Source organism: Nomascus leucogenys, chromosome 20 (assembly GCF_006542625.1).
Source record: "Nomascus leucogenys isolate Asia chromosome 20, Asia_NLE_v1, whole genome shotgun sequence".
NCBI lineage: Eukaryota > Metazoa > Chordata > Mammalia > Primates > Hylobatidae > Nomascus > Nomascus leucogenys.
The window spans coordinates 67395143-67683500 of record NC_044400.1 but is presented as its reverse complement, the minus strand read 5'-3'; the positions used below and the strand labels follow the sequence as shown (position 1 = coordinate 67683500).

Sequence of the window (288358 nt, the reverse complement as noted above, 5' to 3'; positions counted from 1 at the left end):
ATCATATTATATCATAACGTATGGTGATTATTTAACAATTCTGTGCTGCTAGTCTTTTGGCTTGTTTCCAAGATTTCAGTAATGATGCAAGAATTTCATTTGTTATATTTTTTTGCCCTTGTTGCTGATTATTATATAACACTTAAGATACGGAATTACTAGATCAAATGGTATAAAGTTGTAAGACCCTCAAATTACTTGCCAGAAAAGTTCTGCTACTTGGCTGGCCACCAGCAGGGTTTGAAATTACACTTTACAAATTACCACCTGCATTTTAAAAATCATTGCTAGTTTGGTAACTATTATTAATGCTATCTCACTGTTTCCATTTGCAGTTCTTAGATAACCATTGAGATGGGATATCTTAATTCTTCTCTTACTCAGATTTTCAATCCAAATTACTTTATCCAGAGCTAAAAAATAATTTGCAAAAATGCAGTAGGAAATTCTGCCAGGAAACAGAAAACTGAGGCAGAGGCCAGAAAGGGACTTGCTTAGTCCAGGAGTATCTCCAGACTATATAGAGGCTCACTCAATGCTAAGAACATTCTAGAAAAACATTAAGTTTCAGGCCTAGCATGGTGGCTCACACCTGTAATCCCAGCACTTTGGGAGGCCAAGGCAGGTGGATCACCTGAGGTCAGGAGTTCAAGACCAGCCTGGCCAACATGGAGAAACCCTGTCTCTACTAAAAATATAAAAATTAGCCGGGCATGGTGGCAGGCGCCTGTAATCCCAGCTACTTGGGAGGCTGAGGCAGGAGAATCGCTTGAACCCGGGAGGCGGAGGTTGCATTCAGCTGAGATCGCGCCACTGCACTCCAGCCTGGGCGACAGAGCAAGACTCTGTCAAAAAAAAAAAAAGAAAGAAACAAAAGAAGGAAGGAAGGAAGAGAAGAGAAGAGAAGAGAAGAGAAAAGAAAAACATTAAGTTTCTTCCAATAATCCCCTGCACGGAGCTCTAGGACAGCAGAAGCCCCTGGCACAGTAGGATTTTCTCTCTAATGTGCTTTCTTTATCCCCCATGGAGCTTTGCTCCCCGCCGTCTCTGTCTCTAAAATGCCCCCCAGTGGCCTTTATTTTACATCTAAGTGATGGTATTACAATAGAAATTGACCTGAAGGGGAAAAAACTTGGACTCAGCACCAGTTTCCTCCCATGGACAGAGCCTCCGAAACTGACCCTTCCCAATTCTTTTGCCAAGCCCCCAGGAGAGGCTGTCCATCGCACTTTGAAAGGCAGCATGTGGCCGCACCATTCACTTCACTTAGACGCTTTCTGTTTCCTGGGATTTTAAGCAGCTGTGACTTAAAAATACTCATAGGTGACAGCAGCATATTGCCCAAGTCCCCAGCTAAACACAATCTGCTACAGAATGTGGCCACACTGGGAGCACCTCTCCCCAGGCCCCAGGCTATTCCAGAAGGGTGAGTGGCGATACTGCTACCACCCTATCATTGCAACAAGTAGAAACTGAAATTAAGGACTAATGGCTTTGGGGCAAATTACAAATGCAGAAGTCAGAGGCACTGTTTCCCAGAGAGGCCCACTCTTCCCTCCGAAGTACAGAAAAATATAGTAAATACTAACCAGCTGCCATCTCATTGAATACCCACAGCCACACCATAAGGGAGATGGTAACACTCCCATTTTACTGATGAGGACACTGCATCCGTCAGGGACCAGCCAGAAAACACTACCACTCCAACAGAGGAAATTTAATAAAGGGGATGGGTCGGCCGGGCGCGGTGGCTCACGCTTGTAATCCCAGCACTTTGGGAGGCCGAGGCGGGCGGATCACGAGGTCAGGAGACCGAGACCACGGTGAAACCCCGTCTCTACTAAAAATACAAAAAATTAGCTGGGTGTGGTGGCGGGCGCCTGTAGTCCCAGCTACTCGGAGAGGCTGAGGCAGGAGAATGGCGGGAACCCGGGAGGCGGAGCTTGCAGTGAGCCGAGATTGTGCCACTGCATTCCAGCCTGGGCGACAGAGCGAGACTCTGTCTCAAAAAAAATAAAAAATAAAAATAAAAAAAATAAAAAATAAAAAAATAAAGGGGATGGGTCATATCAGAGATGGAAAAATCCAGAATCCAAACAGGGGACAATGAAGCGACCCAGAGATGAGAAACAGTGAGAGGCCACTGCAACTCAAGGGCTGAGAATAAAAGGAAGAGCCGTGGGTAGGCCCTGGGGAGCTGTTTCCACCAAGGAAGGAGCCAGTCAGTGGGAGCAGGGAAAACAGAGGAGATGCAGCCACAGTCGAAGACGTCACCACTGCCCCTGAGATGCCACTGAGGCAGGAGGGATAATGGGGATACTGTGCTTCTCCCTTCTCCCCATCCTCTTTCTCTACCAGGCCCCCAACTGTCTGACCCTAAAGGAAGCCAGGGGCAGGGGAGCCTGGAAAATGTGGTGCCTGACATGCAGACTGGGACTGAGAAGGGCAAGGAATAAATGTGAGAAAAGAGGCCAAAGGCTGGCCCATTGCTCGTGGTCCCACAACTACGGTGTGGCAGGGCCAGGTGGTGAACAAAGTGCACCTGAGTCCACCAACCTGCTGCATGGAGGAAGCCACCAGGGAGATGAGAGGCGGACAAAGCAGCAGATGGCAGGAATAAACAGGAGGAGATGTTGCCATCATGCCTCCCTAACCAGAGAATCATACAAACCACCAAGGGTGGCACTTGGGTGTGGACTCCGATTCCCTGACTCACTTGCATCACTTAGTAGGGATGTGCAGGATCGTAAATTTCTCCAAGGCTGTTTCCCCGTCCACTCATTCAACACTTACTCAACACTGAACAGGTGGAGAGGCAATGTGAAAAATAACGCTTCAGGGGGTAACAGAAACTAATCTTCATCCCTTCTCTCCTCTATGTTCCTAACCCACCAGGAAAAGACAAGAAGGTAGAGGTGAGCAATCAGTTCTGCATAGGCAAGAAGAGGGCAGGAGAGTGAGCAACCCACACAGCCCAAAGTCCATGCAGCAGACCCGCCCCTGGTCCATATGTTCCAGTCAGTCTTTATTTACAGTCTCTCCAATCAGATAAATCCGTCCTTCCTCCTATGGTGAGGAGCAAGTGAGGACCTCAAGAGAGGAAAAGATACATTCCTACAAAAACCTTCCCATCCTGGAGGCTGAGGAGGATATACATGGAAGGATGTATGTAAAACCCCATGCACACAGCAGATGGCCCACGAATGCCACATATCATTAGCACATTCAGGGACGAAGTGTCAATGTGTAATCTTCTTTTTTTTTCTTTTTTTTTTTGAGATAGGGTCTGTATTAGTCCGTTTTCACGCACTGATTAAGATATACCCAAGACTGGGAAGAAAAAGAGGCTTAATTGAACTTACAGTTTCACATGGCTGGGGAGGCCTCAGAATCATGGCGGGAGGCAAAAGGCACTTCTTACATGGCGACGGCAAGAGAAAAATGAGAAAGAAACAAAAGCAGAAACCCCTGATAAATCCATCAGATCTCGTGAGACTTATTCACTATCATGAGAATAGCATGGGAAAGACCGGCCCCATGATTCAATTACCTCCCCCTGGTTCCCTTCCATTCCCACAACACATGGTAATTCTGGGAGCCACAATTCAAGTTGACATCTAGGTGGGGACGCAGCCAAACCAAATCAGGGTCTCACTCCATGATGGCTGGAGTACAATGGCATGATCACAGCTCACTGCAGCCTCAACCTCCCAGGCTCAAGTGATCCTCCCACCTCGGCCTCCCGAGTAGCTGGGGCTACAGGCATGTGCCACCATGCCAGGCTAATTTTTGTATTTTTTTGTAGAGAGGGGGTGTTACTATGTTGCCCAGGCTGGTCTCTAACTCCTGGGCTCAAGTGATCCACCCACCTAGGCCTCCCATAGTGGCTGGGAGCCACCATGCCCAGCCTTCCAATGTGCAAGCTCAACTCACACTTAGTATGTCCCACACCCTGTCCATAGGGGATCTCACAGACTTCAGTGCAAATTCTGGCTTCTTTCTACACCGCCTTTGTGGTTTGGGAAAATTACTTAACCTCTGTGATCCTTAGTTCCCTCACCAGATACGGAACTAATATCTACCTCACTCAGGTGCTTAGTCCAAGTTCCCTAGAAAACAGCAAGAAACAAAAGCTTATGTGCAACTGGAAATCATCAAATAATGTTCTTCAAAGGGCACCATCAATAAAGTGAAAAGACAATCCATTGAATGAAAGAAATGTGTGGCAAATCACTTATCCGATAAGGGAATTGTATCTAGAGTATATAGAGAATCTAAGAATTCAGTAATAAACGGATATTATTAAAAATTGAGCAAAGGATCTGAACAGACATTTCACCGTATGCAAATGGCCAAGAAGTACACGAAAAGATGCTCGACATCATCAGCTATGAGGGAAATACAAATCAAAATCACAATGAGATGCCACTCCACACCCACTAGGATGGCCGTAATCAAAAAGAGACAACCTATAATCAAGCAACCAGTGCTGATTTTAAGAAAACCAAAATTGTAGAGTCTAAGATACCAACTGAATTAAAAATTATGTAATACTTATGGCCCTTTGACAAATGAGACGTTAAGGTCCTTACTTGCTCCTCACCATACGAGGAAGAGGATGGACTTATCTGACTGGAAAGATGTAAATCAAGACTGACTGGACTGGACATGTGGAAAAACTAAAACCATCATACACTACCAGTGGAAATGTAAAATGGTGCAGCTGCTTTGGAAAACAGTCTAGTAATTGCTAAAATGGTTGAATATAGAGTCACCATCTGATATTCAATAACTCTACTTGTAGGCACGTAGCAAAAGAAATGAAAATATATGTTCACACAACAGGTGAGTTTTGCAAATGTTCACACATCATAATTGATTATGAGTAAAAAGCAGAAACAATTCACATGTCTAACAACTGATGAGTGGACAAATAAAATGTGGCATAACCATACAATGGAATATTATTTGGCAATAAAAACTGAAGTATTGCCACATGCTGTGTAACATGGATGAACTTTACTTTCCCCTTATACTTCCATATAAAATTAGAAACATAATAAGAATAAAAACCAATACTTTCTGAGCACTTCTATATGCCAGTCCTTTTGCATGCATTCATTTGTTTAATCCCTGGAGATCATGATAATGTTCCCATTTCTCATATGACTGAGATATAGAGATATAAGAAATATTCTCAAGGTTCTACAGCAAGTAAGTGGAAGAACTATGTTCAAATGCATGTGACCTGACTCAGGGTCCCTCTATAACTCTATATTGCTTCTAGGTGTAGGTTATACTCACACTGAAAGTTCCAAAGAAAAAGTCACAATTGTTTAATGGAACAGACCACAGTGGGTTCCTCCCCAGTACTCTGGAGCCCCATGGCATGCTGCTCTATTCCTAGAAGCTGTGTATGCTCTTGGCTTCCAGGAACATGCAGGCTGACCTCCAAGCTGGTGACAGCCCATTTGGAAGGGGGCAGAAGCCACAATCTGGAATGTAGCAGGAAATTAGCACCTAGAGGCAAGCTGTCTTCAGGCCAGTTCGGGCTGAGGGGAGCTAAAATTCAATAAGCCAGGCTTCGAATTACATGTATCTGATCAATTCCCCAAGAAATGATTTCAGCTATAAAGCACACCTGTGAGAACAAACAGATTCAAAAACCTGGTAGAGTTTTCCAGATTCTGTTCAAGGATAAATTTCGAAGATTCCAACAAAGTACCTAACCTAAGTTAAAGTTGTCTGTACACCATTTCCTCTCCTCTCATGCTTTCATAACCCCACTCAAATCTTCCCTACTTCCCATTACTCTACTGGAACTGTTTGTCAGGATCGCAAGGACCTCCCCACAGCTGAGTCCAGTGGTCAGTTTTTATAGCCCTTGTCTTGACTTCTCACAGCATTCAACACTGCTGCTCATTCCCTCCCTTCTTGATATGTTCTTCACTTTACTCCTGGGACACCACATTCTTACTTTTTCTCCTACTTTATTGGTTGTTCCCTTTCAGTGCCCTTTTGTTGATTTTTTTTCTATTATCAGAGAAATTATCTTCTTCTCTTCTCTTCTCACATATTTAGTGTATTGCCAGTTTCCAATTTATTTCCTCTCTGCTCCAAAGCCACCCTTCATTGCCTGTTCTGCAATAATAGAACTGGACTCTGTAAGCACTTCTCCTGCACAGCTGATACAATGTTCAGTTTTGCCAACAAAGAGTGTTGGAGGAGGGGGCTTCCTTTGCTGGTTCTGGCGTGCTTCCATATGGTTCCTGCCACATGGCTACCATGTACATGTGAGGGACATCCAGCAGCACTTCATGCACCCTGGCAGGGAGCTTCCTGCTTCCCCAGTGGCTGTAGACCAACAAAGGCCCAGGGAACCCAGCAAACTCTGCTGTCCAGTGAGCCACTGCCATACCTTCTCCAGTGAAGCTCAGGTCCCAGCCTTGGGGAGGGACTTGTCTTCCAAATTTGTTCCTCAAGTGCTGTCCCTCAGCCCAAGAATATTCTTCAGAGTTCTCATTAGCCTTTTGAATTAATCCTTGCTACTCAATAATTCTTTGTATCACACTGACCTCATTCACAATACTGCGCAGCTTCTGTCTTCTGGACCCTGGCCAACACATTCCCTTAGTGATCTCACCGAGTCTCATAGCTTTAACTGCTTAGGACCCTCAGATCTCTGAGGACCCCTAGATCTCTCTCTCTTGAACACCAGACTCAATACAACTGCCCACTTGACATCTCCACTGGGGTATTAATAGAGCAAACCTCTATGTCCAAAACAACACTCCAGATACTCCCAATACTTGCTCTATCCACAGCCGCCTCTATCACACTTGCTAACTTAATCCTTCCATTTGCTCATGTCAAAAACTTTGGGAGACATCACTGACTCTTTTCTCTCTTACCCTCACCTGAAATCCACCAGGAAATCCTCTTCAATCTATCTTCAAAATACCCGCCATTTCCCAATTCTCCTCTCACGACCTCCACTGCTACCACCCTAACCACTGTCATTTTTTGCCTGGATTCTTGCAAAAGCCTCAGTACTATCCTCAACACAACAGCCAGAGCAATCTTTTAAAATATATCATGCCACTCTTTTGCTCAAAATCCTTGCAGTAGTTCCCAAAATCCAAAACCAAATCCTTAAAATGCCCAACACCCCCTTACATTTGCTATTCCCAAACTGTGCACCAAGGCACTCCAAGGCAGCATTCACAGGGACTCTGCAGGGCACTTTCTATGATCTAGGTTATATAGCAGTATCAGTCATATTACTACTATAAAATTGTTAGAACACAACCACTTATAAATCCAAATCATTAGTTATTTTCTTTGACGTAGGGGCATCGTAAAAAATTACTAAGACACTAAGGGCACTATAGGCCTAGAAAGTTGGGAAACTCCTACCCTACACAATCATCTGTTGGATCTTATCTCCTGAAACTGCCCCTCTGTTTGCTCCACTCTCTGCCCCAGCCAACCCAGCCTCCCTGCGTTCCTCACCCCACCTGGTACACTCCTGCCTCAGGCTCTTTGCAATAACTAGTTCCTTGTCTTAAAATGTCCTTACCTCAGATGCCCTTGGCTGCCTTCTACATTTTCTTTCAGATGTGTTCAAATGTCACTTCCTCACATTAGATATTCCATCACTGCCTGTATTAGCGTGGGCTGCCATAACAAAACACCACGGAGTAGGTGGCTTAACAACACACATTTATTTTCTCTGTTCTGGAGGCTGAAAGTCCAAGATTGAGGCTCCGGCCAATTCCATCTCTGTGAGGGCTCTCTTCTCAGCTTGTGGATGGCAGCCTCCTTGCTGTGTCCTCACACAGCCTTTCCTCAGTGCATGCGTGTGGGAAGAAAGTGAGAGGGAGAACTCTGGTGTCTCTCCTTATAAGAACACTAATCCTGTTGAATCAGTGCCCATCCTTATTAACTCATTCCATCTTAGTTACTTCCTTAAAGGCCCCATCTCCAAATATAGGCACATTAGAGTGAGGGCTTGAACATATAAATTTGGGGGAGACACCCACATTCATTTCATAACACTACCACTTTTGAAATTGCAATCTCATTCTCCCCAACACTCCTTCACCCCTTACCTTGCTCTCTTCCCCGCCACAGTTCACCTTTCTCACATACTCTACAATGAATTCATATTATGACTCTATTGTTCATTATCTGTCACCCTCTCCCCCAACTAGAATAAAACTCAATGATTAATGGTAGGAGCCACTGTCTACTTAGTTCATTATGTGTCCCAGGCATCTAGGTTAGTGCCTTGTACACAGTTGGTACTCAGATTAGCTGTTGAATGAATGAAGGAGAAAAAACATCTTCCTGGCCCCTTTTCCCTTTTCATTCTCTTTGCACATCACCAGGGAAGGAAAAGAAACATACCTCAATAATTGATTAGTTTCAGGAGAGCTGGTAGTCTTCATTCCATTTAGAAACCAGATCTGATATTCAATAATTAAAAATAATTAATAATAAGCAGCCCAAATTTCTACCAGTGGATCAGTAGGTAAACACCAGAGTAAAAGACTTCCAAGCAGTCCATGATTCTAGCATACTCATCTATGACTGCTGGATATGAGATGTGATTTGATTAAAGAAGACAGGCCAGGAGCGGTGTCTCACGCCTGTAAATCCCAGCACTTTGGGAGGCTGAGGCAGGCAGATCACAAGGTCAAGAGATTGAGACCATCCTGGCCAAAGTGGTGAAACCCCATCTCTACTAAAAATACAAAAATTAGCTGTGTGTGGTGGTGCACACCTGTAGTCCCAGCTACTTGGGAGGCTGAGGCAGGAGAATCACTTGAACCAGGGAGGCGGAGGTTGCAGTGAGCCAAGGTCATGCCACTGCACTCCAGCCTGAGTGGCAGAGCGAGACTCTGTCTCAAAATAAAAAGACAACACGATAAATGAAGTGCATTTATTAGGATAATCAATAATTATCAGGTCCGGTTCTAAACGGAATGAAAACTACCAGCTCTCCTGAAACTAACTGCACCCTTGGCAAGTCTCTTAGTGTGTGGAACTGTTTCTTCATCTGAAAATTGGAAACAACAAGACATGCAAGGTACAGCATGAGGTAATGTGCTCAGGGTGCTCTCAACAGCTAGACTTGTATGCTAGTTTCAGCTGTGAAGCTCTCTGGCTAGGTGACTTTGAACAACCAGTCCCACCTTCTGAGCCTCCCATTTTCTCTCCTGTAATAGTTGGATAAAATCACCTCATAATGGCAAGAATCAAGAAACTTCTCAAAAGTTAAACATAGAGGCCAGGCGCAGTGGCTCACAGCTGTAATCCTAAGCACTTTGGGAGGCCGAGGCAGGTGGATCACTTGAGGTCAGGAGTTTGAAACCAGCCTGGCCAACATGGTGAAATCCCGTCTCTACTAAAAATACAAAAAAAAAAAAAAAAAAAAAAAAAGCCAGGCATGCTGGTGGACACCTGTAGTCCCAGCTACTCAGGGGGCTAAGGCAGGAGAATCGCTTGAACCTGGGTGGTAGAGGTTACAGTGTGCTGAGATCGCACCACTGCACTCCAGCCTGGGCAACAGAGCAAGACTCCATCTCAAAAAAAAAACAGAAGTTAAACACAGAAATTACCATATGGTGGAACAATCCTGCTCCTAGATATATATCCAAAATCATTGAAAACAGATACACAAACACTTATACATGAATGTTCACAGCGGCAATGCTCACAACAGCCAAAAGGTGGAAACAGCCCAAATGTCTATCAACAGATCAGTAGATAAACAAAATTGCAGTGGATACATATAATGGAATATTATTACGCCACAAAAAGAAATAAGTACCTATACATGATGCAACGGGGAGGAACATGGGAAACATTAAGCTAAGTGGAAGGAGCCAGACACAAAAGGTCATATAGTGATTCCATTTATACAAAATACCCAGAACAGGCCAGGTGCAATGGCTCACGCCTCTAATACCAGCACTTTGGGAAGACAAGGCAGGAGGATTGCTTGATTCCAGGAGTTTCAGACCAGCCTGGGCAACAGAGCAAGACCCTGTCTCTACAAAAAACTTTAAAAAATATCTGGGTGTGGTAGCACATGCCTGTAGTCTCAGCTACTCAAGAGGCCAGGGAGGGAGGATTGCTTGAGCCCAGGAAGTCAAGGCTGTAGTGACCCAGGTTCATGCCACTGCACTTCAGCCTGAGTAAGAAAGAGCAAGACTGTCTCAAAAAAATAATACCCAGAATTAATTCACAGAAACAAAATGCGGATTGGTAGTTGCAGGGGTTAGGGAGTGGGAATGGGGAGGAACTGCTTAAACAGCGTTGGTTTTTCTTTTGGGGTGAGGAAAATGTTTGGGAACTAGACAGAGGTGGTGATTATGCACTACTGTAAATGTGCTAAATGCCACTGAACTGCTCATCTACTTAACTTTTAATACTTAAAATTAGCCTTAAAATGGCTAATTTTGGCCGGGTGTGGTGGCTCACGCCTGTAATCCCAGCACTTTGGGCAGCCGAGGTGGGCAGATCACAAGGTCAGGAGATCGAGACCATCCTGGATAACACAGTGAAACCCCGTCTCTACTAAAAATACAAAAAAAATTAGCCGGGCGTGGTGGCGGGAACCTGTAGTCCCAGCTACTCAGGAGGCTGAGGCAGGAGAATGGTGTGAACCCAGGAGGCGGAGCTTGCAGTGAGCCGAGATGGCACTACTGCACTCCAGCCTAGGCAACAGAGCGAGACTCCGTCTCGAAAAAAAAAAAAATGGCTAATTTTACGTGAATTTCACCTCACTTAAAAAAAGAAAGAAAATACGTAGTAAAGGGCTTTAAAAACAGCAACTATCTGGTGACTAGAGATCTGGGCTTAGGTCTACCAGTTACTGGCAACAAGGTAATGTCTCTCTGGGCTTCAGTTTCCTCATCTGTAAAATGATCAGACCTCCAGCAATCCATGATTCTAGTATACTCATCTCTGCTGTATATAAGATGTGATTTGATTAAAGAAGACAGACAAGTGCATTTATTAGGAACAACATTCTGAATACTCACAAGTAGTTATCTTGCACACTTAACCCTAGGCCAGAGGACACGGGGCAACCACACAGGAAAAGGATACCAGGACAGAGTCCGCGGAGTTTTGCTTATACCACAAAAGGATTTTTAAGGCAGTTTAATTCAAGGCTGCGAAAACTATGTCTATGACATAAACACAACATTCAAAAATAACTCAGCCTTTAAAATGTCCCCAATACCAACAAATCAACAAAGTAGTCAAGATGACAGCCACTGTCAAGGACAGATAAACAGTCTCAAAAGCGATCCAACATGACACCAGTATAGCAGGCGCTATGCAGAGCCCTCCCTATGCAGTTAACACAGATTGACGGATGCTATTTGCAGGCCACCAGTCTCGCATGTTTGTACTTCACATAAACGTATTACACTGTCCTAGGAGAGCAAATGCACGTTACGTGAGAGAAAAATAGGACTCGTTATCTCGTACCACAAACAGGGGTTACAGAAAACACAAGGCTGGACAAGGCCACACTGAGATAGGTTAGTGACTTTTCTGGCAGGCCCCTCACAGGCACTGAGATGAGGCCTAAAAATATGCGGGGGTGAGTTCCGTCCTTCCTTCCGTGGTTACCACCTGGATTAGGCTTCCTGAGCTCGGTCGGTTTTTCCCTGTGATCCAGTCATGGAAGGTTCTGAAACGAAAAAGAAAAGTTTTTTTTACATTCTTAAAGCAAAAATCTGGGCACATGCTGACCTTCACAGTGACGGCTTGTGGGGTGAGGGGAAGGGTGGCACAGTGACAGCTTGTGGGGTTGGGGGAAGGGTGGCACAGTGACGGCTTGTGGGGTGGGGGGAAGGGTGGCACAGTGACGGCTTGTGGGGTTGGGGGAAGGGTGGCACAGTGACGGCTTGTGGGGTGGGGGGAAGGGTGGCACAGTGACGGCTTGTGGGGTTAGGGGAAGGGTGGCACAGCAGCCACTAAGGGCTGGGCGCCATGGCTCACACCTGTGATCCCAGCACTTTGGGAGGCCGAGGCAGGCAGATCGCTTGAGGTCAGGAGTTCAAAACCAGCCTGGCCAATATGATGAAACCCCATCTCTACTAAAAATACAAAAATTAGCCATGGTAGCGCATGCCTGTAATCCTAGCTACACAGGAGGCTGAGGAAGGAGAATCACTTGAACCTGGGAAGCAGAGGTTGCAGTGAGCTGAGGTCGCACCATTGCACTCCAGCCTGGGCATCGCAGTGAGACTGTCTCACAAAAAATAATAAATAAATAAATAAATAAATAAAAGCCACTAAAGGTCAGGCATTATGGCTCACCCCTATGATCCCAGCACTTCGGGATGCCAAGGCGGGAGGATCACTTGAGCTCAGGTGTTTGAGGCCAGCCTGGACACAAGCAAGACTCCATCTCCAAAAAATAATAAAAAATAAATAAAAGGCACTAGGCATGTTGGACACATACCCAGGCCCCCAGTGAGTTCAGTGGTGTACTCATTCTAATCTCTGAGTGGCAGGATTTGGCGTGAGTTTAACTTTCATTTTGGTATTTTTCTACATTGTTGGAATTCTTTTGTGATTGTAAGAGATTTTAATCTGGCCAGGCGTGGTGGCTCATACCTGTAATCTCAGCAATTTGGGAGGCTGAGGCAGGTGGATCACTTGAGCCCAGGAGTTTGAGACCAGCCTGGGCAACCAGGTGAAACCCCACCTCTAAAAAAATAGCTGGGCATGGGGGCACATGCCTGTAGTCCCAGCTACTCGGGAGGCTGTGGTGGGACGATTGCTTGAGCCCTGGAGATCAAGGCTGGGGTGAGCCGTGATCGTGACACTGCACTCCAGCCTGGGTGACAGAGTGAGACCCTGTCTCAAAAAAAAAAATTGTTTTTAAATATTTTAATTAGCTCAAAGAGAGACATATGCACAATACTTTGCTATATTACCTTCTCAGAAATTTATGTGAGAAACACATGGAATTCATTTATTTGGCATTTTTTTAAATCAAACATTATATAGAGTACCCACAGCTGCGCCAAACAATGGAAAAAGACATAGAAAAAAACAGACTATTACAATAAAATGTTAAATACAGTAACAGGGTCTTTCACAAATCTGAGGAGAGGGGCAACTGACCCCACTTGTGGCAGTCAAAAAGACCCTCTAACAAGACAGGAATGAAAAAGGGCAAAAGAAATTCACAAGAAACAAGAAGTAGATGATAATTCTTTAACATAAAACATTTACATTTGAGTACATCATCCATTTTGACAATTCACCAGCTGAGACTTCGGACCTTCATTAACTGGAAAGCGCTCAGCAGTTCCTTCCTGGGAGACTCCCAGTGCCGATCTGTAACCTTCTGGGCCAGCACTGATGTGTAAAGGTCCAGTCATTCAGGCCCCCACTCTGGGGTTTGAACGAGCTCATTTGAGCACATGGGCTCAAAAAACAAAGCGTTGCTAAAACTCTTTAAAGTACTGTCATGTCATGGCCTCATCTCTGGGGACAGGGCAGGGCTTGGTGAGGGAAGGCTCTGAAAGAGACCAGTGCCATCTGGATGTGTAGGGTTTTGTGTGTTAGTTACGCGTTTGTTTGTTTGTTTGCTTTTTATACTTTAAGTTCTAGGCTACATGTGCACAGCGTGCAGGTTTGCTACACAGGTATACATGTGCCATGATGGTTTGCTACAATATGTTTTAAATGGTCTTACTTCTCCTGCACCCTCACCTGCAGCGTGGACAGGTGAGAGAGAACGCCATTCTAACCAGGGATAGTAGAGGAAGGATGTGCTCGCAGACATCTCAAAGCAAACTTTATGCCAACTTTTCTGAGAGTTTTCAAATACCACAAATGGGTGGATGTGATCTCTAGAACAAAAGGGGGCCTGTGACAGCCCGTCCTCTGTGGGTCTGTGGCTCAGCACAAGTTCAGACACAAGATCCCAGATGTTCCATCTAGAGTCTAGGTCTTAGATGAATATCTCAAGTGTGGTTGGGAGTGTCGGCCTTTAAAAAGAAATTCAAACACAAAAACAATTCAAAGCTTGATTTCCTCTACAACTTCAATTTTTTTCCTGCAAATCAAGCATTAAGCACGATTCCTGGCATAGACAGAAACAACCGTCAGCCTACCAGTTAAGACCATAGGCTCTGCAGCCACACCACTTGTGTCAGATCCTGGCTGTGCTGTGTGACCTTAGGCAAGTGACTTAGGCCCTGCCATCCCTCTAAGTCTCTAAGCCTTAACAAAAATGACAGCTCCTCCCTCAGAGTTTGCTATGAGCATTAAATAAGAGTTATGAAGTGCTTAGAATGGTGACTGGGATATAAAAACATTTCAAACATAAAACGCAAGTCCCAAATTTCTCCCGATTTAATTTAAATGAGATTGTGACATCAGGCCAGAAGCACACTGCTCAATTCACAAACATCTCTTACAAACAGTCATCAAAGCAGTTTACACGGAGGCACTGCTGGGTCAGGCTGTCACCTTGACCCTCTCAGCCCCCCTGCTCCATGAGGGATCCCATCTTCGTCCTCACTGTGACCCCAGAGACGAGAGCAGCACCTGGCCCATAGTAGGCGCTTGATGAACACATGCTTACTAACTAGACGGGTTTGGGAAACTGACACCTAAACAAACACAAAAGAGGAATTCAGCTCTGTCCCATGAGTGTTCAAATGCCACCCATATTTACAAATGGGCGAAAAGGATTTCAGAAATTAAAGGGCACTTTCTGTGGGTCTGTGGCTTGACACTGATTCAGACATGTGCCCCCACGCCACCGACCTGGTGTCCCCCTCCCCCATGGAGGTTCCTTGTCACAGCAGTAACGACGCAAACTGCAGCTGGGGATCACTGAGCACTTGCTATGGCCAGACACTGTGCCGAGTGCTTGGCGCACACTACCACATTTAATCCTCCTAGCAAGCATGATGGACTTCATGACACAGGTGGGGAAACTGAGGCCTCGGCAGGTCAATAATGTGCTCAGCGTGGCCGGTGGTGAGGGAGGGAGCCAGGATTCATGTCAGCACTACCCATTCTGCCACTCTGCTGCCTGTCTCCAAGTTCAGCTACCCTGAGATTCCGTCTGATATGCGATGCATCCTCAGAGTCCCAGAGTCCTCCCAAGACCACCCGGATTGACGATCTCAGGGAACACAGACTCGTCCTCTGGACCACAGCAGGCAGAGAATAGGGGCTGGAAGCTGCTCAGTCATGGACATGACTGTAATACTCACTCAACTAGGAATTCTAAGGGTGTCCAGGAGCTGAAGTCAGCCTCAGGCATTGATTTCCTGTTCATCGGGGTATCCAGGGTAACCCTGCAATGGACACAGATAAGCATGTCATTCATGTCGCTCCTTTATAACAACAGGTGCCCTGTCCCTCTTGGCCAGGAAAACGCAAACAGACAGCATGACAACCTAGAGCCTCTGGCACTGAGGGTGCTATTTACATGGAAAGATCAGACAAAGAGATAAGCAGAGAGACAGCAGGAAGCTGTCCCCGCTAGCAAAGGCCAGATCTGAGCATAATTCAATAAGGTGTGCTGTGGCTCACCACTTAGGCAGATAAGAACAAAACAGAAGGAGCCACATTTTGCCTTTTTTAAAAAGAGTCTTCACTGAATTAAACTGCTTTGTTGCTGTGTCTTTATTCACTCCCTAACATGCAGCACACTCATTTCTAAGGATTTAAGATAGTAATATGCCTTTAAATATGAGAATACTGAAATACTAAAATTTTAAATATGTGGCTATTTTCCACAAAACCTTAAGATTTTTGGCAGAAGAATAAAGAATTCAGATATGCATGAATCTCCCAAGAACATTCAGGCCTCAGGAATCATTTGAATCATTCAAAACAGCTGTGGGAATCATGTCACAGAATCACAGAATCTCACAACTAAAAGGGAACCAGAAAGTCAATCAGTGCAGTCCCTACAGTCTCAGCATCCCTTTATAGGACCACAGGCAAAAGGCAAGCCTGCTGGTGCTGGAAGCCTTCCAGCAAGAAGGAGCAGCCTCCCTCCAAAGCAGCTGCCTCTGCCTGGGATGGCTGATGGGGGACTGTCCCCCGATGACCAACAGAGAAACACCTCCAACAGTTTCCCATATTCTCTCTCTCACACACACACACATACCCCATATAATAACTTGAAAGACACAACTACGTATAAAAAAAAAAAAACGTGTAGTCTAATTTTAAAGGCAGAAATGATGAAGGGAGAAATGAAAGGGAGAGGAAAAAAAGAAGCAAAAAAGACCCATCCAACCAGCCAATCAAACATTCTGGACAGCCCAGGAGAACCCAAAACTTGAAGTATTGCTATGGTCTGAATGTATCCCCCTCAAACTCACATACAAAATGCAATCTGCACCCCTAAAAAGAGGTGGGGTCTGCAGGAGACAATTGGGGGCCTTTAGGAGGGAATTAGCATGCTTATAAAGGAAGCTGGAGGGAGGCCATTTGCCCCTTCGACCATGTGAGCACACATAGAAGGCGCCATCTATGAGGAATGAACCCTCGCCAGGCACCAAATCTGCCGGTGCCTTCATCTTGGACTTCCCAGCCTCCAGAACTGTGAGCAATACATTTCTGCTGTTTATAAATCATCCAGTCTAAGGTATTTTGTTAGAGCAATTCAAACAGATTAAGATAATAAGTATCTTAAGAGACTTTAGTGTGTTTCAGAGCCTGAGGTGGGAGCACACACAGGTCGCTTGTGGAAAGCTACAGTCAGACAAATGGTCACCCGCAGCAGTGGGGCAGAGGTGGGCAGCGGCCAGGGAACCCCAAGCACTTACGGGAGCACAGCGATGGCGGCTGCCCCGGGCGGCATGCCGCTGTTCTTCCCAGCCAGGCTCTGGCAGAGCTGGTGAACAGCACCCTTGGCCATGCCGTACCCGATCATACCTGGGAAATGGGGAGAAGATGGCTCAGTGACCACTGGCAGCCAGGGGGACAGCAAGGACATGCAATCTTCTCTTGAGATCTCTATTCCCTGAAAACTTTATAAATAGCTGCATCTGGCCGCCTCCTTCAGGCCGGACGCCCTCACCAACCCCCACCAAAAAATGGCAGAGAGCCATGAGAAAGAGGGGATGGGAACAGGTGGGTCGGGAGTTATGGCCTCTGGCCAGTTTCCAAGAACACAGGCTTCACACAGGCCACCGGTGCATCCAAGGTGCAGCATTCCAGGGTCCAGAAGAGGCCAGGAAGAAAAGATAAATGAACATTTATGGAGAGAAAAGTGGAGGAGACATGACATTTCAGGTGTACCTACTATCCATCTAATACTTAACATTTATTACAAAAGCCAGAAGGTTGATCTTATTTTTATTCTTAGGAAACCAAGACTCAAGACAGGTTGAGTACACGCCAGGCTCACACAGACTTGTGCCAAAGCTGATGGAGAGGTTAAAGCCCAGGCAAGAAATGGGTTCTGAACCTTTTGATCACTAAATGCTTGTGAGCACCTGGCACACAGAGGTACTCAATGGAACAGCAAAATTAAGCAGTCATTTGGAGTACAGGCCTTAAAGTCAAATTACACACATTGAAATCCCAGTTCCTCCACTTACCACTAAAGAAATTCTGGGAAAGTTCCCCAAACCTCTCTAATCCTCAGTTGCTGCATCTGTAAAATGGGTTTGAGGTGTTTTCTAACACAATCAATTCTCTAAGTCTCCAGACACCAACTGGGTGTTTGACAATTCAATTAGAACTCCCGGCTAGGTGCAGTGCCTCATGCCTTTAATCCCAGCAATTTGGGAGGCTGAGGCAGGAGAATCCCTTGAGCCCAAGAGTTTCAAGACCAGCCTGGGCAACACAGTGGGACCCCATCTCTACAAAAATTAGCCATGCCTGGTGGTACATGCCTGTGGTCCCGGCTACTTGGGAGGCTGAGGTGAGAGGTTCACTTGAGCCTGGGGGAGGTCAAGGCTGCAATTAGCTATGATCACGTCACTGTACTCCTGTCTGATTTAAGGGCTCAGTCTCACAAGACCTACCCTACTTCAGATGCCAGTCACAAGTCCTGGGCCACTTAGACTTCTGACCGACAGGCTAAATCAGGGGTTTGCACAACCCCCTCTTCAGGTGCAATAATTTGCTAGAATGGCTCGAAGAACTCAGGCAAATGCTTTTTTTATAGTTACTGCTTTATTATAGAGGATACAACGCAGAAACAGCCAGGTGGAATGACACAGAGGCAGGGTAGGAGAGGGCGTGGACATGGAACTTCCACGCCTGCTCCAGCCACGCCACCCTCCCAGCGCCTCCATGTGTTCAACCCAGATGCTTACCACATCTGGAAGTTTTTATAGAGCTTAATCTCCAGCCCCCGCTCCCTTCCAGGAGGTTGGTAGGTGGAGCTGAAAGTTCCAACCTCCTAATTGCTTGGTCATTCTAGAAAGTAGCTCCATCCTGAGGCTGTCTAGGGGCCCCAACCTACTAATCACCTTATCAGTATAAAGTCAGGTGTGATCCAGAGGGGCTCATAACGACACACAGGAATAGAGTACTTAATTGTGAGCATACCCTTAGCACAGGACAGGCACTCAATGAAGGTTTCCCATCAAATCAATAGAAGTAATGTACCCTGGAACTCAACCACCTGGCTTCGTGTCTAGGCTCTGCTGCTTGCTAGTGACTGACAGTGGGAGAGGCTAATAAACCTTGGAATCCTAGGTTTCCCATTCCGTGAAATGGGAATGACAATCCCAAATCCTAAGGATAACATAACAATCAAATAAAATACCATGTACAAGTGTAGCGGACAGGGAGGGTCTCCAGGGACTATAGGAGTTTCATCAGCTTGAACAATCGGCCTGTTTCACAGCCTCCTGCCCTTCAGCCTGGTTTTTCCCACAACTTGCGTGGAATGCAGTCACCAAGTCAGGTGAAACCAGCAACTTACAGAGATAATCCCAAGTGGACTTTCCTTATTACCATGCTACAGTCTGCACCCGGGAGGAGCTACAGCTTCATCACCAGAACATGTGACTATGTGCTAGCATGATGACTCACTGCATCTGTGCCACTGGGACCCCTCCTCCACATGCAATGACACACCCTCTCCCCTCTCCATCACCCCATGAAACCCTCCTGGGAGAGACGCTGCTTTGGAGAATACTTCCAGCGTCCTCCTTAATTATGTCAAGTAATAAAACTCCATTGATTGTTTTTTTTCCAGGTTAACAAATCTCCTTTGTACAGTACTGAGCACCGAGGAACACTCAATCCTGGCCATTATTGTCATTCATGACTCTCAGCAGGTCACTGGCAACTCTTTTTCCTCGGACAGCAATAAGGAATTGCAAAACGGGTCATCAACTTGGAATTCAAAAAGTGCAGCCCTAACTCCTGCCTTTCCAGCCACCAGAAAAAAGAATCACAGGTTCTGTGGGCCTGCTTTTCCATCTGTCAATGGGAGTGGTAACTCAGATCACAATTTATTCACAAGGCTGTGCTGAGGATGGAGGGAGACCGCATCCAAGAAGGGCCTTGGAAACCATGGAGGGCACGCACAGAACCCAAGCAGGGCGGAGGGAGCCCAGCCTGGTGTAGAAGGGGCTTTGCTCAGCACCTTGCCAGGGAGATATTCTCCCAGTGACTGCGGCAGGGAGGGGGTGATGCTTTTCCCACTCTCCCAGCTCATCATTATTCATATTATAATACATGATTCCTCTCCAGATCAAGCAGTCATCTGTGGCCCATCAGGGGCATTTGCTTATCAGCAATGGAAGGACTGTGACATGACTGGGATGGTGACAACTCTGGCCTTAACACCATCAAACCGACCTGCCATCACTCTGCTGCCTGTAAAGCCAGAGCCTGGAAAGGGGCTGCCAGGGTCCACCTGCTCCTGGGCATCAAAACCCACTTACCCCACCCCATGTCATGGAGCCTCTTCTACGTGGGAATCCCTAGTCTCAGTGTTAGAAAGACGAAGAAGCACAAGGCAGCTGCCTGGCTCCCAGGAACGGCACAGCACACCAGAAAGAACCCAGAATCTGGACTTCAAGGCCAGGGCTTGGAACCCAGGTGACTCCTCACCACTGCGACTTGGGCGAGCAGTTCTTTCAGCCTCTGGTTCTTCCCTGCTAAATGGGATCCAATGCCCAGGTCATAGGCTTTCCTGAAGACGACGTGAAATGTGACACACCTCATAAACTCAAAAGGGCTCTTTCATTCCCAGAAGAAAGTAAGTTCCACAGAGGCAGGGGTTTTTATTGTTTTGTTCACCAATGTATCCCAAACCAAAAGGTGGCATTCAATAAATACTTTATTTGGCCAGGTGAGGTAGTTCAGGCTTGTAATCCCAGCAGTTTAGGTGGCTGAGGCAAGTGGATCTCTTGAGCCCAGGAGTTTGAGACCAGCCTGGGCAACATGGCAAAACCCTGTCTCCACAAAAAATACAAAAATTAGCCAGGTGTGATGGCACACACCTGTAGTCTCAGCTACCCGGTAGGCTGAGGTGGAAGGATGGCTGGATCCCGGGAGGTCGAGGCTGCAGTGAGTCAAGATCACGCCACTGCACTCCAGCCTGGGTGACAGAGCCAGACCATGTCTCCAAAAAAACAAGTAAAATAAATAAATAAATAAATAAATAAATAAATAAATATTCATTGCTTTCAGAAAAGAGCAATAGGTGGGTTTCTCAAAGGAGGATAATGGGGCTTAATCAAATGGTGGGCACTCAAAAACTGTGGCAATGAGAAAACAAACTGGGGCCAGGTGCGGTGGCTCACGCCTGTAATCCCAGCACTCTGGGAGGCCAAGGCAGGTGGATCACCTGAGGTCGGGAGTTCGAGACCAGCCTGACCAACATGGGGAAACCCCAGCTCTACTAAAAATACAAAATTAGCTGGGGGTGGTCATGCATGCCTGTAATCCCAGCTGCTCCGGAGGCTGAGGCAACAGAATTGCTTGAACCCAGGAGTCAGAGGTTGCGGTGAGCCAAGATTGCATCATTGCCAGCCTGGGCAACAAGGGCAAAACTCCGTCTCAAAAAAAAAAGAACAAACTGGTAGCTCTGTTTATTAAAACTATGGTAGGTGATTCTCAGTAACTCATGAGTTTCTCAATATTCCAGACAAACTAACTTTTAAATTATTTAATCTATGATGAAGTGAAAAGAATAAGGCACAGAAAAGCCTCTATTGAGTCATCAAATTATGATGCTTTTTTTTTTTTTTTTTTTTTTGAGACAAGCTTACTCTGTTGCCCAGGCTGGAGTGCAGTGGTGTGATCTCAGCTCACTGCATCCTTGACCTCCAGGGCTCTAGTAATCCTCCCACCTCAGCCTCTTTTTTTGTTTGTTTGTTTGAAGACGGAGTCTCACTCTGTCACCCAGGCTGGAGTGCAGTGGCGCGATCTCGGCTCACTGCAACCACCGCCTCCCAGGTTCAAGCGATTCTCCCGCCTCAGCCTCCTGAGTAGCTGGGATTACAGGTGCCTGCCGCGACGCCTGGTTATTTTTTTTTTTTTTTTTTTTTTTTTTTTTTGAGACGGAGTCTCGCTCTGTCGCTCAGGCTGGAGTGCAGTGGCGCAATCTCGGCTCACTGCAAGCTCCGCCTCCCGGGTTCACGCCATTCTCCTGCCTCAGCCTCTCCGAGTAGCTGGGTAGTAGAGACAGGGTTTCGCCATGTTGGCCAGGCTGGTCTTGAACTCCTGACCTCAGGTGATCCCCCCACCTTGCCCTCCCAAAGTGCTGGGATTACAGGCCCCGTCAAATTCTGGTGCTTTTTAAAAAGTATGTGAGTGTGGCATGGATGCACACTACAACGTGCACAGAATGCTTCCCGAAGGACACCTGAGAAGCCATCACTGTAGTTGGACCTGGGGAGGGAGTGCTGTAGAGATCAGGGGTGTGAGTAGGAAAGTCTTCCTATTCGTTGTGTTTCTTTTGCTGCCATGTGAATTTTTACTACATTCATTGGTTAGTTTTCCAATTTAAAAATTGGTTAATTAAATTATTTAAATAAAAACTAAGTGCCTTCTCATCTTTTCCCATAAGCCCTACTTGTCAAAGCAGGTACTTGTCCAAGGCCCTATTTGAATCAGCTCCCTCAACAAAACCTTTTCAGAGGTGGAAGTACCCCCCCAAGAACACTATGCTTAGACCGTAATGTAGCCCGGTCTCACACTCACACCACCTGAACCCCTGCTGCCGGAGGAGGCTCTCAATATAATTATATTATCTCAATATAACTATATAATTATCTCAATATAATTATATTATCAGTAATTGCTATAATTACTGATTATAATTATATTAATTACTGATCAATTTATTACTCAGACCAATCTGCTACTAACTAGCCAGGTTGTCTTAGACAAGGCACCTAAAATCACCGAACTTTGGTTTTTTTTCTCCGTAATCAAGGGAAAATAATAGCACCTACTTTACCGATACCTCTCGTGATGAAATAAGATCAAGCTTAGCCCAACAAGCCAAGCACCCAGAAGACAGATGCCTAAAAATATTTCTTTCTTTTTCACCAAGTCCATTGAGGTATAACTGAAACACAATAAACTTAAACATGTTTAGGGTGTACCATTTGAGCAGATTTTGACATTGTGTATACCTGCTACCTATTGGTCTTCCTTTCCTCCCACTATTCGATGGATATTTGCTGAAAGAAGCAAGGGATGTCTTTTATTAAGGTAGGTTGCCCTCTGCCCTGCAGGCATGTGGCAGGAATGGGGTCTCTTTCCTCTTTATGTTCCCCCACTGCGCCCAACTGTAGCTGCTCACTAAATGCTGCTATCACAGCAACAAGAAGGAATGATGAGTCACTGTAAACCTCTCTACCTTCTGAAAACTACTATTTCTTCTAGAGGTCATCAGGCTCCCTAAAATCCTCAGCACACACACTGTTTAAAATGTAATCACTGTGGACGCATCACAAGTCCAGCGGGAGGTGAGGGGATGACAGCCCAGCCAAGGGACCAATCACAGAACTGCAACAACAACCTCAAATTGCAAAAGAGGGTCAAGGTCTCAAAGAGCTATTTAGAAGCACAAGAAGAATATTTCACCATCCTTAGCTTCTCTGTTTAATCAGGGGGCATAACAAACTCTTCAGTGATTAAAATAAACCAGAGCGTAAGTGCTCATTAACCCAGCCCTGGTCCTCAAAATCCCAGAGCTCTCTCTTCACTCCATTCAAACAACACAACACAAGAGCAGGGACTCTGACGATGGAAAGAAACAAGCAAATAGCAACTGTAATGGCTTAATTCTACAGAATGACCTTTCCTTGGGCACACAAAAGGGGTTATTTGCAAGATATGAAAAAAAGGCATTTCACTAAGAACGTCAACACTTCCAAGTTATTAAATGATCAATGTTGTTCCCCAAAACTGATTTCCAATCACAGCACAGATCCTGTAATGGTAAACAAAAGTGACCACCATTTTAATACAGTTTGTCCTACAGAAGATAGTCTAGAAATACAATCTTGGAAATAGGAGGGTGAGGTTTTCTCAGTATCTTTCCAAGTGAAAAAATTCTCATGTGCAAACAAATTTTCTTGAGTTTAAGGGACTACTAAGCCTGATTCATCATTGACTTTCAAACTGTAGATCTATATCCCCAGATTTTTCTGAGGTCTGCAGCATACTTAAAAGATCTCATGACTCAAATTATTAATAGCTTAACAAAATCTAACTTAAGAGGTTAAAGATGAACAAATTCATTAACATCTGAGGCAGGAACAGCTGGGCAGAAATAGGCCTGGAGTAAATAATAATAATGGCTCACACTTACTCTTGACTCTGTAATACCTTTCTCATCCATTTAGATCCATTGAGACATTTACAAGGTACAACCATCATATATATAAAGGAGACACTATTTAATCTTATTTTACAGATGACAAAACGCAGACTCAGAAAGGCGAAGTAACTTGCCAAATGTGTCACAGTAAGTGGCAGAGCCTTAACGGAAGACCAACGTGCACAGTTCCAGAGCCTGCAGTATTAACCACTGCCCGAAATGTAATCAAAGGATACTTGCAAACCAAAGGAAAGTAGGAGACTCTTCTGTCATTTAGAAAAATCAGTCTTTTGGTCCTAGGGTTTTGTTTTTTAAAATGTCAAGCCATGACTCATTTCTCTGTTTACTTTCTAGTTCCTCTGTTCCATGTCATCTTAAATAAAAATCAGATCTCAACCAACCAGACAGCTAACATTTACACAGCTTTAATGATCGCTATAGCCATGGACTCGTAACATCACATGCTCTAAGAAATGGAAAAAGAAAATGAGAGGCAAGGTACTGCTAGTAGTCACGGCCTCACAGTTCAGTGAGTTACATTAAAATTGAGAAGGGGCCTGGCGTAGTGGCGCGTGCCAGTAGTCTCAGTGCTCCGGGAGGCCAAGGCAGTCATTTGAAGTCACTTGAAGCCAGGAATTTGAGGCCAGCCTGGGCATCATGGCAAGACCTTGTTTCTACCAAAAATGCAAAAATCAGCCAGGCATGGCTGTGTGTGTCTGCGGTCCCAGCTACTCAGGAAGCCGAGGCAAAGGATTGCTTGAGTCCAGGAGTTCCAAGCTGCAGTGAGCTAGGATCGTACCACTACATCCCAGCCTGGGTGAAAGACCCTGTCTCTAAAAAAATACATAACTGAGAAGGGTCCCAAGGTCTCTACCACTTACTAGAGAGTCAAAAAAAGCTTTTTTTTTTTTTTTTTTTTGAGACGGAGTCTCGCTCTGTTGCCTAGGCTGGAGTGCAGTGGCGCCATCTCGGCTCACTGCAAGCTCCACCTCCTGGGTTCACGCCATTCTCCTGTTTCAGCCTCCCGAGTAGCTGGGACTACAGGTGCCCGCCACCACGCCTGGCTAATTTTCTGTATTTTTAGTAGAGACGGGGTTTCATCGTGTTAGCCAGGATGGTCTTGATCTCCTGACCTCGTGATCCGCCCGCCTTGGCCTCCCAAAGTGCTAGGATTACAGGCGTGAGCCACCGTGCCCGGCCAAAAGCTCCCATTTTTTTAAAAGAAGAGTTCAACTTAGTTGAGGAGTTGAGGTAGACACTTCCTGTGTCCCTATGCTGCCCTTTTCTACCCCTGCTAAAATTCCTCTAGCCCTATCCCACAGGGAGTGTTATGGGCTGAAATGGATCCCCCCAACATTCATATATTGAAGTCCTAATTCCCAGTACCTCAGAATGTGACTGTACTCAAAGGTTTTTAAAGAGGCAACGAAGTTAAAATGAGCTCATTAAGGTGGGCCCTAGTCCAATATGCCTGATGTCCTTAGAAGAGGAGGAAATGAGGACACAGACACACAGAGGGAAGACCACGTGCAGACAAAAGGAGAAGGCAGCCATCTATAAGAAAAGAGGATGCAGAAGGAGCCAGCCCTGCAGACACCTTGATCTCCAGACTTTTAGCCTGCAGAGTTATTATGAGAAAAGAAATCTCTGTTGTTTAAGCCACCCAGTCTGTGGCTACCCAAACAAACTAATACAGGTCATAAAAAATGCAAAAGAAATGACATAATGGAAAAAAACACACAGTTGGTAGATGATTAGGGTTTTGGTTCAAGTAAGTCTGCAACTCACTTACTGCACAAACCCAGACAAGTTACTTAAACTCTCCAAGTTTTAGTTTCCTAACCTGTAAACTGAAAAAGATAGTATTAATGAGATTAAAGTGATAATATATGTGAAATGAAAAGAGTGAATATAAGACCTACCATTTATTGTGAATAACAGTAAGACTTGCCATTTATGGGTGCTTACCATGTGCACTTTCTACATAGCTACACCTCTACAGTTTTACAGCACTCTTCAAGTTAAATGTCATTGTCACTATCTTACAATTAAGGAAAACTACAGTAGACATTTGGTCAGAGACCGAAGAACTGGTTCAGGGTCATGCATCTAGGGTAAAGAATCCACCCCCAACCCTCTCATTCTCTCTTTTTTTCTAATGTAGAGACAGGGTCTCACTGTGTTGCCCAGGCTGGTCTTGAACTGGGCTCAAGCAATCCTCCTGCTTTGGCCTCCCAAAAGTGCTGGGATTACAGGTGTGAGCCACTGTGCTGGCCGAATGAACCTCTCTCATTCTAAAACTTATGCTATTATCAGCTGCTAAGCTGCTTCCCTGGAACACATGGATCCAATGTGATAATAATAATCCATGTTTATTAATTAATTAATATCCACTAAACCATTCATTCCAGTGTAGATCACAGATAAATAAACTTAAATGGGGGTTGCCAGATCACAGTGTTCCTTACCACCACCATAAACATAAAGATAGGCACACAAAAGATCAGAACTCTTCTCCCTAAAATGATTCAGGCCCAAAAGAAGACAAAATCTATCCATCTGTGAAGCAGCTTAGAGGGTAAAGGCTTTAACAGTCCTCATCCCATAGAAGTGCCCGGCAGCCCCAGCAAGCAAGGTAAGCACCCCCACTTCACAGATGGGGAAATAAAGGCTTACCAGGAGTCCCATCCAGGGCAGCCTTTGCGCCAGCCAAGGTCAGGAGGCCTCCTTCCTTGAGATGCTTGGTAGCCAGATGGCTGGAGATGGTCGATGTCCATATGCTCTGCTTCCACATCAGGTCACAGTTCTTAAAGAGAGCTGAGTGAAAAAAACATGTGGGCTCAGCATTCCCAGGAAAGAAACCAAAAGGTGAGCTCAACTCACACAGCCCCACACTCAGGGAAGCCCTCCCTCCTGGTCCCCGGGTCCCTGTCTACAGCAAGGTCTAACACAAACAGCACCGGGCTCAGTGGTCAGAGACACAGGTTCAAATCCAGGATATGGGATCGCCCGAGGTTCAGCTTCCTTACCTATATACACTGGCAAAATGTTGGCCAATAAATTTTAGCAAATAAACCTGGAGTTTACTGACTTGTTGGACTGGCTTTAATTCAAAGACTTTTATTTTATGAATGGTATCAGATTTGTAATAAGAACCTATATGTCTATGTCAGGTTTTCTCTGTGGTAAAAATCGAAGGGCCTATTACTGTACAGCTATAAAGAGGGCTTTTACTGAGCTACATATTTTATGGCTGAAAGTTTAATGTTAGCTTTAAAGACTCTTTAAAAGAAAGCTAAAATAACAACCATTTTAACTCCCCGGCCTTGCCAGAGACATAAGGAAGAACAAATGGTAACATATGTCACACCACCAACTGGGCAACTCAAAGGGCATGTGGTACCTGGTGTTCAAAAAAGGATGTCCTCCTGATATAGGAGGGGTCAGTAGGTGATAAACAAGGAATTGCATTTCCCCACTAAAAAAGACTAGAAAAAAAACCTGATGGATCCACATTTATCATTTCTTGCTCCCAAAACATACAAAAAGGTTATCAAGCTGTTTTGCTAACCTGATCACCTCACAAAGCACCACTCTCACATTGACATGTGGGTCACAGAATGTCAACGCCTTTTTAAATGGCTTTGGCTAATAAATGTAGAAGGGATGACAGAATTAGAAAATTACCATTTTCCAACCCCTGAATAAGTGCTTCAGGTAGAGATTATCAACGAATGCCTAAAACCACTGAGTGAAAAGTATAATACTTGGGAAACAGGACATTCACACACAATACCACAGTACCACACATCCCACAGATGACTGACTTACTGCAAACAGAAAAAAAGTACCTTTATAATGGAAGTCTGGCAGTTGCCATCTCAACCAAGCATCAAATTTGGCATCCCTAAGGGTAGGGCAAGCTGCCATGCTGAGCTTCCCAGGTGATGTCATATAAGGTACACACCATCACTCAGGAAGAATTCGCACCTCAAGAATGTTTATACTAAATCTAACTGAGTCTCTAGACCCAAATTCCAATTCACAGGGAATACCAAGGATAGAGGAACAAGTCAAACAACACCTTAAAGAAAAGTTCAGACAAGTTCAGAATGTGAGACATGCTATATGAAAACTCCCAAGGACTTGAAAAAACGTCTTATCACAGGGGATTTTTTTTAATTCTAGATTTTCTAGATTAAGAGACTAAAAACAACATAATGCAGTACATAAATCTTGAGTGGAATATGTTTAGGGAAAAAGAACTACAAGAGGCATGGAATAAACTGGGGAAATTTGAATATGGGCTCAATATCATTAATCTTAGATAATCACTGTTCATTTTCTTAGGTACAATGGTACCATAATAATGTAGGACAGGCTTATTCTTTGGAGAAACACGCTGAAATATAGTGAGGCATAAACTTACTTTCAAACAGTTAACAAAAAAAAATGCACAAAGTACACAGGCACAAGAAACAAGCTCAACTCAAGTACAGCAAATGTTAACAGTTACTGAACTAGATGGAGCATATAAGGGTGTTCACTGAACTGTTCTTTCAACTTTTCTGGTATGTTTAGAAATGCTCATAATGAAAAGTTGAAAAATGGGCCAGGCGCAGTGGCTCACGCCTGTAACCCCAGCACTTTGAGAGGCTGACGGGGGTGGATCACCTGAGGTCAGGAGTTCAAGACCAGCCTGGCCAACATGGTGAAACCCCGTCTCTACTAAAAATACAAAAAATTAGCTGGGCATGGTGGTGGGCACCTGTAATCTCAGCTACTCGGGAGAATGAGGCAGGAGAATCGCTTGAACCTGGGAGGCGGAGGTTGCAGTGAGCTGAGATTGCACCATTGCACTCCAGCCTGGCGACAGAGCAAGACTCTGTCTTAAGAAAAAGGGGAGGGGAGGGGAGGGAAAATAAAAGATGAAAAAACGAATCAGCTTTAGTAAAAACTCAAGTTTGACTTCTTCTGACTTTCTAAATGATCTCTGCACTTCCTACACATCCTCCAATGCCTGAATAGCACATGGCCTGGGGCACAGGCCATGCTGATTTCATTCTGCCTCTACTTTAAACTCAAACTCAATGCCCCCGTCCCCTCACGTCCTCCAGGGGAAGTTTCTTCTTTATCTGTAAAATGGATTAAGAGCATTAATCACTCTCTCCCCGAGCAACTGTAAAGATTCCGGGATATACACAAAAAAACAGCTGGCCTGTCACCTAATATAAACCCAATCCTTGTCAGCTGGACAAAGAGCAGAGCTGAACGAATGAGTGACTCAGGAAAGGACTCACACTTGGATTTGGCATTGCCCCCGGCCCATCCTCCAGCAACGCAAAGAATTGCATCCACCTTCTCTTCACCCAAGAGCTTTCCAACCTCAGCAGTCACCTTCAACACAAGAACAAAAAAATGTATAAACTGTAAGGTAAGCCAACACAGGCTAGCATCTTTACAGATACTCAGTTTCTTTTTCTCTTCTTTTTAAGCCAGTTTACAGTACCTGGCAATTAACACTTTGAGAATTAGATGGAAGACTAAGCTCAGACGAGCATTTTAGACACTGAAGCCCAAGTACACTTCAGTGTGATTTTTAAAAAACAATCTAGAGTCTCTCTGTATACATTCTGAAAGGCAGAGACATGAGCATCCCTTGAAATAAAACAATTAATAAATAAAAGTAGGGAAAGGTTAAAAAAAAAAAAAGAAAGCACCTAGTGCTTCACTGCCCATAGTTAACATCCTGGTATATTTCTTTCCAGACTTCTTCACAAATCACAGAATTACAATCCACAAAGAAGATCAACCCTATTTTCCCCACCCCCATCCAAAAATCCCTTTAACTGCAACTCTGAAAAAAATGCCAACAAAAAATTGTAAGAAAAATCAAGAGCAACAAAAAATACAGTCAATAGCAATATGCTGGTAATATTAAGTACTTGGGGGTTCACTTTAATGATCTCTCTGCTTCTGTTTGTTTGAGATTTTAAAGCATTGAAAATATATGTATGCCCTCTTGTTATAATTTATTAAAAGAACAGTCTGTCAGGACAGGCAATTCTGGCCATCCACCATGACTCTTCCATATTTCTCTGGAATGGCTGAGATGACACATCCCAATTGCTTCATTAAGATCAATCTTCTTAAGATGTTTTTTTTTTTTTTTTTTTTTTTTGAGATGGAGTTTCCCTTGTCTCCCAGGCTGGAGTGTGATGGCTCAATCTCGGCTCACTGCAACCTCCACCTCCCGGGTTCAAGTGATTCTCCTGCCTCAGCTTCCTGAGTAGCCGGGATTACAGGCACCTGCCACCACGCCTAGCTAATTTTTGTATTTTTAGTAGAGATGGGGTTTCGCCATGTTGGCCAGGCTTGTCTCGAACCCCTGATCTCAGGTGATTCGCCTGCCTTGGCCTCTCAAAGTGCTGGGATGACAGGATTGAGCTACCACGCCTGGCCCAATCTTCTTAAGATTTAAATCAGGCTGGGCACAGTGGCTCATGCCTGTAGTCCCAGCACTTTGGGAGGCAGAGACAGAGGGATGACTTGATCCCAGGAGTTCAAGACCAGCTCGGGCAACTTAACAAGACCTCATCTCTACATTTAATTTCTTTTAAAAAAGACTTAAATCAACACCCTGTGTCTCTCCCAGCAGGAACATTTCAGTTGATTACCTCTTTGCCCAGTTTCATGACAAAACTGAATGTTATGCTGTTTGTTCAGAAATTCTTAAGGTTGGGGGTGTCGTGGAGAAGGTACTCCTCTTCCTTTGGTGGAGTAGTAGAAGAAGGAAGAGGTTTTCAAAAATAAGTTTATAAGCACAAATGCATCTCTCAATCTCTGTCTTAGAGACGCACTCTACTGTCAAGCCTTGGGTGGGGACAACCTCCACATTCAATCTACAGGGACATTAGAAACCTATAATTAATCAGAGCAGAAGAGACACTGAAGAGACACCAATTACAGAGACCCGCACCTGGCAGGGCTGCTGCTCTCCAAGCCCAGGCACTGCCCTTCCATTTAGTTTTGGCTTTTATTACTTTATTTTTTGTTTGTTTTTTAGAGAAGGCTGGGCTCTGTCACCCAGACTGGAGGGCAGTGGCATGATCTTGGCTCACTGCAACCTCTGCCTTCCAGCCTCAAGCCACCCTCCCACCTCAGCCTCCCGAGTAGCTGGGACTACAGTTGCGTGCCACCACATTCAGCTAATTTTTGTATTTTTTTGTAGAGATGGGGTTTCGCCATGTTGCACAGGCTGGTCTCAAACTCCTGGGCTCAAGTGATCCTCCTGCCTCGGCCTCCCAAAGTGCTAGGATTACAGGTGTAAGCCACTGCACCCAGCCATTTTGGCCTTTATTACTTTATTCACATGAAACTATTTTGCTTTAAGGCAGTTTAGCATAGCAGTTAGGAGAACAGCAGTCAGACCCCCACTGCCCAAGTCCAAATACTGGCTATGCAACCTTTTATCTGTTTGACCTTGGACAAATACCAGGGCCTTTCTGTGCCTCAGTTACCCCCATTTAAAAGAAGGATAAAATTAGAAGCTTTGTTTTGGGATGTAATGAAGACTACATGTGTTAATGAAAATAAAGCACTGAGAATGGTGCCTGGCAACTAACAATGCCATGTCAACTTTCACTATTAAATTCACTAAGGCCAATCTATGTGACTTAGGTATGGGAACATTGAGACCACACTAAGATAAATAAGAAAAGCAAAAATGAAGTGCTAAAATAAGTCATCTGGCTTTTACATTCCAATCTATGTCAAACTGACACTTTAGAAGGGACAAATGAGTAGCAGAGTTGTGCTCACAGTTTTATGTTCAAAATCTGTAGATTTATATATGTATATTTTGGAGAGACAGACTGGAAGGAAATATAAATAAATGATTACATGTTAGAACTACAAACGATTTCTCTTTTCTTTTTGCTTATTTGTATTTTCTATATCATACATGCATCACTTCTAAAATTTTAAAAATCTGTTATAAAAAACAGATAAGGATCATAAAATGTCAGTATTGAGATTACTAGGGAGAGTGCAACTAAATGAAAAGCAGACCCACGTACAGACCAAGCGGCACCTGAACTTACTAAAGTTCGTATCTGGAGACCTATGACCCTGACTCCACCACTGAGTAGCTTGTTGGCCTTGTCACTTAGTCGCTGCAAACTTGTCTTCACAGCTGTAAAATGGCCTGCCTGCCTGCCACACTGAGTGGTTGGGAAAATATGGCGCTTCACACAGTGATGTGAAGTTATCCTTGGGAATGCGGGCTACAGCACTAAAAACCATTAAACACAGAGTCAGCTGGGCACAGTGGCTACTCGGGAGGTCCCAGCTATTCGGGAGAATGAAGCAGAAGGATCCTTTGAGCCCAGGAGTTCCAGTCTAGCCTGGGCAACACAGTGAGAACCTGACGCAAAAGTCATCCAGGCAGCTCACCAGAAGGGCTTCTCAAGAAAGTTAAGCAGGGCTTAAGAGCATCTAAGATTTTTTTTTTTTTTTGAGACAGAGTCTCGCTCTGTCACCCAAGCTTGAGTGCAGTGGCACAATCTCGGCTCACTGCAACCTCTGCCTCCCAGGTTCAAGCGATTCTCCTGCCTCAGCCTCCCGAGTAGCTGGGACTACAGGTGTGCGCCACCACGCCCAGCTAATTTTTGTATTTTTAGTAGAGACGGGGTTTCACCATGTTGGTCAGGATGGTCTCCATCTCCTGACCTCATGATCCACCCATCTCAGCCTTCCAAAGTGCTGGAATTACAGGTGTGAGCCACTGCACCCAGCCTAGAGCCTCTAAGATATTTATACCAGGATATCCATCAAACTGTTAATAGTGCACCCTTCTGGGAAATGATATGATGATGGGGAAAAAAGGGACAGTTTCACAGTTTATTTCTATATTTACATAGTTTTGTTGGACTTTTGTTTTATAATAGGCATATCATTTTATAATTAAAAATAACTTGTTTTGTTAGTGTTCCTGCTGTGAACTGGGTAACTCCACTTTTTAGAATGTATCCTAAATAATCAGATAATGTGGGCCGGGTGCAGGGGCTCATGCCTATAATCCCATTACTTTGGGAGGCCGAGGTGGGTGGATAACTTGAGGTCAGAAGTTCAAGACCAGCCTGGCCAACATGGCAAAACCCTGTCTCTACTAAAAATATAAAAAAGTTAGCCGGGCATTGGGGTTCACGCCTGTAATCCCAGCTACTCAGGAGGCTCAGGCACAAGAATTGATTGAACCCGGGAGGCAGAGGGTGCGGTGAGCTGAGATCGTGCCACTGCACTCCAGTGTCAACAACACAGCAAGACTCTCTTAAAACAAAAAACAATAATAATCAGACATGGAGACAAAGATGTTCACCACAACATTCTTGATAATAGTAAAACAAAAATCCTGCAAAAACTCAAATGTACAATAAACAGAAACTAAGTAAAGTGTGGCCGTTCCATAAAATGGAATATCATACATCTACAAAGAGGTTTTTTCAGTAATCTGGAGAATTATTTAAGTATTTAAAAAAAAAAAACCAAAGCTGACCGTAAACTATAAAATACAAAATTACCTAAACTTGTAAAAGGAGTAATACACAATATGCATAGAAAAAGACAAGAAAATAGGCCAAAACGTTAACAGTGAACTAACTCAAAATGATTATATAATTTATCTTTGTATCATTCTTCACTTTTTCCAAATTTTCCTCAATGAGCACAAATGGCTTCCCTAATTAGAGAAACAACAGCTTTAAAAAAAAAAGAAGGAAGAACAGGCCGGGCGCGGTGGCTCATGCCTGTAATCCGAGCACTTTGGGAAGCTGAAGTGGGCGGATCACAAGGTCAGGAGTTCAAGACCAGCCTGGCCAACATGGTAAAACCCCATCTCTACTAAAAATACAAAAAATTAGCCGGGGGTGGTGGCGGGCGCCTGTAATCCCAGCTACTTGGGAGGCTGAGGGAGGAGAATTGCTTCAACCTGGGAGGCAGAGGTTGCAGTGAACGGGGATCGTGCCACCGCACTCCAGCCTGGGTGATAGAGCAAGACTCTCTCGGAAAAAAAAAAGAAATAAAAGGAAGAACATAGAGCCAGTGGTCACCTCTCCCCAGGGTTCCCCTCACAACGTTTGGGGGTCTTTTTGAAATTACCTGGTCAGCCTGCTCAGTGAACGAGTCTGTCATTTTAACAACAACACTAGCGCTGGCCTCTTCATTCTCCACCACATCAATGCTGGCAACCCACTGGAAGGAGAAAACAGCTTTGGTTAAGAGGCAGTGAGTTGTTATTCCATGAAAGAGTCACACATAGAAATGAGGGGAGTTGGCCAGGTGTAGGGGTTCACGTCTGTAACTCCAGCACTTTGGGAGCCAGTGTGGGAGAATCTCTTGAGGCCAAGAGTTTGAGACCAGCCTGGGCAACATAGCAAGACCCAGTCCCTACAAAAAAATTTTAAAATTAGTCAGGTGTGGTGGCACATGCCTGTAGTCCCAGCTACCCGGGAGGTTGGGGCGAGAGGATCACTTGAGCCCAGGAGTTGGAGAGTGCAGTGAGCTATGATCGCACCACTGTACCCCGGGCTGGGCGACAGAAGGAGGCCTTATCTCCATTTAAAAAAAAAAAAAGAAAGAAAAAGAAAGGAGGAGAGTGGAGACAGGTTAAGAGGCTTAAATGAAAACTCAACCTATATTGGGCTCCATCTCAGCCCCTCCTACCTCCAAACACTCTCCTCCACCTCCACATTCACCTCTAAAACACAAACCTTGCACTTCTAGAGACATCAAGGGCCAGCAAATTTTCTGTAAGGGGCCGGATCATAATTACCTTAGGCTTTGCTGGCCATACGGTATCTGTTGTTACTCAAATCTGCAATTGTAACAGAACACAGCAATAAACAGGGGAAAAAAATAAGTGCAGCTGTGTTCCAATAAATCTTCAGAGCTGAAATGTGAATTTCATTAATTTTCACATATAACAAAATATCTTTCTTCATTTGATTTTATTTTCAACCTCCTGAAAATGTAAAACCTTATTCTTAACTCTTGGGCTGTACAAAAACAGGTGGCAGACCAGATTCAGCCCAAAGAGGATCCCTGCCCTACAGCAGAGAGGGATGGGTTTTAGGATTGGAAATCAGACAGATCAGGTTTGAATCCCAGCTCTGTCAGAGTGGCTTTCTCACTCCGATGCTGGGCAGAGGTTCCCAACAAAAAAGGTTGTTTGTTGATGATTAACAGGGTCAGTGTTAAGAATTAAATGAAATAGAAGATGCTAAAGCTCCTGGCACAGGTGATGCTCAGTCCTTACTCAGGGTCTCTTGGTCTGAAGTCCCCAGAGATAATTATCTCTACCTTAAGCGGTAAACACAGCATCTATTCATCAACATTTGTTATATTATTAATTAACCTGTTATCCCATGAGGGATACTGAAACAATGAAAAGTCTCCATCATCCTAGCCCTCCCTAAGATGGCACGAAGAAATTCGGAGGGGAAAGACCAAGAGCCAGAGGTAAATCAGCTCTCCAGATTCTGCCAAGACCAAGGTAAACCAAAGTGCCACCACCAGGAGAAAACACAGCCTTCACCCTCTAACACATGACACTAACAGGATCTACTGCCTTAAAGATATTGGGAGCGTTAAGACTCTATGGGAACTCTGGTACTGGGAACACAGTGCCTGGCCCTTGGCAGAAGTGCTGCCTCTGTCACCACCATGCATCTCTGAAGACCTGGGAAAGCGCCCTCATCAGTGTCCCCAGGCACTGAGCAGATGGGTGGCAGGAAGGGAGTGGTGTGATTGAATTCTTCAGAAGCATATTCCTGTACCAGATTCTGAGCAAGAAGAAAATCTTGGTAAATGTACACTATTTGGGTGATGGTTACACTAAAAGCCCAGACTTCACCACTACACAACATATCCATGTAACTAAACTGTACTTGTGCCCCCTTCATCTATAAAAATTAGATAGTTGTTTTTGGTTTTTTGTTGTTTTTTGTTTTAAGAAAATCCTGAGATCCTTTTTCTGGTCCCAGGGGAACTCTTGCCCAGGCTGCTGCTGCTGCGAACTAAGCTCCCAGAACGCTGCCCCTGGCAGGGTCTCCACCGGGAAAAGTGCTGAGGCCTGCTGAGCGGCTGAGGTCAAGGGTCTTTGGCCATGGATCAGCTCTGCTCCGACTTGCCGCCTCCTGGAAATTGACACCTGGCTATGCAAAGTAGTTGAAATGGTCTTTACAAAGCAAAGAAGCCGTCAGCATTTTTTCGTGCTGAGCCTTCAAACTGCCAGATCCAATGGGGCTAAAAGAACAGGGGTGGGTAGTAATAGTAACATTAATAGCCAGCATTTAAACAGTTTTTACCAGGCGTCAGGTAATTTATGTGCAATCGACACCAATTATCTCATCTAATCCTCACAACTCTCACTATCAGAATCTCCATTGTACAAATGGGGAAACTGAGGTCCTACGGCGTTAAGTAGCCAATACGCGGTCTCACTAGTAACCGGAACTGGGCTGTCTCATTCCAGAGCCTTCCTTCTACACTCTCTCTCCGTCCTCTCACCCCCGCTCCCGTTCTTCCCCTTTGGAATTCTCTCCCGAGTCACGCCGGACTTTTTAGGTCTGGCGGAGGCCCACGGAGCTCCTTGCAGAGCAAAGGCCCAGCGCCCTGGGACTGGCGTGCGCACGCACTCGGCAACAGGAATAGAAGCGTAGACCTGTGCGCGCACGTGCGAGCAACACGGGTCAGGGGGTGCACAGGGGCCCCCAAAATTCCTCTAGACTGCCCCGCGCCGGGCTCCACACGAAAGCCCCCGGCCACCCCCGCGGAGACCCAGCAGCCCCCAGCCCGCAGCATTACCCAGTTGCGGGCCCGAAAAGCCTGCACGCATCGAGAACCCAGCGCGCCCCTGCCGCCGTACACCAGCACCCGGCGCGCCTCGCCTGCGGCCGCCGCCGCCGCCGCCGCCGCCATCCTGCTCCTGCCGGCCCGGCTCCCGCAGCTCCGAATGCCTCAAGCCCGAGCGCCGCGCCCCGCCCCGGCCGGCCAACCCGGCCAAGAGGGAACGCGCGGCCGCCGCGCCCCGCTCCGCGCCCGCTGCTGCCGCCTAGCGCGCAGCCACGCTCGGGGCGCCCCGCCACCCGGAGTGACTGTAACCTCGGCCAGGCCCTGCCCCGGGGACGGGGACATCAGCGAAGCCCCGTCTCCCAGCCTCGGGCAAGTGCTGGGCCCCGGGGCGTGCAGCGAGCGGGGCTAAGGGCAAGGAGGGTGGAGAGCGGGTGTTTTACGAGGATTAATTTGTGAAGTGTAAGCATGTAAAATATAGTATAGTACAATTTTCGACCACTGTTTTGGCAATTTTTTATTTTTAATTGTGCATCAAAATAGAGATTTAAATATCCCCACCTGCCAAAAAAACGGAAGAGGTCGCTACGCTCAAGGAGCTGAATGCCCACTGCGGAGACGAGACAAACCACACTAGGTCTTATTTCTTCTACCTAACCGTAAATTTATACCCATTAATCCAAATGGCCCTTTTACCACATGCCACCCATCGCCAGACACAGATCCTGGCATTTTCTCCCTTGTATATTAGTTATTTCTGCCCATGGCCTGTATCTTTAACACAGAGCCTCTCAACTACAGCACTACTGACATTTTGGGCCAGATAATTATTTGTGACATGTGCTGCCCTGGGCATTGTAGGATATTTACAGCATCCCTGGCCTGCATACACTAGAAGTCAATAGCAAACCCCTACCCCTCACTTACGACAATCAAAAATATCTCCAGATTTTACCAATTGTCTCCTAGGGGCAAATTCATCACTGATAGAGAACCAGAGCTCTAACGCTCTCATAACCTTCTTGATAGCAGAACCCTGTATTATATACATCTTTGTGCCACTTCCCACCCACAGGCAGAGCCTTGTACACAGCAGACACAGATGTTTGTTCAGTAAACTTGTGCCAGGTAAAGCACACAAAAATATGTCACTAGAGAAGAGGATGCAGCCAGCAGCACATTTTGTTGTCAGAAGCTTCATTATCAGAAATAAAACTGCTAGGAGGCTGGATGGAGAGGAGAGCACCATCTATTTAGTGCCCGTTATATCCAAGGCACTGTGCTAAGTGATCTGCCTGAGCTATTTCACTTTACTCCACACAATAATCCTATGCAGATTAGAAAGCTGAGGCATGAGAGTCTCAGACACTTGTCCAGGAGAGTGGGAATTTGAACACAGGTCTTCAATGGCTAGAGTTCCACTTAACCACACCTTTGTTCAGCAAGACAAAGGCTTGTTGGGAATCAAGTGTTTCCCTTAGAGTTTTTCTGAAAACAATTGCTTAACCCTCAAAACACCAAAAGTTGACACAGGTCCATCACTGACGGCAGAAATATGACTCAATGATATTTACGCAAGTCCTGAGTTGTCAAAGCATGCTTAATGTTAAAATAAGAACGTGAACTAACATTATTGATCACTTAATATGCCAAGCAGTCTTCTGAGCCTTTTATATGTATTCTGTTATGTTTTACCAGAAAAACATTTGCTGTTTCAAAGTCACTGGGATGAAGATGAGCTGTTGTAATTCAAAGACCTGAATTTCAGCCCCAGCACCGACATCCAGTTTTCCATGAAAGAAATGGCTGAAATCGTACATTGCCTGTTTACCATAAAGGGTTGCTGGCGCATCAGAGGTGAGCAAGCATATGGTCAAAGCATTTTGTACATGGTAAAGTGCCACTCATCTTTATATATAGAAAGAGACAGGATCTCACTCTGTCACTCAGAGTGGCATGATCATAGCTCACTACAACCTTGAGCTCCTGGGCTCAAGCAATCTTCCAGCCTCAGCCTCCCATAGCTGGGACTACAAATACACACCATCAGGCCCAACTATTTTTTTATTTTTTATTTTTTGTAGAGATAAGGCCTCACTACATTGCCCAGGCTCAGAAATTCTCATCTTTATTTTCATTGTGGAGTGGCCACTGAAGTGAGCCCCAGTTACGAGGAAGGAAACTGACATTTCCATTAATATGTCCCTCTGCTTCCTTGACACTCTCCAGGTGAGATTCCTGGGACCCCTATTGGTTAACAGTGCAACTTCCTGAACCCCCTTTCAGGCTTCTGTGACCAACTAAGAAATTTTACTGCTCCACTTCTGCCCAACTTTGCTCCCCAGAGATATGGATAGAGTGGCTGTTGCCAGTCTCACATGATGTTAAGTTGATATTCAGGAATAAGGTAAAAGTCAAAATGTCAAAGTCCACAGTATAAGATAGAAAGGAAAGAATATTTCATTCCTAGTATCTACAGATTAAAAGGAAAACCTAGATCTTCCACTGTTAGAAGAGATGAATACCCCAGCAGTATGGCTACTATTTGCTAATACACTAGAAAAACACTTTTCTCTCCCATTTCAGATAATGTAGAAGGAGGGACAGGTGAGAGCAATGTTAAGTGTTGAATTCCAGGCTGCCCCAACAGCCACAAAGTAATTCTAGCCACAGTTTACCCCCAGCAGCTTCACACAGTGAGAAATTCATAAGGCCCTGTTTACACATTTCAATATTAAAGCCCCAAGAACCGGGGTCATTTGATGGTATTAATAACAGTCCTAAAGATTCTGACAGCAGTGACATTTCAGAGAAAGAAATGCCAGGGCACCCACGCGTCAGAGAGATCGACATTTGATACCGCGCATTGTTGGCAGTATTCAAGTGCTAATCATTCCGTTTTTGTTTTCCTTCTACCATATGCATTTTTTGAGATTGGTTTGCGTCTCTTTATTGTCAGAGCTACCTGGTTTTGCTTATTACTAACTCCTTTATCATGAGGTCCACACCAGGGCTATTTAAATACTTGAAACAAGGAACAATTAAACAGTCTGCTGAAACATTAGTCTAGGAGGAGATATAAGGTTACTTCCTTCAGTAACACACTCTGCTATATAGTCAGGTGAAGATTGTCTCTATAGAGGCTTCTGGATGTGGTTGTAGGAAGCATGGGCTGTGCAAGCTCGCACTGAAGGAGGACAATAGGATGGACTTACAGTCTTGAAACAGAGTGTTTGGAAGAGCTGACCTTGGAGCAGAGCATTGCCGAGTATCTGAAAGATGTCAACGACCCTCGCTGCTGCTCGGAGACCTTGGGGATGACCTGCACCCACTAGCATGCCTGGATGGTTCAAAAAGGCGTGGTATGGGCTGGCGTCTTTACTCAGCTTCTCCTCCTTCATCCTGATCATCGTTGCCCTGGTAGTGCCCCACTGGGTGAGTGGGAAAATCCTTTGTCAGACTGGAGTGGATCTGGTCAATGCTACAGACAGAGAGCTGGTCAAGTTCATTGGGGACATTTACTACGGGCTCTTCCGAGGGTGTAAGGTGCGGCAGTGTGGGCTCGGGGGCCGCCAGTCCCAATTCACAAGTGAGTATATTGGGGGCATGAAAGCTGATTCTAGGCACTCATTTTTGTTAATGTGTAAGAATGCTTATGTCTCATTGTGGAATTTGGCTGCTGCCTCAATGTCAGGCGTAATGTCAAAGTCCACAGTGAAACAAGGGTTCTGGATCTACATCAAAAAGATCTTTCCTTCCTTCCTTGCTTCCTTCTTTTCTTTTTCTGTAGAGGTGTATAGAAACATTAGAAATAAGGATTTGTGCATTTTTGCAGTTTACCTCTATTAATAATAACTATTAAAATATTGAGGGTTTACATGTGTCAGACATTTTAAGCACCTCACACCACTTGTCTCCTTAAAGCCTTACAACAAAGTTATACAGAAGGAATTGTTGATGTTCCCATTTTCCAGAGGAGTACACTAAGGCTTGGAGAGGTTACATAACTTACCTGAGGTCACCCAGCCAGGAAACAGTGGAGCCGGACTCCAGACCCATGCCACGTGACCACAACAAGTGGGTGGAGGCTGCCTGCAGAACGGAACCTTTGGGAAGCATGATGACCACTTCCACATCTACTTTTGTAAAAGCTTCATAGTCTGAGAAAATGCAAAGGGGCACTGTGCTTGGGTTCTGGAATCAGACTACCCCGGCTGGAACCCCTACTGGAAAGTTTACTGGTGGGGAGAGCTCAAGCAAGGCACTTGCCTGCTCTCTGTGAATGTGAGCTGGCACAGACTTTGGCTGGCATTCCGTGTGGCATCAGAGCTGCCCAGGATGTAAGCAGAGCAGTCTGCGCAAACAAGAATCCAAGCTGGACTTAGGAACGGGCTTGTGGAAAGGAAAAAACAAAACAGGCAATATTCTGCAAGTCTTTTGAATTGATGAGATCACTGGTGAAAAGTGTCCACACAAAACCATAATTAATCAATACCATGCCGATGCAAGGTGATACAGAATTGTATTCATTCCTTGATTTCTATATTTCAGAATTGTAGTAGTTCATAGAAATCTGGCCGAGGTAAATGTATTAAATTTATAAGGACAAAAAGCTGGAACCGTTGACAAATATAATACAAATTGTCATCATTTAAATACACAAAAATTTACGTTTGTTATGTATTTTCAAGATCAATATGTCTGGGCATATTTATATTTACCTAGCAATTAGATTAGACCCTGGATATTGAAAAAATAGCTCCATCAAAATTATAACATAAAACTTGAAAATTACGTAAAGAAATAAAAATAGAAGAAATGCTAAGAGCTAACCATGACAACTACATGGACTACTCGATTCTGAACTAGATGCTGTTGCTATAGAGGATGTCATCGGGACTGTAAAACTTCCCCTTTGCACTCTCAAGGTTCTCTAAACAATTTACTGACAAAAGGCAGATTAATAGGGAAAATGGCACACACATTTATTAGCATGCATAGGGGAAAATCACAGAGTGATTGTCTGCTGTCTCACTGGGGTACAGATGGTTATATCCTCATCATCTTAGGGGAAAGGGAGATGGGGAAGTGTGGATGATTTTAGGGGACTAGTAAATTATTTTTAGGGAAATTCAATGGGCTTAAAGAACATACAGTGAGCTGGGACAAAGTCTGTTGGGCCCACAGAGCAGACATTGGTTTGTGACAAAAGTCTGTCCAGCTGTGTTAACAGACTTTAGTCTTTCTTCCTGTGATATGGGTACAATTAATGAACACTCAGGGAACGGACCAGAGGTCTTTTTCTTTGGTAGGTCTGGATGTAGGCAGGTAAGGGAATGTCAGAGAACAACCTCATCCTGTGCTTATGAGACAGACAAATAATGGAGAGACACGAGGGAGAGGGGAGGCCAGAGAGACCTTGAGGCTTCTTCACAAAGCTTCATGTTTTAGGGGTGTTGGTTTCTGAACCCCAACAGGACAATTGTTGAAACTTGAATGGGGTGAGAAGATTAAACCGCAGTCACGTACCAGCATTAACCTAATGACCAGACCCCTGCCATTCCCAGCTCACAGAAATGTAAACTGCTTCGAGTGGGAAGCTACAAACAAATGCATATTTTGTTTGAGCCTTGGAGGAACTCAGTAAATACTTCTTGCCTTCCTCCTTCTTCCTTCTTAGAAGGACACCCATGGGAAACATTCCCCTGGGTTCATCTAACATGGTCTGGTGTGGAAAGCATCAGAACCCTGTGAAAAGCATAAAGGACATTTTATTCTTGTCCCTGAGTAGGAGTGTATTTGAGAAGGTTTTGTTTCCTGCTGCCCTGGGGTTGTCTCAGAGGAGGGTCTATAAACATCCATTCACAGTACCTTGGATGTGATTCTCTTTCAAAGCATTCACGAGGAGCCTGGGGCCAGGTTCCTCCTGTGCTTGGCTGGCTTTACCCAGATACAGCTCGGGGACACTGATATTACAAGGTTCTCTAGTGCCAGTCTAGTCTCCTTTAGATTTACAGCTTTTAATTCTAGCACAGTATAACCTCGAGGCAGCTACGGGGTATATCAGAGCCTCCCACAACCAGCAGTCTGTTTCTCCTGGAGTCTCTTTCTGTCATTCACTATCCATCTGTAGAAAGAAAAAAAAAAATCCCCGCAGTTGCAGATCAGTGTAGATGGGGACATAAGTGAAAGTGCTTTGTAAACTGTGGGATGGGGAGGTTTTATTGGGTCTCGTTCACAAACAGCCACTTTTCTCATCACAGAGGTCTCCCCAAAAAATCACCCAGGGGAATAAATTCCCACACCAATCATGGAGAAAACCAAAGAACTATTCATCACAAAGATTAAGGCCCTTTTTTTATACCCAGGCCCTATGAAATAAAAACAAGTCAACATGGCTGTTTGGGTGGCTAGAAAAAGAAAGAGACAAACATTACTTTAGCATTGTCCACACATTCAATTGTACTATGGAGTATTTACAGACCAGGCTCTTAGGAAAACAGGGATGAACAAAACAGACAAGTACCTGCCCTAGAAAAGCTTACCATCTGGCTGGGTACAGTGGCTCACGCCTGTAATTCCAGCACTTTGGGAAGCCAAAGTGGATCACCTGAGGTCAGGAGTTTGAGACCAGCCTGGCCAACATGGTGAAACCACATCTCCACTAAAAATACAAAAATTAGCCGGGCGTGGTGGCAGGTGCCTGTAATCCCAGCTACTCAGGAGCCTGAGGCAGGAGAATCACTTGAACTTGGGAGGTGGAGGTTGCAGTGAGCCAAGATTGTGCCATTGCACTCCAGCCTGGGTGAAAAGAATGAAAATCCGTCTCAAAAAAAAAGAAAGAAAGAAAACAGAAAGGTTTACCATCTGATAAAGGAGAGGCAGGTAAATATGTACTAGGCACAGAACACAGTATCTGAAGCCACTGCCTTGTAGTTCATTTCCTTCCATTTTTACTATGCTAGAGAAGAGATTTTATTATGCCCATTTTATTGATGAGGAAATTAGAGATCAGAGAAATCAATACATAAAATAATTTCTTTAAAAGCACCTAATATAATCGATTGCTTTGCAGCTTTTAGTTCTCTGGTTCCTCTCTACTTCCTGCCTCACAGGTATTCCACTAGTGGCCAGGACCTGGGTTTGACTTCAGATGTCCTGCTTTTCTTATTTGCCCTGCGGGGGCAAAAAGGACTGCCACACCTCTCTGGCATTCGGAGCAAACAAATTATCTAATAGTCGTAGATGCTGATAGAATGATTAATCAATTCTGGTATTCAAGTGAGTTGCCTCTAATATGTAGGAAACAACTATATCTATTCAAATTCAAAATGAGACCTCCAGAATTCAAAAGACTTTGTGTTTAGAATTTTAAATCTCTACTTATCTATGCTTTCTGATTTTTCTGCTCTAGCCCTGTAATAGAGTAGTTAAGCTGACACTTTCTTGCTGTGGGAGCGTGGCTAAGCTATTTCACTTCTCCGAGCCTCAGTTTCCTCATTTGTAAGCGTGAGAGAGGGTGTCCATGAGCAACAAAACAAAGAATATATATAAAGCCACCGGCACATAGTCTGCACCCCATATAGATGGCTGTTGTCATTTATCACCATGAATCATGTGTTGTCATTGATCACCATGAATCGTGTGTAGGGTCATGGATTTCAAGCTGGAAACTTAAACTTAATTCCTCTTGGGAGACATCTAAAACTCTTGGAACCTGGGTTTCAAATATGAAAGGCAAGTGAGCAACAGCTTTCCTAGGGCAGCACTGGGTGTCAGGCTAAAGCAGAGTCACCCCTCAGAAAGAAAGTAGAAAGAACTGGTGCATTAACACTCCTGAGAAATGATTTGAATTTCTACTTTTTTCTTCTTTTCTAAAAATAATTTAATTTAGAGACAGAGCCTTGCTATGTTGCCCAGACTTATCTCAACTCCTAGCCCCAAGCAATCCCCCCATCTCGGCCCCCAGAAGTGCTGGGATTACAGGCATGAGCCACTGCCCCAGCCTCGAATTTCTAAATAATGACATATATTAAAAAATAATAAAATCTCAGTTAACCATGAGGTCCTGAGCCCTGAGTTATGGCACAAGAATGTGGGGGTTGAGTGAGATTTGCCCTTTGCCAATAAGTATTTTTAAATTATAGTTAATGCACTTCCTACTATGAAGGCTGAGGACTGGGCACTCTTTACCACCCTCTCCACATCACTCCATATGCCCCAAATTCCCTCTTCCCCCATCATCCTAATATGATTATTTCTCAATTTTTAAAAATCAAATCTGGATATGGGTTCAATCATTATGTGGATATAATTCTTTCTTTTTAAAAGATGAATTATATACATTATGGACATTATGGATACCTTAATTTATTAAATCAGTCTATTCACATATTGTTTTTTCTCCAATCTTTTGCTATTGTAATGAGTATCCAATATTTGATCTATGCTTTGAGCACATGTGGGAGTGCTTCTGGAAAATAAATTCCTAGGTGTGAATTTGCTTTAGTAGATGTTGCCAAATTGCCCTCTAACAAGGTTACACGAATTAATATTTCTACGAGATTGAGAGTGCCTCTTCCTTACACCATCGTCAATACGGTGTGTTAGCGAACATTTTGATCTTTGCCATTTACATACGTGACTGTTTTCTATTGTAAGAGTTTTGGTGAGCATTACTATGTTAGTCATGTGTCCTAAGGATTGCCTGGTCAAGAAAGGGGATAATGAAACAATTTAAAAATCAGGCACAAGTGGCAGGGTCTGGTGGCTCACGCCTGTAATCCCAGCACTTTGGGAGGCTGAGGCGGGCAGATCACTTGAGGCCAGGAGTTTGAGACCAGCCTGGTCAACATGGTGACACCCCCGTCCCTACTAAAAATGCAAAAATTAGCCAGGCATGGTGGCGGGTGCCTGTAATCCCAGCTATTGGAAAGGCTGAGGCATGAGAATTGCTTGAATCAGAGAGGAGGAGGTTGTGCCAAGCCAAGATGGTGCCACTGCACTCCAGCCTGGGTGACAGAACAAGATTCTGTCTCAAAAAATAAAAATAAATAAAAATCAGGCACAAGCTACTGTGTCTGAAACAAAAAGGAGCTGAGGGTTTGAAAAGAGAAAAAAAAATCTAAGGGACATTAAGATGGGATAGAAGCACAGGGAAGAAAGACGCTTTACAAAGACAAACTCACTGGAAAGGAGCTCGTCTTCCAGGGTAAAGTTTCCAATGCTGATTAGATAACCATAGGGAGATAAAAATAAATGGAAATTCAGAACTGGAAAGAAACATCAGAACTCACAATGTAAACGTGGAGTGCCTGAAAACGTGTGAGTGGAAAGGACACCTAACAGGAAAAACAAAAACTCTAGTTCTCAGGATTGGGAGACGCCAACCTTCAGTGACTAAGAGAGGCAGGTGAACCAGCAAAGGAACTAGTTCCATCAGGGCGGGTATTCAACAGGAACCTTGGGGCAATTGCAGAGGAATGAGTATGCTCAGAAGTTCTGTAGCTTTCATAATGTTCAATTCTTCATTTAAAACTACTAAAGATCATGACTTTTCACTGTTGATACCATACAGTTGTGAACAACAGTTCTCAGAAAAGGAATTTGGAGGAAAGAATTTATTCCAGTTAACAGTTTACAGACCAGGGAAGCACAGCCTCTGGTGTAAAAGGAAGGTGTAAGGGAAGGCTCAGATTTTATAGCAAAAGTTCCCATCCAGGTTTCCAATCAGGTCTGTTTAGGTAAATAAAGGATTCAAATTCACTTAGTTCTGATTGGTTGATACAGCTGAACCCTGATTAGCTGATACAGCTGAGCCCTGATTGGTCATTACAGCTGAGCCCTGATTGGCTGAGGCAGATCTCAAAGATAAAAAGGTGTGAGTTTTCAAGGAACTCAGAAGATGCGTGTGACCCCCTAGTCAGTAAATGGCCACTTGGCCTATTTTAAATTTAGACCCAGTTAACCACTCAGGACCCATCTTGAAGGACTGGCTCTTTCAGGGTCACATTTGTTCTCATAGTATATTGAACTATAATCTTATATAGAATTAAGAGTTCCCTTCCCCAAATGCAAGCAATTTAATGTCTCCAAGCCTGTGGGTAAAGGGAGTTTATAAAATCTACTTCATGTCTTTGTCATGCACATTGAACAAGATGACGATGTAAAATGTTTGGCCCATGACTGCACTTTGTAAATGTTGATTATCCTCAATTCATATGCAGGGATTACTATCCCCATTGTACTGATGAAGAAACTGAGGCTTGAGAAGTCACATGACTTTCCCAAGACCATCAAAATGTAACAGCAATAACCACAGCTGCCATTTTTGAGAACTGACTTTCCCAGGCACTATTTGAGCTACTCTATTATGTTATTTCATCTTCACAGCTGGTACTGCTGGCAAACATAGAGAAAACAAATATAAATTAAGATTTCACTAACTTATTTGCCATATTCGTAAGGCAAATTAATATTTTAATAAAACGTTGTGCAATGTAAGAATTATGTGTCCTTCATACATGGGGGTAAGCCAGGGTCTACCTTGCTGAGTCACTGGGGCCTGTGTGCATCAGTTCACATCAGATCCCAGAGCTTCAAGCTCAGTGCAACTTAAATTGACAGCCAGGGCACATTTTGATTTTGTGTCCACTCCAAGGAAGAGAGGTTTGTTGGTCAACTGACAAGTATGAATCTGGGGGCCATAAGTTCATCTCAGAAAGTCTCCCACTGTTTGAAAACCCCATGCTTGCTGTCTTGCCCTCACCCGTGTCTATTGAACCCTTCGTGGTATGCAAGCTTGGGCTTTATGAAAGTGAGTCTAACTCTGACATTGAAATAGTGCTGTGTCTTGTCTCCCCAGTCTTCCCACACCTGGTGAAGGAGCTCAACGCAGGCCTTCATGTGATAATTCTGCTGCTCCTCTTCCTGGCCTTGGCCCTGGCTCTGGTCAGCATGGGCTTTGCCATTCTCAACATGATCCAGGTCCCATACCGGGCAGTCAATGGTCCTGGGGGCATCTGCCTATGGAATGTCCTGGCAGGTAAGAAGTCCCTTAGGGAGAGAAAATTATGTCCATACCATCGCAGGGCTGGGCTCCAAGTAGTTGGGCAGAAGGTGTGAAGGAACTAAAATGCCCCATTGGAGCCTTGACTTTCCTGGGTCTAAGACCTTCTTGGTGGGCATGGAATAAATGTCCTCTTTTTCCTTTTTTTTTTTTTTTTTTTGAGACAGGGTCTCACTTTGTCACCCAGACTGGAGTGCAGTGGTGCGATCTTAGTTCACTGCAGCCTTGACCTCCTGGGCTCAAGTGATCTTCCCACCTCAGGCCCCCAAGTAGCTGGCAGTACAGGCACGCACCACCATGCCCAGCTAATTTTTTGTAGAGACAGGGTTTCACCATGTTGCCCAGGCTAGTCTCAAACTCCTGAGCTCAAGGGATTCGTCTGCCTTAGCCTCCCAAAGTGCTCATGAATTTCCTCTTTAAGTTGCAGAGTCTGTCACTACAAAGAACCATCTTATTAAAGTATGTGAATGGCTGAGGGCTTAGAGCAGTGAAGAGAGATCGAGGGGAAAGGAGAAGCCAGAAGACAGAGAGCTGGAAGTAGGGAGAGGTGGGGGCCCTGAGACAGGAAGGAGATGCAGCTGGTGCTGCAGCTAAGGCTAGGAGGAACTCCACAAATGACAGAAGAGAATGGTAGTGTGAGCAAGAGGCCATTCGTGAAAGGCTCCTCCATTCAGGCTCTGGGTTGAGAAGGGGAAGTGAGTGCTATCTAGCTGCCAAGGTCTTTGGTGTTCCCCCCCACACACACTTGGGCATATTAATGCAGACATGGCTCACTGGCTGTCTCAATTCTCCCTCCTCTCACCTCCCCAACACCTTCACTGCACCATGCCCTTAAACTAGATGCAACTTACTGAGCAACCACTAAGGGCTGGGCAGGAACCTGGAGATTTTGCATGCATTACTTCATTTAAATCTCACCACATCCCTCTATGAGGTGTTATTAGACCCACATTTACAGATGAAGAGCCTGAGGCTCAGAGAACTAAAACAGTCACACCACAATGAGTGGCAGAGGTGGTATTCCAACCTAGGCATAACTGATTCTAAGCTCTTTATTTTTCCACAGATCCATGCTCTCATTTATGACCATCATGACCTATTTTCCAAGGCAAAACTACAAGATGTGTGTGTGTGTGTGTGTGCATGCATGTTGATTTGGGAGTATATTGATGCACAGAAATTAATTCACATTTAATTATGCACTTAACATATCATCTGTAATGAAAATAGCAGAATCTTGTGAAATGAGGGCTGTCACAGAAAACTCAGGTCAAATATTCAAGGTACCATTAGGACAATAATCCCTCACTATGATTACCTTATACAAGAATAATATAAAAACAGGTAATGTTATTTTATTATGTATTATAATATATATCAGTCAATCAATTATTATGTATTTGCCTTTGTTTGCAGATGGTAGTCACCCTGTAGAATTGTTTATATACATGGCTCACCCTCATCAAGACTACAGATGTCTTCCTCATCTGCATGAATCCTCACAGAGGCTGTCATGTAAAAAGTGCTCAACTCTGCTTATTAAATAAATCCTTATCTCTGTCCATTTCTTTCCTCAGAGAGATAGCACTCAGGCTTTACTGATGAGAGTATTGGCAACAGGCAAAAAAGCCTGGGCAACATAGCAAGATCCCATTTCTACAAAAATAAAAAATAAAAAAAAATTAGCTGTCCGTGGTGTCAGGTGCCTGTAGTCTCAGCTGCTTGGGAACTATAATCCCAACACTTAGGGAGGCTGAGGTGGGAGGATTGCTTGAGCCTGGGAGGTCCAGGCTGCAGTGAACCGTGATCATGCCACTGCACTCCAGCCTCAGCCAACAGAGCGAAAGCCTGTCTCAAAAAATAAAAACAGGCAAAGTTTTATGTCTTTTGACAAAACTTTATTTCTTGCCACTGAGCTTAAAAAAAAAACAACACCGTAGTGTGAAAAGGCAGAAAAAGGTGAATAGCCTTTGAATATCTTTTGACTAAACAATTCCATGTTTGGATTTATGCTAAGGAAATACTGGAAAAGAGAACAAGGATGTACATAAAATGGTATTTGCTGTAGCACTTTATAATATCAAAAAATTAGAAGTAATCTAGACATCCAGAAATAAGGTCACACTTATGTAAATTATGGTATGTGACCTTATTTCTATAATTTAGTAGAGACTGCTCAGTCTCTACTAAAAATACTTACATAAATTATAGTGTGTAGTGCATAAAATATTATGCACTCATTTATAGTCATGCTGTAAGCCTGGCACGGTGGCTCACACCTGTAATCTCAGCACTTGGGGATGCTGAGGCAGGAGGATTGCTTGAGCTCAGGAGTTCAAGACCAGCCTGGGCAACATAGTGAGACCTCATCTCCACAAACAAACAAACCAACAAAAAATCAAAAATCAGCCAAGCATGGTGGCATGCACCCATGATTCCAGCTATTCAGGAGGCTGAGGCAAGAGGATCGCTTGAACCCAGGAGGTCGAGGCTGCAATGAGCCATGATCACGCCACTGCACTCCAGCCTGGGTGACAGAGCAAGACCCTGTTTCAAAAACAAAAATAAAAACAGACAATAAAGTCATTCTGTAACAGAATATGTAACAACACGTAAAAATGTCCCAGTGAGGGGAAAAAAATCAAATTTAAAATCAAAGTAAGAACACTGTAACACTAATTTTGTTAAAGAAAGAAACGTAAAGAAAAACACTAAAATGTTCAAAGTGTTCATGCTGGCTTTTAGGATAAAAGTAAATTTGTTTATGATTTTCTCTGGTGTCCAAATTTTTCTTCGATGAAGATATACTAATCTTTTAAGAAGCATCATAAATGTGTTATTAAAAATATTAATTAAAATTGAAACCAGAGGAAGATGGGGAGAGAGAGAGAAAGAGAGAGATAGAGAGATTCCTCCCAGAAGGTCAAAGTTTCAAGCAAAACATAGGGAAGTAGTTTGGAATTCTTCCAGTTTTCCCCTCCCTCCTTTCCTTTTTCTATGAATGGTCATCCTTATCCTTAAGCATGGAAGGAGGATAATTAAACAGGAGAGCAACGGTTTTTCTTACATCTTGCCACATAGTCTTCACGGTCTTCATAGAAATGCTAGGATATTTTAGACAATGAACTTCTCCAAATGTGGATCCCTAGGAAGCATGGTACTGGGTAAGGGGAAAAATTGGAAGAGTGGACTGGGCGCGGTGGCTCACACCTGTAATTCTAGCACTTTGGGAGGCCAAGGCGAATGGATCACTTGAGGTCAGGAGTTTGAGACCAGCCTGGGCAACATGATGAAACCCCATCTCTACTAAAACTGCAACAATTAGCTGGGTGTGGTGACAGGCACCTGTAGTCCCAGCTACTCAGGGGGCTGAGGCAGGAGAATGGCTTGAACCCGGGAGGCAGAGGTTGCAGTGAGCTGAGATGGCGCCACTGCACTCCAGCCTGGGCAATAGAGCAAGACTCCATCTCAAAACAAACAAACAAAAAAAACTGGAGGGGTGGAAATTCAAAGCTGATAAAGCAGATTCGCTCTTTCCCTGCACAATCCTGCCTTTCTCCTTCATACTGTGTGGGTTATCTCCTACTTTTAAAAGCAAATTAAAATTTACGTCTTCCTCATAATTTTTTTAACCCAAAGCAAGTTTGTCACACATGGCACAGAAACGCCACCTCTCATAGAGTTGCAAAAAGGAGCCATGAATGAGGGTGACCTTTTTGGATTTCAGGCGGCGTCGTGGCGTTAGCCATCGCCAGCTTCCTGGCTGCGGTGAAATTTCACGACCTGACGGAACGAATCGCCAACTTTCAGGAGAAGCTCTTCCAGTTTGTGGTGGTGGAAGAACAGTATGAAGAGTCGTTTTGGATCTGCGTGGCCAGCGCTTCGGCCCACGCTGCAAACTTGGTCGTGGTGGCGATCAGTCAAATTCCCCTCCCTGAGATTAAGACCAAAATCGAAGAGGCCACAGTCACGGCTGAGGATATCTTGTATTAATAGCCTTCCCCTGTTCACACCCTGTCCTAAGTCAGTTCTGTGTGTGAATGGAGTCCTCATGTTTTTGCAGCCTTCCCACTCCGTCATGGCTATGTTCTCAGCAGTAAGAAAAAGGATGTGAAGGACCAAGGCTGTTACCTGGGCCAGAAAAGAAAAACTTGCCCGGAATCCCCAGCGTCCTTGCATTCCTCTCTCATGACCTTGGAGTTCAAGTTGCAGCTGGAGACTCACACTTGCCAGCTGTGTGTGACATTAGACAATTCACTTAATGTCTACGTCTCTGTTTCTTCATCTGTAAACTAACAGATGTTCACAGTAACAACTTCGCAGGGCTGTTGTGAAGTTTAAATGGGTGATGATATTGCCAGATTCTGCATTCTGTAGAGCACTTGACAAATACAAGATACTACATACTCCAATAAGTGTCTGTAGATCCCTGGTCAATTCCATACAATATTGGGCTGGTGAGTGGGGAAGAATTCTAAGAGGAATATGATACTGTTCCTGTTCCTGCCCTTCAGAAACACCTAGTCTTTCCACGTGACACAGGACTTAGCAACGGTAACACTAAGAATGCAAATAACTGCCATTTTTTGAGCGGTTACTATGGGCTACACACTGTTCTAACTCATTTATTAACTCATTAGGTCCTAATGGCAAAAACAGCAATTACTTTTGCACCAACCTAATAATAGAACAGCAATAAGGGACCGAGGAGGGAATTAAATCTTGGGGATGGGGTGTGGTATTAAAGAAAGTATCACAGCGTGAACATGTGATCTGAGCTTTGAAAGATGAGTAGACTTTTTCCAGTGGTGAAGGAAGCAAAGTTAGAGAAGGGCATTCCAGGATGCGTCAGTAAAAAGGCTGGGCAGAGGGCGTGAAATTACAAGGAAGGACTGGGCACAGTGGCTCACACCTGTAATCGCAGCACTTTGGGAGGCTGAGGTGGGCAGATCATGGGGTCAGGAGTTCGAGACCAGCCTGACCAATATGGTGAAACCCTGTCTCTACTAAAAATACAAAAATTAGCCCACCGTGGTGGTGCGCACCTGTAGTCCCAGCTACTCGGGAGGCTGAGGCAGAAGAATCACTGGAACCCGGGAGGCGGAGGTTGCAGTGAGCCGATATCACACCACTGCACTCCAGCCTGGGTGACAGAGTGAGACTCCGTCTCAAAAAAAAAAAAAAAATAGAAAGAAATTTCAAGGAGGGCTTAGAAGCATGTGAGTACTCAATGGGATTAGAATGTCGCTTTAATCACCTGTTGGAGAAATTCGGCTGTTTTGTGTTGGGTTTTCCTAAGTGCCACTGGAATGATTAATTTTATGTGTCACCTTGGCTGGACCAAAGTACCCAGATATTTGGTCAAACACTTCTAGATGTTTTTTCAAAGGTATTTTTTGATGAGATTAACACTTAAATTTGTGTATTTTGAGTAAAACAGATTACCATCTATAATTGGATGGTAATTCCCTCATCTAATCAGTTGAAGGGCCTAATGGAAAAAAGGCCTAGCTCCCCTGAGGGAGAGAGAATTCTGCCAGTAGACTTTTTGGACTCAAACTGCAACTGTCACTGGATCTCCAGCCTGCCCATCTAGCCTCAAGATTCTGGAATTGCTGGCCTCCTGAGTCATGTGAGACAATTCCTTAAAATACCCCGTGCTTTCTCTCTGTTACTCTACACACACACACCCACACACAGCCTGTTGGCTCTGTTCCTCTGGAGAACCCTGACTAACAGAGGTACACAACTCTATGAACTCATTTTCCCTTGGTGCTAGCTTGGATGAATCTTTTCCCAGGTCTCCTATCTTCATGTCATGCAAAAGTTATCTAATGTGATCGTTTTGTAGTTCATGAGGATGATGATTGGGTTTTCATGCACGTGTGTAAGATGTGCCATCCTGGAACCTTGTTATGACATCTGCACATTACCCATCTGACCTGAAGAAAAAAAAAGGAAAAGGAATTTTTTATTTTTTTAACAGAGCTTCGCTCTTGTTGTCCAGGTCGGAGTGCAATGGCACGATCTCAGCTCACTGCAACCTCTGCCTCTTGGCTTCAAGCAATTCTCCTGCCTCAGCCTCCCAAGTAGCTGGAATTACAGGTGTGCGCCACCACGCCCAGCTAATTTTGTATTTTTAGTAGAGATGGGTTTTCACCATGTTGGTCAGGCTGGTCTCAAACTCCTGACTTCAAGTGATCCACCCACCTCAGCCTCCCAAAGGGCCGGGATTACAGGCATGAGCCACCACGCCCAACCTGGGAATTTTTTTTTTTTTTTTAAGTGATCTAATTCCCTAGATTAGCTCCATCTAAAATGACACCTGATTTGGTGACTTCAGGAAGTGCTCATGTCATCTCTCTCTTCTTTATAATTCCTTGCTGGGCTCACCTGCCCCTTTCAGCCCTCTTTCCACATCCCAGGCATAGCTTCAGCACTATTTAGTGGACTGATGTAACTCACCAAAGATGCAGATGGCACATGGCTAGAAGAGACAGTTATGTGATAGGAGACGGATCCAAAAGATAGTGACAGACTGCCAAGCTGTCTTGAAAACAAGAGGAAATGTCAATATCATATCAAGTTTGAACACAAAGTTCTGCTGACGGGTTTTTTAAAAATCAACATAAATACAGAAAATCTGACAACAGTTTATATGACAAGTGTCTGAGGATCTTGGTACATTTATTCATTCAACAGTATTGATACTGATCTAGGTGCTGGGACTAAAGCAGTGAACTGACAAAAATCTCTGTCCTCCAGACATTTCATTCTCCCAGCAGCTGGGGATGATTCATACTGAGAAGGCTTGTGATGGAGCTATGCAAAAAGTTAGCACAGCGGCCCAGCGTGGTGGCTCATGCCTGTAATCCCAGCACTTTGGGAGGCCAAGGAGGGAGGACTGCTTAAGTCCAGGAGTTCAAGACCAGCCTGGACAACATAGCAAGACCCTCTCTCTCTATTTCCAAAAATAAAAATAAAGTCATCAGGGCCATAGTCTTTGAACTGATCACTGCCTTCAGTCATATGCAGACCATCATGCCAAGAAGGGGGCAGAGTGGACCAGGCACAGTGGCTCACGCCTGTAATCCCAGCACTTTGGGAGGCTGAGGTGGGCAGATCACCTGAGGTCAGAAGTTCAAGACCAGCCTAGCCAACATGGTGAAACCCCGTCTCTACTAAAAATACAAAAATTAACTGGGAGTGGTGGTGGGTGCCTGTAATCCCAGCTACTCGGGAGGCTGAGGCAGGAGAATCGCTTGAACCCCAGAGGCAGAGGTTGCAGTGAGCCAAGATAGCGCCATTGAACTCCAGCCTGGACGCCAAGAGTGAAACTTTGTCTCAAAAAAAAAAAAAAAGATACAGAGTGAATTCAGTTTTTCTTCTAAGTGTAAATTAGTATTGACTTTAATCAAGATGGATGTGTTTCTTTTTCTCACCCTGGAGCACTGGCTAGCATGCGAACTCATGCCAACTTCATTCTTGACAAAGAAACAGAGAAAAAAGAGAAGAGGCCATCAGCAGCTGCTGCAGTACCTGCTAGAAAACCAAATGCACTCTACACTGGTGTTTAACTGTCAAACACTCAATGGAAATTTGATTGCACTGAATTTTGAACATCTTCAATTTTAAGATTTATCAGAAATACACTGTCTGGGTTTTCAAAAATAAATATTTATTATCATTGGTGAATGTGATGTATCCTTGCTGGATTTTTACTATGTGAAAATACATTTTGTATTGTTTATTGAAAATGTAATAAATTTGATGCAATAAGACAATTTTTAAAAAGGAATCCTCTTTTCCCAATACCCCCAGCATTTTTGACAGCTTTATTGAGCTAGAATTTTTACAGCATAAATTTCAGCTATTTAAAATGTACAACTCAAGTGGTTTTCAGTATATTTACAGAATTGTGCAACATCACCACATTTTTAGAACATTTTTATTACCCAAAAAAGAAACCTTCTGCCCATTGGTAATCACTCTTCATTGTCTTCCTCATGCAGCCCTAGGCAACCACTAATCTACTTTTTGTCTCTATGAATTTGCCTGTGCTAGATATTTCATAGAAATGAAATTATACTAGATATGGTTATTGTATAACCAATGACTGGTTTCTTTTACTTAGCCTAGTGTTTTCAAGGTTCATCCATGTTGTGGCATCATCCATGTTGTGGCATAATATCTCAACATTTTAACTTTTGTTTTTTTTGAGACGGAGTCTCGCTCTGTTGCCCAGGCTGGAGTGCAGTGGAGAGATCTCGGCTCACTGCAAGCTCCACCTCCCAGGTTCCCACCATTCTCCTGCCTCAGCCTCCCAAGTAGCTGGGACTACAGGCGCCCGCCACCACACCTGGCTGTTTTTTGTTTTTTTTTTTTTGTATTTTTAGTAGAGACAGAGTTTCACTGTGTTAGCCAGGATGGTCTCAATCTCCTGACCTTGTGATCCACCCACCTCGGCCTCCCAAAGTGCTGGGATTACAGGCGTGAGCCACTGTGCCTGGCCCATTTTAACTTTTTTATGCCGTCTTAATGTCCCTCTTCCTATGTATTACACATCAGACTTATTTTCATTCTGCTTTCTTGAAATAAATATATTAAGCATGTTTTTATTTCTACAGAATTTTCTTCTTTCTAAGTTTTAATGGCTATACCAGTACTGAATCCTGTGACATCCCCCTACAGTGGAAATTTCCAGGCTTGCCGTTTCAGACAATGCAGTCGTTCCTGTAATCCCTATTCATGCAGTCATTCAGGATGGATCTGTTTACAAAATCTGAGCCAAAGGATGACCCGCAACAATAATCACTTTACTACTCAACTGTTCCCTCTTGCAGCTAAATGAAGGTTTTGTCCTCGGGAGACTGTGACATCACCTCAAGGGCTGACAGGCCACAGCAACTGACCTCCTCATCTGGGCTTCTCCCCGGAAGAGGTGGAAGTCATTGTCATTGTTCCTCACAAAGGGCTACTGTGCCAAAATGCAAAGTAAACAAGCAGAAATGACATAGTACTAGCACTTCTTTCTCACACTCCTTTCTTAGTAAACAGAAGTGGGTTTGTTTTCGCTTTTTACTTTTTATTGGTGAATATGTATTTAATATGCCTAATTTATATATATATATATGCATAGAAACTACAGTATTGCAGTTCTAGGTAACTATTATCCAGCTTCAATAATTATCAGCCCATGGCTAATTTTGTTTCCCTTGGACATTTACCTCCACTCTCCACCTCCATTAACAAAAGCTTCTTACTGAAAATTATTCCAAATAGTTACTTCATTGTCCCTGCCCTGTCATCCCATAGATCCAATTATTTTCATTTTGTTTTCAACAGATTATTTTGGGAACATTACTATGTGTTTGGCACAATTCCAGGTCCTGGGGATACAGAGATGAAGATAACATTGTTTGGGCAGTTTACAGACCAGGAACTAGAAACACAAACATTGTATTTTATAACATGAGGTTGGAAGATGGACAGAGCTGATCCTGACACAGCCTTGATCAGGAAGTGGTAGGGTTTACAAACAAAACCATTAATAGTAATTACATGGCCGGGCACGGTGGCTCACATCTGTGATCCCAGCACTTTGGGAGGCCAAGGTGGGTGGATCACCTGAGGTCGGGAGTTCGAGACCAGCCTGACCAACATGGAGAAACTAAAAATACAAAATTAGTTGGGCATGGTGGCGCATGCCTGTAATCCCAGCTACTCGGTAGGCTGAGGCAGGAGAATAGCTTGAACCCGGGAGGAGGAGGTTGCGGTGAGCCAAGATCACACCATTACACTCCAGCCTAGGCGACAAGAGCAAAACTCTGTAAAAAAAAAAAAAAAAAGTCATTACATGCTGGGGTGAGGGCAAGTTTACAGTAAAGTTGCTAGTATGGAAGTGCTTATGTGCTATTATTTTAAAGTTTAGCTGGGGTTAAAGTAGCTACAGCAATGAGGTTGGAGTTGGCTAAGCTGTGAAAGCAAGTTCGGTGGAACCCTGGATCCGCTGTACTGGGCATGAGTCACAATCTAGAAAACCCAGAGTACTGCAAAGTCACAGTGATAGCTCTTCTGTTTTCCACATTACCACAAATTTCCCCTAAGGTGAGGCCTGCAACTAGCTTGAATGGAGAAAATCAGGGGGTAGGTATAAATTGATATCTTCATAAATTTGTATCAGCCTCACAGGTATGAATCTAAGTTAAATGTATATAAACATATAAAATATATATGTATCTATATATAGCCAGTCAAAAATGGGAAGAAATTGAATTGCCGCTATATTAAGAGAGACATAATAAAACCAGAAAGAAGCTTTGCCTGCCTGATGAAAGGAGGTGGCTCCTGCAGGCCAACTGGTCTAGAGAGCTGACACCCCCTGGGGTACGGGGACAGTTCTTTGGTGCAGTGATCAGCATGTCCTTAACAGACTGTTCCCGAGGTAATGCCTACCGCAATCTCCTCACCTGCGATCTGCTCACCTGTGATCTGTCCACATGCGGTCCGCCTGCCCTGGGATCTGTGCATGCACGCAGGTCTCTCTGGTCCGGAAGCCAGAGCTGGGATAGAATTCAAGGAACAACGAAAGTCTCCCTCTCACTATCAATTTTGAAAAATGAAGAAGAGGTAGGCAGGCAAAGACAAAAAACTCAGGGTGAGGGCATAAATATAAGCAGAGGTATCGAGGCAGGAAACAGCACAGCCAGGTCACAGCAGTGCAGCACCCACTGGGGCAAGTGCAAGACAAGAAGTGTGGAAGGAACACAGGCAGGCGAGAAAGGTAGGGCCAGGTTCGAGAGGGATTCCTGTGTCCTGTGGAGGAACTGGGCTTCACTGAGGGCTGAGAAGCAGGCTAGGTGGCGCATTAGAAGGAGTCCTCGAGCAGCATGTGGACAGTACGTGGGAGCAGAGGATCCATGCAGGAAGGTGGTGCGGGGTCAAGGGCAGAGGGAGGTAGCCTTCAACCAGTTCAGAAAGGAACCAGGGCTGTCATGGGCAGGGTTATGCCCTGCACTGCCCCCCCAACTCATGTTGAAGCCTTGACCCCGGGTACCTCACAATGTGACATATTTGGAGACAGGGCTTTTATTTAATTTATGAGACGGAGTCTCGCTCTTTTGCCCAGGCTGGAGTGCGGTGGTGTGATCTCGGCTCACTGCAAGCTCTGCCTCCCAGGTTCAAGAGATTCCCATGCCTCAGCCTCCCCAGCAGCTGGGATTACAGGCTCGCTACCACAGGGCAGATCCCTCATGGGAGTAGATCCCTCAAGAATAGCTTGGGCCATCCCCGTGGTAGCAAGTGAATTCTCGCTCTATTAGTTCATAGGAGAGCTGGTTGTTTAAAAGAGCCTGGCAGCTCCTCCTCCCCGCTTGCTTCCTCTCTCATCATGTGACAGGCGTGCTCCCACTCTGCCTTCCACCACGAGTAAAAACTTCCAGGCCTGGCGCGGTGGCTCAAGCCTGTAATCCCAGCACTTTGGGAGGCCAAGGTGGGAGGATCACGAGGTCAGGAGATCAAGACCATCTTGGCTAACATGGTGAAACCCTGTCTTTACTAAAATACAAAAAATTAGCCAGGTGTAGTGACGCATGCCTGTAATCTCAGCTACCCGGGAGGCTGAGGCAGGGGAATCACTTGAACCCGGGAGGCAGAGGTTGCAGTGAGCTGAGATCATGCCACTGAACTCCAGCCTAGCGACAGAGCAAGACTCTGTCTCACATAAAGACAAAACAAAACAAAACAAAAAAACAAGCTTCCTGAGGCCTCACCCAAAGCAGAGGCAAGCACTATGCTTTTTTTGTTGAGATGGAATCTGGTGCTGTTGCCCAGGCTGGAATGCAGTGACACAATCTCAGCTAACTGCAGCCTCCACCTCCAAGGTTCAAGCGATTCTCCTGCCTCAGCCTCCCAAGTAGCTGGGATCACAGGTGTGCACCACCACACTCAGCTAATTTTTGTATTTTTAGTAGAGATGCAGTTTCCCCACATTGACCAGGCTGGTCTGGAACTCTGACCTCAAGTGATCCACCCATCTTGGCCTCCCGAAGTGCTGGGATTATAGGCGTGAGCCACCAACCCTGTCCTACTATGCTTCTTATACAGAAGCATAGTATAAGATTCTGCAGCATTCTGTCTGCAGAATTGTAAGCTAAAATAAACCTGTTTTATTTACAAATTACCCAGCCTCAGGTATTCTTTAATAGCAACGTAAAATAGACTAACACAACAGCCACCTACAAGCCAAGGAGAGTCCTCAGAAGAAACCAACCTTACTGACATCTTGATCTTGGACTTCTAACTCCAAAATTATGAGAAAATAAATTTCTGTTGTTGAAGCCACCCAATCTGTGGCAGCCCCAGCACACTAATACAAGGGTACAATAGGAAGTGGAAGAGGGTCAGGAAAATCAGCAAGACATCAGTTGCAAGAGGAGATAGAGGAGAAGGGATTGGGGAGGCTTCCCAGAGTTCTTGTTTGACGACTGAGTAGAAGGTAGTGTCGCTACCTGTAACAGGATCCAGGGATGAGTTGGACTTCAGGGCCTATGGATGAGACATCCCAGTAAAAATGCATAACAGACAGTTGGATGTAAAAGTCTGAAGCATTTCTTTTCTTTTTTTTTTTTTTTTTTTGAGACGGAGTGGCGCTCTCTTGCCCAGGCTGGAAGGCAGTCGCGTGATCTCAGCTCACTGCAAGCTCCGCCTCCCGGGTTCACCCCATTCTCCTGCCTCAGCCTCCCGAGTAGCTGGGACTACAGGCACCTGCCACCACGCCCGGCTAATTTTTTGTATTTTTTAGTAGAGACGGGGTTTCACCGTGTTAGCCAGGATGTTCTCGATCTCCTGACCTCGTGATCCGCCTGCCTCGGCCTCGCAAAGTGCTGGGATTACAGGCGTGAGCCACCGCGCCCGGCTGAAGCATTTCAAGAAGAGTGAAACAACTATGATTTTTCTTCCATTTCTGGGACCCTATTGCTCTGTGATATCTCTGAGCCTCAGTTTCTTCAACCGTAAAAAGTATATTGGCGGGGTGTGGTGGCTCACGCTTGTAATCCGAGCACTCTGGGAGGCCGCGATGGATGGATCACTTGAGGGCAGGAGTTTGAGGCCAGCCTGGTTAACATGGTGAAACCCCATCTCCAACAAAAATACAAAAATTAGCCAGGGGTGGTGGTGCATACCCGTAATCCCAGCTACTGGGGAAGCTGAGGCAGGAGAGTCGCGTGAACCCAGGAGACGGAGGTTGCAGTAGCTGAGATTGTGTGACTGCACTCCATCTCAAAAAAAAAGGTAAAAAAAAAGGTATACTAATACCTTTCCTGTCTACCAAGGAGAGTAGTTGAAGGGGCAAATGATAATAATACCGTACATGTAAAAATTCCCTGAAAACTGAATAAGGCAGCATTTTAAAAAAAATAAATTATAAGGCCGGGCGCGGTGGCTCACGCTTGTAATCCCAGCACTTTGGGAGGCCGAGGCGGGCGGATCACGAGGTCAGGAGATCGAGACCACGGTGAAACCCCGTCTCTACTAAAAATACAAAAAAATTAGCCGGGCGTGGTGGCGGGCGCCTGTAGTCCCAGCTACTCGGAGAGGCTGAGGCAGGAGAATTGCTTGAACCTGGGAGGCGGAGCTTGCAGTGAGCCGAGATTGCGCCACTGCACTCCAGCCTGGGCCACAGAGCGAGACTCTGCCTCAGAAAGAAAAAAAAAATTATAATTATATATAAGCTTTTCTGGGACACCAAAAGATGATTTTAAAGCTTTGCTGAGTTCAGTTGAGGCTTTAAGAACAATTTGCCTCAAAATGACAAAGTTCATTCTGGGCATGATCATTTTATCAAATCTTGGATCTGGTAGTTAAAAGTGTCGATTGTTTTCTTTTTTGTTTTGTTCTGTTTGTTACCAAAGGCTATAATTATTTGGTTGCAATTTGCCATTTCTGGAATCTTAATCATACTGGCTTATAATGCTGTCTTCTCTGAACAGACCTTATTTATAACTACACAATTACATGCATTTCTTTAAGACTTAGGAGGAATATTATAAATCAGGGATAAATTGTTTCATAAGTGAAATCAGAAAGAAATTAGAGAAGTAATGAGCTTTGACCGCCTTAGGTATTGTTGCTGTGATTGTTAAATGCATTAGCTAATACTTTTACCATGGATAATATATAATACTATCACACGGTATATGTTTTAATAATCATATCAAAGCAATCCATGGTGCAAAATAATTTCTAAACTATGATTCTAAGGTTAAACATGTCTAAAAATGAAAGTGGTATGACCACCTTTTGCCACTAGGGGGAAGCAATCGATTGACCATAAACTCATCATGTCCTAGCGGGCGTGGGGCTGCCGATTGAATCAAGGAATCTTGAATGATTCAGCTCAGAGTCACTCTGTGATTCCGCTATGCTTCCAGTTTCAAGTTCCAACTGAGTAAGGAAATACCTTTTAATATTTTAGATAACGTTGCTAAGTATAACGAGGGTTATTTCTCAGGGGGGTGTTGCAGGACCCTAGGAAACAAAAACTGTTAGAACTTTAGAGGTCTTGACTGGGCGCGGTTGCTCACGCCTGTAATCCCAGCACTTTGGGAGGCCGAGGCGGGCGGATCACGAGGTCAGGAGATCGAGACCATCCTGGCTAACACGGTGAAACCCCCGTCTCTATCAAAAATACAAAAAAATTAGCCGGGCGTGGTGGCGGGCGCCTGTAGTCCCAGCTACTAGGAAGGCTGAGGCAGGAGAATGGCGTGAACCCGGGAGGCGGAGCTTGCAGTGCGCCAAGATCTCGCCACTGCACTCCAGCCTGGGCGACAGAGCGAGACTCTGTCAAAAAAAAAACAAAAAAAGAACTTTAGAGGTCTTACTTCCTACCAGTAACCTATAAGGTCACAGCCATAAAGGTTTTCTCTCTGGTCCTTTGTGGCAACGCAGGGTTGTAAAAATCAAATTACTATACTTGATTAATAACTCATCAAGGATAAAATAGTATAATACATAGGCCCAGCAACTCTAACAAGTGACTGAACTTTTTTTTTTTTTTTTTTTTTTTTTTGTGAGACAGGGTCTCACTTCTCACCCAGGGTGGAGTGCAGTGGTGCGATCTCAGTTTACTGAAACCTCCACTTCCCGGGCTCAAGCAATCCTCCCACTTTAGCCTCTCGAGTCTCTGGGACTGCAGGCATGCACCACCACACCTGACTAATTTTTGTATATTTTGTAGAGATGGGGTTTTGCCATGTTGTACAGCCTGATCTTGAGCTCCTGAGCTAAAGTGATCCGCCTGCTTTGGCCTCTCAAAATGCTGGGATTAGAAGCGGGAGCCACCACACCCTGCCCAAACTCAATTTTATATCTATAAAGTTTCACTCTTTTAAAAAGTTATCATTGTAATAATATATATCAAAAAAATTGAAAAAATACAAAATTATGAGAAAGAAGATAAAGATTAAACCACTGTTGATATTTTATTTTCTTAAATGCTTTCCCGAATTACTGTATTTAAATAAGTCAACACCTTAAATCTCTTCTGGAATAAGGAAAGCAGGATGGATAGAGAGACAGACACAGGTATGAGGAATTATCTCAATAGTTTCCAAACCTGGCTGATGGTCAGAATTACCTGATGAGCTTTTTAAAACTAAATCAGAATCTCTTGGGGGAGGGAGGAGAGGAAAGAAGGAAGGTAGACTCCAGAGAGAGAGAGAGAGAGAGCGAGAGAGGAGTGTGTGTGTGGTGTGTGTGTTTGGAGTTCCCCAGTTGATGGTTTAGAGTTGGCATTTGCGAACTGCTGAGGTAAACAAGTTTGCGGGTGTTGCCACAGAAAATATATAGAGCTTCCTTGGTGTTCATGGGGATGTAAAAACAAAAAAAAAAAGGAAAGAAAATATAAGGCACCAGAATGGTTAAGAACTTAAATTTAACCCCAATAGTGGAGACTAAATTAGAATTAAATTATTTTACAAAAAAAGAAAAAGTACTTTGTCATACGAAAACTTGTGGCAAGAATGCATTTGACATATGATAACTGTAATGATACGTTTGGGTTTTTTTTCAGTCAGCAATCTTTTATTAGAGAAAGGAGTTTATTCTAATCCTCAATACCGAGAGCAGTTTGTCTCTGAAAGTTTATACAGATGAACAAACTGCGAAACAAGAAAACAGTCTAGGAGCAGTGGCTCACACCTGTAATCCCAGCAGTTTAGGAGGCCGAGGCAGGCGGATCACGAGGTCAGGAGATCGAAACCATCCTGGCCAACATAGTGAAACCCCGTCTCTACTAAAAATACAAAACTTAGCCGGGCGTGGTGGCACATGCCTATAATCCCAGCTACTCGGGAGGCTGAGGCAGAAGAATTGCTTGAACCAGATAGTTGGAGGTTGCAGTGAGCTGAGATCATACCACTGCACTCCAGCATGGTGACAGAGCAAGACTCCATCTCAAAAAAAAAAAAAAAAAGAAAGAAAGAAAAGAAAACAAGAGTTCTCATTCACAAAGGACCTTTGCAGTTAAAAAAAAAAAAAAAAAAAAGGCATCAGCATTTCTCAAGACAGTCACTTACATCACTTACATTTCAGGGACACCAGATTATTCTCTGTTTTTAATTTTGAGACAGAATCTCGCTCTGTCACCCAGGCTAGAGTACAGTGGTGCCATCGCCGCTCACTGCAGCCTCAGCTATGGGCTTGTGCCACCACACTCGGCTAATTTTTGTAGTGACAGGAGTCTCACTATGTTATCCAGGCTGGTCTCCAAGTCCTGGGCTCAAGTGATACTACTGCCTCTATTTCCCAAAATGCTGGGATTACAGGTGTGAGCCACTGCTCTTGGCCCAGGGTAGTATTAAAGGAAGATCCCAGACCTGACAGAGATGAAAATAAGAGAAAAGATGATTTGTCTCCTTTATTTTGGAAGCAGAAGAATGCCAAGAAGTTCTTTAAAAGGTAAGTGGTTGGCCATTAATAATCACCTGGGCTGGGAGTGCAGTGATTGTGGGACTTTGCATAATTTGAATGTTTATTTTATTCTAATATTTTTCCAAGAAGAAGCCATAATTTTATTTATGATAGAAACAGGTATAAATTTCCAACCAAGTTGCAGTTATTCTTTTGAAACACACACAAAAAAGTCATTTTCAGGTGGTCACATTAATTCCATAATAGCAGTTACAATATCATTACTGTAGTTCTTCAGGACTCTGACTGCCTTTGCTCTCAACACATTTGCTTGTGACATGACCAATTCTACATCCTTAACTTCCAGACCTGTATCATCAACCTCTTCCTCTCCAGTCTCCTCTTGTACAGTTGGAGTCTGTGTGTATTATTGAATGTTTAAGACAGCTCACTCTCCGTCTCAGCAGGTGCTAACCATGCTTGTTAAGGTAAATCCTTGATCTTGGCTTCCCCCAAAAACACACACATAGGTATCCGAAGCAGGGTTCTTGTAGACATCTGGTTTTGTGATGACAAAGAAGATATTCTTAGATTTCCAGTAGTGACTGTAGTAACCCCTGTAATCTATGGAAGACCAAGTTTGGACATAGCCTTACGTGCCTTCTTTTCACTCTAACTCTGTTTTGCTTTACTGATTGACACTCATTGATTTCAGCTGCTGCCAGCTGGGCTGCTTGTGTGGTGTCTCTGTGGAATCCCGTTCCTCAAGCTCTGGTACTGATTTATCACTGTCAGGTTCTGTTCCAGACCCGATCTCCACCTGGGGCTGTGGCAACTCCTGCTCTGTAGCAGGAATAGTTTCTGTGGCTTCACCAGGCATTTAGTGCAGGGAACATGAGACCAGGATGGTGGCAGAAAGACAGCCAGCAAAAAGGCAGCAGTTTCTTTTTTAAAAAAAACTAAATGGGCCAGGCGGGGTGGCTCATGCCTGTAATCTCACACTTTGGGAGACTGAGACGGGCGGATGATGAGGTCAGGAGTTTGAGACCAGCCTGGCCAACCTGGTGAAACCCCATCTCTACCAAAGATACAAAAAATTAGCCGGGTGTGGTGGCACATGCCTGTAATCCCAGCTAGTTGGGAGGCTGAGGCAGGAGAAATCTCTTGAACCTGGGAGGCAGAGGTTGCAGTGAGCTGAGATCGCACCATTGCACTCCACCCTGGGCTACAGGGCAACAGTTCGTCTCAAAAAAAAAACAACAACAACAACAACAACAACAGCAAAAAACACCTAAATGGGCTGGGCTCAGTGGCTCACGCCTGTAATCTCAGCACTTTGGGAGGCCCAGGAGGGCGGATCACTTGAGGTCAGAAGTTAGAAGAGACCAGCCTGGCTAACATGGTGAAACCCCAACTCTACTAAAAATAAAAAAAAATCCAGGTGTGGTGGTATGCGCCTGTAATCCCAGTTACTCGGGAGTCTGAAGCAGGAGAATTGCTTGAGCCCATGAGGCAGAGGTTGCAGTGAGCTGAAATTAAGCCACTGCACTCCAGCCTGGGAGACAGAGCAAGACTCCATCTAAAAAAAAAAAAAAAAAAATGAAAGAAAGAAAGAAAAAAAAAAACTAAATGTACATCATATGACCCAGGATTTTTACTCCTGGGCATTTATCCCCAAAAAATGAGAACTTATTTCTACACAAAAGCTTGTAAACAAATGTTCATAGCAGCTTTATTGGGAATTACCAAAAACTGGAAGCAACCAAAATGTCCTTCAATAGGTGAATGACGGAAAAATAAAACAAAACAAAGCTGTGATACATCTATTCCATGGAATAATAGTCTGCAATAAAAAGCAGTGAACTACTGGTATACATGACAGCTTGAATGGATCTCAAGAGCAAATGCTGGGTGAAAAAAAGTCAATCTCAAAAGTTCATATACATCCCAGCTACTCGGGAGGCTGAGGCAGGAGAATCGATTGAACCTGGGAGGTGAAGGTTACAGTGAGTCGAGATCACACCACTGCACTCCAGCCTGGATGACAGAGTGAGACTCCAACAAGTTCACATATGATATGATTCCACTTATATAGCATTCTGAGATAATACAATTATAGAGCTAGAGTACAGATTCAAGGTTGCCAAGGGTTAGGGATGTGAGGCAGTTAAGTGTGACTACAAAGGGGTAGCACAAGAAGGATCTTTGTGGTGAAGGAATAGGTTGGTATCTTAATGCCAGCGGTGGTTACAAAAATCTACGCAAATGATAAAAGAATATTGAACTGTATGAACACCTTAGACCAATGCGCTTTCCTGGTTTTGGTGTTACACTAATCATCTAGATGTAGAAGTAACCATTGAGGAAAACCAGTGAAGGGTAAGTGGAATCTCTCTGTACTTTCTTTCCAACCTCTGTGAATCAATATTTTTTTTTTTTTGAGATGGAGTCTTGCTCTGTCGCTCAAGCTGGAGTACAATGGCATGATCTCAGCTCATTGCAACCTCCATCTCTCTGCAACCTTTGCCTCTCCGGTTCAAGAGATTCTCCTCCCTCAACCTCCTGAGTAGCTGGGATTAGAGGCGCGTGCCACCACGCCTGGCTAAGTTTTGTATTTTTGGTAGAGATGGGGTTTCACCATGTTGGTTAGGCTGGTCTCGAACTCCTGATCTCATGATCCGCCCGCCTCAGCCTCCCAAAATGCTGGGATTACAGGTGTGAGCCACCGCACCCAGCCACCAATAATTTTTTGGAAATAAAAAATTAATGCTTAAAAAAGTAAGAATATCGCTGTGCACCAAACAAAAAACACATCACCTGGTCAGGCACAGAAGCTCATGCCTGCAATCCCAGCACTTTGGGAGGCCCAGACGAGTGGATTACTTGAGGTCAGGAGTTTGAGACCAGCCAGGCCAACATGGTGAAACCCCGTATCTACTGAAAATACAAAAATTAGCTGGGCGTGGAGGTGCGCGCCTCTAATCCCAGCTACTCAGGAGGCTGAGGTGAATCGCTTGAACCAGGGAGGCGAAGGTTGCAGTGAGCTGAGATCGCGCCACTGCCCTCCAGCCTGGGCGATAGAGTGAGACCCTGTCTCAAAACAAAAACCAAAGCGAAACAGAAACAAAAACACATCACCTTCCCTAGACTCCACATTCTACTCTGGCTATATGCTAATGCTTCCAAAATTGGCCTCACTAGCCAGCATGACTCACTGCTCTCCAGAGCCATGTACCCAGCTGCCTATTGTGTCTTTCCACTTGGACATCCCCAGGTTCCTCAAACTCAATTTGTGCAAAATGGAGCTGTCTTCCTTGCTGCCTCCTTCATTACCCTCACCACAATTGCTTCTCCTCCTGGATCTTCAATCTCAGTTGAAAGCAGGATATCCACCTTGTTGTTTAAGCTAGAATTTAGAAGTCATCTTTAAATTTCCCCTTCCCCTCACTTCAGATCCAGTCCATCACGAAGTCGTCTTGATCCTACCCTCCAAGCAGCATGACAATTTTCCACCTCTCTCCTCTGCTTCAGCTCCATATAGGACAAGCCACCATCAGCTCTATCCCATGGCCCACAAAAGCATTCAACCACTGGACCCTGCTTACCTGTCCAGCTCCATCTTTCCTTCACTATCTATACTGCAGCCACATCCACCTTCTTCCAGTTCCATGAAAGACCAGCAACATTCTTCCACCTTTCCTCAAGCCTTTCACTCACCTTCCCTCCTCACCTGTATCAGTCTTGCTTGTTGTTCAGGTCGCAGTTTTACTGTTAATTTTTATGGGAGAACTTTCCTGACTCATGAACTAGGTAAGAGCCTTCTGCTCTGTGCTCGTGGAGCACCGTGTACTCCCCTCTCACTATCTTTGCTCAGCGCACGTCACTGGTGAATTGTGTTTCTTCCTTTCTGCATGATGTGCTGAGTAAAGGTGGAGACTGTATCTCTTGTTTATCTTATACCCCTGTGTGCCTATCTCATTACCTGCCATATAGTGGGTCCTCAACATATTTATTGTGAAGGAATGAAGCAAATAGATCAATGCTGGGGCCCTTGTACCTCAGGACACTCTTGCTCATCTTGCTCACCTGCTGTATCCTCACATTTCTAGAGCGCTGCCTGAAACAAAGCAGGCATTCAATAAATATTTGCTGAATAAATGAATGGCCGCACATGCCGAAATTCCATCCCAGTAATCTGAGGAGGAATACCTTGTGCAGTCTGTGATACAGTTACACTGAGAACATCTTCTTAATTCTTAGTTGACAAAGCAATCCTAGGACCAGATTACACAGGAAGGAAGAAAATATAAACAGAAACACGAAATAATATCTTAAGTCTTTACCCATGTTTTATTTACCTTCCCCCAGGTAAATGCATTTTTCACAACTTATTAGAAGACTAGATTTTCTTTCTAAAGGGGTTGAATCAGAGATACTCCAGATTTTGGGGCCCGAGACCTCGGTCAGGGAGGGGGAGACACCTAACAGAAAATAGGAAAATTAAGTGAAAAGCTACAGACTGGATTATATGACCCCAGATATATTTCTCCTGATTTGCTCCCAAAAAAACTAGCAGTCAGGCTATTAAGACAGACGGGCAATTGAAGGATCCCCTTTAGGGGAAAGGAGAAGCCCAAGAGAGTTTGACATTTGGTGATGTCCCAATGAAATGATGGAGTCTCACCTAATCATGAGAAAGTAATACCTACCAATTATCAAGTCCTTCCCATGAGCACGAAGAGGTTTCATTTGGCCTTTCAGTCCTCACTTTGTGTTTGTTTGCTCTTTCGTTTTTGTTTTTTTAGTACTTTCAACTTTTATTTTAGATTTGGGGGTACAGGTGCAGGTTTTTACATGGGTATATTGAATGATGCTGAGGTTTGGGGTAAAATTGATCTTATCACCTGGAAAACTATTAAGTGAACATAGTACTAATATAGTTACTTTTTCAACCCTTCCCCCCTCCCCACCCCCAGTCCCTCACTTATTCAACAGCCAAAGATCACCAGGCATTGGAAGAAATCCTGCCAACATCAAGGTAAGAGACCAAAACAAACAAATAAGAAATCAGAACTCAGAACAAACAGGGCCAATTCAGAGAGCAGAAAAATAAAACTTCAGAGAAAGTGTAATTAATATCCACAAAAAGACAATAGTAAGTATTGCATCAATGAGAAAACAAAGCTCTGGGAAATTAAATTTTTTGGTACCAGAAATAAGAAATTCATAAACAAAAAGACAAAGAGATGAGAAATAGATCAATGTTTTTTAAAAAACATATGTTAAACAGATGTTCATGGCTCACACCTGTAATCCCAGCACTTTGGGAGACTAAGGCAGGTGGGTCACTTAAGGTCAGGAGTTCTAGACCAGCCTGACCAACACAGTGAAACGCCGTGTCTACTGAAATACAAAAATTAGCTGGGCATAGTGGCGGGTGCCTGTAATCTCAGCTATTCAGGAGGCTGAGGCAGGAGAATCACTTGAACCCAGGAGGTAGAGGTTGCAGTGAGCCAAGATTGCACCACTACACTCCAGCCTGGGCAACAGAGCGAGACTCTCTCTAAAAAAATAAATAAATAGATACAATTAATTTTAAAAAAGATGTTCAGTCTTCATTTGCGCTTAGTAGATGCCTAATATATAGTAGTAGCTGTTATCATCTCACTTGGAAGATAAATTTGCCAATGATCTTTGCACATGAGATTCCTTCTTTTTTTCTTTTTTCTTCTTTTTTTTTCTTTTGAGAGACAAGGTCTCACTCTGTCACCCAGGCTGGAGTGCAGTAGTATGGTCATGGTTCAGTGCAGCCTAGATCTCCTGGGCTTAAGGGATTCTCCCATCTCAACCTCCTGAGTAGCTGGATCTATAGGCACACACCATACCTGGCTAATTTTTTTATTTTTGTAGAGATGGGGGCCTCACTATGTTGCCCAGGCTGGTCTCAAACTCCTGGACTCAAGCAACCCCCCTCCCTAGGCCTCCCGAAGTGTTGGAATTACAGGCGTGAGCCACCACACCCAACCTGAGATTCCTTCTAATTGAAAAACATCTTCTAGGACTGTTTTATTAAAACAAATTTCAAAGTTTCACATATATTATTTTAGAACATTAAACTTAGATTTGTACACAGCCATGAATTTATTCAGCATTTGTAATACACAGTACAATTGTACTGATTTAAACAGCATTAACAAATGCTGGTATTTGTTACTGGAAACAAATTAGACTAGGAAGTGGCATTAAAACAAGGATGAGGGGAAAATATGTAATAGATGCTCCTTGGCCAGTGATGACGAAGGGATATTCAACAGGTTGGCCTCCGATTCATGTAAATAAGAAGGTCCACTACTAAAATTCAAAATATGTGTGGACTCAGCATTGGCTCAGATTTCAACCCCTCCTGAAAAGTCTTAAAGGGGTATTAAGATAAGCTAGTGTCATGTATACATATGTAACAAACCTGCACATTGTGCACATGTACCCTAGAACTTAAAGTAAAATAAAAAAATTTTTTTAAATGAGATTTTGTCTTTTACAACAGCGTGGATAAAAGTGGACAGTATGTTAAGTGAAATAAACCAGGCACAGAAAGACAAAAAAAAAAGGATAAGCTAGTGTAAACAAGAACACATGGGTACTAGAAGGCCAACAACAGACACTGGGGCCTACTTGAGGATGAAGGATAGGAGGAGGGAGAGGATCAGAAAAACTACATACTCTTATTCCCCAGGTGACAAAATTATCTGTACACCAAACCCATGTGTCACACAGTTTACCTATGTAACAAACCTGCACATGTACCCCTGAACCTAAAAGTTTAAAAAATAATAATAAGCTAGTTTTACCATCTAAGTATTGTACTAGGCACAGGTCATATTTAGGAGTTAAGTTTCTAAAAAGTCCAGACTATTTCTTTCCAGCTTTATACTTATCTAAAAAGACCAAATACACTAAACCAAAGATGAAATTCAAATTTTTAAAAAACTGATTTTCCTCATATGGAATAGAGAAAATTGCAAAGTTAAATAATTCTTGAGTTTCTTTTCACTTCTAAGTCCATTCTACCAATAGTAAAATAATAAAATTAATCCTCATATTTAAATTAAAAAATTCACAAAACTAACTGAATTTATCAAACAGGAAATCAGGCACATGTGCTTTACAGACAGTTTAATTGTCCAGGAATTGAAGTGTCCTCTACTTCCTCCATAGATAGTTCTATTACCTGATCACTGCTCTGCTGGAGAACAAATCAGTTGCCTTCATAGGCCCCCACACTGATCCAAATTCTAACACTCAATTTGCTTTGGATAGAATTTCTCCCCCTGGGGAAAAGAACTAATATTCTAGTGCAAGACTGAAATTCAAAATACAGACAGTTATTAGAAAACAAACATGGTTAGGTAATTGCATTTGCTTATGTTGCTTTTCCACTGACTAATGGGTTAGAGCTGAGCAAGCCCTCCATTTGTTTCAGTGAAATCTATCATTCACTGATTAAACATACATTGAGCCAGACACTGTACTTTGCTCTACACTTGATCTTAGCTAAAAGGCCAAGAAGCAATTGTATTTGGCTCTAATAGTAACATGATGAAAAGAAAGTAAGACCGTCAAGTAGTTGATGGTCAAGACGCTTTAATGTAGGCATAGGCAGAACCTCATGTTGTTCAAAGCTTTATTTAAATAAAAAAGAATGTGAACAATAGTTCATTCTGAGCCTTGCTATGAAGTGGTGTGGAAAAGTCCAGTGAGTAATCCCTACTGCTCATGACAAGTGGAAAGTTCTATTTGCTGCTTTAATGTCAACACAGTTTTTTCTGAGATTTCTGGAAGTTCTGTAACTTAAGGGTTAAAGGCACAGACCCTAGGGTTCAACAGGCCAGGGTCCAAATCCCTGCTGTGAGAACTGTAGCTTGGCCTTGGGGAAGATACTTTGTACCTCTGAACCTCACTAATTTATGAAGGTTAGATTTGGCAACAGGTGACAGCCAGCTGAAATCAACAGTGACTGAAATGCACCAGGACTTAACACATTCGCATTAAAGAAGTGTGGGCTTGCTGTCCCAGACTTGTATAGAATGTCCATGAAGCCACTATGGACCCAGGCTCCCTCCCCTGTCTACTCCACCATCCCTAGGGTGTGGCTTTGTCTTCACAGCCCAAGATGGCTCCAGAAGCTCCATCCACCGCCATCTACATTCTGCTACATCTGCATTCTACAGGTGGCAGGATGATGGAAAGGCCTGAAACATTGGTTTCTGACCCTTCCTTATAGTAAAATGCCAGGTACTAAATGCAAACCCTTTTGATCAGTCATTCAACAAATATTTGTTGAGCACCTACTATGTGCCAGTGGCAATAGTAGGCACTAGAAATACAATGGTGAATAAGATAGACAGGGTTCCTGTCCTCATGGGCCACAGGGTATTGGAAGAGCCATAAGAATGATTTAATTGGCATGGCAATAAGCCCTGTGGAAAAAAAAAATTGAGAGGTTAAAAAATCATAGACGCAGAGGACCTGATCTAGGTGCAGGCATCAAGAAAATGTTTCTTTGGAGAACTAAATTTGTGCTTGGACCTGTGAGATGAGTAGTAATTACTACATGGGCAGAAACTGCTTGTTGCCTAGACAATATCCACACATACTCTCTCTCTCTCTGTCCTCCCACCACTCTCCCCCACATCCCAGACAAAGTCTCGCTCTTGTTGCCCATGCTGGAGTGCAGTGGTGCAATCATAGCTCACTGCATCCTTGATCTCTTGGGCTCAAGCGATCCTCCCACCTCGGCCTCCCAAAGTGCTGGGATTACGGGCATGAGCCACTGCACCTAGCCGAGACTTTCTTTCTTTGCTAGTTTTAGAACCCAGATTTTATTCAGGATAGCAGCCCTCCTTCCAGACAGGGATGGCCAGTGGAATGTAAGTGGAAGTTGTTGAAAAGTGTCTTTGAAAGGGAGTGACTCAACTAGGTGGGTGCCATTCGTCTTTCCCCTTCTTCCTGCCTAGCTGACACTGCAGCAACCATAGACCTTGAGGATGGAAACTATACACCGAATGTTGGGAAAGGCAGCCTCATTCACACAGCCCTTTGACCCCCTCCTTAGCCACATAAGAACGAGCCTGGGGCCAGCGCCGTGGCTCACGCCCGTAATCCTAGCACTTTGGGAAGTCAAGGCAGGCGGATCACCTGAGGTCAGGGGTTCGGAACCAGCTTGGCCAACATGGCAAAGCCCCATCTCCACTAAAAATACAAAAATTAGCCAGGCATGGTGGCGCATGCCTGTAATCGCAGCTACTTGGGAGGCTGAGGCCGGAGAATCACTTGAACCCAGGAGGTGGAGGTTTCAGTGAGCCAAGATCGTGCCACTGTAATCCAGCCTGGGTGACAGAGCAAGACTCCGTGTCTCAAAAAAAAAAAAAAAAAAGTGCCTGGAGCATTTCCTAAGGGACAAAAGAGAAGATACAGAGCCTGGCCGGCGTGGTGGCTCACGCCTGTAATCCCAGCACTTTGGGAGGCCAAGGCAGGCGTATCATCTGAGGTCAGGAGTCTGAGACCAGCCTGACCAACATGGAGAAACACCTTCTCTACTAAAAATACAAAATAAGCCCGGCGTGGTGGTGCATGCCTGTAATCCCAGGAACTCGGGAGGCTGAGGCAGGAGAACCGCTCAAACCCGGGAGGTGGAGGTTGTGGTGAGCCAAGATTGCACCATTTCACTCCAGCCTGTGCAACAAGAGCGAAACTCGCCTCAACAAAAAAAAAGAGATAAAGAGCCCACACAGCCTGGGCCTGGCTTATCACCTTGTGTGGGAATGCCTTTCCCTGTTTCAGGCTCAATGTGTGCTCCTTTGTCCTGTTTAAGCAGGTGTGTTAATGGCCCTCGGGTATGCCCCTGGCTATCAGTGTTTTAGACCCCATAGGGGCAGGGAGGAGACAGGGTCCTTCTGCTGCAGCATGAAACAGGTGCAGGGGGGTGTGTCTGCTGTGAGGGGACTCATTGGTCATGGGGGACTGACATCCACTATTGAAGCTGATTTTTCTGTCTCTTCTCTGTGTGAGTAAAGCACTGTTCCATCCAGGGCTCAAATGTGTTGTGTTCTCCTTGGTGACTCAGACACCAGGATGCACTGGGCGGAAGGGCTAGGACTTCTGTTCCTGATAATAGGCAACTGATGCCACTTGTTTAACAGTTTGGCTCAGTGAGCAAGTCTCTATGAGACGCATCATGATGGGGTAGAAATGCAAGGGCTTCTCAGCCACATTGCCCCAGGGTGTTGCTGACTCTCTGGGGTGTAGAGGGGCAGGGGAGGCTGGCCTCCCTCTGATCACAGAGTGATATTCCCATGGTATCCCAGGGGCCACAGACAATGTCAGAGGGAAGTGGGAGGAGCCCCTAGTGCAGAGAGTTTTGCCTATCCCGGCCACTTGCAGGCCTCAAATAAGATCTGGTTGCACTCAACACAGAACCACCAATGGCATTGCTGAAAACAGAACTGTGGAAATGAGGTCCTTCTCTGAGAATGAAACACAAAAATTGAAGGACAAATATGGACGAATGCCAGGGAAGTCTCACGCAGCCTGGCTGGCACATCTGTCCGATAAAGGGACAATATAGACACAAATGTCTCAGGCCAAATGGCGCAGTTAAGGATAAGGCCAGTTGAAACAGGGTCCTTTGCAGCAGTAGCCTTGGAAGTTGTTCAATAAGCCATGGACCAAATACTGCCTTTGCAACCTTTGGAGCCTGCTGGCCCCATGGAACTGCTGGTAACTCCAAAATCCATACATGCCAATTGGAGTCTGTGGCAGCAGGAAACTACCACTAGAGGACACCAGCATCTCCAATCTTGGACACATAAGTTGCCTGAGGCAGCCGCCAGATACACCCCTTTCAAACAGCAGCTCCTTGCTTGCTGTTGGGCACTGGTGGAGACTGAGCATCTTATAGCTGAAGTGCTGCATGTGATGCTATGACCTAAACTGCCCATTCTCACTTGTGTGTTTATGAATCCTATCAATAAAATTGGACAGGCTCAATAGAGCTTAATCAGCAAATGGAAACGGAACATTCAAGATCAGGCCCAACCAGGACCACAGGAACTAAAAGCCTCCATAAACAAATAGCCAGCTTAGCAAAAGGGACCAGGAGACCCACTCTGTATGCTTTGCCCCTCCAGTGGCGACCTGGGGTCCAAGATTTAAAGATGTACCTGCCAGTGGCATGACATGGTTTACTGATGAGTCTTCGAAACAAAGCAAATGGGATCCCCTGGCTTGTGGCAACTGTCTGGCCAGCAGATGATCATCTTTTGACTTAGACTGGATATAAATCTTCTCCCCAGTGGGCCAAACTGTGTGCAGTGGTGACGACCACACAGTCCACACCTACTGCTATACCTTGCTACTTTTCACCAACTCATGGGCTGTTGCCAAGAGTCTAGCCATGTGATTGGGGAATGGCAGCTGAATGACTGGACTATTGAGAGATCCCTCATGTGGGGACAAGAACTATGGAAGCAGCTTGCTCACTGGAAAGGATGAATATATGTCACTCATGTGGATGCTCATGGAAAAGGGCCTTTTGAGATGGATCATGAATGAAACTCATGCCGATCAAGCTTATGCCCTACGACTGACAACTGCCTGCTTGATACATCAACCCACTAGACATGGAAGTCCACCACAGATACGAGAATGGGCCAAGGCCTGAGGGATGATCCTGGAAGATGAGACTAAGGATGCAGTACAATCTTGTGATTCTTGCCAATGGGCCTAAATTGTTTCAAGAGGAAATTTAGGGCACATAAACTGAGGACTAGGACACACCTAGGTCTGGTAGGTTGACCTTACTGGACTCTTGACCCCTAGCCATGGGCCCCTTGGTGCCTCACTACCATTAACACCTACTCAGGCTATGGTGTTGCCATTTCAGTCTGTCCTATGGATGCTGTAGCTACCATAGGTGCCCTTGAAAAGAACTTATGTTTTTGGATACCCCAAAAGACTTCACTCTGACCAAGGAACCTCTTTCACTGTCCAAGCAACACAACAATGGGTGGATCTTTTTTTTTTGAAACGGAGTTTCGCTCTTGTCGCCCAGGCTGGAGTGCAATGGCATGATCTTGGCTCACTGCAACCTCCACCTCCTGGGTTAAAGCGATTCTCCTGCCTCAGCCTGCCAAGTAGCTGGGATTACAGGTGTGTGCCACTGACTTCCATGGAATATGATGGACTTTCCATGCACCCTATCATCCACAGGAACATGGAGCCATTGAACAATGGAACATCCCACTCACACAGTCACTGATGAAAGGAAAGGACACATGGCCTGCGAATGGTGTGGCACCCCTGTCTCACTAGGGCTATGTAGACAGTGAACACTCCATTCTAGCACAACAGAAACATGACACTGCAGCACGTATTGGAAAATACTGAGCTTGGTGGGAGTTGAGGTGGACCAGGGAGCTGCCTGCTTAGGCTGTGCCTGTGATATCCCAATCTCAGTATATCCAACAGGTTTTTTTTGTTCGTTTGTTTTATTTTTTAGAGCACACATCTTGGGGGTGGTTTGCAGTTTGGGCCACCATAGTACTCACACAGGGCCTCCTGACTCTAATCCGGAGCTGATGGTTCCCTGGATGCCTTCCTTTTATGGGAATCCCACAGGGCTACAGGATGGGACCAAGGAGTACAAAGGTGCTAGGGTACCTCTAGTGGCTCTAGGGGAATCTGATTCTTCCATTCATGTGGGTGATGCTGCCGAACATGTCAAGTTTGTATAGGACATGACCTTCCCTCCTGGACTGGATGAATAAGGCTAAAAGGTCTGGCTCAAGCAACAGGGGCAATGGGTGCCCTGAGAGGTAGTAGCCTCAGGACTAGGACAGACAGCCTGGGTTGTCATATCTGGGCAGCTGATACTCCAAGTAATAGAAAAGAGCACCTCCAACCACAGGAAGCATGAGAAGTGGGTGCCTAATCTTTCCTCCTCTTGTTGCTTCACAGTACATGGATTGAGAACATAGCAGCGAAGATCATCCCAGCAGTAGCAGCAGTGAAAGATTGCAAGCGTTGCCGGGTCTTCCACTTGAGTATTGGGAGCATATCCCTCCAGATTAATAGTTCACATGTGGCCTATTGCAAATCTGACAGGGGTCCCAGTGGCCATCAGTGGGTTCTGATCAGACAATGCCACCCTCAGTCTGGGTTCAGATACACAGAATACATAATATACCCCATGAACGAAGCTTACCTTAACCATAGATATAAAATAAGAGGTGGACTTTATTTTTATTTTTTTATTTGTTGAAACACAGTTTCACTCTGTCGCCCAAGCTGGAGTGCAGTGGCACAATCTGAGCTCGCTGCCACCTCTGCCTCCCGGGTTCAAGCGGTTCTCACGCCTCAGCATCCCAAGGAGCTGGGATTACAGGCACACACCACATTGCCCAGCTAATTTTTGTATTTTTAGTAGAGACACGGGTCTCACCATGTTTGCCAGGCTGGTCTGGAACTCCTGACCTCAAGTAATCTGCCTGCCTCGGCCTCCCAAAGTGCTGGAATTACAGGCATGAGCCACCACACCCCACCTGACTTTCTTTTTTAAAAATAGATTTCAGAGTGAGGTTTAATTCTATGCTCACTAAAACATCCCGGCTGTTTTCAGAAACATGAAAAGTCCTAAGTTGCACTGTGACTTTTCTTGCTGTCTCTCCTGAGGGCTTAGTCTGTTCCAGATGCCACAGGAGGAGCCAGCACCACCAGACATCAGACGGGTTTGTGGAGGGTTGCTTTAATTAATCACCCTTCTTAAACTTGTCATTAACATAATGCACCCAATCCAGAATCAGCTGCCAGTCAGACCTACAGCAGCCCCACCATGCCCACAGCGCCCCTACATGCCCACCATGGGAATCCCGTTCTTGGCCATCTCCTGGTAGCATGAGCCCAGGGAACCTCACTCAGCATTGCTGTACCGTCCACACCCTCAGGGTGAGCCTGTCTGCCAGCCTGGCCACACTCCAGTGGTATCCTGCCACCTGAACCATGGTTAAACCAGGCACAAATTTTGTACAACTGGACTAGAGACTCTTAAAACAACTGCTTCTTGGCCAGAGTTAAATATGCGCTCTCTTGGGTTATATATTTCTCTGTGGGGTGTAGTAGCTTGCAGAGTGCCTGTCCTCCTTAGATGGGGCACGTTGTTTGGGAATTTGGGGTCCTTCAGTGTTTGTGCAAAATGACACTCTAAATTGGAAGGGCCACATACTTCTGGCACATCACAGGGTTGCCTGAGTCAATTTGCCAGGAAAACAAACATGCCTAGTTCCACTCTGCTGCCCATGTCCTCATACACGGTATAAGCAAACAGGTCCTGGATAAAGATGATACACATCTTGTCGTTGACTGTGTGGAGATAGCAAATGCTACTGCCTGTGCTATTCAGGACCAGCGGGATGCATTAAACTCACTAGCCAAGGTGGTGATGGACAACCAAAGTCCTCAATTATCTGCTGGCAAAACGGGATGGCATTTGCATAACTGTCAACACCTCTTGCTGGGTATAAATCAATAATTCAGGCAAGGTAGAAAATGAGCTGGAGAAGATTCCTGCTGAGGCGGATTGCTGGTCAGCTGTATACCCGCAGTGCCCCCAAGACTCATTCTTTCACCTCTTTAGCACACTCAACCCTGGCCCTTGGGGGCTCCTGGTTGAGGACCATCCTCCAAAGACTGATCATCCTACTGGGACTGGTTCTCCTAGTCACCCTGATGAAGGGCTGCCTCGAAATGACAAGGAGTCTCTACAAACAGACTGCATCCATATCAGTGGTTCACACCACTAAACCCATTTCTCCCTCTAGATTTATGGTGGGCAATGATCCTACTGGATTTGATGTGCTTTATCTGCTGTTTCAGTGGCTCAGTGAGGGTCAGGGGTGGACCGTTGGGAAAGAAAGATTCAGGTATGAAGTCTTTTTATACCCCCTCCTCCGTGGACATGGCCAACATAAGAATTGGCCATGGGCCTGGAACACGTCTTTACTAAGAGCCCACACAGCCTGGGCCAGGCTTGTTGCCTTGTATGGGAAAACCTTTCCCTGTTTCAGGCTCAAGGTGTTCAGTGTGTGCATCAGCGACCTTCAGACACGCTCCCCAGCTCTCAGTGTTTCAGACTCTGTGGTGGTGGGGGTGGGTGTAGGTAGTTAGGGCGGGGGTGTGTGTCAAAGGGTCATGCTGCGGCCGGGCGCGGTGGCTCACGCTTGTAATCCCAGCACTTTGGGAGGCCGAGGCGGGCAAATCACGAGGTCAGGAGATCGAGACCACGGTGAAACCCCGTCTCTACTAAAAATATAAAAAATTAGCCGGGCGTGGTGGCGGGCGCCTGTAGTCCCAGCTACTCGGAGAGGCTGAGGCAGGAGAATGGCGTGAACCCGGGAGGCGGAGCTTGCAGTGAGCCGAGATCGCGCCACTGCACTCCAGCCTGGGCGACAGAGCGAGACTCTGTCTCAAAAAAAAAAAAAAAAAGGGTCATGTTGCTACAGCACAAGAGAGTTGCATGGAGACCAACTGCCCTGCGTCTGCTGCAGGGGGACCCATTGGCCATAGGAGACCAACACCCACTATTGAAGCTGCTTCTGCTCTGTCTCTTCTCTATGTGAGTAAATCATTGTTCCATCCCATTCTTGACTGCACTTGAACTTCCGCTCCTGATAATAGGCGTCAACCGTAAATAATGAGATATCAGAAAATATGATTGAATATAAAGCTTATTTGAATGCAAATCTTGAGGATAGCCACCTGCGAAACGCAGACTCCAAACGAACAGGGTCAGCATTCCAAAGTGGAGAAGTTAAGGTTTCACTTATATAGGCAGACAGAGAAGTTTCAGCAGGATTACATTTTTGATGCAAGACCAGCACATATGTTATAGTGATTTGCTACAATGATTTGTTACAGTGAGTTGGTTACAGATTGCTACATGGCAAGAAAGATTACTGTGTTAACATTATCATTCCCTTAGGAATGATAATGATCTGAGGGTGTCTTCTCTCTGGTCCCACTTGTTCTTCCTAATTACTTACAGGGAAAAAAATGCAGAAGATGCAGCTAAATGCCACGTGACTAAGGCCACATAGCTACATTCCTCTCAAGGCTCAGAATAATTTAAAATTCAAACAGCTTTAAGTTTGAATTATCTGCTTTCACATAAGCAATAGTGCCACTTGCGCAACACTAAATATGGTAGAGCAGAGAGAAAGAAGCCTGAGCCTCTGATAACTTTGTGGAGCCACGGTATCAGCTTTGGCTGTCTCTTCCAGCCAATATGCTTAAGCCTCTGTTTAAGAATGTCTTTTTCTTTTTCTTTCTTTTCTTTTCTTTTTCTTTTTTTTTTTTTTTGAGACAGAGACTCCCTGTCACCGAGGCTGGAGTGCAGTGGTGTGATCTCATCTCACTGCAACCTCCACCTCCCAGGTTCAAGTGATTCTCCTGCTTCAGCCTCCTGAGTAGCTGCGATTACAGGCACCTGCCACTATGCCTCGCTAAATTTTTGTATTTTTAGTAGAGACGGGGTTTCACCATGTTGGCCAGGCTGGTCTCGAACTCCTGACCTCAGGTGATCCACCCAACTCGGCCTCCCAACATGTTGGGATTACATGCTTGAGCCACCTCACCTGGCCTTGTTTAAGAAATTCTTAAATGGTGTACAAAAAGCTACATAACAGTAAAAAATTAATGCATTGGACCATATTAAAATTAAGAACTTCTAGCTGGGCATGGTGGCTCATGCCTGCAATCTCAGCACTTCGGGAGGCTGAGGCGGGTGAATTGCTTGAACTCAGGAGTCCCAAGACTACACTGGGCAACATGCTGAGACCCCGTCTCTCAAAAAAAAAAAGCAAAAATTAGCCAGATGTGGTGGTGCATGCTTGTAGTCCAGCTATTCGGGAGGCTGAGACGGGAAGCTTGCTTGAGCCTGGGAGGTCAAAGCTGCAGTAGAGCCACGATCATGCCACTGCACTCCAGCCTAAGTGACTGGGCAGCGAGTAACTGGGATTACAGGCACACACCACCACACCCAGCTAATTTTTTGTATTTTCAGTAGAGACGGGGTTTCTCCATGTTGGTCAGGCTGGCCTCGAACTCCTGACCTCAGGTGATCCAACCACCTCAGCCTCCCAAAGTGCTGGGATTACAGGCGTGAGCCACCACACCTGGCCCCAGTCTCCTGACTGTTGAACTCTCCCAGTGAATGTTGGTATCTTCATCTCAAGCTCCTGCTGGACTTTTTTTTTTTCATCTGCTTGTCCCCTGTTACTTCCAAGTCAACGTTTATCATTAAACTCCCCATCATCGCCCAAATAACTGGCCTTCACAGCTTCTCTCTTCCTAAGCAGTTAGGGATCATTTAGGGCCCCAAACAAGGCACTGGTTTATGTTCTCTCACACTCATAAGCCTGTAACCAGCTGATTCTGTATTTCATTTCCCAAATGGGGTCATCTAGCAAGTTCCATCAGAAATTCATGCCTTCAGCTAGCTTATCTGCTGTTCCAAGATAAGTTTCAAAAAAAGGTAAAACCATGACTCTCAACAAGATATAAAAATGGGTCTGGGCATGGTGGCTCACACTTGAAATCCCAGCACTTTGCCAGGCCAAGGTGGGGGGATCAATTGAGCCCAGGAGTCCGAGACCAGCCTGGCCAACATGGTGAAACCCAGTCTCTGCTGAAAATACAAAAATTAGCCAGGCATGGTGGCAGGCACCTGTAATCCCAGCTACTCAGGAGGCTAAGGCAGGAGAACCACTTGGACCCAGGAGGTGAAGGTTGCAGTGAGCCGAGATTGCACCACTGCACTCCAGCCTGGGTGACAGAGTGAGACTCCATCTCAAAAAAAAAAAAAAAAAAAGAAGGAAAGATATAAATATGAACACATATTAAAGATTTTATGTAACTAATGAAGAAACCAGAAAATTGTTATATCTGGCTCAAAACAGAATTTTAAGATTGGATATGTATGCCGGGTGTGGTGGCTCATGCCTGCAATCCCAATACTTTGGGAGGCAGAGGTAGGAGGATTGCTTGAGCTCAGGAATTTGAGAACAGCCTGGGCAATATGGTTGATATGACTCTGATGACTAGAGGGACACACCAGGGTTCTTGGTCTCACGCCTATAGGATTAACAACACGGACACACATGGAGTGGTTTTAATGAGCGAAAAGGCAAAAACGAAGGAAGGAAGAAGAAAACATCTCCCCCGAACAGAGACAGAGGGAGGGGGGATTCAAACAAAGAGAAAACCCCGTGTGCTGCGGAAAAGTGGCTGCTTATATTGGGATGCTGGAGGAGGCAGTGTCTGGTTTCCATAGGGCCCAGGAGATTGGTTTGACCAGGTGTGTCATCACATAGTTCACGGAAAAACTGGCCCTCCTATCCTAGCCTTTTAATATGCAAATGTAGAGCGCCATGATGTTCTACACACTTGGGGATATGTGGGGGTGTCCATGTTGTCAGGCACATGTGAGCACAAGGGCAAGAAAAAGATGGTGGGAATTGCCAATTTTGGGTGGACCCAGTTTCTAATGGCCTTCCTTTGCATATCAAAGCTTGCCAGCTGGCTCTAAGAGCCAGGGCTTTCCTGCTAGAAAAGAAATATTTCTGGAGCTGCTTTAAAAGAAACAAAAACTTCCTAAGGACCTCTTTTCCTCTCTATCTGCAGAAAATAATTTCTTAATAACTCCTATAACATGGTGGAACCCCATTTCTACAAAAAAAATACAGAAATTAGCTGGGCGTTGCAGCATGTGCCTGTAGTCCCAGCTACTCAGGAGGCTGAGGTGAGAGGACAGCTTGAGCTGGGGAGGTCAACGATGCAGTGAGCTGAGATCATGCCACTGCACTCCAGCCTGGGCAAAGAGCAAGACCCTGTCTCAAAAAAAAAAAAAAAAGGATATATTTATAGATCAGGAATATTTAAATGAATGTGCAAATGGAGATAAAACTGGTTTTTCTACATGGGATGATGGGCTGTCAACTGAATGCCCATCAATCGGACAGGATAGCACATAGCACTTACATATCTATAGACAAGAGTTGATTGCATCTCATAACTGTCTGCAATTTACAGAGTTGTGAAAAAGCTTCCATAGAATATGAATAAGATAACCCAAAGGAATTTCCTCAACAGTTTCTCTGGGCTGGGCATGGTGGCATGCACTTGTAATCCCAGTGCTTTGGAAGGCCATGGTGGGAGGATCACTTCAGCCTAGGAGTTCCAGACCAGCCTGGGCAACATAGAGTGACCCCATCTCTACTAAAAGCAAACAAACAAACAAACAAACAAAAGCCAGGCCTAGTGGCACAAGCCTGTAGTCTCAGCTACTTGGGAGGCTCAGGTGGGAGGATCACTTGAGCCCAAGAGTTCAAGTTTACAGTGAGCTATGATCGTGCCACTGCACTCCAGCCTGGGCAATAGAGCCAGATCCTGTCTCTAAAAAAAGGGTTTCCCTGGAAGATGCATTGGTTTTCACTAAGGCACCACTCTTCCCAACACTGCTCAGTCTTTCTCCACCCTTGACTCCAGTGTCTATCAATCATAGTAAAATATAGCTTTCACCACCCCACCAGCTTCTACAAAGACTATTGACTCCCACATCCACAATAAACATCTCTTCCTGCCTTTCAAGATTCCCTTTAATCCAGCATCACTCTCTTTGTATAACCACCTCTTATTCCAGGCAGGCCTGATCTCTCCACCCCAAGCCAAGCCAACGCCCTCCCACACATTCTCCTGACCCAGACGTCCCTCTCAATCATCTATAGCATTCTCATTCTGCTAGCTGCTTTCAAGCTTTCTTTTTGTTTTTGCTTCTATTATCTGAAAGCCACACATAGCACCTATCCTGTTCTTTAATTATAGATGCTACCAGCACTAGACCTTGATCATGAATTCATTCAAACATATTATGAGCACCTTGTATTGGTTCCAGGGACAGTCTAAATGCTAGACCTAGGCACTGGCTATGCAGAGATGAAAAAGGCACGGCTCCCTAGATGACTAGGGGGAAACAGACAATGAGAATGAAACCACCTTCGCAAATATTATAACTAAGAATATTATGACAGCAGGCTGGGAGCGGTGGCTCACGCCTGTAATCCCAGCACTTTGGGAGGCCAAGGCAGGTGGATCACGACGTCAGGAGATCAAGATCATCCCGGCTAACACGGTGAAATCCCGTCTCTACTAAAAATACAGAAAATTAGCCAGGCATGGTGGCAGGTGCCTGTAGTCCAGCTACCTGGGGGAGGCTGAGGCAGGAGAATCGCTTGAATCTGGGAGGTGGAGGCTGCAGTGAGCCAAGATCGTCCCACTGCACTGCAGCCTGGGCGACAGAGTGAGACTCCATCTCAAAAAAAATGAAAAAAAAAAAAAGAAAAATAAAATTATGACAGCAAAAGAGATCTGACATAACTGAACTGATTCTATCTTGCTGCCCTAGCTGATTCCATCTTGCTGCTGCTGCTTCTTTTTTTTTTTTTTGAGATAGAGTCTGGCTCTGTTGCCCAGGCTGGAGTGCAGTGGTGCAATCTCGGCTCACTGCAATCTCCACCTCCCTGGTTCAAGTGATTCTCCTGCCTCAGCTCCCCCTAGTAGCTGGGATTACAGGCGTGAGCCACCACAGCCCACTAATTTTTTTTTTTTTTTTTGAGACAGAGTCTCGCTCTGTCGCCCAGGCTGGAGTGCAGTGGTGCAATTTCGGCTCACTGCAAGCTCCGCCTCCTGGGTTCACGTCATTCTCCCACCTCAGCCTCCCCAAGTAGCTGGAACTACAGGCTCCCGCCACCACGCTCAGCTAATTTCTTTTTTGTACTTTTAGTAGAGATGGGGTTTCACCGTGTTAGCCAGGATAGTCTTGATCTTCTCATGATCCACCTGCCTCGGCCTCCCAAAGTGCCGGGATTATAGGTGTGAGCCACCGCGCCCGGCAATTTTTGTATTTTTAGTAGAGACAGGGTTTCACCATATTGAACCAGGCAGGTCTTGAACTCCTGACCTCAGATGATCCGCCCACCTTGGCATCCCAAAGTGCTAGGATTACAGGTGTCAGCCACAGCGCCCAGCTCAGCACTTCTCACTTTCTGACCCACTACCCACCAAATTATCCTTAAAAACTCTGAACCCCAAATTTTCATGGAGATTGACTTGAGTAATAATAAAACTGTGGTTTCCCATACAGCCAGCTCTGTGTGAATTAAACTCTTTTTCTGTTGCAAATTCCTTGTCTTGATAAATTGGCTCTGTCTAGGTAGCGGGCAAGAATACAGGTGACTGGCACTTTGAGACAGGCTGCTTTGGGAGCAGAGGGAGGGCACATAACCCAGACAGGGAAGGTCAGCAAGTATTTCTTGGAAGAAGAAATACTTTTGGTCAAGCCAAGAAGGGAGCAGAAGGAACACAAGCATATGCACATATAACTCTGTGAAACACTGCCTTTTCTTTTTTTATAACCATATTTTTACAATTACCGTATCTCTTGCCTCTACTAGATAATAAAGGACAGCAGAATATGCCACTTTGGCATAAAGATTTTTTTGAGCTAAAGGCACTTAAAATACAGCAGATGCAAGAAGGGTACTCTGGCCTCTCTTTACTTCCTGAAAGCAGGAGATCAGCTCTCATGTGAATGCTGCCCTCCCTGCACCAGAAAGAAAGGAACATTATCACCAGAGAGAGAGTCAAGGCTGAGAGAAATCTGTACAAACTACTCTTGTTAGACTAACCTTTATTTCCTTTAGTTTTCCCATATAAATATAGTTACTTTTTCAAAATTACTATTTTTGTTCAACCTAGCATATGAGCATTTAGGCCTAACCATTTTGGGGGTCTTGATTTTCCTGTAAGGGATCCCAAGTACATGCAAAACTATTAAATAAAATTTATATGTATATATATATATGATCATTATTATTTTTTGAGACAGGGTCTCATTCTGTTACCCAGGCTGGAGTGCAGTGGCACAATCATGCCTCACTGAAGCCTCAACCTCCCAGGTTCAAGTGATCCTCCTACCTCAGTCTCCCGAGTAGCTGGCACTACAAGCATGCACCACCACACATGGCTATTTTTTTGTATTTTTTGTACAGACAGGGTTTTGCCATGTTGCCCAGGCTGGTCTCGAACTCCTGGGCTCAAGCAATCCACCTGCCTTGGCCTCCCAAAGTGCTGGGATCACAGGTGTGAGCCACTGTGCCCAGCCAATTAATATGTTTTTCTCTTGTTAATCTGTCTTATGTCAACTTAATTCTCAGGCCCAGCTGGAGACCCTAAGAGGGTAGAGATTAAGTTTTACCCCCGCTACAATAATAAAATCCTTGAAGACAGGGACACTGTTTTAGATTCTTTTTTATTCCCTGATTTCTAACAGAAAAACATCTTAAGCACCTTGTAAACTTAGGTTTGATGGATGACTAAATCTTTCATCCCAAAGTGATCCATAATCCTGATTATTTGTAGACTGTGAAATGCAAAAAAAATCCAAAAAAAACAACAAAAACCCACAAAGATTAGCTGGGCGTGGTGGCGGGCGCCCGTAATCCCAGCTACTCTGCGGAGGATGAGGCAGGAGAATCGTTTGAACTAGGGAGCGGGAGGTTGCAGTGAGCCGAGATCGCTCCATCGCACTCCAACCTGGACGACAGAGCGAGACTCCGACTCAAAAAAACAAAACAAACAAACGAAAACTCAGTGTGAGTGTCTTCACTATGCAGTCGTCTATTCAGCAACCTTGACAACAAGCTCTGGCACTCAGCTCCTATTTCCCGGGAGTTGCCCAGCGCTCCGCCCACGCCCGCTTGCAGAACTCGCCCCGCCTCCGCCCCACCCATCGTGTGACGTCACCGTATCGGTCCCGCCCCTCGACTTCGCGTTCGTCCCCGGACTGTAAACCGCTTCCGGAAGCCCCGCCTTTTAGCCCCCGCCCGCATGCGCACACGCACACGAATGCGGGCACACCCCTGAGTCCCCTCCACAGCCGCGGGTTGGTCCCAACGGTCCAGTTGGCCGGTGCTGCCCATCCGCCCCGCCCCTAGACGCACGTCCGCTCGCCCGGCGCCCGAGCTAGTCCGCGCGCGCGCCGTCTGCGCCCCGAAAGCCCCGCCCCAAGGCGCGCGCCCGCCCAGCGCTCTCCACGTGCTCGCTGGAGGGCGGTGCAAGGGGCCGAGCCGACAAGATGTTCTTGATGCCTCTTCCGGCTGCGGGGCGAGTCGTCGTCCGACGTCTGGCCGTGAGACGTTTCGGGAGCCGGAGTCTCTCCACCGCAGACATGACGAAGGTGAGAGGCGGCGGCTCGCTCATGGTCCGCCGCTGGAGCCCTGCCCGTGGGCGCCTGGGGCTGCGGGGCTGGTCGAAGCCGCGGTGTCCGGGGCGCCCAAGCCAAGTTGCAAAAATCAGTTTAAAAGAAAAATTCTCTCCTTGCGGGGATCGGCCTAGGCCGCTGAGGACCCCAGCGGTCGTATTGAGGGCGCGATTCCCCTGCTCGGGGCTAGGGGGTGATGGCTGTAGCCGCCCTTTACCCGGCTCCGCTCGGCCGCGCACTTGCTCCAGTCGTCCCCTGCGGTCCTGGCAGTAACCTGGGGAAAGACGCGGCGGTGGGGCTCCCACCCGAGCTTGGAGGAAGCCCGAGTTTGCCAAGGTGAAAGGGTTTCTGAGGTCCCAGAGTCACAGGGCTCCTTCCCCCGCGGAAGTGAAAGGTCAGGGAGTTAAGTGGCTTGGAAGGGTTTCTAGAGGAAAAGCATGCCTCTCTAGAGAAAAGGGCTTTGCGGAGAGACCCACGTTTCCCAGAATTAAGAGCATCTTCCAGAAGAAAAGTGAACTTCAAAAAATTACGAAGGCCGCATTTCAGATGTGAAGAATCTGCAAAGGGAATGGCTCTCGGAACCAGCACAAGCTTGGGAGTCATGCCTGAGCACCAGAAAGAGATGACTGTCCCTGCAGAAGAACGTTCTAGGTGGAGCTTGAGCTCCAGTCTCCTGCAGGTATCTCAGTGGCGGAGAGACCGGTCGCCTGACCAGTGCTGTCTCCAGTACTGTGCCACAGCCTACCCAGATAACAGTTGCCCAGTTGGCTCCATTGATTCCCGTGGAGTGAACAATCTTAGGAAAGTTAGAACCTGGCAGAGTTACCAATGCCAAGGAAGGCTGTTTTCTTTGGTGGAAAAGACCGAGAGGGCACATTCTAAGTGTCTGTGTGGTTTTGGGAAAGACCAACTGCTGGGACTGGATTCTCACTCAGTCCTACCACACAGGAGCTCCTGTGTCAAACTGGGTTTCAGTTTCAAACTACCACACAGGAGCTCCTGTGTCTAACTAGGTTTCAGTTTCCTTATCGGTCAAGGGGGATAAGGCTACTTGTTCTTTCCACCTCACAGAGTTGCCATGAGGCAGACAAAACATTTTTAAAGTCATAAATTGCCGTGCAAAAGTAAATACTAAGTATCACCCTAGGTTTGCTTCCTCATTTCTGGTATTTGAGACCTGAGACTTGTGAAGGAGATGAAGGGAGTGAGCCGCTAAGTACTTAGCAGAATGCTTCTACCCTCCCTAGGAAGTTGGTACTTCTCTTACAGCCTCTGTGTTGACCACAGTCCTTACGTGGCAACAGTCCTTATGATGGGAGGCACAGCCATTGGCTTGACTGGAATGGCATCCTAGAATATCTGGGATTTGCACTTGAGGATTGTAGGGTAGGAAAATCTTCCTTCTGTCCTCCTAGGTTCTGTGGCTGGGCCTAAGAAAACTGATATAAGATGTATTAACAAGAGAAAAGGATACAGATTTTATTTACTATTTTTACGTATACAGAGGAGTCTGCAAGAGGAAAATGACCTGAAGAAGGGTTGGGCCCAAAAGCTTGTTTACCTTTTTAAACAAAGAACAGTGCATTGTGGGGGTGTGACAAGACAAAGTGGCTTGGGTTAGTAAATTGTGGAATAATGACTAGGAAATCATATAGGGTAACTATAGAAGATAAGGGTGAGTTCAGTAGGTTTATTTGTACAGGTCCATTTTGGTGTTGACTTGCGGTTTCTGGTGATAAGAATGTTCTCCTTTTCCTAGTACAGGGAGATCACCTTTCTCGTGGGAATTTGTATGACCTGCTTTTAGGGAGAAAGGGAGGTCAGAGAGTTCTGCACCTGCTGTTTCTCAAGCGCCTTTAGCTCAAAATAACCAATGTGCCAAAGCGGTATATTTTGGAGTGGCATGTTCTGAATCCTTTCAGAGTCTAACTTGGTGACAAATGGATTTTTCTTAAACAAAACATCTTTCTGCTTTATTTGAAAGTGAAGCTGTCTCCTGGGAGTGAGCACAAAAACCCAGGGCAATGTCCAGGACGGTAGTGATGGGTCTTGCTTTGGCAGGAATCTGAAACACTTGGGCAGGTGCACATGTAGCTGACCCCAGCACCTGCTTCTTTTTTTGCTTTCTTCTGTCCGTGGGGAGGACACGGTTTGGGTGGAATTATTTGTTCCTTCTGGAATTTGGGGACTCCTGAGCCTCTCTGAGGGATCTACTCTAATTCTATTATGTTTATATTTTTTGCTTATTCCCAGGGCCTTGTTTTAGGAATCTATTCCAAAGAAAAAGAAGATGATGTGCCACAGTTCACAAGTGCAGGAGAGAATTTTGATAAATTGATAGCTGGAAAGCTGAGAGAGACTTTGAACATGTAAGTGTTGCTTGTGGGCTCTAGTTCTTAAAGTGCCCCCAAATCGAAACAGTGTTTTTTCTTTTCTTTTCTTTTTTGAAACAGAGTCTTGCTGTGTTGCCCAGGCTGGAGTGCAGTGGCACAATCTTGACCTACTGCAACGTCTGCCTCCTGGGTTCAAGTGGTTCTTGTGCCTCAGACACCCAAGTATCTGGGATCACAGGCATGCCCCACCACTCCCGGCTAATTTATATACATGCCCCACCACTCCCGGCTCATATATATATATATATATATATATATATTTTTTTTTTTTTTTTTTTAGTAGAGATGGGTTTCACTGTTGTTGGCCAGGCTGGTGTTGAACCCCTGGCCTCAAGTGATCTGCCTGCCTTGGCCTCCCAAAGTGCTGGGATTACAGGTGTGAGCCACTGTGCCAGGCCGAGAATATTTTTCTATGCCTTTTTGTCAGAAGAGACAATGCCGGGAAGTGCTCTGGCCAGAAGCAGAAGTGAAAGCATGTGTCTTTGGAATGCACTGTGATACTTTGTTTCAGTATGGATGGGTCTGCAGTTCTGGGAAGTCAGGCCATTTCCAGCACAATCACAAATCTACTGTGAAAGACTGATCCAGAATAATCTGGAAAGTACCAGATTTCCTCAGCCCACCCTCCTGGCTCAAATTCACTTTCCCCACCCTCTTCCTCCCAGCTGCCTTCCCACCACCCTCTCTACTTCTTTTAACTCCCCTTTTCTTGTGAGAGACAGCAGGATCCCTAGGATAGTTAATAGCAGCCTAAGGGTTTTGCTCTTTTATTGCATGCCTGAAGTTTCAAGGGCCTCTCAAAATTTACAATATCTGTGAATCACCTGGGGATATAGTTAAAATACAAAAAGTCTCCATGGGGCTGGAGATCCTGACAGTAGGGAAATATTTTGACTGCGCGCTATATTTGGCAGTCATAGAAGTATCCATGTAAACCACTGCAACTATGTATTATTCGTATTATAGATAGCCTATTAGAATCTAATAGATGCAGTCTAATAATTACAGTAACTAATCATCAGTTAAGAGAATTTGTATCTCCTCTCAATTTTTTATCAGTTCTTGTGGTACACAGAGCATTCTCAAGTGCATTGATTAATTCATTAATCCAAAAGCTAACCTGTGAGTACAGAACGCCTGCCTTCCTAATGGATGGCTGTCAGCTGCATTCCAGAGCATCTGTGCTATAGGCCTCTCATAGTCACGGATCTGTTTTGTTTGGAAATTGCCCAGGATAGTCAGTATCCGGTTCGGGTATCCAGTCTATGGAGAAACCACATAGATATACAACCTCCAAGCTAAACACCACTTAGATTACTGCAGTGTTTTTGGTGTCTTGTGTCTTTTATTGAAAAGGTTTGAGATTCATTCGGTTCAGCGTCAGTCAGTGCTCAGATGCCTTGTGCAGCTGTGGCATTGCTTTCCATTGTTTTCAAATATGTTTGTGTTAGATCTAATCTGAAAGTTTGTTAAATAGTTTTTGAGCTAGAATTAGAAAGGCTACACCTAAGAAATCTGGGCTGGGCACGGTAGATGAGCAGTGTCATCTGTATTACACCTGTAATCCCAGCACCTTGGGAGGCTGAGGTGGGAGGATTGCTTGAGCCTAGGAATTTGAGACCAGCCTAGGCAACATAATGAGACCCTGTCTCTATTAAAAAAAAAAAAGAGAGAGAGAGAGAAAGAAATCTGGCTTGACAGCATTCTGTATTTGGATAAAATCATAAGTGAAAAAGACCATGGAAGCAGTTAGCAGAATAGTGTGATAATGCTGAGTCTGTAAGTGTGCCTTCCCAAGTGAGCCAAGCAAACTGCTTGTTTTAAAAAGACTATTTCTTCTTGTTTTAGATCTGGACCACCTCTGAAGGCAGGCAAGACTCGAACCTTTTATGGTCTGCATCAGGTATGAGAAGAACATGATCATTTGGTAAACCTTCAATGAGCACCTACTGTATACCAAGTATTGGGGCTGTCTAGTCATACTAAACATTTTGTGTTGGATTGTATGATTTTATTCCAGTATTAAGCAGAGACATTTAAGATTAAGAGGCGAATTGCTGTCAAAAAGTACTGCCTATCTTATATTCCTCAATCTGAAGGCTTGCTTTATCCAGTCGTGGCTCTGGCTTACATAGAATTATTTGCAAGAGTATCCTCACTTACTCTGCCTCTCAAACATAGAAGTTATACAATTTTGCCAGAACACAAAGGTTTAAAGATAAAAAAACCACAACCAAATTTCACCCTGAGTTTAGCCCTGTTGCTGCAGTTAAGGTAATTGTGTGGGAGCTCAGGGAGTCTCCACATGTAGAATTCCCTGCTGGAAATGAACGCTTGAAAGAAATAAAGTGGTTGATTTGGTGTATCTGTGGGACAGGACTTCCCCAGCGTGGTGCTAGTTGGCCTCGGCAAAAAGGCAGCTGGAATCGACGAACAGGAAAACTGGCATGAAGGCAAAGAAAACATCAGAGCTGCTGTTGCAGGTTATTTCACTTTTTAAGTTTAAAGAATCCTAAGGATCCACTCTTTACGATGACCTCTCTTTCCCCCTTTCTGTCCTTTTACCAGTCGCCACCCCTTACCACATTCACACAGAAATAATTCATCTTAACAAAAATTCATTTCCTCTTGCTGAATATGGTTGGCCTTATGATAAATACAGAAGGTTAGCTAATGGAATTTTATTTTTAATATATCTGTATCTTGTTTGGGTGTTTTACTACCATTTGTTCACTCTTGTCATATTAGAGCTGTGTTTTCCCAGAACCTGTAGTGTGTAGATTTTTTGTAATGCCACCCTGATGCTTCCCGACTTTTAAATAACACAGAGTCATCAGATTTTACAAATGAAGAGACTAAGGAAGCAAAGCGTGGCATGCTTGTTTATCACTAGCCAAAGGTGTGTGCCTGTCCCAGTATGTCCCAGGCAGAGGCCATTGAGTCACTTAGTGTTAAGCAGCAGGACGGGCCTAATACCGTCAAGAGCCGTGATTAAATATGCTTTGGAAAACATTTCTGAAACAGTGATAATTGGCTTGATTACTCTTTAGGCCTGTGTATATTATAAATGCTCATTAACTTTACTTCAAATATCATTGAAGTGGTTATTTAATAACTTTTGAGAGTTTTTGCTGACCTGATCTTAATAAAATGCTGTGTTAATAATGGACTTTGCCCAGTTCCTTGGATATAATTTCAGCGTCATCATTTCCCTGTCATTTTTAATCAGAGAAGCTCTTGGCAATTGGGAAGCTTCATCAGGAAATCATAGTGTTTCAGAAATAATCCTAGGAATAATTGCCACTTCCTGAGAGCCTGTACTGCTCCGGGAGGAGCTGTTCATTCTCTCCATCAGCCTGTCCTCACCACCACCTGGGAGTGAGGTACTTGCTGTAAAATGCACTCACGTCTTCATTTTACAGAAGAGGAAATGAGGCTCAGAACATTTGGGTATCAGGCCTGGGATTTGAACCCCAGGGCTGTTTTCTCAGCACACCACACCATGCCTCTGCTGTCTGCTCTTTGAGTTGTCTTGGACTGACTCCAGTTTTCTGATTCCTCTGTCCTTTCAAGCGGGGTGCAGGCAGATTCAAGACCTGGAGCTCTCTTCTGTGGAGGTGGATCCCTGTGGAGACGCTCAGGCTGCTGCAGAGGGAGCGGTGCTTGGTCTCTATGAATACGATGACCTAAAGCAAAAAAAGAAGATGGCCGTGTCGGCGAAGCTCTATGGAAGGTGATGGAAGCAAATTAGGAGGAGGGTGGTGCTCTCTGGCGTTCTGACAGCCTAGCTTTTGGGATATGAGCTGCCTGCTTTTCAGCGCCACCCACAGCTGCATGGCTTGGCTGTGACCTCCCTATTGCCTCAGCCATTTTAATAATGTGGTCAAAATTAAGCCCAAGCTCTGCTCCTGGCTCTCAGCATGTGTCTGATTCCCCTATGACTCCCTGACCCCTCCCTGCTCTGATTGCAAGGAAGCCATAACCAGGTAGCTCTTACCTGAGAGGGAGGAATGACATGACAGACATATCCCACAGGTTTCAACCCAGATGATGTTCATTTACCTGGCACCTGCTGGCCTTGTGCTAAACGCAAGCACCACACAGATGAAGAGATCCTCTGGATGCTTGGTTCTTGCCCTTGTGGGCTAGTGGGGTCCCTGCCATCAGGAATAAATAAGATGAGACCTTCGGCAGATGGTGCCAAGCACAGTGGGGGCCCTGGCACTGCCCAAGGGTTGACAGTTGTGGGGAGTGAGGGAGAGTGCGGGCTCTGCAGCCAGTCAGCATGGGCTTAAGTCCTGGCTCCACCACTTACTCGTTGGGGGACCTTGCTGGTTACGTGACTGAAATCTCTGTGCCTCATTTTCTGCATTTGTTTAGTAGAGTTGTAATACCGATTTTATGGGGTTTGTGTCATCATCCAAAAGAGCACATCAAGTAGGGGGCACGTGGCAGGACTTCTAGGCCATCTACTGTTACTCACCCACCTCTGTGCTGCCACAGGAAGAGCCAGGGTTGTGAAACACGTGCCTGTATCCTTTTTCTTCTAAAGCTGGTCCTGCTTACGGATAGGTTGGAATTTGGAGCCCCGACTTAGGTAAAAGAAAGCAAAAAGGTCTTCAGTTGCACGTTAGAGCCATTGCCGTACGCTTGCTTTGCAGTTAGCACATGGGGCTGCATCATTCCTGATACAGTGAAGGAGAACAAAACGGGCCTTTCTGTGGAAGCCTCTTCATTTATGTGGTAGATTTAGAGCTTCAAAGACGCCACAGCACAGGCCGTTTTTCATGCAGCTGAGGATTCTAAAGGGAAGTGCCTGACCGGATACCCTCTGGTTCTGCTCTGCGTGGTGATGTTTTCTGGCTCTTTGCACCATACCATCTGCTGCCCTGGGTCAGATCACAAAAAATGAATCCAGGTCCTGTGTGCCAATCGTTTATGATTTGTAGTCTTCCTCTTTTGTTTTCTGTAAGGTAAGAGTGTCTCATAGTCAGCGTTCTTGAGAGGTTGTTTGACAGTCACTTTATCTTTCTTTTGCCAGTGGGGATCAGGAGGCCTGGCAGAAAGGAGTCCTGTTTGCTTCTGGGCAGAACTTGGCACGCCAATTGATGGAGACGCCAGCCAATGAGATGACGCCAACCAGATTTGCCGAAATTATTGAGAAGAATCTCAAAAGTGCTAGTAGTAAAACCGAGGTCCATATCAGGTAATTCAGGATTGTGTCACAGACTCAGGATGTTACAATCAGAGGGAGTCCTTGAGATCCTAAAATCCAGCTCCCTCACTATTTAGAGGAATAACTTGAGACCAGAGATTTGAGATGACCCACCGGGGGCCACACGGGAGCTGGAATAGAGCTGAATTTGAGGTTCTTTCTATGTTTCCGTGCCTTTGAGAGAGAGAGTGCCATGATATACTATGTACATGTATATTTCATAACCGTGTTATTCAGACACAACATACCATACAATTCACCAATGCAAAGTGTGCAATTCAGTGATTTTTTTTTTTTTTTTTTTTTGAGGCAAGGTCTTGCTCTGTTGCCCAGGCTGGAGGGCAGTGGCATGAACATGGACTCGAACTCCTGGGCTCAGGCCTCCCACCCTCGCTTCCTGAATAGCTGGGTTTAGTGGTGTGTGCCACCATGCCCAGCTAATTTCTTAATTTTTTGTAGAGATGGGTCCCGCCATGTTGCCCAGGCTGGTCTTAAACTGCAGGGCAGAAGCAATCTTCCTGCCTTTTCCTCCTAAAGTGCTGGAATTACAGCCATGAGCCCCCACGCCTGGCCTGATATTTAGAATAGTCACAGAGTTGTGCTACCATGACCACAATCAATTTTAGAACATTGTCATAACCCCCAAAAGAAACCCTATAGCCATTAGCAGTTACTCCCTGTTTCTCATTCCCTAAAGCCATCAGGGGATGGACACTTTGGTTGTTTTTGCCTTTTATTTCTTTTTGGTATATGCCTAGGAGTTGAATTGCTGAATCAAATGGTAGCTCTGTTTAATTTTTTGAGGAACTTAACATGGTTTATTTTGGTGAATTATTCCTATCTTCACTTTTGGACACAAATGAAGAACACAGCATGCCTAACTAGACACGGGATGAGAATTTCTGCCGCATAGATTCCCTTAGCTTAGACTCCAGCATTGGTGCTCCCAGGCGGCCCTGAGTGCTGTGTCAGTGGGAGGCTGTTGGAGCTGAAAGCCTGCTCGTCCAGTTCCATCGCTTTCTTGGGATCTCCAGCCCTTTAAGCAAACAAACTCTGAGCATTTGGGAATTTATAATTAAAACAAATCAACAGGTATTTGTTTGACCTAAAGAATTCTTTATTGTCAAAGTTGTTTCCCAAGGGTACTTCCATTTAAAAGAATTCTTTAGTACTTAATTGTGATTAGAGTTCATGTTTTTCAGGAAAGCATCTATGGTTTAGACAGAGTGAAGAAAAATGAATAGGCTGTAGAAAGCACAGTACTTAGAGCTTGATAAAATTTCTGGAATGGTTAGTATATGCTTAATCTATAGCAATGTTTAGGTTCTATAAAAGTACCTTTTTGGTCACCAAATAGTGGTTATGACAGCCCCTCTGGTGTACCTGGAATTTGTCATACAAAGATGCATGACAGTGGTCTTTGTCCTTGCAGAAAGTGAGGATGTTGTAAGAAGGAATAGGGAGGTAAATGGGGTTTGCAGAGGGTGCTGCAGGATCAGAGGGACGAGGGGGACTGCCAAAGAATATGGAGCTGCTGGTGCGATTGTGCACGCCTCTATTTGCAGCTACTCAAGAGGCAGGCAGGAGGGTCAGTCAAGTCCAGAAGTTCAAGGCCAGCCTAGGGAACATAGCAAGACCCATCTCTAAAATAAAAATTTTAATAAGAATATGGAGTCTAGGCCAGGCGTGGTGGCTCATGACTATAATCCCAGCACTTTGGGAGGCTGAGGCAGGTGGATCAGTTCAGGTCAGGAGTTCGAGACCAGCCTGGCCAACATAGCGAAACACCATCTCTACTAAAAGTATGAAACTTAGCTGGGAGTGGTGGTGCATGTCTGTGATCCCAGCTACTCGGGAAACTGAGGCACAAGAATCGCTTGAATCTGGGAGATGGAGGTTGCAGTGAGCTGAGATCACACCACTGCACTCCACCCTGGGCGACAGAGAGACACCGTGTCTCAAAAAAAAGACTGGAGCCTAAGGAGAGTCCGGCAGGTTGCTTAGAAGTTACAGTACAAGAGAGTGGGGCAGGACAGTTCAGGTGAGGAAGCTGCAAGGCTTGTAGCTGAGCAAAGGGAAAAGAGTTTAGCAGAGACCAGGCAGGACGCATGGGTGGGGTATGACTTGTTAAACTGAGACATAGCTGTGCTAAGCACTCTCCATTGTAGGTTGGTGTGTATCAGAGAAACACAGGCAGTTCTTCCACAAGGGCAGGACTTTAATCAGACATCAAGAACTGAGTTAATGATTTAAAATGCCCACATTGCACAGCCTTGTTTTGTTTTTTCTTAAAGTGATTTTTAAAACTGTTTCATCTTCCAATTTTAAATTTTTTTCCCTTTGAAGTGTGCTGGTCATCCCACCATGATGCAGTCCTAGTTTAATCATTTTAACAAGTGGATGGCAAATGCCCGAGGAGCATTCCTTGGCTGTGGTTGTTGCTGGTCTGCAGGAGGATAGGATTTCTTTCTTGGCCTAGTTACCGTGGCCAGAAATCAATACAAAGCCCTTTTGTGCTTCCAGCCTAGAAAGAAGAGCAATATGGCATCAGTTTTCTAGTCTGAACTAAGGACCGTTTCCATTCTGTTACCCCACTGATCCCATGTTTATTAAGTAAGAACTAACTAGTTTTCTCACTTAAATCAAAGATGCCTCAAGCTACAGTTGAAACTGTGAGAAACAGTGTGTGACAACATTAAAAAGATAGAATTCAACAGTTCTTAAAAAGCAAATAAGATATTTTTTTTTCCAGTCATTGGAATATAGCTTTGGTTTGCTGTTTCTTGGTTGATTTTTTTTTTTTCATTTTTAGAAATAAAGTAATGGATCCCTTACCTATCTTTAAGCACTCTTTGTGGTCTCAGAGCCTATTGCTAGTTTTATTTTTTTAAGAGACAGGGTGTTGCTATGTTTCCCAGGTTGGGTGCTGTGGCGAGATTGTGGCTCACTGCAGCCTTGACCTCTAGGGCTCAAGCGAGCCTCCTGTCTTAGCCTCTGCAGTAGCTAGGACAATAGGCATGCACCAACATGCCTGGCTAATTTTTTCTTTTTTTTTTTTTTTTTCTGTAGAGACTGAGTCTCAACTTGTTGCCTAGGCTGGTCTCAAATTTCTATCCTCAAGTAATCCTCCTTCATTGGCCTCTACTTTCATCTTTATTATATCTTACCTTATTTGTTTTAGAGACAGTTTCACTTTTTTACCCAGGCTGGTTTCAAACTCCTGCGCTGAAGCAATTCTCTCACCTCAGCCTCCCAAAGTGCTGGGATTACAGGCATGAGCCACCGCACCCGGCCTTCTAACTTCATCTTTAAATTAAAATTGTAGAAATATCTGAGTAGATTGGAGGGAGGAAATTAATTATAAAGACTGTAGACTATTAGTTGACATTGTATTAGATACCACACATGACTTCTCTTAGTAACTCAATAATCTTTTGATGAAAGAGTTACAGACCTCATTTTATAGATGAGGAAATAGGCTTAGAATCAAGTGACTTGCCCAAGAATACACAGAAAGCAAATAATGGGACGTGATAGTTGAAACCTTAATGTGTGTATACTTTAAGAGTTTGTATATTATACTTTTTCACACACTGTGATGAGCTTTTTCTGTTATTTTGAAATAAAGGTAACAGTATATTTACTTTTTCCCTCTTTCTACCCTATAGACCCAAGTCTTGGATTGAGGAACAGGCAATGGGATCATTCCTCAGTGTGGCCAAAGGATCTGACGAGCCCCCAGTCTTCTTGGAAATTCACTACAAAGGCAGCCCCAATGCAAATGAACCACCCCTGGTGTTTGTTGGGAAAGGAATTACCTTTGACAGGTATTTTTTATTGTGTCTGTGCTTTGTATTTTGGTGAATGATTTGTATGCAGTTAAATTACTTGGTTATAGGGTTTTTTTTGGTTTGATTTTTTTTTTTTTTTTTTTTTTTTTTTTTTTTTTTTTTTTTTTGAGGCAGAGTCTCACCCTGTCATCTAGGCTAGAGTGTAGTGGCGTGATCTCGGCTCACTGCAGCCTCTGCCTCCCAGGCTCAAGCAATCCTTGTGCCTCACCCTCCCAAGTAGCTGGGATTACAGGCGTGCACCACCACACCCAGCTAATTTTTGCATTTTTAGTGGAGATGGGGTTTCGCCGTGTTGGCCAGGCTGGTCTTGAACTCCTGGCCTCAAGTGATCCGCCCACCTCAGCCTCCCAAAATGCTGGGATTACAGACATGAGCCACTGTGCCTGGCCGGTTTATAGTTTGATTCAAAAGCATGGTGTTTGGTTGAAGGTATACATTACTTTAAATTTATTATGCTACCACCTCTAAAATGCTTAGAATACGTCAGAGACTATCAGGTATTTTGCATGTGTTAGCCCTAACCATACCCCTGCGGGCTAGGTATTGTAGACATTCTCCAGGTAAAGAAACCATGACTCAGAGTTTAAATAATTTGTTCAAAGTCCCATAACTAGTAAGTGGAGTCAGAAGTCAAACTCAGGTGTGTCGTGTCCTTTTTTTATAGAGATGAGTTCTCACTATGTTGCCCAAACTGGTCTTAAACTGCTGTCTCAAGCAGTCCTCCCATCTCAGCCTCCCAAAGTGCTGGGGTTATAGGTGTGAGCCATTGTGCTCTGCCTAAAGTGTCTTCAGATTTTTCTGCCATGCACTTTGCTTGTCCTCTGTGGCTGTTAAAGATTCTCCACGAGGTTAGTGGTGATGCCCCTGTTTGGATTATGCTGTCTTCCCTTTGCTTGCTTCAGATGATTACTTCTTTTAGCTGACCAGTCTAGCTCCCATTAATCTTATTCAACCATAAGTATTTCTTAGAGTTGGAAACTGTATCTGGTTATTTCAGCCAAGGAGAGGCTGAACTGAGAAAGACGGTGGAGTTTGGTATTTCCCGTGGGAAGCATTTGCCACCAAACACAAGTTTCAGGGATGCCAGCGGGTATGAGGCATAAAAAGGGCTACTTAGCAAAAAACTAGGTTAGAGAAACACATGAGGGGTTTCATTTTTGTTTTATTTGCTTAACTACAAAGGCTTCTCAGGGTACAGAATATAGCATTTTCTGTATTTCCTTTTGAAGGAACCCTGATTCCTGGGAATCATATTACCTGGAAACTACTTTGGAAAATGCTGCTAGATAACCATACGATGTTGATGTCCCCTTGTACATTTTTGTGCCCTTTCTGGAATGCTTCTAGACGTAGGAAGCCCCTGTCATTGGCATAGCTTGCTGCCAGTGTGGTCTCCTTGTGTTAGCAGGTCAAAGTGCCTCCTTGTGTCTCCCACCCACTAGTTCACATTTTCTTCTTTAAAGCATTGATCTCCAAATGGTTTTCCTGGTATAGGCAGCATTGATCTCCAAATGGTTTTCCTGGTATAGGCAGTCAGTAAAAGATCTTGAGCACATCCCTTTCAAAATGTGCATGCTTTTTTATAAGTTACATGCATTATACTATTGTACTAAAGTGTATATTATAAAAACAATACAGCAAATACAATTTAGAAAGTTAAACTTTTTTTTTATTTTTTTTATTTTTTTTTTATTTTTAGTACAGAGAAGGTCTCACTGTGTTGCCCAGGCTGGTTTTGAACTTCGGAGCTCAAGCAATCTGCCTGCCTTGGCTTCCCAAAGTGCTGGGATTATAGGTGTGAGCCACCACACCCAGCCTAAACTTTTTTTTTTTTTGAGACAGAATCGTGCTCTGTTGCCCAGGCTGGAGTGGATTGGTGCAGTCTCGGCTCACTGCAACCTCCTCCTCCTTGGTTTGAGCAATTCTCCTGCCTGAGCCTCCCAAGTAGCTGGGATTACAGGTGCCTGCTACCATGCCCCCTAATTTTTTTTTTGTATTTTTAGTCCCGAGTAGCTGGGATTACAGGCGTCTGCCACCACGCCTGGCTAATTTTTTTCTATTTACGTAGAGATGGGGTTTCACCATGTTGGCCAGGCTGGTCTCAAACTCCTGATCTTGTGATCCACCCACCTTGGCCTCCCAAAGTGCTGGGATTACAGGTGTGAGCCACCACGCCTGGCCCTAAACTGTTCTTAAATGTTTTGCCAATTGTGACACAAATATTTTTATGCTAAGGGTGAAGTTTATTGTTAAGTCCACATTTATACTTTTTGCTGAGAATAAAAACAAAGAGGCCTAAACCCAAAGACTTAAAGCGAAAGTCTTCTTTGGGTTTAGGGAAGGCTTCCTTGCAGGAGTGTCAGTTTTAGCTGAAGATGTGAAGGATCAGGAGGAATTAGCTCAGGAGAGACTAGGGACAGGCATTCAAGTACAGGGAAGCATGGTGAAGGCTGCAAGGCGGGAAGGAGCAGGGTAAATTCCTGGTATGGCAAGAGTACCAGTGTGCCTGCACACAAGAACGTGATGGAGAGAAGGGGCAAGATATGGCTAGAGAGGTACACAAGCTTGGTTGCTGTGGGCCTGCTTGGATTTTACACTCTGCTCTAAGAACAGTTGGCCGTAGCTGAAGGGTTTCCACCAAACGGAATGACATGAGATTTACACATACCGTGAAATTCACCCTCTAAGTGGCCAGCTCAATGAGTTTTAACAAATGTGTACACCCGCGTGGGTGCAGTGGCATACACCTGTAATCTCAGCTACTTGGGAAGCTGAGGTAGGAGGATTACATGAGCCCAGGAGTTCAAGAGCAGCCTGTGCAACATAGTAAAACAACATCTTTAAATAAACAAACAGGTAGATTAGATAGGTCGATAGATTGATTTTAAAAACCAAAGAACAAATGTATACACCTATGCACCGTTCACCAGTGTCAGGAAAATACATTTTTATCATCCCCTAGAAGTTCCCTTCTGCCTTTTTGTAGTCATTCGCCCCCTGTCCCTGCTCCAGACAGCCGATCATCTTTCTGTTACTGCAGATTAGTTTTGCCTATTCCGGAAAGTCATATAAATGCAGTCTTTGATGTCTGGCTTCTGTCTTTCAGCATAGTATCTGGGGTTTATCTATGTTGTTGGTCATGTCAGTCATTCTTCCTTTTTATTGCTGAGTAGTGTTCCATTGTATGGAAATGCCAAATTTTGTTTACCCGTTCATCTATTGGTGGAAAGTTGTGTTGTTTCCAGTTTTAGGCTATTAGGAATAAAGTTAAGAGCATCTGTAAGCCTTTGTGTGGACGTGTTTTCCTTACTCTTGCGTAAATACAGCCACTGTGTTGTATAATAACTGTGTGTTTAACTTTTAAGAAACTACCAAACTTTTCCAAAGCGGTTACATTTTCACTTCTACCATCAGTGTGCAAAGATTCTAATTGTTCTACACCTTCGTCAGTATTTGATATTGTCAGTCTTTATAATTCTAGCTGTACCAGTGAGTATACAGTGATTTCTCTGTGGTTTAATTTGCATTTCTCTAGTGACTAATGAAGTTGGTCATTTTTTATTTTTATTTTTTGAGACGGAGTCTCGCTCTGTCACCCAGGCTGGAGTGCACCTCGGCTCACTGCACCTCCGCCTCCTGGGTTCAAGCGATTCTCCTGCCTCAGCCTCCCGAGTAGCCGAGACTATAGGCACGTGCCACCATGCCTGGCTAATTTTTGTATCTTTAGTAGAGACGGGTTTTCACCATGTTGGCCAGGCTGGTCTCAAACTCCTGATCTCAAGTGATCTGCCTGCCCCAGCCTCCCAGAGTGCTGGGATACAGGCATGAGCCATCACGCCCAGCCAAAGCTGGGCATTTTTTAATGTGCTTATTGGACATTGGTATATCTTCTGTAGTAAGGTATTCAAATCTTTTGCCCTTTTTTATAGGAGTGTTGGCTTTACAGAGTTGTAAGGCTTTTTAAAAATGTATTTCATTTTAAGTGAGTTTTAGATTTTGAGGCTATGCTTCACTTTGAATCTTTGTGTATGGTGTGAAAAGACCTGGTTTATTTTTGTCTTTTTTTTTTCCTATGTGGCTATTCATTTACTTCTGTACTGTTTGTTGAAAAGACTGTCCTTTCCCCACTGGACTACCTTGGCACCTCGGGTGGAAATCAGTTGTCCATATAATTGTAGGTCTGCCTCTGGGCTCTGTATCCTTTCACCAGTGCCTGAAGACCAAATATCTTGATTACTGCAGCTTTGAGTAGGCTTGAAATCTAGTCACATGAGTCCTCCAGCTTTGCTCTTCTTTTTCAGAATGACTTTGGCTACATCCTTTGTATTTTCATATACATTTTAGAATCTGCTTGGGTTTTTTGTTTTTTTTGTTTTTTTGTTTTTTTTTTGAGACAGGGTCTCACTCTGTCGCCCAGGCTGGAGTGCAGTGGTGCAATCTCAGCCCACTGCAGCCTTGACCTCCCTGGGCTCAGGTGATCCTCTCACCTCAGCCTCCCGAGTAGCTGGGACTGCAGATGCGCACCACTATGCCCCGCTAATTTTTGTATTTTTTATAGAGATGGGGTCTTGCCATGTTGCCCAAGCTGGTCTCGAACTCCTGGGCTCAAGTGATTTGCCTGCCTCAGCCTCCCTAAGTGCTGGGATTACAGGCGTGAGTCACCACACTTGGTGAATCTGTTTGTTTTTTCTTTTTCTTTTTCTTTTTTTTTTTTTTGAGATGGAGTCTCGGTCTGTCGCCCAGGCTGGAGTGCAGTGACGCAATCTCGGCTCACTGCAAGCTCCGCCTCCTGGGTTCACGCCATTCTCCTGCCTCAGCCTCTCCGAGTAGCTGGGACTACAGGCGCCCACCACCACGCCCAGCTAATTTTTTGTATTTTTAGTAGAGAAGGGGTTTCACCACAGTCTCGATCTCCTGACCTCGTGATCCGCCCGCCTCGGCCTCCCAAAGTGCTGGGATTACAAGCGTGAGCCACCACGCCCGGCCTGCTTGTTTTTTCACACAACAAAACCCACTGAGATTTTGATTGAGATAGATTTTGTGTGTGTGTAAAAATGTGCTGTCTTTATGATTAATGAAATGACAGTGGTGAGACTGATACCTGACAGACATCCAAATGACAGAGGGTAGTAGCATCAATGAGGGCAGCTGAGTAGAAATGTGGGTGGATTTGAGAGAGATTGAAAAAGTGAGCCAAAGCTGATTGCTGATCTTTAACTGGTGGCTACCTTAGAACCATAGTCATAGGAATTAGAGAGCAGAACTTCCAGAAGAGGCCTGCAGATAAATGTGGCAGGTGGACAGAAGAACTGCAAATGCAACAGCGCGTTCCCTTTGTCCATGGGGTTTTCCCATGTATTTTTCTTGTTTGAGCCAGGGGATCATCTTTAATTCTCGGTGAACATGCCAACCATCTAAGTAACAAGTGCTTCTGAGGTCAGTGAGAATTAGGACTTAATTTGGAAGGAAAGCAGACTTCAGAGCAGCAGGCAGACCTCTCTCCAGTGAGCCACCAGGGCACATGAGCAGCAGATCTCAATTAGAACTCAGAGTCGAAGCCCCTGGCTCTGTGCTTGGCCTGTGAAGCATGTTGCTTCTGGACTCCTGCGGACTGGAAGCAGAAAAACCACTAGCTAGTTAGAAGCCTCTTGGGGTCAGGTAGTTTGGTTTCTTGCTAATTGCAGCCTTATTCAGTTCTCATGTTGAAGTTCTGTCTCTGAGCCGTTGGGCCTGTGCCTCATTTAGGTTGTATTTTGCCATCAGCAGGATATAGCACACCTTGTGCAGCGTTGGAAGGAAATGTTAGCCCTCTGTCCTTCTGTCAGTTTCAGAGAAATGCCTCCAGTCATCTCTATGAGCTCATCAGCTTTTCTTAACAGCTCATGACCTTCACGTTCCATAAGTTGACCAATTCATAAAATTTGCTGAATAGACTATGTGGGTGTCAGGAGTTAATGAGACAATACAGAGATGGAATTTGCGCAGTCTTGATTTTATGATACAGTAATGTTTCCAGTGGCACTGTTTAAATTTCATTCAAGTAGAAATAAAATGAGCTAAAGGCCGGGCGCGATGGCTCATGCCTGTAATCCCAGCACTTTGGGAGGCCGAGGCTGGCGGATCACGAGGTCAGGAGATCGAGACCATCCTGGCTAACACGGTGAAACCCCGTCTCTACTAAAATCACAAAAAATTAGCCAGGCATGGTGGCAGCTGGGACTACAGGGGCCCGCCACCACGCCCGGCTAATTTTTTTGGATTTTTAGTAGAGATGGGGTTGCACCGTGTTAGCCAGGATGGTCTTGATCTCCTGACCTCGTGATCCACCCGCCTCGGCCTCCCAAAGTCCTGGGATTACAGGCGTGAGCCACCGTGCCTGTCTTTACTTTTTTAAATAAAGTGATTTTGGCCATCTTCTTTGCTATTAATATTGCACGTTGTCCATTTCCCCATAGTGGTGGTATCTCCATCAAGGCTTCTGCAAATATGGACCTCATGAGGGCTGACATGGGAGGAGCTGCAACTATATGCTCAGCCATCGTGTCTGCTGCAAAGCTTAATTTGCCCATTAATATTATAGGTAAGTGGGGCAACGGATTACATCTCATAGAGCTTCTGGATTCCAGCCAGGTAGGAGAACAGAGACAACAGATATGATTTCCCCTAATCTGAAAAGATAAGAAATGATTTTTAAATAGTCATCAAGCAGAAGCTGTTTAGCTCAGATAAGTATTTTACTGTCTGAGCTGATTGAGTTAAATGTATCTTGCAACCAGTGGGCTCTAACTGGAATTGATTTATTTTACTTCTGCAAAAAGTGGTTAGCAGTCAGGGGCACATAATGTCAAGTTTGTAGTTGACATTATGAAATTTGCTTGGTACTTGGGGTGGCAGGACGTTGCTGGCTCATTGACTGATTGCCTCATAGGACTGTGGCCAGTGAAATGGCACACAGAAAGTACCTAGGACAGAAAAAGTACTCATTATGTGGCAGTTCTTGGTAATGGAAGATAAAAACTCCCAGGCACAGTACTGGGAGTTTGTGTAATAGCATTGCTCATACTCATTTCAGAGGAGACGGGGAAGGAGGAGAGAGTCGTAGGTTAAATAATAATGCCCTGAGGCATGTCCATTGCACAAGGAAGGTAGAATTGGAATCCAGGTTTGTCAGACATGGCCCCCTCCTTCACTATCGTAGTCCTTTTTTTTCCTGAATTATTTAAAAGTCAGTTGCAGACATCATGACATGTCCTCTAAGAAAAAGGACATTCTATGTAATGACAAAACCATTATCTTTTCCAAGGATTAATACAGTAACCTAATTCAAGTTTCCAGTTGTGTGAAAAATATCCATTTTATTTATTTATATTTAGGTTTTTTTGGTGTTTTGGGCTTTTTTGAGATGGAGTTTTGCTCTTGTTGCCCAGGCTGGAGTGCAATGGCGTGATCTCGGCTTACCACAACCTCCGCCTCCCGGGTTCAAGTGATTCTTCTGCCTTAGCCTCTCGAGTAGCTGGGATTACAGGCATACACCACCACGCCTGGCTAATTTTGTATTTTTAGTAGAGACGGGCTTTCTCCATGTTGATCAGGCTGGTCTCGAACTCCTGATCTCAGGTGATCCGCCCTCCTTGGCCTCTCAAAATGCTGGGATTACAGGCATGAGCCACCGCGCCTGGCCTATATTTAGCTTTTAAATCCAGAAACTAATCAAGGACCACACATTGCCGTTGGTGCCCCTTTAGATTTCTTGAGTCTAGACCCTATTCCTGTTTTCTTCCATGGCATTAGCAGTTCTGAAGGGTCTAGGCTTGTTTCATGATATTCTGCAATTTGCATTTATTTGAATTGCTTCTTCTTGATTAGAATCAAGTTAGACTTATTTGGGAAGAATGCTACATGGGTGATGTGTACTTCTTGTTGCTGACATATCATGTCAGTTGTGTCATTGATGATGTTAAATTTGATCAGTTCGTTAAGGTGGCCTTTGTGTCTTGCTTCTCATGGCTCACAGGTGGCCTCTTGTCCCATGGGTGGCATGTTTGTACCCAGCATATACTGTGTGGCTTCATACATTCTTTCCAATAGGTCTGGCCCCTCTTTGTGAAAATATGCCCAGCGGCAAGGCCAACAAGCCGGGGGATGTTGTTAGAGCCAAGAATGGGAAGACAATCCAGGTTTGTAAATGGGGGACACAGCACTCCCCATCTGGCGTTCCTCAGGAATCCCGTGGTAGCCACATAACCACAGACAGCTTGGATGGATGCAGAGCCCCAGAACCATATTGGGGAGGGTGCTGTCTTTAGTGCTGGGTAGCCTTTCTTTTCCTTCCCTTTCCCTTTCCCTTTCCCTTTCCTGAAGTGGGGTCTCGCTGTGTCAGTCACCCAGGCTGTAGTGCAGTGGTGTGATCATGGCTCACTGCAGCCTTGACCTCCCCAGGCTCAGGTGATCCTCACACCTCAGCGTCCTGGGTAGCTGGGACCACACGTGCGTACCACCATGCCTGGCTAGCTTTTTGTAGAGACAGGATTTTGCCATGTTTCCCAGGCTGGTCCCAAACTCCTAGACTCAAGTGATCTGCCCACCTTGGTCTCCCAAAGTGCTAGGATTACAGGCATGAGCCACCATTCCTGGCCCCTGAGTAGCTTTTCTTGCAAAGGCAGAAGTATCTTTTTTTGGGATTTTGAAGAATGTTTTTCCAGACTTATTGTTCCTCCCACTTCCTGTATGCTATACACTCACTTTTCCATGAATTTGCTGCCCGCCCTGCAGAGTGCGGCAAAGCAGTAAAACTGTGGGCTATCTTCTGGATATACCTGTGCTAGGAGTGACTTTTTTCCATTGTAGGTGTTGAGGTGGAAAACACTGTCCTACATCATGGGCCCTGCACTCAAGGGGATGTGGCAGCAGGTCCTCTGGGTGGCACGTGCATGCATGTGTGTATTACAAGTCACTCATAAAATGACCGGACCTCTATTTAAAAGAAAGGAATATAATTAGGAAGTGTTACTGAAATTGCAAGAGTTTTCATTTCTAGGATTGAGACTGCCATGTAGCTGTAGCTTTCTTAAGCTCTTTAACCTCATTTTCGGAAATCTGTACATTTTTCCCCTTCTTGTTATGAAGTTATGGGTAAAATGGACTAGACATTTTTCTATTTATTTTGGCTTCCAAAGTCATCAACCTTAGGTCATCAGCTCTGGTACAGTGATTATTATATTATTATTATTTTTTTATTTTTAATTAGAAATGGGGTTTCACCATCTTGCCCAAGCTGGTGTCGAGCTCCTGGGCTCAAGCTATCTGCCCACCTCTACCTCCCAAGGTGCTGGGGGATTATTAAATCATATTTGCTCTCCAGATTAGATATGTTCCTATCCTCATGGAAGTATGAATGGTTTGATAATGACACACGTCACGGTAGCTTTTTCCAACTTTTCTGTCGAACACTGTTGCAAGTGTCTAGTTTTCATATTCTTTACTCACGCTGTCACCCTTTCTGTTTTTGACCCTCTGCAGGTTGATAACACTGATGCTGAGGGGAGGCTCATACTGGCTGATGCGCTCTGTTACGCACACACGTTTAACCCGAAGGTCATCCTCAATGCCGCCACCTTAACAGGTCAGACTGCGCACTTGCCTTGATTTTGTTTGAAGGAAGTCTTGTTTGTTGCATGGATTTCACACACTATACTTGCGGCATTATTTTGCTAAAATTTGGCTTGGTCCATTGGCATTCAAAGATCTTTCACCAGAGGAATTGTTCTGCAGTTGTAAAATGTTTTGAATATTAGGTTCGTTGTTTTAAAGCATTCCAGGCTGTACCTTTTTTTTTTTTTTTTTTTTTTGAGACAAGAGTTTCACTCTGTCACCTAGGCTGGAGTGCAGTGGCGCGATCTCAGCTCACTGCAACCTCTGCCTCCCGAGTTCAAGTGATTCTCCTGCCTCAGCCTCCCAAGTAGCTGGGATTATAGGTACCTGCCACCAGTCCTGGCGAATTTTTGTATTTTTAGTAGAGACGGGGTTTTTGCCATGTTAGCCAGGCTGGTTTCGAACTCCTGACCTCAGGTGATCTGCCCGCCTCGGCCTCCCAAAGTGCTGGGGTTACAGGCATGAGCCACTGCGCCTGGCCTAATTTTTATATTTTAGTAGAGACGGTTTAACCATGTTGGCCAGGCTGGTCTCAAACTCCTGACCTCAGGTGATCCACCCGTCTCAGCCTCCCAAAGTGCTGGGATTACAAGATTACAGACGTGAGCCACTGTGCCCAGCCCGGGCTGTACCTTTAAACAAAGTAATAACAAGTGGGCCAGATCAGCTCACCTAGAGTGACATCTAAAAATGATGTTAAGAGCCGGGAGCGGTGGCTCACGCCTATAATCCCAGCACTTTGGGAGGCCGAGGCAGGCGGATCATGAGGTCAGGAGATCGAGACCATCCTGGCCAACATGGTGAAACCCTGTCTCTACTAAAAATACAAAAATTAGTTGGGTATGGTGGCGCGTGCTTGTAATTCCAGCTACTCGGGAGGCTGAGGCAGGAGAATCGCTTAACCCCGGAGGTGGAGGTTGCAGTGAGCCGAGATTGCGCCACTGCACTCCAGCTTGGTGACAGAGCGAGACTCCCTCTCAAAAAATAACATAACATAACATAACATAACATAACATAACATAACATAACATATAAAATAAAATGATGTTAAGAGATGGTTTCTGTTACAATTACCATTTGATACAGATCTGAAAAGATTAGTGATAAATCCCCAAGTCAATAGCTTTCTTTTACTTTTTTAAACTAATTGTAATGTATCTGATACCCTCTGAGCTTTCAGAGCTTTACTTTTTTTTTTTTTCCGGAACCTTTATACTTGATGTCATAAGGAAAAACATTTTACCAGGGTAGCAGGATCCTCATTTAACAAGTGACACAGTGTGAAGCCTGCGCTTTAAGGCCAGGCTCAGGTGGAACTCCCATCTGTGCCACTGACTAGTCAGTTAGCCATGGACAAGTTCCTTGGCCCTTTTGAGCATTGGTACTTGGGGACAATTCCATTTGCCTGGAAGAGCTGTAAAGGCTGGAGGGAGTTTCTTGAAAGCCTCTTTAATACAGGCTGTGACACCACCAGCCCTGGAGGGCTGGGAATAGATTCCTAAAGGGATGACAAACAAGTGTTGTCTTATTGCCAAATCCCAGTGTTCATAATCTTTCATCCAAATGTTCTCTTCACAGTAATTCATCCTGACTCTAGCCCTTTTTTAAAAAAATTAATTTCTGAATCTTAACGTCAGACTACCTCTTTTAAGATGAAAATTTAGATCATTTTTTATCCTTTGGTTTTATTCTTGCCCTGGTCATGCTGAGCCTTTACTTTGGCAGAAATCATGTTCCCTTTTATATGTAGGTCTAAAAATAGTCCACAGGTCTATTGCTAAGAGTTCTTTTTCAAAGCTGGCATTATAGTGTTTTCATGGTTTTTGGTCTACCTATTCAGTTTAGCAAACACTTTACCTGAAAAGCAGAGCTTCTAGGGTGGGGGATTGGGGGAGGCAGTAGCAGTGAAGCGGGTACCCCCTTACTGTAAATGAGGAATCACAGAGGATAGATACATCAGATACATCAAGTTCTACAATTTAAACATAACTTTCATAATTACCACTTGGGAAATACTTTTCCTAGATGCTTAATAGCAGCATTCTACCCCACTTTTTTCTAAGTCTGAGGGGTGAGAAGGTGGGAAAGTTGGCCCTATGTAAGCAAGTGTGACCTTCTGGGTGAGCTTTCAGACCACACCGGGTGATGGTTCCCCAAATACTACTGAGCCCCTTCTGAGTTCCAGAAGCTCGGGTTCCAAGAGGAGAATAAGAACCAGTTTCTAAGCTCAGGCTCTTGATAGGAGGAAGTACACAGTCTTCAGAAATAGAAGACCTGATTTTAAAACTTGTCCTAACTTTTAATAGCACGTGACTTTGGACTAGGCTTTGGTTGTCTCATCCATAAAAGGGGTATAATAGCACCTCGTTCACAGGAAGGATGCCTGCGAAGATTAAATGAGACGATACAGGTTGATGTCCATGGCCCAGCACATCATAGACACTGAAACAGATGTTACTGTCCTTTGAAAGGCAGGCCGTACCCCAGATTGTAGGAACAGTGACATATTCGTGGATGACCATCCAGTCACGGTTTCTCTTTTCATTTTCTTAATGCTTGGGCATAATTTAGGATTGAATGAGTGTGGTGCTATCCTCACTTTCCTTGGGGCTTTGAAGTTTCTTCCAGACTATGAACAATTCTGGTAACATTGATCAGTGAGCATCACAACATAGGGCTCCAAATGTGCCTTGTAAATGAAAATGGGAAGTATGCCTCTGTTACTAGTAGTTCTGAAATGGGCTGTGGAAATAATTCTGGAATTACAGAGAATAAACTATTTAAATATATAATGAAATCATCTTTAGAGCCGTCGTCCCAACTGGACCACCTTAAATACTTATGTCTGCCATTTTTTATTACTTTAAGGGAAGATAGCATGTTCTTGTTTGAGGGGATTGTTCATCTTTTCTATGACAAATTTTAAAACTGATAGATGACTCTTAGGGGGTTGATTGAAATATTTTGAGGACAAGTGAATAATTATATAAAAAACCACTAACTTGAAAACAAGTAAAGTATTCATGGGTATGTATATGTTGTCCCTCAGTATGCATGGGGGATAGGTTCTAGGATCCCACCTCAGATACCAAACCCACGATGCTCACATCCATTATGTAAAATGGCATAGTATTTATATATAACCTATGTACATCCTCCAGTATACTTAAGTCATCTCTAGATTACTTATACTGCCTAATACAATGTAAATGCTATGTAAATATTCGTTACACTGTATTGTTTAGGGAATAATGACAAGAAAAAAAAGTCTGTGTATGTTCAGTACCGATGCAGCCATCTCCCCCGCTTCAAAATATTTTCTGTCTGCATTTGGTTGACTCCATAGATGCAGAAGACACGGATACGGAGGGCTGACTAGTTAGTACTGTCTTCAAGTTTCAGTTTTCCTTGGGAGAGATGCTAATGAGCAGTTTCATGTAAAGACATGGTGAAGAATTTAAGGAGCAACTTGGCCATACTTTGCATTACAGGGAGCAAATGCCACCTTGTGAAGACTATAGATTTCCCCCAGTTTCAGTGCTGTCTCCTCTGACATTCCATATGTGTGTCTTGGTACTGATGGTGGTGGGTTCAGTGCTTGTCCTGGTACTGAAGGATAGTAAGGTTTGCTTTTCCTTTCAATAAATACTTAGCTCCTTTATGCCAGGCAGTGTGCTTTCTGGGCCCTAAGGATATGCCTAGGAACCAGACGTGTTCCTTGACTCAGCGCTTACAGATGGGCCAGGCAAATAACAAATGAGATTACCGGGAGCTCATACCACAACTAAAGGAGGCAGCACTAAGTGGCTGTACCTGATTGTCTCTTCTCAAGAGGACCTGCAAATCTGGATTTTTAAGTTGATTTTTTAAAAATATGCTAATTAATGTAAAAATAGAAGTCAGCCAATGGGACACAACTTTGTTGGAGAAAATAAAGATGAAACAAGTAAATATGATGCAGTAATAACAGACATCAAAGTCTTATAGCAATACTTAGATGTGATTACAATTGCTGAAAAATTAGATTCCTCAATGCCAGTAGTATGTAAATTATGATACCTCCATCCAGTGGACTATTTTTAAATCATTAAAAATACTTTCAAACATTTGTTTATAAAAGAGGAATAATTTTTTTCTCTTTTTTTTGAGACAGAGTCTCACTCTGTTGCCCAGGCTGCAGTGGCACGATCTCAGCTCACTGCAACCTCTGCCTCCTGGGTTCAAGCCATTCTCCTGCCTCAGCCACCTGAGTAGCTGGGATTACAGGCGTGCGCCACGACACTCGGATTTTTGTATTTTTAGTAGAGACGTGGTTTCATCATGTTGGTCAGGCTGGTCTCGAACTCCTGACCTCAAGTGATCCACCCGTCTCGGCCTCCCAAAATGCTGGGATTACAGGTGTGAGCCACTGTGCCCGGCCAAAGAGGAATAGAATAAATTTTTAAAGCATAAAAGGAAGAACACGGCCAGGCGCGATGGCTCACACCTGTAATACCAGCACTTTGGGAGGCCGAGGCGGGCGGATCACGAGGTCAGGAGATCAAGACCATCCTGGCTAACACGGTGAAACCCCCTCTCCACTAAAAATACAGAAAAATTAGCCGGGTGTGGTGGCACACGCCTGTAGTCCCAGCTACTCGGGATGCTGAGGGAGAGAATGGCATGAACCCGGGAGGTGGAGGTTGCAGTGAGCCGAGATCGTACCACTGCACTCCAGCCTGGGCCACAGAGCAAGACTCCGTCTCAAAAAAGGAGGAACACATGCTTGAGCACATACAGGATGGTCTTGTTTTTTATGAAAGTTTAGAAGTTGGGCTGGGCATGATGGCTTATGCCTGTAATCCTGGTGCCTTGGGAGGCTGACATGGGAGGATTGCTTGAGCCCAGGAGTTCAAGACCAGCCTGAGCAACATAATGAGACCCCATCTCTACAACAAGAAATCGGTTTGTTTTTTTGTTTTTTTGGTTTTTTTTTTTGAGACGGAGTTTCACTCTTGTTGCTCAGGCTGGAGTGCAATGGTGCGATCTCAGCTCACCACAACCTCTGCCTACCCAGGTTCAAGCGGTGCAAGCGATTCTCCTGCCTCAGCCTCCTGAGTAGCTGGGATTACAGGCATGCACCCCACGCCCAACTAATTTTGTATTTTTAGTAGAGACAGGGTTTCTCCATGTTGGCCAGGCTGGTCTCAAACTCCCAACCTCAGGTGATCCGCCCGCCTCAGCCTCTCAAAGTGCTGGGATTACAGGCGTGAGGCATTGTGCCTGGCCTTTTTTTTTCCTTTCTTTCTTTTTTGAGACAGAATTTCGCTCTATCGCCCAGGCTGGAGTGCAATGGCACGATCTCGGCTCACTGCAACCTCCGCCTTCTGGGTTCAAGCGATTCTCCCTATCTCAGCCTCCTGAGTAGCTGGGATTACAGGTGCCTACCACCATGCCCAGCTAATTTTTGTATTTTTAGTAGAGACGGGGTTTCTCCATGTTGGCCAGGCTGGTATCGAACTCCTGACCTCAGGTGATCCCGCCCGTGATGGGATTACAGGCGTGAGCCACCATGCCCGGCCCAAAAAGAAATTTTTAATTAGCTGGGTGTGGCGGCATGTACCTGTAATTCCAGCTACTCAGGAGGCTGAGGCAGAAGGATCACTTGAGCCCAGGAGTTTGAGGCTGCATGCCGTGAGCTCTGATCATACCACTACACTGCAGCCTGGGTGACAGTGAGACCTTTCTCAAAAAAAAAAAAAAGTTTAGATGTCTGGAAGGAAATGTCAAAAATAGGTAACAGTTATCCCTGAAATGAAATTATTGGTCAAATTCAGTAGGTTCCGTTATTGCATTTCCTAATAATTTAAATGGATTCTGGCTTGAAAAACATAACAATATGTTAACTATGTACAGGAAAGATTTTCTAAGCTTATCTATTTTTGAAAATGAGGAAGCCATTAAATAGGGTACATGCTAAGGTTTCCATCTGCGTGGCAGAGGAGCCCATTTTGCCTGGAGAGACTGCACTTGACTGAGGGCTTGTGTCTTACAGGTGCCATGGATGTAGCTTTGGGATCAGGTGCCACTGGAGTCTTTACCAATTCGTCCTGGCTCTGGAACAAACTCTTCGAGGTAGGAATAATATTTGTATATCTAAATTGTAGAGATGGTGAATAAATTATTCTAGCCTTAGAAGGATAGACTTCTTCAACCCCTGTGTTAAAGTGATTTTTATGCCGCAGGTTTGCCTTTGAATTGAAAATGAACCACAGCAATGGATTGAGTTCAGTGGCATTGGGTTTTCCACAAATGTTCCTAAAGGAGGGGATGATGTCCCCTGCTCCCCTCCGGTAGCCTCAGCATCCTGTGAAAATGTCTCACGAACACTGTGGTCATAGTTGAGAATCCCTGAGGTAGAAACGGTTTTGAAGATGGCTTTGTGGAGCAGTGTTTGTGACTGCGTGTCGTGAGCCATGTAAGGGAGTTCACCCTGCAGCAATGAGGATGTCTTCAGACCGCTGTGCTCTGTGCCTCCCTCCATGACCCTTCACAGCCAGCCTCTTCCCAGCAGTCACCCTCATTTCCACACACACATACACACACACACACACCCTCTCTTACTGCCATTGGTTTTCGACTGCCCACACCACTGTTAGCCTAACTCAGCCTGTCTTGAGGCAACAGGTGACTCTGTGGCCTCCTGACACCTGGTTCAGCTTCTGTGATAATCCTTTCTTGGGCTGCCTTCTCCTGTGATTCTCCTGCTCCTGTCTCTTGATTTGTTTGTTCCCTTTGGCCGCCCTTTGGCTGGTGTTCAGTTCAAGGCCATAGACTCTTCCTACTCTACACAGTCCACACAGGGAAGCTCCAGTCAGCACGTGTTGTCTGATGGCTCCCATCTCTCTCCTGAGCCCCAGCCTCTGTGTATCCACGTGGCTGCTAGACGGCTCCAGCCGGCTGCTTACTCATTCATTCAACTAGTAATTAATGGGAGCTTACTCTGTGCCAGTGGGGGACAAACATAAAATGTCCCCAAATATAATCTTGAGGGTGGTTTAAGGTCTAAACTTATTTTCACCCTAAACTGCTTCTCCTTCATATATGTCATCATTCATGAAGCCCAATTTTCCCAGTTCTGCAATACTCAGCCCCATCATCTCCTTCCAGGCCGGGCCAGGAACCTCTCCTCTGGCCTCCCACATAACCGTTATCCCTCTTTCATGGCACCCACAATATTGTTGTTTTGACTTTTTAAAAACATTTAAGCTTTAAAAAAAAAACCTCAGTTATATGTGCATAAATCAACAATCAGCAGCCCACAGTCTATTTTCCAGAAGGCAGCCGCTTTCAACCCTTGGCTGATTCATCTGGTATTTACTTACGTCTTAAAATAACAGCTTATATTGCTGCTTCTTGATTTTTCACTTTTGGGTCTTTGACTTTTTACCAGTGAGTTAAATAATCTGTTTATGTATCTATTTCCCCTACTAGCCTGTAGGCCCTTGGGTGGCTCAGATAGTAGTATTTCAGCACACCTGATGGTGCTCAGTAGTTCAATAAACAATGAATGAGTGAGTGGGTAAATGATGAATGAATGAATGTGGTCACCCTGTCTCAGGATTTCAGTGATACAGGTCCAGTCATGTGTTCTGTCACATAGAAGTGACCCGCCACATAAGAACTCTTTCACCCTAATCAACCCACAAAGCCTGTAATTGTAGTTTGATGATTTTAGCAAAATGCCCTACAGATTTGTGAAATTGCCTCACAACATTCCCGGTTTCTTTTTATTTGTTATTTATTTATTTATTTTTGAGACAGAGTCTCGCTCTGTCACCAGGCTGGAGTACCGTGGCGTGATCTTGGCTCACTGCAACCTCCGCCTCCTGGGTTCAAGCAATTCTTCTACCTCAGCCTCCAGAGTAGCTGGGCCTACAGGCACGTGCCACCACACCCAACTAATTTTTTGTACTTTTAGTAGAGACAGCATTTCACCATGTTGGCCAGGATGGTCTCGATCTCTTGACCTCGTGATCCACCCATCTTGGCCTCCCAAAGTGCTGGGATTACAGGTGTGAATCATTGTGTCTGGCCTCCTGGTTTCTTTTATAGTTCTAAAACAAATCTTTTAATGAGTGGACACAATTCTGAAACCTATTTTCTAGTTTCATGTTTTAGAGTAACAGGTTAGAACAACTCTTCCTTCATGCATTGAGCACGTTGATGCCATAAATTTCCCAGAACCTGCCTCATCCCCTCTTCTACTTGTCATACCTGTTCTCTAGGCCAGCATTGAAACAGGGGACCGTGTCTGGAGGATGCCTCTCTTTGAACATTATACAAGACAGGTTGTAGATTGCCAGCTTGCTGATGTTAACAACATTGGAAAATACAGGTATGTAAGATAAGCTAAATGTACATTTATACAATCATCCTTGATTGCCAAAATAGCTATTTTCAATTTTATCCCCTTATAAAAGGCTTAACTACTTAATTTCCTTTTGGTGTAGTGCTTGTAAGCTTTTTAATGTCTTGAATTTTCAAGTATTTCTTCAACCAGATCTCAAAATTTGCATGTTTCTAATCTAACTGTAATTTTAAGTAAATGGTAAGGGAAAGAGATGGAAAATATGGGAGTTCATTACCATAGCAAAAAGGAATATAGAATTTATCCTTTACTGCTTAAAGCAATATCTGAAAATAAATATTCTGAAAGTGATATGTGGGTTAGCATCTTAATAGGTCTTATAAGCTTGACTCTTGTTCTCTGGTTATAGAACGTACTTAGCAAAAATGTGGGCTCTCAGTGCACATTTACATGGGGTTGTAAAGTGGTTTTTGTCTTTTTCTTCAGATCTGCGGGAGCATGTACAGCTGCAGCATTCCTGAAAGAATTTGTGACTCATCCTAAGTGGGCACATTTAGACATAGCAGGTGTGATGACCAACAAAGATGAGGTTCCGTATCTACGGAAAGGCATGACCGGGAGGCCCACGAGGACTCTCATTGAATTCTTACTTCGTTTCAGTCAAGACAATGCTTAGTTCAGATACTCAAAAATGTCTTCACTCTGTGTTAAATTGGACAGTTGAATTTAAAAGGTTTTTGAATAAATGGATGAAAATCTTTTAACAGAGACAAAGGATGGTATTTAAAAATGTAGAACACAATGAAATTTGTATGCCTTGATTTTTTTTTTCATTTTACACAAAGATTTATAAAGGTAAAGTTAATATCTTACTTGATAAGGATTTTTAAGATACTCTATAAATGATTAAAATTTTTAGAACTTCCTAATCACTTTTCAGAGTATATGTTTTTAATTGAGAAGCAAAATTGTACCTCAGATTTGTGATGCTAGGAACATGAGCAAACTGAAAATTATTATGCACTTGTCAGAAACAATAAATCCAACTTGTTATGCTCTCTGATGTGGCTCTGATATTTACTTACATATTGCTACAAACTCAGTAACTTATTACTAGAATATCATTCGTCTCTGTAGCCATGTTGTATGAACTACGTAATTAAATTGGGGCACAGTGGTTTATGTATTTTCTCAATGTTCCTCATCACTTAAAGGTACTCAGTGATTGAGCTCATCAGTTTGGGTAATAGTGGCTTGGCAAATGATTTCCAAAATGAATCAGTCAGAATACTACTAACCATTGTTGACTTACCATCTGCCAGGCACTGTCCTCAGTGTTTTCAGGTGTTAAATTATTGAGTCCTACCCAATGAGACAGGTACTGTTACTACCCTTATATGACAGATGAGGGAAACGAGGCACAAGAGAGGTTTAGCAACATGCCACTGATGTCACAGAGCAAGTAACTGGTAGCTCAAAGTTCAAGCCAGGTGGTCTGGCTGCTGCACTGGTACACCGCAGTGCTCTTTTTCAGTTCAGTGACTTGAATGGATGTAGAATTTATTTGAAGTACTGAAGTAAGAAACATGACCACAGGCCAAGCACAGTGGCTCATGCCTGTAATCCCAGCATTCTGAGAGGCCAAGGCAGTAGGATTGCTTGAGGCCAGGAGTTTGAGACCAGTTTGGGCAACATAGTTAGACCCTTGTCTCTATTTTATTAAATTTTAAAAAGAATTCAAGCCAGCAACAGTGTGCTGAAAAAAGAAACAATCATAAAAGGGACTGTCAGCTGAGCACAGCTACTCGGGAGGCTGACGTGGGAAGACTGCTTGAGCCTGGACGTCAAGCCTGCAATGAGCCCCCGATCATGCCACAGCACTCCACCCTGGGTGAAAGAGCAAGAACCTGTCTCAGGCCAGGCGCGGTGGCTCACACCTGTAATCCCAGCACTTTGGGAAGCCGAGGCAGGCGGATCACAAGGTCAGGAGTTCGAGACCAGCCTGGCCAATATGGTGAAATCCCGTCTACTAAAAATACAAAAAAAATTAGCCAGGCATGGTGGCGCATGCTTGTAATCCCAGCTACTTAGGAGGCTGAGGCAGGAGAATTGCTTGAATCCGGGAGGCGGAAGTTGCAGTGAGCCAAGATCGCACCACTGCACTCCAGCCTGGGCGACAGAGCTAGACTCAGTCTCAAAAAACAAAAAGCAGGTGGGGGGGCAGCGGATGCAGTGGCTCATGCCTGTAATCTCAGCACTTTGGGAGGCCATGGTGGGAAGATAACTTGGAGCCCAGGAGTTTGAGACTAGCCTGGGCAACATACTGAGACCCTGTCTCTATAAAAAATGTTTTAAGGCCGGGTGCAGTGGTTCACGCCTGTAATCCCAGCACTTTGGGAGGCTGAGGTGGGTGGATCACGAGGTCAGGAGATTGAGACCATCCTGGCCAACATGGTGAAACCCCGTCCCTACTAAAAATACAAAAATTAGCTGGGCATGGTGGCATATGCCTGTAATCCCAGCTACTTGGGAGGCTGAGGCAGGAGAATCGCTGGAGGCAGAGGTTGCAGTGAGCCAAGATCGTGCCACGGCACTCCAGCCTGGCAACAGCGAGACTCCGTCACAAAAAATAAATAAATAAATAAAAATTTAAATAAGCTGGGTGCTGTGGTGGTGCACCGGTAGTCCCAGCTACTCAGAAGGCTAGGGCAGGAGGATTGCTTGAGCCCAGGAGTTTGAGGCTGCAGTGAGCTATGAGTGAGCTATGAACCACTGCACTCTAGCTGGGGCAACAAACCAAGACCCCATCTCTTAAAAAAAAAAAAAAAAAAAAAAAAAGAGACTGTCAACGGGTAAAGCTGTTTGCTCACCTCCTGAGACTATAACCAATCAACGTAATTCCATTGGTGCAGACTTAGAACAAAGCTCTCCTCTTTTTTACTTTTGTATCAGATGAATCAAATTAATCCATCAATGGGATGTGTGCCCTTTTTTTAACTTTGAAAATGTTTGACAGGAAAAGCTCTTTGTTACTGTTAATTTTAACACTTAAGCAATTTGACATGCAAAAATATTGTATATCTAAACTGGTTTATAGAGGGAATGGAAATGGGCATGCATGTTTGTGGTATTTATTAGAATTAAAAGCCGGTATGTGTAGTGAGCAAACACAGGTTTCCCTGGTTATTCATGTTCAGAAGTCACTTCATCAGGAAAGATGGAATTAGAGGGTTGGAATTACAGGCTTATGAAGGAAACTGAAAACAGATTTATTCTGGGTGATAAAGAGCCTCAGTAGGGCTTTGACAGAAGGCAAATGTTAAAAGCAGGTTATTAAAAGATTAGCAGTCTGGTGCCGGGCGCGGTGGTTCACGCCTGTAATCTCAGCACTTTGGGAGGCCGAGGCAGGCGGATCACGAGGTCAGGAGATCGAGACCATCCTGGCTCACACGGTGAAACCCCGTCTCTACTAAATATACAAAAAGTTAGCCGGGCATGGTGGCGGGCGCCTGTCGTCCCAGCTACTTGGGAGGCTGAGGCAGGAGAATGGCGTGAACCCGGGAGGCGGAGCTTGCAGTGAGCCAAGATCGCGCCACTGCACTCCAGCCTGGGCGACAAAGCGAGACTCCGTCTCAAAAAAAAAAAGAAAAAAAAAAAGAGATTAGCAGCCTGGCGCGTTGGCTCATGCCTGTATTCCCAACACTTTGGGAGGCCGCGGCGGTAAAACCACTTGAGCTCAGTAGAACACCTGACTCAACTAAAAAAAAAAAAAAAAAAAAAAAAGCCCGGCGCGACGGCACGCACCTGTGGACCTAGCTACTTGGGTGGCTGAAGTGGGGGGACTGTTTGATCCCAGGAGGTCGAGCCCTGATCATGACACTGCACTCCGGCCTGGGCGACAGAGCGAGACACTGAGAAAAAAGAAAAGAAAGAAAGAAAAAAAAGAGATTAGCATAGTGACTTTCTCTTTGATGTAACCATAAATATCTAAAGAGAACAGTGCCGGGCACATTGGGAACCTCAACAAAGTTGTTTCCGTTATCCATCTCCGACCAGAATTCAGGAAGAACTTCGCCTGTCTTGTTCCCGCTATCACCAATGACTCAACAAATGTTTGTGGAGTGAGTGGGAGACCCTCTCCTTTTACCAACGGTAAACAGCCCACGGAAAGTAAAAGTGACTTAGCCAGTCTCTCCAGGCATTTGGGGCAGAGTCGGGACTAGCATAGTAGTATCCTGACTCTCGCCGGAGGGCTCGCTCCACTGTAGTTATTAATTCTTCTCTCCACACAACCAGGTCTAATCCGGCCAAAGTCTTCAATTCTTAAGCTAAGAAAAAAGGAAAATACATGTAAACTCTGTTTTGCGATAGACAAGAAAACAGAAGAACTAAAAGTCGTCCTTCCGGGGGCGCAACAGAATCCTCCAATCGCGCGGTCCTGTCACGTGACCACGCCTACTGCACCAGACACGTGACCTTCTGAGCCGGCTTCCGCGCAGGCGCAGTGGATCTCTCTTGCGCCACTCCAGACATGGCGGCTCCACTAGGGGGTATGTTTTCTGGGCAGCCACCCGGGCCCCCTCAGGCCCCGCCGGGCCTTCCGGGCCAAGCTTCGCTTCTTCAGGCAGCTCCAGGCGCTCCTAGACCTTCCAGCAGTACTTTGGTGGACGAATTGGAGTCATCTTTCGAGGTAATATAAGTCTTTGTCCCCAGCCTTCCCTTTTTTCTGAAACTGCGCGTACGCGTATCTCCTCCATGGATCCGAGCAGCTAGTTTACAAATGGGGAAACTGAGGCTTAAAGTAAATCGCTTGCTTTAGGCTTCCCCGTGGCCCGCATTCAATTCAGGTCTGCTGGCGGGGGCGCGTAAACTAGACGTTTCTGGAAACGTGGACCCGAAGTTTGCCTAAACCCCAAACTTGGAACCCTTCCAGATTCCCAGCTGGTCCTTGGTCTCATCCCTGAGCACCGTTTCTTGCATCCCTGCATGTTTAGTAAGAGGCTCAAGTCTTTTCGGAGCTCAGAGTTTCACTACTGTGTCCTGTATCCTTTCCGCTGGGCTTCACCCTTAAACGATCCTAAAGTAAAGGGACTCTTAAGAGCGGAAATTGACTTAAGTTACCAGGCGCAGCGTGGAACTAGGGGCTGAGGAAAGAGGAATGCTGGAGGTTAGGGAGGAAGGGAAGCACAGATGACCCAATCTCAGTTCTGTCCAAGGAGTTTACCTTGTGGCAAGAAAGGTGAACTGTGTATTGAGGGAAGATAGACAGGTGAAAATTAAGTGCTCTGGTGATTTCCAGTGGTCTTTAAAGTGGAAGATGAGCTATTCCTGTGTAGTAATAAAGTAATATAACTTCAAATTGGAGTTAACTTTTCCACATTTTAAATCCCAATTTTGCCAGGTGCAGTGGCTCACGCCTGTAATCCCAGCACTTTGGGAGGCCGAGGCGGGCAGATCACGAGGTCAGGAGTTCGAGACCAGCCTGAGCCAACATGGTGAAACCCCGACTCTACTAAAAATACAAAAATTAGCCAGACGTGGTGGCGTGCGCCTGTAATCCCAGCTACTCGAGAGGCTGAGGCAGGAGAATCGCTTGAACCCGGGAGGCAGAGGTTGCAGTAAGCCGAGATCGCGCCATTGCACTCCAGCGTGGGTGACGAGCTAGACTCCGTCTCAAATAAAATATAAATAAATGTCCCAATTTTGTGACTTTTATATTGAATCTAATAGCACAGTGGTACATGAATATAATTTGTAAGCGATTATATTGTTCAGACTGCATGGACAAAATGCTTTTACCACACGGATGTACAAAGATTTAGAAATAAATGATTTGAGATGGAGCCTCACTCTCTCACCCAGGCTGGAGTGCAGTGGCGCAATTTCGGCTCACTACAACCTCCGCCTCCCGGTTCAAGCGATTCTCCTGCCTCAGCCTCCCGAGTTGCTGGGATTACAGGCATCTGTCACCACACTAATTTTTTTATTTTTAGTGGAGACGGGGTTTCACCATCTTGGCCAGGCTGGTCTCGAACTCCGGACCTCGTGATCCACCCGCCTGGGCCTCCCAAAGTGCTGGGATTACAGGCGTCAGCCACCGCACCTAGCCAGAAATAAATGATTTGAAGGACAGAGACGGAGGGGGAGAGCAGGGTGGGGGGGGAGGAGGGAGGAGGAGGAGGAGGAGGAGGAGGGAGGGAGGTGGTGGTGGAGGTGGTGGAGGTAAGTGGTAAAGGAAGGGGCTGATGAACTTTAGAGCAGCATCTGGCATTGTGCTTGAGGGGAGCTGGCTCTCAGTCATGGGCACTTGCTGAAAGACTGGCACTGTACAAGGCACTGTACGAGTCTTAGCCAAAGTTGACTCCCAGCACCCTGCTGCTTAAAAACGTACAGTGGCTGCTTGTTGCTGTTGAGATAAGATCAAGATGTTTAGTGTGGTCTCCCAGGCTTTGCATGTTGAGTTCTCTCCTTCAGACTCGTTTCCTTACTCCAGCCACACAAGACTTCCCCACGTGTACCATTTGTTTTCTCTTTGGGCTTCCAGGCCCCTCCTCAGCTCATTGCATCACTTCCTCAGTAGACCCTTCCCTGGCCTTCTTTTTAATACTTAACGTTAAACCAGGCTCCATGAAGTTAGAGACTACCTGTTTTGTACCCCTTCCTCTCACATTGTGTATCTTGTAGTGCTAATACAGTGGTAGTAGATAGCAAGTGCTAGATGAATATTTGTCAGACATTGAAGGAACCTGTAGTGTGGAGCCTGTAGTGTAGTTGTTGCCTGTGCACAGAACTCCTTGCCCGATTCACATATATGTCTGTAGGTGCCCTTGAGAGAGAACTCCCTCTGGGACTCGATTATCCATACAGAGAATACAGAGAAAACCAGTCCCTGCCTTCAGGAAGCTTGTGATAAATGGCGGGCAGTTGCCTTGTTGTAGGATCACTGCTCTGATAGAAGAAACCTAGGGTACAGTGGGAGCACATACAGGTGTGTACATCGAAGAAGGCTTCCCAGAGAGCAGGAAAGCCAAAGAAGCATTTTGACTTAGCCAGGTGAAGGGGAGTGGGAGAGGTGCGAGTTGGATCCTCTCTCTGCTGCTGGGTGATCATGATCTGTCTAGTCTTGTCTCAGGATTCAATTCAAAGGCCACATTTTCTTTGGAACTTTTCCTGTTTCCTTCCTTGTGTTCTGTGTGGACCTCAATTTTTACAGCCTCCAGTGGCACATAGCAGACCCTGCTTACCTGCTTCTCATTCCTATTGGGGTGCCACCCCTTGAGGTCTCTGTCTGCTCATTCTAGCTGCTCAGCACATGCTCTTTGAAGGAAGGAATTTATTGAGCTGATGCAACTCTTGATTTTGGAGGGAACGTTGGAGACCATCTAGTTCCATTTCCTCCATTCATGGGTAGGGAAACTGAGGCTCAGTGAGGGCAAGTTGCTTGCTCAAAGCCAGCCGTTGGGTTTGTGGAAATGAGGACTAGCACTTACTTTTCAGGCAAAGGCTCTGTTTTAGCCATGCTTTTAAAAAGCTATTCTCTTTCTAGGCAGATGCGGTGGCTCACACCTGTAATCCCAGCACTTTGGGAGGCCAAGGTGGCTGGATCGCTTGAGGTCAGGAGTTCGAGACCATCCTGGCCAACATGGTGAAACCCCATCTCTAACTAAAAATACAAAAATTAGTGGTCTGTGGTGGCACGTGCCTTAATGCCAGCTACTTGGGAGGCTGAGGCAGGAGAATCGCTGAAATCCGGGAGGCAGAGGTTGCAGTGAGCCAAGATCATGCCACTGCACTCTAGCCTGGGCAACAGAGTGAGACTCTGTCTCAAAAAAAAAAAAAAAAAAAAAAGGCTATTCTCTTTCTAGACTACCACACATTTTCTTCTTAATATAGCTGTCCAACTGTTTATAAAGGCCTGTGTATCTATTTTTTTTTCTTTTCTTTTTTTTGAGACAGTCTCACTCTGTCACCCAGGCCAGAGTGCAATGGCACGATGTTGGGTCACTGCAACCTCCACTTTCTGGGCTCAAGTGGTCCTCTTGCCTCAGCCTTCCAAGTGGCTGGGACTACAGGTGCGCACCACTATGCCTGACTAATTTTTGTTTTTGTAGAGACTGGGTTTCACCACATTGCCCATGCTGGTCTTGAACTCTTGGGCTGAAGCGATCCACCCATCTTGGTCTCCAAAAGTGTTGATTACAGGCGTGACCCACCATGTCTGACCCCGAAATTTTTTTTAAGGCGGTGAAGGAGAGTAAAATTCTTGAGATGAGATTTCCTGCCACCCTGTCTGGTAGGCCTCCTGGCTCTGGGGAGCTGGCCCAGCTTTTTTGGCCGTTTTGTGACTGGTTGGCCTCTTGATGGGATGTTTTCCAGTAGCCATAGGTCTCACAAAGGAAGTACATCCTACCCACATCCCAAACCCAATAAGAGTCAACTTTCTTTTTTTTTTTTTTTTGGACACAGATTCTCGCCCTGTCACCCAGGCTGGAGTGCAGTGCTGCGATCTTGGCTTACTGCAACCTCTGCCTCCCAGGTTCAAGCGATTCTCCTGCCTCAGCCTCCCGAGTAGCTGGGACTACAGGCACGTGCCACCATGCCTGGCTAATTTTTTGTATTTTTATTAGAGATGGGGTTTCACCGTGTTAGTTAGGATGGTCTTGATCTCCTGACCTCGTGATCCGCATACCTTGGCCTCCCAAAAGTGTTGGGATTACAGGCATGAGCCACCGTGCCTGGCCAGGAGTCATCATTCAAAGTAATCCCAAGAATGGGCAATCTGTTTTTCTGATTTACTTCCTCTGTAAGTCAGGTGCGGGAGCTGCAGGCAGGCAGAATTTTTCCTTGTGAAAGGGCCCTCGTGCAGATAATGTTCTAAATTTGAGCTCAGATCTGTCTGCCTCACACCAAGTGTAGTTTGCTGATTGCTGACAGAGCTCCACTTTCCTGTGTTTGAGGCTTCCTTTCTAACTCCTGCTCTTCCAGCTGCCATGCTGTTCTCTTTCTTTGCCTCCCCAATCTCCCTGCCCACTTCCTGCAGTGGGCCTGCTTTGGTACATTTGCTTAGAGTTGCTTGTGCTCAGAACTCCTTGGCTGATTCACATTTGCATCTGTATAGGTGCCCTTTAGAGATAACTCTCTCTGGGTCTTGATTATCCATGTGACACCTATCTTGTCCTCTTAGGCTGTCCAGTCAGTCAGTAATATGTGTTATTAAACGCTTCCCTTGTGCCAAGGCAGTGTTCCAGGCACTAGGAGGACAGTGGTGAATAAGACAAAATTCTCACCTACTAATAGGGGACAGATAATAATGGATGAAAATAATGGATATGATGTCAGTTAATTATGTGAAAAAACAATAAAACTGTGCTTGGGTGTGGATCATGAGCAGGAGGGGCACAGTTTAGAAAGGGTAGACCGGCTGGTCTCTCTGAAGGGGAGAAGATTGGCCTGAGTCCTGAATAGGTGGTGATGTGAGTTGTGCAAGCACCAGCAAGAGGCCACAGTGGGGCTGGAAGAGTGTCTGGGCCTGGTGTGGAATAACATACGGGGAAGGGGCACGTGGTAGGACAGAGACCAGGTGTGGTGCCGGCTCATTTGCCTGGCGCTTCCTCCATGGGCCTAATTAATTGGCAAACTCAGTTTACCACGTTTCCATTGGCATGATGTCTTGCCATCTCATGTGCAAACACAAGATGCTGCCACCTCATCAAATGACTTCAGGAGAAGTTATTTCTTCCTCTGGAGTAAGATTTTTGATGTGTGAATCACATTTCTTTCTTTCCCATGTTTTGATTACATAGGCTTGCTTTGCGTCTCTGGTGAGTCAGGACTATGTCAATGGCACCGATCAGGAAGAAATTCGAACCGGTAAGCATTCCCTCTGTGTACACAATGTTCTTGGCTTCAGCAATATTTCCTAGTTGCTAATTTTGTACTTCATGTGTTTCAGTCCTGCTTTTATCCTAAGAGAACATTTCAGGGACTAAAATGTGTGCACGTAATCTCTGTGAGCTGCTGATTGTTGGTTCAGTTTATTAATTGACGTCTTGTATCACCCATAATGAATCATTTATAATGAACTTTTTGTATTAGTACTAGGTAAAGAAGAAGACCAATAGTGTGTACTGCTTTTTAAAAAAATTTTATTATTTTTGGAATAGGTCTTACAGAGAAAAGTCTTGTGTGCTTCTTTTTATTCCCCAAGTTCTGTCCCTAAAGGTAACCAGAGCTTCTGATTTCTTCGTACCATATTTTACATGATTCTTTTTTTTTTTTTTGAGAGTTTCACTTTTGTCGCCCAGGCTGGAGTGCTCACTGCAATCACCACCTCATGGGTTCAGGCAATTCTCCTGTCTCAGCCTCCCGAGTAGCTGGGACTACAGGCATGCACTACCATACTCAGCTAATTTTGTATTTTTAGTAGAGACGGGGTTTTGCCATGTTGACCAGCCTGGTCTCGAACTCCTGACCTCTGGTGATCCACCCGCCTCAGCCTCCCAAAGTGTTGGGATTACAGGCGTGAGCCACCGCGCCCGGCCTTATATGTGCCATTTTAACTGGAAATTATGATGCTAATTGCTGGATCTCTGCATCATCTCTCTTTTTTTTTTTGAGACAGAGTTCTTGCTCTCTCACCCTTTTAAGAAAGGAGCGCAGTGGCGAGATCTCTGCTCACTGCAACCTCTGCCTCCTGGGCTGAAGCAGTCCTCCCATTTCAGCCCCCCAGTAGCTGGGACCACAGTGTGAGCCACCACATTTGGCTAATTTTTGTTTTTTTATTTTTTTGTGGAGATGGGATCTTGCTGTATTGCCCAGGCTGGTCTCGAACTCCTAGGCTCAAGCAATCTTACTGCCTCAGCCTCCCAAAGTGCTGGGATTACGGGTGTGAGCCACCACGCTTGGCCTCTGCCTTGTCTTTTTTTTTTTTTTTTTTTTTTGAGACGGAGTCTTGCTTTGTCACCAGTCTGGAGTGCAGTGGCACGATCTCGGCTCACTGCAACCTCCGACTCCCTGGTTCAAGTGATTCTACTGCCTCAGCCTCTTGAGTAGCTGGGATTACAGGCATGTGCCACTATGCCCAGCTAATTTTTGTATTTTTGGTAGAGACGGGGTTTCACCATGTTGGCAGGATGGTCTCGATCTCCTGACCTCATGATCTGCCTGCCTCGGCCTCCCAGAGTGCTGGGATTACAGGCTTGAGCCACGATGCCCAGCTGCATTGTCTTTTTAAAGAAGATATCATGGCTTTTATGCTGTATTAAGGTCTTTTTTTTAACCTGAAAAAAGCACAAATTATCTGCTGTTTAATGTTGGTTAACACATGAGAAGTTGGGGGTTATTATTACTGCTGTGGCCAAGATTAAAATCCCTGAGTTGTCTATGAGAAGGCTGTATTTTTACATTGTGATTATTCATTTATGAGGGAGATAAATGAGTCTATTGTTTTTCTTATTTTAATAATTTTGATCCTTTTTTTTTTTTTTTTAGGTGTTGATCAGTGTATCCAGAAGTTTCTGGATATTGCAAGACAGACAGAATGTTTTTTCTTACAAAAAAGATTGCAGTTATCTGTCCAGAAACCAGAGCAAGTTATCAAAGAGGTATGTATTCAGTTTTCTCCTCAGCTCTATAGGAATAACTAAGTGGTGCCAGGATTCCTTTTATGCTTTAAATGAGATGTACCCGTTTCCTGCGAGTTTCATTCAGGCTTTATAGGTCAGTGTGAAATGTGGCTAGTCATCCATGTTTGGGACAACCTGAACAAGAAGTAAAGCCAAGGAGTGGGGTCTGAAAGCAGAGTGTCAGACAGAACAGCTCTGATGTGACTTGTGTCATACATTGGCCCTCAGGAAAGATTTTTCTTAAAAGATTCGGCCATGTGAAAAAAGGATAAAAAGCCACTAACATATATAGGCTTGTTCTGGACAAAAACTGAGGTCTGTGGTACCCAGTGCCTTGCACACAGGAATCCAAGGAATCAAAAAGTAATGTTCGACCCCAGGCTTCTGGAAACTCAGGATTTCGTTATCTCAGTTGTTCTAGGGCATTTGGAAGTGTGTTGGGGTTGCCACGATGACTTGGGAAGCTTTAATGGCATTGAATGGGTTGGGCCAGGACCTGCGCCATGCGATGTGGAAGAGTGAAGAATCATCCTGCCCAAAAAGCCAGCGATGCCCTCAGTGAGAAACACTGATTGAGATTATTGGTTGGGGGAATTTTTTGTAGTAACTAGTCCCAATTAATGAAAAAGTCTCTTTTCATTCATGATACCAGCTCTTGGGGATAGCTATTCTTACAGTTTATCATGTCAGATCATTTCCTGATGTGAATACCTGAATAACAGTGCAGGTATGTCCCAGACTGGGTCGTTAGTAAAGGATGTAATGCTTTTGTTCGTAAAAAGCTCTTGAAAATGTAATTTTAACAGTTCATAATTTGAAGTGATACATCAGTGGTGTGGATTTTTTTGTAAACAGTTGTTAACAAATGTTTCAGATTTTCAGTGTTTTAGGATCTCAGCAGTAACCTTTGGAGAGAGGTACTGGGTGGCTGGGGACCAGGATGGGATAGAGTCTGGGTATTAGTCTGTTTTCACACTGCTGATAAAGACATACCTGAGACTGGGCAATTCACAAAAGAAAAAGATTTAATGGACTTACAGTTCCACGTGGCTGGGGAGGCCTCACATGCCACAATCATGGCAGAAAGTGAAAGACACATCTCACATGGCGGCAGACAAGAGAAGAGAGCTTGTGCAAGGAAACTCCCATTTTTAAAACCATCAGATCTCGTGAGATTTATTCACTACCAGGAGAACAGCATGGGAAAGACTTGCCCCCATGATTCAATTACCTCCCACCAGGTTCCTCCTGTGACACATGGGAATTGTAGGAGTTACAATACAAGATGAGATTGGGTGGGGACACAGCCAAACCATATCAATTTGATTTCTTTTTGGCTGCCCTTTTGAATTTTGTAACTTGCATATTACTTTCTATAAGAAAAATAAACATAGGCCGGGTGTGGTGGCTCACGCCTGTAATCCCAGCACTTTGGGAGGCTGAGGCAGGTGGATGACTTGAGGTCAGGAGTTCGAGATTAGCCTGGCCAACATGGCAAAACCCCATCTCTGATAAAAATATAAAAATTAGCCGAGTGTGGTGGCATGTGCCTGTGATCCCAGCTACTCAGGAGGTTGAGGCAGGAGAATCACTTGAACCCGGGAGGTGGAGGCTGCAGTGAGCTGAGACCGCACCACTGCACTCTAGCCTGGGTGACAGAGCAAGACTTCGTCTCAAAAAAAAAAAAAAAAAAAAAAAAACCCATAAAACTTAAGTTAGAATCTATCATTTGGGTTAATCAAATAGTGGAGCCAGGCAGAGTAATGGGCTTAATATGGTTTAATGGATTCTCTTTGTTTTGAATTCTTAGCCTCTTAAGTAACCAGAACCATATGTGTTTTTCCTGCATTTGCTCTGACTTACTCCATTGCTTTCATCTGCAGGATGTGTCAGAACTAAGGAATGAATTACAGCGGAAAGATGCACTAGTCCAGAAGCACTTGACAAAGCTGAGGCATTGGCAGCAGGTGCTGGAGGACATCAACGTGCAGCACAAAAAGCCCGCCGACATCCCTCAGGGCTCCTTGGCCTACCTGGAGCAGGCATCTGCCAACATCCCTGCACCTCTGAAGCCAACGTGAGCAAAGGGCAGAGGCAGTTGGCCTATAAGTGGGCTGGTGCGTGGGGTTGGCCACACATCCCTTCCCGTGGACTTGACATTTTGGAAGAACTCTTTGCCAGATAATGAGTTCATTTTAGTTTTATGCTTCCATTGAAAAATTTTCCACTATTTTTATAAGCTGTTCATTTCTTGAGTACTTTATAACATGTCTGTAGCTTGGATAAACCAAGTAAATATTTTTTTTTTTATCTTTAGCCAAGTTTAGACTGTGAATATGATGACACAGATTCTTTTTTATGGTGGCTTTGCTTGTTTTTAAATTTTTGCATGACTTTTCATCTTTTTATGTGTGTTTCCTGTAGTTTGATCCGAAGGAAAAGAGTATAGTAGCCTGAGAATCAGGAGATGGGAATTTTAGTTGTAGGCCTTATGATAATTACTCCTCAGTGGTGCGTAGAAAAGTATGTAAATTTGCTCTGTTTTAAGACTTTGAACTACCTCAAGAAGAGGAATCTAATACAATATTTGTAATGTTTCCAGAGCTCTCAGAATGAGGATTTTTTTTGTAAATAGGTTGGAAGAGGATGGAACTATCCTGGGTTAGTGTAGTAATCTTACAGTAGGATCCTTAGGTTGATGCTGACTTCTATTTGGGGTATGTTTATATTTTATGTAGTGTTTGTTTACTTTTTTTTTTGACAGAAGATACAGTGGGAGCAGTGATACGCTAACATTCATTACATTCTGCAGTATCGAGTCTGTTTAATGGGGCAGATGCTGTTTTCAGTAGCATAACAGTGGGGGCATAGGTGATCTATGAGGGGCTAAATCTTGCTCTGACTGTCTCTTTTTGTTTTGAGTTTTGTTTGCGTGTATCATTTTTGTTTTACATTTTGGGAGGGGAAACATTTTCCATTAAGGAAGGTTGTTGCCAGTGGATTTGACTCCAAGGGACTAGAGTGTTGTGGTGGGGGTGGGGAGGGGCTGCAGGGTGATCGTTGGCTACTGAGCCTCCACAAAGAGCATGTGGCGCCCCGCCTTTGCTCTTTGTGGAGCAAAGATATTTTGCTCTGGTTAGTTTTGTAGGCAGCCTCAGATTCCCTGTTGAGTTGCTGTTAAGAAATGGAGACTTCTGGCTCTCATTGGGTAAGGTTTTCTGAGTTTTATGATCTCTTACTAGATCACATCCATTTACCCAGAACAAATGCTTCACTGTCTTCTGACTGGCAGTACTCCTGTGGCTCTGTGCCTTGACTCATTTTGTTTTCTTCAGCCTTGAAGGCCCCTTCCCACATTGACTGACATCCACTCATGTGCCTGGTCCCTGAAGCCTCCCAGCACCCATTCAGTTGGATCCCCAGGGCACAGGACTTTGATCTCTTCTGCTGCCCTTGCTAGGTTCTCCCTGGTGGGTTAATGCTTCGTATGTGTCTCTCTGTCCTTCACTAATTGTACACCCATGAGAATTAGACATTATTCTTCTTAAATATATAAGGACCATATAGTCTGTTTCTTCTTGTTGTGTGTATATATGGTCATTATTCTTCTTAAATATATAAGGACCATATAGTCTGTTTCTTTTTGTTGTGTGTATATATGGTATCTGGCACATGGATCTCTGATTACCAGCCTGACATCAACAAATCCCTCAGTTATGATGTATAGGTTAAACAAAGCTTTTAAAAGCTCATATGGTATGACCTCAAGATTGCTAACCTGGTCATCTCATGGTAATTAGAAACTGATTGGCAGCTTTGTATTTCTTGATTAAAAACCTAAATAAACTGATTAGGTTTTAGGCATTCTTTCAAAGAGGTTCTTGAGAAGATTGAGAACTATCCTATTCGGTGCTTAGTGAAAAGATTTTGAATTACTGTACGTACCAGTTATTGCCATTTCTTTATTAAATTCAGAAGTTTTTTTTTGCCAGATAACAATTTTTCAATCTTGTCTGTTTGTAAACATTACCTTTTAAGAAACCCTCTGAGCTGCTAACTCTTTCAGGGAGAAAATCACAAGCCATCCTCTGAAGTTCCCCTAGAAACCTGTGGAATGCCCTCGGCTGAGCACTGCCCTGGTACCAGGGAGTGGAGTATTATGTCTTGGAAGAGACTCCTGCTCTGATTGTCGAGGGGTGGGTTCTGGTCTGGCTTGGTGCTTTGACCTTAGGTCTGCCCATAGGCTTCAGGCTTTCGACTTTCAAACAAACATCTGTACCACACACATTCCGTAAATGATTCCATTCAGTCTTCTAGAAGCCTTATAACAGAATCAATATTGTTGTTCCCATTTTCACAGATGGATAATCTGTAAAATAGGGATAAGACTAGGACCTATCCCCCAGGATTATTTTTGCAGATTAAAGAGATGTTGAGGCCGGGTGCTCAACACGCCTGTAATCCCACCACTTTGGGAGGCTGAGGCAGGAGAATCGCTGGAACCCGGGAGATGGAGGTTGTGGTGAGCTGAGATCGTGCCATTGCACTCCAGCCTGGGCTACAGGAATGAAACTCCGTCTCAAAAAAGAAAAAGGAGATGTTGAATGGGAAGTCAGTAGCAAGGGTGCTAGAATGTAGCAAGTAATCTTCAGGTGTTAGTGATTTCTGTTGTTCCGGGAAGAGGAGGGTTATGGAGGAAGATATGGGATTCAGGAGGGTTAAGTGATTTGCCCAAAGTCAAAGAGGTTAGTCTTTAACCTTTGGCAGAAGCAGGATTTGAAATGAATTTTCACACCCCTCTTCCCTGGTCAGTGTGTTGATAACAGCCCACCCACCTGTGGTTCCAGGGTGTTCTTAAGCAGCCAAGGTTGTCTTGGGTGTGGTAGCTCTTTGAAAGGTAGAAAGTTCCACCAAGAAGGCGTTTTTTCTCAAATACTACTTAGCTTCCTTGTCAGGCTCCAAGATGCAGATTGCCTGTGGGCCGTCACTCTCCACGGATAAACCTACTCACATTTTCAGAGAGCCTTTTTTTTTTTTTGGGACAGAGTCTTGCTCTGTCGCCTAGGCTGTAGTGCAGTGGCACAACGGGGTCCCACAGGCAGGTGCTGGGGAAAGGCCCACCCAGCCATCAGGTAGCCTGTGTGTTCTACAAACAGCAGCTGGCAGCACTGTCTCCTGCTGGACATTCCTGCCACCCGACATCAAAGCTGGTGGGTGACCTTTTTAGCCATTTGATATTCCTCCCAGAAGAACCTCTGCCTCCCAGAGGTTTAAGCAGTTCTCCTGCCTCAGCCTCCCAAGTAGCTGGGCTAATTTTTTTTTTTTTTTTTTTGAGATGGAGTCTCTCTGTATCTCCAGGCTAGAGTGCAGTGGTGCGATCTAGACTCACTGCAACCTCTGCCTCCCGGGTTCAAGCAATTTTCCTGCGTCAGCCTCCCGAGTAGCTGTCAGGTGTGCACCACCACACCCAGATAATTTTGTATTTTTAGTAGAGATGGGGTTTCACCATGTTGGCCAGGATGGTCTCGATCTGACCTTGTGATCCACCTGCCTCTGCCTCCCAAAGGGCTGGGATTACAGGTGTGAGCCACTGCGCCCGGCCTTAAAATTTTTGTATTTTTAATGGAGACGGGGTTTCGCCATGTTGGCCAGGCTGGTGTTGAACTCCTGACTTCAAGTGATCTGCCTGCCTCAGCCTCCCAAAGTGCTGGGATTACAGGCATGAGCCACCGTGCCCAGCCCATCTTCTCTTCTTTACTTAAACTTAATTCTTTTTCATGCGTCTTCCCTTCTTTCCTCTTTTCTCCTTTACCCAAGTGTCTTAACTGTTGACATTCCCAAGTGTTTGGTCCTGGGCCTCTAGAGGTTGTGAAGGAGTGCTGCTCAGTCCTCCCTTCAAGAAAGCAGCTTCAAGGAGTTCAATTACAAAAGCTCCTGGCATTGGGGACCTGCCGCCATGTTCCTGCCCAGGACATGCTGGTCCTGGCTGTCACCAAGCACAGTGGAGGTCCAGGTGCTAGGCCATTTCTGCCCGACACAGGACTCCTCTAATGAGCAGTCTGAGGCCGGGCACGGGAGGCTGAGGCAGGAGAATCGCTTGAACCCAGCGGGTGAACGTTGCAGTGAGCCGAGATCAAGCCACTGCACTCCAGCCTGGGTGACAGAGTAAGACTCCATCTCAAAAAAAAAAATAAAAAAAATACTGAGCAGTCTGTTTGGGCGCTTCCATCAGCCTGGCCATGACATCTTTGGAGCTGTCCTGCCCTCTTTTGCCCCAGTGTTCCTTGGCCCACCTGTCAGACCTACATCATAGGCTCTTCCTGTCTTCTGTTTCCTCTCCCCTTTCTCTAACATAGGTGTTTCTCCTGAGAAAGAAAAAACCACCTGTCCCTGACATTCAGAAGCTGACAACACTGTTTGGTCATGTCATTCTCCCGTTGGACATAAACCAACCCCAAAGTTGCTGTCAGGCCATGATAAAATAAACCACTTAATAATTTTGTCTAAGCACGTACAAAGAAAATTCAAGGTCAGTTTACCACTCACAAAATACCAAACATCCTTCTGCTGGTTAAAACGAGTGATAGCTGCTATATATATATATGTGTGTGTGTGTGTAGTGTGTATATATATGTGTATATGTGTGTGTGTGTGTGTAGTGTGTGTATATATATGTGTATATATGTGTGTGTGTGTATATATATATATGCAATTATACCTTTATCCCTACTTAGTCCACCTTCCTATAAATAAGACGTATTGAGATGCTCAATCCTACAGTTGCCCCCACTCTGACAGCATCCAATGGAGTGAATCCTCACTTCCTTGAAATCACCCAACCAGGGCCAAAATCCTAAAAGAGGTTCTTTGTGACACCCTCTGTCTGAGAAGCCCTATGGTTCTCTGTGATGAATAGACCCAACTTGTTCAAATACAGGCATTTCTGGTGGGCTTTGGCTGAAGGCATTCACACCCCCCAGTGAATGTCTTGCATTTCTAATTGTGTCTCGGGGCATGCCTGGTGGAGGACCTGACTGAGACAATTGTGACTGGATGTGGTCTGAGAGCAGGCAGTAGGATGGGGCTTGGGGACTGGCTCACTCACTGCCCAACTGGTAGCAAAACCCATCTGGAGCAGCGTGTGAGGTATGGACAGTCACTTGCACGAGGGGGTGGCCCAGTTGCTGAGGATTCCACCAGTGGTACCCTGGGAAGATATCCCTGTGGAGGGGAATGTGAGGAGTCAAACTGTGGGAGATAAGAGGAGTACTGCACACAAGGACAGTAGAGTGTCAGTTCCCTGCAGAGGGATAGTGAGGAACGGATGAGGTGACTGTGAGTGCCCGGGGCCTCTGTCGTTATCTTGGAGGCGCTGGTAGAAATAATCAAAAACAATACTGAGGCCAGACGTGGTGACTCACACCTGTAATCCCAGCACTTTGGGAGCCTGAGGCAGGCGGATCACTTTGAGGTTAGGAGTTCATGACCAGCCTGGCCAACATGGCGAAACCCTGTCTCTACTAAAAATACAATAATTAGCGTGGTGGCGGGTGCCTGTAGTCCCAGCTACTTGGGAGGCTGAGGCAGGAGAATCGCTTGAACCCCGGAGGCCAAGGTTGCAGTGAGCTGAGATGGTGCCACTGCACCCCAGCTTGGGTGACAGAGCAAGACTCCGTCTCAAAAGCAAACACACAATACTGCATCGTGGGGGTGGAGGTGAGGTGATGGTAAAGATCAGTGCTGCCCTTGGAAATCTGATAGATGCAGTAAGATGGTCCCTATCATAGTTCCATTTAATTTGCCAGCCTCATCTGCAGAATCCAGATGGATCCTGGAGAAAAATTAACCAAGTAGCCTCAGTCACAAATGTTGGGTTGGATATTACATCAATGTTAGAGCAGTTAAGGGCTCAGGTATGTGGTGTGCAGCCATTGACTGGGTGAATCCATTCTTACCTACCCCAATTACAAAACAGTTTGCTTTCATGTGGAACAGATAGTGTTCCTGTCAGTTTTGCTGCAGGAACATGTTAACTCTTCCACCCCTGTCATAATACAGCCTGAAGAGATTTACCATCAAATACTGTTTTTTTCTCTCTCCTAACTTAATCCCGAATTGGATAATTTCTCTTCATCTCCACTGTCACCTCTACGCCATCACTGTCATCTCTAGACCGCTCTGCTCTTGAGAGATGGAATCATTATGCAAACTAAAATAGAATGTTTTATCAAATTGTATTTTTTTGTCAGTAGTGTTAGGGCACAGCAGGTTCATTTACTGCTGGTAAGGGTGTAAATTGTTAGAAACTTTCTGAATGGCAGTTTGGTAATATCAAACAAAAAGCTTAAGTTTGTGTCCTTAAATGCCTTACTTCAATACTCAAGGCATATGGCCTCAAGAAAAAATTATGGAAGCATGCAAAGATTTTGTTAACAAAGATATCATTGCAGGGTAGAATTTAGAAATTTAAGACTGAAAGATCTTTTCAGTCACCTGCAGCAAGAAAGGAGTCAAAACCGATGTATGATCTCAACCAGTAAAATTCTCTCCTTGCCCAGGAATCATGCTTAGTTTAAGGACAGAAATGCAAAGTGTAGCCTGGGAAAGTGTTTCAACACACAAAAATAGAACCACCTGTATGTAGTCTTTTTGAAAGCACAAAATAAAGAGCAGTCCTACATTGTTCACTGCTATGTCCTGAATGTTGATGTCCCTCCCAAAATTCATGTTAGAACCTAATGTCAATGTAATAGTATTAAGAGGTGGGGCTTTTGGGAAGCAGTGGAGTCATGATGGCTTCACCCTCGAGTAGGATAAGTACCCTTACAAAAGAGGCTCAGGGAGGCGCTCTTGCCTCTTCCACCAAGTAAGGACACGTAGCAGGCACCCATCTCTGAGGAATGGACCCTCCCCAGACTCCAGATCTGCTGGTGCCTTGATCTTGGACTTAGCCTCTAGGACCGTGAGTGACATATTTCTATTGTTTATAAATTATCCAGTATAAGTAAGATATTTTATTAGAGCAGCCTGTATGAACTAAGACACTCTAAGCGGGAAACTCACAAAAAATACTTGGTAATGAAAAACAATATGGTGCGTTAATATATGGTGACAAGTGTTTGCATTTAAAAATGTATTGGAGACTTGTTTTGATTAGGCAGTAAATTTACCTTTAATACTTATGTAATCAGCTTTTTTTTTTATTGAGGTTAATGTGAACTGAACTTTCTATTTCCAAGCTGTCTTCATCTAATTTTACCTTTCTGTGGAAAATTAATACAAGTCAACCATTTTTATTGCCCAGTTGTTCAAAGTTTTATTCAAAGAGCAAAGATTTGACAATGCATAGAATTAACATTGGTTTGTGGGCCACCTTCTGGGCCAGCACCAAAGACTGAAAAAATATTTTGCCCCCTAAAAGTTGTATTGAGTCTTGTCAAATCACATTGCTCTGTCAGAAGGTAAGACAAATCATTGTGGACTGAGAGCAAGGTAAGCACTGTGAACAGCCATTCCGGTTCCTTTAATCCACTGGGAATTCATGCAGTGAAGAAGCAACACACCATGAGGCAAATGGCTCAAACCCAAAGACCAGAGGTTCAGGAGATTTTTTTTTTTTTTTTTTTTTTTTTTTTTTAATCTGTAGAGATGGGATCTCACTATTTTGCCCAGGCTGGTCTCGAACTCTTGGGCTCATGCTATCCTCCTACCTCAGCCTTCAAGTAGCTGGGTTTTATTTGGGCTAATTATTTTTTTTGTAGAGATGGAGGTCTTGCCTGTTGCCCAGGCTGGTCTCAAATTCCTGGCCTCAAGTTCTCCTCCCATCTCAGCCTCCCAAAGTTTAGGGATTACAGGCATGAGCCATGTGCCCAGTCTAGAAGATCTTTGACTTCAAAGAACAGATAGTCTAGAGACCTTCACAAATGATCATGTTGGCACTACGGTCATTACACTGAGACCTATAACTGGGCTAGGATTGGTTATTTACAGAAAAACCTTGTGGTACTTAATTGCAGTTCATGTTAATTTATGTTATCTTGCTTAATCCTTGCAAAGCCCTTTTAGAGGTAGGTGTTATCCCATCTATAATCTGCTGCTTGTCTTAGACCAAGGAAGTGAAAATATTCAGTCCAAGCATGCTACCATCCATTTCTGGTAGGTTTGGTTTGTTTTTAGTTGGCTTTCCTGTTTAACTTTTGTCTTCCTATTGAGGTTAGATGTGCATTTTGGAATTGCATCATTTTACATAGAAACAGCTTTCCAGTGGAGTTGACCAGCATCCTAAGGACAAGTACAACCACTTTTAAAGTAGATCATGGAAATCACAAAGTCTGATATTCCACAAAATGGAGTATGATGTTATGGACACTAGAAATACAAGGTATAGGTCATTAGTAACGCTAATAACATTTTCCTATAGATGAGTTTTAATAACACTGGTTTAATGTCAAGATATTTGTAATGAACTGTCACCATGGAACAATATATATATATATTTTTTGGAGACAGGGTCTCCCTCTGTCACCCAGGCTGGTTGGAGTGCAGGAGTTCAAACTTGGCTTACTGCAACCTCTGCCTCCCAGGTTCAAGTGATCCTCCCGCCTCAGTCCCCCGAGTACCTGGGACCACAGGCACACGCCACCATGCCTGGCTAATTTTTGTATATTTTGTAGAGATGGGGTTTCTCCATATTGCCCAGGCTAGTCTCAAATTCCTGGACTCAAGCGATCCATCTGCCTCCCAAAGTGCTGGGATTACAGGCGTGAGCCACTGTTCCTGGCAGAACAGTATGAAGTGTTAATGCCAAAATTTGTTTTAGCTATCATATATAAATCATCTTACAAGCATATTATTTGGTTGGTTGGTGTTAGTTCATTCCTTCAATCAGATGATTTAAAAGAAATGTTTTTCAAGTATCCTCTGTGATGTATCCCAAAGGTTAGCTTAGAAAGAAAAGTACTTGGTGAACCATTCCTGGTGCGGAGAGCCCTGTTTCTGCTGGGCTTCTTTGGCTTGGGCCGTTTCACCATCTGGGGTCCTAAAAACAAAAAAAGGTTTTTTATATGGTTTTGAAAATTATGCAAGAAACAGCTTAATACCCCACCATCTTGTCAGGGAAAGATAACTGCTTGTTTACTCTTCAAAAATACCCGAATGGGACTGGCCAACGGTAGTAGTGGGAAACAGATTGCAAGGGATGGGGCTGGGGAGGGAGTACCTGACCCTCATTTTGAAAACAGAAGTGTCACCACTGTTTGGTTCTCCATTGTTCCTTTGAGACTTAGTGGTTGTAGCTCTGATAATGCAGGATTAACCAAACCTACAGGTTAAGAGACTTTATTTTTATTTTTTGAGAAAGAGTCTCCCTCTGTCATCCAGGCTGGAGTGCAGTGGCATGATCTCGGCTCACTGCAACCTCCAGCCTCCTGGGTTCAAGCAATCATTGTGCCTCAGCCTCCCGGGGAGCTAGAATTACAAGTGCACACCACCACACCCAGCTAATTTTTGTATTTTTTGTAGAGATGGGTTTCACCATGTTGCCCAGGCTGGTCTCGAACTCCTGACCTTAGGTGATCCACCCACCTCCACCTCCCAAAGTGCCGGGATTACAGGCGTGAGCCACCAAGCCTGGCCTGATTAAGAGACTTTAGAATTCCAAGGTGATACAGTAAATCTTGAGGAATAATGTTAGTAATAATACCAAAACTATATTGAAGATTTTTGTGCCAAGTCCTGTGCTAAGCACATCCTATGGATTAATTCCTTTAGTCTGACATCAGTCTGATGAGCTAGGTGCTGTATTATCTTAATTTTAGAGGCAAGGTATATGGAGACCTGGAGAGGTCAAGTGACCTGTCCAAGGCCACACAGCTAAGAATGAGGAAGACTGTAATTTGAATTCAGACCTCCAGGCCAGATGGAGTCCACCTTTTGTATAACCCATGCTGAAGTTTTCAGGTAAGTGATTCAGTGTCCCTTGTCTAATCATCCAGAAAAAAGGCCTTCTGGAATTTGGTACCAGGAATAGTACCCCTTCCAAAGAATGACATAATTCCCTTCTCTTACACAGTCTTTCCCTTTTGGCTAAATTACCATTTTTCCAAGGCAGGGCTTGTTTTGCTACTCTTTATATCGCCCAAATGCCAGGTACTTAGCAGGTGCCAGAAAGAATCCTACTTCCCCTCTTATCTACGGGGAAATAGAATAAGCGCCTCTGTCCCCAACATCCCCCAAACCTTGTGGCAGTTTTTGCATCTGTAGACTGGTTGGGTTTGTAGGTCCGGCCACAGCTGGGGCTTGGGTCCAAGCTGGGTGACTTAGTTATTGGAGGGGCATTAATCCTGGAACTCAGATCGCCACTCAGAAAGTTCTTTGCATAGGAGGCGAGGTTTGGCACGCTGACCACGCGGCTGGGCACGTCCTCCACCTTCTTTTTCTGTTTGTATTAATGGACAGGTTAGTGCAATGCAATGCAAAAAAACAAAGCATTATTGTAAAAGCAAATAATGCTCACCCAATCAAAATTGTATCAGAGAAGAAGCAACAATTTCATTTATACACTTACATGCTATTTTTTAAAGCACTTTTCCCTCCAATCTTCATTTTGTATTATAAATAAATATGTATGTTCACAGCCTCTTAACCAAAACTTCTGGAGATGGATGTGTTTTGCAACTCAATTTTGTTTAAGATTTTAGAAGGTCATAGAACACCCCCAGCAGGGGATGGGCCCACCCTAGCCTCAAATGCATTCACATTTCTGGAGTGAAACTTACATTTTGTCACACTGAGGGATACATAAAAACTACACGAGATCACATTAGTTAGGTCACAAGTGTATTGTCCCATGAACTATTTTTAAAAATACTATTTTTGTTTTTAAGATGTAGTCTTGCTCTGTTGCCCAAGCTGGAGTGCAGTGGTGTGATCTCAGCTCACTGCAACCTCTGCCTCCTGGGTTCAAGCGATTCTCCTACCTTGGCCTCCTGAGTAGCTGGGATTACAGGCATCTGCCACCATGCCCAGCTAATTTTTGTATTTTTAATAGGGTTTCACCATGTTGGCCAGGCTGGTCTTGAAATCCTGACCTCAAGTGATCCACCCACCTCAGCCTCCCAAAGTGCTGGGATTACAGGTGTGAGCCATTGCACCCAGCCAAAAATACTATTTTTTAAGAGCCTTTAGGATTTTGTGATAGTAGATAAGATAATTGGATGTGAATATGCTCATTGTGAAAAATTGCAAAAATATGTACAGAAATAGTTAAGTGGAAGATTCTTACTCTTCTTCTCCCTCCCATCACCTAGATAGAGCTATTCTTAATACTGACACACATTTATTCTAGAAAATTTGGAAAATACAAAATCCCATAAAAAATAATCACACAATCCACCCAGCCAGATATAAACATGTGGGTTTTTTGTTTTTTTTTTTTTAGTGAATATTTTTCTGAGCGTACCAGCCCGTAAATAACCTGTGGTTACCTTTAAGAAAAATGAAACCAATGGAATTGTGTAATGCATTAAAACCAGTAGAACCAATTTACCTTCATGGAAGGGGTCAAATATCCCGGGTGAGGATTGAAAGAGAAAGACCGATTCCGGTGGGACATGGCACTGGGGAATGCTGCATAGTGAAATCTTCTCTCTTCCTAGAAAACCAATACAACTGAGTCTAAATGAGGCTAACCACACAGCATTGGGTTTGACTTGAAGGAAGATGGCTGTGAGGGCAGAATAGAAAGAGAAGGAAAGTCCAGGGGAGGAAGGGGAAGTCAGTGGGAAGCTACCAGGCACTGAAGCTTTTGAGGAAGCACCTTTGCTCTTTTTATGTCCCCAGCCCCTCTTGAAAAGGGCAAGCTGATGCCTTAGGAAATTGGAAATTCAACTGTTCTTAGCATGTGAGGGTAACCTACTGCAGAAAGTTAGTAATTAAGGCAAAGAAAGAAAACCCCCAGGTATGCAGAGGATTTTGCCTTCTTTCTTCCTCTGTATTTTGTTTGACATTTGTGTTGTCTAACATATACAAACGTAGAGAGGGTAATGAAATCCATCCCCACTTTACCTGTAATAACTATATGGCCAGTCTTGTTTGTGTGTATCATTTTCCACTTTTTTCTCTCCTGCTGTATTACTAAATTCCAGTTATTACATAATTTTTCTCTGTAAAAACATCAATATGTATTTCTAAGAAATAAGGATTACTTCAAAAAAAAAAAAAAAACCCCAGGATACCTTTGTTCACACGTAGCAAATGAACAATAATTCCTTATCAACGTCACCTAATTTTCAAAGCACAGGGAGATACAGAAGTGAGGCAGGTGGGCAGGAGCAGAAATGACCAGCAGGCCTTGGCTGGATACTGAATCAGAGGGAGCTGGGTTCTTTTCAAGGGGCCTAGGGAGTGGCTTTGCTAAGTAGAAAACAGGTGGTCATTTTTACAAAAAGATCAACAATAAAAACACTTACTGATTCTACTACAATTCAAACCTAAGCCATTCTAGATTTTCTCAAATTCCCTAAGTTAAAAAACGAGTATTAACATGGGGCAAATGCTGTTGGACTTGGGAGTAAAGTGATTTTTTTTTGCCTTCTATTTTCCTGTATTAATTTTTTAGTGAGTTTGTCTTCTTTAATAATAGAAAAGAAAGGATTTTTTTTTTCTTTGAGACAGTCTTGCTCTGTTGCCCAGACTGGGATGCAGTGGTGCTGTGTTGGCTCACTGCAACCTCTGTCTCTCGGGTTCAAGTGATTCTCCTGCCTCAGCCTTCCTAGAAGCTGGAATTACAAGTGCCCATAACCACACCCAGCTAATTTTTGTATTTTTAGTAGAGATGGGGTTTCAACATGTTGGCCAGGCTGGTCCCAAACTCTTGACCTCAAGTGATCCACCCGCCTCCGCCTCCGAAAGTGCTGGGATTACAGGCTTGAGCCGCTGCGCCCGGCAAGAATGGATTTTTTATAAGACGTTAGGGCACCTAGAGAAATGCTGGGTGCAAGTGAACGCCCCTCCCGGGGGAACCCGCAGTGCCCGGCCAGGTACGTGGCCGAGGTGCCCCCTGACCGCCTCACCGTGAGCTGCTTGATGATGTCCTCTCTCTCCTTCAGGCGGGTCTGCAGGCGGCCTATGAGCTGAAGGTCCTCAGGCCTGGACGCTCCCTTCCCTGGCTTCTCTCCGGAATCTTTCAGCCTGTTCCAAGCAGGCATGCAGTTAAGTCCCCCTTACAGCAATTACTCAACAAAGAGGGAGAACAAGTGCACACGATGGGAATGCCATTCTGTGTTCAGCCCGGCCAGGGAGGCCCAGATAGCAGAGGCTTGCCCAGGGCCCCTCGGGGAGATGGCTTGCAGAACCCAGGATCCCAGCTCTGTCAGGTCCCCTGAGGCTGCAGGGCCAGGAAGCAAAGGTCCGTGTGTGCACATAGATGCTGCACTCAGCGGGCCTTCAAGAGCCGGGGATGCTGCTGGGAGAACAGCCCAGGGCAGGAAAATGCCCCGTAGGTTCTCTTAATGCTCTGGCGCCATCTGCTGGCGGACACAGAGCGCGGCCAGTGGCCAGTACCCATGGCTTTTTTTTTTTTTTTTTTTTTTTTTTTTTTGGGAGACGGAGTCTCCCTCTGTCGCCCAGGCTGCAGTGCAATGGCGCGATCTGATCTCGGCTCTCTGCAATCTCTGCCTCCCTGGTTCAAGCGATTCTTGTGCCTCACAACCTCCTGAGCAGCTGGGACTACAGGCGCATGCCACCGTGCCAGGGAAATTTTTGTATTTTTAGAAGAGACGGGGTTTCACTATGTTGGCCAGGCTTGTCTGGAATTCCTGACCTCGTGATCCGCCCTCCTGGGCCTCCCAAAGTGCTGGGATTACAGGCGTGAGCCACCGCGCCCGGCCTCCACTGCTTTTTCAGCGTGAAGCCAGAGAAGAGTAACTGGGTGGTGAGGAGAGGAGGGCTGGGGATGCAGATAATCTACTGACTGGAGTTGATAAGAGCCCAGGGCTTTGGGTGACATGACCCGGCTCTAATACTGGCTCTTCTTTTTTCTAGATATGTGACCTTGGGCATCATTTCACCTGTGTGTGGGCCTCAGTTCCCTCTCCTTTAAAATGGGCATGAAACTGGGTGGTTGTGAGAATTCAATGTGATAATGGGAGCCTGGCATATAGTAAGTGCCCCTTAGACTGTAGCTGGTAAAACCTTTCCTGCTGGCTTTTGGATGATTTGCTTTGTATTGGAGACACTGTAGAAGTTTTTAAGAGCTCAGGCTAAAGGTCAGACAGGTGACATTTAAACTGAATTAATGCTGCCTGACCTTGGGCAAGTGGCTTCACCTGTTTGGACCTGGCTTGCTGCCATCACATCCTAAATGGTCTTCTTGCTAGTCACCCCCTCCCCGTTTCTTCTCAGCAGTCAGTAGTGACCCTGTTAAAAGGCAAGTCAGGCCATGTCACTCCTGCCCAATACCCTGTGATGGCTTCCCAGGGCACTCTGAACACATCCAAACTCCTTCCCATCAGGGCAGGGGTCCCTTCACCCAGCCCCTCTCCTCCCACTCACCATCCGTCTCACTCTGTTCAGCCACACAAGCCTTTGGGCTGTTTTCAGGAGCATGAAGCAGGCCCAGGGCCCTTGCACCTGCTGTTCCATCTGCTTCAAATGCTCTTCCTCCAGATGCCTCAGGAGTGCCCTCACCTCCTTGTACTTAAACATCACCTCCTCACAGAGGCCTTCTTTTGCCCACCCTTGCCACTCCCAATCCTGTCTTCCAGCACTTTCACTGCCTGGTATGATGTTAACTGTTTGCTTTTTTTTTTTTCCTTTTGTTTTTGAGACAGAGTCTATTTTGTTTGGTTTTGTTTTGAGACAGAGTCTCTCTCTCTTTGTAGCCCAGGCTGGAGTGCAGGGGTGCAATCACAGATCACTGCAACCTCAACCTCCTGAGCTCAGACGATCCTCCCACCTCAGCCTCCCAAGTAGCTGGGACTATAGGCACACACCACCATGCCCAGCAATTTTTTTTTTCTTGTATTCTTTGTAGAGACGGAGTTTCACAATGTTGCCCAGGCTGGTCTCGAACTCCTGGGCTCAAGCCTCAGCCATGCAAAGTGCTAGGATTACAGGCATGAGCCACCAAGCACAGCCTGTTTGCTTATTTCTTATCCGAATTCTCAGCAGAATTTGTGAGCCTGTGAGAGCAGTCTTTGTTTTGTTCCCTGCTATAACTCCAGAGCCTAAAGCAGTGCTGGGCATACAATGAGTCCTTAACAAATATTTGTTGAATGAATAAATGCAATATGTATGCATGAGGGACCAGTGGGAATAACAATTCTAATTGAGCAGCCCTCATCCTTCTGATTTCTTCCAAGTGTGAAGGTTAAACCAATGCTCCTCCTCACAGATTCCCACTGCCCTGCAGAAAAGGGGAACATAGCCTCATAAAATGAAGGGAGACTGATGAGCCCCTGGCTAGTTCCCCCCACCACACCCCCGCTCCTGCCCTGAACTTGCCCTGTTGCTGAAGCTGGAGTGCAGGGGCCTGATCTCCGTTCACTGAAAGCTCTGCCTCCTGGGCTCAAGTGATCCTCCTGCCTCAGCCTCCAGGGTAGCTGGGATTACAGGCGTGTGCCACCACACCTGGCTAATTTTGTATTTTCAGTAGAGACGGGGTTTCGCCATGTTGGCCAGGCTGGTCTCCAACTCCTGAGCTTAAGTGATCCATCTGCCTCAGCCTCCCAAAGTGCTGGGATTCCAGGCGTGAGCCACCGTGCCTGGCCAGAACCCAGGACTTTGAATTTGAAAACCAGGAAATCCCAGGGTCACTGGGGTGAGTTGGCCACCCTACTGAATGGTAAATTTGCAAGACCCTCCCTGGGGCCCGAGGCCTCACTTACTCGGCTTCCAGGGCAGCCAGCCGGGCCTGGAGCTGGGCCTGGGCACTACTGAAATCTGCCACCATGGCCTGCATCTCCTTCCGGTGTTCCTGGCGGAGTGTCTCCACCTCCCTGGCGTGCTGGGTTTGCTGAGTCTCCTCCAGCAACCTGTGGTGGATGAAAGCACAGCCAGGCTTGCCCAGCTCCGGGGACAGCACCCCTTGGGCTCTGGGGTTTATTTCCCTCGTTGCTGCCCAGTTTGGGAGATCTGGGTGGGGAGAAATTGTGATCTGAGGACACCTGTGGGAAGAAGAGCTGAAGTCTCTGAGTTGTGGGGTCCAGGACAAACCCCCACTATGGGACCCCTTTTCAGCACCCTCCCATCTCAGAAGGAGAAACCTGAGCATGGGGACAGACTTTAGGTGGAAGCGATGGAGAGCAGCCCTGCAGGGGAGCCCCAGAAAACACACTCTTCACTTGGGGCAGGCGGGGAGGCAGGAGGCTGAGATTCTCTATCAGTATGGCCTGAACGCTGGGACTCAGACCTGGGAGACCAGGTCTTCCCTGAGACAGAGTCTTGCACCTGTTGCTCAGGGTGGAGTGCAATGGCGCGATCTCAGCTCACTGCAACCTTCGCCTCCCGGGTTCAAGCAGTTCTTCTGCCTCAGCCTCCCAAGTGGCTGGGATTACAGGCGCCCACCACCAGGCCCAGCCAATTTTTTGTATTTTTAGTAAAGACGGGGGTTTCACCATGTTGGCCAGGCTAGTCTCGAACTCCTGACCTCGGGTGATCCACGTGCCTCAGCCTCCCAGAGTGCTGGGATTACAGGCATGAGCCACCACGCCTGGCCACTCCCTGAATCTTCATCCCTCACCTTTATCAAAAGAAGTGGCTATGAAAATTAAATTGGGCTGGGTGCGGTGGCTCACACCTGTAATCCCAGCACTTTGGGAGGCCAAGGCGGGAGGATCACGAGGACAGGAGTTCGAGACCAGCCTGACTAACATGGTGAAACCCCGTCTCTACTAAAAATACAAAAAAAAAAATTAGCTGGGCGTGGTGGTGCCCGCTTGTAATCCCAGCTACTTAGGAGGCTGAGGCAGAAGAATCACTTGAACCCGGGAGGTGGAGGTTGCAGTGAGCCGAGATCACACCACTGCACTGCAGCCTGGGCAAAAGAGCGAGACTCTGTCTCAAAAAAAAGAAAAGAAAAGAAAAAATTAAATGAACAAGCACAGTCAAGGCTCAAAGCAATTTTGGGCCAACACAACAGGGTTCAATGTACACAGTTGACAAATATTAAGAAAAAAGAAATCCTCCAGACATTAAAATGACAGAAAATTATGAGCAATTTTATGATTGGCATTAAGACATTCAAAAACTTAGATGAAGTAGACGAATTCTTTGAAAGATACAAACTGCTAAAGCTCACTTAAGAAATAGATAATATGAAATATCCTATTTCTTTAAAGAAATTGAATTTGTATTTAAAACTTTCCAACAAGAGGATAAAAGGCTCTGAGTTCAGGATTGATGATAGGTTTTTCACTTCTACAATTAACCAAGCGTTTCATTCATGCTAGGGACATCCCAAGCCTCCTGCACACATTCCACTGCACTCTAAAACAGCCCTGACAGGCCAGGTTTTTTGTTTTGTTTGTTTTGTTTTTTGAGACAGATTGTGGCTCTGCCGCCCAGGCTGAAGTGCAGTGGCCCGATCTCAACTCACTGCAACCTCCACCTCCCAGGCTCAAGCAATCCCCCCTCCCCAACCTCCCGAGTAGCCGGGACTACAGGCACACATCACCACGCTTGGCTACTTTTTGCATTTTTAGTAGAGACGGGGTTTCACTATGTTGCCCAGGCTGGTCTTGAACTCCTGACCTCAGGTGATCTGCCTGCCTCGGCCTCCCAAAGTACTGATATTACAGGCGTGAGCTACCACGCCAGCCAAGGCTGGAGTCTTATCCCCATTTTCCAGAGGACTCAGTCTGGGAGAGGTCAGCTGACTCACCCAACCTCACACAGCTAATTAAGAGAGCACAGCTAGTTAAGAAGACACCGCATGGTCTGAACTATTCCACCACACCGTCTCCGTAAGGTTGGATTTGATATTTGATGACACTTTTGGTCCAATTCGCAGTCTCATAAATGCCCTGATTTGCAGGGAAACAAACAGGACTCCCTCTTTTTTTTTTTTTTTTTTGAGACGGAGTCGTGCATTGTCACCCAGGCTGGAGTGCAATGGCGCGATCTCGGCTCACTGCAACCTCCTCCTCCCGAGTTCACGCGATTTTCCTGTCTCAGCCTCCCAAATAACTGGGATTACAGGCACACACCACCACGCCCGGCTACTTTTTTTTTTTGTATTTTCAGTGGAGACAGGGTTTCACCATGTTGTCCAGGCTGGTCTCGAATTCCTGACCTCGTGATCTGCCCGCCTCTGCCAACCAAAGTGCTGGGATTAACAGGCGTGAGCCACCGCGCCCAGCCAAACTCCCTCTTTTATTTCAAGGCACTTCCTCTGCGGTTTTGAGATACAGAATTTCTGGAGCTCTGGGACTTTTCATGGGTCAGAGGAGTAACATCTGTGAAATGCTGGCACATTAAGTGTCTAGTGTCTTGTGGGGCAGTATGCTGAGGGAGGGACCCATTTCAGGTCTCAGGCTCAGCAAGCCACAGTAGGGGGAAGGAAGGAAGCTGGGGGGGGGGGGTGGAGGGCCGGGGGGGGGGTGGGGGGCGCCGGGTCACCCACCTGCGCTGGTCGCGGAGCTGCTGCGCCTCCTGCTGATGCTGCTCCACCTCCGCGCGCAGCCGCCGCACCGCGTCCTGGAGCTGCGCGTTCTCCTCCCAGAGCCCGCATCCCTCGCCGGAACCCTGCCCAGCAGCGCCCGGTGGGGAGCCGGCCTGGCCCGGGCCGCCCCGCTCCTGAGGAAGGCAACCAGGAGAGGTGTTTTCAGGAGGCGCAGAGGCGGACAAGGCAGAAAGGGCCAGAGATGTGCTGCGGCGAGATGGAGACCCACTGGCGCCCCGCCCAGGCTGGAGCCTGAGGCAGGCTCCTGGGTCCCCTGCAGGGACTCCCATCTAGTCTCTTAAAACCAAACACCGCAGGTGGGAATTGAACAATGAGAACTCATGGACACAGGAAGGGGAACATCACACTCCGGGGACTGTTGTGGGGTTGGGGGAGGGGAGAGGGATAGCATTAGGAGATATACCTAATGCTAAATGACGAGTTAATGGGTGCAGGAAATCAACATGGCACATGGATACATATGTAACAAACCTGCACATTGTGCACATGTACCCTAAAACCTAAAGTATAATTAAAAAAAAAATTAAAAAAAATTCCTGCTTTGGGAGTTGGCCAAATCTGGCCCTTAGAGTTTAATAAAACTGCTGAGCCAAGAATGGGGCTTGCATCCAAATGAACACCAACCACACTCCACACTCCACCTGGCAGGGTGCCCTCCATGCCTGCCTCAGTGAAGTCTTCCCTCCGTGAAGTTAAGTGTTCAGTGAAGTGACACTGCCTCAGTGAAGTCTTCCCTACCTCTCAGGGGGAACTGATAAGCTTTCTCTAATACCACCAAATCTTGCTAACTCTGGCTCTGTAAGGGGTGACACTGAAGAGAGTATGTGTCCATGCTGGTTTCCTTGGCTAGATTGGGAGCTATTCCTCTCTTCATCTTTCCAACCCTGTAGCACCTAGCCTGGTGTATTCCATAGGTGCCACGTGAATGCTTGCTAAACAAAATTTTGCTAGAATGTCAATAGTTCAGGTAGAAACACAAAGATTGCTGTCCAACAGCAAATGGAGTCAGATTTAATCTGTGATTAGTGAATGTTCCAGTTTTCAAATTCACTCTAACATGCCTGACCACTTGTGCATGTATCAGTTCACTGCACACAGTAATTGCACAGCTGTGCATGGGGAGAATCTGTGGCCCAGGCCCCATGTCTCTGCCTTCCTGCCCTGGGGTTGGCATGGTGTGGGATGCCTGTGGGCACCCACTTGGCACTCTCACATGCATAGCCTGGAAGAGCAAGAGCAGGGGGGTTACTGCTCTGTGGGGACAATTCTTGACCAATGGAGGACAGAAACAGATGGAAAAATGCATTCCCTTCTTGGGTCTCTGGGTGGGAGAGAGATGAGAATTAGATCCCAGTAGGACAGACTCCACTTAGCTCAGCGGTGGCCAGCTTGGGCCTGCAGCCTGGCATTGTGTCCCCTCCCCTTTCTTTTTTGACTCCTGCTGCCTGGGCTGTTCCTCTTTGCTGACACCCCTGCATCTGCTCTCTGTGTGGGGTATCACCTGAGACCACACTTTCCTTCTAGAGGGTTCAGGGCTTCCCTCCTATGGGGCAAAGGTGAGGGCTGGTGCATGGGTGGCCAGGTATCGGCTCATATACTCAGTGCTCCTCGGCTTCTATCCAGAGCCCTCAGGTGAACACTGACTCCTTCCATGGCCCAGTCCCCAGCTGTCTCCATCCCACGTTTCCCGTCCCCTCCCATTGGTACCAGTGGCTCCCACTCATCTAAACACTTAATGGAACACGTTCTGTCTTCCCTCTGCTACACCTAACCACTGGGCTAACCTGTGATTCATCATTTGTTAATATTTTTCACATAAACACAGAAATCGCCTTCCTATGCTCAGCAGCAGCTAAATCTGGCACACATGATTCCCATGTCCTCCAGACCTTCAGCAGGACTGGCCACCAACGAATCCTCACCACCCACAGGCACTGGTGGAGACCCTACTGAGGGCTGGGAGTGGGGGCGGGGAGGCAATGAGGCAGAACAGACGGGTTATCCTCAAAAGACTCCTGATCCAGTCTAGGCAATGAGGACATCTATGAAATGGCATGTCCCCAACAGGACCGGGTGGTAGATCAGAGAGCCAGCTAAGCTGCCTTGACAGCAAGTGCTCCAGGATCTCAGAGCCAGAGGGGGCCACCGTGTGCCAGGGAAAGCCCCCAGCATGAGATATGCTGGGCAGCATCTCAGGCAGGAGGAGTGGCACAGGCGAAGGCCAAAGGGAGGGTGCAGATGCTGGGTTTATGAGCCGCAGGGAATATGGCAGGACATACAGGTCATAGTCAGTGGTGGAAGCTTTTCAATGCAAAGTTGAAGCATTTGGAGCTTTCTCCAGTGGGAACCACCAAAGGTTTTATGAAAAGTGCTGGTCATCCTAATACCAAAGCCTGGCAGAGACACAACAAAAAAACAGAATTTTAGACCAATATCCCTGATGAACATTGATGTAAAAATCCTCAATAAAATACTGGCAAACCAAATATAGCAGCACATCAAAAAGCTTATCCACCATGATCAAGTGGGCTTCATCCGTGGGATGTGAGGCTGGTTCGACATACACAAATCAATAAACATAATCCATCATATAAACAGAACCAATGACAAAAACCACGTGATTATCTCAATAGATGCAGAAAAGGCCTTTGACAAAATTCAACAGTGCTTCATGCTAAAAACTCTCAATAGGAGCTTATGGGGGGGGTGGAACCAAGATGGCCGAATAGGAACAGCTCTGGTCTACAGCTCCCAGCGTGAGCGACTCAGCAGACGGGTGATTTCTGCATTTCCATCTGAGACACCGGGTTCATCTCACTAGGGAGTGCCAAACAGTGGGTGTAGGGCAGTCGGCTTATCGCACCATGCGCAAGCTGAGCTGAAGCAGGGTGAGGCATTGTCTCACTTGGGAAGCGCAAGGGGTCAGGGAGTTCCCTTTCCTAGTCAAAGAAAGGGGTGACAGATGGCACCTGGAAAGTCGGGTCACTCCCACCCTAATACTGCGCTTTGCCAATGGGCTTGGAAAACGGCACACCAAGAGATTGTGTCCTGCACCTGGCTCAGAGGGTCCTCCACCCATGGAGTCTCGCTGATTGCTAGCACAGCAGTCTGAGATCAAACTGCAAGGCGGCAGCAAGGCTGGGGGAGGGGTGCCCACCATTGCCCAGGCTTACTTAGGTAAACAAAGCAGCCAGGAAGCTCGAACTGGGTGGAGCCCACCACAGCTCAAGGAGGCCTGCCTGCCTCTGTAGGCTCCACCTCTGGGGGCAGGGCAGACAGACAAAAAGTCACCAGTAACCTCTGCAGACTTAAATGTCCCTGTCTGACAGCTTTGAAGACAGTAGTGGTTCTCCCAGCATGCAGGTGGAGATCTGAGAATGGGCAGACTGCCTCCTAAAGCAGGTCCCTGACCCCCAAGCAGCCTAACTGGGAGGCACCCCCCAGTAGGGACAGACTGACACCTCATTCGGCCGGGTAGTCCTCTGAGACAAAACTTCCAGAGGAATGATCAGGCAGCTGAATTTGCAGTTCACAAAAATCCGCTGTTCTGCAGCCACCGCTGCTGACACCCAGGCAAACAGGGTCTGGAGTGGACCTCTAGCAAACTCCAACAGACCTGCAGCTGAGGGTCCTGTCTGTTAGAAGGAAAACTAACAAACAGAAAGGACACCCACACCAAAAACCCATCTGTACATCACCATCATCAAAGACCAAAAGTAGAAAAAACTACAAAGATGGGGAGAAAACAGAGCAGAAAAACTGGAAACTCTAAAAAGCAGAGCGCCTCTCCTCCTCCAAAGGAATGCAGTTCCTCACCAGCAATGGAACAAAGCTGGACAGAGAATGACTTTGATGAGTTGAGAGAAGAAGGCTTCAGACAATCAAACTACTCCGAGCTACAGGAGGAAATTCAAACCAATGGCAAAGAAGTTAAAAACTTTGAAAAAAAATTAGACCAATGTATAACTAAAACGACCAATGCAGAGAAGTGCTTAAAGGAGCTGGTGGAGCTGAAAGTCAAGTTTCGAGAACTATGTGAATAATACAGAAGCCTCAGTAGCCGATGCAATCAACTGGAAGAAAGGGTATCAGTGATGGAAGATGAAATGAATGAAATGAAGTGAGAAGGAAAGTCTAGAGAAAAAAGAATAAAAAGCAATGAACAAAGCCTTCAAGAAATATGGGACTATGTGAAAAGACCAAACATATGTCTGATTGGTATACCTGAAAGTGACAGGGAGAATGGAACCAAGTTGGAAAACACTCTGCAAGATATTATCCAGGAGAACTTCCTCAATCTAGCAAGGCAGGCCAACATTCAGATTCAGGAAATACAGAGAACGCCACAAAGATACTCCTCGAGAAGAGCAACCCCAAGACACATAATTGTCAGATTCACCAAAGTTGAAATGAAGGAAAAAATGTTAAGGGCAGTCAGAGAGAAAGGTCAGGTTACCCACAAAGGGATGCCCATCAGACTAACAGCTGATCTCTTGGCAGAAACTATACAAGCCAGAAGAGAGTGGGGGCCAATATTCAACATTATTAAAGAAAAGAATTTTTAACCCAGAATTTCATATCCAGCCAAACTAAGCTTCATAAGTGAAGGAGAAATAAAATACTTTACAGACAAGCAAATGCTGAGAGATTTTGTCACCACCAGGCCTGCCCTAAAAGAGCTCCTGAAGGAAGCACTAAACATGGAAAGGAACAACCAGTACCAGCCACTGCAAAAACATGCCAAATTGTAAAGACCATCAAGGCTAGGAAGAAACTGCATCAACTAATGAGCAAAATAACCAGCTAACATCATAATGACAGGATCAAATTCACACATAACAATATTAACGTTAAATGTAAACGGGCTAAATGCTCCAATTAAAAGACACAGACTGGCAAATTGGATAAGGAGTCTAGACCCATCAGTGTGCTGTGTTCAGGAAACCCATCTCACGTGCAGAGCCACACACAGACTCAAAATAAGGGGATGGAGGAAGATCTACCAAGCAAATGGAAAACAAAAAACGGCAGGGGTTGCAATCCTAGTCTCTGATAAAATAGACTTTAAACCAACAAAGATCAAAAGAGACAAAGAAGGCCATTACATAATGGTAAAGGGATCAATTCAACAAGAAGAGCTAACTATCCTAAATATATATGCACCCAATACAGGAGCACCCAGATTCATAAATCAAGTCCTGAGTGACCTACAAAGAGACTTAGACTCCCACACAATAATAATGGGAGATTTTCACAACCCCACTGTCAACATTAGACAGATCAACTAGACAGAAAGTTAACAAGGATACCCAGGAATTGAACTCAGCTGTGCACCAAGCAGACCTAATAGGCATCTACAGAACTCTCCACACCAAATCAACAGAATATACATTTTTTTCAGCACCACACCACACCTATTCCAAAATTGACCATAGTTGGAAGTAAAGTTCTCCTCAGCAAATGTAAAAGAACAGAAATTGTAACAAACTGTCTCTCAGACCACAGTGCAATCAAACTAGAACTCAGGATTAAGAAACTCACTCAAAACCACTCAACTACATGGAAACTGAACAACCTGCTCCTGAATGACTACTGGGTACATAACGAAATGAAGGCAGAAATAAAGATGTTCTTTGAAACCAATGAGAACAAAGACACAACATACCAGAATCTCTGGGACACATTCAAAGCAGTGTGTAGAGGGAAATTTATAGCACTAAATACCCACAAGAGAAAGCAGGAAAGATCCAAAATTGACTCCCTAACATCACAATTAAAAGAACTAGAAAAGCAAGAGCAAACACATTCAAAAGCTAGCAGAAGGCAAGAAATAACTAAAATCAGAGCAGAACTGAAGGAAATAGAGACACAAAAAACCCTTCAAAAAATTAATGAATCCAGGAGCTGGGTTTTTGAAAAGATCAACAAAACTGATAGACCGCTAGCAAGACTAATAAAGAAGAAAAGAGAGAAGAATCAAATAGATGCAATAAAAAATGATAAAGGGGATATCACCACCGATCCCACAGAAATACAATCTACCATCAGAGAATACTACAAACACCTCTATGCAAATATACTAGACAATCTAGAAGAAATGGATAAATTTCTCGATAAATACACCCTCCCAAGACTAAACCAGGAAGAAGTTGAATCTCTGAATAGACCAATAACAGGCTCTGAAATTGTGGCAATAATCAATAGCTCACCAACCAAAAAGAGTCCAGGACCTGATGGATTCACAGCTGAATTCTATCAGAGGTGCAAGGAGGAACTGGTACCATTCCTTCTGAAACTATTGCAATCAATAGAAAAAAAGGGAATTCCTCCCTAACACATTTTATGAGGCCAGCATCATCCTGATACCAAAGCCTGGCAGAGACATAACCAAAAAAGAGAATTTCAGACCAATATCCTTGATGAACATTGATGCAAAAATCCTCAATAAACTACTGGCAAACCAAATCCAGCAGCACATCAAAAAGCTTATCCACCATGATCAAGTGGGCTTCATCCCTGGGATGCAAGACTGGTTCAACATATGCAAATCAATAAATGTAATCCAGCATATAAAAAGAACCAAAGACAAAAACCACATGATTATCTCAATAGATGCAGAAAAGGCCTTTGACAAAATTCAACAACCCTTCATGCTAAAAACTCTCAATAAATTAGGTATTGATGGGACATATCTCAAAATAATAAGAGCTATCTATGACAAACCCACAGCCAATATCATACTGAATGGGCAAAAACTGGAAGCATTCCCTTTGAAAACTGGCACAAGACAGGGATGCCCTCTCTCACCACTCCTATTCAACATAGTGTTGGAAGTTCTGGCCAGGGCAATCAGGCAGGAGAAGGAAATAAAGGGTATTCAATTAGGAAAAGAGGAAGTCAAATTGTCCCTGTTTGCAGATGACATGATTATATATCTAGAAAACCCCATTGTCTCAGCCCAAAATCTCCTTAAGCTGATAAGCAACTTCAGCAAAGTCTCAGGATACAAAATCAATGTACAAAAATCACAAGCATTCTTATACACCAATCACAGACAGAGAGCCAAATCATGAGTGAACTCCCATTCACAATTGCTTCAAAGAGAATAAAATACCTAGGAATCCAACTTACAAGGGACATGAAGGACCTCTTCAAGGAGAACTACAAACCACTGCTCAATGAAATAAAAGAGGATACAAACAAATGGAAGAACATTCCATGCTCATGGGTTGGAAGAATCAATATCTTGAAAATGGCCACACTGCCCAAGGTAATTTATAGATTCAATGCCATCCCTATCAAGCTACCAATGACTTTCTTCACAGAATTGGAAAAAACTACTTTAAAGTTCATATGGAACCAAAAAAGAGCCTACATTGCCAAGTCAATCCTAAGCCAAAAGAACAAAGCTGGAGGCATCATGCTACCTGACTTCAAACTATACTACAAGGCTACAGTAACCAAAACAGCATGGTACTGGTACCAAAACAGAGACATAGATCAATGGAACAGAACAGAGCCCTCAGAATTAATGCCGTGTATCTACAACTATCTGATCTTTGACAAACCTGACAAAAACAAGCAATGGGATAAGGATTCCCCATTTAATAAATGGTGCTGGGAAAACTGGCTAGCCATATGTAGAAAGCTGAAACTGGATCCCTTCCTTACACCTTATACAAAAATTAATTCAAGATGGATTAAAGACTTACATGTTAGACCTAAAACCATAAAAACCCTAGAAGAAAACCTAGGCAATACCATTCAGGACATAGGCATGGGCAAGGACTTCATGTCTAAAGCACCAAAAGCAATGGCAACAAAGCCAAAATTGACAAATGGAATCTAATTAAACTAAAGAGCTTCTGCACAGCAAAAGAAACTACCATCAGTGTGAACAGGCAATCTACAGAATGGGAGAAAATTTTTGCAACCTACTCATCTGACAAAGGGCTAATATCCAGAATCTACAAAGAACTCAAACAAATTTACAAGAAAAATACAAACAACCCCATCAAAAAGTGGGCAAAGGATATGAACAGACACTTCTCAAAAGAAGACATTTATGCAGCCAAAAAACACATGAAAAAAATGCTCATCATCACTGGCCATCAGAGAAATGCAAATCAAAACCACAATGAGATACCATCTCACACCAGTTAGAATGGCCATCATTAAAAAGTCAGGAAACAACAGGTGCTGGAGAGGATGTGGAGAAATAGGAACACTTTTACACTGTTGGTGGGACTGTAAACTAGTTTAACCATTGAGGCAGTCAGTGTGGTGATTCCTGAAGGATCTAGAACTAGAAATACCATTTGACCCAGCCATCCCATTACTGGGTATATACCCAAAGGACTATGAATCATGCTGCTATAAAGACACATGCACACCTGTGTTTATTGGGGCACTATTCACAATAGCAAAGAGTTGGAACCAACCCAAATGTCCAACAACAATAGACTGGATTAAGAAAATGTGGCACATATGCAGCATGGAATACTATGCAGCCATAAAAAATGATGAGTTCATGTCCTTTGTAGGGACATGGATGAAACTGGAAACCATCATTCTCAGTAAACTATCTCAAGGACAAAAAACCAAACACCGCGTGTTCTCACTAATAGGTGGGAATTGAACAATGAGAACACATGGACACAGGAAGGGGAACATCACCACCGGAGCCTGTTGTGGGGTGGGGAGAGGGGGGAGGGATAGCATTAGGAGACATACCTAATGTAAATGATGAGTTAATGGGTGCAGCACACCAACATGGCACATGGATACATATGTAACAAACCTGCACATTGTGCACATGTACCCTAAAACCTAAAGTATAATAATAATAATAAAAAAGAAAGTTTATGGGCAACATTTCCTTTCCTCCTGTTCTTGACCTTTGACACTGAGTACTATTGAGAGAAATACTAAAAATTATAATGTAAACCAGTGGAATTTTATTTTTCTTTATGTGCTATAGCAACTAACTGTATTTGCTAAATAACCTAAATAAATATGTAAAATAATTGGCATTCAAAAAAAATAAATAAAAACTCTCAATAAATTAAGTATTGATGGGACGTATCTCAAAATAATAAGAGCTATTCATGACAAACCCACAGCCAATATCATACTGAATGGGCAAAAACTGGAAGCATTCCCTTTGAAAACTGGCACAAGACAGGGATGCCCTCTCTCACCACTCCTATTCAACATAGGGTTGGAAGTTCTGGCCAGGGCAATCAGGCAGGAGAAAGAAATAAAGGGTATTCAATTAGGAAAAGAGGAAGTCAAATTGTCCCTGTTTGCAGGTGTCATGATTGTATATCTAGAAAACCCCACTGTCTCAGCCCAAAATCTCCTTAAGCTGATAAGCAACTTCAGCAAAGTCTCAGGATACAAAATCAATGTACAAAAATCACAAGCATTCTTATACACCAATAACAGACAGCCAAATCATGAGTGAACTCCCATTCACAATTGCTTCAAAGAGAATAAAATACCTAGGAATCCAACTTACAAGGGATGTGTAGGACCTCTTCAAGGAGAACTACAAACCACTGCTCAATGAAATAAAAGAGGATACAAACAAATGGAAGAATATTCCATGCTCATGGATAGGAAGAATCAATATCATGAAAATGGCTATACTGCCCAAGGTAATTTTTTTTTTTTTTTTTGAGACAGTCTCGCTCTGTCGCCCAGGCTGGAGTGCAGTGCACAATCTCGGCTCACTGCAAGCTCCGCCTCCCGGGTTCACGCCATTCTCCTGCCTCAGCCTCTCTGAGTAGCCGGGACTACAGGCGCCTGCCACCACGCCCGACTAATTTTTTTTTTTGTATTTTTAGTAGAGACGGGGTTTCACCATGGTCTCGATCTCCTGACCTCGTGATCCGCCCACCTCGGCCTCCCAAAGTGCTGGGATTACAAGCGTGAGCCACCGCGCCCAGCCTGCCCAAGGTAATTTATAGATTCAATGCCATCCCCATCAAGCTACCAATGACTTTCTTCACAGAATTGGAAAAAACTACTTTAAAGTTCATATGGAACCAAAAAAGAGCCCACATCGCCAAGTCAATCCTAAGCCAAAAGAACAAAGCTGGAGGCATCACACTACCTGACTTCAAACTATACTACAAGGCCACAGTAACCAAAACAGCATGGTACTGCTACCAAAACAGAGATATAGACCAATGGAACAGAACAGAGCCCTCAGAAATAATACCACACATCTACAACTATCTGATCTTTGACAAACCTGACAAAAAAAAGAAATGGGGAAAGGATTCCCTATTTAACAAATGGTGCTGGGAAAACTGGCTAGCCATATGTAGAAAGATGAAACTGGATCCCTTCCTTAACACCTTATACAAAAATTAATTCAAGATGGATTAAAGACTTAAATGTTAGACCTAAAACCATAAAACCCTAGAAGAAAACCTAGGCAATACCATTCAGGACGTAGGCATGGGCAAGGACTTCATGTCTAAAACACCAAAAGCAATGGCAACAACAACAAAAGCCACAATTGACAAGTGGGATCTAATTAAACTAAAGAGCTTCTGCACAGCAAAAGAAACTACCATCAGAGTGAATAGGCAACCTACAGAATGGGAGAAAATTTTTGCAACCTACTCATCTGACAAAGGGCTAATATCCAGAATCTACAAAGAACTCAAACAAATTTACAAGAAAAAAACAACCCCATCAACAAGTGGTGAAGGATATGAACAGACACTTCTCAAAAGAAGACATTTATGCAGCCAACAGACACATGAAAAAATGCTCATCATCACTGGCCATCAGAGAAATGCAAATCAAAACCACAATGAGATACCATCTCATACCAGTTAGAATGGCTATCATTAAAAAGTCAATAAACAACAGGTGCTGGAGAGGATGTGGAGAAATAGGAACACTTTTACACTGTTGGTGGGACTGTAAACTGGTTCAACCAATGTGGAAGACAGTGTGGTGATTCCTCAAGGATCTAGAACTAGAAATACAATTTGACCCAGCCATCCCATTACTGGGTATATACCCAAAGGATTATAAATCATGCTGCTATAAAGACACATGCACATGTATGTTTACTCCAACACTATTCACAATAGCAAAGACCTGGAACCAATCCAAATGTCCAACAATAATAGACTGGATTAAGAAAATGTGGCACATATACACCATGGAATACTATGCAGCCATAAAAAATGATGAGTTCGGCCGGGCGCGGTGGCTCATGCTTGTAATCCCAGCACTTTGGGAGGCCGAGGCAGGCGGATCACGAGGTCAGGAGATCGAGACCACGGTGAAACCCCGTCTCTACTGAAAAAATGCAAAAAATTAGCCGGGCGTGGTGGCAGGTGCCTGTAGTCCCAGCTACTCGGAGAGGCTAAGGCAGGAGAATGGCATGAACCCGGGAGGCGGAGCTTGCAGTGAGCCGAGATTGTGCCACTGCACTCCAGCCTGGGTGACAGAGCGAGACTCCATCTCAAAAAAAAAAAAAAAAAAAAAAAAAAGATGAGTTCATGTCCTTTGTAGGGACGTGGATGAAACTGGAAACCATCATTCTCAGCAAAATATCTCAAGGACAAAAAACCAAACACTGCATGTTCTCACTCATAGGTGGGAATTGAACAATGAGAACACTTGGACACAGGAAGCGGGACATCACACACCAGGGCCTGTTGTGGGGTGGGGGTAGGGGGGAGGGATAGCATTAGAAGATATACCTAATGTAAATGATGAGTTAATGGGTGCAGCACACCAACATGGCACATGTACACATATGTAACAAACCTGCACGTTGTGCACATGTACCCTAAAACTTAAAATATAATAATAAAAAAAAGAAAAAAAAAGAAAAGAAACGATGCTGGGCTTTGGGGGAATACCTGAAGCTGTACATTATGGACTGGAGGGAGAGAGGGCTGGGCTGTTAGGAGGTGACTGTGCCACCCAGCTATACCAGGAATAATGGATGTGCAGGGAAGGGGCCGATGGGCAAAGTCTGAGCAGGAAGAGGAAAGAGAGTCAGCACTGAGCCTGGGTGACAACAAAGCTGCTCCATGTAGGGGAACAGCAAGGTCTAGATGGAGCCTATCTGGTAAAATGTTCTGAGAAATTCCCCTGCAGATCCAGAGGAGTAGCCCAGACCAGCTGCATCGAGGGCCTATCTAGCACCAACACCCTGAGATACCATTGCGTCTGAATTATAAATAACATGCCGCACTTAAAACCTTTTTTTTTCTCTTTTCAAAGACAAGACCCTGCAAGCCCACCAAGTATCCCACAGGCCTGTGGAGAAGGGTCTTCCCCACTTCGGGCAGGGGGCAGGGGAATGACCAAGTACCCAGAGCCCATCCTTTTTTTTTTTTTTTTTTTTGATACAGGGTCTTGCTATGTTGCCCAGGCTGGAGTATGGTGGCACAGTCATAGCTCACTACAGCCTGGAACTCCTGGGCTCAAGTGATCCTCCTGCCTCAGACTCCTGAGCCAGGATTACAGGCATATGCCATCATGCCCAGGTAATTTTCAATTTTTTTTATAGAGATATAGTCTTGCTTTGTTGCCCTGACTGGTCTTGAAATCCTGGCCTCAAGTGGTCCTCTGGCTTTGGCCTCCCAAAGTGCTAGATTCCAAGTGTGAGCCACTGCACTCAGCCTCAGAGCCCATCCTTTATGGGGCTTCTTACTGCGGCCCTGATGCTGCTCTGGGAGGGGTATAGCTGGTGCAAGGGCAGGGGCGCTGACCTCTGTGGCAATTATGTGATCCTTGCTGTCTCCTGGACACTGGCTGCTGGCTTGCTGTCTGCCCAGAGCCCTCAGCTCGGCCTGCAGTGCCTCCAGGTCCTTCTGGTGCCCAGAACAGGCAGCTTGCTGCTCCGACAGCTCCTGTCTGAGAGACTCTGGAAAAGGGAGAGCAGTAGTGAGTTAGGCACTGGGTCTAGGCTGAAGCTTGTGTCGTGGGGACAACAGTCTCTGGGGCGGGGGTGGATGACGTTGGTGGCTGCTGAAGGCTTGTGGTGGGTTCAGTTCCCCAAACCTTTTCCAAGATAACAGTAACAACAGGGCCATGTGTGAAAACTGTTCTCATTTAAGTCCCACCACCATCTTTTCTGGTATGAATTATCCCCCCTCTCCCCACCCCTGCTCCATTTTAGGATGAGGGACCTGAGCATCAGAGAGGGTGAGCACAATGCCCAAAGCCACACAGCTATTAAATGGTGGAGTTGGGATGCAAAATTTCAAGTGATTCTTCACTCTGAACCCCCTGCTTGCCCTCTACTGGTTGGTTAGGGTGGGTGGCAGGTGAGGGCAGCATGGCCTGAGCCCAGGGCCAAACCTGTGACAACGCTTGGCCTCGGCGTCAAGTTAGGAGGCCAGGCAAAGAACAGGCAATTATCAAATGACTGAAAGGCCTCTTCTGGGGGTGATGGTATCAAGGTGGAAATTTTGAAATTTATGTCAACTCTTTTTCATTTTTTTTTTTTTTGAGACGGAGTCTCGGTTTGTTTCCCAGGCTGGAGTGCAGTGACATGATCTCGGCTCACTGCAGCCTCCACCTCCCGGGTTCAAGCAATTCTTCTGCCTCAGCCTCCGGAGTAGCTGGGACCAGGCACGCACCGCCACACCTGGCTAATTTTTGTATTTTTTTTTTTAGTAGAGATGGGGTTTCACCATTTTGGCCAGGATGGTCTCGAACTCCTGACCTCAAGTGATTCGCCCACGTTGGCCTCCCAAAGTGTTGGGGTTACAGGCGTGAGCCACCGTACCCGGCTAATGTCAACTCTTACGGAGATAAAATGTTCACAGTTTCTTCCTTCCACAGGTGTGGGGTCTTGGCTGGATCAGGGAGGCAGGAGACGGCATGTCATCCCAGCAGGATAGGGACTAAAATGGAATCATCCAGGAGAAATGTGTATATTCTCTTAAACTCAGGGAAGAGTAAGGCCAGAAACTCGAGCTTCCTCTCTGAGGATGGAGACTGATTTCTAGTACACTAGACACGTGTCAGCATGATCGAAACAATTATTTCAAAATGAATATTTTCTCATAGAGCAGATGCTATTTAGTGGGATATTCCTTTTAAAAAAGATACTTTTTATGTGCTTGTAAATTTGATACTTTACTTTTCTGTAATGAGCTTTTGAGACTCTGTATTTTAGTTATTGAAAATAACCTTTGAAACATTTTTCTGATCATTCCATAGGCACCTAGCACAGGTTTTAGTACAGAACAAGCGCTCAACATGTATTTGTAAAATAAACAAATGATCTTTAGAGTGATAATGGATGAGGTGATAAAAGTGTGCTAGTTATAAAAGCTTTCCTATAAGCTTACTAACTTTCCCTCAAGGTTAACTATATTAAACACATGTAAAAGCATAGTGTATTTGGATGATATTAAGATGGAAAATTGGCCAGGCGTGGTGGCTCATGCCTGTAATCCCAGCACTTTGGGAGGCCAACGCAGGTGGATCACGAGGTCAGGAGATCGAGACCATACTGGCTAACATGGTGAAATCCTGTCTCTACTAAAAATACACAAAATTAGCTGGGTGTGGTGGCAGGTGCCTGTAGTCCCAGCTACACAGGAGGCTGAGGCAGGAGAATGGTGTGAACCCAGGAGGTAGGGCTTGCAGTGAGCTGAGATCACGCCCCTGCACTCCAGCCTGGGTGACAGAGTGAGACTCCATCTCAAAAAAAAAAAAAAAAAAAAAAAAAAAGAAAAGAAAAATTTACTTGGTAATCTTTCCAGCAGAATTTTGATAAAGTGATTTCTATAGCTTATTTTCTTAAAAAAAAATCCAAACACAACCCCATTTTTTGAAAACTGTTATCGTAAGATACATGCAATAAAACTCTTTACTAAATCATAAATTATAGGGTATTCATTTTTTACCCTCCTCCTTCTCTCATACCTTCCCACCATTCATCTATCCATCCGTCTACCTATCCATCCTTCTATCCACCTATCCATCCATCCATCCATCATCCACCCATCCACTCATCCATCCATCCACCTGTCTGTCTACCCATCTGTCCATCCATTCATCCACCCACTGATCGACCCATCAGTTGCCCACCCAATCACCCACCCATCCATCTGTGTGTCCACCCATTTGTCCGCCCACCCATCTGCCCATCCACACATCTCCATCTGTCTGTCCATCCATCCATCCATCCTTCCTCCTGTCCATCCATCCACTCATTTTTCTGTCCATCCACCTGTCCACCCAACCACCCATCCACCCACACCCCCATGCACTTGTCCATCCGTCCGTCCGTCCGTCCGTCCGTCCATCCATCCATCCATCCATCCAGGATGTCTAGGTTCCAACCCTCTAGTAACACCCACCCTCCCTGCCCTCTCACAGGGACCTATAGTACTGCAGGTCATTTGTGTCTCACACAGATATTAGAAGAAGAATAATCAGCATCAGGAATATCTCATATCAACCTGCCATTACTGTAGGTGCTTGCACCTTCCCTTGAAGCCTATGATTTGTTGTCATCACAGAGTCCACAAAGCCCCTTCTTCTCGGGACTGGTGCTGAGAAGCCCAGCCTTTTCCCAGGGTCTTTCCAGGGATCTCTCCTGATTCTTTTCATCAGGGAAGAATGGGGCTGCTGTGGAGTCAGAAAAGCCAGGGAAAGGGTGGCAGGGACATCTGCACTGGCAGCTGCTGCTGGGTGTTGGAATCACCAGGGTGTCCAGCCTGACCTGTACGTGGGGAGCCTTGGACCTGAGCCATGTGGCACAGCCTAGGTTCTGTCTTTACATGCTGCTAACTTCAGCATTTCCCATGTGGGCACCTCCATTCCAGGGTAGCTGCTAACTGGGAAGTCTACGAAACTCTTTCCTTCCTGTTCCTCACACCACTTCCTCAGAAACATGCAGTCAGTGGGACACACTTTCTAATGAGAACTCAACCAGGCAGCAAGGTAGAGCCTCACTTGTGGAGGTAAAGAAAATGCTGTCCTCCAGAATTCTCTTTTTACTTTTTTTCCTAAATTTTTTTTTTAGAGATGGGGTCTTGCTATGTTGTCCAGGCTGGTCTTGAACTACTAACCTCAAGTGATCCTCTCTCACCTTGGCCTCCCAAAGAGCTGAGACTACAGGCATGAGCCACCACACTCAGCACCCAGAAATCTCTTAAGAGCCCTGTCTAGGTTTGGAAGAAATATTTAATAAAGCCAACATGATCTTTAGTGCTCAGCATGAAATGGTGAAAGGTATTTGTCTTGCTCTTAAGAGTAAGAAAGATGAGAGTAAAGGAGAAAATGAGGGACAGGGACGATCTACAAAAATGAGAGAGGTCTCCAGAATCAGGCATGCAACACTGAAATATTCAGTCATGGCCGGGCGCGGTGGCTCACGCCTGTAATCCCAGCACTTTAGGAGGCTGAGGTGGGCGGATCATGAGGTCAGGATATTGAGACCATCCTGGCTAACACAGTGAAACCCCGTCTCTACTAAAAATACAAAAAAATTAGCCGGGCGTGGTGGCAGGTGCCTGTAGTCCCAGCTACTCGGGAGGCTGAAGCAGGAGAATGGCGTGAACATGGGAGGTGGAGCTTGCAGTGAGCCGAGATCACGCCACAGCACTCCAGCCTGGGCGACAGAGTGAGACTCTGTCTCAAAAAAAAAAAAAAAAGAAATATTCAGTCATAATTTAACAGGGAACACTTAGGTAGACTTACTGCATGCCAGGCTCTATTCGAAGCACTTCTCATGTATTTACTCATGTAATCATCATTTCAGCCCAGTGAAGTGAATGCTATTATCCTCATTTTATAGATGGGAGACTGAGGTACAGAGCAGTTAAGCAAATTCCTACCCAAAGTCACACAGCTAGTGAATGTTAGAGCTGGGCTTCACACCCAGGCAGTTTGGCTCTAGAGATCTTAACTACCTCTGTTAACTTCCAAGATGCTTTGTGAGTGGTTTTATTGATGTGGCAACTGAAAAGGGGCAGAGTTTTGTGCTGGGGATGATGTGGGGGCAGGCAGAGGAAGCAGAGCCTGGAAGCCTAAGATCCTCTAATTTGCCGAAATCTTCAGAACAGAAATGAGAGGTTGAGGCAATGCCATAAAACTCATATGAAGGCTCAGAGATCTGGGTTACATGCAATAACGATGATGATGATGATAATGATAGTATCCACATTCACTGGGCTCATATTATATGCTAGGCACTTTATATTTAATTTTTTTTTTTTTTTTTTTGAGACGGAGTCTCGCACTGTCGCCCAGGCTGGAGTGCAGTGGTGCTATCTCGGCTCACTACAAGCTCCACCTCCTGGGTTCACGCCATTCTCCTGCCTCAGCCTCCCGAATAGCTGGGACTACAGGTGCCTGCCACCACGCCCGGCTAATTGTTTGTATTTTTAGTAGAGACAAGGTTTCACTGTGTTAGCCAGGATGGTCTTGATCTCCTGACCTTGTGATCCACCCGCCTCAGCCTTCCAAAGTGCTGGGATTACAGGCGTGAGCCACCGCACCTGGCCTTTATATTTAATATCTCATTTAATCCACACAGTGAGCCTATGAGGTAGGGACAATTGTAATTCAATTTTATCCAAAAGGAAAATGAGGCTCTCAGTAAGCCATCCCAGGTTTCACAGCTAGTTGATGGCAGAGCCAGGATTGTCCCTGACCTGTGTGCCCGAGATTCCTGGAGCCCTGGCCTGTGAGCCCGAGAGCCCTGGAGCCCTGGCCTGGGTGCCCGAGACCCCCTGGAGCCCTGGCCTGGGTGCCCGAGACCCCCTGGAGCCCTGGCCTGGGTGCCCGAGACCCCCTGGAGCCCTGGCCTGGGTGCCCGAGACCCCCTGGAGCCCTGGCCTGGGTGCCCGAGACCCCCTGGAGCCCTGGCCTGGGTGCCCGAGACCCCCTGGAGCCCTGGCCTGGGTGCCCGAGACCCCCTGGAGCCCTGGCCTGGGTGCCCGAGACCCCCTGGAGCCCTGGCCTGTGGGCCCGAGAGCCCCTGGAACCCTGGCCTGGGTGCCCGAGAGCCCTGGAGCCCTGGCCTGTGGGCCCGAGAGCCCTGGAGCCCTGGCCTGTGGGCCCGAGACTCCTGGAGCCCTGGCCTGTGGGCCCAAGAGCCCTGGAGCCCTGGCCCTCAGCTTGTCGCTGGTTTCTACATGCAGACCCTGCAGTTGGCCAAGCCCTCCTTGGTACACCATTGGGTATATACCTAGCAGCAAGTCCTGCTGTGCCTGCATCCTCTCACGCTCCTCCTGCAGCTCTTGCCTGGCCTTTTCCTCCAAGGCCTGGAGCTCCAGCCGGTGTGCCTGGTGTTGGATCTGGAGGCTGTGGCTGGATTCCTTCTTCAAGCGTTCCTCTGTGGCCTGTGGGAAAAAGTGGGGAGAAAAAGGCACGAAAGTGGGCACAAGGGTGGGAGACCTGACTCCTTTGCCACGCTTTTCTGAGCCAGGATGCTCTGAACATTTGCGCTCTTCCACGGAGGGCTTATCAGGCTACAGAGAATGCTGTAGCAATGGCCTGGCCACAGCAGCCATTTTGCACCAGGTGAACCTACCACCTTCCACAGCTGATTGGGCCAGAGTGGACACCTGTTCTAACCTGGGCCAATCAGAGTTCCTTTAATGTAAATTTGATATGAAGAGGTGAGAGATAGAGCAAAAGAGACTGACAGATACTGACTCTGTGGCTTCAAATTTACTGTACTCAGGAACACTAAGGTAACTATCTGACATCTGCCCCAGGACCAGTGGGGTGATGGCTGCTGTCTGTGGAGGAAGCCCAGGGCTGCTGTGCAGAGCAGAGCAGAATGACATAGGGAGGGGTGAGGGGTCCCTACAGTTTTTCAGTCTCTGCTCTTGTTTGGTCCTGAGAACTGTCTGTGTCTCTGTCCTTGGGTTCGTATTCATTCACTCTTTTTTTCCCTAATTTTTATTTTTGGTTCATTCATGCTTTCACTCAACAAACATTTATTTACTGAAGTCCCACTGTGTGTCAAACACCCAAAACAGGTTCTGTGAGTAGCTGCGTAAACTTTAATAAGTGTCTCTTCACTGCCTGCCTAACTTCACTCAAGCTGGTTTCTATGAGAGGCACAAAAACAACCCCTAAGATGTCCATGTCTGAAAACTGAGTATGTTACCTTACATGGTCCAAGGGACTTTGCACATGGGATTAAGGATCTTAGATGGGAGATTATCCTGAAATATCTGGGTGGGCCTCAATCACAAGGGTCCTTATAAGAGGGCTGTAGGAGGCTCAGTGAGAAAAGAGTTGATGGTGGAAGCAGGTCAGAGAAACAGAAAGAGAGAGAGAGAGGGAGAGGGGGAGAGAGCACGAGATTTGAAGCTGCTACACTTCTGCCTTTGATAATGCAGGAAGTGACCAGGAGCCAAGGAACTCAGGCGGCCTCTAGAAACTGGAAAAGGCAAGGACACAGATTCACGTCTGGAGTTTTTAGAAGGAACCAGCCCTGCCAATTCAATTTCTGGATTTCTGACCTCCAGAACTGTCAGATAATAAATCTGTGTTGTTTTAAGCCACCAGGCTTGTGCTAATTTGTTACAGCAACAATAGGAAACTGATATATATATATATTTTTTTCCAGTTAGGAGAGTTCTAGTTAATATATAGCCCCAGGTTTTAGATGAGGAAATGAGAGATGGGCATTGGAGAGATGAATTTGGTTTCCCAGGGTCACACAGAAAAAGATACGGAAATTATTATCCTCCCATCTTTTTTAACTCTTTTTAAAATATATATAGAGGGAGAGTCTCGCTATGTTACCCAGCTGGTCTCAAACTCCCGAGCTCAAGCAATCCTCTTGCCTCAGCCTCCCGAAGTGTTGGGATTACAGGCGTGAGCCACCACGCCCCGGCACCCGCCCCTGCTGCCATATTTTTCAACAGAGCAGGAAACTGGGGCTAGAAAGGCGGGGAACCTGCCTGCAGAGAGGTGATGGAAGAGGCAGGATTGTGACCCATGAGTGGTGGACTCCAGGGCCCAAGCCCTTTCCACTTACTCATGCAGTGGGCATTTCACCAATTTCCTCTGGGATTTCACCAAATGCATGAGGCTCCTGTAAGGGAAGAATTCAACCATCTCTGAGCCCAAATTGGCCTCCCAAACCCAGTGGGTCATGTGGAGGCTTTCCTCAGCCTGTCTCTGCCACCTGTCACTGGGGATAGCAATAGGGAACTGGTCTCATTCTTCCCAGGGGAAACTCAGTCATTCTGTGCCAAATTTCTTTTTCTTTTTCTTTTTTTGAGACAAGGTCTCACCCTGTTGCCCAGCTGGAGTGCAGCGGCACAATCATGGCTCACCTCAGCCTTGAACTCCCGGGCCCAAGTGATCCTCCCACCTCAGCCTCTTGAGTAGCTGAGACCACAGATGCTCACTACTCCACCTGGCTAACCTTTTTTTGTAGTGCTTAGTTCTCCCTATGTTGCCAAGGCTAACCTCAAACTCCTGGCCTCAAGTGATCCTCCCGCCTTGGCCTCCCAAAGTTCTGGGATTACAGGCGTGAGCCACCATGCCTGATTGCGAGTTTATTTAATAAAACAGAAAAGGCTCATACTTTTCAAATTCTCTGATACCTTCCTCCTCCTTCCCTTGCTGCAAAACTATTTAATAAAACAGAAAGACCTCATACTTTTCAAATTCTCTGATACCTTCCTCCTCTTTCCCTTGCTACAAGGCTCAGAGAACACCAATTGGTGACATGTTTATCCCTAGGGACATGGGGATGGAGAGGTTGAAGCCTGGCTTTGCAAGAGGGAGCCAAACTCTCTCACTCTGACCCAGCCTCTCTCCATCCCTGGGGGCAACCAAAGATTCAGGTCAGCACTGCCCACTTACTTGCTCAGGAGCCCTTGACAGTAAGGATCACACAGGGTGCAGCACTCAGGGCTCAGGGCAAGTTGGAGACTCATTCCTGGTGAATTTCTCCAGCTGCTATGGGATGGTTACCTTGCTCTTATTGTGTCCAGTTTGTGGCCTCCTAAGGGATCTAGTTTCACCCTGTCTCTCCAAAAGTCCTACATTATATAAAGTCTCCATTCCCAGTGCTTCCAAATACCTTAGACAACTCCCTCATGGCTTCCACCCACTGATCCCAGCAACCTGTTTGAGGGGCTGCCTTTTCCCCTAGAGGTGAGCTATGTAAGGACAGAGAGGGTAGTGATCATCTGGTATCTCTGCAGCTCTGCATGATGGCAACTCGTGGTAGCTACTCAGTGAATGCCTGCAGAATAGATGCATGAACAATAAAAGTGAACCTTTTAGAAACCAGGCTGTTACTCAGCCATGCACTGTTCTAAGTACTTCACATGCAGTATCCCTTTTGATCTTCATAACCATCTCATAAGATTTATACTACCATCTATCATTTTATAAATAAGGAAACTGAGGCACAAAGATAAATGACCTATCTGAGCTCCCACACTTTGTAAATGGCAGATCCAGGACTTGAACCCAGGCAGCCCATTCCTACTCGCTGACACAGGCACTGGGGCTTATACCCGATGGGCAGAGTGTCTTTTCACTTTCCTTTGGCGGGGACTCAGACCTCATGGGTCCAACCCCCTAGAGCCCATGGAACTCCCCGCCTCCGGTGAGTGAAGCCCCCTGCCTCTCTGCCTCCTGTGAGAAATTGGGGTCCACAGCATGGAGGAATAAAGCTCAGGCATGCACAAAGGTCAATGTCACCCAGCAGTGAATACACCTGGGAATCTCCCCAACCTGAGCTCTTGCAGACTGTAAGCCAAAGTGAAAAAAGATTTAGAAGAATTAAAGAAATAAGGAAACTGACATCTTTTTTGAACACCTAGTAAGTGCCCAGCAGTCCATGTGCATTATTTCCTTTCTTCTTTTTTTTTTTTTGTTTTGTTTTGAGATGGAGTCTCGCCGTGTTGCCCAGGCTGGAGAGCAATGGTGTGATCTCAGCTCACGGCAACCTCTGCCTCCCAGGTTCAAGCAATTCTCCTGCCTCAGCCTCCTGAGTAGCTGGGACTACAGGTGCGCACCATGACACCTGGCTAATTTTTGTATTTTTAGTAGCCATGGGATTTCACCATGTTGGCCAGGCTGGTCTCGAACGCCTGGCCTCAAGTGGTCTGCTCATCTTGGCCTCCCAAAGTGCTGGGATTACAGGCGTGAGCCACCATGCTCTACTTTCTTTTTTCTTTTGTAAAGCTTCTCTTATATTCTTATCAGGGGAATATGTGCAGATAGTATAAAGAGCCAAATAGTATTAAAAGAAAGGAAAATAAGCAGCCTCCCAGTCCTTTCCTCCTCCCTCTCCATCTCCTGTCCTCTGAGGCAGCCATTGTCAACTCCTTGTTTCTTGTTGTATTTACCAGCATTAAAAAGACAATGTTGCCATTCTACTGTATCTCGATTATTTTTGGGACTATGAATTGTCTTCCTACTATAGTAGATCAGGATTTTAGGTCTCACTCACTCTGTCTTCCATTCCTTTTACACAGTATACAATATATATTTTTAATATATTGAAGTATACTTCATATTTTCCTTATTGAGAATATGTAAATATTATTCACTGTTGAGCTAAATGAATTATGATTGAACTTCTGCCTCATGCAGCTTTTTGTTTTCCCTTGCATTAATAAATGCTGCATTTTTATTTGTTTAGTTTCCTTTGGCTATCGGGCAAAGTCTTCCTACAACTTCTAAATGCTTTGTAAAACACACAGTGCAATTTTCCACATGGCCAAATCTATCAGAGAATCCATCAATTTTGCTGTCCCCTGGAGACAGCTCTTCCAGAGCCCTCAGTTCCTTGCCGCAGTTTGTCCAGCAGCAAAGCCAGACTCCCCAAACTTTCCTTCTTGCTCCTGCATTGAATCCCTGGTATCCCAGCTCTCTTTTATTCCCTCTCCCTTGGTTTGCTCCCTTGTTTTTGTGGGACACCTCTTCAAGGAACTGCTTATGAAGGCAGGAAGGGAACACCCTCTGAGAAAGCCGTGTTTAAGCCAGGCCACAAGGTCGAAGGCGCCGGATGAAACATGCCTGAACCACCCCACCAGATTATCTGTAGTTGTTTAACACACTACAGTTTCCCAAACCCTTGGAAAGGTCTTTGTGGCTGAGCTGTTCTTTTTTTTTTTTTTTTTTTTTTTTTTTGAGACAGAGTCTTGCTCTGTCACCCAGGACGGAGTGCAATGGCATAGTCTCGGCTCACTGCAACCTCCATCTTCCAGGTTCAAGCAATTTTCCTGCCTCAGCCTCCCAAGTAGCTGGGATTACAGGCACCTGCCACCACGCCCAGCTAATTTTTGTATTCTTAGTAGAGGCAGGGTTTCACCATGTTGGTCAGGCTGGTCTTGAACTCCTGACCTCAGGTGATCCACCCACCTCCGCCTCCCAAAGTGCTGGGATTACAGGCGTGAGCCACTGCACCCGGCCTGAGCTGTTCTTTCTCAACTCTGTGCTGCCCTTTTCGTTTTTAGCTGCAGGACTGAGGCTGACTTCCTGGCGTGTTCATGCACGCCACTGCTCTAGTCATGAAAGCAAGTCGTTCTTATGCCACCAAGGTCACAAGCAGGTGGGGAAACGTAGCACAAGAAGCCCAGCAGACCTAGCCCGCTTCCTTTGCCACTTACTAGCTGTGTGACCCTGAGCAAGTTACAAAATCTCTCTGAGCCTCTTTCCTCATCTGGAAAAAGGGAATACAATAATAATGATCTGGAAAGATGCTTGGGGGATTGGACATCATGTAGAAAAGGGACAGCTTTGTGCATGGCAGTTCTTACCTAGCAGGTGCCTGGCACAGAGTAGACGGCACAGTCATTCCCTCACCTTGAGTTCCTGATGTCTGGCCTTTTCCAGCATGCGCAGGGCTCTCTGGTGGGAAGCCTCGAGCTGGGCTCTCACAGCCTGGTTCTGCTGAGTGTTCTCCTGGAGCTCACGCTGCAGCTTCTCCCTCTCCAGGTCCGAGAGCTGCTTGAGCGCCTGCAGGTCCTCCCTGTAGTTGCTGGTGCACTGCTCCAGAGCCTGCTGCATCTGTGAGACCTGCGCACAAGGCATCCTGCCCTCAGTCTAAGCCCCTTGCCTTTCCTGGGATATTTTCTTCAAATAAAAGCTTTCTAAATGTCACCTCCATGAAGCTGAGCCTCCTCTGTCTGTAGGGACTCTGAGGGGATGGAAGCTGCAAGCTTTAAGGACCTGGTGGTGGCCAGTCCTTCCAGGGGCCCCTCAGCTAGAGCCATGAATGCCAGGAAGGAGGAAAAGAGGGGTGGGGACACCAACCTTTCAAGAGAAATCAAGAGGGGACTCGAATGCCTTCCAGGGACCCACGTGGCAGCCCCCCTCCTCCCTCAGGTGCTTGCTTTAATCTGGCCTCCTTACTGAGGCTTCTCCTGACAGCCCCACGTAGTACTACCTCCGCCAACCCCACGTCCCCCAACACAGGACAGCCTCCTAGAAACCTCTGCCCTGCTCTAGTTTTCTTTTTCCTGAGCCATCATTACCTTAGAATGAACTACGTGATTTACTAACTTCTTACGTCAACCATTTATTGTCTGTTCCCACCTCCATTGCTAAAATATACATATCTTTATATATAAAATATCTTTTTTTTTTTGAGACAAGATCTTGCTTTGTTGCCCAGGCTGGAGTGCAGTGGTGTGATCACGACTCACGGCAGCCTCGAACTCCTGAGCTCAAGCGACCCTCCCACCTCAGCCTCCCGAGTAGCTGGGAGTACAGGCACATGTCACCAGGCCCGGTAATTTTTTTTTTATGTTTTGTAGAGACAGAGTCTTGCTATGTAGGCCTGGTTGGTCTTGAACTCCTAGGCTCAAGCGTTCCTCCTGCCTCAGCCTCCCAGAGTGCTGGGATTACAGGTGTGAACCACCACACCTGGCCATAAAATGTAAGGTATTTTGTCTTATTTGTGCATTGATGAATCATCAGTGGCTCATAGTGAGTGCTCATTAGCACAGCAGGTTTTATATTTTCTTTTTGAGACAGAGTCTCACTCTGTCACCCAGGCTGAAATGCAGTGGCGCGATCTCGGCTCACTATAACCTCTGCCTCCCGGGTTCAAGCGATTCTCCTGCCTCAGCCTCCCGAGTAGGTGGGATTACAGGCGCACGCCACATACCCAGCTAACTTTTGTATTTTTAGTAGAGACGGGGTTTCACCATGTTGGCCAGGCTGGTCTGGAACTCCTGACCTCAAGTGATCTGCCCCCATCGGCCTCCCAAAGTGCTGGGATTACAGGCGTGAGCCACCGTGCCCGGCTGCAACAGGTTTGGAATGAATGAATAAATAAAACCAAGAATCCCACTTTGCCCTGGTCCTGTAATGCCTTCCCAGCTTGGATGTGAATCAGGCCCTGCATGCATTTCCAAGTTTGTAAAAAGGAGGGGGCAGGATCTCAGGAAGGGGGCACATCCCCACCAGGGTTGTCCTACCTGGGCTTGCAGTTTGGCCTTCTGGCTTTGCCAGTCCTCTAGACGCTGGATTTCGGATCTTTTCTCCTTCAACAAAGAGCCCAGTGGAGGTTGTGGGTCACTTCCCTCCTTCAGAAGCACTTTGGTCCTTTGAAGATAAGGATGCCACAATCACAAAAGATCCTAGGGCTAGGAATGACACTGCCACTCCGATAACGTGCCAGCCACTGTGCCGGGGAGGAGGAAGCTCCGATAGCAGTTAGTGGGGATTGAGTTTCAAAAAGCAACCTGCCATATAAAGTGTATTATTGCACTTAGGATACAATCAGGAACCACCTGATACCTGTTTAGCAGGAACCACCTGATATCTGTTTAGCAGGAACCACCTGACATCTGTTTTCGTGGGTTTTAATAAATGATGATCAACCGTCAGAATGACTGAGAGCTTAGAGTTACTGATATGAGGTCTTTGGGAGCTACAGAAGAGAGATCTCTACGGTCTTAATTTTGCAGCTCTTTCTGCATCTATAAAAACGACAACACTTCACTTTAATACAGTGTTTTGCACCCGTCAAAGCATGCTCACACATTTTACTGGCGTCCCCAAGTACAAATAGGGGGATTGTAAATAGGCCTCCACATATGCAACATGAACAAGGAAATGCTAGTTTAAAGCTGCAAAAGTTTCTGCATTCTAGATAAGATGCTGACAAATGTCTTTAGAAGAGACCAGAGCTCCCTTCCTTAATTCGGAACTTTTGAACCAGCTGAGAATTTCAAGTGTGATTGGTTTAGATAGGGATGTGAAGTATTTATCTTGTTTGACAACGTAAAAGGATGCCACATGGTGGGGTTCTCTGGAGAGATTGCCAGGTGATGAGCAGCATCTGCTTCCCCTGACAAGGCCATCAGGCCAGAGCTCCAGAGGTGGGGTTTAGGGTCTTGGGCTGTGAGAAAAGGCCATGAGAAGGGGCACTCTGCTTGGCAGAGGTGAGAAGGCCCAGGCTGGGGGGTTAAGGAAGAGACAGACAATGGGGACCCTGAAAGGAAGGGTCTGATGCTAGAAGCAGCTTAGGAAGGTGGCCAAGAGGATGGTGCAAGAGCCAGACTACCTAGCTCCAAATTTTAGCTCTATAACCCACTCAATACGGGAAGAGTTTAAAGATCTTGGTGAGATCTTTAAACTCTCTTGGCCTGAGCTTCCTCCTCTATAACATAAGGCTAATAATGCTACCTTTTTCATAAGGATTAGTAGAGTCAATATCTATACTTAAAACAGTGTCTGGCGCATAGTAAGAATTACATAAAGAACTAACTATGGGCTGGGCGCGGTGGCTCATGCCTGTAATCCCAGCACTTTGGAAGGCAGAGGCAGGTGGATGACCTGAGGTCAGGAGTTCAAGACCAGCCTGGCCAACATGGTGAAACCCCGTCTCTACTAAAAATACAAAAAATTAGCTGAGTGTGGTGGCGGGCACCTGTAATCCCAGCTACTCAGGAGGCTGAGGCAGGAGAACCACTTGGGCTCAGGAGGCGGAGGTTGCAGTGAGCCAAGATCGCGCCATTCCACCACCCCAGCCTGGGCAATAAGAACGAAACTCCATCTCAAACAAACAAACAAACAAGCAAATAAAACTATACATAGTAAAAGAGAGAAGTTCTCTTTCTCTGCATCATTTTGATTCTCTTAGGTTATCCTCAAGCCTTTCGAAGGTGTGTAAAACATAGCCACCTTTAAGGAGCAATGAAGCAAGGATACCTGGGTCTAAACTCTGAGTATGAAACCAGCCCAAGGGTTAGGAGGCCAGAGAAACCATAAGAGCAGCCTGGGGCAAGAGTGACAGGTGGCACCACCAGGTAAGCACTCCCAGTGAGTCCTGGGAGAGGGGAGGGGGCTGAACTTTCTCTCAGGATAGGGCTCAGTTATTATTATTCTTTTAAATGTTTTATTCAAGTAAAATTTACATATAGTGAAGTGCACAGATCTTAAGTGTACAATTCAGTGAGTTTTGACAAATATATACAACCATGAAACCAACATCTCAATCAAAATACAGATGATTTTCATTACCCAAAAACTTCCCTTGCAGCCAAAGCTTTGATTTCCATCACCATGGATCACTTTTGCCTGAGCTTAAGCATCATACAAACAGAATCATGTGGGATGCATTCTCTTGTTTCCAGGTTATGTTGCTCCCCATCATGACTTTTGGCCTCATCCATGTTGTCGTGAATGTCAGCAATTCATTCTTTTTGTTGCTGTGTAGTATTCCATTACATGAATACCTTGTAGTTTGTTTATCCATTTTTCTACTGATAGACATTTGGATTGTTTACACTTCCGGGCTATTATAAATAAAGCTGCTAGAAATAAACTTGTCCAAGGATTTTTTGTGGATATATGTTTTTCTTTTCTTTCTCTTTTTTTTTGAAATGGAGTCTTGTTCCGTCACACAGGCTGGAGTGCAGTGGCACGATCTCGGCTCGCTGCCACCTCCGCCTTCCAGGTTCAAGTAATTGTCCCGCCTCAGCCTCCTGAGTGGCTGGGACTACAGGTGTGTGCCACCACGCCCAGCTAATTTTTGTATTTTTAGTAGAGATGAGGTTTCACCATGTTGGCCAGGCTGGTCTTGAGCTCCTGTCCTCAGGTGATCCACCAGCCTCGGCCTCCCAAAGTGCTGGCGTGAGCCACTGTGCCCGGCAATGTTTTTCATTTCTTTTGCTTAAATACCTAAAAGTGGAACTGCTGGTAGGTATGTGCTTAATGTTTCAAGAAACAATCAAATAGTTTTCTAAAGTGATTTACCATTTTAGACCCTACCAGCAATGTATGAGAGTTTCAGTTGCCCTGGATTGTTGCTAACATTTTGTGTTGTCAGACTTCTTAATTTTGGCCATTCCAGTGGGTGGGAAATGGTATCTCACTGTGGTAGTGAGTTGCATTTTCCTGATGACTAATGATGTTAATCACATGTTCATGTGCTTACAAGCCGCTCATATATATATATATATATATATATATTTTTTTTTTTTCTTTTTTGGGACAGGGTCTTGCTCTGTTGTCCAGGCTGGAGTACAGTGGTGTGACCATGGCTTGCTGCTGCCTTAACCTTCCAGGCTCAAGCAATCCTCCAACCTCAGCCTCTTGAGTAGCTGGGACTACAGGCACATGACACCACGCTCAGCTAATTTTTGTATTTTTTTTGTAGAGACGGGGTTTTGCCATGTTGCCCAAGCTGGTCTTGAACTCTTGGGCTCAAGCAGTCCACCTGCCTTGGCCTTCTAAAGTGCTAAGATTACAGACATGAGCCACCATGCCCGGCCTCACATATATCTTTTTTAGGGAAGTGCTTGTTTGAGTATTTTGTCCATTTAAAAAATAGGTTTGCAGCACATGACAAAGATGCCCTCTCTCACTCCTGTTCAACATAGTATTGGAAGTTCTGGCCATGGTAATCAGGCAAGAGAAAGAAATAAAGGAAGAGAGGAAGTCAGACTATCCCTGTTTGCAGATGACATGATCCTATATCTAGAAAACCCATAGTTTTCTATGCCCAAAAGCTCCTTATGCTGATAAACAACTTCAGCAAAGTCTCAAGATACAAAATTGATGTGCAAAAATCACTAACGTTTCTATACATCAACAACATTCAAGCTGAGAGCCAAATCAGGAACACAATCCCATTCACAACTGTCTCTCTCTGTCACACACACACACACACACACACACACAAACTCTAGTTTGTGGCACAGCAATAACACCTGACCCTCACCCAGGAGCCAAGCTCGTATAAGTCCCGCTGATATGGTTAGGTTTTGTGTCCCCACCCAAATCTCACCTTGAGTTGTAATCCCCATAATCCCCACATGTTAGGTGGGACTTTGTGGGAGGTGATTGGATCATGGGGGCAGTTTCCCATGAGAACTCACTATCATGCTGTTCTCATGATAGTGAGTTTTCATGAGATCTTATGGTTTTATAAGTGTTTGTCATTTCCTCCTACATACACTTTTCTCTCACCTGCCGCCATGTAAGATGTGCCTGCTTCCCCTTCTGGCATGATTGTAAGTTTCCTGAGGCCTCCCCAGCCAAGCAGAATTGTGAGTCAATTAAACCTCCCTCCTTTAGAAATTACCCAGTCTTGGGGGATTCTTTATAGCAGTGTGGAAACGACCTAATATACCCGCAAAGCCTGATAGAGCCAATCATAAGGGTAGCTCATCTATGAGCTAAAAATCTTTGATATTTGGGGGTGTTTGTTAGAGCAGCAATAGCTGACTGACATAGGTGATATAGGTGGGGATTTCCTCGGGATCACAAAGCTTCCTTATATCCCCTAATTAAAGAATACTTGGAAACATGGGGGCAGAGGTTTTGGGCCAGTGCAGGTCTGTATCTTGGACAGGTCTGCTAACTTCTTTGAGCTCCAGGTTCTTAAGCTAAAAAATGGCTTCTCTGGGTTGTTGTAACAATTAAGTAAGACAGTTTATGTGAAGCCCATAGCTGTGCTGAAGACATACAATATATGCTTGTTGCCTCCCCAAGCATCCTGCAAGGAGCAGTGATAAATACTTGAGGATAGAATGAATGAATGGATGAATTCTTCCACATCTGAGTCCTCATTCATTGGAGCACTCAGAAGCCTGCATGTCCTCCCGTACCTTTCTTCTTCATCACTGCTGGTTCCTTCTTCAGCTGCTAACTTATCTTGATACTCCTCTCCTCTCGGCGAAGTTTCATCCAGCTTTAAGCATGGATCCTAAGGCAAAAAAAAAAAAAGACAAGATGAGCTTAAGTACAGCTTCATGATTCAACCTGTGGCTTATTCAAATCAGAGAGGAGAGGAGAGGGAGCCCCCAGCAACCCACTATTGGTGCCCTGCTTGCAGGGGATGCCAAGACTCGTGATGATGACATGACTAGAACAGTGCCTGGCTTACTATGATCAATGCCAGCCCTGATCCCTGTATCCTGTTTTTCAGTCTATGAAGCATTTCACACTGCTGACAAAACTAAAGCATAAAGAGGGGAAGTAACCTGGCTAGGGTGCCACCATCAGTGAGAAGTGGAAATGAAATATGCAACTGGACAATAGGACCCTGGGGACTGAACTCTTAACCACTTCCTGGTATGGTTCCATGCATAACCCTCAAAGACAGGTCCTTGTTTCCTTGTTAAGCCTGCTGCATGGGGCTGTCGTGAGGACCTGAGAACAATGCTGACTCATGGCTAGTGGTCAGTAAGCGTGAGCGACTGGTGTTACTATTATATCCGTTTAACAGTTTGCAGTCTGCTATGTCCCATTATGTAGAATCAGAAAACATGGAACTTGCTGAATGACCAGAAATGGGGTATGGGAGAAGAATATGGGAATAATGATTAGTTAACAGTGAGGCTTCTGAATATTTTATGAGTTGAATTTGCTCACGTTATCATTCTCTCCTTCCCACAGAGATACACAGGTGAAAAAGACCTTGTTATTTTGATTTTTCTATTTGTCATAAATACACGTCCATGAAAACAGTATAAGACAGGGTAGGAACAGATTTGTCTCATGAAATAGTGATAATTGTAACCTGTGCTTTTCACTAACTAGTTGTATGGCCTTGAGCCAGCTTCTTCCCTTTTTTGGACCTGAGTTTCATCAACTGTGAAACAAAGGGGCTGGCCTACATCTGTAGTCAAACTGTGTTCCAGGGATCCTGGGAGGTGTCTCAGGGGTAGGAAGGGGCAGAGCTGAGGCTGGAGGGTAGGGCCTTGGGGTCCCATCCACCCTTGATCTGGAACGAAACTGCTTTGGTTGCCTTTCCACATACTGTATTGTCTATAAAAGGCCATCAATGTCAAGACCAATGAAGACCTCCACATTGCCAAATCCAGTGGTTGATTCTTGGGTCTGCAGTAACGGGGCCTCCCGGCAGAATTGGAAATATTGATGATACCTTCCTTTATGCAGCCTTCTTTCCTGGGCTTTCTCCTCCCCCCGCCCCCCAATTGCTGCTTCTCAGTCTTCTCTGCTGAAACCTCCTCCTCTTCTGCTTCTCAAACTACCCCATGTCCAGAACCAAACTTTTGGTTTTACTCCTCCAAACAACAAGCATGCACCTGGCTCAGGGCTTTGCACTGGCTGTTCCCTCTTCCCTCTGATATCTGCATTCCTTGCTCCCTCACTTCACTCACTGCAACCAGGAGATCGTCCCTGGCTTAAAGCTTAGGCTCTGCTACCAGATGACCTGTGCTTAAATGCCAGATCTTTTACTTATTAATGATGTGACCTTGGGAAAATTACTTAGGTTTTCATGAGGATTAAATGAGCTGATACAATGTAAAGTCCTTAGAACAGTATTAGGTACCTAAGGAACACTCAACACTCAAGTTTATTCCCTGGAATTTTTTTTTTTGAGATGGAATCTCACTCTGTCACCCAGGCTGGTGTGCAGTGGTGCAATTTCAGCTCACTGCAACCTCTGTCTCCCGAGTTCAAGCAATTCTCCTGTCTCAGTCTCCCAAGTAGTTGGGACTGCAGGTGCATGCCACCGTGCCTGGTTAATTTTTTTTTTTTTTTTGTATTTTTAGTACAGACGGGGTTTCACCATGTTGCCCAGGCTGGTCTCGAACTCCTGAGCTCAGGTGATCTGCCCACCTCCGCCTCCCAAAGTGCTGGGATTACAGACGCAAGTCACCATGCCTGGACTCTCAGGGATTTTTGTTCCCTGGACACCTCTATAATCTCAACCCCTTTCACTCGCTTTTCCTCACCTTGCTCTATGTTTTTCTCACAGTACATATCATGGCCTAACGTTGACTTGACCACTTTTTAATTATCTGTTTCCCTCACTGGAAGGTAAGCTCCATGAGGGCAGGGGCTTTGCTCACCTGTTTCCCTGATGCCTAGAACAGTGTGTGGCACATGCGAGTCATTACTAAATGAATAAACACAAATATGTCACGGGCCACTCCAGATAGCAGGGGGACCACCCTCTCCCATACTTGCCCTACACCCACTTTTGTTGTTGTTTTTTTGTTTTGTTTTGTTTTATGATATAAGATTTCACTGTCACCAAGGGTAGAGTACGGTTGCAAAATCACAGCTCACTGGAGCCTCGATTTCCGAGGCTCAAGCGATCCTCCCGCCTCAGCCTCCCAAATAGCTGGGACTACAGGTAGATACCCACCATGCCTGGGTACTTTTTACATTCCCTGTAGGCACAGGGTCTTGCTATGTTGCCTAGGCTGGTCTCAAACTCCTGGGCTCAAGTGATCCTCCTGCCTCAGCCTCCCAAAGTTGTTATATTACAGGCGTAAGCCACAGCACCCACCCTTCCCCCGCTTTACATCCCATGGAGAGAAGGGCCTGGGATTGCTGCATTGTCATGAAAATCCCCTGGACATGTGGCTGGAGGGTGGCATGTGGAGACGGCTGTCACCCAAACTTTGAGTGTTTTCCTGCTCTGTTTTAGAAGAAGCCCTTTCCCTTTGTGCCTTTATGATTCGTAAGTTCAAGTTCTGTTTAAATCATTTGCATTGCCTCTAAATGTAGCAGAATACCATGTGATGCCCACTTCCAGAGAATCAGCATGGAGATGGCACTTGGGAACCCACTGCCAACTGTGCCCAGGGGGACCTGTCCTGGGGCACTCCAAAGTGATGGCCTGAGAGAGAGTAAACATCTGCTCTGCCTCATGCAGCTTTTCTCCCTAAGCCCGTATCTTCCCCGTGGGGTGGATATGTTCTGAGTTAACTCTGCTAAGCCAGAGCTACACTTCCCGGGACTTTCTTCCCTGCATACTCTGGACCATGTGACTTTGCATACAATGTGGAAGATGAAAGTGAAGCAGCAGTCATTCCTTGTTACGCTTGGATGCTTGAATGCAGGGCACCTGGTGCTGTTGCAGCTCACACATGTCATTGTTGATCTGCTCGCTCACCTTACTGGCCAGGGCAGGTTTTGGGCTATCAGCTCCTTTAGCTCTTGCTGGTTTCTCTTTTAGTTCTTTCTCTCCTGGGACTGTGTGTACAGCTCCTGGGGCAGCAGCCAGGCCTGAAGCTCCTCCCACACCTGCCAGATCCTCCTCAGGGTTCTCCCTATCCCCAGGTAGGTGCATGTCTAGCTCCATGATGAAGGATGCCTGATTCTCCTACAGGTCACCTGCATTTGCAAAGGTGGAGCCTTGTTGGCTTTAGATACTGACACGGTTCAAGCCCAGCCTTGTGGGCTGCAGTTCGTTCTTGATCTTCCTCACTTCACTTCTGTCCTTCTTTCCTTCCAGCGGCCTGCCCTGCTGACTTTAGGCCCACTACCAGGTAAAGAAGCAACAGTTGAACATAAAGTGTTTAGCTGGCTCCTTCAATTATGCTAGGTCGGTTCCTAAATTTAATCTCATATCCTATATGATTCTTAGTAGCTTGTTTCTGTGATCAAATCCTAATTGATGCACCCTTTAATCTCCAGATCCTACTTATTCTTCAAGGCCCTATTCAACTGTTACTTCCTCATGAAGGCTTCACAATCTCTTTTGTTGCAATTACACCTTCTCCTCTTGAAGTTCCCATAGCAATTTTTTTGCTACCACAGTTTTCTTTCTGTTGTTGTTTTTTGTTTTTGAGACGGAGTCTTGGTCTGTCACCCAGGCTGGAGTGCAGTGGTGTGATCTAGGCTCACTGCAGTTTCCACCTCCTGTGTTCAAGTGAGTCTCCTGCCTCAGCCTCCCAAGTAGCTGGGACTACAGGCATGTGACAACACGCCTGGCTAATTTTTTTATTTTTTTGAGTAGAGACGGGGTTTTACCGTGTTGGCCAGGCTGGTCTCGAACTCCTGACCTCAAGTGATCCACCTGCCTTGGCCTCCCAAAGTGCTGGGATTACAGGCATGAGCCACTGCACCCGGCCTTGCTACCACAATTTTCTTACAAATACTTATTGATCACTTACTACGTGCCAGGCATTGTTCTAGGAACACACGAATAAACAAAACAACAAAAGTTTTTCTGCCTTGTACTGTTATAGGAGCATTTTCTTTCTCCCTTCCTAAACATAAGTGAGTGTAAAAGTAATCCCAGATATAGTTTTTAAAATGTTATAAACCCTACAGCTAGGGACTGAGAACCTGCAGCACAGCTATTTTTCATAGGCTGATTCCTCCCTCTTTACTCTATGTAACTAGAAACTAAAGTCAAGCTGTTTGACATGAACTGGTAACAGGGCCCAGTGAGGTTGGTTCATTGTCGTGTATTTTCAAACATGTTGTGACTAAACAGATTATAACCTACATGTGAACCAGAGGCTAAAAGTTCCTCCTATGCCTCCTAGTTTCAGGTATTTTGGGCATAAAAAATATCTCAGAGATCTCTAATTCCCACAAAGCCCGGCAGTAAATATCATAGTCTAGAAGCAAAACAGCTTTGTGAGTTACCTGCCATAAATTCAGGTTCTGTATAAACCTGAGGAAATTGCATGGTGAACATGGAAGAAAAATAGATAATCAGATGAGCATATGTACTATTACAATATAAATACATAAATGATGTATGATTAATTAGGTCCAGGTCTCAAAAGGAAAATTCAAGGTTACAAAGAAATTTTGTTCAATAGAAAGCACAAAATATGTTGGCAAAACAATTCTAATGAGACCAGTAGTCAGGACAAACGTGAACTGGCTAAGTTCTACATGGAGAGCTCTTCTAATAAAAGGAATTGTTCACTAAAATGCTATAATAATGAAGCTATAGCCCTCTAACAACAGAGCCTGAAAACATAAGGCAAAATGTGTATGTCTGTAGTGAGAAATGGGAAAATTTATAATGTGAGATTTTAATATACATCTCCCAGAAACTGATGCCTTAAGCAGACAAAATGAGCTAGGATGAGGAAGATTTGAACAAGATCAGCAAGCTAAACCTAATAGCTAAAAAAAAAAACCAATACCTACTAATATTTATGTGAGGTCATATAGTGAATACATCCCAGAGCCAGGATTCAAATATACATGTTTTACTACCATATCAAGAATATATGCTTTTTCTCCCTATCTATAGGAACTATTTAAAATTGACCCTGAATTGGTCTACAAAGCAAATCTCAACCCAGTTCAAAGTGCTCACATTTTACAGACTGTGTTATCTGATGACATTGCAAGAACATTAGAAAGCAATCAGAAGGTAAGTTTAAAAGAATCAGATAAACTTTAAAACTCTGGGACACAGATCAGACATACACTTAGAGGGAAATTTATAGCTTTAAATGTATTAATTAGTATTTAAATGTATTCATTAGAAAACATTCAAGAATTTAGAAAATGAACACATGAATAAATCCAAAGTAAGTAGAAGAAAAGAGAAATAAAAGACAAAACAAATGAAATAGAAAAAACACATCTGACCAACACATCTAAAAGCTGGCTTTTGAAAAGATGCATCAAACTTCTGGCAAGCCTGATCAGGGAAAAGGGGAGAAAAAAATTTAAAGCAACATGAATAATGGACAAGGATCTCATGACAGTTATTAGAGATTAAAAAGAATTCCAAATGTACTCTGAGACAACACAGAGCCTGTGAAAGGGAATCTACAGGATGTAATTTCTGGGGCACTTTATTGACCATAGCTATATTTAAAGGAGTCCTGGGCAGGAGTCCAGAAAGAGGAGAGGACTGAAAACACTAAAAGGGCTGATGCACCCAGAAGACAACACTGGCTCGCCGTCCCCCTCTCCCTCTCCCTCTCTCTCTTTCTCTCTTTCTTTTTTTGAGACGGTCTCCCTCTGTTGCCCAGGCTGCAGTGTAGCGGCATGATCTCAGCTCACTGCAACCTCCCTGCCTCGGGCTCCCGTGATTCTCCTGCCTCGGCCTGCCGAATACCTGGGATTGCAGGCACACACCACCACGCCTGGCTGGTTTTTGTATTTTTGGTGGAGACGGGGTTTCGCTATGTTGGCCAGGCTGGTCTCCAACTCCTGATCTCGAGTGATCTGCCCGCCTCGGCCTCCCGAAGTGCTGGGATTACAGACGGAGTCTAGCTCACTCAGTGCTCAATGTTGCCCAGGCTGGAGTGCAGTGGCCTGATCTAGGCTCGCTACAACCTCCACCTCCCAGCTGCCTGCCTTGGCCTCCCAAAGGGCTAAGATTACAGCCTCTGCCTGGCCGCCACCCCGTCTAGGAAGTGAGGAGCGTCTCTGCCTGGCCGCCCATCGTCTGGGATGTGAGGAGCGCCTCTGCCCGGCCGCCCCGTCTGGGAAGTGAGGAGCGCCTCTGCCTGGCCGCTGTGCAACCTGCCAAGTGTGAAGTGACAGCCTTTCTACAGGTGTACCCAACAGCTCCGAAGAGACAGCGACCATCGAGAACGGGTCATGATGACGATGGCGGTTTTGTCGAAAAGAAAAGGGGGAAATGTGGGGAAAAGAAAGAGAGATCAGATTGTTACTGTGTCTGTGTAGAAAGAAGTAGACATAGGAGACTCCATTTTGTTCTGTACTAAGAAAAATTCTTCTTAGAATTTTTCTGAAATGCTCTCTGAAACATGTGCTGTGTCAACTCAGGGTTAAATGGATTAAGGGCTGTGCAAGATGTGCTTTGTTAAACAGATGCTTGAAGGCAGCTGCTCATTAAGAGTCATCACCACTCCCTAATCTCAAGTACCCAGGGACACAAACACTGTGGAAGGCCGCAGGGACCTCTGCCTAGGAAAGCTGGAGACCTTTGTTCACGTGTTTATCTGCTGACCTTCTCTCCACTATTATCCTATGACCCTGCCACATGCCCCTCTCCGAGAAACACCCAAGAATGATCAATAAATACTAAGGGAACTCAGAAAAAAAAAAAAAAGAAATTAACCTAATAGCTTAATTTATGTACAAATGCATTGTTTTTCTGCTTCATTAAGTATACCAAGACTTTACAACATTTCTTTTTACAATAGCATAGCTAGGCAAACAATGAACAATAGTTATTAGAACATGAAAGTTTAAAAATGACCTAACAATCTACACTCCTACCTGTTAAGCACAAGTTGATACAACAAATATTTTAGCATTTATCATTAGTAGCTGTAAATATTTTCTTTTTTTTTTTTTTTTTGAGATGGAGTCTCACTCTGTCGCCCAGGCTGGAGTACAGTGGCGCAATCTCGGCTCACTGCAAACTCCGCCTCCCGGGTTCACGCCATTCTCCTGCCTCAGCCTCTCCGAGTAGCTGGGACTACAGGCGCCCACCAGCACGCCCAGCTAATTTTTTGTATTTTTAGTAGAGATGGGGTTTCACCGTGGTCTCGATCTCCTGACCTCGTGATCCGCCCGCCTCGGCCTCCCAAGGCGAGGGAGGGATTACAAGCGTGAGCCACCGCGCCCGGCCAGTAGCTGTAAATATTTTCATGGGAAGTGATTGTCATTGTTTATCTGGATTAATTATCTTGCAATCTTGATAGTATTTAGTGGCAGAAAGGTTTTCTGATGATTCAACATAAAATTCTACTGCATGTTAAAAAAAAAAAACAACAACACTGGCTCCCAGCTACACTGCATTTGTCTATTTCAATACATTATCTCATGGATGCATATGGCTCTATGAAGTAGCCAGGAAAGGCACTGCCATCTTTGATTTACAGATGGGGAATTAAATTGGAGAAGTCCAGCCATTTGCCTCAGGTCTCATGGCCACTGGAGCGTGGCACAAAAACTAGAACCCTGTGTTTTCTGACTCCCATCCACATAATTCCATGTCACTGCACTGACACTCAGCTGTGCTGTATTGACATGATTGTCACCTACCAGCATCAAAGCCTAACTGGATGTGAGTTCAAACCATGTTGTGCAAATACCAAGTATCTGAAAAACTACAACTAAAAAATCAACCTGAGAGGGGTAATGTCAGCAACATGGCAGAAGGAAGTCCTGATCCCTTTTTTCCCCAATAAGCATATCAATTCAGCAATAATTCATGTACATATTCCCTTTGTAAAAAATCAGAAACTAATCAAAAAGCTCCTGCACCCCAGGAGAATGCAAAACCAGACTCACCAAAGCTGGTAGGGAGATTCAGAACACACTCTTGCCAAAGATGCTGCCCCTGGTGAAGTACCATATGATCATGAAGAGACCCCCTACACCAGCTTTAACCAGAGGAGGAAAGGAGTTAATTGGCATGTCTAGCACCCCAACTTTTCTAAGGGGGATGTCCCTAGAGGGCTAGCTTTTGTCTTGCTGCTGTTGGAGCTCTATAGGGTCCATCACAGTCTAGCCACTTGGAGGAGAATGGAGGTGGAAACTTGGGCTGGTAGATACCATAGCTCCTCCTTGGCTCAGTGCAGAGTGAGCAAATGAAAACCACAGCTTCCTGCTTCTTACTGGGAGGAAATGAGTTGGTAGAGACCCCCATTACCTGGCCAGGCTCATTAATGGAGGATTCTCTTGTACAAGATCAGCCTGGGAAGACTGGGAGAGGTGATTGCTTTGTCTAATGCATGGACACCAACACAGAGAGTCAAAGAAACTAAAAATCAGGCAAAGATGTTCCAAACAAAAGAACAAGATAAATCTCCATAAATTGACCCTAATGAAATAGTTATATGATTTACCTGACGGAGAATAAAAATAACTCTGATAGAGTTGCTTACCAAGATAAAGAGAATAATGAATGAACAAAGTGAGAATTTCAACAAAGAGAGGAAATATTTTTAAAGTAACAGAAGAAATCATGGACCTGAAAACAATAACACAATAACTGAAATGAAAATTCACTAGAGGAATTTAATAGAAAACTATGTCAAGCAGAAGAAAGGATTAGTAAACTCAAAGACAGGTCACTGGAAATAATTCAGTCAAAGATGCAAAAAGAAAAAAGAAGAGAGAAAGGACAAGAAGGATTATTTAAAGATAATGACTAAGAAGTTCCCAAATCTGGAAAAGGAAATAAGCATGCAGATCCAAGAAGCCCTAAATACATCAGATAAGATGAACCCAAAGAACCATACTGAGACAGATGATCAAATAGTCAAAGGTCAAAGACATAAAATTTTGAAAGCAGCAAGAGGAAAGCTATTTGTCACATATAAGAGAACCCCCTCATAAGACAATGAACATTTTCCAGCAGAAACCTTGCAGGCCAGAAGGGAATGGGATGATATATTCAAAGTGCCAAAAAAAAAAAATGTCAACTAATAATACTATACCTGGGAAAACCTCCTTCAAAAATAAAAGAAAGTTTAACTTCCTCTTGACTGATTTGGATGCCCTTTATTTCTTTCTCTTATCTGATTGCTCTGGTTAGGACTTCTAGTACTACATTGACGAGGAGTGATGATAGTGGGCTTTCTTGTCTTGTTCTAGCTCTCAGAGGGAATACTTTCAACTTTTTCCCATTCTACTGAATTTTTTCCATTCAGTAGAATGTGGGTTTGTCATAGATGGCTTTTATTGCATTGAGATATGTCCTTTGTATGCCAATTTTGCTGAGAGTTTTAATCATAAAGGTATGCTGGATTTTGTCAAATGTTTTTTCTGCATCTATTGAGATGATCATGTGATTTTTGGTTTTAATTCTGTTTATGTGTTGTATCACATTTATTTACTTGCATAGGTTAAACCATCCCTGCATCCCTGGTATGAAATCCACTTGATCATGGCGAATCATCTTTTTGATATGTTGTTGGATTTGGTTAGCTAGTATTTTGTTAAGGATTTTTAGCATCTGTGTTCAACAGGGATATTGGTCTGTAGTTTTCTTTTTTTGTTATGTCCTTTCCCAGTTTTGGCATTAGGGTGATACTGGCTTCATAGAATGATTTAGGGAGGGCTCTCTCTTCCTCTATCTTGCAGAATAGTGTCAATAGGATTGGTACCAATAAGGAACAGTCAGCAGAGTAAATAGACAACCCACAGAATGGGAGAAAATCTTCACAATCTATACATCTGACAAAGGACTAATATCCAGAATCTATAATGAACTCAAACAAATTAGCAAGAGAAAAACAAACAATCCCACCAAAAAGTGGGCTAAGGACATGAATAGACAATTCTCAAAAGAAGATATACAAGTGGCCAACAAACCTATGAAAAAATGCTCAAAATCACTAATGATTAGGGAAATGCTAATCAAAACCACAATGTGATACCACCTTATTCCTGCAAGAATGGCCATTAAAAAAAATAGATATTGGTGTAGATGCAATGAACAGGGAACACTTCTACTCTGCTGGTGGGAATGTAAACTAGTACAACCACTATGGAAAACAGTGTGGAGATTCCTCAAGGAACTAAAACTAGGAACTACAGTTTGATCCAGCAATCCCACTATGGGGTATCTACCCCGAGGAAAAGAAGTCATTATATGAAAAAGGTACTTGCACAGGCATGTTTATGGCAGCACAGTTTGCAATTGCAAAATTGTGGAACCAACCCAAATGCTCATCAATCAATGAGCAGATAAAGAAACTCTGGTATATATATACATTGGAATATTACTCAGCCATAAAAAGGATGAATTAATGGCATTCGCAGTGACCTGGATGAGATTGGAGACATTATTCTAAGTGAAATAACTCAGGAATGGAAAACCAAACATCATATGTTCTCACTCATAAGTGGGAGCTAAGCTATGATGATGCAAAGGCATAAGAATGACACAATGGACTTTGGAGACTCAGGAGGAAAGGGTGGGAAGGGGGTAAGGGATAAAAGACTACAAACTGAGTGCAGTGTATATTGCTCAGGTGATCAGTGTACCAAAATCTCATAAATCATTGCTAAAGAACTTACTCATGTAATCAAACACCACCTGTTCACCAATAACCTATGGAAATAAAAAAAAATTTAAAACAACAAAAACAAACAAAAATAAATGAAAGATTTTCCCAGACAAACAAAAGTGGAGGGAGTTCTTCATCACTAGACCTGTCTTACAAGAAATGCTAAAAGGATTTATTCAAGTTGAAATGAAAGGATGCTAAACAGCAACAGGGTAGCCTAAAAGTATGAAACTCATTAGAAAAGGTAAATATATAGGCAAATATAGAACTATATTACTGTAATGGTAGTGTGCAAATCACTTTTAATTCTAGCATAAAAGTTAAAAGACAAAAGTATTAATAATTACAAGCATACCTCAGAGATATTGTAGGTTCAGTTCCAGACTACCACAATAAAGCAAATACTGCAATAAAGCAAAGACACACAACTTTTTTTGTTTCCCTATACACACAAAAGTTATGTTTACACTATACTATAGTTTATTAAGTGTGCAATAACCTTATGTCTAAACATACATACCTAAATTTAAAGATACTATTTTGCTAAAAAATGCTAACAATCACCTGAGCCTTCAGTGAGTTGTAATCTTTTTGCTGTAAAGGGTCTTGCTTCAATGTTGATGGCTGCTGACTGATCAGAATGGTCATTGCTGAAGGCTGGGGCAGCTGTGGCAATTTCTTAAAATAAGATAACAATGAAGTTTGCCACATAGCTTGACTCTGTCTTTCACAAAAGATTTCTCTGTAGCATACAATACTGTTTGACACCATTTTGCTCACAGTAGAACTTCTTTAAAAATTGGAGGCAATTCTCTCAAACTGTCACTGATCTATTAACTAAGTTCATGTAATATTCTAAATCCTTTCTTGTTATTTTAACAATGCTCACAGAAGTCTCATCAGGAGTAAATTTCAACTGAAGAGACCACTTTCTTTGATCATTTCTAAGAAGCAACTCCTCATCCAATGAAGTTCATTGAATGAAACTGGATCCTAATCTCTCACCTTACACAAAAATCAACTCAAGGCCGGGCGCGGTGGCTCATGCTTGTAATCCCAGCACTTTGGGAGGCCGAGGCGGGTGGATCACGAGGTCAGGAGATCAAGACCACGGTGAAACCCTGTCTCTACTAAAAATACAAAAAAATTAGCCGGGTGTGGTGGCAGGCGCCTGTAGTCCCAGCTACTCGGAGAGGCTGAGGCAGGAGAATGGCATGAACCCGGGAGGCGGAGCTTGCAGTGAGCCGAGATTGTGCCACTGCACTCCAGCCTGGGTGACAGAGCGAGACTCTGCCTCAAAAAAAAAAAAAAAAATCAACTCAAGATGGTTCAAAGACTTAAATCTAAGACCCAAAAACCATAAAAATTCTAGAAAATAACATTGGGAAAACTCTTCTAGACATTGGCTTAGGCAAAGAGTTCATGACCAAGAAAACAAAAGCAAATGCAACAAAAACAAAGATAAATAGATTGGACTTAATTAAACTAAAAAGCTCTGCACAGCAAAAGAAACAATCAGCAGAGTAAACAGACAACCTACAGAGTGGGAGAAAATATTTGCGATCTATACATCTGACAAAGGACTAATATCCAGAATCTATAAAGAACTCAAATCAGCAAGATAAAACAATCCCATCAAAAAGTGGGCTAAGGACATGAATAGACAATTCTCAAAAGAGGATATACAAATGGCCTACAAACATATGAAAAAATGCTCAACATCACTAATGATCAGGGAAATGCAAATCAAAACCACAATGTGATACCACCTTACTCTGAAAGAATGGCCATGGTCAAAAAATAAAAAAAAATACATGTTGACATGGATGTCATGAAAAGGGAACGTTTTTACACTGCTGGTGAAAATGTAAACTAGTACAACCACTATGAAAAACAGTATGTAAAGTTCTTTAAGGAATCTCTGTATTGTTTTCTCTAGTGGTTGAACTACCAGCAATCCCACTACTGGGTGTCTACCCTGAGGAAAATAAGTCATTATACAAAAAAGATACTTGTACACGCATGTTTATAGCAACAAAATTTGCAACTGCAAAAATATGGAACCAGCCTACATGCCCGTCAGTTAATGAGTGGATTAAAAAAATTGTGGTATATACATACCATGGAATACTACTCAGCCATAAAAAGGAAGAAAACAATGGCATTTGCAGCAACCTGGATGGAATTAGAGACCATTATTCTAAGTGAAATAACACAGGAATGGAAAACCAAACATGGTATCTTCCCACTCCTAAGTGGGGGCTAAGCTATGAGGATGCAAAAGCATAAGAATGATACAATGGACTTGGGGGACTCGGGGCAAAGGGTGAGAAGGGGGTGAGGGATAAAAGACAGCACATTGGGTACAGTGTACACTGCACAGGTGATGGGTGGACCAACATCTCAGAAATCAGCACTAAAGAACTTATTCAAGCATATAAGGTAACACATATGTTAATTAGCTATATTGAGCCATTCCACAATGTATAGATATTTCAAAACGTGTTACACATGATAAATTATAGTTTTTTATGTCATTAAAATTATATTTAAGTTTTGTTATTTTGAAAGCTTTTTCACAGATCTTTTTCAGTTTTGTTTGTTTTTGAGCCTGTCTTGTACCTGGTTGCACTAAATATATAATAGTTTTCTCTTGTGAAAACCTTAAGCACCTAGATTTGAACACGTGTTCAATGATAATAATGATATAACAGAAAAAAGAACTTATTTCATGTAACCAGACACCACCTGTTTCCCAAAACCCTAATGAAATAAACAGAACAAAAAGATTGTCCACTTCTCTGAACTCTAAATAAAACAGACTCAGAACATGGCTTCTGAGAATATCCCTTAGCCATTCCTGGTGTATCCTGAGTTGTTCAACCCAATTCCTACTCTTGGGTTTTTCCCATCAGGCGTTTTTCTCAGGTTCAGTCCAGTGCTCTCTCCAGTGCTAAAGTGGCCTGGGTATGAATAGTGTGCACGGAAAAATAAATAGATCTGCTTCTCTTCCAAACCGTCTACTGCAAATGCTTCCTCCCACTTCCTCCCAGGCAAATGGCTGGTTATTTTAAATCTGTGTTCACATTTAGGTCCTCATCTTTCATCTTCCAGTTATTTAACCTTTTCTGGATTATTTCTATTTTAAAGAAACACCCACGCCCAGGAAATCTCCTAGAAGGGAATATTCAAAGTCATTCTTAAGTTCATTTGACAATCTTTCAAAGGTAGCATTATGTACATCTTAAAATAGAACACCGAATGTAATGGAGTTTTGCTGAAATGATTACAGGGGACTGTAATAGATACTATAAAGTCAACTTACATTGACAGAATCTTTAACAGTTCTGAAAAGTGCCTTCATATACTTTCTCCTGTTCATTACCACAAGTCTCTGGGGATATGAAGGGCAGGGATTATTGCCTCTGTTTTACTAACAAGAGGTAGTGCAGCATTGCAGCTTACAGCACAGGCCCTGGTGCCACCCTTTGGGCCTTGGTTTCTCTATAAGAGTCTCATAGGGTGGTTTGTGGACTGTGTGAAGTCCTATGGGTTTGCCATTATGAGTAATGAAGAGACTGATCTCAGGGATGGTTTCTGACCTGTCTGAGGCTCCTAAGCAGGTCTTGGGTAGAGCCGGGTAGAATCCATGTCCTAAGCCTTAGGCAGGTGGCCCTTCCCTATGCTGTCTTCCCAGGCTCTACTGAATCTCAGCCGATGCCCGGAACATCTCCGTGGAGTGAAGGGCAGCCTGCCTTGTTCCATGTCAGGTGGAACCAGATCCCTCAATTCACACCAGCCGAGGGTGCTGGCTCCCAATTGGCCTGAGGGACACTCAGGATGTCACAGTTGTTTAAAAGCCTAGTGGTTATCTGCCTGCCAACAGCCAGGACAGGTGATGCCTCGAATTCCTATGGTCCTCCAAAATACGGCACGGGGTGACTGTTGCCCAGCAAACCCCTCAGGGCCTCCAAGGAGCAGGGGACACTTTCAGGCCTGGAGAGCTTTGGAGTGTCCCTGGATCCTTCCCAAACACCTCAGGGAGCTTGCCTTGGGCTGCTTCCCCACGGCATCCCATTTCCTGGTGAAGTCATGTTCAGATTTCAGTGTCAAGCAGATGTCCGCAGAAGTCATTCTTCTGGAATAGTTTCCTGGACTCCCCTGGACAAAAAGCTTCCTCTCCCATATGGGCTTGCCATTAATGTATCTTCTTGCCATCATCATAGCAGTCATCGTAACAGGTTAATACTTAAGGAAATAGTTACTTCTCCCATTTGAAATATGAGCCCTCCAAGGATCAAGATTGGGCCTCATTCTCCTGGACATGCAGCCCTATGGCTTGTATAGTGACGGTACTCAGACATATTTATAGAGATGAGATGACTTCAATGGCAGTTACCACAAATGACTCCCTTTTACTTCTGGAGAGGGCGTGGGCAGGGGCATGTATGAAAACTTCCACCCTTCTCCACCGCCTGTTCAGTGTAGCCCAGGCACCAAAGGAGTCTTCCGGAAAAAAATTTTCCCTCAGAATGATTATGACTAAAATGGCTTTCTGGAAACCAATTAGTAAAACTTTGAATCTACGAGAATCAAGGAGACTGGCAGGGAGAGACCAGGATTAAAGGCTTGGTGAGGTCCCAGCTAAGTTTAGTGGGGACAGAGTCACACCCACGTTTGTGACCCACAGCCCTCTCCCTGCATGTTCTGGGAGTGGAGTGGAAAGCCTACTCTCAGTTGACATTATTATTTTTCTCTCTCTCTCTCTTTTTTAGATTTCTTTTTATTGTTCGTTTATTTATTTATTTATTTATTTATTTATTTATTTATTTATTTATTTTTGAGACAGTCTCACTCTGTTCCCCAGGCTGGAGTACAATGGCACGATCTTGGCTCACTGCAACCTCCACCTCCCAGGTCCTAGCGGTTCTCATGCCTGAGTCTCCCACGTAGCTGGGACTACAGGCATGTGCCACCATGCCCAGCTAATTTTTGTATTTTTAGTAGAGACGAGGTTTTGCCATGTTGCTCAGGCTGGTCTTGAACTCCTAGCCTCAAGTGATCCACCCGCCTCTGTCTCCCAAAGTGCTGGGATTATAAGCGTGAGCCACCGCGCCTGGACTGTTTTTATTTCTCTTGACTCACTGAAATGCTTTGGCAGAACAGCTACTGGCCTAAACTGAAACCCCTGAGTCTTGAACAAACTTAAATTTTATAGCCCCAATCCAGCAGGAACATCACTGGGGAAGTTGTCATTTAATATCCTGTTCTGACGCCCCTATTTCCACCAGCAGATCTGCCATCAGATTGTTCAAGCCTCTGCCCAGGCCTCCCTGGCTTTACCTCTGCCCCTTGTACCATCCTGTGTGGTTGCAGGTATGGCAGTACTGAAGTATGCTGCTCACACCTCATCTAGACCTAGGCAGAGCTTCGGCTCACCAGGCTGGCACAGAGCTGGCTTGCCAAAACTATTTGAACTACATTACATTTTTTTTCTAATTGGCAAAGTTCAGAAAGTTTTGTAACTTGCTGTGTTAGCAAGGCACACGTGTTGCTGGTGGGGGCACAGAGCAGAACAACCTCAGTGGGTGGCAAGTGGTGGTATCTATTGAAGTTAAACACATACACACCACTGGACCCAGCAAATTCCATGGGAGCAAGAGTTAGTACCTAGGGAGCATTTGCACACACTAGGTGCTGTTTCCAACACCATACAGATAGGAATTCATTTAGACCTCACGAAGACCCTCTGGAGTAGATACTATCATCATCCTTGGTGTATAAATGAGACAGGTGAAGAAAAGAGACATTAAATTATTTGTCCAAGATTATCCAGCCAGTAAGAACCCAGGTGTCTGGTTCAGGGGTGAGCTTGCTTAACTACTATACTATATTATATCCCTCTTTGGTGCTATCCATTGAAGTATTATCTATAATAGAGAAATATTAAAACAATCTAAATGTCAATCATAAGGGAATGGTTAAATATAATATGGTTTTTCTGTACAAGGGAGAACTAGGTGGTTGGTTTGTTTTTAAAAAAATGAAGCTAAAAGGGAAGTATACTGATACATTAGAATCTCTAAGCTATAAAATTTAAGTTAAGAAAAGCAGAATTGGCCAGACGCAGTGGTTCATGTCTGTAATCCCAGCACTTTGGGAGGTGGAGGTGGGTGGATGGTTTGAGCCCAGGAGTTTGAGACCAGCCTGGACAGCATGATGAAGGCTCGTCTCTACAAAAAATACAAAAATTAGCTGGGCATGGTCATGGGCACCTGTAGTCCCAGCCACTCAGGAGGCTAGGCAGGAGGACTGCTTGAGCCCAGGAAATTGAGGATTGCAGTGAGCCAGGACTGCATTCCACCCTGGGTAGCAGAACAAGACCCAGTCTCAAAAATAATAATAATAATTCATGAGAGTATCCTATCATTCATAGAAAAAAATCCATAATTATGCCTGTATATACACTATACCTCTGAAAGGATACATAAGAAGAGAGAAAATAAAACACAACAAGTAGTTTTCCCTGGGATAGGGAACTCAGCAGGAAGAAGGAAGATGCTTTCCAATGTATACCGTTATATACCATTTGAGTTCTGTACCATATATGTGGATTGCTGATTTGAAAAGAGGTCTTAATTTGAAAGAACAAACAATATCTGCAAAATGCCTAATAGAAAACAGCATCAGCTATTTAAGCTGTTACTAAATGTCCACATCGTTTTCCAGCTATTTGTTTATACACACTTCTCCCTCTAGCATCCAGCTCAGAGGCTGGCCCATCCCAGATATTGCACACATGACTTCAGAATGAATGAATAACGTGCATATTGAGTTGAATCAAACGAAACTGATATTTGTCGAAGTTCTTGCTGCAACTCTATAGAGGAGGCATCTGCATTTCCCTCTAGAAACTGAACTCATTCACTATTCACAACAGCAAAGACATGAAATCAACCCAAATGCCCATCAGTGATAGACTGAAGAAAATGTGGTACATATACACCACCACGGAATACTATGCAGCCGTAAAAAGGAATGAGATATGTCCTTTGCAGGGACATGGATGAAGCTGGACATGGATGAAGCCATTATCCTCAGCAAACTAACACAGGAACAGAAAACCAAACACCGTATGTTCTCACTTATAAGTGGAAGCTGAACAATGAGAACACATGGATACAGGGAGGGGGAAAAACACTCACTGGGGCCTGTTGAGGGAGGGTGGTGGGTTGAGGAGACCATTAGGGAAAAGAGCTAATACATGCTGGTGATACTTAGGTGATGGGTTGATAGGTACAGCAAACTACTATGGCACGTTTACCTTTGTAACAAACCTGTGCATCCCGCACATGTACCCTGGAACTTAAAAAAAAAAAAAAAGAAAGAAACCGAGCTCATTGAAAGACAACATTCTAGATTAAGAAGGCTGAGGAGGGCTGGGCGGGTTGGCTCACGCCTGTAATCCCAGCACTTTGGGAGGCCGAGGCAGGCAGATCATGAGGTCAGGAGTTCGAGACTAGCCTGACCAATATGGTGAAACCTCATCTCTACTAAAAATACAAAAATTAGCCAGGCGTGGTGGTGTGCACCTGTAGTCCCAGCTACTCGGGAGGCTGAGGCAGAAGAATCGCTTGAACCCGGGAGGCGGAGTTTGCAGTGAGCCAAGATCACGCCATTGCACTCCAGCCTGGGTGACACTAGGTGACAAAGTGAGACTCTGTCTCAAAAAATAAAAATAAAAAAAATAAAGGCCGAGGAGTTTCCTGGTGGACCAACCCATGGTTCCCAACAGGCACTTGTATTCTGGACTTCTTCAGGACTTGCTTTTTTACCTACAGAGGTGGTTCTCAACTGGGGATAATTTTGCCCCCAGGAGACATTTTTGGTTGGAAGGGTACTACTGGCATCTCGTGGGTAAAGGACAAGGATGCTGCTATACATCCTGCAGCACACAGCACAGCTCCCACACTCCGCCAAAACAAAGAATTATCCAACCCCAAAGTCAAGTGCTGAAGTTGAGCTGTGGTGATAGCACCAGCTCATGGACATGGTGACCATGACTGGTAGACTCGGGTCATCAGCCCTGGAACATACCTAGAATTTCTATGTGTTTATTTCCCTAAAACACAGCCTGCTCTACAATCTTCCTGAACTGCATTTTTTTATTCAGTCTCCAGCTTACCACATTATTTCAGATTTAATCTCATCAAGAAGGATACCAGCCAACTCTGGTCCATCTCCCTGCCACGGTCACTTTGAGGAGCTAAGAAATACTTGAATATCTCAGGACAACCTTTCTGGGAAACCCCACAGGGTGCTGGTGAAAGGTACAGCTGTCCCTGGGGCCAAAAGTTCTCTGGAATGCTAGCTCATGAGACTGATTCTTGAGAAACTGAGGGAGAATGAAAATGTCTGCACATCCCTCAGGCAGAAGTCTTCCGAAGGGAGAGGGACAGCCTCAGATCAGGAAGGGGCAAGCCCTGTGGATGAGGGTGCCTCTGCTCCTTTAGGCTTCTCCAGGCTTACATGGGGGCAATAGGGCTGCTCAAGGATTCTCCCCTAATCTGGGTGTCAGAGGAGGAAGGAGGAAACCCAGGGAGTCCTGGCTGCTCCCCTTAACCCAATGACAGCTGGGGCCTGTTTTATCTGGAAGGCATCCTGGGCATGTGCTGCTCTTATGGAGAGAGGTGGGGATCACAGCCAGTGGTTCCATCCTGTCTTGGCTATTTACCTGCCTGTGACTGTGGGCAGGTCACCTGCCCTCACCTTCAGTTTTCTCTTCTATAACATGGGTGCCTTACAGGGTTGTTGGAAAATTCCAATGAAGCTGAGCATGCTGGCTCATGCCTGTAATCCCAGCACTTTGGGAGGCCGAGGTAGGGGGATCACCTGAGGTCAAGAGTTTGAGACTAGTCTGGCTAACATGGTGAAACACTGTTTCTACAAAAAATAGGAAAATTAGCTGGGCCTGGTGGCACACACATGAGGTCCCAGCTACTCGGGAGGCTGAAGTGGGTGGATCACTTAAGGCCAGGAGGCTGAGGCTGCAGTGAGCTGTGACTGCACCACTGCACTGCAGCCTGGGCAACAGAGAAAGACCCTGTCTCAAAAACAAAAAACTCCAATGAAGTCAAAGATGAGAACAGTGCTCTATGACTGACCCGTTCACATACAAATTTTAATTATTATTTAAATCCACAGTCACTAGATTTTGGCTCATTTTTGCCCTGGTGAATATGTGGTTGAGTGGGGGTTATCTCAGAGGTGTATGCCATGGGGGCTGTTGGCAGGACCAGGGCCTGAGCCCTGGAAGATGGGGGTCGTGGGAGAGAAACTGCAGTTCCTGAGGACACTTGTGTACAAAGAAATGGGTAAACAAGAGACTGGTGAGACTGATGTGGTAAGATTCAGACTCACCCATTTAGTGTTTTCCCTCCTGGAGTTTGAAATGGCCTGAAAATTGTAGGCAACAATCAAATAAGTGAAATTGAAGGCCATGGGCTTTTTATGGCTCTCTTGCTGCCGAAACAGGAATTAAGAGGGTTATTCAAGCTAGGGTACTCAAGCACCCACTTCATGGGGATTATTTATATTCCTGACATGGTACAACAAATGTTCACTGAGTGCCTATCTTGTGGGTTAGGCTGTGTCCCTAAGAAGATATGCTGAAGTCTTAAGCCCCGGTACCTATGAATGTGACCTTATTGGGAAATAGGATCTTTGCAGATGCAATTAGTTATGATGAGGTCATGCTGTAGTAGAGTGGGCCCTAAATCCAATGACTGGTGTCTTTATAAGAAGGCTATGTGAAGACACAAAGACTCAGATACAAGGGGAAGGAGGCCGTGTGATGACAGAGGCAGAGATCGGAGTGACGCGTCTACAAGGAAGACTTGGCCAAGGAACAAAAGGACTGCCCAGCAAACCACCAGAGGCGAGGGGAGCGGCACAGACCAGGTTCTCCCTTGCAGCCTCCAAAATAAGCCAACACCTTCATTTCAGACCTCTGGCCTCCAGAACTGTGAGAGAGTACATTTCCACGGCTGAAGCCACCAAGTATGTGGTCATTCATTATGGTGATCCCAGAGAACAATACAACCCACCGTGAGCCAGACAGAGAGACAAACAGGAACCAGTTTCTACCCTCAAGCGGTGTCCCTGAAAGGGCAGGTTCACGGACAAGGGCTGTTGTGAGAGTAAATGAGATCATGGCTGTGGAGGGAGACAGCCGGGGCAAGAGAGGGGCTTTTATGCCTACTATTGGGGTTCGTGCTGGGCAGAATCAAAGGCCCTGCTCTAGTTGAGTGCGCCCTTTATCCGCCAGGCAGGCTGCTCTGAGAGAGAGAGCGGAGACTCATCTGACAGGGCTTATTCTTTTTCAAACCGCGCAGATAATTAGTCAGACTTCTATTTCCTTCGTGGTTTCTGTGAATGGATTTTGTGGTGATTTTTTTTTTTCCGGGCATTTTGGCAGTGTGGAGGGGAGATGTAAAAGAGCCCATTAACATCAGCATGTGTCACTGGGGACACTGAAAGGCTGAGACCGAGAAAAGAAATATCTTTAATTAAATCTGACAAAGCTGGTGGTTACCTGGGTCTCCAGAATGCTGCAGTGCTGGCGGCCTAATTCCTGGGGCCTTTCCTCAGCTCTTGTGGGGCGTGTCTTATTTTGTTGGATAAATTCTTCCAGCCTTAAAACCTAAAACAGGAGATAAGAAACCCCGCGCAATGAAACCAAGTTCTACCTCCTCGATACAGTCATTCATCCGGGAATCAATCCTCCTGGGGTCAGTCTGTTCTGGGGAGAGTGCCCCATTAGACAAATTCTACACACACTTCTAGAAATGCCTTTTTTTTTTTTTTTTTTTTTTTAGCTAGGGTCTCACTCTGTCACCCAGGCTGGAGTGCAGGGGCGCGATCTTGGCTTACTGCAACCTCCACCTCCTGGATTCAAGTGATTCTCCTGCCTCAGCCTCCCAAGTAGCTGGGACTACAGGTATGCACCACCACGCCCAGCTAATTTTTTGTATTTTTAGTAGAGACGGGGTTTCACCATGTTGCCCAGCCTGGTCTCGAACTCCTGATCTTAAGTGATCCACCTGCCTCGGCCTCCAAAACTGCTGGGATTACAGGCATAAGCCACTGCACCCAGCCTAGAAATGCCATTTCTAATGAGCTAGTTGCTTAGTCTTTCCAGAAGAAAATGTGCCCAATAGGTTTATAGTATTCCACACTTTCCTTTAAATTATTTACATACATATTTCTATACTAGATCTGTAGAGTGGCTTTAATACCATTCCTGGAAAGCTATTCAATTTCTTTTGAAAACAAAACACAAAAGTTAATTGGTAAAGAAAATGAACAACATTTAAGAATTATATAGATAAAATGAGAAAAGAGTGGTTGGGGGGTGCTCTAAAAGTGTAAGGCCTTAATTATAATGATGGTTAACCAACTAATTGTAATATATGAATTAGACTGCTTTCCCCTAGATTTTGAGGATAATGAGGCCAAAAAACATAAAGGAAACTTAGACTTTCCTGAAAATTTTCTAGAAACCTTAACAGTAGTTAGGCACCATGCTAGGTACAAGGAGGGATGGGGAACGTACAGAGTGAGAGCAAGATAGTAAAATCATAAAGCATGGTCCCCGCCTTTAAGGAGCTGTCATTTTATGAGGGAGATAAATGTTTATAACCCCAATGACACTCAGTAGAGAGATGTACAAAATAATAAGAGCACCTCCTTAATGGTCCGTTTGCTCTGTGCCACCCAGAAATCTAAGCCTTTTTTTAAAAAATTATTTTCTGTTTTAAAAAATTGAGATGGGATCTGGCTATGTTGCCCAGGCTGGTCTCAAACTCCTAGGCTCAAGAGATCCTCCCACCTCAGCCTCCCAAAGTGCTGAGATTATAGGGATGAACCACTATGCCCAGCCAGGAACCTAAGCCTTTTACAGTATTAACTCTTTCAATCCTCACAACAACCATTATAAGGTAGGTACTACTACCCTAGGTAACAGGGCCGCGTGCGGTGGGTCACGCCTGTAATCCCAGCACTTTGGGAGGCCGAGGTGGACAGATCACCTGAGGTCAGGAGTTTGAGACCAGTCTGGCCAACATGGCCAAACCCCATCTCTACTAAAAATACACAATTAGCCAGGCCCGTTGGCACGTGCCTGTAAATCCCAGCTACTTGGGAGGCTGAGGCAGAAGAATTGCTTGAACCTGGGAGGCGGGGAGGTTACAGTGAACCAAGATTGCACCACTGCACTCCAGCCTGGGTGACAGAGCAAGACCCCATCTCAAAAAAAAAGAATTTACAGCAATAAACTCTGCCCAGGGGCATTCAAGCAACTTAAGGGCACTGAAGGATGAACAGGAGTCTGCCATTGGTGAAGGTGGCATAGTGCATTCCAGACAGCAGAAACAGCAGGTGCAATGGTAGAGGGCGGGTGGGGTAGATGTGAGGACTGAAGAAAGATTCCATGTTGGAGGGGCCAGAGCGAAGGACTGGACAGAGGCAGCAGAGCCTTGGAGGACAGTGGTAGCAAGTTAGGTTCAGTCCAAATTGTGAAGAAGATGGGGATTCAAGATTTTAGGAAGGGAGGAGCGGGGCTTTGAGCAGATTTGGATTTCAGAACATGAGTTCTGGGAGTAGCTGGCCTAGAGAGAATGTGGAGGCAGAAAGATCCATGGCAACACACTTGCAAGACTCTAGCAACATTGCAGGGGACCAGCAAGGCTGTCGGAATGTCCTTCCAGACTTTCCATAAGGAATATTAGAGGAAGAGATATTTCAAGATTATAAAACTATGCTTAAACTGCATCTTGCTAAGGTTTATGAAATATTCAGAGGAGCCTGTGCAATTGCTTATGTAACATCTACAAGTGGGGAAAGAGTCTAGGCAAGTCATTCCAAGGATCTTGTTCAAGGCATAGGTGTGGAGAGAAGGGAGGGGATAGAAAGGCTTAAGGCGTAGGACCCACAGGACTTGACAAGGATTGGGTGTGATGATAGGGCAGGATTGTGACTAGGCGTGAGGATGGGAGAGCTGGGAGAAGAGACTATGATCAAGGATGACACTTCCATTTCTAGCTTTGGTAAGGTGGGGACAGATTGCAGCATCATTTAGGGGGTAGGAGGAGTCAAGGATGGAGAGCAAGATTGAGGCCCTTTGTCAGTAGTCAACCTCTTGGTCATGACTTGCAACTGAATGTAAACATTCAGGTTCTGAGTGACCCTTAGTCATCAAAGAGGCAACATACCATACTAGAGGCAGTATTAGCTTAGTGGTTAAGGGTGGGGTCATTAGAGCCACATTACTTGGGTCTGAATCCCAGATCTGCTACTTGTTAGCTATGCAACTTTGGGAAAGTGATTTACCTTCTCTGTGCCTCAGTTGTCTCGTTTGTAAATAGAGATGATAATAGCACCTACATGGTAAAGTGGTTGTGAGGATTAAAATAGTAAATGTAAACTTCTTAGATAGTATCTTGACTAGAGCAAGTGCTCCACAAAGCCAGCCATTATCGTTTTTTAAAAAAGAGCTCTGGGCTGGGCACGGCGGCTCACACCTGTAATCCCAGCACTTTGGGAGGCGGAGGCGAGTGGATCACCTGAGCTCACGAGTTCGCGACTAGCCTGAGCAACACAGTGAAACCCCATCTTTACTAAAATACAAAAAATTAGCCGGGTGTGGTGGCATGCGCCTGTAATTCCAGCTAGTCGGGAGGCTGAGGCAGGAGAATTGCTTGAACCTGGGAGGCGGAGGTTGCAGTGAGCTGAGATCACGCCAATGCACTCCAGCCTGGGCGACAGAGTGAGATTCCATCTCAAAAAAAAAAAAAGAAAGAAAAAAAAGAGCTCTAAGGCACATTCACAGACATAAGTCAGGGCCCAGGCTTCCCTGACCTGTGTTATTCAAAAGAATAACTGGGCCTGTAATCCCAGCACTTTGGGAGGCCAAGGCAGGCAGATCATGAGGTCAAGAGACTGAGACCATCCTGGCCAACATGGTGAAACCCCATCTCTACTAAAAATACAAAAATTAGCTAGGCGTGGTGGCAGGCACCTGTAATCCCAGCTACTCAGGAGGCTGAGACAGGAGAATCGCTTGAACACAGGAGGCGGAGGTTGCAGTGAGCTGAGATTGGGCCACTGCACTCCAGTCGGGCAACAGAGCGAGATAAAACAATAACTGGGCTGGTCTCATCCATGTATATGAGGCCACCTTAAGCTTTGCAGTGAGGAGTGGTCCAGGTACAACATGAAGACTGGCAGTGTATCTTCAACAGGGTGAGAAGAAGAGATGGAGGGAGGGAGAAGTGAAGGAGGAGGGAGTGAGGGAAAGGCGGAAGGAAGGGAGGACAGCAGGGAAGAAAGGAGGAAGGATAGAGAAAGGCTTCTTTGCTGTGCAGCCCCGCCTTGGTCTGGGCCAGAACAGAAGTCTCTATCCCAGAACTTTTCACCAAGACCCACCTCTAGACCCTGAAATATCAAGTCTAAGGAATGACATGATTATTTTTAAAAATAATAATTTTAGAAATAGAAGGAGTTAGAGAAAACATCACACCTGTGTACTTATCACTCAGCTAAAGAAATAACATGTCACAAATACAGCTGCAGCCCCTTACAGTTGCTCCCTTCTAGAGATAACCACTGGTCCAATTTGATTCTATCAACCTCATGCCTTGGTTAGATTGACCTCTTGGGTATTCCTAAACAATTGATACTGTTTTGCACGTGGCCTCTGTGTTCTTAAAAATTCCCCAGAGGTTGTGATGTACAGCCAGGGCTGAGGAACTGGTTTCATGGGTTCCTGAAGCAGGTGGGAGACACAGGTCTCATGTGGAAGGTTTGAGGGAGGACAGGGGAAGTAAGGAAAGTTATTGACATTTTTTTGGTTTAAGCAGGCTCAGAAATGGCTCTTAGGATTCTGTTTTCTAGCCTTTTCTACTAGTTCTTTGATACTTTTAGGGGCCCAAGAAAATGTGTTAGTTTCTTTTAAAATCAGAAAAAAAGTATAGTCTGGATGATATTCATCTTTCTACCAATGCAGTCATAAAATATAAATTTTTAATATTTTTTAATGAAGGAAGGGCCTAGAAAGGCAAAATTGCTAAGAGCCCACAAAGGGGCGAATGTAGCCCTGGGGAAGGAAAGGCAGGGGAACTGCAGGCTATCCACTTGTGCCTTCATGAAGCCACAGAACCAACACCAGCGGCCTCCTGTGTCCTTCTCTTATTTGAGACATTAAAAGCCTCTTTGTTTAAGCATCTCTAATCTGGCTCTCTGTTACTTGCAGCTAAATGCATGCCCCCTGAGACAGCTTGCCTGTCTGGCTAAGTGTCCTTTTCTGTCTTCCAAAATTCTTGGCTTCTCAGTTAGGCAGAAGCTCCCAGGGACCAGAAACGGCACCCCAAGGCTTGCATTTGTTCGGGGCTCACCTCGAGCAGAGAATTCTGGAGCTTCACATTGAGGGCTGATTTCTCTTCTTCCAGCTGCTTTATCTCCTTTTCTGATTTCTTCCTCACTTCCTCCAACTGTGCTTCTACTTCCTAAATGATGATTGGAAGAGTTAACCATACAAGGCACGAAAACAGGACACTTAATGTTTTCATACCCTGCCTTATTCCCAGAGATCAAAGAAGCTTATGAGTGTCATACAATACTGCAAATAAACATAAATTAGACATACACGAGAAGGTCAAAAGAAAACACGTGTTAACGTCACACCACAAAGCCTGATATATATAGGGGTGGGGTGGGGCAAATTGTTGTCTTTAAGTTTTCTAGTGTCAAATAAAAAAATGCTCATTACTAACAAAATTTCTCAGTGTCACATTCATTACTATCAAACTTGTCAGTGTCACATAAGTAAAAAGGCCAACTACATTTTCGGATGCAGGGAAATAGGAAAAGCAGTACAAAATTTCTTCTCAACAGCATCCATATATGAGTCAAAATGATGTGGTTGGCTGGGTATGGTGGCTCACGCCTGTAATCCCAGCACTTTGGGAGGCCGAGGCAAGTGGATTGCTTGAGCCCAGGAGTTTGAGGCCAGCCCGGGCAACATAGTGAGATGGTGTCTCTATTTTAAAAATAAATACATAAATAAAATAAAATAAACGATGGGATTCCCAGGGCCTATTGCTCCATGGTCCCTCACCACAACCCATGAGCCTCAGTGCAAAGCAGATCCAGATGAAGGAACATTCTGGGGACCACATGAGTGGTGCAGTTACGTTCCAGCTGTGTCATCTCGAGCACATTTCCTACATTTCCTAACCTCTCAGTGACTCACTGTGCTACTCACTTGCTCCCTGCCACTCCAGGTACATAGTAAAGGATCGGTAGATGACAAGCACTAATATTATTCTCATAGAGGGGCCGGGTGTGGTGGCTCACGCCTGTAATCCCAGCACTTTGGGAGGCCGAGGCGGGCAGATCACGAGGTCAGGAGATCGAGACCATCCTGGCTAACACGGTGAAACCCCGTCTCCACTAAAAATACAAAAAATTAGCCGAGTGTGGTGGCAGGTGCCTGTGGTCCCAGCTACTCGGAAGGCCGAGGCAGGAGAATGGCGTGAATCCAGGAGGCGGAGCTTGCAGTGAGCCGAGATGGCGCCACTGCACTCCAGCCTGGGTGACAGAGCAAGACTCCGTCTCAAAAAAAAAAAAAAAAAAATTGTCATCGAGACCTAGGCTTTCTGTTCTAGCTTAATTTCGATGGAAATTGTGCAAGTATCTAGAGGAGTGAGTGAGATAGTCAGTTCCTCTTAGCTGAACTTTAGGTAGACATTGTGTCACTCATTCATTCAACAAATATTTATTGAGATCTACTACGTGCCAGGCACTGTTCTCAGAGCTGGGGAGATAGAAGGGAGAATTCCCACACACCAGGAGCTGACATTTGAGTGAAAAAGACAGGCAGCAATCAAAGTCCATGAGCAAATAAGACGGCAGACACTAGGTTAGATGGAGAAGTAATAAAGCCGGGAGGGGGCTCTGCAGTGTTGGGGAGGGGCTGAAATGTTAGATAACTTGGCCAGAGAAGTGCTCCAGAAAGTGACTTTGGAGTAAAATCCTGTAATAAGTGAGGGAGTTCACCAAGGAGATGTCTGGGTGTGAGGTTTCCAGGACCTGCAAAGGCCCTGGCATGTTCTAAGGACAGAGAGGAGCCGCCGTGGCTGGACTAGATGAGGTTTGAGGAGCACCATCTGAGGCCTCAAGCATCAAAGTAAGACTTACCAGTGAGGTGAAGGCCACTTAACTCTTGGTCAGAGGAGAGACGTGGTTGCAATTATATTTGGATAAGCTGGCTACTGTTTTTCTGTTTTTTTTTTTTTTTTTTTTTAGACAGGGTCTCACTCTGTCACCCAGACTGGAGTACAATAGCACAATCACAGCTCACTGCAGCCTTGACCACCTGGGCTCAAGCAATCCTCCTACCTCAGCCTCCAAAGTAGCTGAGACTACAGGTGCATGCCACCATGCCAGCTAATTAAAAAAAATTTTTTTTGTAGAGATGTGGTCTTGCTATGTTGCCCAGGCTGGTCTCAAAATCCTAAACTCCAGCGATCCTCCCACTTCCACCTCTCAAAGTGCTAGGATTACATGCATGAGCCACCACACCCAGCTTCACTACTGGTTTCCGTCTTGAGTACAGACTGACGTGGGTGGAGGGGTGGGGTGAGAGCAGTGGCAGGCAGGCCTGGGAGGAGGCTGTGGTGGTAACTGAGGTAAGAGTGATGGTGGCTGGGCCTGTGGTGGCAGTGCAGCTGGGAGGAGGGGCAGAACTTGGGATATATGTGGAATGTTGACTGACAGGACTCACTGAAAGGAGAGGTCAGGATGACACCAGGAGAGAATGGTGCCACCATGAACTGAGGTGGGGAAGACAGGAGTGGATTCAGAGACCATCTAAGGAGCTTGTCTGCACGTGTCAAGTTTGATACATCTGTTAGATGTCTAATTAGATAGATAGAGGGTCTGGAATTCAGGGGAGGGTTGTGGGTCGGAGTATGCATTTGGGAGCCATCAGCATACAGAATGTATAGAGGCATGCATTTGAATGAGAAAAACTAGGGAGAGAACATGAGGAAAATATAAGACATTAAAGAACCAAGCCCTCGGACACTCCAAAATTTCCTGTGAATTAGAGGTTACAATATCCAGCAGGTATTTGTAGAGCAGCTCTCCTAGGCTGTCAGTTGATTATAGACCTGTAGATCTAATGGACATGATAACAGTAGCTGACATTTGCCAAGCACATGCCATTTGCTGGCACTTTACACAGACCATCTCTCTGGTCTTTGTGAAAGCACTATGACTTAGGTACTACCACTAAGGCTTATTGTAAAGATAAAGAAATGACACTTAAAGAGGTTAAATGTCTTGCCCAGGGTCAAGATTCGAACTCAGGAAAGCCTGACTGGTTGACTGTGCTTCTTCCCCACCTTTCTACGGAAAATTTAGTTCCTAGTACAGAAAAATGCTTGAGTGTGTGAGTAAAGAGGTTGTCATGTATCAGACAACAGCATCACTAGGCTGAGCAGAGAAGACTTGTAGGAAAACCCATGTTTAAGCTGGACTGGAAGGATCATTAAGAACCGGACAGGACCAGGCAGGTAAATGTGGGAGCAGGGAGAAAGTACTCTTCATCAAGGTAAAGAACATGGAATGAAAGATGAACTAAAAGGCTGGAACCATTGAGTGTGGCTCACGTCTATAATCCCAACACTTTGGGAGAATGAGGCAGGAGAATTGTTTGAAGCCAGGAGTTTGAGACTAGCCTTGGCAACACAGCGAGACGCTATCTCTATGAAATTTTTTAAAAATTAGCTGGGCTTGTTGGCATGCACCTGTTGTTTTAGCTACTCAGGGGGCCGAGGCAGGAGGATCACTTGAGCCCAGGAGTTTGAGGCTACAGTGAGCCATGATCGCATCACTGTATTCCACCCTGGGTGTCAAAGCAAGACCTTGTCTCTAAATGAATGAATGAATGAATAAATAAATAGTAAAAGGCTGGAGGGCAGAGTTGGACAGGGGAGAGGTGTGGGATGAGGTAGGAGAGAGCAATCAGGAGTCTGCCTCTGTAGGGTCTTAAAAACCATGTTAAGGAATTGGAACTATTTAACACATTATAATGATGATAGGGAGTGATTGGAGAGTTTGAAACCAAGGTTGAATTTCCAGAAGATTCCACTGCAATGAAGATTAGATTACATGAAGTGGGAGACTGGAGGCAGGGAAATCATTGCACAGTCCATCATGAAATGGAGGTTGACTGGATCAGCATGGTACCACTGAGGAGAGAGGGAAGTGGAGGAATTCCACAGTCATTGAAGAAGCAGAATTAATACATTTGATGGATGATTGAATGTGAGTGGTGAGAAAGGGATCATGTTTGACTCCTGGGTTTCCAAGTTGAACATCAGAAAAGATACTGGTGCTGATCACCTGCATGACACCTTTATACTTTCTGTGGGGCCAAGCCCAGCCTAGGCCAGTGACTCTGGGGAGGCCCTTAGCATTTTTCCTTAGCATTCTTTTAAGTGAGGCCCTTAGCATTCTTTTAAGTGAGGGGTCAGTCACTTAAAAGAGAAGAAAAAATACCTGGATATTTAGCATGTGTATAGTTTCTGTTCAGTAAATCTATGATCCCCTTTTGCAGGGCTTATTGTTTTTGAGAGCTCATTTTCTAAACACAGTATGTAAATTCCCCTTTGGTTTCAAACAAGTTCAGGTAACTTAAGCAGTCATCAGCAGCAAGGCCATCCCTTCAACAAAAATTCATTATCTTTACTTCATTAATTAGCTTCTCATCCACAGAAGCTTTTATTGAACAGAAGCTTTAACATGCTTTAATAAAGAAGACACTCACCAACACTGCCAAGATGTGTTCACTGTAACAGCACAGTGACAATCACCTGTGATAATAATTTTTAGCATAAAGGAATGGCTATTTCTAATTTTACATAGCTTAACTTCCCAGTCTACAAGTGATTAATCATAGCTTCAGCTGTAACCTTGACAAATGAACCTAATGTGAAAAAAAATTCCCCCACAGATGGAAATAATCAATTTCAGCAGTAATTTTTGGCATTAGTAAGCTTCATGTTGGGTGCAAAATAATGTGGTTTACTTTCAGAAAACAAACAGTTCTGGGTCACTGGAGAACACAGATTTGAAAGAAGCATGCCCAGTCCATCTCAGCCCAAAGTGACCTTGAAGATTTCAACAGGAAAATTCCCTTAACTCAGGTAAAGAAGAAAAAAAAAAAAAAAACAAAGACAAGGACATTGAGAAAAAAGGAGACTAATGCTCTCAGATATTTAAACTGCTTCATCCCAGACCTGGAAGACTGTTTCATGGGCCATTAATTTATAGAATTCACAGAGCATTTTCATAAACTCTATTCTCACTGAACTTTCAGATACCCAGGAAAACAGGTTTTATGGCACCCATTTTACACAGAGGAAATCCCACTGCTGAGACAAGACGTAGATACAGGACTCACACTCATTTTCTGTTTCTTTGCCCAGATTGTCTACAATTACAGGTAATTAAGGAAAAGAGATGTAAAAGTGCCACTGTAAGGGAACAACAACTGAGCAATCACAGAAAATTACCATGTAGAGATTTCAGTTGGTGTTTTAAGACAAAACTTGTTAACTTTTTTCAAAAAGAAAAGTTAATTACTTGGTATATATTTAAAGTTCATGATGCAGCTGAGTCAACCAGTACAAGGCCTTAAATAATCACTCAGAACCAGTCATTAGCAATAATACCAACACTGATACTAATCAATACATGGGAGACCCCCTGAAGCATCCCAACTCAGTAGTAGGGCTTAACTAGAACTAGAGAAAATTCTACTCTAGACTCATCCTAACAAAGCTTAAAAATAAATCTGGAGAATTGAAAATGTTAGCCGGGCGCGGTGGCCCACGCTTGTAATCCCAGCACTTTGGGAGGCTGAGGCGGGCAGATCACAAGGTCAGGAGATAGAAACCATGGTGAAACCCCGTCTCTACTAAAAATACAAAAAATTAGCCGGGCGTGGTGGCAGGCGCCTGTAGTCCCAGCTACTCGGAGAGGCTGAGGCAGGAGAATGGCGTGAACCCGGGAGGCGGAGCTTGCAGTGAGCCGAGATTGCGCTACTGCACTCCAGCCTGGGTGACAGAGCGAGACTCTGTCTCAAAAAAAAAAAAAAAAAAAAAAAGAAAATGTTATATTATATATAATTTATCATAATAAAAATGTCTCACACAATGAAGCTTATTCACAAGTAATTTAACTGCCTGTCAAAACAAAATTCAGCAAAAAGGACAATAAAATCCAGACATTTAACAACTTAACATTCTCAATGTCCAGCATTCAATAAAAAATTACTAAATAGGCAAAGAAGCAGAAAAATATGTCTCATAAAGAGCAGAACCACCAGTCAATAAAAAAGACCCAAAAGTGACAGAGATGACAATGTTAAAGGAACAATTATAAATATATTCAATAATTTAAAGGAAAACATGAAAATAATGAGGAGGGAGAAGAAAACTATAAAGAAGAACAGAACGGAATTTCTAAGGCTAAAAATTCTAATATCTAAAGTGAGAAATGTACTGAATGGGTTTTTTAAAAGTTTAGATGGTACAGAAAGAAAGATAAGTAAACTTGAAGATACAGCAGGAGAAATTATCCAAACTGAAACAGAGAGACAAGAAATCTGAAAATGAAGAGAACCTCAATGACTTGTGGGACAATATTAGAAGAGAAGCAAGAGCAGGAAAAAAAATGGAAGAAATAATGGCCGTAAAATTTCCAAATTTCATGAAAACTGTAAACCCATAGATTCAATAAGCCTATAACAAAAACATGAAGAAAATCACATCATGGCATATCATAATCAAATTGTCAAAAACTAGTGATAAAGAGAAAATCTTGAAAGCAGTCGATAAGAAGAAATATACGATACACAAGGAAAAGAAGATAAATGTGGCTGTTAACTTTTCATTAGAATAAAATGCAAACCAAAAGATACTGAATGACATCTTTAAAGTGTTGAAAGAAAAAACAACTGTCAACCTAGAATTCTATATCCAGTAAAAATATCTAACAAAAATGAAGGCAAAGTAGAGAAAGAAAATATGTTGTGAGTAGGAGTTGACACACGCTACAAAAAAATGTTACAGGAAGTTCTTTAGGCTAAAGAAAAATGATACTATATAGGCACGTGAAGCCACCAAAGGAATGAAGACTGCAGAAATGGCAAACAAATGGGAAAATGACCTTTTTTCTCATTAAATTTTTTTTCTCTAAAATATGGTTGTCTGTTTAAACAAATATAAAAGCAATGTACTGTGGGATTTATAGCATGTGTAGAATAAAATACAATATATAACAACCATTGTATAAAGAACACAGAGGGTGAAATGAAAATGTATTATCATGAGGTTTGTATGTGTGAAGTAATGTGAAGTAATGTATTTCAAGACAGACCAATAAATTTAAAAGAGAGCATACCTAATAAGTCAAAGGTGGAGCTAGAAAATGGAATACCCCCAAAATACTCAATGTATCAAATTAAACGGAAAAACAGGGTGGGGAACAGATGTGACAAGTAGGAAATACAAGATGGTACACTTAATGATAATTATATTAAATGTGAAAGGTCTAAATGTCCCCTAAAAGGCGGAGATTGTCAATCTGTATAAAAAAGGATCCAAGTATACCACAAAATCACTTTTAATAGAAAGACACAGGTTAAAGTAAAAGGACAGATTAAAATAGACCTAGATACACTAACCATAAACATGCTGGAATATACATATATTATCAGACAAAGCAGACTGCAGGATAAATAATATTTCAAAAATAATAAGAATCAATTCATCAAGAAGACACAAGAATCCTAAATGTATACGCACAAACAAAAAGATTTCAATTTACATGAAACAAAAACTGAGAACAAAAAGGAGACATAGACAAAGCTACAATTTTGACTTGAGATTTCAATCTTCCTCTCTCAATGATCAACAGAACAAGTAGAGAAAAATCAGTAAGGACATAATAGACTTGAACAATACTATCAACAAACTTGACCTAATTAGCTTTTATAGAACACTCCACCCAACAGCAGCAGATTCAGATTCTTTTCAAGCACACATGAACCATTCATCTAGACAGACCACGTTTGGGCCAAAAACAAGCTGAACAAATTTCAAAGGAATAAAATGACAGAATCTATTATCTAACCACAGGGGAACCAAATTAGAAATCAATAATGAAATGATATCTAGAAATGTCCCAAATAGTTGGAAATTGAACAATATACTTCTAAATAACCAGGGGTATTTTGGGAATCGATAGAAATATGAAAAAAAAATCTGAGATTTTGGTGGTAGTAGCAAATAATAAAATTTGAGAAAATGTCATTAATATTTGTTATTTAAAATTAGAAAACAGAGGCCATAATGGTTCGAGGTGACATATTTAAGATTTGACAGTGAGAATGCTCTCCCCAGGCACAGTACTTATTACACACTGACTTGACTCTGGTTGTTTGACTAGATCTTGTCCTCCCTACCAGACTGTTTGTTCCCTGAAGACATGGCCGATTCCTGTATTCCTGCATTGCTCGAAACATAAATATGCATTCAGTCAATGGTAAATAAACAGTAGATGGATAATGGCAGAGTGAGGACCCAAATGTTAGTATCTACGGCCCAGGGCAATGTATATTCTTTTATACACATAGACTGGTACAGAGCAAGAATTACTGGCTATGGAGTCAGGCAAGCCTGATTCATATCCAACTTCAGTTGTGTTCTACTCAAGTTACTTAATTTCCCAAGTTCCTTGTCTATGAAATGGAAAAACAACAACAGAGCTGAGGTCAGGATCTGAATGCTGAGTAGAGAGTTGTCATTCCTTTTGGCTGCCAAAGATCTAGCCTCCCTTCCATTTGGATGTTTGAGAACTCTCCATCTGATGGCCAAAGCCCTCCTCTTATCATAGACCTGGAAAACACCAGACTGCCCGCAACTTGAGCATGGGCACATGACTGAAGCTCCCCAGTCAGGCGCACCTATCCTGGATTTCAAATCACAGGCCATGATGTGGACAGTGGGAGGCACACAGAACTTGGCACCTGCTGCAGAGGCAGCAGGGCCAGCTGTTCTAGAGCTGTACTGACCAACTGAGCTCTCTGTGATGATGGAATGTTCTACAGTGTGACGTAGCTAATGTGCAGAAATCCCTCAGACCTGTGCTGGCCAATAGGGTAGCCACTGGCCACATATGACTAGGGAGCACTTGAAATGCGGCTAGTGCCACTGATGAATAGAAATTTAAATTTTATTTGATTGTAATTAATTCAAATTTAAGTAACCACACGTGTCTAGTGGCTCCCATATTAGATAGCTCAGTCAGTTCTCCAGGCAATGCCCAGGGCCCAGTGTTGGTGGTGTCGGCTGTGTAAGCTGCAGGTCCAGGTTCAGAGGTGGCAGCATAGGTGTTCTAATCTGTTTTGCAATAGATTTGGGACATTATTCCTGGCTGGGTAGCTGCCAAGCCCAGTTCCCTGGTCTTCCATTACGCTTTGTTAAATTCCTTTTCTACCTAAACTCCCAGGTGGGTTTGTGATTCTTGTCACCAAGAATCCTAAGTGATACAAATAAGAATTGCAGGAGTGATTAGCACAGCTCAGGAGGTGCTGAATACATCAGCTGCATCCCTTCCCTAGGAGTCAGTGTATGCAAATGCTAATTATAGGATGTGTACTGTGCTGTCCGTCAAGATTCGGTGACAGTATCATCTCATCTGGGGTCAAGGAAGGCATCAAGGCCTCCAGGTCAGCTCCAGCCCACCTCCTATAGTGTGTTCTTTAGGTTAGGGTAGCACTCAGGATACAGAATATACCTGCTGACAGGGGCTCAAAGAAATAGTGCACTCCTAACTCTAAAGGGGAAAATGGTATCTATTTTTAGTCCATAAACCCTAGATTGGAGGCCTCTTTAAGCTTTCACCTTTCCCAATCTGCATGGCCTAATTTAAATTCTCAGTTCTTGGAAATGAACCAAATGTAAAACCAAAAAAACAAGTAAGTGCAATTTATTGCAACATGATTCATATCCCAAATGGAATCATGCCCCCTATTAAGGCTGAAGTGAGATTTACACATTCAGAGTCAGGTGTGGCTGACAGGTTACCAGGGCAACCTGTAGCTCTGTGAGAGCACCTGCGGTCCCTCCTGCCGCTTGTGGCCGGGGATGGAAAGAGTGTCCATCTGTTTGTCTGAGGATTAGATTTGTGCAACCAGTTGCAGCTCATGGGGAGAAAAAATGCTTTCAATACAGCTGCCTACCCAGTGTGAAGGTGGGGAAGCCACGGGCTCTGGAGTCAGGATATCAGATTTGAATTGCAGCTCCACCGCTTAGCTGTGTGTCTTGATATATAATATCTTTGAGCTTCAGTTTCCTCAACTCTAAATGGGGATATGAACATTTTGTAATATTGTTGGAAAGATTAAATGTGTTCTAAAGTATGAGGTACTTTATAAAGTATACTGGTCATGAAATAATATTATCACACATTGTGTTACCCAATGCACATGGAAATTAACAATGAGAGCTGGGCATGGTGGTGCACGCCTATAATCCCAGCACTTTGGGGGGCTAAGGTGGGAGGATCCCTTGAGTCCAGGAGTTCAAGACCAGCTGGGCAGCACAGTGAGATCCCCATCTCTACAGAAAAATGTAAAAATTAGCCAGGCATGGTAGCATGCACCTGCAGCCCCAGTTACTCAGGAGACCGAGGGGGGAGGATCCCTTGAGCCCAGGAGGTTGAGGCTGCAGTGAGCCATGATCACACCAATGCACTCCAGCCTGGGCAACAGAGAGAGACCCTGTCTCAAAAAAAGAAAAAACAGAAAAAGAAATTAACAATACCTACCATATCTTGAACTTTCATTACATGCTTTGCACTAAGGGTTTATATATACTATAATACCATAATTAATTTATATAATAAGCCCTTGAAGTATTTAGCCCTATTTCAGAAATCAGGCTTTAGGCCAGGCACAGTGGCTCACGCCTGTAATCCCAGCACTTTGGGAGGCCAAGGAGGGCAGATCACGAGGTCAAGAGATCGAGACCAACCTGGCCAACATGGTGAAACCCCGTCTCTACTAAAAATACAAAAATTAGCTGGGTGTGGTGGCACATGCCTGTGGTCCCAGCTACTTGGGAGGCTGAGGCAGGAGAATTGCTTGAACCTGGCAGGTGGAGGTTGCAGTGAGCTGAGATTGCGCCACCGCACTCCAGCCTGGTGACAGACCAAGACTCCGTCTCAAAAAAAAAAAAAAAAAAGAAAAAAGCAAAAAAAGAAATCAGGCTTCAGAGAGCTTGTGTCAGGGTTAAGACTTGGATCCAAGACTAGTCTTGATCTTTCACGAGTTCATTTAACACATAATCTTGAGTATTTACTACTCGTAACCCCCACACAACAGTGTATGCCCAGTGATACAGGATTATCTTTCAGTGGACACTCAAAGCTGGTACTGCAGAATCTCGGGCTATAAAGAGGCCTCCTTGTAATAATTAAACAAAGCATTCCACCTACGTTCACAATGATATTGCTTCATACTTCATTCTTTTCTGAAATCTTCACATATGTTACTTACTTATTCCAGCAAACCCAAGAGATGAGGCTTCGCATGCCTTGCCAGCAGAAAGCCACCCTGTTTGGAGGGAGAGTGGAACAGCGCACAGAGGCAGAATTTCCCCTCACTTTGGCACGCTGCTCATTAATCACCTGCATCGACCTGCTGCCCACGTGTCCTAGGCACTAGGATACACCTGTGTCTTCACGTGGTTCCTCATTAAATCCTTGCAGCTACTCTACAAGGTGCTATTATTATCATCCTCCATTTTACAAATTAGGATCCTGAGGCACGTGGAATTTCCCTCTGTAGGGGCCCAGGTTAAATCACTTGAAGTGTGGTGATAGAATGGGGAATTGGATCCAGGAAGTCCTCCAGGCCTGCATTTTTGGTTCATGGTATTTCTCTGTATGTTTTTGCAGAGTAAGTAGAGTTGAATTTCCCTAAGTTCACCACTCATGACACGATTCCACCCCATGTCAATGACTCCAGGCCTATAGGGGTGTCCCCTTGTCTCCTCCAAAAGACCCTGAACTCCCTTTGGAGAAGGCATAGGGAGCTTTGCTATCTATCATAACTGTATGTTTCATTTGTGTGTATTCAGAGAATAAGCTTACATTTGTACAGAGCAGGAGCTCAGTAAATGTTTGAGGAAGAAAAGAAGGAACAAAAAAGGAAAGAAAAGAGGTGGGAGAAAGAAAAAAGAACCGGAACAGTCTCTATGGAAGTAGGCCTCACCTTCTGCAGTTTCTTTCTTTCAGCCTCCACGGATGAGCGAACGGATTTGATTTCCACAGTGTGCTTCTTTACCAAGTCTTCCAGTCGCTTCACTAGCTGGTCTTTGAGATGCTTCTTCTCCTCTTCTGTCTGATGTTTGATTTTACGAAGGTCTTCTTCATACTGTTGCTTCATATATTCTGTGTCAGCACTTGCCTCTTTCTTGGTCTATAAAAAGAAAAAGGACCTTGTAAAACCACTGGGGAGGGGTGAGGAGCAGGGAATCACCATTTCCCTTTCATACAACTTTTACAACGTTTATACACTGTTTTTACAGCATGTAGCACAAGGTGCAATCAATTTTACAAGACTATATATTTAATGTTAGTAAAAGTCTCCACCACTGGAAAAGGGCTTTTTGGAATGGTGTATCTATTATCATGAGATCAGATATTTCAGCCCATACTGTGGTAGATTTTAAATAATGCTTTGCTTGTTTTGACTGGGAACATGCAATGAGATCCTAAGCCAGTTTCCAGTTTCCCAGAAGCCGATGATAGAGCGCTGGGAGGATTCTACTACATTCTCAGTCTCCTGGTTTCCAGTGGCATGGAGTAGGCAGTAAGTTCGCTGGAATTCTACTCTAGGAACTACAGGGTCTGCTGATTCCAAGTGGATCCACTATGTTTGGGGACTGGCCTCTACCTGATGCTTATAATAGATAGCAAAGCTCTCTGTGCCTTCTCCATCCCCAGGGCTGGGTCAGACACTACCTGCATATCTGTGCCTCCTTTCATGCAAGGGCACTCCTTGAGACAGCTTTGATCCTGCTGAGGATTAAGACTGCCGGCTTCCAAGTCATTCTCTTCCCCCAGGACTTCGTTCTCTGAAACTAGCTCAGTCTTCATGGCATCTGCAAGCATACATTTCAGCATTATTTGGAATGCTCTTGGCCATGGCCTCCTGTTCAAGGCTTTCTGCTGTCGGGCCCGTGTTCCGCTTTTCAACCACTTTGTCCAACATCCCCTGTGTAATTCCTGCCCTGTGGTCTGCTGGCCCTGAAGCATGGTCAAAGTAGCAATTCTCGTCTCTTCTCAAGAAGCCTTGTGAGCTTAAATAACTGTCCTGCTCTCCCTTCCTAAATAATCTCCAAATCTTTTTGACTGCGGTTTCTATAGGTTAAAAAAATTGAGCATGTTTCAAATATATGTTCTTTTAATAGGAATTTAAAGGATGAAACAAAAACAAATATTTAATATAAGCAGAATGACTAAGTTTTCCTCCCATATTCTCTGAAGTACTCATGTCCCACTTTTGAGACCTCTGCTCGAAACCCACAACACCTTTCTGGTTGTGGGTACCTCCCCTTCTCTGCACCTTTCTGCCCCATGGTGGCATCTTTCCCATGCACATTATTCGTCTGCTGCCTGGGCCATGTCTACGATACCAAAGCATGCTGTGGGCTGTAAGGTACGGGCCCATGAGCTCCCTGAAGGCAGCTCCCAAGTTTTGTGCCTTTATATCTCCCAGTGTCAAGAGCTTTCTGTTGAGGGGCCTAGGGGATTAGAATCATGTATTTTTGGATACAAGCAAGAGCTCTGTCACCAACCAGTTGGCTGACCTTGAGCCAGCCACTTATCCTTTCTTGGTCTCATTTCTTCATCTGTAACATGAAAGATTGGCAATACTTTTTGGGCTGGGCGTGGTGGCTAACGCCTGTAATCCCAGCATTTTGGGAGGCCAAGGTTGGAGGATCACTTGAGCCCCAAATTCAAGACAATACTTTGTATTTAATTTATTTTTTTTTTTTTGAGAGGGAGTTTTGTTGTTATTGCCCAGGCTGGAGTGCAATGGCCCAGTCTCGGCTCACTTCAACCTCTGCCTCCAGGTCTCAAGCCAGTCCCCTGCCTCAGCCTCCCAAGTAGCTGGGATTACAGGCACCCGTCACCATGCTTGGCTAATTTTCTTGTATTTTTAGTAGAGACAGGTTTTCACCATGTTTGCCAGGCTGGTCTCGAACTCCTGATCTCAGGTTATCTACCTGCCTTGGCCTCCCAAAGTGCTGGGATTATAAGCATGAGCCACCATGCCTGGCCTGTATTTAATTTTTTAATTTTTATTTTTTCATAGAGATGGAGTCTCACTATGTTGCCCAGGCTGGTCTCAAAGTCCTGGGCTGAAGTAGCCCTCCCTCCTCAGCCTCCTAAAGTGTTGGGATTACAGGCATGAGCCACCATCAATCTGCCCAACCAGATTGACAATATTTATCACACAAAATTTTTGGAAAGACTCAATAGCTTAATTGTGTTAAATGATGTTAAAAGTGTAAATCATTGTGTAAGTGGTGGGGGGTGAAGCGAGTCAGTGCTAAGAATTTCAGGCACTGTGGTGAGCCTGGTGGGGAAATATTTGGGGGCAAGGGGTCCTTTCACATCACACCTTTTAGATGTCCAACCTGAGCCAGCTCCAGGTGGGGCAGCTGTAGGTGTCAGCTCACCTGTACCCTGCAGGGATTGGTCTCACCCACCAGGCAGGTCACATCAAGCAGCCCTGCCCCTCCTCTCTGCTCCCTTAGCAGGCTTAAGGCTGCCAGTAGCACCAGACCAACCTGGCAGCTAACCTTGGGTCTTTTAAGGAAGTCATTCCAGGGCCTCTCACCTGTCTGCTGTGTCCCACGACACTCCTGCAGCATCATTCTGTCTTTGGCAACAGCCAGCTTCTCCCCAAGTTTTTTTGCAGTGCCTTTCAACTCTGAATTCTCCTGTCGAGCCTCCTTAAGCTGCACATCCAGGTCCTAAACAGACAGGAAGGGTCCCATTTCTCTGGTTATAGCTCTGTATAGAGACATCCTGTGTACACAGAAGAGCCATCAGACCTGAAAGGCGGGTATGTGCACAGCAGAAGCCCTGAGGCAGTGGAATTCAGTGGCCCAGGGCTCATCAAATCCCTCCTCATCCTCTGGCCTTCCTTTAGTGAGGATTAAATAAGATAAAGTGGTAAAAAAAAAAAAATGCTCAGGGAGTGTTAGAAATGTTAACTGCTGCTACTTGTAGAGATGGGGCTCTGTGCTTTTGTGGGGCTCACATAACTGAATCATCAATGATCCTGCTCTCTATAAACACAAAGTCCTGGGGATTTTAGGTTGCTATGAAACTGACAGGGGCTTTAGAATCAGGCTGACCTGAGTTCAAACACTTATTAGCCATGTGCCAATGTAGGCTAGTCCTTAAGCCTCTCAATTTTGGTCTTAGCTTTTCATCTGTAGACCGTAGGTTTCCAAATTCTCCAACGTTAGGGACCAAGTCTAACTCACCACCTGTCCCTTGCCCATAGCTCTGGGCCTGGCAGATAGTCAGTGTTCAATAAATATCTGTGGTCAGGGTGCAGTGGCTCAAGTCTGTAATCCCAGCACTTTGGGAGGCTGAAGCAGGTGGATCACCTGAGGTCAGGAGTTGGAGACCAGCCTGGCCAACATGGCGAGACCCCATCTGTACTAAAAATACAAAAATTAGCCGGGTGTGGTGGTGGGTGCCTGTATTCCCAGCTACTAGGGAGGCTGAGGCAGGAGAATTGCTTGAATCTGGGAGGTGGAGGTTTCAGTGAGTTGAGATGGTGCCACTGCACTCCTGCCTGGGTGACAGAGTGAGGCTCCATCTCAAAAATAAACAAACAAAACAAATTATATATATATATATATATATATATATATATATATATATATATATAGTGTGTGTGTGTGTGTTTGTGTGTGGAATGAATGTAGGTGAATTCAGTGGAGATAATAGGGCTCACCTCCCTAGGAGGCAAGTGCTTAGCACAGTGCCTGACCTATAGCAGGTTCACAATAAGCAGCCCTGCTGATTTATCCCTTTGGGGTTGTAAGTAGAGATGCTGCTTTACCTGAATCCTCTCCTTCAGCTTCTGGGCGTACTTCTTTAGGTCACTTATCTTGCGGCCTCTGTGCTCCAGGTCTCCTTCCAGCTTCCGGACCTGAGCCTGCAGGGCCGACTCCTGGACCTGGAAGTTCTTGCGGAGGTCCGACTCCTTCTCCTGCCACTGCCACAGGGCCTGGCTCACCGACTGCTGCATGGCCTGCCGGATGGCCTCGTTTTCCCTCTCGTAGGTGGCCTGCAACTCCTCGGCCTTGCGGGCGTAGTCCTTGCTCAGCTGCTGGTTCTCCACTCGCAGCCGCTGCACCTCTAGCAGGACCTCCTGCATCTCCGGGCCCTGGCCTGGCTCTGACTTGGTTTCAGGGCTCTCCTGAGGCAGCCGGCCCCGCGGGGTGGCCTCGTGGCTCGTCAGGTGCTGGAGCCTCCTCTCGTAGTCAGCCTTGAGCTCCAGCATTTCCCTGGAGAGCGTGAGGACTCGCTCGGCGTGCTCCGCCTCCACCCTCAGCTCTCTCTCCTTCGTCTCCAGCCTGCACGAGGCCGACTCAGCCAGCGCCTCCTGCGTCAGCCTCTTCTGCAGCTCCAGGGCGCTCTCCAGGGCCTGGATGCGCTGGAGAAGGGCCTCCTCCTCTGCGCAGCCCTGTTCCTGCAGGAGCCTGGCCTTGGTCTCTGCTACCGCACTCTGGAGCTCCTCCTGGTGCGCTTCCCGCAGCGCCTCCATGCTGGCCTCGGCCTCATCCTGGCGGGTGTTCAGGGCATAAATCACCTGCAGGAAAATCAACAGAGCCCAGTTAGGGTGAGGGGGCTGGGGTGTGGGAGGGCTGAGGGGACACAGCAATATTCTCCTGCATGGCGGTTGATCTGCACAAGTGGCACGTGAGAAGAGGATTTGCGTGCAGGGGATTTATTAGAAACTGTTCCCAGGAGAAGCCAGTGAGAGAGCTGGAAAGCGCGACAGGGAAGGACTTGGATTGGGAGCAAAGGGGTGACATTGCCCAAAGGCCCCAGAGAGTGCAGCTTTGGCCCAATTCCGAAGGGGACCTCTGCAGTACGGTGGGAATCCATGGAAGAGTTTTAAAGCAGAGAAGTGATGTCATCTCATTTGTTCAGAAGGAACACTTTGGAATGCAAACCCCCGAACAAAACACTTAGAAAACTGGACAGAGGCTGGGCGCGGTGGCTCACGGCTGTAATCCCAGCACTTTGTGAGGCAGAGGCAGGTGAATCACCTGAGGTCAGGAGTTCGAGACCAGCCTAGCCAACATGGCGATCCGGTCTCTACTGAAAGTACAAAAATTAGCTGAGTGTGGTGGCACGCCCCTGTAATCCCAGCTGCTCGGGAGGCTGAGGCAGAAGACTCACTTGAACCCAGGAGGCAGAGGTTGCAGTGAGCTGAGATCACACCATTGCACTCCAGCCTGGGCAAAAAAGAGTGAAACTCCATCTCACACACACACACACACACACACACAAACCTGGACAGAGCAATATATAAAAAGGCCAGTATAACTTGAAAATCAGCTAATGTAATACCCCACATCAACAGAGTAAAGGACAAAAACCACAGGATTGTCTCAATAGACACAGAAAAAAATATTTGACAAAATTAAACGTCTTTGCATGATAAAAAACCCTCAACAAGCGAGGCACAGAAGGGACTCTTTTCAGCCTCATAAGGCACATCTAGGAAAAGTCCCCAGTTAACACCATACTCAATGGTGTAAGACTAAATGCTTCCCTCGTAGGATCAGGAACAAGACAAAGATGTCTGTTCTCCCAGTTTTAACACAAAAGAAAAAAAAAATGCTGTCTTTGCTGTGTGAAGAACTGAATGAAGGAAGACAGGAGCACAGTGAGAAGCCGGGGAATGAAGAATGACTCCTAGGATGTTGGCCTGAGCCACAGGTCGGTGTTTCCTGAAATGGGAAAAACTGTAGGTAGAACAGGTAAGCAGAAGAAAATCGGGAAGTCTAATTTGGACATAGTAAGTTTGATGTGCCTCCGGACATATTAGTGGAGACGGCACCAAGGCATAAACAGAGATAAATGTCTGGCGCTCAGAGGAGGGAGCCTGAGCTACAGATAAGGGGGGTGGAGTCAGGAGATTTTTGTTGCTGTTCACTTGATGAGAGATTCCAGAACATATTTGTAGGATGATGGGAATGACCCCATGGAGAATCCAGAAGTTGAAGCCAGGCACAGTGGCTCATGCTTGTAATCCCAGTACTTCGCGAGGCTGAGGCAGGAGGATTACTTGAGCATAAGATTTCGAGACCAGCCTGGGCAGCGTAGGGAGACCCTGTCTCTACCAAAAAAAAAAAAAAAAAAAGCCAGGTGCAGTGGCTCACGCCTGTAATCCCAGCACTTTGGAGGCTGAGGCGGGCGGATCACATGGTCGGGAGTTCGAGACCAGCCTGGCCAATATGGTGAAACCTCGCCTCTACTAAAACTACAAAAATTAGCTGGGCGTGGGGTGGGCGCCTGTACTTCCAGCTACTGGGGAGGCTGAGGGAGGAGAATCACTTGAACCCGGGAGGTGGAGGTTGCAGTGAGCAGAGATTGCACCACTGCACTCCAGCCTGGGCGATAGAGCAAGACTTGGTCTCAAAAAAAAAAAAAAAAAAAAAAAAAGGCTGGGCGTGGTGGCACATGCCTGTTGTCTCAGTTACTTGGGAGGCTGAGGTGGGAGGATCACTTGGGCCGGGGGCGATTGAAGCTACAGTGAGCCATAATCCTGCCACTGCACTCTGGCCTGGGTGACAGAGTGAGACCCTGTTTCAAAAACAAAACAAACAGAAATTGAAGCCCCAGGAATAACAATAGATAATAAAGGGCCAAAATCCCTGAGAACGGTACCACAGAGATTGGTTTTAAGAGCCGCAAGAACACGTCCTCATGGGGATAGGATGGAAGGAAGAGGTGGAGACAGGTGTGTGGCACTTGGGACAGGTGAATGAGGGAGCTCTCACCTTGTAGACATGAGAAGGTGGCTTCTACATTCTCAGTGGAATGAGACAAGGTCACTAACAGTGAGCTGAGATGGAGGACAGGAAGAAAGCATAGAGGTGTGAGGTGTGAGAAGTTGTGAACTCATTTTTAGGAAGGGGGAAGCCAATGGTCTACGTTACAGTGTGGCATCAGAGGCTGTGTTGAGTTACAGTTCTCTCTGCTTTGCTGTGAGATTTTCCTCAGTCAGGTTCATCTGAATGAGTTCAGAGAAGGACAGGAAGGATGGATGGGTTATCTGGAATTGGACTTTTATTTGGTGGGTGTGACAGAAAGAGAAGACAAGGTATTTTCAAGGGCCAGCAAGCTGGAAAGATGGAGCGGAAGTAGTTTTTTGGTGATGACAAGGTCAAGTGGCAAAGGGAGCATGTGACTGAGGCCAAGTAGAGGAAAGGATCACTGGAGATACGGGGGTCAAAGACTGAGAAATCCAGGGCAGGGTGAACCCCACATGAGACGTCCTCACTGAGAACAATGCAAGAGAAGCTGAGCTGGTGTAGAGGCCGTGGAGTCAGATGCCAAACACGACACTGGCTGCCTGGGGCATTTACAATCAGAAAAGTTTTCCTGAAGACTCCCCACCACACCCTTTCACACTGATTTACTTTTAGCCTTTGTGGGTTGCTGGTTTTTCCTTATCCATGAGGCTGTCTATTGAACTAGACTCTAACTTCATTGCCAAGTTCCTACTACTGATTCACCCATGGTTTTCAAACTGCACTCCTTGTAGTCTTGAGTTCTCTGATGGAGGTCAGGGCAACATTGGGGATCCTGGGGGAGGCTGAGCAAGTGGGGACCCCCCCATCAACCAGGGAAGAGCTTTCACACTCAGCCTTCCCTAGCATAGAGTTTAGAAAACAAAAAAAAAAGCTTTGTGTGGCTTTAAAAAAAAGTCAAAAACTAGAGGCTTTGATAATTATGAAATAGAAAATAGACCAATCGGGAATAGTATATGAGAGGAAGTTTGGGGTATCACTGTGTGCCTGTGTGTCTATGCATGTGTGTGTTAATTACAAAATCATCATTGAAGGCCAGATGGCACCACTAGAGGTGACATGTGTAACAGATTTAACAACGGTTTACCTGGAGGCTGCAGATGTTGAAGAAAGGGTGAACATATATCCAGGACACAGCCTAAAATCTTATTTTTCATTGTCTCTGTCTGATATAGCTATTAGTTTTTTGTCTGTCTTCCTCACCAGAATGTAAGCTCCAGGAGAGAGAAGGTTGGTCTTCCTTGTTCATTACTCTTCATCCCCATTGCCTGGCTCAAGTGGACACTCTAAAAATTATGTGAATGAGTGAATAAAGGAGTCAGAACTCTGCCTTGAATGTAACTCAAGGTGTGAGATGAGTTTGACATCTTGTGAAGTCCTGGGAGAATAAGCACTACCTTGAGAACCATGAGGCCAACACTCTGTCACGGACAGGAGAAGGAAGTCCCCTTGTCCTTCCAGGAAGATCCCACAATGAAATGAAGTGCTGTCTCCAAAACTCCTCCCTCTCATCACTTGGTGCACAGGATTTGGCCACTTCTGTTAATTTCTGTGACCTCCTAATGACTTCCATCCAAGAATACATCTGGAAGCTGAAATTGGTTTCCCATTGGCTATAATTTATGTTAATAACAAATACCATTTTAATCAAATTTCCTTTGTGCCTAGCACAGGGATAGGTGCTATATACACATTCACAATCTTGGAGGATCCTCATGGTAACCCTGCAATTTGGTATTTTTCTGAGCAATTGGGGTTCAGAGAAATTCAGTAACTTTTGCGAAGTCCCAAAGATAAGAAGGTTTGAGTAATGCTGAAGCACACGTTCCATACCTGGTGCCACAACGCATCTCACTGTCTCACTCAGTCATTTATTCATTCACGGATTCACTGCACATCTCGGATGTGGCAGGCTCTGTGCTGGGCACTGGGGTTACATGCTGGCCAATAAGACAACTGAATTTGCAACCTCAGAAATATTATAATTCAGTAGGAGAGTCAGATAAGAAAATGGAAAGTTTCAATGCACTGCGTTGAGTGCTATGAGAGGATTCATCACCAGTTACTATGGAAACACAGAGGAAGCGGTCTGGGAGGAACGAAGACTTCCCAGAAAAAGTGGGCCTTGCCTCCTCATCCTCGGGGTGACCAATCCCCTTTTCCATGTCAAGCTGCACATGGACAGGAACAGTATCACTTCTCTGGGCTGCTCGATAGCACTTGGTATAAAGTTGAGTACACAGTAGGTTCATAGTAAGTATCTGCTATGGGGCTACTATAGGTCATCAAGGATTCACGCTTTCCTTCCACAGCGAAGAGCTGCTGCAGAGCAGCCATTGAGCAGAGGCCCCATTTCCTAGCTTCTTGCATTTAGGTGAGATCCTATGACTGGTGATTGCCAATGGAATTTGGGTAGATGGGGTGATGTGTGTCATCCTGGGGCCAATGTGGGGACATTAAGAAGGGCTCATGTCCTTTCCACAGTTTCTTTTTTCATCTGCCAACTTAATGCAGAGGAGTCAGAGGCCTTAGAGGAAGGCAGAGTTCAAGATTGAAGGCATCCGAGCCCTGAAGGACCAGGGAGAAGGCCACCTACTCCCTCAGGAACACTGTCTGTCATCAGTCTTTACATCAATAACTACCGTGTTGAGCCTCTGACATCTCGGCATTTATCTGTAACAGCATCTATTAGTACCTGTTTGGGGTCCCTGAGACTAACTCTGGGTTTAACCATTTATTAGAGGACTCAGTATATAGCCATGCTCGGGGCTAGGATTTATGACAGTAAAAGGTACAAAGCAAAATCAGCTAAAAGGAAACGTGCATGGAATGAAATCTGGAGGAAATCTAGGGGCAAGCTTCCAAGGTGCCCACCCAAAATTAACACAAACTCAGATTCAGGGTGGGGGTAGCAGAGAGGGTACCACACGGTGGGCTCACAATGTCTAAGGGCACTTCGGCATGTTCACATGGAGCCACAGTGTCTGGCAACCAAAGTCCCCAAATCCAACAAAATGTGGTATCCCTTGGGGACACAAAGAATCTGCCCGAACTGTTCTGTCAGGCTGAAATCTGGTAAATGGTTCCTCCCCTCCCCTTCCCCTCACCTCCCTGCACAGAAGGTTACTCATATATCCTTTCAGGGATAGTGTGTGCATAAACAAGAATGTTATGTTACATACTCCATATCACATATTTTCACCGTCTTTTATACACATACACATTCATCTGCACCTTGATTTTTTTAAACTTCATAATAGATTTTGGAGACCATGCTATTTCTGTACATAAAGAAATTAATGTTGGGGCCAGGCGCAGTGGCTCATGCCTGTAATCCCAGCACTTTGGGACGCCAAGGTGGGCAGATTGCTTGAGGTCAGGAGTTCGAGACCAGCCTGGCCAACATGGTGAAACCCCGTCTCCATTAAAAATTTAAAAATTAGCTGTGCGTGTTGGTGTGCACCTGTAATCCCAGCTACTTGGAAGGCTGAGGCAGGAGAATCACTTGAACCTGGGAGGTGGAGGTTGCAGTGAGCCGAGACCGTGCCACTGTCACTCCAGCCTGGGTGACAGAGTGATACTCTGTCTCAAAAAATAAAAATAAAAACAAACAAAAAAATGAAATTAATGTGGTCAAAAGACACAAAATTTCAGTTAAAGGAATAAGTTCAAGAGATCTATCGTATAGCACAGTGACTGCAGTTAATAACAACATACTGTATATTTGAAAATTGCTAAGAGAGCAGATTTTAAGTGTTCTCACCACAAAAAATGATAAGCATGTGGGGTAATGCATATGTTAAATAGCCTGATTTAGCCACTCATCACATATGCATACATCAAAACACGCTGGAAACCATAAATATATACAATTTTTACTTGTCAGTTTAAAAAAAAGAGATTTCTCATTTTAATTTTTGGCTGCTTCATGTGCCATTGTGTAAGCTAGAATTTATTTCTCTGCCTCCTTCTGAGAGCCATTAAGTCGTTTCTGTGGGAGATTATCGACATGTTTCTCATTTCACTGTTATTAAGTAAAATTTTCTTTACTCTTTTTTCCATTTCTGCCAGTAAGCCTGAAGTCTGCTTTTTGCTTATAAATGCAACTAATAAAATTCCAATGCCTGGCCTTAAAAAACTCATCTTCATAATTAATACAGGAGCCTCAGGAAGAGATGAAAGAGGAAGGAGGACAACATACCTGCCATCTTGTGTCACAAAACTAGCTCAAAGAATGTTGAGAATGCTTGCAAGCATCCAGTGTGTCTTCCTGTGCAATGTGGAGATGTGTGCAACTCATCTGTGTGCAATGTGGAGATGTGTTCATCTGTGTGCAATGTGGAGATGTGTGCATTGTGGAGATGTGTTCAACGCTGACCATGCAAGGGCACTTCTGGGACTGCTCCCCGGGACATGTGCTCACTCTTACCACATCCTCCCTTTTCTCCACCCTCTCCACTCCCTTCCCCTCATTCTATACTTGTTCTCTGAGCTTGACCCCTTTTCTTCTCCTAGGTTTTTTTGTTTGTTTGTTTTTTGAGGGACAGGGTCTCTCTCTGTGGCCCAGGCTGGAGTGCAGTGGTGTTATTATGGCTCACTGCAGCCTTGACCTCCTGGGCTCAAGTGATCCTCCCACCTCAGCCTCCTGAGTACCTGAGATTACAGGTGCATACCACCACGCCTGGATGATTATTTCATTTTTATTTTTTAGAGACAGGGTCTCATTATGTTGCCCAGGTTGGTCTCGAACTCCTGGGCTCAAGTGATCTGCCCGCCTCAGCCTCCAAGAGTGCTGGGATTATAGGTGTGAGTCACTGTGCCCAGCCCTCTCCTAGTTTAACAGTCTCTTTTCATCTTAACATCTGTCCTTTTTCAGCCTGTCCCTCATGGTCAATCATTTCAATTACATTCTTGTTGACATCTCCAATCCCCTGCTCAGCTCATCTTTAGCCTTGCATTCTTGGCATTCTCAGTACCAGAGCTTACGCTCATTCTATTCTATTCTATTCTATTCTATTCTATTCTATTCTATTCTATTCTATTCTGTTCTGTTCTGTTCTGTTCTGTTCTGTTCTGTTCTATTGTCTCCCTCTGCCTTCCAGGCTGAAGTGCAGTGGTGCGATCTCGGCTCACTGCAACCTCTGCCTCCTGAGTTCAAGCGAGTCTCCCGCTTCAGTCTGAGTAGCTGGGACTAAAGGCACATGCCACCACACCTGGCTAGTTTTTTGTATTTTTAGTAAACACGGGGTTTCACCACGTTGGCCAGGCTGGTCTAGATCTCCTGACCTCAGGTGATCCACCTGCCTCAGCCTCCCAAAGTGCTAGGATTATCAGTGTGAGCCACCACACCCTGCCCAGAACTTATCTTTTAATATATGCTCAAGTTATTTCACCTCTCTGAAGATCAGTTTTCTTGCCTGTAAAATAGAGAGAATCCAGGCCCGGTTTTTGTGAGGATCAAATAGGATAATATATCTTAGGTGTCTGGCACGTAGTAAATACTTATTAAACGTTTCTTCCTTCCCTCCTCTCTCATCCCATCTCCTCCAAAGGAAAGGTCCCATGTTTTAGAGACACAATCTCCTCCAGCTTGTTCTGAATGTCTGAAATCATTGAGCAGATTTTGAGCAGCCCGCTCTTCTCCTGAGCTTCATGCCTCACAGATCGCTTGGCAACTCTTCTGCCATCTGCTTGCTTGCTTTCACTGACCACCTTCTAGACTGGAACATCAGACTGCTCCAGGCCTCATTTATAAACCCACCTCCTACAGCAGAGGCTGACTTCAGAATCCATCAAGGCACATAAATAATTCAGCAGCCAAGAGAAATTCTGAGCAAGTCAAAACGACTTCCTAAGAGTTTTAGAAATCCACTGCTGATGGGTTGGCTTCAGAGGAGATTTCAGCAGAGGCCTGTTTGGGTCGTAGAGATTGAGCATTGTAGGTTTAACAAGGCTGTAATTAACGGCTTTTAAGCATCAGATCCTGATGAAAGTTTTCATCAAGTTTGGCAGCAGGAATCAGAATTGAAATGAAAAAGAAAAAAAAAGGACATAATATCTGTTGAGGGCCCAGAGTATGACATTCACTGGGCCACATAATTTACATGTGTCTTTTCAATTAATCTATGTAGGTTGGTGCTAAAGTAATTGTGGTAATCGCAAAAAGTAATGGCGAAAACCGTGATTACTTTTAAACAAACCTAATAACAATTCTACAAAGTGAATATTTTTATGCTTAGCCTTATTTTACAGATGGGGCTAACTTCATATGTAGGGGTAATGTAATAGAACTCCACCTTTTTCTAGCTGTGTGACCTTCAGTAAGTTACTGAACCTGAGTCTCAGTTACCTTATCCATGACATGGGGAGAGTTTTGTTTGGAGATTAAATGACATTATGAACCAAAAACCCTTCACAACACTCTTGAGCACTTAACCCTTCTTAAGCACTTAGGAAATGTCATTGGTTATGATTTTTACTATTATCGGTATTACTACCAGAAGTCATTGAGCTAAAAAGTGACAGTGCTGGGTCCAAAGTTAAAAGAGTAGAATCATAGCTTGTTTAGAAATAAAAGCTGGTAATATGCTTTTACTCAATGTTTTTGCAGCATTTCCTATATGCCTGGCATGACACTAGGCATTGGAAAAACAGAACAAATAAGACTATTCTGTTGAGGGGCTTATAGGCTAGTAGTGTGTGGCAGACTACATTATTTGTCCATATAATAATCTTCCCCCTTTCTTTCCCCTTCCTTGCCATGGTCTGTTGATGGCATTTATTTGTCTTCCCTATTGATGTTGAACTTGGCTGTGTGACTTGCTTTGGCCAAGGGAATGTGAGAGGACTTTTTGCAAGCAAAGGCTTTTGATATGTGTATGTGCTTTGGCTTGCCCTCTTGCGCTTCTACCACTTGCTACAAGAAGAGCCTGTGCTGGGTACCGACAGGTCGCAGAATGAGAGACATGGAGCAGGCTGGACCCCACCCCAGAGTGTGGAATGCAACTGGCTCAGCCAAACCCAGCTGAAAGCAGCGAAGCTGAGCAGGAAATAACTCACTGCTGTAGCCATGGAGATTTAGAGTTGTTTGTTACACAGCATTATCGCAGGAGCATCTGCCTAATACACAAAGTGAGATAGAAAGGAAAGCCAATTAGTATGTACAGTAGTCGTCCCTTGTCTGAGGGGGATACCTTCCAAGATGCCCACTGGATGTCTGAAAGCTTGGCTAGTACAACCCCTATAGACACCATGTTTTTTCCTATCTGTATGTACATACCTGGGATAAGGCTTAATTTATAAATTAGGCACAATAAGAGGTTAACAACAATCACTAGTAATAAAATAGAACAATTATAACAATGCACTAGCATCACTGCTCTTGAGCTTTGGGGCCATTATGAGGTAAGAATAAGGCTATGTACTTGAAAACAAGCACTGTGACAGTTGATCTGATAATCGAGACAGCTACTAGTGACTAATGGGCAGGTAGGGACTACAGCGCCGATACTCTGGACAAGGGGATGATTCACATCCCACGAGGGACAGAGGAGGATGGCACAAGATTTCATCATGCTACTCACAACGACAAACAATTTAAAACTTATGAATTGTTTATTTCTGGAATTTTCCATTTAATATTTTCAGGACTTCCTTGGTTCACCTTGGGTAACTAAAACCTTGGAAAGCAAAACCACAGAAAAAAAGGGACTGCTGTCTAGGGGTATTTCGAGTACTTTGCTAGAAGTCTGCAGAAGCGCAGAGAAAGGCACAGGGGAGGAAAGGATCATATTGCTCCAGTAATCCCCCTTTTCTCCTTCACTACCATTAGTGAATCACTCCTGTCAACACATAAATGTGCTGCAATTTTTATCGTGAACAAAAATCTTTATTTTAACCCCACATTCTCCATTTTTCTACACCCCTTTATAGCAAACTCCTCAAATACTCTATAACCATTGTTACTAATTTCTCAACTTCCCTATTCCTCTTGAATTCTCTCCAATCAGGCTTTTACACCAACTAATCCACTAAAAAAGCTGATCAGAGTCACTAGTGATCTCCATGTTACTAAAACAATAGCCAGTTCTCAGTCTTCATCTGTTTAACTTCTCAGCAGCACTAGAGCTAATGAATCACTCCCTCTTCTTGAAACATTGTCTTATCTTGGCTTCCGCAATAGGACATACTCCTACTGACCGCGGACCACTCCTTCTCATCTCTTTGGCTAGTTACATCCTCAACTCCCATCCTTCACACAGGAATGCCCCAGAGCGTTAGCCTCAGTCTGTTTCTATTCTTTTGCAAAAATTCCCTTGGGATCTCACTCAATTCCATGATTTAATGAATTCTCTACTTGCTAATGACTCCCAAATTTATATGACCAGGCTGGACCTGCCACCTGAACGTCATACTCATGTATTCTGTTGTTTACCAATATCTCTACTTTGATATTGAACCTGCAGCTCAAACTTAATTCTGGATTTTTCCTTTAATACCTGCTCTTCCCACAATATTCCTCATCTCATTTCACAGGAACTCCTTTCTTTCAATTGCTAACGTCAAAAATTTTAGAATCAACAAATAAGCACACGAAAGGATGCTCAACATCTGTAATCATTAGGGAAATGCAGCTCAAAACCACAATGAGATAACACTTCATGCTCATTAGGATGGCTATCATCACAAAAAGAGAAATGTTGGTGAGGCTGTGAAAAAATTGGAGCCCCTGTACATTGCTGGTGGGAATGTAAAATGGTGTAGCCACTGTGGAAAACAGTATGCTGGTTTCTCAAAAAATTAAACATAGGGCCGGGCGCGGTGGCTCACATCTGTAATCCCAGCACTTTGGGAGGCTGAGGCGGGCAGCTCATGAGGTCAGGAGTCCGAGACCATCCTGGCCAACATGGTGAAACCCCGTCTCTACTAAAAATGCAAAAATTAGCTGGGCTTGCTGGTGCACCCCTGTGTTCCCAGCTCCTCGAGAGGCTGAGGCAGAAGAATCACTTGAACCAGGGAGTTGGAGGTTGCAGTGAGCTGAGATCAAGCCACTGCACTCCAGCCTGGTGACAGAGCAAGACTTCATCTAAAAAAAAAAAAAAAACAAAGAAAAGAAAAAAAGAAAAAGAAATTAAACATAGAATTTCATATGATCCAGTAATTCCATTTGCTTGTCTTTCTCTCTAAAATATAAATTACATGCAGGTAAAAAAGTTCGTCTGCACAGTTCACTACCAGATCCCCTAAGAGTGGCTGGCTCATGGAAAGGACCCTAATATTTGTTGAATGAATAAAAAATCTCGGCCGGGCACGGTGGCTCATGCCTGTAATCCCAGCACTTTGGGAGGCCGAGGCGGGCGGATCACGAGGTCAGGAGATCGAGACCATCCTGGCTAACACAGTGAAACCCTGTCTCTACTAAAAATACAAAAAATTAGCCAGGCGTAGTGGCGGGCACCTGTAGTCCCAGCTACTGAGGAGGCTGAGGCAGGAGAATGGCGTGAACCCGGGAGGCGGAGCTTGCAGTGAGCCGAGATTGCGCCAACTGCACTCCAGGCTGGGCGACAGAGAAAGACTGTCTCAAAAAAAAAAAAAAAAAAAAACTCTTCACCCTAGCAGAAAGGGCATCTGAGTGCAGAGGATACCCAAGTTGGGTTTGGAAAGGTGAGCAAATGTCACCCAGGTGGACAGGAAGGGGAAGAAAATACTGATAAGGCAAGTACCATGAGCAGGAAGTAGCGCAAAGGCATGGCATAGAGGCAAGACATGCAAGGGCCGTCCTCCGGGGCAGAACCGGGGTGAAGGGCATTGGCAGGGAAGAGGAGCGCACCGTGACCTGACGCTGGACAGGTGGGCAGGGGTCAGACCCTCACAAGTCCAGCATCCATGTTAGCGAGTGCTGACTTTGTCCTGTTTGCTAGCACGTGGTGATCATGACTTCCAGGTCCTGCCCCAGAGAGCCCGATGTGGAGAGTCTGGGGGAGGTCCCGAGATGTGCATTTTTAACATTCCCTTGCAATGGGCCTAAGATCTGAAAGCCAGATGGATGCATACTTTGGAGATCTGTGGTATGTGTTCCATGCAGGAAGTTTCTCTCACAAGATTCGGCCTCTTGGGAGCTAGTGGGGAATAACACTGCATCTCATAACTGCATCTCTGGAATCGTTGCAGAGAGCAGTCTGGATGAGATGTGGGCAGGAAGAAGAGTTAAGGAAGGGGCCAGGGAAGGGAGTTTGCGATACAGAGCTGTCCAGGAGGAGGAGTGGCAGGGCCAGTGACTCGCTGGGTGTGCAGAGGGGGAGACGGAAGAGTCCAGAGGATTCTGCAGCTTGTGTGACTGAGGTTATGGCTATCCCACTTCTACTGGGAAGCAGAGCTTCCTGGGATCACGGGACACCAAAAGGCCACAGTCACTGCTCTTGACTCACATCCCTGCACACAGAGCAGAGCTGCAGTGTTCTGGGGACCAAGTCGGAAAAGAGGACTAACTAAACCGCCAGAAGGAAGTCCCGGATTCGGGTGCTGAGAGGCCTGGGGAGAGCAGAGGTCGTGCGGTTGCCATCCCTTCCTTTAAGAAAACAGGCTCAAACAGGTCCCCAACAAAGCTGGGCTCCTTCCAGCAAATGAGCTTGGAATGAATTTCTAGATAGATCCAAAACGCTAATTAAAATCTCATCATTGCTCATCAGAGAGCCGTTGCTAGGCGCCTAGCTGCACATGGCATTGAACTGTGAGACATCAGCTTCTGAGTAATTGAAACCCAACTGTTCTCCAAACCAATTTAGGCTGAGACTTAGCTGAAAGACGAGGGTGGGCTCCCAGGAAGGTTCTTAATGAGAGCCCCACCGTCTACCGGCCCAGTCCAACCCTCACAAGAACACAGGCCTGGACTCTTTCCCAGGGAGTCTCCCCACTGCATAAGATGGGGGTCTGGAAAGGGATCATCTTGTTTATTTCAAATCTCGAATGACTTGCTTAGAGTTTTTTGAAAAGCGCCCTTGGTTGGCCAGCCTCGTTAATAAACATGTGTATGTGTGAATGATTTTTTTATGAATAAAAACAATACAAAGACATCTTAACACTTTTCACAGAAATATTATGAGAGAGAATTAATCCAAGTGGGAGCATCAAACCCTATAACCATGCATACAAATGGAATTGCGAAAATTCAAACGCAGACAGAGCAGCTCTTCAAGTCTACCTGTTCAGATGCCGATTTTACATATTTAAATCCTGAAAGCAGCTTTTGTGTGCAGATCTAAATAGACACGCATATCCATTTTTCCATATGAACGGTATAACAATGTGTGCTACCATTATTTTTACATAGCACTTTCCAGTTCACCAAGCAACTTTACAGGGTAAACCCTGCAGCATAATAAATATAAATATATTGAATGCTTGTTCTAAATGAATTTTTACTTTTGCCACTATTCTCAGCAGAGAAAAGTCTCTTTAAATATTTTCTAGTTCATTTATTGTAGCTTCTGCAAAATCCTCAAATAAACAGTATGCTTCAAGTTATATATTATTGTCCAAACAACACCATCACAAAACCCAAATATCCATTTATGATACTCAGGTCACCTTTGCCAATTGTCTTCCCAGCAATGGCTGAATTTCTGTGCTCTGACTGCATGCGGCCTAGAGTGTAGCAGCAGGTAGTTTTGCTAATGATTCTGCTGAATTCTCAGTTTACGGGTTATGGGTCAGATGCTGCTCACTCAACCTGCACATCAGAAATGGAAGGGCCACACTGGGTCAAGTCCACGGCCAGCCCATCTCTTGTCTCTGACTTATGCTCTTAGTAGCGTCTGTATATAGTCCATGACAGTCTGCCAGGCCAGGTAGAAAAGGGACATACAATAGAGGAGTCCTAGGAAGGGTGGTCTGGAGGAAATGATTCCAGAAATGTCTAGGCAGGACAGGGAGCAAGCGTGCCCTCCACTTTGCACAGCCAAATCTTCTTACTGTTGCTGTGATGTTCATTCCCAGCATTCTCAGAAGAACTTTATGCAAGGTCGAATTCAAGAGCTCATTTCTGAAAGCGTAGAGTGCCTGCCACCACATGACCTCTTTTGTTCGTGCCCTGTGGTTCCCTGTCTGCTGGATGGAAGCTTCGGGTAGCACGTCATCACATCCGGGGCAGCAAGACTCTCTTAAACAAGGTACAGTCTTGTTCCAAGTTTGTTTCAGAATCACACGTGCCACCACTATACAATTTATCCATGTAACCAAAAACCACTTGTACCTCTGAAGCTAATGAAATTTTTTAAAAAGAGGGAGGCAAAAAAACAAACAAAATCACACACACACACACACACACACACACACACACACACACACACACACACATTCTTACATAGACATGCATATGTATCGACAAAGGAAAGGGTCAAGAATACACCAAAACATGACCGTGGTTATCTTTAGATTGTAAGATTATGGGTGATCAATTTTTCTTCTTCTTTTTGTTTTTATGCATTCCCTAATTTTTCTATGATGCACATGCACTTCAATTATCATTGAGTTGTATTTTTTAAGGCTAAAGGTATACCATCAAAATACTCTCCATCAGTTAATCCACAAGTACATAAGCCCGGGACACAGCCCTGAGAGGAGAAACAGATCCTGACAAGGAAGGGCCAAGTCCTGAGGCCTCCCTTGGTTGATTTGGCTCTGGCTGTGCTGTGTCCACCTGGCTGGTGAGAAACCAAAATTGGTCTGTTTTAGTCCGAGCAACCACACGGCACAAATGACAGAGGCCCTGTAGTTGCAGGCACTCTGTGCTTGCAGAAACGAGCTCCTGAATTCAACCTTGCATAAAGCTCTTCTGAGAATGAACGTCACACAACAGTAAGAAGATTTGGCTTTGTAAAGTGGAGGGCAAGCTTGCTCTCTGTCCTGCCTAAAGATTTCTGGAATCATTTCCTCCAGACCACCCTTCCTAGGACTCCTGTATTCTATGTCCCTTCTCTCCCTGGCCTGGCTAGAGTGTTCTTTCTAAATTGAAGGGCTAACTACAAGACAGTCTTGCTTAATACTCCGTGGAGGCTCTTCATCCACCCCAGGAGTGGCTCTCAATCTCTATCTGCCCCCACATACCTGAGGGTAGGGCCTGGTCTCTGGGGGACTCACCACTGCAGAGCCTGCTGGCTTTGTGAGGCAGGGTCATGACTTAGTGACCTTTGTGTCCCAATGGCAAACATAGGGTCAGGCAATGTGCAGGCACACAGCAGGTCCTCAGGGACAGGAACTAGCAGGGACTGTTTGTTACTCAGTATTGTATCCTCACCACCAAGCAGAACCCTGGTCCAGGGTTCAACAGATGGTAAGTGAATGAGTGAATAAATGGTGAAAAAATGAATTAAGAATTCTGTATGACAGAGAGGGGACACCATTTAGATGTGTTACGTGCAAGTGGATTTATGCAGTGCTGCCTGGGAAAAAGAGGCATGTAATTATTATCCCCACTTAGCCGATTTAAGAAATGCAATTTTTCTCATTCCAGATACCAGCGTCAAAAAGTAATAGAAACTACTCTTTCACAAACATCTAGTAGCACCAAATATGTGTCAGGTCCTGAATCCAGGGCTGTTTTCATTCAGTTCAAATCTGGTAGCTGTCTTTAGGGTCACACACACTCCTATTAGCACATTTGAAGGTGAGGGTCTGGGAAATTGCCAGTGTGGGTTGGATAAGTGTAAAGGCATCTCCATTTTCACTAACGGTGACAGTCTCCATTTTTCTTGGCTGAGTTCCCTCAGCCAGTTGTATAACGTCTGTCAGTACTGGAAGGCAGAAAGTGGCATTTAGTACATATTCCTGAAAGTCTTTCCTTGCCTTTTTAAAAAGAAAGGCCCAGGGGTTGTGGCATAATGCCCTCTCAGCATGGCTTAGTCAGATCCTTCTTGTCCAGTGAAAATCTGTGAGATTCCTTTTAAAATCATTATGTTTCACCAACCAAATCCCATATATGTACGGATTTACTAATCAAAACTCTTCTTCTTTTTTTTTTCTTTTTTTTTTTTGAGACAGAGTCTTGCTCTGTCGCCCAGGCTGGAGTGCAGTAGCGTGATCTCTGCTCACTGTAAGTTCTGCCTCCCAGGTTCACACCATTCTCCTGCCTCAGCCTCCCGAGTAGCTGGGACTACAGGTGCCAGCCACCATGCCCAGCTAATTTTTTCATATTTTCAGTAGAGATGGGGTTTCACTGTGTTAGCCAGGATGGTCTCGATCTCCTGACCTCGTGATCTGCCCGCCTCGGCCTCCCAAAGTGCTAGGATTATAGGCATGAGCCACTGCGCCCGGCCCAGTAATCCAAACTCTTCTATATACAAAACCAGATTCCCAAATCCACTAGCTTGGGTTAAAGGAAATTTATTGGCTCATATACCTGAAAAGCCCAAAGCCAGGGCTAGCTCCAGACGTGAGCTCTTAAATGATGTCTTTTTGTTTTCTTTTGTTTTGGTTTTTTTGAGACAGAGTTTCTCCCTTGTTGCCCAGGCTGGAGTGCCATGGTGTGATCTCAGCTCACTGCAACCTCTGCTTCCCAGGTTCAAGTGACTCTTGTGCCTCGGCCTCCTGAGTAGCTGGGATTACATGCATGCGCCACCACGCTTGGCTAATTTTTGTATTTTTAGTAGAGACGGGGTTTCACCATGTTGGTCAGGCTGGTCTCGAACTCTTGACCTCAGGTGATCCACTCGCCTCGGCCTCCCAAAATGTTGGGGTTACAGGCGTGAGCCACTGTGCCCGGCCAAATGATGTCATTTTGACTCTACCTTTCCCCATCCCATAGTTTTTGCTTTCCTCTGAGTTGGCTTTATTCCCTGGCAGGCTCTTGACAAAGTAGCCACAGGCAGCTTCAGGATTTTATTTTCCCAGCTTAGCCTGCCCCAGAAAAGAGAGCTCCTCTTTGTCAACAGTCCCAACAAAAGCTCCAAAGCTAACTCTATCGATCTGGCTAGTGTCATGGATCTAACGCTGATGGATCCCTGTGGCCAATGGGATAGAATATTCTGACTGGCTAATTTCAGGTTGCATGGGATCCAGGAGAATGGGGTTGACCAGCCTCAATCACACGGAATGAAGACTGAGTCAGGGTACCTGCTCAATATCTCAAAGGAAATTAGAAACCTGGTGCTAGGACACACATAGATTCTGTGTCAGTAAGAACAGATACATGCTACAGCCAACATTCCTGGCCCTTCTAAGTAAATTCAGTATGACTCACTGAACACCAACTTCAGAACTGGAGGAGACAGAACAAAAGATTAGGACTCGGTCCCTACTCTCACACAGGACATGAGAAGGACGTGTACACACACAGGGTCATGTGAAACCTCCAGGCAGAAAGATGGCACAGGATGAAGGCTCTGCAGGACACCAGAGGAGGCACCAGGCCAGCCGACAAGAGACCTGAGTCCCAAGACCCAGCTCTGTCCCTCTCAAGCAGTGTGACCTTAGGCAAGTCCTACAGTCTCTCTGAGAAAACTAAGTTCCTTTCCTAATGTATTAGTCTGTTCTCACACTGCTATAAAGATACTAGCTGAGACTGGGTAATTTATAAACAGAAGAGGTTTAATTGACTCACAGTTCCACATGGCTTGGGAGGCCTCAGGAAACTTACAATCATGGCGGAAGGTGAAGGGGAAGCAGGCAACTTCTTCATAAGGTGGCAGGGGAGAGAGTGAGTTCAGGGGAAATTGCCACTTTTAAATCATCAGATCTTGTGAGAACTCCTTCATTTTGAGATCAACAGAACTCATGAGAACTCACAATCATGAGAACAGCATGGGAAAGACCACCCCCAAGATCGAACCACTTCCCATCAAGTCCTTCCCTTGACATATGGGGATTACAATTCGAGATGAGATTTGGGTGGGGACACAGAGCTGAAACATATCGCCTAATAAATGAAATGGTCAAACTATCCTGATATTTCCCAAAGGGAATGAAAGTGACAAAGGGTCAAATAAGCTTGGGGAGTGTTTGGTTAGCTCTGTTGTATTTGCTTAACTGTCTTTACCCCAGCAGTTGGCCATTGAGTTCTTATTTTAAAAAAAAAATTACAATGAATCCAGGCACGATGGCTCATACTTGTAATCCCAGCACTTTCAAAGGCTGAGGTGGGAGGATCACTTAAATCTAGGGGTTTGAGACCAGCCTGAATAATAAAGTGAGATGCTGTCTCTACAAAATTTAAAAAAAAATTAGCCAGGAATGATGGTCATAATGACGATGACAATGGTGACGAAGGTGATGACGATGAAGATGAAGATGAGGATAGTGTTGCTGATGGAAGAGGATCAGGGCCAACATTGCATATCCATCCACAAGCACACCTGTAGTCCCAGCTACTCAGGAGGCTGAGATGGGAGGATTACTAGAGCCTAGGAGGTTGAGGCTGCAGTGAGCTATGATCATGCCAGGGCACTCCAGCCCAGGTGACAGAGCAAGACCTTGTCTCTTAAAAAAAAATTACAATGAAAATTAACATGTCTCAGAACATATTTTGGATAGTGCTGGACCAGGAGATCTTTACCTTTTGACCACTGTGAGTTAAAGTATCAACAGCACATGAGAATAAATCCTAGGAGAGCTTAGGGCTTGCAGACTCCGTCTCTCGGGGCAGTCAGTGTAGATGCTGCAGTGAAAGCAGGTGTCCTGAGGGGTGGAGAGGATGGGAACTAAGGGGCAGTAGGAAGGAAGAGTGCTGTGGAAATTGAGCCCAGGTGTGGAGCAGGGGCAAATGCTGCCCGTGGAGAGTTGAGAGAAATGCTGGTGTCAGAGGTGGTATCTCAGCATGTTAGTAGTAACCTCTGGGTGATGGGATTATGGTGGATTTAAATTTTTTAAAAAAAATTTTCACTTTTTTCATTTTCTTATTTCCTACAATGAATTATTACTGGTTCAATTAAAATGATCAAAGGAAATTTTAAAAATATTTTTTAAACCCAGACATGATACGAACCAATCTGTAGCTTTTTCTATGTCCAATATTGTATTTTATTAAAAGGGAAAGATTTTCAGTTAATGGTAACTTTCAATGCTTCTTCCCTAGACCCCTGTCATTGGCATTTTTTTCATAGTCAAAAAGCAAATCTAAGGATGACAAATATGAAAAAGAAACCCTTCTCTATCCAACCTTTCATTTTTCCTCATTGCTCCCTATCTCATTTCAGGTGTTCCGGCTCCTGAGAGGATGCTGAATGTGCAAGACCACAAGTGCAAGGAACGCCATGCTCAATCACTCTGCAAATGACATTACAACCGGAATAAATGCAAAGGCAGCAAGTCTCTTTAGGACATATACCTATGCACAGTGCCAAACTCATCCTGTGGCCAACAGATGTACAGAGAATCCCAGAGTGCTTTATTAAGGATGGGTGACTGTTCATAGTTGGTTTCCTAAACCTGGGAAGCTCAGCAAACCAGTTTTACAAAAACATCAATAGATGATGATGGTGGTGATGATCTTGAAAACAGTGTTAATGATTATATCAGAAACTAATACTTCTGAGGGTTTACAAGGTGGCAGGCAGTGAAGCAACATCTTTCTATACCGTCTCTCATGTGATTCTTCCAAGCATCCCATCAGGTAAGTCTCATTATTGCCCCAGTTTTACAGATAGACAAACCAAGGTGTGGTGAAGCTGGGTAATAAGCCTGAGGTTACGGGGCTGGGAAACAACAGAACTAGGATTCTGTTCTGTCTGACTCCACAGCCTGTGTTCTTAACCACTGTGTAAGCCATTTAAAGAAAATAGGAGTGCCACTTAAGTAAAAGTGAATCCTAATTCTGTGACTGGTAGGGACTTCATTAAATAATGAATCTTGATCGTAAATCAATCTTAAGTAAAAATGAATTTGAATTATGTGATTCGTAAGGTTCAGGTTAAGCTGTTATTAAAAAAAACTCTCCAAAGTACAGAGGGTTAAATAAGGTGGAAATGTATTCTTCTCTTGGGACAGCAGTCTCAAGGCCAGTGGTGGTCAGAAATGGATGGAAGGCTCTAGTCTGTGACCACTCAGCCTTCATCAGTTCTCAACCTACAACTTCTGTTATCTGGGCCCAAGTCAGCTGTCTTGGTTGTCAAAATTCTCATGTGGTAAGAAGGGGAAATACAGGAGATACAGGGTAAGTAGCTTGTGCTTAGGTTGGGGATAAACTAGAGGGTGCATTCATCCCCTCATCTCACCTCTCTCTTGCCTGCACTTACTCCCATAGCCACACCTGGCCACACGGAGGCTGGGAAATGAAGTCTCTAGCTGGGCTGCCATGTGCCTGGAAAACTCATGGATGGTTCAATTATTGAAAGGAAAAAGGGGAGACCGAGCGCAGTGGCTCACGCCTGTAATCCTAGCACTTGGGAGGCCGAGGTGGGCAGATCGGCTAAGGTCAGGACTTCGAGACCAGCCTGGCCAACATGGTGAAACCCCATCTCTACTAAAAATACAAACATTAGCTGGGTGTGGTGGCAGGCACCTGTCATCCCAGCTACTCGGGAAGCTGAGGCAGGAGACTCACTTGAACCCGGGGGCGGAGGTTGCAGTGAGCCGAGATCCTGCCATTGCACTCCAGCCTGGGCGACAAGAGCGAGATGTAGCTGTTTCCTCCATGCCAGTACCTCAGGACATTAAAATTAGAGCTTGTCTTTTACCAAGTTTATACCAGTTGTGTTATGTACAAACAAGGAAGATGAGGTTCAGAGAGTTTAAGAGATCTTGTCAATGTCCCTCATCTCATTAGGCAGAACTGAATCTAGAGCCTGTTCCATGATTTTCAGTACAGTGTTCTTTTTTTTTTTCTAAATTGAGTCTTCATATTAAATTGGAAAGGAAAGCATGAAATTTCTAAGTTGTGCCAGATAAACACAATTACCTTTAAAAAATGATACCTGATTTTAACGTTGCTCAGATGTTAAAAAGAGGTTCAAAAGGAGCCAATAAATGTCAAAAAGAAAAACAAACATATTCATAGAATTTTAAGATTGTAAGCAAGATATCACCAGCATCACCTTCCTCATTCTGTAATAAGGCAGCTTTGGCTCCAGAAGTTGAGTTGACTGATTTATCTTTCGATTTTCAGTATTCCTCCCCAAAACCTCAAAGTCTCTCATGAGAAGGACAAAGTATCTCCCGACACCCTAACATTGGAGTCCATGAGACTCCCAGGAAACCCCACTCTATCTTCTTGAGCATTATCTCTAAGATCTGTTACTCTCTGATCTGGCTCACATTCAGAAAACAGTGAGTTGCAACCAACCAACTTCCATTTATAGAGGTACCATGCTAGGTTCTGAGGAACGCAAAGATACAGGGGCCATGGTTCCCGCCTCTGGGAGCTTACAATTTAGCAACAAACAGACAAAAACAACCATGAAATGATACAAAATGACATAACAGCTGGATATAGAGTGTCAGCTATTTTATTTATTTTCCTAGAGAGCCTAATATTCCACATATCATCTGCAATAGACCCTGACCCTTGGTCACAGGGTTGAGCATCTTAGACTGGGCTGATGATAGAACTCCATCCCTCTGACCAAAGTGATTGACATAGGATGGGCATGTGACTCAAGCCAAGCCAAGCAGTCCTTCTTGGGAATTTATGCACTGGGATGGGAGAGAATCTCTCTCTTGCTTGTTAGGTCTGAGGGTTGGACGGGTATGAATTCAGAGTGACCAGTGGCCCTGCTCTCCATCACATGGAAAAAGCTTCCTATTAGTAGGAAAGGGTGACCCTGCCAAGCAGATCAATGCAGAGATATGAGTTGGAGACAGAGTTAAAGATATCTGCCTGACAACAACAAATATCCAGATCCTGTATCATCATCATTATCATCAGAATAAACATTTTGAATGTTTATGCCAGGAATGGTACCTACATAAAATGTAGGCACTTAATAGCATCTCACTGAAGGATGATAAAAACAGTAATATTCATAAAAGTATAATGTCATTACCCTCCTTTTTTCTTTGGAGAACAAAGAGGACCAATAATTTTCCACACAGCTAATGAAAGAACTGGGCCATGAACCCAAATCTGTCTGACTCTAAAAAAAAATCTTAGTTCTTTCTACTGCAACAGATAGTCCTGTGCTATAGTTTGGATGCTTGTCCCCTCCAAATCTCATTTTGAAATTTGACCCCAATGTTGGAGGTGGGGCCTAATGGGGGGTGTTTGGGTCATGGGGGTGGATCACTCATGAATGGATTAATACCCCAGGTGGCAGGTGCACTGAGTGAGTTCTCACTCTGTTATAGTTTCTGTGATGGGTCCTTGTTAAAAAGCGTCAGCCGCTCTCTTCTCACTCTAGTTTCCTCTCTCGCCATGTGATCTTTGCACACGCCAGCTCCCCTCAGCCTCCACCATGAGTAGAAGCAGCCTGAGGCTTTTACCAGATGCCCAGTCTTCCATCCAGCAGAATTATGAGCCAAATAAACCTTTTTTCTTTATAAATTACCGAGTCTCAGATATTCCTTTATAGAAGTACAAAATGAATTAACACACCCTGTGCCTGCAAGGCACCATCCTCTGAATGAAGGTAGCAGCTTGACTTTCCTGCATAGAATTAGGATTCAGGTATTCGCCTCACTTGACCCACAAGGTGGATTTGATTCTGGACAGCTTCTTCTCTGTGTTGATTCCTGGCAGGCTCCTTCCCCAGTCTGACCTCCCCTCCTCAACCACCATGGGCGGATCCCTTTCCAGGCAGAGGAATCTCAAGTCTTGTCCCCAGTACAACTGTCCTACAGTGGACATCAGAATCTGCCTCTGCTGTTCCCACCTCTGTCCAAAGTAGAAAACTTCCACTTGTGACACCTACACAACATCTCCACAGGTATTCATTACTCGAGGTTCTTGGGAGAGGCGACGTTAGCCAGGCAGAATCTGGGTGAAGAGTTCTAAGCCAGGGCAGCATGGCAGAGCAGAAAAATAACAAGAGCCTGGCTGGCTCCCTACACCATATGTCATACCAAATTTTTTTTTTTTTTTTTTTTTTTTAGATGGTTTCACTGTGCCTCCCAGGCTGGAGTACAGTGGCGCCGTCTTGGCTCACCAGCAACCTTTGCCCCTCATATTCAAGTGATTCTCCTGCCTCAGCCTCCTGAGTAGCTGGGGCTACAGGCACCCGCCACGATGTTCAGCTAATTTTTGTATTTTTAGTAGAGATGGGGTTCCGCTATGTTGGCCAGGCTGGTCTCGAACTCCTGACCTTAAGTGATCCACCTGCCTCAGCCTCCCAAAGTGCTGAGATTACAGGCGCAAGCCACCGCACACAGCCTGTCACAACTTTTAACTACCTACATCTGGACTTCTTTTAGCTAAGAGAGGAATACACTTCTAATTTGTTTAAATTGCTATTATTTTGGATTTTCTGTTAAACGTTAAACCTAACCCTAAGTAATAAAAAGTCCCTCTTCCTTGTTCACTTTTGCATCTTCCGCACCTTGCATAGTGTCTGGCACAAAACAGACACTCATAAAAAATGTCTGGCAGCTGGGCGTCGTGGCTCACGCCTATAATTCTAGCACTTTGGGAGGCCGAGGTGGGCGGATCGCATGAGGCCGGGAGTTGGAGACCAGCCTGGCCAATATAGCAAAGCCACGTCTCTACTAAAAATACAAAAATTAGCTGGGTGTGGTAGCGGGTGCCTGTAATCCCAGCTACTCGGGAGGCTGAGGCACAAGAATTGCTTGAACTGGGGAGGCAGAGGTTGCAGTGAGCTGAGATCACGCCACTGCACTCCAGCCTGGGCGACAGAGTAAGACCCTGTCTCAAAAAAAAAAAAAAAAAAAAATTCTGTGGAGTCATAAGCAAATAGGTGTATGTTAAATGGTTCACACCACAACAATAATGTAAAATAAATATTTTGCACACATATATCAAACATATGTTGATATCTGTAATTCAGGAAGTACTTTGGGGAAAGCTAGGGATGTTTCACTATAGCTTTTAAGACCTAGTTGAGCTGCTGTTTACACTCTTCATTTCTTGAAATAAAATACATAATCTTGCCCTTGGAAGAGAGCTGCTGTCAGGTGGGCGTCACCGTTCAGGTCACGACAGACAGAAAAGGAAGAGTGGCAGTTGCCCAGTTGGAAAATGGCTGGGAGAGATGATTGAGTGGTTTTGGGATTATACTTATCTAATATTTATAAACGCTAACCATCATCAGAAGCCAACCTCCAGGCCCCCAGGTGCTTTGTATCATAAAGCCTCATGGGAGACTTATGTTTTATGTCATGTCTTTCTTTTTCCATCACAACAGGTTTCACTGTCAGCTCTGCTTGCAAAGCAAGCTGCACAGCCTTACTGTCTCTTTGTCCCAGACTTTTGTAGCCAAGGGGAATGAACAGCCAACTCATTACTTTTCTTAAAAAATATACCTACCACCAGTTTCTTAGTAAGGAGAAAGCAGTTACCCTTAGGAAATGGAATATATTTCTGCTTATGCACACATCTCTCTTTTGTTCAGTTGTTTAGCAAATATTTATTGAGTGCCTGCCATGTGCCAGGCACTGTTCTCAGTATTAGGAATATAACATGCTTTAAACACACCTGGGTTCTTGTGGGCATCAAGCCAACATTCTAGTGGGAGGATCTGACAAACATATTAAATGAGTAGAATAAACAATTTGTTAGTGATATGTGCTCAAAGAAAAGAATAAAGCAAGGAAGGGATATTTGGGGGATGGAGTTACAATTTTACACAAGGTGGTCAAGAAAGGCTTCACTGAGAAAGTGACATGTGAGTGAAGATTTGACAAAAATGAAAGAGTAAGCAATGAGGTATTACAGGAAAGTGCAGTCCCACCCAGGGTTCAAGAGCAAAGTCCTGGCCAGGCGCGGTGGCTCACGCCTGTAATCCCAGCACTTTGGGAGGCTGAGGCAGGTGGATCACCTGAGGTCAGGAGTTCAAGACCAGCCTGGCCAACATGATGAAACCCCATCTCTACTAAAAATACAGATAATTAGTTGGGCGTGGTGGCACATGCCTGTAATCCCAGCTACTCGGGAGGCTGAGACACGAGAATCGCTTGAACCCAGGAGGCGGAGGTTGCGGTGAGCCGAGATTGCACCACTGCACTCCAGCCTGGGCAACAGAGCAAGACTCCATCTCAAAAACAAAACAAAACAAGAAAATGCAAAGTCCTAGGCAACATGGACTGGACATGGACATAAACCCGGAGGACACTGTCCTGGGTTAAATAGCCCACTCACAGAAAGACAAAGACCACATTATGCCACTTTTATGAAGTAGCTAAAATAGCGTGTTCATATAATTAAAGAGTGGAATGGTGGTTATTAGAGGCTGGGGCAAGTGGGAGATGGGGAGTTTCTAATCAACAGGTTTACTCTCAATAGAAGTTACTAACAGTTACAATAAGAGTTACTAATCAATAGAAGTTTCAGCCAACAAACATAATTAACTTCTAGAGATCTGCTGTACCACACTGTACCTATAGTCAACAATAATATATTGGACACTTAAAAATTTACCAAGAGGGTCGATCTCATGTTAAGTGTTCTCACTACAATAAAATATACATATATATATATGTATATTTTATTGTAGTGAGATAAATTGGTATATATATATATATAATTTAAAGAGGCCGGCCAAGGTGGTTCATGTCTGTAATTGCAGCACTTTGGGAGGCCAAGACAGGAGGAGCACTTGAAGTCAGGAGTTTGAGACCAGCCTGGGCAACACAGCAAGACCCCCATCTCTACAAAAAATTTAAAAAATCAGCCAAGAGGCTGAGGTGAGAGGATTGCTCAAGCTCAGGAGGTTGAGGCTGCAGGGAGCCACGATCACACCACTGCACTCCAACCTGAGTGGCAGAGCAATAGTAACAGAAGGGCTGGTTTCCCAGCTAAACCCTACCCTTAAGCCTGGAACCACGGCCCTGAGTGAAAACGGCTGACCCCATTTTTCCGCGCAAATGTTGCCTTTTTGGCCTGCCTCACCCTGCCCCTATCCTGTGCCTATAACAGATTTCAGCTGGTAGAGCAACACAGGCGGCTGCGCATTGAGGTTACAAGCAGCTGAGCCACGATCAGAGAAGCAACTGAGCATCAAAGACTACGGATAGATGCAGCTAACTTCAGACAGTGCGCCTTCAGGGAAAGATCACCTTCCCATCCCGTTGGCAGCCTCCCTGTCTGCTGAGGGCTACCCATTACTCAATAAAGTCTTCCACATGCGTCACCTTTCAAACAGTTCACGTGACCTGATTATTCCTGGATGCCGGACAAGAACCTGAGTGCCAAGAGGGCAAGAACCTGGGTGCCAAGAGGACAGGGGCTGCCACTCTGACCCACCACTGAGCTGATTGGCACTTGACCATCCCTGGACAGCAGAGCTCAAAAAGCATTGGTTATACATGCTTGGAGCTGCTGTGGAGCCCCACAGAGCTTGCTCCTGCCAGAGAGGAGTGACTGGCCATTCCAGCATCCATTTATTCCAGTTCCCACACTTACTGTCTTGCATGCTTCCTCCTGTGAGGAGTGGCCAGCAGCAGGCTGAGTGAAATGGGCCACTCCAGTTCCTGGCCGCAAAAGAGGTCAAGAGAACTATCCTGTCTCATCGAGAGTCTGTCCACCCCCACCAAAAAAAAGAGCAAAGTATGAGAGGTGTAAGGATCTATGTGGGTTGATGGATCCACGAGGCCAGAGTGGCTGGGATGAGGGAGGGCGGGGAGAGAGCTCGTGGAAAGAGGGATGGCATCAGTGGTGGAGGCCCCTGTCAGCCACCGAAGAATTTTGGTTCACTCCTAATGAAATGAGAAGACCTGGAGAGTTTTGAGCAGGGTGCCCGAGCTGATTCACCTTTTATAAAGGTCACTCTGGCTGCTGTGTTGAGAGCAGGTGGAAGCAGGGAGACTAGTCAGGGAGACCAGTGAGGAGACATTTATTTTCCAGGTCCCCAGGCACCATCTCTCACCAGCCATTTTCCTCTCTCCCTCTTCACTCCTGCGGTGATCTTCCTCCCCAGCCACTTCAGAACCAAGAATCATCTTGTGCTCCCTCTGTCCTCATCCAAATGTGTTTTTAAATTCTTTCATCACACTAGTCAACAACAGATACTCTTGTAAGCAGATTCATACCCAATAAAAGCCAAGTGAAGAACAGCAGTTTCTAGAGTCTGCATAGGGCAGTAGAAGAGGACTATTTTCTCCTCACTGGTTTAGTCAACACTTCTTCTGGTCTTACCCAAGTATGCTAGTTTTCTATTGCTGATAAACAACCACTAACTTGACCACTTAAAACACGTTCTGTATGTCAGCAGTCTAGGTACAGCAGGGCTGGGGTCTTCACTCAGGGTCTCAAGGACCAAAGGAAATCGTGGTGTTGGCCCAGCTGAGTTCTCATCTGAAGGCTCTGGGGAAAAGTCCGTTTCCAAGCTAATTCAGGTTGTGGGCCTAATTCAGTTCCCTGTGATTATTAGACTGCTGTCAGGGGACTGCTCTCAGCTCCAGAGGCTACCTGCTTTGACTCCCTCACTAATATTTGGTCACATTTCACATCTTTCTGATTTTTCTATGCCTGATCTCTAGACTCAGTTTGAAGGCCTTGTGTAATTAAGCCAGATCTGCTTGGCTCATCTCCCTATCTTAAAGTCAATTTATTTGGGGTCTTAATTACAACTGCAAAGTCCCTTCACAGCAATACCTAGATTAGTGCTTGACTGAATAACTGGGAGAAGGTGCAATAGACCAGGGGCTGTGAATTATGAGCCATCCTAGAAATCTGCCTACTACACCAAGAAAAAGGGAGCACATTGACCCATCTGGGGAAGTGCCTGGAGTAGAAGAGCTGAAGGCGCCAGGCAGGCCTTGGGGGCTGGGACTAGGATTCAATGTGCCATGAGTCATTCATTCTCTCTCTCTCTCTCTCTCTCTCTCTCTCTCTCTGTCTCTCTCTCTCTCTCTCTCTCTCTCTCACACACACACCACACACATGCATGCATGCACACACCACAGACACACACACATACCTTTCTCCATTCACCTCTCATCTCTGCTGGTCTTCATTCTGCAGAGTTGCTCTCCCATGTAACAAGAAAGCCACATGCTTGTAATCCCAGCTACTCAGGAGGCTGAGGGAGGAGAATCGCTTGAATCTGGGAGGTGGAAGTTGCAGTGAGCCAAGATCGTGCCATTGCACTCCAGCCTGGGGGACAGAGCGAGACTCCATCTCAAAAAAAAAAAAAAAAAAAAAAGCCACCAACTGCCCTAATTCCTGCTATCACAGTTTTGCTTTTCCAGTAAAAAGATAATGTCTTCCTCCTAATGCTAGAATATCAACCTAGGGAAAGAGTGCAATAAAGCCAGCTTGGGTCTGGGATGGGAAGTAGAGTGCCGAGATTGAGAGGCAGCTGGAAGAGGCGAAGAGTTGTCTTCTAAAGGAGGCGGTAGGACGCATGTCGGGTAAGCAGATGCACAGAGCCACTGGGACCTCTTCAGCCCGAGCTGCTGCTCTTTCCTCAAAGTCCTTACAGCCCTTCTGCATCACTCTCTTTCCTCTTCTGACCTGCTTAGTGGTCCTGCCTTCTCTAACCCTCAGGGGGCTGGCATCTAGCTCTAGCAGCCACAAGATTAAGTCCAAACCTATAAACTTGGGGCCATGGGATGGGGCCAGGCATTGGAGAGAGAATGCCTTGCAGAATAATCTAGAAAGAATTCTGGAGTAGATTTTAGTCCTTGCTCTGCTACTAACCGTGATCATGGAGGTTGGCCGCTCAGACCTCCCTTGGAGAGAACCTGATGTGGGGAGTATAGTTGGGTGACAGCTTCTACCTTTCACACCTTTGGATTTGCTGTGATATTCACAACAAAACTTGATTTCCCCCTGCTGCTCACCAAGCTGCTTCTAGCCAACTACGAAGTGCATTGTAGGTACTGCGGCTGGGCTATTTCTGCCCAGCACAAAACTCCTCAAATGTTCAATCTTTGCTCAGGGATGCCTCACTGGCCTGGCCAAGACCCTTTCATGGCTGTATCTCAGTCTGAGGGTTCTCCTGTCCACCCCCTTCCTTCCGTCTCCTTTCACATATGCAGACCTGCACCTCCATCAATAGATGCATCCCGCCTACTCCTGTTCCCTCCCCCATCACCTTTCACAGACATTTCTCCCAATAGATCTCTTGTATATCTAAATTCTTCTTGGTTTCTGATTTTCAGAGGACCCAGACTGACACACAGGTTAATCCTCCTTCTCTCATCTGTAGCATCAATGACACTCGACTGGATTTCTGGCGTCCCTTCTAGCTCAAAGATCCTACCTGTTTTTGTGATTTTAGAGAGTTATCCCTGTTTGATGAAAGAAGAAAAAGATAATTGCATATTTAGATCTCTGATCCACAACTATTTGGGCCTGTGATCTTTGGTTATGTTTAATTTTTGTCACTACAAAGAACTTTTTTTAAATTTTGAGACAGAGTCTCACTCTGTCGCCCAGACTGGAGTGCACTGGTACAATCTCAGCTCATTGCAATCTCTGCCTTCAAGGTTCAAGTGATTCTCTTGCCTCAGCGTCCTGAGTAGCTGGGATTACAGGTGGCTGCCACCATGGCTGGCTAATTTTTGTATTTTTAGTAGAGATGGGGCTTCACCATGTATGCCAGGCTGGTCTCGAACTCCTGACCCCAGGTGATCCGCCCACCTTGGCCTCCCAAATTGCTGGGATTACAGGCATGAGCCAGTACACCTGACTGCTACAAAAAACTTTCCTGTTGGCAATATCTTATCAGGCAAGGTAAAGGATTCTGGGCAAGATTTCCTTAAGGACTGGCTGAAAACTCTACACATTATGTGAATGAACCATCACTGTTTTAGCCAATGGTTCTTCTACTTCAGCATGCAGAGGAGTCCCCTGGGAATGGCTTAAAAAAGTAGATTCCTCTGGCTGAGCGCGGTGGCTCACACCTGTAATCCCAGCACTTTGGGAGGCTGAGGCAGGTGGATCACCTGGGGTCAGGAGGTCGAGACTATCCTGGCTATCATGGTGAAACCCCGTCTCTACTAAAAATATAGAAAATTAGCCGGGCGTGGTGGCGGGCGCCTGTAGTCCCAGCTACTTGAGAGGCTGAGGCAGGAGAATGGTGTGGACTCGGGAGGCGGAGCTTACAGTGAGCCGAGGTGGCACCACTGCACTCCAGCCTGGGCAACAGAGAGAGACTCCATCTCAAAAAAAAAAAAAAAAAAAAAAAAAGTAGATTCCTGACCAGGCACCGTGGCTCACGCCTGTAATCCCAGCACTTTGGGAGGCCGAGATGGGCAGATCACCTGAGGTCAGGAGTTCAAGACCAGCCTAGCCAACATGGCAAAACCCCATCTCTACTAAAAATACAAAAATTAGCTGGGTATGGTGGTGCACACCTGTAATCCCAGCTACTTGGGAAGCTGAGGCAGGAGAATCGCTTGAGCCCAGGAGGCAGAGGTTGCAGTGAGCTGAGATCACTGTACTCCATACTCCAGCCTGAGTGACAGAATGAGACTCCATCTCAAAAAAAAAAAAAAACAAAAACAAAAGTAGATTCCTGGATTTGACCCATAGAGAGCTTCTTAAATTTTAAAAAAATTATTTCCTGGGTATCTACAATGTGCTGTGGGGCACCACGGGAAGCCATTGATGCTGCATGGTGGGGGGCGGCGTGAGCCAAGGCGATCTCTTTAGGTGGTGACATTTCAGCAGGTCATAAAGAATGAGAAGGAATTTGACCCCCAGGTGGCAATGTGGTAAAGACATTCCCAGTATGTTGAGACAACAGCTGGGCAGTTGAAGGGGGTGTGGGGTTGGCCAGTGAGGGAAGAGAAGAACATGGGAAACGGTGTGGACCTTTGGTTTAGCTCCGTTTCTGGCACGGATATTATTTTAGAGATCTGTGATATGGGTAGAGATTGGTACTTCCGATGTCTGGGGAAGAGCTCTCTTATCTAAACAAAATACAAAGTAAACAAAAAGATAAGAAAGAGTCGGCGTTGGTGGCTCACACCTGTAATCCTAGCACTTTGGGAGGCCGAGGCAGGTGAGTCACTTGAGGTCAGGAGTTTGAGACCAGCCGGGCCATCATGGTGAAATCCCGCCTCTATTAAAAATACAAAAATTAGCTGGGCATGGTGGCGCATGCCTGTAATCCCAGCTACTCCAGGCTGAGGCAGGAGAATCGCTTAAACCCGGGAGGCAGAGGTTGCAGTGAGCCGAGATCGCGCCACTCCACTCCAGCCTGGGTGACAGAGAAAGACTCCGTCTGAAAAAAAAAAAAAAAAAAAAAAAAAGACTCAGAAGTAGCAAATGCCATTTGTTTTTTTCTTCAGTGCCCGATACTTAGAATGCTGCTCCATGGGAACCTGTCTGTGACGTGGTGAGGTGTCCACTCTTGCTCTCTGAGGTGCGTGTTATACTCCAGGGCATTTCCCAGTCCCAGGAGGGAGCATCTAACTGACTTTTGGCAACCCCCCACCTGCCTTGAAAAGCTAAACTGGCCGCAAAGATCCAGATATCAGTTGGGGCATCCTCAGCTGATAGGGTTGTCCCTGTCAGAAGTGGGAATCAAGACTCTTTGGTCCACTGACAGACCTCAGAGTTGGTCAATTGTTGTCCTTGGATTTGACACATGACTTTGTCCCTTACTTTAATCCTCCTGTGTATTTTTTTTTTTTTTTTTTTTTTTTTTTTTTTTTTTTAGACAGCGTCTCGCTCTGCTGCCCAGGCTAGAGTGCAGTGTTGTGGTGATCTCGGCCCATTGCACCCTTGACCTCTGGGGCTCAAACGATACTCCGGCCTTAGCCTCTCAAGTAGCTGGGTTCACAGATTCGTACCACCACACCCAGCTAATTCTTTAATTTCTTGTAGAGATGAGGTCTTATTATATTGCCCAGGCTTGTCTTGAATTCCCTGGCCCAAGTGATCCTTCTGCTTGGCCTCCCAAAGTGCTGGGATTACAGACATGAGCCACTGTGCCTGGCCTTCCTGTATAATTTTTTGTTTTATGTCTTAGAGATGGGGTTTTACTCATCACCCAGACATGAGTGTATTGGGTGCAATCATAGCTCACTGCAGCCAAACTCCTGGGCTCAAGTGATTTTCCCAGTTTAGCCTCTGGAGTAGCTGAGACTACAGGTGCATGCCACCACACCCAGCTAATTTTTTTTTTTTTTTTTTTTTTTTTTAAGAGACAGGGGCTCACTATGTTGTCCGGGCTGGTCTCAAACTCCTGGTTTCAAGTGATTCTCCTGCTTCAACCTCCTGAGTAGCTGGGATTACAGGCAGAAACCACTATGCCCAGCTTAAAATATCCTTATTTCTTTTTTAAAGAGTATATACGTTTTACAACTTTAAGGCATTAAGGATCCTCTGAAGTGCATCTATGAGCCTCTTAATGTCTATGGATTCTAGTTCAGGAACCCATGGAATTATAAAAAAGGAGGCCAGAAAAGATCAGAAACAAAAGAACCAGCTGGGCACAGTGGCTCACACCTATAATCCCAGCACTTTGGGAGGCTAGGGCAGGAGAATCACTTGAGGCCAGGAGTTCAAAACCAGCCAGGGCAGCCTAGTGAGATCTCATCTCTATTAAAAAAAGATGCTTCAGGAAAGGATTCTAGGAAAAAGGTAAAGAAAGAAAAGAAAAAACTATCAATGGAAATAGATGTAAAAATTGAATTATTAAAAACTGTCAATGGAAACAGATCTAAAAATTGAATTATTAAAAACTATCAATGGAAACAGATATAAAAATTAAATTATTAAAAACTATCAATGGAAACAGATCTAAAAATTGAATTATTAGTACCATCTATGTGGCCTGCATTTGTTGCCATGTTACATAATAATATGGTGGTTGCATTACATTAAAAAACAAGGTCGTATTACCTTAAAAATAAACATGGCTGTATCATCTTGAAAAAATCAAAGCTAGAAGAATAAAATTCACCTCAATCCCCTTCAGTACAAAGGAATAGTCATACTAACACTCTGGTGTTTCTTGCCAGGTTACTTTTGTGCATATATATTTTAAGGTATTTATTTTCATAGTTAAGATCATGGTATGTATTCTATTTTATTTCCTCACTTTTAGTATTTACCATTACAATGTGTCTTTTTCCTTCATACAAATCATGCTTAACGCCAATATAAAATTCCATCATGTACCTCAATCATATTTTATTGCTGTTTACACGTATGTTGGAAGTTTATTTTCAATGTTGTCTTATAAATAATGGTGTTTAGAATAAAGATCTGCATTAACGCTTTTTTTGTGTTTTGGATTTTTCCATTAGGACAGATTCTCAGAAGTGGAATTTGAGGATGAAAGGGCATGAACATTTTCAAGAGTCATCATACACATTGTAAAACTGCTTTTGAAAATAGTCATGCGATTTCCTATCACCAGCAGCTTAAAATAGTGTCTGCTTCACTATACTCTCCCCATTATTGTGTATTGTTATTCTTTAATCTTTACTGTTGGCAAAAATCATTGACTTAATTCCCATGATTCTGCTTTAATCCTATGAACTTTAATTCTCAGAGATGCCAGTAAGATATTACAAACCAGTATCACAGATACGCAAATAATTAACTAAAACATTTTACAAACATTCATAAAAGCAGTTTCAGTCTTTTCATTCATCCTGCTTCATATTGTTGTATTTTAATGCAGGGTTTCACTCTCAGTGACATTGGCATTTTGGGCTGGATAATTCTTTGTCATGAGGGGCTGTCCTGGGCATTAAATGGTATTTCACAGCATTCTTGGTGTTGACCCAGTAGATGTCAGAAGCTCACCTAGGTTGTGACAACCAAAAATGTCTCCAGACATTGCCAAATGTCCCCAGGGGGAAAACAGCCCCTGTCTAAGAATTACCGTTCTAATGAAAACCATATAGCTCTATTAGTTCACATTTCATTCTAATGTTAAAATTTTATTCTTTAGTATCTTAGACCTGATACAGCCTACCCAGAACCCTTTCCTTCCTTATTCCTTGCCAACAAAGCCCCAGTTTTGTTCAGCTGTTCCCCATGCCCAGACCCAGGGAATGAATTCTGTCTCATTATGCCTGGTCTAAGCTGGCCTGATAGCCTTATTCTCCTTATCAGTGACTGGCTTTGGTTAGGACATGGAACTCAGTTCCGACCCATAGGACCCCAGGAGACATCTGCTGAAGGACTTCTGAGAAAGATTCGCTTTACTGATAAAAAGCAGCACATACGGCTGGGCGCGGTGGCTCACACCTGTAATCCCAGCACTTTGGAAGGCCGAGGCGGGTGGATCACCTGAGGTCAGGGGTTCAAAACCAGCCTGGCCAACATGATGAAACCCTGGTTTTACTAAAAATACAAAATTTAGCTGGGTGCGGTGGCGGGCGCCTATAATCCCAGCTACTCAGGAGGCTGAGGCAGGAGAATCACTTGAACCCGGGAGGTGGAGGTTGCAGTAAGAGGAGATCCCACCACTGCCTCCAGCCTGGGTGACAGAGCAAGACTCTGTCTCAAAAAAAAAAAGAAGCAGCACATAGGAGAAAGTACCCTTCTTCAGTAGATGCTGTCAGTGTTTCCATGTGTTGCCTGGAAGTGCTGTGGGGAAAAACCACTGACATGCTGAGGAGTAGGAATACAGAAGGCATGTGGCCATGGTAACATCCCTGAGACACTGAAGTACCTCCCCATGGAGAGGCTCTACCTCCAGACTCCTTGCCATGGGAGGTAACACCCTTCCAAACTTTCAAACAGCCTTTTGTTGTTACTGTTGTGTCTTCCACGATTAGCATCCTAACGGGCTTTCTAGGAGCCCCTAAATAGTGCCAGGGAGAGGTGGTGGAGCCTGGTCCTATCTAAGCCTGTTTCAACATCCACGTTTGAGCAGTAGGCAGGCCCACAGTCATAAGGACCACCTTCTGAGAAGGGATGTTGCTCCAGGGAGGTCCAGCTAGTTGAAGAAGGAGCTCAACCAAGGGGCTGGAGGTCAAAAGGACTGATTCTGGCCCTAAAGAACAAGGCACGCACACACAAACACAAAAGAACCAGGCACACAAGTTCAGACAGGTAGAGGTGTGGTGGGATGCAAACTCTAGTTCAGGAACCCACGGAATAAGAAAAAAGGAGAGCAGGAAAGATCAAGAAAAAAACAAAACAAAACTGGCTGGGCCGCTGAGTGGGCTTCCCTACTGAGTGGCCAGAATCCCAGGGAAGCAGATGAATTCCAAGCCCACCATGGACAGTAACAGGAGCTCTTGGTACACAATGACTGGCTCTGTTTTCACTAGGCTGTACCAAGCTTGGAAGTCTTCAGTACTGGTAGTTTGGGGGAGCTAAAACAGGTAGGAACTGAGGGACTCAGTGCCAACATACCTTGAGGAAAGTACTATCGTACAAGGGAATGAATGAGGGTTTTGGAATGGGAGTTTCAAGAGAGATTTTGATCCTGTGTCTGACATGGGTAGATGGGTGAGTAAATGAGTAGGGAAATGGGTGGATGGGTAGGAGGGCAGATAGGTGGAGGTGAGGCTGGGCAGAAGGCTGGATGGGAGGAGCAGGCAATGAAAAGAATGAATGGTTGGGTGGGTGGATGAGTGGGTGGGATAGCTTACTAGAGGAACGATGGGTAACTATACAGATGAACAAATAAATAATAGCAACTCTTTCAGGTTTTGCTTTGATCACAGAGATCCATGTTCTTAAGGTGGGAAGGAACCTCCGGAGATCTCAGCAGGCCACATTCCCTTGTTGCTGCATTTCATGGTCTGTGAGGGCAGAAGTGCATCCCAAAATCAGACCACAGGAGGATGCCCAGGACATCACAAGAGTCTACTGCACAAAATTTGTATATGTCATATATCTTTTAAAAAGACACAAAGATACTTCCTTCAAGTCAGATATGTAAATGAGAACTGCAAATGAACCATCAAACCGATATATATGACAGCACTCAGAAATCTAATATCATCGCTGAAAAAGCTTTGACCTGTACTGAATCTAGGATAGCTGCATTTGTTAAAATTAGCAGAACACCAGAGATTAAAGCAACGGATGTCTTTTCCGATTGGAACGCAGTTTGACTGACACCCAAGTTTCTCTCTTAACCTCCACTATTTGCCCTTGGAGGTAGCAGCTACTTCTAACTTGTTTGCAGTGTTTTAATTTGCTTGTACTTTCTTCAGTTAGCAATGTTGCAAGGTCTTTTCAATTTGGTACCTGGGCTTTTGATTCCTGTTTGCCTGTTTCCTCTTACATCTATTTGACCCCTGCCCTGATCTTTTGTCATCCTCCATCTGCTCCACTGGGGTTCCCTCCTTTGTGCTCCACTGCACCCCAAATGGACCTCCATTACCTCACACCCATCAGAATCTATTTGTAATTGTTTATTTACATATCTGTCTTCTAATTTATCGTGAGTCTCCTTAGGGCAGGGAGCATGTCTTATTCTTGACCCAGTACCTAACACATGAAGGATCTCAAAAATGTTTTAGGTATAAAGGAATAAGCTTGAACTTATAAGACCAAATTTTACTAAAACAAGGCTTTAGAAACTTCTCTGTATGTATATTTTATTGAACAAAATGTTTTAAATGTGTATAATAGAACCCAGCATTATTTTAAAGATAACCATAAGACAATTTTCTCACACACTTAAATCAGTTCTCCTGCTGTCAATAATTTTCACAATCAAGTAATCTAGAGAAAACACTTACTAAGTACTAGAATAGGGTGCTGTGAGATTGTTGGTGGTCACTTTCCAGAGGGCTTTAAAAATGGACTAGGGTAAAAGTATGTGGTTCAGTAGCTTTCCCAATGTTTGCTAAAAGGGCTGTATATGCAAACACAGAAGGAGCCAAGAAACCAAAGAACAAAGCAGGTGAATCCGGTTTGTCCATAGAGGGTGATTTATTGGGGAACTTAGGGACAGAAGCACAGTCTTAGGTGACCATAAGAGAGGGAGATCTCCGCACTGTGACGTTCCAGGCCTGGGGTTTATATACCATAGGGAAAGAGTATGCGAGCTTTGGAAGAAATATGTAGGACAACTGAAGTTGACCTCTTAGGGAAAGGCAAGAGGACTAGTGTATTATACCCTAAGGGTAGAATTTATGGTAAGTACAGTTTACATAACATCAAGGTTGTCTTGGCCTAAGAGCAGGATTTACAGTAAGTATGGCTCTTATACAAGATATAAAAAATAAAGTGGAATTCTTAGAGGCGTTACTGGAACTGGGGGTGAACCAGAAGTCAACACAGCAGATTATCATCTAAAATGGTTACTTTAGCCTCCATACCCAATTATGAAAAGTAACCAGCTGAAAACATGTTAAGGAAGTATATATTCTATTTACAATAGCAGCAAACACACACACGTGTGCATGCATACACACCCATGCACACATTTAGGAAAAAACTTAAGAAGAAGAGAATTTAGGCCGGGCACAGTGACCCGTGCCTGTAATCCCAGCACTTTGGGAGGCCGAGGCAGGTGGATCACCTGAGGTCGGGAGTTTGAGACTAGCCTGATCGACATGGAGAAACCCCGTCTCTACTAAAAATACAAAATTAGCCAGGCGTGGTAGCGCATGCTTGTAACCCCAGCTACTCAGGAAGCTGAGGCAAGAGAATTGCTTGAACCAGGAAGGCGGAGTTTGCAGTGAGCCAAGGTCGCGCCATTGCACTCCAGAAACTCTGTCTCAAAAAAAAAAAAAAAAAAAAAAAGTAAAAGAAAGAAAGAGTAAATTTAGCTCTATAGCATAAAATTTTACTGACACATCCCCGGTGGAATAGAACCTAAAGATCAAAGAACTGCACACATGCACACACCCACAAACACATAAGCCCCTAGATATATGTTAAACCATTTTCAAGAATCACATCATTGTTGGTAGTGTTATTATTGTTATTCTGAGACTTTTCCATATATATTATGAAATACACAAGAAATTAGGGCTTTAGAAACAAAAATGTTTAAAGTGGGAAAAAGGAGATACAGATAGGAAATCAATAAAATAAAATTAAATTAAAACTTATTTTTTTTTGAGATAGGGTCTGGCTCTGTCACTCAGGCTGCAGTGCAGTGGCACGATCATAGCTCACTGCAGCCTCAACCTCCTGGGTTAGCTTCAGCCTCCCTAGTAGCAAGGACTACAGGTGTGAACCACTACACCTGGCTAATTTTTAATTTTTTTGTAAGAATGGGGTCTTGATGTGTTTCCCAGGCTGAGTTCAAACTCTTGGCCTCAAGCAATCCTCCTGCCTCAGCCTTTCAAAGTATTGGAATTACAAGTGTAAGCTACCTTGCCCAGCCTAAAATTCTTTTATACCTCAATTTGAATAAAAGTATCAATATGAACTCATGATGTAATTTATCTTTAAAAAACACCTATTTTCTAGGTCTTCATAAAAAAGCCTAGAAACAAAAAAAGACATTCATATAGCCAACAAACACGGAAAAAAAAGCTCATCATCACTGATCATTAAAGAAATGTAAATCAAAACCACAACGAGATACCATCTCATGCCAGTCAGAATGGTGACTATTAAAAAGTCAGAAACAACAGATGCGGGTGAGGTTGTGGAGAAAAAGGAACACTTTTACACTGTTGGTGGGACTGTAAATTAGTTCAATCATTGTGGAAGACAGTGTGGCGATTCCTTAAAGATCTAGAAGCAGAAATACCATTTGACCCAGCAATCCCATTAATGGATATATATCTAAAGGAATATAAGTCATTTTATTATAAAAATATGTACATGCATATGTCCACTGTAGCACTATGCACAATAGCAAAGACATGGAATCAACCCAAATGCTCATCAATGATAGACTGGATAAAGAAAATGTGGTACATATACACCACGGAATACTATGCAGCCATAAAAGGGAATGAGATCAAGTCCTTTGCAGGGACATGGATGGAGCTGGAAGCCGTTATCCTCAGCAAACTAATGCAGGAACAGAAAACCAAACACCACATGTTCTCACTTATAAATGGGAACCAAATGATGAAAACACATGGACACATGGGGTAAACAACACACACTGGGGCCTGTTGAGGGGAGTGGAGAAGAGGGAGAACATCAGGAAGAATAGCTAATGAATGCTGGGCTTAATACCTAGGTGATGGGTTGATCTGTGCAACAAATCACCATGGCACATGTTTACCTATGTAACAAACCTGCATATCCTGCACATGTAGCCTGGAACTTAAAAGCTGAAAAACAGCCTGGAGACAATGAATGACCTAGTAGCAATGAACACCTTCAGTGTATAAATTGGGGTCTCTAAATACCATTTCCTACTAAAAAGAAACAGAGTTTCTTGGGGCAATGGCTGAATCCAGATCTAGAGCAGGAAACATGCAAGATGATCCTCAAATATCTTGTGAGAGCAAGGAAATAAAAAGCAAGGAACCTGTTAAAGATTACTGCGACCATATCAAAAGGACTCAGGAGCCAACACTGAAGGGTTTCTCTAACCAGAAATTAGTCAATTTGAACATCAAAAAGAATAACTGCAATGGATTGAAACATATGAAATATTATGTCATTTATATATAAATAATTATCTAAATTTATAATGATATCCTCCTCTAATAAAAAACCTCATTTGTCATCTTTGGAGGATGTTAGGAAAATAAACTATAATTTTTAAGGCAGGTAATCAACAAAATACAATCAAGCATTTGTTTTGCTTTTCCAATATGAACCATACCACCAGCTAACCAAATAGTTGATGAGCAGAAGTTTCTCTTGAAAGAAGTGTTTTAGCTATTAAATGAAGATGGGGCTGGGGACAGTGGCTCACACCTGTAATCCCAGCACTTTGGAAGGCTGAGGTGGGCAGATCACCTGAGGTCAGGAGTTTGAGATCAGCCTGGACAACATGGCAAAAACCTATCTCTACTAAAAATACAAAAATTAGCTGGGCATGGTGGTGCACACTTGTAATCTCAGCAATTTGGGAGGCTGAAACAGGAGAATCACTTGAACCTGGGAGGTGGAGGTTGCAGTGAGCCAAGATCACGTCACTGCACTCAGCCTGGGTGATAGAGCGAGACTCCATCTCAAAAAACAAACAAACAAAAAGATGGAATGGAATTACGAAGTCATTATTTTGCAACCTCTAGTGAAATGATGGTCAGCAGTCTTTCCAGTGACTGATAACATCACAAAAAGAGAAAATCAGACAGTATGTTCCTTCTGACAGAAATTCATGACACTTGCTATGAAGTGTTCTTGCCAAAAACATTGAACCTGAATCAAATCAATCTTCTAGACATAACTACAAATTTATAGGAAATATAAGTGACAGAAGAACAGGTTACAGAGCATCATAAGTAATATCAGCACAACCCAAACTGTTGGAAACTCTATAGATCAAATAACCCAGTTTCTTAAATAAGCAAAGAAAAAACAATGCGTGTGTGTGTGTATATGTGTGTATGAAAGCACAGATTTAAAAAATCTAAAAGACATATCAACCTATTGCAATATATAAATCCTTATTTGAATCCTGATTTTTGAAAACTGTAAAAATTTTATGAGACAGAACTACAAAACAATGTAAGTACTAGAAGAAAATTTGGGTTAAATATGAACACTGACCAGATATTTTGTGATATTAGTAGGATTTAGCGTTAATTTTTTTTCACTGTGATAATGGCATTGTGGGAATGTTATAAAAAAGAATGCTTATCTTTCAGAGACATACACTGAAATATTTATGGATGAAATACTTCTGAGATTGATATAAAATGATCCAGGTGTAGGGAATAGATACGGGTGTAAATAAAGCAAGATTCACATGTGTTGGTAATTTTTGAGGCTGAGCAACAGAGGTACATTATACCGTATACTTTCTAATGTTATACATACTTGAAATTTTCATAGCAAAATGTTATATAAACAATAACAAATACCTTCTTTCAGAGTACAGAATTTGTATAACTGGAATCACATCAAGAAATTTAGCTGCCAAGAGTTCTGAGAAATATAGTTTCAAGCTTTCCAGTCTCTGCAGCAGTTTAGAATCAGTCTTGAAATATGTGTGAGTGAGATAATCGATAGTGTCTGCTCCCAAATTTATAACTCAAACCCTGACCTCTCTCTTGAAGGACCATTAAAAATATCCAACTGCCTCCTTGAAATCTTGACTTGGATGTCTCCCAGGGTCCCCAAACTCAATGTGCCAAAAGGAAAACTAATACTATATCCTCACCAAACCTGCTTAGCTACTAACTAGCTGTGTGACCTCAGAGAAGCCTCTAAGGTTCTCTAGTCTCCAGTTTGTGAACTGGGGGAATGACTAAATTATCTCTAGCATATTTCTAGTTCAAGGAATATAAAGGACTCAAATTTACCCCTTTTGTCGGTACTAATTTCATTATATGTTGTTTTTCACAGCAAGCCCCCTTAAAAAGAATTAGCCCGTGATCTGTTTAGAAGAGGCAATGCTTCATGATAAATTGTAGTATCCATTTAGCCATCAGTGATCATTTATTCAGTATTGGCAGAAAGTTCAAATAGCCCATAATTGCTTTCAGTGTGGACTCATGCATCCTAGAACCAACCAGCCAAATAACTAACTGCCTGCCTACCTGTAGCAGCAGCTGTCTGCTGTTGTGAAGATAATTTAGACGGCTGGCTTTTTCAGACACTGACTTTTGTATCTGTTTTAGAAATGTGACAGGTGTGATTTTTTTCCAAGGCAAAAGGAAGAGAAGGTTTGACCTCTAGTGCCCATTGAAACATCTACAGAGGGGTAACTTGTCATTTTTATTGCACAAGTGAGAGTGTTTCTACGGTGAAGAAAAAGAGGTGATAAATAACATTCTTGGAGGCCATTAAATGGCACTTAGCAGGAGAGAGCCTGAATGACAGCTGCTCACTGCTCAGAGATCACAACATGTTCCCTCTTCCCACAGCACTCTGCAGTTGCAAAGCACTGGCGCATCGATCCTGGTGTTGGACTGCATTTTCTCTCTGCTCAGATGGCTTACCCAACTTAGGTGGTAAAAAAAACCAAGTAAACTTAACACAAATGGGAATAAAAGATGATTGGGAAAGGTGAGGAAAGGTGGACCAGCCTCTTTGGCCAGTTCAGAACTTAACCCAGGTATTCCAGTTTATCTTTTCTCAGAGAGACAGCATACGTCTGACGTTGGCTTGGCGATCCTGTCCTTTGAGATTCTAAAGAAGTGGGACTTGAACTTCCATTAAGTGTAGAGTTAGAAGCCCGGTACCATGTATCTTGCCGGTTCTCAGGGAGCTGGCTTCTGTTTCTCCCAGTCTCCTTGATATGGTTTGGATTTGTGTCCCCACCGAAATCGCATGTCGAATTGTAATCTCCAATGTTGGAAGATTGGTTGTTCTCATGATGTGAGTGAGTTCTCATGAGATCTGGATGTTTAAAAGTGTGTAGCACCTCCCACTTTGTTCTCTTCCTCCTGCTCTGGCTATGAAAGACACATTGACTTCCCCTTTGCCTTCTGCCATGATTGAAAGTTTCCTGAGGCCTTGCCAGCCATGCTTCCAGTACAGCCTGCAGAATCAGAACCGTAAGCCAATTAACGCTCTTTTCTTTATACATTACCCAGTTTCAGGTATGTCTTTTTTTCTTTTCTTTTTTTTTTTTGAGACAGAGTTTCGCTCTGTCACCCAGGCTGGAGTGCAGTGGTGCAATCTTGGCTCACTGCAACCTCTTGCCTCCCAGGTTCAAGTGATTCTCTTGTCTCAGCCTCCCGAGTAGCTGAGATTACAGGTATCCACCACCACATCCAGCTAACTTTTTTTGTATTTTTAGTAGAGAGGGTGTTTCACCATGTTGGCCAGGCTGGTCTTGAACTCCTGATCTCAGGTGATCCACCCACCTTGGCTTCCCAAAATACTGGGATTACAGGTGTGAGCCACCACACCTGGTCTAAGCACCTAAGTTCTTAAAGCTCATTCAAAAAAGTCTTCAGCCATCTTCTGTAGTGTTTTATACATTCATTTGCTATGTCATTTACTTACCATATCTACAGGCCAAGGTGGGTACTGGTTTCAATAGTCATCAGATGAGAAATCTCTTAGGTAACTTTCAGAAGCCGCAAGCAGATTGTGGCAGCCCCTGATGTGATTCACGCTTGGCTGACTGCACACCTGGGCTCTTTTCCCTGCATCATGCTGTGTCCCCTAAACGTCTCAGCATTTCATGACATACAAATTATCACCTGAGCCTACCCAACAGCCCCATGGAGGACATGGGAGACTAATATAATCATTACTAAGTTAATAAATTCGTCAGTCTTGTAGATTAAGAACTGAAATCCCCTGGGCACGGTGGCTCACGCCTGTAATCCCAGCACTTTGGGAGGCCGAGGTGGGCAGATCACAAGGTCAGGAGTTCAAGACCAGCCTGGCCAACATGGTGAAAACCCATCTCTACCAAAAATACAAAAATTAGCTGGGCATGGTGGCGTGTGCCTGTAGTCGCAGCTAGTCAGGTTGCTGAGGCAGGAGAATTGCTTGAACTGGGACCTGGGAGGCGGAGGTTGCAGTGAGCCGAGATCACACCACTGCACCCCAGCCTGGGCTACAGAGCAAGACTCCATCTCAAAAACAAAAACAAAAACAAAAACAAAAAAACAAAACAAAACAAAAATCTGAAATTCTACAGAAGTGAAGGCTCATGATCAACCTGATACTGAATGGCCCTATTCTCTCTCTCACCAAAGAAATAAATAAACAAGCAAAAAGGACACATCTCTAGGACACAGGCTATCCATAAGACATTCTTAGGTATCACTAGCTTTGTGTGAATTGTCCTTTTAATTTTCAGAGCACTTAGAATCCTAAAAGATCTCTGGGAAAATGGGAGTCTGATCCCTAAGTCCTCCTTGGAAACTCTGGCTTACCAGTAAAAGCCCCAGGGTGTTGCATAATTGCATAAGAGCCTGTTGTGTTTCTCAGAAGAAATGCCCTTTCTCCAAGGCACTTTGGGATTTTCAGTTGAGTCGTGCTGTAGAGAACTGAAGACTCTTCAAAGTCAATGTCAAAGGTTGCTTCTACCTTGAATGGACAAGGACCTCACCCTAAGTCAGTAGTTCTCAACAGTTGATTGCATAGTCCCTTCCCCACTAGCCAGGGAGCATTTGGCAGTGTTGGAGACATTTTTAGTTGAGGCCAGGGATACTGCTGAACAACTTACAATGCACAGGACAGCTCATACAGCAAAGAATTATTTGGCCCCAAACGTCAGTAGTGTCCAGGGTGAGAAGCCTGCCCTAAGCCTAAGGTAGTGCCTAGGCTCTGTCCTGGTCCTCAGCTCACTGCCAGCACAAAGGGAGTTCCCTCACATGTCCTTATTAGAAGACGAAGAGACAGCAGGACTCTCTCTCTCTCTCTCCCTGTGTGCACAGAGAAAAGGCCATATGAGGACAAAGCCACAAGCCTACAAGTCAGGAAGAGAGAAGAACCGTCACCAGAAATCAGCCCTGCCAGTACCTTGGGCTTGGACTTTCAGGCTCCAGAACGGTGAGAAATAAGTATCTGTTGTTGAAGCTATCCACTCTGTGCCATTCTGTTATCACAGCCCAAGCAGATCTATACAGATACCAATACCTGGCTCTCTGCACCAGGCTCTCCAACCTGGCCCATCAGTCTTGGAATACCCAGGCCACCAATGGCCAACTATAATGACATAATGTTGCCCAGCCTAGAGTGCAGTGGCACGATCTCGGCTTACTGCAACCTCCACCTCCCAGGTTCAAGTAATTCTCCTGCCTCAGCCTCCCAAGTAGCTGGGATTAAAGGCCACCATGCCCAGCTAATTTTTGTATTTTTATTAGAGAAGGGGTTTCGCCATGTTGGTCAGGCTGCTCTCGAACTCCTGACCTCATGTGATCCACCTGCCTCAACCTCCCATAGTGCTGGGATTACAGGCATGAGTCACCACAGCTGACTTTTTGTTTTGCTTTGTTTTTCAGGCCTCAACCCGCCTTACCTCTCTGTACTATCTACCACCAGTCAGTACTCTCCCTCTCTTAAAAGGCTCTCCTCCTTTGCTTTCTAAAATACCACCTTCTCCTGCATTTCCTGTTACCTCTCTGAAGGATCTCAGGCGCTCTCTTTCATGGGCTAGCAATCCCCAGGGCTCTTCGTTTTGTTTTGTTTTGTTTAGATATGTCCTTCTCTTCTCCCTCTGCAAATTCTCTCTGGGAAAGCTGCCAAGAGACCTCTTTCCATAAGAATCTTACACAGTGTCCTCCATACCAATGAATGGAAGTATCCAGCACAGAATAAGCTTGTACTAAATATTTACTGAGTGAATGAGTAAATGAACAAATTAACAAAGTATCTCCTATGAGATAATAATTCCTAAACCAGAATCTCTGGTCTAGACATCCTTTTTGAGTTTCAGACTCAGAAAAGATGCTCACAAGAATGCCACGTAACAAACCACCCCTTAAACTCAATGACTTACAATAAGACACATATATTCTCCTTTAGGTTAACAGCGGTCGAGCTGATCTAGGCTGGGCGTGGTTAAGGGCATCTGCCCTAAGCTTCAGATTGTGTGGGCTCGGCTTCAGGCTGTGAGCTGGATTCAGATCTGGCTTCATTAGGGCCAGGCTATAGAGCAGTGGCCACCAACACATGATATTGTCATGGCAATCACTAAACCACACAAGTACACTTAAGGCCTCTGCCTGTGTTTGCATCCTCTAACATTCGGTCGACCAAAGCAAGTTGCAAAGAGAAGCCCACTATCAATGGGATAAGGAAGTAATCTCTGCTCATGGAGTTGGAGAGAGGGACAGGAATGAGTGACTATTTGGTGAACAATAATGCAGGCATCCAAACTAGCACAACTATACATCAAAATGCCTATAAGACACCTCTTTTTTGAATGTCTCACAAGTTCTCTAAACTCTCCAAGTTGTTTGCTAAAAGTTTGTTACTCTGCCAACTCCTTCCTGTAGAGCTGGGTCTTCTCATCCATATCCTACTAGCAGGGGATGCTGTTGAATTTGGACAGAACACCTACTTCCAACTGCCAACTGCCCTGACTTCTGAATCACTGCACCTTCCGGATCTGCTCACTGCCTCTACAGCCTACACAGCTGAACAGCTCTGCTACCACAGACATGTTCCTGACTCACTCCTGTGTTTTCTACGGTTTTTGGACACTGCATCCCTGGCTGCTGTCAATGGGATGTTCATTTCTCAGTTCCCATTTTGTTCAGTGCTAGTTCTTTCTTTGCCTGTGAACCCCAGCCAGCAAGTTCTAATCGTGCCTTGTGCTTCAGCTTGCCTAAGTCACAATGAGGATACTGGTTGCTGGACAGTCCTTTTGAGCACTGGCCTCCAACACTGAAAACGAGATTCTCTAAATTGGGTCTTCCTGGGACAGCACTTCATAGGCTCAGCAATGAGCCACCTCCCATAGAATTGACATTAGAATCCACCTAAGGGGAGAGAGATCAGCAAATGAGCTACTGATTAGGTCTGCTTTCCTGGCCTAGCTTTCAGAGGGCACACACACACATGTGCGCACACACACCCACACACATGCACATGCACCTGTACTCAGTTCTAATCTTCTCCCTCATATTTATTTAGGCTGTTACCAGATAATTTGATAGGCTTCCTTGGGACAAATAGGCCCCGCTCCACGGGCCAAGGACAGGAATAGCAAGTCTGGACGGACGCACTTTGGCAGCGTGAAGAGAAGAGGCTTTGCAAGATGAATGTCGCCACTGTTGCTGGCTCTTGTCTGCTATATTAATTTCTCCCTTAAAAGAAAGCTGACCCATTTTTTCCAGCCCACAGCCCTAATGGACTCTTATTCAGAGGCCATCCTTCTCCCACATAAAGAGCTGTATTGTATTTAATGATAAGCCTTTTAATGGAATTTGCTATTTCTAGGTCTCTGGGAAAATGCCATTAATGAGCTAGCAAGTGCAAGGAACAGCAGATGTTTGAGGGGCCTGCTTTTTCAAGGGCAGACTACCCTGGCAGGGAAGTGAACAAAAAACAAGGCACACCTACTTTTTTTTTGTTACCTTTTTGGATCTAGTTGGCCTTACTAAAAATACCATCTAGACAAACGTTGTCTTCAAAATGTGCAGATATCACTCTTCACGCTCTCCACCCGCCCCCAACACCTACCTACATGTTTTTTACTCTGTCATCACCCACAAATATTTCTGTCATCCTAATCATAACAAAATTAGCAGCATGCAAAACTAGACCAAGACCCATGGGTAAACTAAACAGGCTAACATCTGTCACTTGTTTTCAAATCTGTATTGGGTCAATGCCAAGAGACTGAACACACCATGGAAAATGGAAGAGGGGAGAGACTAATCTTCCTTTTACTGCCTGGAACAATTCAGCTCTGGCCCCAAACCTGCATATTTGCTCACTAAAACAGAAGCTTGTGTTTAACCAAAGGTGCTCTCCTTCACAAAGCAGTTTATTGATCACCTCTTTTTACTCCACAAGACCCCTCCAAATTGCACCTCTAACCTGGAAGGGCTCATTGAAGCACATGCATACATCCTTAAGGAGGTTCTCATATGTTTTGCACCTCTTGGTATTTCCACTGGCACCCAGAAAGGCCTCAGCACGCCTTATTGGTAGGAGTTTTGCTGGCACACCGACCCTTTAATCTGTCTCTTACTAGCACCCACTGTTTCCTGGCATTAATGGAGGTTCTAAAGATGTAAAAAACATAAGACAAGGTTCTTGTCCTCAAAAGTTTAACAGTGAAAAGTCCAACTCATTTTATTGAATATTGTTGAGAGCAGGGCAGTATGCTAGAAGCCGTTGGGAGTTCAAAGATGAGAAAAGCAAAGATCCTTGATCATCCTAAAGACTTGTTGTAGTCTGCAGCATCACCCGGGAGCTTGCATTAAAATGCAAATTCTCAGCCCGGCGTGGTGGCTCACGCCTGTAATCCCAGCAGTTTGGGAGGCCATGGAGGGTGGATCATGAGGTCAGGAGATCGAGACCATCCTGGCTAACACAGTGAAACTCTGTCTCTACTAAAAATACAAAAAATTAGCCAGGTGTGGTGGCAGGCACCTGTAGTCCCAGCTACTCAGGAGGCTGAGGCAGGAGAATGGCATGAACCCAGGAGGCAGAGCTTACAGTGAGCTGAGATCGTGCCACTGCACTCCAGCCTGGATGACACAGCAAGACTCCATCTCAAAAAACAAAAACAAAAACGAAAAAACATCCTATGTAATGCTCCTTCTGCTTCAGAAGACTGGGAACAACATTATTCCTGAGGATATCAAAGATTCACAAGTAGATCTTTCTGCTTCATCTCCTAAAGGTCCGACAGCTATACCTCCTAAAGTTTCCACAGCTAAGAATAAGCCTTCCTCAGGAGATCAGGGACAATGTCTTGTCCTGTGAGAACTGCTAGTATGCTATTGACTCTACTGGACCGCTGGGCTATGAGAGAGCACTTGTTTCTCTGATACCCTGAGCAACCTGGGAGCATTTTCCAGATATATCTTCTTTTCCTGGAGGCTCAGCATATAGGGAGTAACTTCAAACAGGTCCATCAGACAGTAAAAATACAAACCGACAGTCTGAACTGCGATTATGTCAATGTAATGTGAAAGTAATTCTGGGGTCAGGAGTGGTGGCTCATGCCTATAATCCCAGCACTTTGGGAGGCCAAGGCAGGAGGATCACTTGAGTTCAGGAGATCGAAACCAGGCTGGACAACATAGCAAGAGCTTGTCTCTACAAAAACTAAACAAAATTAGCTGGGTGTGGTGGCACACATCTGTAATCCCAGCTACTCAGGAGGCTAAGGTGGGAGGATCACTTGAGCCCAGGAGGTCAAGGCTGCAGTGAGCTTTAATCATACCACTGCACTCTAGTCTGGGCAACAGAGCAAGACCCTGTCTCAAAAAAAGAAAAAAAGAAAGTAATTCTGCCATCGTCCCTAAAACTACAAGTGTTGCTCCCATGGAGTTCTAGTATCTGGATGCTGGGAGGAGAAAGTGTAATAAACGGCTTTTAAAATCGCAAACTTTGTAGTTACCAAGTCAGGACCTCAGCACATCTTGTCTATCAGATTGTCTTTTTAATCACTACATATTTCTTTTTCTAACCTGGTCTCTTCAAATCTTCCTGATATTCTTTCATGGTCATTACCTGTAACAAAGGTGAATTCTGCTCATAGGAATCTACCTCAAGGAAACATCTAGCAAATAGAATCAATGAGAGGCCACTACAATATTGCTTATAATATTGATTATGTTAATATTGATAATAATATATAATGACAAACAGCGGTCAACCAGAGTGGCTCACAGTGAGGGATTATCTCAACGTAACTTTCACGATCCTTCATATTGACAATATTTTCAAAGTTCTTAGTTAACAGCATACCAAAATTATAATTCAGTTTTTGTATAAAAAACAGTAGAAGCTCTTTGGCCAGTCTGCTTTCAACCAAGATGTGGGTAAATTGAAACTCTTCAGCCTCTCTCTGTTCACACTGCCACCTGTTTATGCTGGTTGTATTTGTTGTTGATATTATGTAATTTAACACCGTGGTAATGTGTCCGGAATTGGTGGGTTCTTGATCTCACTGCCTTCAAAGAATAAAGCCATGGACCCTCCCAGTGAGTGTTAAAATACTTAAAGGTGGTGTGTCCGGAGTTTGTTACTTTTGATGTTCAGACGTGTTTGAAGTTTCTTCCTTCTGGTGGGCTCATGGTCTCGCTGGCTTCAGGAGTGAAGCTGCAGACGCAGACCTTCGCATGAGTGTTACAGCTCTTAAGACGCCGGATCTGAAATTGCTCCTTCCTCCTGTCCGGATTTGTTCATTCCACCACCACCACCACCCCCCCCCCCCTCAACCCCCAGCAGGTTTGTGATCTTGCTGGCCTCAACAGCAAAGCTACAAACCTTCCCCACAAGCATTACACCTCACAAAGGCAGGACAGACCCAAAAAGTGAGCAGCAGCAAAACTTCTTGCAAACACCAGAGAACAAAGTTCCCAAGATCTGTAACGAGACCAGAACGGGTTACTACTGTCGGCTCAGGCAGCCTGCTTTTATTCCCTTATTTGGCCCCACCCACATCCTGCTGATTGGTCCATTTTACAGAGAGCTGATTGGTCTGTTTTACAGTGAGCTGATTGGTCCGTTTTGACAGGGTGCTGACTGGTGCGTTTACAATCCCTGAGCTAGACACAAAAGTTATCCAAGTCCTCACTGGATTAGCTACACACAGAGCACTGATTGGTGCATTTACAAACCTTGAGCTAGACACAGGGTGCTTATTGGTGTATTTACAATCCCTTAGCTAGACATAAAGGTTCTCCAAGTCCCTACTAGATTCAGGAGCCCAGCTGGCTTCACCTAGTGGATCCCGCACAGGGGCCTCAGGCGGAGGTGCCCGCCAGTCCTGCGCAGAGTGCCCCCGCTCCTCAGCCCCTGGGCGGTTGATGGGACCAGGTGACACCGAGCAGGGGGCGGTGCTCCTTGGCGAGGCTCCGGCTGTGCAGGAGCCTACCGTGCAGGGGAGGCTCGGGCATGGTGGGCTGCAGGTCCCGAGACCTGCCCTGCGGGGAGGCAGCTGAGGCCTCGTCAGAATTCCAGTGCAGCACCAGCGGGCCAGCACTGCTGGGGGACCCGGCGCACCCTCCGCAGCTGCTGGCCTGGGTGCTAAGTCACTCACTGCCCGGGACCAGCAGCACCGGCCGGCCCCTCCGAGTGCGGGGCCCGTGGAGTCAACCCCCACCCGGAACTCACGCTGGCCCACGAGCCCTACGCGCAGCCCAGGTTCCTGCCCACGCCTCTCCCTCCACACATCCTGGCAAGCAGAGAGAGCCGGCTCCAGCCTCGGCCAGCCCAGAGAGGGGCTCCTGCAGTGCAGTGCTGGGCTGAAGGGCTCCTCAAGCGCCGCCAGGGTGGGCTCCGAGGCTGACGAGGCGCCAAGCCAGCGAGGGCTGCCGGGGATGCCAGCATGCTGTCACCTCTCAGTAAGTCAATTATAAATGGATGTGAAAAGAAAGTTTTTGTTCCTATGAAAACAGGCTTCACTGCTTTGGAAAAACTCAATAAAGGCAAATTGCTAAAGGAAGAAAACCTGGTATCAAATTATGTGTGACAGAGAAGTGAAAAAGATTGGGAAACAAGTTTTAAAGGTTTAGGAGAATTGTGAACTAGATTGTTTTACGTGGGTTTTAGATTTTCATTCTTCACTTAAGCCAAAATGGGAAAAAGTACAAATGCATTATGGGCAAGGTGACCTTACACTTGGATCAGTCCCTGTTTGCAACTGTTGTTTCAGCACTCTCTCTGGATTAGTGCCCCCCCCCCCGCCACGCCCTGCAACCTCCTTTGGATCTCAGAAGAGTCCCAGTCTGGATGAGAAATTAAAAGATCACCCTAACTATGGATGTACTTTAAACAAGACTAATAAGGCACAGTGCTACTCAACAAGCCATTCCCAAAGAACTGAAACTGAGCCTTCAATTAAAAGATTAGTGATCCAGTGTTTATTTGCCTGCTTTAATTTAGGGGTTTCAAACTTTTTCTATAAAGGTAGTAGTTCTTCTAGGCTTTATTCAATCTCTGTCATAACTATTCAGATTTGCTGTTTTAACACAAACGCTACTCTAGAAAACCTGTAAATGAATGGGCATGGCTGTGTTCCAATAAAACTTTATTCATGGATACTAAATTAGAATTACATATAATTTTCCAAGTGTCACAGAAGTTCTTTTGATTTTGTTCAAGTATGTACAATTTTTTTCTTCTTTTTCTGTTTTCAAATTATTTCTTCAAAGACATCAATCAATTAAAAATGTAAAAATCATCTTTGACTTGGAACTCATATAAAAATGGGCAGTGGGCCAGATTTGGCCTGTGGGCCATAGTTTTCTGACCCCCCGCCCCCACCTCTTATTTGAGAGGAAGTCTCTTGTTGCCCAGACTGGGGTGCAGTGTTGTGATTTCGGCTCACTGCAACCTCCGCCTCCCAAGTTCAAGCAGTTCTCCTGCTTCAGCCTCCAAACTCTATATTTTTGAGTTTTCAAAAATGGGTGTGTTTTCTGTCTGTGATTGATTTCTCATTATTGTTTTTGTTTTACAACTCTGGTTCCCTGAAGGAATTTGGATCTGACCAAATGGAGGCACCATGTCTGAATAGATCCCGTCATTGTGGTCAGGGGCTGGGAGTGACTAAGTTAGGTATTAGCTTGGGAGGGAGTGGGTAGAGACTACTTGTCAGTGCTGGCCAGTTTCCTAGTGCACTTAAAACACTCGAAATAAGATGCTAGACCTCTTGAGTTCAAGGCCAGAACCTTGAATGAGGCCTCCCCACTCCCCCATAAGATGATCGTAGTTCCTGGTGAAATTTGATATATTATTCTAAGAGCAATGGGAGGTCTAAGAAGAATTTAGTTCACTTAGTCTATTAACAAATACTTGATGGGTGCCCACCACTTGCCAGGCACAGTTCTAGGCACTGGGGATATAGGAGAGGACAGAAATAGACAGAAATCCCTACCCTCAGGCAATAAACCAATAAAGGAAAAAAGGCAGATGGAGCTGAGATAGTCTCAGAGTGGGGCAGGGCAGCCGCATTAGTCTGAAGAGACATCTGAGCCAAGTTGGCTGAGTCCGGATCAGGCAGAGGAAACCACGAGGACAAAGGCCCGCTGTGGCACAAGCTTGGCACAGGAGAAGATCTGAGAGAAGGGTGGTGTGGCAGAGGAAATGAGACTGAGAGACGGACAGGAGCTACCTCGAGTGACCACGATAAAAGAAATTATTATAAGGTGAATACATTTTCTTCTTAGTGAAATTGGAATTGAAATTTCATCCCAAGGGAAGCCAGTGGTAGGTTTTAAACAGACGAATGACATGTTCTGGTTTATATTTGAAAGATAATTCCTGCCGTTGTGTGAGTGGGCAAGAGTGGACCACAAGGCCAGTGCGGGCGTCATAGCAGGGGTTGGTGGCCAGAGGTGAAGGTGGCTCCGACCATGGTGGAGGTGGAAATGGAGAATGGAGGTGGAAATGGAGAACTTACTCATTTTGTTTATGAGGTAAAGTCACCAGGACTTGACTCAGAACTAGTTTTTGTTGTTGTTGTTGTTTTTTCTGAGATGGAGTCCCACTCTGCCGTGCAGGCTGGAGTGCAGTGGCAAAATCTTGGCTCACTGCAACCTGCGCCTCCCGGGTTCAAGCGATTCTCCTGCCTCAGTCTCCCGAGTAGCTGAGATGACAGGTGCACACCACCATGCCCAGCTAATTTTTTTGTACTTTTACTAGAGACGGGGTTTCACCATGTTGGCCAGGCTGGTCTTGAACTTCTGACCTCAGGTGATCTGCCTGCCTCGGCCTCCCAAAGGGCTGGGATGACAGGCGTGAGCCACCGCGCCCGGCCAGAACTAGATTTAAACAGGAGACAGACCTGATTCAAGTTTTGTTTGTTTTCATTTTAGCAGCTTTATTGAGATATAATTCTCATACCGGGAGATCCACCCAAAAAGTGTACAATTCAATGGCTTTCAGTATCTTCAGAGCTGCAGAACCATCACTGCAACCAACTTTAGAACATTCTCATTACTCCATAAAGAAACCTTGCATCTGTGAGTCACACTCCTCTTTGTCTAAGGGATGAAAGGTTTCTTTTTGTACATATCTATTCCTCCATCGATGGACATTTAGTTGGTTTCCACTTTTTGGCTATTGTGAATAACGTTTCTATGAACATTCTTGCATCATTTCTCTTGGGTATATACCTAGGAGTGGAAAGATAAGCATGTCCAAGCATTTGAGGAACTGCCAGACCATTTTCCACAGCAGCTGCATCATTTTATATTCCCACTGGCCGTGTATGGGAATGCTGATTCAGTTTTAAGATCACTCTGGCTGCTGTGTGGAGAAAGGATAGGAGGAAGGCTGGGGTGAGGCAGGGGAGTTTTGGGGGCACTGTGGAAAGTGGAGAGACCAGAATGGTTACGCAGAAGTTCAGGGATCTGAGCAGGGTTCAAGGACATTCAACTTAAGGTGCACTTCATAACCGTTTACGGTATGGTGCAAAGATTTGTGAGAGCTCTTTACACAATGAATCACATCGTTAAAAGATTCCAACAGAGAGGGCTTGTTAAAACAGATCTGCCATTTTCAAGTCTAGAGTCCTAAAGCAAACTGGCATGGAACTGCTTAAACATCTGTCCTCAAACAAGCTCCTGCTAGCAAGAGGATATTTTCAGAAAAACGAGAGGAGCCAGTGGGTGCCATAAGATTTCCACACCTTTAAGCCATGAAAACACAGGGCTCAAATGACAGCCTGTTGCTGAGGACTCTCATGGCAACAGGCATCACTCCTCCTGCCCTGCAACACTGCCCTGGCCTCTCAGCCTGGAGAAGAGCTGGCTTGTTTCCAAGTTCGACAGCTGGGCAGCAGTCCTTGACTCTCTGAAGTTCCTCCAGTTCAGAAAGGGATGGGAAATGAACATCTGTCAAGCTTCAGATGTGCCCCGCATTGGGTTATAAATGACTTTTCACTTACATCCCTTATATTGGTGAAGCCTCACAACATATCACCAAGGTGGAAAATTTTCCCCCAATTAAAGATGAGGACAGTTGGCCCCTTTGCATGGGGAGGTCAGAAAAGGCCACTTTGAAGGGGTGGTAATTTAGCTGATACCAGCTACACAGGGATCCAGAGCAAGAACATTCCAAGTTTAACCCCAAAATTATTCATTTGCTCTCTAGATGTCTTCATTTTTATTCTTATTTAATTCTCATTTATATTCATTAGTATAAATAAGGGTGAAAAGTTGCCCTCTAGAAACAAATCAAATTTAAATTCATTTAACATATAACTTTGAATAGAAATGATAATTATTTTTCCTTATTATTTCTGATTTTAAACTCAGAGACTATTCTCCACGACATCTCCCAATCCTATACCCATCACCTCCCATCCCCCACCCCCAAAACAGACAATATTATTGTCTCTATTAATGTGTCTTAATAGATGGGTAGGGTCCTGGGACATGTGGAGGCACAGTCCTCATGGTCTGGCTGTGCCACTGTGCAGGAAGTGGTGACTTTGACCTCTTGAACTTCCCATTGAAGATGTATCTACAGATAAATACCACACTGCCACTCAAAACTTTCCCACTCTCAGGTTAATATGCTTTCCCAAATAAAGGAATTAGTTTTCACTATAACTCTATACCAAATTCCTCAAAGCTAGACCCATCCTAAGATCTGTCTGTTGGATCTTTAGGATGGCCCAATAAATAACATTCCTCTTCCCCACTGATCTAATTGAAATACAAGACCAAGGTGTGAGGCTGCTTTGAGACCAAACTATCACCGTTTTATCAACTAAAGTTAATATGGAGATTGTGGCGTATATCCACTGGCAAGCTGAATTCCTGATGCTTATCCATCCGGTCACAATGCCAGGCCAGGGCAGCTCTGCCTGCCAGGTGCACCTACCCCTGTAAAATTGATGTGTAGAAGACAATGTGTGCTTCTATAGGCAGATCACTCCAGGAGCAAGAAGGGAGGAAGAGGCAAAAGCTCTGTAGGCCCAGTCCCTGCTCCAAACCTCACTAATTAATTATATATTCCGCCTTGCAGTGGAAAAGATAGTAAAAGTAATTGAGAGAGGCTATGGAAACATCAGGATGAACAGGGAAGAAACTTCCCCACCTCCCTGTCTTCAACACACACACATCCAGCGCTGGATTCTGGATGTCCTAGCTCTGTCAGAGCCCTCCTGGGTCTCAGATTCCCCCCCTCTCAATTAGAGATGGTTCTTCCCTCCCAGCCATGCAGAATTGCTGTGCACACAAAGGATGAGTAAGTATGTCAAAGGCTTTGCAAAGTATGCAAAACTAAAGAATCGTAAGGTATTATTAACATGGAGAAATTGCAGCCACTTGACTCAGCATTTGCTCTTGCAGGGTCTTCTGACAAACTGGCAGAGATCCAAAACAAGAATGAGTGAGAGAGTCCCATGAGGCTATTCGACTCCTTATACTTGAGTTTGGCAGCTTCTGGCACTAAGATGCCTGCTCATTTCCTCCTGGGTACATTTCCTCTAGTTGGTCCAGATGAGAGGTAGTGCCCTGGTATCCGCTTCTCCTGTGTGTGGTCTGGGTTCTTGAGAGTCAGTCTTTAGTATTTTTTCTTTTTTTCTTTTTTCTTTTTGAGAGGGAGTTTCACTCTTGTTGCCCAGGCTGGAGTGCAGTGGCACAATCTCGGGTCACTGCAACCTCTGCCTCCCGGGTTCAAACAATTCTCCTGCCTCAGCCTCCTGAGTAGCTGGGATTACAGGCATGCGCCACCATGCCTGGTTAATTTTGTATTTTTAGTAGAGATGGGGTTTCTCCATGTTGGTCAGGCTGGTCTTGAACTCCTGACCTCAGGTGATCCGCCTGCCTTGCTCTCCCGAAGTGCTGGGATTACAGGTGTAAGCCACTGCGCCCAGCCCAGCCTTCAGTTTGAGAGATGGTTCTTGTAGAGGAATACATGCTATCCCACTCATTTTCTTGTTTTAATACAAAAGAGTCTTCATTAACACTTGTATTTGGGGTAAGACATTCTATTATTCCTTGAAAATGGGAATTGGAGAATCCCTAGGCAGGAGGGATTCCAACCCTGCTGGGGATGAGGTTGTGGAGAGAGCTGCAAAATGAAAAACCAGCTGAGGCCGAGAGTGGTGGCTCACACCTGCAACCCTAGCACTCTGGAAGGCTGAGGTGGGAGGGTTGCTTGAGCCCAAGGGTATGAGGCCAGCCTGAGCAACATAGTGAGACCTTGTCTCTACCAAAAAAGCCAGACGTGGCAGTGCATGCCTGTAGTCCCAGCTACTCGGGAGGCTGAGGTGGGAAGATGGTTTGAGCCCAGGAGGCAGAGGTTGCAGTGAGCCCAGATCATACCACTGTACTGCATCCTGGGCGACAGAGCCAGACCTTGTCTCAAAGACCAACAAAAAACCCGAGCTAGAGAGTGCTAGGAGGATACAAAAACAGAGAGAGGAGGACACAGGCCCAGAGGCAGGGCAGGGCTGGGGAAACCTGCCTGATGCTTTCAAGAACAAAAGCTTCCCAAAGGCTTTATTTAATGGGGAATGGATCTGGAACCTCTTCTTCTTCCAGATACCTCCTCTGGGTGCATTTTACTGTTCCATCCTTCAATTGCTCCAAACCAGTGGTTCTCAACCCTGTCAGCACATTGGATGCTCTCAAAGGGATTTGAAAAAAATACTAATACCTGTCACCATTCTCTCTTCTCCTTATAAGATGGGCCTGGGCCCTGTATGCTGTTTGGTTTGCTTGTTTTAAACTTTGACTTACAAATAATCTCAAACTTAGGAAATAACTGACAGAAAAAGAACAGTACAAAGAACATCCACATACTCTTTTATTCAGAATCACCTATTTTACCCCATTTTGTCTCATGTATCTTTTATTCTATTTCCATATTCTGTTTTCTATATTATGAAATGAAATGCTTCGAGAGTAAGGCATCATACTTCCTTAAATGTAAGATCAGCTTCGATGTGCATTTCCTAAGAAAAGGATATTTTCTTTTTTTTTTTTTTGGAGATGGAGTCTCGCTCTGTCACCAGGCTGGAGTGCAGTGGCACGATCTCAGCTCACTGCAACCTCTGTCTCCCGGGTTCAAGCGATTCTCCTGCCTCAGCCTCCAGGGTAGCTGGAACTACAGGTGCGTGCCACCATGCCCAGCTAATTTTTGTATTTTAATTTTAATTTAATTTTATTTTAGAAATGGAGCCTTGCTCTGTTGCCCAGACTGGAGTGCAGTGGTGCAGTCTTGGCTCACTGCAACCTCTGCCTCTTGGGTTCAATTGATTCTCCTGCCTCAGCCTCCCGAGTAGCTGGGACTACCAGTGCGTGCCACCACACCCAGCTAACTTTTTGTATTTTTAGTAGAGTTGGGGTTTCACCATGTTAGCCAGGATGGTCTCCATCTCCTGACCTCGTGATCTGCCCACCTCGGCCTCCTAAAGTGCTGGGATTACAGGCATGAGCCACCGTGCCCGGCCTTTTTTGTATTTTTAGTAGAGATGGGGTTTCACCATGTTGGCCAGGATGGTCTCGATCTCTTGACCTTGTGATCTGCCTGCCTCGGCCTCCCAAACTGCTGGGATTACAGGCATGAGCCACTGCACCCAGCTAGAATAAGATATTTTCTTGCATAGCCATAGTACAGTCAACTCCAGTAAACCTAACATCAATACAAACACTTTCATCTTCTTTACCCAACATCTGTATTCCAGTTTTGTCAACTGACCCAATCATCTCTTGTAGCAATTCTTCTGGTCAGTATAGAATTCAATCTAGGACAGGCACTGCATTTAGTTGTCAAGTCTTTAACTGGTGTGTTTTTAAAACCTCTCTGAGTGGAGGCTATTATCTTAAGTTAAATAACTCAGGAACAGAAAGTCAAATATCACATGTTCTCACTTGTAAGTGGGAACTAAATAATGTGTACACAGGAACACAGAATGTGGAATAATAGACACTGGAGACTCCAAGGGTGGGAGGCTGGATGGGGGATGAGGGATGATAAATAGCTCCTGGGTACAATGTACCCTATTTGTGTGACGGTTGCACTAAAAGTCCAGACTTCACTACCACGTATTGTATCCATGTAAAAAGCACATTTGTACCCACTAAATATATATAAATTAAAAATAAATAGATATTTTAGAATCTTTTGGATACATTGATACAGTAAAAAAATAAGGGCTCTGTAGGTGATTTTAATGTGCAACTTGGGCCTTGGGTCACTGTGTAAATAAATACTCATTTACTACACTACCACATATTGACTGCCTACCAGGTGTAGCCTACCAGGTGTAAAGTATTATGAATACAGTTCAGGAGCTTATTACTTTAAGGACATACTATCCACAAGTCAACTATAATATCATAGGGATAAGTATAATGAAAGAAATATTAACAAACCTATGGGAGGAAACTATAATTAAATTGAACAAGTTTACTGAGGATCTACTATGTATCACACTTTGTACAAACTGCTGGAGAAATGGATGGATAAGTAAATGCAATTAATACACAGTTAAAAATTAATTAACAATTTTTTTTTTTGGAATGGAGTTTCATCCTTGTTGCCCAGGCTGGAGTGCAATGGCATGATCTCAGCTAACTGCAACCTCCGCCTCTTGGGTTCAAGCGATTCTCCTGCCTCAGCCTCCCCAGTAGCTGGGATTACAGGCATGCACCACCATGCCCAGCTAATTCTTTTCGTATTTTTGGTAGAGATGGGGTTTCTCCATGTTGGTCAGGCTGGTCTCGAACTCCCAACCTCAGGTGATCCACCTGACTCGGCCTCCCAAAGTGCTGGGATTACAAGCGTGAGCCACTGCGCCTGGCCAATTAACACAGTCTAAATCACAAAAGTAAGGTTTTTAAAAGGTTTTTTTTTAGAGGAGGTGGGGCTCAAAAGATAAGCAGGATTTTACTTTTAGAGATGAAGACATTTCAGGCGAGGAAACTTCAAGAGGAAAGCTAGGTGAGTGCACAGTGGAGTAAGGAAAGAATCGTACTTCTCTGTGACCTGAGAATTGGGTGCATAGGGATGTATTAGGAGATTGTGCTGAAGAAGTAGGCTGGAGAATGTATGGTGGTACAGTCGCTTCGCAAAACAATTTGGTGGTTTCTTAAAAAAGTAAGAGTTACCATACAACTTAACAAAATTCCGCTCCTAGGTATCTCCAAGAACACATAAAGACTTGCACATGAATGTAATGTTCATAGCAGCATTATTCATAAAAGCCAAAAAGTAGAAACTCAAAATGTCCATCAACTGGTGAATGGATAAATAAAACACAACATACCCATACAACAAGATAAATAAGTGAGTAATAAAAAGGAACAAATTAATGATATGTGTTACAATGTGGATGAATCTAAAAGAATTAGATGGAATAAATAATTTATTATATGGTTTCATTTAGAGATAATTGAAAGAGATAGGAAGTAGATGAATGGTTGCCTGGGGCTGGTGGTGGGAACAGAAACCGACTACAACTGGCCACAAGGGAAGATTTCTTTGGGGTGATGAAAATGTCCCTAAAACTGGATTATGGTAATGGCTTAATGACTAAAATAATGTTGAACTGAACAATTAAAACAGGTGAATTTTATGGTATGTAAATTATACCTCAATAAAGCTGTAAAAATTTAAAAAACTGTTATTCAAAATTAGGCAGAAAGAAAATAGGAAGCACAATCTTAGAAATAAAAAATATAATTATTGAAATTCAAAAAACTTAATAGATGGGAAAAACTCTGGACTGGACAAATTATTTAGAAGACTGGCAAATTGGAAGGCAAGGAATTCACCAGGATGCAACACAAAGACAAAATCTTTTTTTAAAAAAATAACATCTCAGGATATAGATAGTGAGGCTTCCTCACTTACCTAATGGTAGTGCCAGAAAAGATAACGGAGGTAACGGCTAGGAAGCAGTATTGCAAGAGAAAATCAGTAATAATTTTCCAGAATTAAAAGAAAGCACATGCACCCCTATAATCCCAGCACTTTGGGAAGCCAAGGCGGGAGGACTGCTTGAGCTCAGGAGTTTGAGATCAGCCTGGACAACATAGTGAGACCCTGTCTCTACAAAAAAAATTTTTTAAATTAGCTGGGCATGGTAGTTCATACTTGCAGTCCAGCTTGAGTATGGGAGGTCAGGGCTGCAGTGAGCTTTGATCACACCATTGCACTCGAGCGTGGGTGACAGAGTGAGACACTGTCTCAAAAAAAAAAAACAACAAAAGCAGCACATGGTAATCCTCAAAAGATAGTACCTCCTACTTTTGCAGAGGATAAAGATTAACACCAAGACAGTTCTAGAAAACCTGCTGAACAGTAAAAATAAGCAAAATAAATCTGAAATGTTATCAAAGAGAAAACGCAGCTTATTTACAACGGAATGAAAATTAGATTGGCAGTAGAATTTTTAACCAGCAACACATAGTACCAGAAGACAGTGGAGTACTATCATCAGTGTGGTATGGGAAAATAACTGTTCACTAGAATTTTATATCCAAATAAATTATCATACAACAGTGAGGGCAAAATTAAGACATTTCCAATAATGAATTCCCTCCCATACCAAGGCACCTACAGAAAGAACTATTGAAGGGTGGACTTCAGCCAGAAGAAAAGTGAACCCAAAGGGAACACTGTAGATTCAAGAAAAAAAAATAGTGAGCAGAAAAATTGATAAAATGTCATAAATTTAACTTTTAACTATAAAAACTATTTTTAAATTTAAGAAGTAAAAACAGATTGAATGTGGTGGCACATGTCTGAGCTTTGGAAGGTCGAGGCGGGAGGATTGCTTAAAGCCAGGAGTTCGAGACCAGCTTGGGCAACATGGTGAGACTCAATTTCTACAAAAAATTTTTGAAAAAGAAAAAATTAGCTGGGGGTGGTGGTGTGGACCTGTTCCTAGCTACTTGGGAATCTGAGGTGGGAGGATCGCTTGAGGCCAGGAGTTTGAGGCTGCAGTCAGCAATGACTGTGCTACTACCCTCCAGCCTGGGTAACAGAGCAAGACCCTGTCTTTTAAACAAACAAACAAAAAAAGTAAAAATAAAACTCTAGGCAGCAATAACAAGATGGGAAGAAAGGGGCTGTTAAATGAGTAAATATACAAAGTTCTTTCATGGGAAGAAACAATTACATACTAACTTTGTTAGAAAAAATATCAGAGCTAAGTATGTATGTTGAAAAATAAAAGACGATTCTGAGAAGAATAGAAATAAAACCTAAATCAGCAGTGGAATATGGATCACTTTACTAATCCGATAGAAGGCAAGAATGGAAGAAAAAGAAGCAAGGAGAAAGAATGGTAAATGAAAAACACAAGATCCGATGGAAGAAAAGCCCAAATATATTAGTAATTGCAATAAATGCCTGGGGATTAAATTCACCTGTCAGAGACACAACCAAAATAAAACTCATAGAAAGATTAAATATGAAGATAGGGAAAATATTTCACATACAAATATTAGCCAAAAGAAGGGTGGCCTGTTAATAACAAAAACTTCTAATTTAAGCAATTAGCATAAAATGGTAAACAGAGGCACTACATAAGGATGAATTGTGATTTCTAATGCAGAATATACTTTAAGAAACACTGCCTACTGTGGGCCAAGAATCATGTATGCCTCCTATACTGCTGTGTTTTCAGTGCTTGGCACATAATAGGTGTGCCATAAATATTAATGAGTGGAATGATTGCTATTTTATATTGAAATGATCTGTTTATGTGTTTGTCATACCACAAGGGCAAGACCATATCTTACTAATTGTTATGCCATCAACATTCAGCATAGCAGCTGTCACATAGTAGGAATTCCATAAGTCCACACTGAATTCAAGGATCATCTCTTCCATAAAATCTCCCCTCACTGTTCCTCCCATACTGATTTGTCCTTTGTTTTTACTTCTATAGCACTCGTAATTGGAAACACCCAATTTAGCATCCAAGACATAGCCTTCTAGCTTTCACTCAATATTTCAAATCTTGTTTCTCTAAAACTATTTTAGATTCTTTGAAGATAGAGAAGATGACTTGCATTGTGCCAAGTGCCTTTTCAGGTACTTGAATAAATACATGTTTTGGTTGATGTCACTATTTAGATGAATGTAGGTTAGATCAATAGTACCAGTTATACATGCCAAGGACTCTAAGGGCTATCTCCAATTTCTTTTTTTCATCCCTTGACCAAAGAGAGCCCTGTTTGGAGACAGGCTCATGTGCAAAGAATGTGAAGTTAATGAGACAGGTGGGAGAAGGCGGCTAGTGTTCAATTCCAAGCCTCTGTGCTCTATTCCTCCTGGCAAAATAGTGAGGTTGGCGGGACAGGGGGAGGGGAATGTCTGTGATCCCACAAAAAAATGTGTGGGAAGAGAGAGGGAGATGGTGAGGAAAGACAGCATGTTCCAGACGCTACCGGACAGACCTGGACCTTTGCTTTCTCTGGCGGGCAGGGCACCAGGAGTTTATTATGAGACCAAAAGGAAATCATCCCAAGGCAAACAGCTAAATTCATCCACTTGAAACCTTGTATGGGAGACAGTGAGGGATGTTCTCAATCTAGACAAGGCACAGAGGGGAGTCTGTGACAAGGGGCTCCTAATTGGGGAGCTGCAGAGGGTTAACAAAGAGCACTGGTGGCATCTTTTTGCTGGTCTTCTTGAAAAAGACATAGTCTGGGAAGGTTCAATCAGGGCCCTGCACGAGGTAGGGAGGTGGGCTGGCTGACCTCCCAAGGTCCTTCCTAATCCCATAATTATTTGGTGAATCGTGCTTTTCCCCATTTATGCTCCTACACACGTCTGCACCCAGTTTGATAGTAAGTCCCCTAGGCTGCATTCCAGGTTTAGTACGGCGCCACGCAAGCTGCTGGCACTCAACAAATGACGCAAATATTTGTTGAATGAAGGAATAAATGGATCAAGTGTTTAAATAGAGCCCACATGACCTCCCCAGCTGTAAAGTATGGCAGTTGAATGAAATCACAACATTCTAGGCACTTGAGCAAAGCTGGCGGGGACACACTCACACACACGCACGATTCACAGTCCCACCTTGGAAAAGCACAGACCACCAGCTCAGCAAGCAGGCTGTGGGAGTTTCCTTGGCAAGGATCCTCTTTCTCTGCTGCTTTAGGATGGTGGCTCTAGAAGGTCAAGTCACCCAGATTTAGGACCGCTTCCCTTCCCTGTTGGCCTCCGAGACAAAGTTTCTGTCTGGATTCGGCCCAGGCCTCCCGGGAGGCGCATCCGCACTGACTCCCGGCTCCGGCGCCCCGGGCGTGCAGCTCGCTGGCCCGCTGCGCCCCACCTTACCTTGGTGAGCTGGGCGATCTTCTTGCACATTTTCACGTGCATCTCAGGATCACAGTCCATTCTCCAGCCGGCGCCACCGTCGGCTTTGGAGCCCTGGCAAGTCCCGGGAGGGTTAATTTTGCTGTTGAGAGCAGAAGCCATCGCTAAAAAGAGCCCAGCACTCAGACTCTCGCTCGTTTTCTCCCTGCCCACCGTGTGCACGTGCGTGCGCGCGCGGGCGTGCGAGCGTGTGGGTTTCTCGGGAGAGGTGGCACTGCAGTCCCGTCGCCTGCACCGCCGCGTGGCCCCAGCTTCCCGAAGGTCTCCGCCTCCCGGGCCCACCCGCGCGCCCACCCTTTCTCCTCTCCCGCTGGCTCTCTGGCTGGCTGGCTCCGCGGGCACCCGCACCCTGCGGCGAGGCGTCGGCACCCCGCACGTGCCGCTGGCGATCAGTCTGCGGTTCCCCAGCCAGTGCAGGTTTCATGTGCAAGGGGAGAGCTTCCGCGGCTAGGAGCTGCCGGCCTTGGGGGGTTTGCGCTGGGCGGGCACTGCGCTCTTGGACACGTGGGTGGCGCGCGGCCCTGGACTTGGTGGCGACGGACCCTGCCCGAGGTGGGGATCCAGGCTAAGGAGGAAGAAGAGCCTCCGGAGAGGGACAGGGCACGGTGACTCGCGGCTCCCGAGTCTCCGAGCTGATAGCGGAGATGGCAGTGGGGGACGAGATGCTAAGAGAGGGGCGGGTAGGTGAGGGCGAGCCACCGGGACTCGAGGAGGTGCGGGATCCGGGGCGCACGGTGTGGGCCAGCGCCTGAGTTGCGCGAGTGCACAGCGGGGCTGGGGATGGTAGCCTTCCTTTTTGGATCTTGGAGAGGAGCCAGGACATTGCGGGAGGATTGCCGGAGATGCCCAAAGAGGAGAAGCCAAGGGGATGGCAGGGTGCGGGTGACCGAAATCTGAGATGAGAAAGTGCGAAACGGGTAATGCAGGAGGCGGTAGGAACGCAAAGACAAAGTCATTAGGGAGAAAGAAAGGATGGTGGCAGGTGCGGGAAAGGAAGAAGCAAAGAGGAATGGAGCATTTAGATGAGTAACAGATGGAACTGAAAATCTAAGTAAACCGAGTCCATTGAAAGTAAAGTGACTCCTCCAAATCCACACTACTGGCCTTGGGCAGACTGGAGCCAGACTGTCAGGTTTTCGGATTCTGAGCTGGTGTCTGTTTAGTGTTTGGTGAGGGGAGAGGTTAGCGGGCCAAATTTCTTTCTGGCGTGTTCTCTGGTTTCAGACAGT

At 44.8% G+C, this 288358-nt stretch overlaps 5 protein-coding genes, 1 non-coding gene and 1 pseudogene across 6 annotated transcripts; 4 read left to right on the top strand and 3 right to left on the bottom strand.

Moving 5' to 3' along the window:
- Nucleotides 1-10999: 10999 nt before the first annotated feature.
- On the bottom strand, nucleotides 11000-36968 carry QDPR (quinoid dihydropteridine reductase). The gene is made up of 7 exons (XM_012499784.2): nucleotides 36680-36968; nucleotides 33974-34066; nucleotides 29116-29212; nucleotides 26492-26632; nucleotides 16836-16944; nucleotides 15267-15350; nucleotides 11000-11710 (listed from the first exon to the last, which is right to left on the bottom strand). Exons 1-7 carry the CDS (start codon nucleotides 36791-36793, stop codon nucleotides 11605-11607), a joined length of 744 nt encoding a protein of 247 aa, XP_012355238.2. The 5' UTR covers nucleotides 36794-36968; the 3' UTR covers nucleotides 11000-11604.
- A 2930-nt stretch (nucleotides 36969-39898) lies between these two features.
- CLRN2 (clarin 2) lies at nucleotides 39899-51747 on the top strand. Its single transcript, XM_003258516.2, has 3 exons — nucleotides 39899-40253; nucleotides 47529-47708; nucleotides 51460-51747. Exons 1-3 carry the CDS (start codon nucleotides 40001-40003, stop codon nucleotides 51723-51725), a joined length of 699 nt encoding a protein of 232 aa, XP_003258564.2. The 5' UTR covers nucleotides 39899-40000; the 3' UTR covers nucleotides 51726-51747.
- Nucleotides 51748-53571: 1824 nt separating this feature from the next.
- Nucleotides 53572-53675, top strand: LOC115831960. Its single transcript, XR_004027445.1, has one exon. It is a non-coding gene; the product is annotated as a small nucleolar RNA U13 (small nucleolar RNA).
- An 11215-nt stretch (nucleotides 53676-64890) lies between these two features.
- LOC100583121 lies at nucleotides 64891-65523 on the bottom strand (annotated as a pseudogene).
- A 22199-nt stretch (nucleotides 65524-87722) lies between these two features.
- LAP3 (leucine aminopeptidase 3) lies at nucleotides 87723-118531 on the top strand. Its single transcript, XM_030801157.1, has 13 exons — nucleotides 87723-87987; nucleotides 90265-90380; nucleotides 92253-92307; nucleotides 92782-92887; nucleotides 93978-94137; nucleotides 95446-95610; nucleotides 99288-99446; nucleotides 105926-106050; nucleotides 107559-107647; nucleotides 108990-109092; nucleotides 115156-115235; nucleotides 117389-117498; nucleotides 117958-118531. The coding sequence occupies exons 1-13, from the start codon at nucleotides 87886-87888 to the stop codon at nucleotides 118145-118147; spliced, it is 1560 nt and encodes a 519-aa protein (XP_030657017.1). The 5' UTR covers nucleotides 87723-87885; the 3' UTR covers nucleotides 118148-118531.
- Nucleotides 118532-121981: 3450 nt separating this feature from the next.
- MED28 (mediator complex subunit 28) lies at nucleotides 121982-132397 on the top strand. Its single transcript, XM_012499711.2, has 4 exons — nucleotides 121982-122161; nucleotides 127275-127341; nucleotides 128962-129074; nucleotides 130979-132397. The coding sequence occupies exons 1-4, from the start codon at nucleotides 122003-122005 to the stop codon at nucleotides 131174-131176; spliced, it is 537 nt and encodes a 178-aa protein (XP_012355165.2). The 5' UTR covers nucleotides 121982-122002; the 3' UTR covers nucleotides 131177-132397.
- Nucleotides 132398-139742: 7345 nt separating this feature from the next.
- Nucleotides 139743-287297, bottom strand: FAM184B (family with sequence similarity 184 member B). The gene is made up of 18 exons (XM_030801156.1): nucleotides 287091-287297; nucleotides 222193-222945; nucleotides 220951-221086; nucleotides 219066-219205; nucleotides 218314-218520; nucleotides 206360-206470; nucleotides 201502-201609; nucleotides 179838-179935; nucleotides 175197-175323; nucleotides 173578-173790; nucleotides 167972-168125; nucleotides 162528-162682; nucleotides 149716-149888; nucleotides 146981-147127; nucleotides 144167-144284; nucleotides 142642-142746; nucleotides 141332-141531; nucleotides 139743-140133 (listed from the first exon to the last, which is right to left on the bottom strand). The coding sequence occupies exons 1-18, from the start codon at nucleotides 287229-287231 to the stop codon at nucleotides 140040-140042; spliced, it is 3180 nt and encodes a 1059-aa protein (XP_030657016.1). The 5' UTR covers nucleotides 287232-287297; the 3' UTR covers nucleotides 139743-140039.
- Between the last annotated feature and the right edge of the window lie 1061 nt (nucleotides 287298-288358).

Excerpts from the sequence above, each read along its gene's own strand:
- MED28 (XM_012499711.2), top strand. The coding sequence starts at position 122,003 with ATGGCGGCTCCACTAGGGGGTATGTTTTCTGGGCAGCCACCCGGGCCC. Across the intron at positions 122,162-127,274 it reads AATTGGAGTCATCTTTCGAG|GCTTGCTTTGCGTCTCTGGT; the intron begins GTAATATAAGTC and ends TTGATTACATAG. Across the intron at positions 127,342-128,961 it reads TCAGGAAGAAATTCGAACCG|GTGTTGATCAGTGTATCCAG; the intron begins GTAAGCATTCCC and ends TTTTTTTTTTAG.
- QDPR (XM_012499784.2), bottom strand. The coding sequence starts at position 36,793 with ATGGCGGCGGCGGCGGCGGCGGCGGCCGCAGGCGAGGCGCGCCGGGTG. Across the intron at positions 29,213-33,973 it reads TCACTGAGCAGGCTGACCAG|GTGACTGCTGAGGTTGGAAA; the intron begins GTAATTTCAAAA and ends CTTGTGTTGAAG. Across the intron at positions 26,633-29,115 it reads GGGCAATGCCAAATCCAAGT|CTCTCTTTAAGAACTGTGAC; the intron begins GTGAGTCCTTTC and ends TTTTTCACTCAG.
- LAP3 (XM_030801157.1), top strand. The coding sequence starts at position 87,886 with ATGTTCTTGATGCCTCTTCCGGCTGCGGGGCGAGTCGTCGTCCGACGT. Across the intron at positions 99,447-105,925 it reads AAAGGAATTACCTTTGACAG|TGGTGGTATCTCCATCAAGG; the intron begins GTATTTTTTATT and ends ATTTCCCCATAG. Across the intron at positions 107,648-108,989 it reads AGAATGGGAAGACAATCCAG|GTTGATAACACTGATGCTGA; the intron begins GTTTGTAAATGG and ends GACCCTCTGCAG.
- CLRN2 (XM_003258516.2), top strand. The coding sequence starts at position 40,001 with ATGCCTGGATGGTTCAAAAAGGCGTGGTATGGGCTGGCGTCTTTACTC. Across the intron at positions 40,254-47,528 it reads CCGCCAGTCCCAATTCACAA|TCTTCCCACACCTGGTGAAG; the intron begins GTGAGTATATTG and ends TTGTCTCCCCAG. Across the intron at positions 47,709-51,459 it reads CCTATGGAATGTCCTGGCAG|GCGGCGTCGTGGCGTTAGCC; the intron begins GTAAGAAGTCCC and ends TTTGGATTTCAG.
- FAM184B (XM_030801156.1), bottom strand. The coding sequence starts at position 287,231 with ATGGCTTCTGCTCTCAACAGCAAAATTAACCCTCCCGGGACTTGCCAG. Across the intron at positions 173,791-175,196 it reads AGGCCAAACTGCAAGCCCAG|GTCTCACAGATGCAGCAGGC; the intron begins GTAGGACAACCC and ends CCTTGTGCGCAG. Across the intron at positions 144,285-146,980 it reads CTGGCTGCCCTGGAAGCCGA|GCTGAAAGATTCCGGAGAGA; the intron begins GTAAGTGAGGCC and ends TGCTTGGAACAG.